Raw genomic sequence first — 252,143 nt, forward strand, 5'->3', positions numbered from 1 at the left:
CGACGGGCGTATCATGCGCTCATGGCGCAGCAGTTTTTTTTTTTAAATAGTTATCCCCTTGAGTGTTTAGTTTGTTATAGTAAATGTCACCCCATATTGCACTGCCATACATTAAGACTGATTTAACTGTATGGTCAAAAACGTGAAGTAGAGTTTTTATTTTTGATTAATGACCTGAGAAACATTTTTTTAGTTTAAATAATGCTTTATTATATATCCATGTTGGGCATCTGTAAATTTGTCATTTATTCTAAATTTAACATTCAAGTATAGGTATTTTTTTATCATAAACCTCAGTATCTCCCTGTCTCACTCCTATAAAAGATGAAAAAGTGTCAGTTACATGATTCGGGTCAATTTTCACTGACAATAATGTTTCACTGTGTATATCTTTAACAAAATTGTAAAATAGATCACTTACACCGAGTTTTCTTAACTTTATAAAACAAGCCTTCATGTCAAACTTTATCAAAGGCTTTTTGTCATCTTGCATGGTTCAAACAGAAACACATTTTCACATATATGTATAATGTTTCTCATGAAATTTATTTGCGTAGATATTCGTTCAAAAATTTGGAACGAATGTCAAAAACCAATGGAAGTAATAATGTACCATGTATACATAAATATGACAATAGTTCCGGAACGGAACCATCACTGTACGGGGTTTGTTTTATTGACAAGACTTTTATTTTCCCGGGGTAAAAGCAAAACAATAATATGTAATATGTATACCAATGTTGTCATTCTTGTCAATGAGTCCGTACATATACAAATAGTATATTTGTAGGCTTCATACTAGATACGTTCAAACAGAATATAACTATTGTTGGAGTTCAATAACAGGACACTATTCTGGAATATAACGGACTAAACTCACAGTCCCCTGTACAATTATCTTGACAACTTGACAGCCTTCTAAGTTCAGTCTAAGAATAACCATAGTAATATGTCTAACTATCCTCCACCAAGTGAGTATTCACAATGATTTTTTTATATACAAAAATGAAGGACAGTGCTTTTTATGACCTTCATCAGTTCATTGTTTATTAAAGAAAATTGCCTTGATGCATGTATACCCAAATAGGGCTCTTCACGGTTAGTTCGGCCATATTGGATAGGGGGCAGATTTTTTGGAAGGAGGTGGAAATGGTATGAAAGTGTGGGAAATCCTATGTGTGTTTCCAAGCAACAGCTCTGTTTTAATGATGTTTTCCCGTATTTTTCACACCATTTTTACCTCTATTATGAAAATCTGCCCCCTATCCAATATGGCCGAACTAACCGTGAAGAGCCCTATTTAAGTTGATAACAATGTATTAATCTTTAACCCTCTTGCTGCCAGTTGTTTCTCAACACATTTCGTGTGCCAGAAAATACAACCGCTCAACTTTTGTGACAACACATGCCCAACAATGACGTTATGATATAATTACAGTTGCATTTGCAAGGCCGTAACTACCCTTGAGGCAAGTGAGGCAATTGCCTCACTAAAATTTCGACACTGATTATTTTTTTTATACATATATACAAATAAAATAGTCTTTTGTTGTTCTGTCTCAACCTTAATTTCTATAACTTGTCATCATTCCTTTAAACTATTCTTCCTGGATATAACTCAGCATCTCAACGGGTGATGTTTCTCAATTACATTAACCTAGTAACGATAATCATCATGGATCTCTGGTTAAAACAGGCTCTTGCAGAAAAAGGAAAAGCGACACTGAAGGTAAAGAAGGAATAATTCTAGTAAACTAATTTGTTTGTGAACGTAGTCTGCGTATTGCATATAACTTCATTAGAACAATCCAAAAACGATAAGTAGACTGACAAATCAAGTAGTGGGCATCGCAAGGGGCAGTCCCCTCTGTGTATTCATTTCTCCGTTTCATCAACTTTAATCTTTCTCTTTACAGATAAATGAAATATAAATAATATGAAACATGCATGGATTAGTTTTTCATGATCCATGTTTCTTTAACCTTAAAAATAGAAAGAACATCCCATATTCCAATTTGACATTATTGAGGAATGATATAGAACCTTTATCACAGGATTTTGTCTTTACTTATTCAGGACTACGGAATTTCATTTCTTTATATTCGGGGTTTCGGAATCAGACACCCCCAACCACTAACCCCTAAATTTATAGATTCTGGAACTAAAATACCACCGACTATTTCCAGAAATAATTTGAAATTACTGGGACCTACATGTAAACGTCAAAACTCCATTTTAATTCCCCTGTACCCATATCATATATACTTACTCTATAGATAGATCATATACATGTATCTTATCTCATTCTATCCCTAGTTTGTTTACTCTTTGTCAGCATACAAGCGAGTTTAATATTTTGTAACTGAGACTGTATGATGATGCTAGCCTTTATAGGAAAGCTTAATTCCCTTTTGCAAACAAAACTGTTACTACCGATGCTGCTACCGAATTGCTGATGGAGAAGGAATTGGAAGAAGACATTGATCATTGTGTTGATGATAATGTGCTACCTTTAGAAACACAGACTGCCCTGAAACGACTGAAATCTAGGAAAAGAGCATACATGAGTGGCGAGAGGTTGTGCGGTCTTGCCATGCTCCATGTTCATCGCGATAAGGATATCAGCAGACCAAAGTTATGATTCTAAAACAATTTGACTGAACCCACCATAGAAATAATTGGCAAACTCTACTGAATCGATGTTTGTTCTATGTTCTGGCAGCAGATTTAAATTGATATATGGATGATTATCTTACATACAAATTCAAATAAAGTTGTTAAAAATTTGGTATTAGTAAAAGTCTTTAAATATGAACAATTTATATAAAAACTGTCCAAATTCAAAACATTATCAAACTCTCTAAAAATGCCTAGAACGCAGGATTTTGCACCATTCATTTCATACCCTCCAAAAAAATTTAACGCCTCGCTTCGCTCGGCTCAATTATTTTGCCTCACTAAAATAAGATGCATAGTTACGGCCTTGATTTGGGAGCCATTGAACGATGTTGAAGAAAAATAATATTACACTGTTTAATTAAATCTTGAATTGGGCTATTTTTTGAAAGGGGTACAGTAATGATAAGAAGCTTGCATAAATTAAAACATGGACATCTGTGTCCCTCTGTGACAGTCTACATGGTCTATGTGGACACATGTGTCCTTCCGGCAGCAAGAGCCTCGGTTAAGACAATGTGTAAGAGTGTTATAAAAATATACACTTAATTGCTATCAATGGAAATCTGCGCAGTATACTGTAAACTATTGACATGATACAACAATCACTTCTCCATTAATGTTGCGTCAGATATTTTCTATTTTGAAGTCAAATTTTTACAGGATCCTTTGTAATGTTCAGTAATGACTGACAACACGTGATAAGAATGTAAGACAACATGGACAATGTAAGATGTATTCATAAAATGTTAATTATAACAAAATATGATTGTTAACATGGTATATGAAAAGTGGTATACACATGTACAATATACATGAAAATGTAAAGTATTATTTCTAAATGAAGAAAAATATTTGTCAATCAATCACCATGAGCATAGTAATAACATTATAATGGCATTTGATACATTTATAAATATTAAAAAATATCCCTGTCATGCTTGTGGTCTTACATTTTTTGTATATGTACATGTATTTTGTAGGACTAGATAAAAGAAATAATCCTTAAGTTCTGATCATTTCTTAATTGTTTTAAAATTATCATATCTTTGATACATGATGTACATCTAAAGTATTCCTTTAATTATGCTTTAGTCATGTTAGTCAAGTCTTTGTTGAGAAATTATCAAACAAGATCAGGCTTCTCACTTGGGCGAGTCCATGAGTTCTGTACTCAACAAAATCTGTCTGGACTTAACATTTTCAAAACTTGTGAGTCCATCTACATGTACTCACTGCTGGACTCGCCATGGCTAAAAATGACGATTCCCAGGACTCACCTTCAAAAGTCCTTTGTGAATGATAACCCTTCATTTAGATAACTATAAAACATAACATATATGCTGAGTTCAATGTGATACAAACTTATAGTTGGTGAATATATTCTTATGACAATTCAAGCTTCTTGATTAGCCCTGTAATTGTTTAAAGAACCGACAATCGCAGTATTAAATGGAACCTAGGATGACTGATTCAAAACACCAAAATCGACATTGTTCCAGCTTTGACTGTTGAACAGCAAAACATCAAGGCCAACATAGACAACAACAGTTAGACAGAAGCTAGGGATACAATATATAGTGGGTAAAGTACATTAACTAAGGTGAACCAGTGGGAGTATTCATTAACACAGACACCTGTACAACATGTACAACCCAAAAAAGGCATACCATATCGTCTTTACAAAAATGTATTAATACATCTCGTCTACAGAAAGAGGCAAACAAGTTATGATTGATTTAGTTGAGGGGTTTGACAATAAGGACTCTGAACTACTAAGCAAACCACAACATATGTTGCCCTTCAATAACATCAAAAGATTAGCTACCATACCAGCTGAATAACCAGACACCATCCCTGCAACAATATATGAAAGAAAGTCTGCAATATCTTAAGTGGAAATTGGACACTCAAATCTATACATCATCAGGATTCAATGATTTTAATAATAGGAGTTAACAATGTTCTACCCTTGAATCTTGTGTAACAAGCAAGTTAGACCTCACCAGCATGCTTTGCAGTTTGAAAATTGTGACTCATGACATCACTGCCCTTGCAATGCTTTGTTACATACACAATGATACAGGTATGTACAACAGTCTTTTAATTTTACCTTACATTAAAGTATTTAATTGGCCTTGAAGCCTATATTAATTATAACGATTAAAAAAAATTGAAAATGTGTCACTGAATTTCTTGCAAACTTTAGTTTTCATTTTGCAGTATGTTATACAATCTTATTTAGCAAGCTATTAAATTGAAGATTTATTGTAAACTAATGTAGAGAAAATATATTTTATTTACATTATACTAGATGTGAGAGTAAAAACTATTGAACACTTCAAGTCTGTATATAGATAGCTCATTGTAATATTCTTCCTATCTTCAGGTGTTAACAGAAGCAACAAGACATACATGTACCTACAAATCAGCTGGTGACATTGTTGACGAACAGATGCAAGAGCATGTAACCACTTCCAAAGCCAGACAATAGAGAGGGCTGCAAATAGACTCTGTCAGAAATGAAACCTGCTGGACCTAAATACCTTAATTGTGAGGTATTATATATATAAGACATTATAATGACAATGATGTGTAAAATTTTACTACATTTAAGTGAAGATTTATATATATTTCAATATTTTTTACTAAAAGATTATACCAGTATCAAGTACAGCTAATTAGACAACACATAATTAAATGTTTTTTATGCCCCACCTACGATAGTAGAGGGGCATTATGTTTTCTGGTCTTTGCGTCCGTCCGTCCGTTCGTTCGTCCGTCCGTCCGTCTGTCCCGCTTCAGGTTAAAGTTTTTGGTCAAGGTAGTTTTTGATGAAGTTGAAGTCCAATCGACTTCAAACTTAGTACACATGTCCCCTATGATATGATCTTTCTAATTTTAATGCCAAATTAGAGTTTTTACCCCAATTTCACGGTCCACTGAACATGGAAAATGATAGTGCGAGTGGGGCATTCGTGTACTGAGGACACATTCTTGTTTTTTAATATGATAATACATTGACTTTAATTTTTGAAATAACTTACAGTATATCATATAATGTATATATGTACCTGAAAAGTTGTATATTTGAGGAATTGATGAACATACAAATGTACTGTCATTAACTTTAGATTGACACAGATCTAGTGTGACAGCTTCCAAATTGGTGATCTTGGGCTATGCAAAGATGTCATGTTTTGATTACCAGACCAGCTACAGATACTACAGAAAGCAAGGAAGTGGTATTTGGGCAGTACCTTGAAGATTGTACGCAACCATTTACCCAGCTGTTCATATTGCATACATTCCTACAGATAAAAGACTCCATAAAGAAAGTCACAGTGCTGGTGGTGTTTGTCCTTATGTCCCATAACAGGGAAAGAGTCTACAAGACAGTAAGTTAATTCAGATTTATTTCTATAACTCGCTGTTGAAAAATAAAATATTGATAGTTGCTTGCTTAATTTTCAGTGGCAATAACTTCAGCTGTGGAAGAAATAAAAAATATATATATAGGAAAAAATAAGACTGAAAATGCACCAAATATTTATATTTCATAGGAATATAGGAATATTCACATGTTCTCTATCAAAAGATCAAATGGTTCAAAAATGTTCTCAACAGTTTCTTACTGATTTCACTGCTTCACAGATATTCATTGCAACTGTTTGACAACCCCATGTTCTATGGAAAAGACTGTTTCCACTCTATATCTTGAAAACCATAATGATTTCAAATTTTATACTTGATATTTATATTAAACAAACATCAGATGGTGTGTCATAATGTATCTACAACTTCCTAGGTCAAAAACTTTTGTTCAGTTGACAACACCATGTCCTATGATGAAGATTCAAAATTTTTACCGGAAATTATTCACAGTGATGCCCAAAGAAATGGCTCCCATCTCAATGATGTCTAGTTTATTTGAATTAAGGAGGCTCGTGGGTACAAAAATTTCAGCAAAAAATTAAAACATAAGTTTTTTCATTTCAAATTTTATTTGTTACACTATTAGTTATTACTTTATGATATGGTACACAATCATTTACTTTATGATATGGTACAAAAATCAACCAAAAAAATCGTTTCAGTTTGGCCACAGATGAATTTTAAAATTTATAAGTCCAGTCAAACTATAGATTCAACATAAGATTTAACATGTTTTACCTCAAACTAATTGCAACAGAAAATGTTTTAGTTCTAATCTATAGCTTTATGCCCTTAATATGCACAGAAAAAAGTCCCATAAAATCTAACTTGAGGAAAACTCAAAATCAGCATGTTTAATTTCTATATATATGGAAATTAACATTGGAAGGGGAGATAACTCTGCAAAAATGAGTCTTTTTTGGTCAGTTTTTGGTTGATTTTCTTGAAATTTATGTAAAGTATGATACATGATTATTTTTTTTTTGTTTATTGGAACAAATTTACTCATTATCACTACTAAATTAAAAGTATGATACATGTACTTTGATGGGTTATAAGTTGGTATTTGACTAAATTATATAATCTTCTGCTCATGAAATGTACAAAACCGAAGTGTTATGGGCAGTTTTATTTTTTGTGCATTTTTCATTAAAAAAAAATGCAAATTTGAAGCTTTGTGAACATTTTGAAAAATAATGTGAAAATTTGGTATTGTTTATATCAGTATATTATATTTTTTCAGTATCTTACATGTCTAAAGAAACTTTAAACCACAAAAAGAAACTTAGTATACATGTGCCCTATGATATGATCTTTCTAATTTAAATGCCAAATTATAGTTTTGACCCCAATTTTACGGTTCACTGAACATAGAAAATGATAGTGCAAATTTCAGGTTAAAGTTTTTGGTCAAAGTAGTTTTTGATAAGTAGAAGTCCAATCAACTTGAAACTTAGTATACATGTTCCCTTTGATAAGATCATTCTAATTTTAATGCCAAATTAGAGAATTTATTCCAATTTCACGGTCCACTAAACATAGAAAATGATAGTGCGAGTGGGGCATCCGTGTACTGTGGACACATTCTTGTTATTGATATTTCTCCCTTTTCAATGCAAATCTCCATAGGAATTTTAAATGGTGATTCTTTTAGTCTTCCTCAAGTAAGATTTTGTGGGACTTTTTTCTGTGTATATTTGGGGTATAATGCTAAAGATTAAAACTTAAAAATCTTCTGTTGCAATTACTTTCAGGTTAGGGTCAAATTTATGCTAGATTGACTGGACTAAATGTGCAAAAATGTCATTTTTGGGATTAAAATTGAAATATCTTTTTTAACACATGGGTGACCTATATTTTTTTTCTCACCTGGCCCAAAGGGCTTTTCTCATCACTTGGCGTCCTCGTTAACTTTTACAAAAATCTTCTCCTCTGAAACTACTGGGCCAAATTAAACCAAACTTGGCCACAATGTTTATTGGGGTATCTAGTTTAAAAAACGTGTCAGGTGATCCGGTCAACCAACCAAGATGGCTGCTATGACAAAAATAGAACATAGCGGTAAAATGTAGATTTTGGCTTATATCTTTGAAACCACAGCATTTAGAGCAAATCTTACAGGTGCAAAATTGTTTATCAGGTCAATTTCTATCTGCCGTGAAATTTTCAGCTGGATCGGAGAAACCGTTGTTGGGTTGCTGCCCCTAAATTGGTAATTTTAAGGAAATTTTGCTGTTTTAGGTTATTATCTGGAATATTATTATAGATAGAGATAAACTGTAAACAGCAATAATGTTCAGCAAAGTAAGATCTACAAATAAGTCAACATGACCAAAATGTCAGTTGACCCCTTAAGGAGTGATAACCCTTTATAGTCAATTTTTAACAATTTTTTGTAAATTTTTGTTATCTTAAATTACAAAAATCTTCTCCTCTGAAACCACTTGAACAAATTTAACAAATCTTGTTCACAATGATCATTAGGGTATATAGTTTTAAAAATGTGTCCAATGACCCCTCCTGCGAACCAAGATAGCGGACATGGCTAAAAATAGTACATAGGGTAAAATGCAGTTTTTGGCTCATATCTCTGAAACAAAAGCATTTAGAGCAAATCTGCTGGAAATAAACATTTTCATTAGGTCAAGATCTATCTGCTCTAAAATTTTCAGACCAATCGGGCAAGTTGTTGTTCGGTTGTTGCCCCTGAATTGATAATTTTAAGAAAATGTTGCAGCTTTTAGTTATTATCTTGAATAATATTATAGATAGAGATAAACTGTAAACAGCAATAATGTAAAGGAAAGTAAGAGCTACAAATAAGTCAACATGACCAAAGTGGTCAATTGACACAGTACGGAATTATTGCCCTTTATAGTCAATTTTTAACAATTTTCATAAATTTGTTAATTTTTGTAAATTTTTACACAATATTTTCCACTGTCACTTCTGGGCCAAGTTCATTATAGCTAGAGATAATTGTAACCAGCAAGATTGTTCAGTCAACTAAGATCTACAAATGCATCACCAACACCAAAACACAATTTTGTCATGAATCCATCTGTGTCCTTTGCTTAATATGCACATAGACCAAGGTGAGCGACACAGGCTCTTTAGAGCCTCTAGTTACTATTGTTTTCAAATAAGCTGTACATAAACTAAAAAATTGTAAAATTAAAGAGATTTCTGTAATTAAATTTACATGTGTACCTCTATTTCTCCTATTACATTGTATTAGGTTATAGGATGATTGCAAATTTATAACTCATGAAATTTTATTTTTCATTTTAAGTTAACAGCCGCCAGCAGGTCAGCTATCAAAAGCATGTTTCCAGATACAGATACTAATCTTTTCACTGGTACTAGACTTTAATGCAAAAGGTAGCCAAGCTGTGGTCAAAAACAACATATGATCAGAAGAATAGCATCAATATTTCATTCAAGAACTTCAAGCCCTGCCTTATCTAAGAGCTGATCATATCAGATCAACCTTGAACTAACTTGTCCAGTTTTCAACCACAGGATCTCACCGAATTCAGCAGCTAATGACATATATCACCCGCACATGGTTTAACAACACTGCCTGGACTGTCCAACAGTGGTCTGTCTATTGTCTTTCTTTTAGTGATTTTGAAGGTAGATATAGTAATATCTTACATGATTTCTTTAATCAATAATTATTTTGAAAAGATTAAAAGCGATCATTTTGTTGTTTTTAGAATTACCTTTCATGGAGTTAGGTTCATTCTACAACTTGCTTGAACACATGATAAAAGGTATTAAGGAATGATGTATTGATTTCATCATTCATATATATCAACTTTATCTCAAATACTGACTGATTGTATCTATACTATTAAACAAGAAGACTTCATTTTGTGTGTCGCTTCTCCTCCTTCCACAATAAAATTAATCATCATGCTTATGTGTTCTATAGGTACGATGTATAGTCGTATTTGTCATCAATTCTTATGACTAATTTGTTTGGGTTATTTTGGGAGAAAAAAAACAAAAATAAAGGAGTCCGGATATTGTTCCCTTCATCAGAGCAACTTATAAGTCATACAAGACTTCCGGTTTTAAACTTGCACATAATTTTCAATTAATAGAAACCAAACATTGATACAAAATAACTGATATTTAACAAAATACAGCTGAAGAAAGGGCTGACAAGGGGAATTCTATTTTTGCCTGTTTTTTAATAAACATATAGTGTTTATGTGTGTATGATCTATCAACTGTTGGTGATAATAAAACATTATTTTTTTCTGAGAACGATTTTTTTTCACTAATAATTATTAATCATATGATAATTTTAATGCTCAGCAGATACTACTTTTTTCACTTCCCTTATAATAGTCAACTCGATGAAAGAGTTTTGACTTCGATTGGGAAAGGTTGCGCACATGCACATAAACACCAATCTTTTTACTCGAGTCAACCACAGTCGAATGAATCGAAGAAGGTAGAGTACTCGAGGACAGGACAATAAGAGAATAGAGACTCTATCAATATAATAACAATGATAACAGTGATCACCTTGGAGAAGAAACTAGAAATTTATAGTTAATAGCAAATACACATAAGTATATGTATGCTCATAGTTTACAGAAACGCAAAAATAATGGAATTGAACAGAAAACAAACAAAAAATAACGGACTTTGGAAAAAAGGGAGAGGGCTTAATAAAATTGTCCTGTCTCCAACTACCTATGAATTTGGATACCTTTTCTGAAATTCTCCAGACAAAACATCTTTTACAAAAATTCTCCAGACAACAGTTTACATACTTTCAACCAAGCTCTAAATGCTCGCGATTTTGCGGGTATGTTCTAGTATGATTTAAGGCAGATAATTATTGTGATACTTGTAGGGTATGATAATACTTTTTAAGATGAATAACTATTATTAGACTTATAGATGTATAGTGTAACATTTTAAGATGAATAACTATAATTGTTCTTTTTATTACTTAGGGTTAAGCAGACATTTAAATGTTGAAGCTGCCAAGATCCTCCCTCAATAATATATAAGATAGTGCCAGCATTAAACCTGGAATTTGAGACGGTATCCACCATCCATCAGTTGGTTAGTGCACTGCAGCTGACTATACATTAGTACCAGCATGAGACCTACAAGAATCTACAATGGACCAGTATGATGTAGACACTATCAGGACATCAGACTATTCATTCAGGGGGACAACTGGTATACCTCTCCAGGGCCACAACCAGATACTCAGACAGTGGTGACTTTATATTACGAACCTGACTGAACATTTTATTCTTATTGCTATGTAGACAGTGCTTATTCATGTAACCAGATTATAAAGAATGTTGGTGTTTATTGACTTAGGGATTATGCTCTATCTGAAATACAATTAGAATGAACGTTTGTTTTATTTTTTGATTAATAGTGCTTTTGTGATTTATTCACAATATACTCTTTTTTTTTAAGACATTATGGAAATATTTGTAAGGAAATTTAATGAGTGAGTAAAGTAACAGTTTGTATGCAAATGTGTGTGATAGATAGGTATTCGACTGGTAAAAAGAATGTGTAAGTAGCTGTATGTCTTTATAAGTATGAATTGTGTACAAATTATTGTAAATATAATTTGTATGTCATCTTTTATGTATGATTATCAACATGCCTAATTAAAGAATTCAGGGGGCTCGCATGTATATTTCAATTTTTATGCCCCACCTACCACCTATGATAGTAGAGGGGCATTATGTTTTCTGGTCTGTGCGTCCGTTCATTCGTTTGTCCTTCTGTACGTTCGTCCTGCTTCAGGTTAAAGTTTTTGGTCAAGGTAGTTTTTGATGATGTTGAAGTCCAATAAACTTGAAACTTAGTATACATGTTCCCTGTGATATAATCTTTCTAATCTAAATGCCAAATTATAATTTTTATCCCAATTTCACAGTCCACTAAACACAGGAAATGATAGTGCAAGTGGGGCATCCATGTACTATGGACACATTCTTGTTTTTTCTAATATAGGATTTCGCTATATTTTTTTATAAATGAATTTTATCATATACTTAATAGAAAAATGAAATGAAAAAATTGTGTCACCGCAGTTCATTTGAGCTCACAATCTGCTTTGAAAAAAGCACACAGTTTTGTTAATATCCTTTTTTCTGTTGAACTAATAGGAGAAATAGAGGTAATATCGAAATAGAAAAGAACTAAATTACAGAAATCGCTTAAATTTTACAATTATTTAGTGTATGTCCAGTTTATTTTAAAACAATAATAAAAAATATTAAGGTCACCGATGAGTTACAAAGATATTTCAATTTTAATCCCCAAAAATGGCATTTTTGCACCAAAGGGAGATAATTTGGAATTTTTTCAATGATATAAACATTTTAATAGTCATCTGGGGCCAAACCAAATCAATTTTTGGGGGTTATGTTTGTATCATATCATTAAGTAATAACTAATAGTGTAATAAATAAAATTTGTAATGAAAAAACAAATATTTAATTTTTTGATGAAATTTTTGTATTAATACTTGCGAGCCTCCTTTGTTATTTTTATTCTTTATCAAAGCTTATATGGTAAACATAACTCAAACAAACAAACAAAAACACATTTATGATACTATATAATAAGGTTTTATTACCTATACACAACACTATATATATATATAGAAATAAGGAGATTTGGTATGCCAATGAAACAAGTCATATTATTGATATAATTATGTTCATATACATGTGGTTGTAATGGAACAAATATCTGAGTCTGTTATAAATTAACCAAACTCATTCCAAAGGAACATAGAATTGTCACTTGTTTAGACATACTCATCAAATAATTATTTCTGTGACTGAATATAATTTAGATAATCTGCAATCAATTCAATATTCACACTTAAGAATCATGCATGTCCAAAGTGACTGACCATTTGCTTGAGTTTTAATGTTGCAAGCATAAGCCAGGCAATAATTCAGATAGCTTGGAGTCTCCAGTTCCATATTGCTCCATGAAATGAACTTATGAGATAAGCTCTCATGAAGACCTCAAAGTGCAGCAATCTTAATAAAGACAATTGTAAGTCTGAGAATATTGATTAACATATATATACTGCTGAGCCATTTAACTAAAAGTCATTGTACAATTTCTTGAATATATAACATGCATAAGACAGTCAGTGTGATAAAAGTCATTATCTTTTATTACTTGTTACAGGTTTAGGGGCTAATACTGGTATGGTCAACAGGGATTTTATGAGAAGAAGAGGGACCATAGCATTTGACAGGTTGATTTTTGAGATAGTGAATAACCTTTCAGGTATGATTATGATGAAAGTTTTAATTTTAAAAATTTAAAGAGGCATTAATTAGCTCAGTTTGGCTGTCCAATTCATGTTCACCAATTTGACTCAAATTTTCATATTTGATTATGAACCTGTTGAAACATACATCCAACTTACAAAAAGTCTAAAATAAACAATTAACATGGCATACGCATAGACTCAATATTATGCATCCACATTTCATGTGTATATAAGTTTAAACTTATTAACCATTGAGGTGACATCCTAAGACTGCTGACGGTCATATTACCCTATACACACATACATTTGGGTATAAATAGACTGCGAACATGTGCAATAAGATTCTTCTAGGTCTGTTTGATTCATAGTATAGGTCAAGCAAATATGTTAATTAAAATTGAGAATGGAAATGGGGAATGTGTCAAAGAGACAACAACCCAACCAAATAAAAAACAACAGCAGAGGGTCACCAACAGGTCTTCAATGTAGCGAGAAATTCCCGCATTATCTGTTTCACCTGTATAAGAACGAATTTTTATGGATAATATAAGACAACAAAATGGTTCCCTTTAAATCATCAAATTCAAAAATAAACTCTTATTTTTAAGGCCAAGAAAAATGTGTTTGTGAGACATGTTATACACTATTATACAATGTAAAGTTTACAAAAGATTGTTTCAATATTTGTGAAAATTTATTAAATTAACAAATACTCCATGGTTTTATCAGATACCTGACTGAATGTACAAAGGTTTTGAATCTTTAAGTTTAACTTTATTCAAGAAAGAATAAGTTTAGTTATTCTATGCAAAATTTGTATTGAAAAGTTCTTAAATAAGCGTCTTGACCTGTTAAATGGTTTTCCTAAAAATGATTAAATATTCTGACCAATCTGCATTTTTAATATCTAATGATTCATCCCCTTGCACGAACTTTTCTGTGTTGGCCTTGTTATCTTTCCAAAAAAATTGTCAGAACAGTTAATAGTTTCAAAATTTACATGACCATATGCTTAAAATTTGGAATTAAGACCACAATACTTGTAAAAAATGAAAAATATCTTGAACAGAAGTATTGGTAGTAGCTATAGGCTTTGCTACATGAGGGCTAAAAATACATCCTTCCAAAAAGGATAGTTCAGACTTTCTCCTTTCAAAAAGCAATACTCTTCCTTCACCATTCAAGGCTTTTCAATAACAATGAATGCAAATTACCAAATTAAAATTGCTTTATCCAGAAAAACTTAATTAAGTTACACATAATAATATATCAAAATAATGTATATATTAATCCTTTTTAATATTACCTCCTTCTAGAAATCTCCAATAAAAGTACTTTGGCTTAAACATTCTATCAGATTTTTAATTCTATATGAATTGAAAGAATAAAGTATTAAATTCATTTAATTTTGACTCTGGCAAGTTGGGTAGTGCTGTCAACAAGAAAAAGTATAATAAATAGATAGAAACTTAATTAGGAAAAAAAGATCAGCAAGACATGTACAAGATCTACAATTAAGTTGAATAGTTGAAATTGTATGACAACCCCTTTTTAGCTCACCTGGCCCAAAGGGCCAAGTGAGCTTTTCCCATCACTTGGCGTCCGGCGTCCGGCGTCCGTCGTCTGTCGTCCGTCGTCTGTCGTCCGTCGTCGTCCGGCGTCGTTAACTTTTACAAAAATCTTCTCCTCTGAAACTACTGGGCCAAATTACACCAAACTTGGCCAAAATCATCATTGGGGTATCTAGTTTAAAAAATGTGTCCGGTGACCCGGCCAACCATCCAAGATGGCCGCCATGGCTAAAAATAGAACATAGGGGTAAAATGCAGTTTTTGGCTTATAACTCAAAAACCAAAGCATTTAGAGCAAATCTGACATGGGGTAAACTTGTGTAACAGGTCAAGATCTATCTGCCCTGAAATTTTCAGATAAATCGGATAACCTGTTGTTGGGTTGCTGCCCCTGAATTAGTAATTTTAAGGAAATTTTGCTGTTTTTGGTTATTATCTTGAATATTATTATAGATAGAGATAAGCTGTAAATTGCAATAATGTTCAGCAAAGTAATATTTACAAATAAGTCAACATGACCGAAATGGTCAGTTGACTCCTTTAGGAGTTATTGCCCTTTATAGTCAATTTTAACCATTTTTCGTAAATCTTAGTAATCTTTTACAAAAATCTTCTCCTCTGAAACTACCTGGCCAAATCAATCCAAACTTGGCCACAACCATCTTTGGGGTATGTAGTTTGAAAAATGTGTCCAGTGACCCAGCCATCCAATCAAGATGGCCGCCATGGCTAAAAATAGAACCTTGGGTAAAATGCAGTTTTTGGCTTATAACTCAAAAACCAAAGCATTTAGAGTAAATCTGACATGGGGGTAAATTTGTTTATCAGGTCAAGATCTACCTGCCCTGAAATTTTCAGATGAATTGGACAACCCGGTTTTGGGTTGCTGCCCCAGAATAAGTAATTTTAATGAAATTTTGCTGTTTTTGGTTATTATCTTGAATATTATTGTAGATAGAGATAAACTGTAAACAGCAATAATGTTCAGCAAAAAAAGATTTACAAATAAGTCAACATGACCGAAATGGTCAGTTGACCCCTTTAGGAGTTATTGCCCTTAATAGTCAATTTTTAACCATTTTTCGTAAATCTTAGTAATCTTTTACATCTTCTCCTCTGAAACTACTTGGCCAAATTACACCAAACTTGGCCAAAATCATCATTGGGGTATCTTGTTTAAAAAATGTGTCCGGTGACCCGGCCAACCATCCAAGATGGCCGCCATGGCTAAAAATAGAACATAGGGGTCAAATGCAGTTTTGGGCTTATAACTCAAAAACCAAAGCATTTAGAGCAAATCTGACAAGGGGTAAAATTGTGTAACAGGTCAAGATCTATCTGCCCTGAAATTTTCAGATAAATCGGATAACCTGTTGTTGGGTTGCTGCCCCTGAATTAGTAATTTTAAGGAAATTTTGCTGTTTTTGGTTATTATCTTGAATATTGTTATAGATAGAGATAAACTGTAAACAGCAATAATGTTCAGCTAAGTAAGATCTAGAAATAAGTCAACATTACCAAAATCGTCAGTTGACCCCTTAAGGAGTTGTTGCCCATTTTATTCAATTTTTAACAATTTTCACTAATTTGGTAAATTTTTGTAAATTTTTACAAAATATTTTTCACTGTATCTAAAGGTCCAAGTTTATTATAGATAGAGAAAATTGTAAGTACCAAGAATGTTCAGTAAAGTAAGATCTACAAACACATCACTATCAGCAAAACACAATTTTGTCATGAATCCATCTGTGTCCTTTGTGTAATATGCACATAGACCAAGGTGAGCGACACAGGCTCTTTAGAGCCTCTAGTTTGAGTTATTGCCCATAATTACTGTTGGGTATTACCAATTTTTGGTGTTTTCATTCATCATAAGTCAAATATTCTTCCTGCCCTCTAAAAATCCGGTGACATTGTGATAAAAGGCAATCATGTCTGATAAAGTCACGTATAACGGGAACATCTTTTTGCAGATCATATGCATTGAAAAAGAAAGAAAAATAAAATTTTATCTAACAAACATTAGAGGAACAGATTCCACCATATAATCACTATGGAAATCATCATGTTATAAATTGGAAATTTATAATGTGATGATTGGAGAAATAGCATATCACAAATGATGAATTCAGGAAATTAATATTTTTTAGATGAATTACATTTTTTGTAAAGGATGTTGAATATATTTTTGTTGAGTTTATCATAATACATGTACTCCCACTTTAAAAGTTGAAAATTTTCGTCACATTTTTCGCAGGAACTATAATACATGGATTTCTGAAATTTGGTTTCAGGGTTTATATAAGTCAGCTATACAGTGTGATGAGTTTTTAACCGGATTTTTGTGACAAAAATGTCGGTTATTGATTTGGGGATGTACGTGGGCTGTCGGTCGGGCGGGCAGCTGGGCAGTTGGGCGGGTGGCAATCAAATGTTGTCCATGCATTAACTCATGAACCGTTCAACCAAAGCTTTTAAAATTTTAATATGTTGTTACTGACAACTAAATGAAGGTCAAGTTCAATATTATGGCGATTTTGACTTTTACCGTTCAGGAGTTATGGTTCTTGAAAGATTGAAAAATGGTTTTTCCAGTCGTGTCTGTGCATTGACGCATGAACTGTTCTACCAAAGCTTCCCAAATTTTAATATGTTGTTACTGATGACAAAATGGAGGTCAATTTTAATAATGACGATTTTGACTTTTACCGTTCAGGAGTTATGGTTCTTGAAAGATTGAAAAATGGAGTTTCCAGTTGTGTCCGTGTATTTACACATGAACTGTTCTACCAAAGCTTCCCAAATTTTATTATGTTGTTACTGATTACAAAATGGAGGTCAAGTTCAATAATGACGATTTTGACTTTTACCGTTCAGGAGTTATGGTTCTTAAAAGTAACCAGATTTTTGTGACAAAAATGTCGGTTATTGATTTGGGGATGTACGGCAGGTGGCCGGGCTGTCGGGTGGGCGGGCGGCTGGGCAGTTGGGCGGGTGGCAATCAAATGTTGTCCGTGCATTAACTCATGAACCGTTCAACCAAAGCTTTTAAAATTTTAATATGTTGTTACTGACAACTAAATGAAGGTCAAGTTCAATATTATGGCGATTTTGACTTTTACCGTTCAGGAGTTATGGTTCTTGAAAGATTGAAAAATGGTTTTTCCAGTCGTGTCTGTGCATTGACGCATGAACTGTTCTACCAAAGCTTCCCAAATTTCAATATGTTGTGACTGATGACAAAATGGAGGTCAAGTTAAATAATGACGATTTTGACTTTTACCGTTCAGGAGTTATGGTTCTTGAAAGATTGAAAAATGGAGTTTCCAGTTGTGTCCGTGTATTTACACATGAACTGTTCTACCAAAGCTTCCCAAATTTTATTATGTTGTTACTGATGACAAAATGGAGGTCAAGTTCAATAATGACGATTTTGACTTTTACCGTTCAGGAGTTATGGTTCTTGAAAGATTGAAAAATGGTGTTTCCAGTCGTGTCCATGCATTTTCTCATGAACCATTCAACCAAAGCTTTTGAAATTTTTATATGTTGTTACTGATGACAAAATAGAGGTCAAGTTCAATAATGACGATTTTGACTTTTACCAATCAGGAGTTATGGTTCTTGAAAGATCGTAAAATGGCGTTTCCATTCACTTTATTGCATTTACTCATGAACCATTCAATCTAAGCTTTTCAAATTTTAATATGTTGATACTGATGACAAAATGGAAGTCAAATTTGATATTGACGATTTTCACTTTCACCATTCATCAGTAATGGTTCTTGTGATATTGCCAGGACACAAATAAATGTTAATAAATCCGGTTTGCTGTCGTTGTGACAGCCTCTTGTTAGATTCATCACTCAACAACTTCCTGTTTAGCAAAATATTTCGGCGGGAGTATCATCAGTAACCAGTAGCTCTCAGTTTTACTTGTTTAGTCAGATTAACGAGATTGATTGTTACATGCGTTATAAAACTTTGAAATTTTGTAGTTGAAAATGACGAAGAACTGACCCTTGAAATCCAGGAACAAATTAAAGAATGGTTCGAAGCTAAGTTCCAAGAAAGAGATGTTGTTCTTGCCATCAATAAGTTTATTGAACAAAAAGGTATGTTTTTGTGAATATTATGTCATGGTATCATAATAAAATCTTCACAAATTTTCACTGGGATTTCTTTATATGTTTGAACACCTTCTGAATTAATTTTGTTAGGGCCTGGTGGGCGACTAGTATTAGTAGTTTTTCAACTGTATAATTAGTAGTAGTGTATGGGGGAATTCACAATTCTGATTATTGAAAAACAAATAAAAGATAAAATAAAATAAAATAAACTGTTGACACAGATATATATATATCATATCTATAAAAATGCAGAAAAAAGGCAATCTGATGGTTTTTAGTTTAAAGGTGTTAATTTTTAGTATGAAGTTGTATTAGCATTTGCAAATCTCATTTTAAGAGATACTATTTGGTCCATCACTCCTTTTATGGTTTGTCCACTTTAAAACTTGCTAATGGTTTACATGTTGATGTTTGTGATTTGGTAGGTCAGTCTTTAGTGAAACAACATATGGTAAGTAGTAATATCTGGTATGCAGTTGTATTATTTGCATTGCCACATTTTATTTATATTGAGATTATTTGACCTGTTTAAGAACTGTTGCATCTATAGTTAGTATGTTTAGTTTGTGAATAGGCCAGTTAATTGAGAACCATGTATGATGAGCTAATGATGTTAAGTTTCATGCAGTTTAAAAAAATTTTGGCATATCTCATTTCCAAGGAGTTAATTTTTTCCTGTGCTTCTGTCACGGTTCATTGACATTGATTGTTTTGCATATTTTACATACCTTTTTTATTGAACTTGTTAATAGTTGAGATCCCCTCCTCTGTACCATATAAAATCCTTTATTGGACAATAAAACAAATCAAATGAAATATAGGGGAAGTTCCAAGGGGTAACCCCACCCCTGATCTTTTTTGAAAACTTGCAAACGGTCAAGTTCTAATTCCCCCCTCCCCCTATATATTGTTGTATGGGACATTTAAACAAACCAAATGAAATAAAGCGAGAGTCCCCAGGGCATCAACCCCAACTTTTTTAGAACTTGTCAACCATTAAGAACCCGAAACCCCCCCCCCCCCCACCTTTACTATGTATATTCCTGTTCGTCATTTCAGGAAAATGTAAATTACTACAAATGCTAATTTATCAACAGATATTATCCATGTTATCAATTGATTATAAAATAGGATGACTAATATTCAAGAATAAATTTGTCTGAATGGAGTTGGCATTTCCGTTTTGATTTTTTTTGGAGTTGCGTGTTACTTTTGTTATTTTCCTTTTTATTTTATCCACATTAGAATGGTTCAATGGTTAACACGGTGATTTTTAAAATTGCTTCAATTTCAAAATACATATTTAATAGATTCTCAAGCTAGGTAAGTTGCATGTATGTAGTTTGAACTTGAACTCACAAATTTTCAATTTTAATATTCACTTCTTATCATTTGTACATGTTGTAAAGGGCTGCACTTTTGTTCACTAATATTGTTTATACACTCTTTATTCTCTTGATTTATTAATCCCCTACTGACGATGTCGAAGTAGACTATAGGTTTGCACTCTGTCTGTCTGTATGATCGTCCATCAATTGGGCAAATTAGTTTTCTACCCTTTTTCCTCTTCCATGAAGATAATGATTTGATATTTGGTATATAGTTTTATAATGACAAATTACAGATCAAGTTCGAATTTTGATGGGGTCTGATAATTTTGTGCAGAGAAATGGTCCTTGGACTTTTAAGATTTATGCAAGTCAGTTTTCCACACTTTTTGTTATCATGCTTGAATTCAAAGACATTGATTTGATATATGGTAGGTCACTGATCTAGTTTAAGTCTTGTTCTGATCTGATGATATTGTGCAAATTATGGTCCTTGAACTAAGAAAATTCAGACAATTTAATTTTTTACATTAATTAGCCGTTAGTTTTCTTGTTTGAATTGTATTACATTGTCATTTTTGGCCTTTTATAACTGACTTTGGGGTATGGGCTTTGTTCATTCCGTCATTCCGCAACAAACCATTATACAGAGTTTTTTTCTAAATGCCTTCAGATATTGGGATGATTTTTGGTGTGTGAGTTAACCAAGATGAGTTACAGATCAAGTTTAAGTTTTGTTCGACTCAGCTTATTTTTGCCGAAATTCAGGGCTATGGACTTTGATAAATTGTTGAAAATCACAGTTATACAGACTTTTTTTCTAAAAGCTGTTAGATATTGGGTTGATATTTGGTATGTGAGCTTACCATGATAAGTCACAGATAAAGTTTTAAGTTTGGTTCCGCTCCGCTAATTTTTGCCAAATTTTTTGGGGGGTTCCAACATTTTTCAAATTTCAAATTTTTGAAATGTTCCAAAAAGAAATCTTCAATTGAACATGTACAGTATTGCACATTAAATTTGTAAAACCTTTGACCACATTTATTTTGTGTCAGAAACCTATATCATGGCAAAAATTTAAACACAATCCAAATTCAGATAGTACCAAGCTTGAATATTGTGTACAAATTTGCCCCAACTTTTCAGGGTTCAACAACTGCTGTCATGTCAGGCTCACTCAGCAAAGCATTTTGTTTTCAGAGTTACAGTCTTTGGCTTTGAAAATTCGTGCACATAATCAGGTTTTCTTAGTGATGCTTGAAGATATATATTGATTTGATATTTGGTTTAATTACATCATGATAAGTTATAGATAAAGTTAGCATTTTATTCCAGTACAATGAATTTTTAGCCATGTTAGCTGGAAGGGGACTATGTATAGCCAGGTGTTACTCTCAGAATGCTTGTTTATTGATATGTTGAAATTTTCTAACAGACTTTGAAAATAACAAGTCTCGATCATGATGTATGTTAGCAATCACTGTATCATTTTTATGCAAACATAACAGAGAAGCAAGTTCAGACTCCTTTGAGCTTCTTGTTGAATTTCTGGGTATTTTTATCCTCTAAAATATAAGGAGCATTTGATTCTCAGATTGTTTTGTGTACCTGAATACCAAAATGATGAATACTCAATATTTATCAGACTTTTTTTTAAAATTAACATATGTAACAACTTTCACATGGTACAGGACTGTTTTCATATATATTTTATAAAGAGATAAAGTATGTCAAATAAACAAGGTTTTTTGTAAAAAAAAATAATAACTGTAAATAAAATAAGCTGTTCAATTGACTCGTCAGTTAACTATTTCATTGTAGGATTAAAGGGGCATTATAGTTATGAATTAGATAGAACTAAAAATTATGTTTTAGTTTCAAACATTAAAAAAAATTGTAGTCTTTGTCTTTGTTTGCCTGCATAATGCTAAACATAGAGGCTTCATTTTTATGTGATGGTTGTGGCTGCGTCATTAACTTATGTGTTATAAGCTTTATATTTCAAATTGTAGAAGACCTGGAGCTTTCATACTTTTCATACAGATGCCTAATGTTGATAAGTTTTTGGCTTTAGTTTGTCTGTTGTCATTGATCTCATTTTCCAGGTTCAGGGACTGCTTAAAAAAACAAAATGTGTCTGAACAACACAAATGACCCTGCTTGAAAAAAACATTGAAGTCTTTTTTAGGAGTGGACATTTGATGATAAAAAGTTTATAAATTTCACAAAACAGCAATATGGTCAGAAGAAAATATACACCAAAGACTGTATTTGCATGACCCCTATTTTCTATTTTTAGCCATGGTGGCCATGTTTATTGATTGATTGAAACTATGTATACAAATTATAAACTAGATACCCTAAGGGACATCCAGTTAAAGTATTTGGCCCAGTTGTTTTAGATGAGAACATTTTTTAATAAGTTTTGACAAAGGACGAAGACAGACACCAAGTGATGACATAAACTCACATGGGGCCCTTCAGGCCACAGTAAGATAAAAATAAAGATCGCACAAGGTGTTCCTTTAATTATGTCTTACCTTTGACAAATAGAAACAATATGTCTACCTCAATTGAATGTTTTATGTCCACAAAGATTTTTAACCAGGTTTTGGCTACTGATGAGTAATTATAGAGAGAAGAGACATGTATGGTTAAAGACTGACAATCAGGACAGTAAAAAAAGTCACAAAGTTGATGTTTACCCTATAAATATTGTTTAATAATATTATAATTGATTTGTCATTTTAGATAGACAACCTGCTCTGATGGAGTTCTGTGAATTTATAAACAATTGGGAAGGTATGCCTACAAGAAAAAAGTCTTTTGGTAAATAATATTGCACCACAATATTTGACCACATAAAATTATTTGTTTGGTTAGTTCCAATGAAATTGTTTGATCATTAACAGAAATGTTTGAAAATGTAAATTAAATGGTAAATTTATGGAAAAGATATAGCAAGCGAGGAATATGAATCCAAAATTCATTTATGTGGCCTAATGCAATGTTATACTTAAACATATATATTTGATATCACAAATTGCTTTGTTCACCAGAAACTTGCAGTTAATTGATTAGAAAATCGTGATTACACTCACATGGAATAAAATTATGTTGACATTAAAAGAAGTATTTATAGAGCACAATGATGAAAATGTTGACATAAAATGTATTATAAGTCATCATACACCCAAAATAATTGAGGTATGTGCCAAAATATTGGATATAGCCACTGGACTATAAGGTGTGAATAATAAGACAATAACAATCAAAACCAAGGAGTAAACAATGACTCACAAAACCAAAGGACATTTACATCAACAGTAATAAATAAGAAATAAAAAAACAACACGAACTCCACTAAAATCCGGGAGTGAAATCAGGTGCCCCGGAAGGGTAAGCATTTCCTGTATACGGCACCAGTTGTGTTATTTCTTTGTTCAGTTCGGTAATGATGAAAGGTTATTATGACTGAGGAAGAATATCAGATATGTTTCTGACACACTTTTGTCATAATGGCCAATCAGCTCATGATTGCGACAGTTAAATTTCTTGAGTGATGACCTTAATTTGATTGATTCATAGCCCTGTCTTTTGATATTTATAAATTATTAACAAGACCACAAAATTAAATACAAGAACATGATATCACTTGTACCTGCATACATTGGTAAAATTACAGACAGTTTACCCTCTCGGTCTAAATGATAATATCATGGGAATTGGTAATATATCTAGAACCAATTCCGTTAACATTTTGGATATAGTTTCTAAACGTAGAACAAATCGCAATCAAAGAAGATTCGGGGCCAATCATACCAATATTTCGGACCTAATTTCTATTTCAAAAAACAACGGCAGACATTATCTGTTAACAAAACTCTGTTCGTTACCGGTTAATAAGTTAAATAAAATTTTGGAGGATTGCAACACAATTTCATATAGCAGTCCTAAGTATGAAATTGTTCAAATTATTATGGCATATTGTTATTCTAAATTATTTCCCAAAATTGATCGCCCTGAAGATCATAAAAAACATTTTATTAAAATTAAGTATGTCAATAAAGGCTTTGATTTTGTAAATATTGCCGGTATATTTAACGACCATTCTGTTAAAGAACAAATTCCTGGATATTTTGACAATACTGAGCTACCTCTTATTTGTTATATTTACAAGAAATCTACCCGGAAATTTGTGTTTAATTATAGTCAATTGTGTAAAGATGTTAATATCAGTGAAAATACACCTACTTCATGTAATTGCAGTAATTCCGAATATATTTATGGCCCCATTTCCCATGTTATAACAGGAGATCTTAACATCGTTCAAGACCGAGAGTTAAAATCATTCCTCAGTAAAGGACCTAAATATCGTCCCCTGTCAATTATTAATTGGAATGAGTGTCGTAATATCATCCACGACTCAGTCCATAATTACTGTATGAAATGGATAAAACGGGAAAAAGCTGACAAAAAATCTTTGGACTCTTTTTTTAATTCAGTAATGAAGATAGTTGATATACGTATTCAACATTTTAAAGAACATTTTACTATAAACCCTTACAACAATAAACCTATTTCTCGTATCAAACATAAACTAAAAGAACTAGCCAAGGAATTTGTTTTTGTCCCGGCAGATAAAGCTGCTAATAATATTATTATTGTTTGACGTAAATTTTACATTGAGGTTCTGAAAAAGGAAATCACCAATTCACCAACATTCCAACTGACTCCATTTTCAGAAAACCAAATCTGTAACAAACATAAACTTTTAGCACCGCTTTACAAGCAGAGCCAAATACAATGAAAGTCCCAACTATGTATTGGCTTCCGAAGCTACACAAAACCCCTTACAAATATAGATTTATTTCGTCTTCAAGCCATTGTTCAACTACTAAATTGTCTATTCTTCTTACCAGCACACTTGGTACAATTAAAAACCTGATAATAAATTGTTCAAATAAGGCCTTCGAAAATAGTGGAATAAATTACGTTTGGAGTGTCAAGAACTCGTTGGAAGTACTTGATAAATTGCATGCTTATATTGGTGATTTTGAATCTGTTCAAAGTTTTGATTTTTCTACCCTGTATACCACATTGCCTCACATTCTCATTAAGAAAAAATTCACACACCTAATTAAATGGGCATTCAAAAAATCAGAATGTGAATATATATGTTCAAACTCTTTTAGGTCATTTTTTAGTAGCAATAAACAAAAAAACTTGGACATGCTTTGATACTATATATGCCCTTGAATTTTTACTAGATAACATTTTTGTTCGCTTTGGGGATTCCGTATATCGTCAGATTATCGGAATTCCAATGGGGACTAACTGTGCACCACTTATTGCGGACCTGTTTTTGTATTGTTATGAGTTACAATTTATGACAAAAATAAGCAAAGACCCATCAAAACAACATCTGATAAACAAATTTAATAATACTTTTAGATATTTGGATGATATTTTGACTCTCAATAATGACGACTTCAGTATGTATATTAATGAAATTTATCCTGTTGAACTTACTTTAAATAAAGCTAATACTAACAATGACCACTGCCCTTTTCTCGATCTTGATATCTATATCACTAATGGAAAGCTGAATACTAAAATTTATGATAAAAGGGATGATTTTTCATTTCCTATCGTTAATTATCCGTTTTTAGATGGTGACGTCCCCTTGTCACCATCTTACGGTGTTTATATATCTCAACTTGTACGATTCGCTCGTGTATGTAACAATGTTTTAGATTTTAACGAGAGAAATTTATGTATTACTGAAAAATTATTACACCAGGGTTTTCGATATCACAAACTAGTCAAAACATTTACTAAATTTTATCATCGGTATAAAGACATTATTCGTAAATATAGCTCAACATGCAGACTTTTAATACGTTCAGGTATTTCACATCCAATTTTTTATGGTAATATTCTTTATAAAGCACAAAGGTGTCAGTATTCACCTCAGAAACTTACAAAACCTTTGAATAGACTTATTAAGAAGGGATATAATTACGATACTGTTGTCAAGTCATTAAAGATTGCATATTTTGGCGTTAATATTGAGTCATTGATAAGGTCTTTGCATCGGAACTAAACACATTTATTCTAAAAACAGTTGTTGGCATGACACGGGTTATGTTCTTCTCATATATGTTATGATGGTATGATACTAAACCCCTAACGGGAAGGATTGTGCCTGATGTTCATATGATGAAATCATAATCTTTCAGTCAGTTTAGTTGAAGTCTGGAGCTGGCATGTCAGTTAACTGCTAGTAGTCTGTTGTTATTTATGTATTATTGTCATTTTGTTTATTTTCTTTGGTTACATCTTCTGACATCAGACTCGGATTTCTCTTGAACTGAATTTTAATGTGCGTATTGTTATGCGTTTACTTTACTACATTGGTTAGAGGTATAGGGGGAGGGTTGAGATCTCACAAACATGTTTAACCCCGCCGCATTTTTGCGCCTGTCCCAAGTCAGGAGCCTCTGGCCTTTGTTAGTCTTGTATTATTTTAATTTTAGTTTCTTGTGTACAATTTGGAAATTAGTATGGCGTTCACTATCACTGGACTAGTATATATTTGTTTAGGGGCCAGCTGAAGGACGCCTCCGGGTGCGGGAATTTCTCGCTACATTGAAGACCTGTTGGTGACCCTCTGCTGTTGTTTTTTATTTGGGCGGGTTGTTGTCTCTTTGACACATTCCCCATTTCCATTCTCAATTTTATTGGTGTTTCATGGTGGAAATGCTAAACAAAAATGAAAATAAATATATGAATATAGCTAGAAAAATTTAACTTAAACTCGTTGATTCAGTCATGCTGGGTCTTTGTGATAACTCTGGTTTTGGAGATGGTGCAAAATACTACACTGAATTAAGACGTATCATGAAACTAATAAGGTGTTTTTAAAACTTTATACATCATTTTAATCATCCACTTCCAACTGTTCATATGTTATTTGTCCTTAAATTAAGATAAGGTTAGGTGAACAATTTCTTCCTTTTAGATAAACACTTGCATATATTTCCTTTGTAAATCTAAATTTTTGATAATTAACTATTTCTGAATTATTGTGAAAAGTAGAAAATGTCAATTTAATCAATTGGTGAGAAGTAAGTATTTTTCTAGTATCTTATGCTTATTTAATTTATTGAACATAATTTGGGTTAAGATGTGTATTGATATATCTAAGATCATCCAAGTTGATTCTCAAACTTTTTTGAAATGCAATTAATCTAATTTTTCCCTTTTGATGCAATAACTGTAAATTATCAACTGTCATGATTTCAAAACAATTACACTCACTTTTTAATTAGAATCAACTCCAGTCTTAAAATTCACTGCAGTTTATATATCATGACCTGTTACATAGGCACAATTTTTTACACTCTTAACTAAATACACAAATTCCTGACCTAAATTATTAAGTAAATCTACAAATGTATTATCTTTTCATTTTGTGCCAAACAACAATAGAGAGAAACTATAAATCAATTTAAGAAAAATGAGAGATTTTAGTAGTGAATTATATTCTAGTCTTACATATTGGAGAGTGGCTGTTGTTTAAAGTGCATATAGATCCATGTAAGCTGCACATACTCTTTAGAGCCTCTAGTTTTGTTAAAAATTTTGTTTGAAGGGCGAAAATATAAAGTACACTTAGGGAAAAAATTAAAATGTAAGAAGCACACAATTATTATGTTGTTATATATTACTTGCAGAAAAACTGATAGATGAGAATATAGAGTTTAGACAGGAAAATCGAGGTGTTAGAGATGAAATCAGAGCTGCTAATGAAGAAATTAGGGTTGTGAACAATGATAAAAGATCTGTTGAAGAGGAGAACAAGGCTCTGAAAGAAGAAATTAATAGGATTTGGCTCCAACTTGAAATTACCGTTTTGTGCATTCTATTACTGTTCTTAAGTTATGTCTTTTTAAAACTGTAAAAAAATCATTTGTCCACACTCTTTCTGTTGTATATACTAACCAAACCTTTTGTTTTAATGCTCAAAAGTTTACTGACTCTTGAATACATACACGCAGGGGCATCTGTGTCTCGTAAAATCTGGGCCATTTTGCCCTAGTGAATTTTTAACCTGAGTCTGTTTGCCCTAATACTTGTTAGCTCTGGGTCCATTCACCTTGATTTTTTAATTGTCCATTCTGAGACTTCTGTCACAGAAAGTTAAGACATAAGGATAAGGTTCCGGAAGCACTGAAGAAATCAATGTTAACAAACTTCTTAAAAGCTTAATATTTCAGAAGGTAGAAGGCCTGGATCCTTAATACTCATTATATAGATGCCTTATGCTATGTTGTTTCTGTCTGCCGTTGTCCTTGACCTCATTTTCATGGTTTAATGACTGCTTGAAAAAAAAGATTAGATTCTCTTCATATTTGTAATTCCTTACTTATTATAGGACAACTATATTTGGTATTTGCTTACCTTGTAAGATCCTGGTTTCTGTCAGACAGTTTTTTACTTGACCTCAACTTCTTTTAATAGATCAGTGGTCGTCCATGTCTCAGATACTATAAGCAAAATGTGTACCGTTCGTTGAGATTTCCATAAACTATTTATGTTGCATTGCTGCTACATATACCAGATAATTGTTTTCTTTTGATTTGCACTGTAGAGTACATGAAGACAAGATATTTAATATAAATAACTGAGGACAAAGTTAACTGAGGCCCCTCATGGGGGGGGGGTCCTAGTAATCACATAATCACCATTTTTTTGCCAATATAATCACATAATCATTAAATATTTGCTTATCTTTAGTAATCAAATAATCATAAACTAAAAATACAGTCCTAGGTAATCAAATAATCATGAAATATTTGGCTTAATAATCAAATAATCATTAAAAAAAACGGCCAAGTAATCACATAATCAAAAACCCCATTAACTGCATGAATATAAATGTATTTGAAACCATTAATCTTAAATATAATTTTTGGGTTATTAAAGTAGGGCAAACAAACGCAGGGCGAAGGACTACAGGGCAAACAAATTTTTAGGGCCAAAGGAGCTGATACGTGTCCCATGGATACATTCTTTTATTCAAATTTTTCATTTCATGTATATTTAAATATTTATTATAGATAATTTTCTATTGCTTAAGGATTTTTTTTTCAAAATGATCTATTTTTAAACTGTGCAATACTTAAAAGGAATGCACAAATAAAATGATGTTTGGAGAATAGTTCCTTTGTGTTGTGGGACCAAAAATATTAAACTTCAGATTTGTATGAATGACATTACAAAAACAGTTGGACAATAATAATGCTCAGATAAAATGTATTGAAATGCAAAATTTTAATATTTACCCATTAAATAACTTGTTAGCTATGTTAAAAGTTTGCTTTTATTATAATATCTTAGATGAATTACAAAAAGAATTCTTACATGTCGTATAGGTTAGATATCTGAGACATAACTCATATAAAAATGGCAGGTGTTTACCAGTACCACTGTATGGCCATTCTATTTAACTAGGCAGCAAATATGCTTTTTTCGTTTAACTGTAGATGTTTCATTTCACCTATCAGAATTACATTATATTATATATTCATGTGTATTATGATGCTAAGATGTATGTAAAACAATGTTGTTGTTGAAAAGTGGTGGATTTTGAAAGACAGCAAGAATGGTTTTCATTATATTTGCATTGACTTTAATTAAGCTTTAAAAATCTACAGTTAAACATGAAAGACTCATTCATTAAATTCCATTCCAATATGTTTTTCTCATTTAGGTAGGTTAAGATTAGACATACTGAGGTTATTTGTATTTGTATTGTATATTTCAACCTTGCATGTAACACATTGCCAGTGTTGACTATTGGTATTGTCTGACATTTGTCTAATGTTCTTGTCCCTCTTTTCTATACAAATTATATTTGGAGAAAAATGCATTATTTAAAACAAATCAATTAAGGGTTATAAAAATGCCTCCAGCTTCTATGGAGAAGATTCCTGTGTTATTATAGTATATGGTTCATGCATTCTTATATTTAAATGGGACCGCAAAGTAATCAAACATTTGTGTCTCAATGGTTCTGACTTAGCTTTGATCTCATTTTAGTAATTGAGTAAAAATGTTCACTTATTTAGTTTTTGGCTGAGGCCAGTTTCTTATTTATTTATTACATATAAATATACAATGTATGCACATGGTCGTAAAATATGAAACTTATTTGTATGAGCGTTAAATGCAGGATGAAAAAGAAGGCTTGCCAAGTACATTGTAGTTCTCCTGTTTTGGAGCAATTTTATATTACAATTACATTTTAATTATATATAGTATCTTGACATAATCAGTTTCAACCTTTTTGGGAAGTTGGGGTTATTATTCTACATTATTTTCCTCATTTCGCTGGACACCCTTAATTCACATATTTTGTATTAAAGTCACAATGTATTGTGTAAGGGACATAAGCTACCAACTAAACAAAAATTTGAAATAGGATTTTGTTTTCTATCAAATATTTAGTATTTATCTAATATTAGTAAGTTGTGTTACATTTCGTCAAAATAAGTCACCAAACATGGCTGAATATTATTGACTAGCAAGTCAATAACTCAATCTCATTTGAATGCGTTTCATACAACCTTTATTTTAAACTTCAGGCAAGACAGGCTGTGCATGCAATCAGCATGCAGTTATAAGTTTATTCATGCATTAAAAAGACAAAGGAGTCAACATTTGAATAGAAAAACAAAGGAAACACCTGAAATAACAGATTGGTTAACTGATCTGTCCTGCAAAGTAATAATTCTTATAGCAATAGTTAACATATATTGCAATCTTTAACATTAAATCAAACAGACCTAGACAAATTGTCATTATACGATTGCACATGTTTGTTTTTTGTATTTGATGATGGCGTTCAGCTAGTCTAAAATATGCATGAATTTCTTATACATTATAACAAGTCCATACACTATTAATTTGTTTCTTTTATATGAGTTTTAGTTAAATAAAGGCAACAGTAGTATACTGCTGTTCAAAACTCATAAATCCAAGTTAAGTGAGTGAAAAAGATGTTGACAGCTAATGACCCTTTATGGATCATGTGGTGATTTTAACAACACTTTAATCATGTTTCGGCTTTTAAGGTTTAAAATGCATGTATACATACCTCTTAGTGTTCTATGTTTGTTTTGTTTTTTTACTATAAAGATCAATTGATATTTTTTATCGAACAATTGTTTTAATTTCTTTAATTTTCACAATGTTTATACATGTTACTAACGCACAATCTTGCAAAGCATAAATGCATAAAAAAATATGCAATAATGTATATATACTTGTACCTTCAAAAATAAATACTGTCATACTTTGAATTTGAAAACTAAAATTTGGATGCTCTAAATCTAATACATGATGACAGTTTTGTCTAATTCAACACTATTTTCAAATTTCATTTATTCTTCAAAACTCCTAAATTGAAAGTCTAAAATTGTTTGCACAAAAGAGAAAAAAATTTGATGTTGTGTAATTTTTAACCGGATTTTTGTGACAAAAATGTCGGTTATTGATTTGGGGATGTACGGCGGGCGGGCGGTCGGGCGGGCGGGCAGGCGGGCGGGAATCAAATGTTGTCCGTGCATTAACTCATGAACCGTTCAACCAAAGCTTTTAAAATTTTAATATGTTGTTACTGACAACTAAATGAAGGTCAAGTTCAATAATGGCGATTTTGACTTTTACCGTTCAGGAGTTACGGTTCTTGAAAGATTGAAAAATGGAGTTTACAGTCGTGTCCATGCATTTACGCATGAACTGTTCTACCTAAGCTTCCCAAATTTTAATATGTTGTTACTGAAAATGGTGTTTCCAGTCGTGTCCGTGCATTTTCTCATGAACCATTCAACCATAGCTTTTGAAATTTTTATATGTTGTTACTGATGGCAAATTAAAAGTCAAGTTCAATTATGACGATTTTGACTTTTACTGTTCAGGAATTATGGTTCTTGAAAGATTGTGAAATGGTGTTTCCATTCATGTTGTTGCATTTACTCATGAACCATTCAATCTAAGCTTTTCAAATTTTAAGATGTTGATACTGATGACAAAATGGAGGTCAAATTTGATATTGACGATTTTCACTTTCACCATTCATCAGTAATGGTTCTTGTGATATTGCCAGGACACAAATAAATATTAATAAATCCGGTTTGCTGTCGTTGTGACAGCCTCTTGTTTGGTGATAAGTTTCATTTGCAGTAAAATTTAAATAGCAATATTTTTTTTGCATAGTTTGATTTTAAAAATTAGTTTTATAATTTCATTTCAGTTGTTTTTCATGTTTTAATATATTACTATTTGTATGATACATTATATATATTAGATTATTTATTAAAAAAAATCAAAAAATATTGCACATAATTTTTAACATGTTCTGTTTTTTAAAACAAGATGAAATTATTTTTTTTTTAACTTTTATTTTTGGTATAAAATATCTAAATAGAGGGAATGCATTAGTCAAGTTGTCCTTTTACATTATTACCTTTAAAAATCAGTAATCACCACTAGGGTGGATATATTAATATCACACATAAAAGCAAAAGTCAGTACTCATTGCATGTACATTAGAAATCTATGAAATAACTTTGATAATGACTATGCAAAAAGTAGAAATATTCATGTTACAGAAGTAGAGCATAGCTTAACAAACTTGTATCAGTATCAATTGTTATTTAATTTATTTTTTCATTAAGAAATGTCTCAATAAAAATCAATTTAGGCAGCTCATATCAGCAGCAAAATATTAAAAAAATAATGCACTTGGTTTTCTTTTTATGAACACCAAATGTCGATTCCTTCTGTTATGCAGATTTTAACAGTTGTTCACATTTTGTTGCTTGCAGATATTGAACTATTTGCTGGTAAATTTTTCTTAAATGATTAACTTAAAAAAAAATCTTTGAATATAATGTACTACTCAGCATATGAAATGTCAAGCAAATTGCAAGTTTATTTTGGGGGGTCCATATTGATTATAAGTCAGCTAATGTTTGCAGTTGTAAAGAAATGTGTGTTTTGTTAAAGCAGTATGTTTGGTAACGTCCCTATTTTGCCTTAGTACATACTGTTTAGTGAGAAAAAAACAAATGTGTCCCGTCTTTAAAACTGATTGAAAATTAAAAGTTGTACGTGTGGTTGTTGTAACATCATATAAAGAATATTGAACTGTAAATTCTCAAAAAGAGAGTTATTGCCTGTCATGGTATTGTTATGATTAATTGATGATAAATGAACCCTTACTAAAAACTTTAGTTAGTAATAGCTAGGGGCTCATATCCAACCTTCTCCTTTATCTCTTCTTCTAGTTAACTTTCTATTCATGAAATTACATATCAGGTGAAAATTATAAACTAAACAGAATATTTTTATTATGCCTTTTTGTAAATATGCATGTAAATCTGATTTTTTTATTAAATTAATCAAATAATGTAAATAAAATGTGTATATAAAAAAGATACCACAGGTTGTTAATATTGTTATACTTCAACTTTTAAAGTTTGATAGTAGATAACTTATTGACATTCTTAAAAGCCTCCAGTGTTCAGAATCATTTTGGTATACAATGTAATAGATTTTAACTTGTTCCTAGTGCTAAAAAGTATTAAATTAAGTAAGATTTGATTTCGTATTTATTTATATTAAGTTTTTATATTATGGGGAAGCAATATACAGTTTTCTTTGCAATTTGTATATAAATTATTGTTGATATATGATGATAAAAAATACTAACATATGTTTTTATACTGACTTCATCAGTGCCCAAAAAGATGTTTTTGATATTTGTGCTATTAGGTCAGTATGAAAAACATAGATTCATGTATTCTAATTTTGTAATAATTAAGGTTGAAATGTTATTGTGACATTTATTTGGAAAGTGTACTAATTAACAGTGCTACAATGTTGAAAAAAAAAATATAAGTTGATAATATAACTACTCATAGAAAAACGTAGTATATATATCACATATATAAGCTATGCATTTGGTTATTTGGTGCTTAAATTCTTCATTGGACATTTTCAGAAGAATGTGATATTTCAAAATCATACCTGTTAAGAAGTGTTGTTGATATTTTATAAAATGTACAATTGTTGCTGGATAATCATTACCAATTATAGAACTTCAATACATTTGTACTGTTTATTTAATGTTTTATTTCCAGCAGGCAATAATAAATATTTACAGAAAGTAAAGTTAGCTTATTTCTCTTTGGACATTTATGACAAATGATGGCCTCACTGTATATCTTTGCATCAGTGTTATGTAGAAAGTAAAAGATGTTGATTTTATTAGTATTATACGATCGCAAAAAGATTTTTGAGATTGTATAATGGTATGATGTCCGTCGTCTGCATCGTCTGAAGACACATTTGGTTTCCAGACAATTGCTTTAGTAATCTCTTTGAAATTTAATAAGAAGGTTGAATACCACAAAAGGAAGGTTGGGATTGATTTTGGAGATAATGGTCTTACCGGTTTAGGAATTAGGGGCCCAAAAGGGCCCCAACACAAGCATTTTTCTACTTTCAGGATAATAACTTGTATATAAGTATTTCAATTGCTCCGAAATTGTACCACACTGTTGTTTAATACCACTTGTTAAAGGTTTGGATTCATTTTGGGGTCTATGGTGTCAACAGTTTGGGAATTAAGGGGTCAAAAACAAGCATTTTTGTAGTTTCTGGACAATAACTTGTGTGTAAGTGTATGGATCTCTCTGACATTGTACCACAAAGTTTCATATCACAAAAGGAAGACTAGGATTGAGTGTAGGGGTTATTGCCCCTTTCATTCAGGAATAAGGGGCCATAAAAGGGCCAAAAACAAGCATTTTTCTAGTTTCCAGACAATAACTTGTGTTTAAGTGTATGGATCTCTGAAATTGTACTACATTGTACAAGGTTCCATACTACAAAGGAAAGGATGGGATCAAATGTTGGTGTCAAATGTCCGGGTCAGGGGAGGGGGGGGGTCAAAAAGTGTGGGGGTTCCAATTTTTTTAAGGGGTTTAATTTTTTTTTCAAAATTTTTCAAATTTCAAATATACAGTTTCATTGATTATTACGATTTCTGAATAAGGTATGTTTCTTTCTGTAAGTAATATCTTTTTCTATAGAACCATAGTAACGTTAATATGTCCACCCTAGAGGTTACCTGATCTTGGCCTAATTTTTAGGTAAGGTTTTGTTGTGTATGACATTTATCAGTTGCTAAAACTTATTGATATATTACGTCAAGAGATTTATTGGAGGGGTGTAAATCAAGGTCTCAGGATTTTTTTATGACAATGACATCATTTTCGTTGATCAACAACAATTTTTTTTTCTCAATGTACATTTGAATTATGTTAAGAAATTTCTGGCTGCCATATGTCCATTTTCCTAAACCTCATTTATGCCCCACCTACGATAGTAGAGGGGCATTATGTTTTCTGGTCTGTGTGTTCGTCCGTCCGTCCGTCCGTTCGTTCGTCCCGCTTCAGGTTAAAGTTTTTGGTCGAGGTAGTTTTTGATGAAGTTGAAGTCCAATCAATTTGAAACTTAGTACACATGTTCCCTATGATATGATCTTTCTAATTTTAATGTCAAATTAAAGTATTGACCCCAATTTCATGGTCCACTGAACAAAGAAAAAGATAGTGTGAAGCTCAGGTTAAAGTTTTTGGTCAAGGTAGTTTTTAAAGCAATTGCTTTTATGCCGTCGCGTATGGCCATCTTTGTGACCCAGATCAGAGACTCCGCCCAGATCAAGCCATAGTATTTTGTTAAACAGGCTCCTGGTCAGTCATTCTTTAACACCTATGTATGTTTTCTAATGCAATACATAGCTTGAAACTTTAAAAAAACGTTAGTGGATTTAAGAAGTTTCAGAATATGTTCTTGTAGATGTATTTTTGTATTTAAAGGGTCAACCGTTTGACTATCAAATAACATAGAAGTCCGAGTGAAAAAAAGTACATTTTTATAAATGCGATTCCGTTTTCCGCCGTTCGTACGATGTTTCAACAAAATATGGATTCATTTCAGTTTTTGATTTAGTATTGAAAATTTAACTGAATTATCTCCTAATAAATACGGTTTTTTATGTTTAATTTGTGTTTCTTTAAGAGGTCAGGTGCTCTTGTTCATTCATAAAATTATCGTTCATTCATACATTTATCGTAAAATCAAAATCACTACACAGGTTAATGCGTAGTGTCAAATTATTACCTGTAATCTAAAAATAGACAAACTTTATTTGCGCAAATAATTTAGCGGAACGAAACCCTTGTTGAAAACACATAACAATAAGTTCGTTTTCCTTTTCTGTCAAAACTCCGTAATATTTATCGATCACCTTACTGATGAAATGGACTCGTCCAAACGTAGTAGATGCCAAGTCGGTCCAGATGAAGAGATATTTACAATTTGGAATTTTCTAGTTTATTAATACATAGATTGAAAAAAAGTACGTCTTTTTAAATATCATGATCAAAACTGGGTTTGCATAACAAATGTGACTTGTCAGATGAAACCATTATCCTCGTGTTTTCAGTGAACAAGTCTACTACGTTTGTTGACACTCGACGGTCCACCGTGTTAGCAATTTTATTTCACATGTTTTCGAAATATTGAAGATCAGTTTCGCAATGTTTCCTAAAAATTGATAAATATCAAAGCAACGTAGAGCTGTTTGTTCTTGTTCGTATAATAAAATTGAGAATGGAAATGGGGAATTTGTCAAAGAGACAACAACCCGACCATAGAAAAACATACAACAGCAGAATTAAGGTCACCAACAGGTCTTCAATGCAGCGAAAAATTCCCGCATCCGGAGGCGTCCTTCAGCTGGCCCCTATACAATATATATACTAGTTCAGTGATAACGATTTAATGTCATGTTTGTCTGTGATGACCCCCCTTTTCGGGATTGCATGAGAATTGTAGTTATCTCGTACCCACATGCACTTGTTTCTATCCATAGGAAGGTCGACTATCCATATAAAACTATTTATATGGATAATCGACCTTCCTATGGATAGAAACAAGTGCCTGTGCTCGTACCGCATCAGGACACATATCAACTGAGCAATAATGTTTGGAACTTAGTTTTAAAAATGATGACAAAGTAACATTATGAAAATATTTTTATTAAGCTGAAATATACATTTATTCTTTACATGTTTATGTCTTGTAAGATATTTTATTTCTTTCCCGTTTTTTAACATTTGCGTCTGGAAAGTTGAAATGTTTTAACTTAATCATTTGTGTTAATGGTTAAATATAAATTAATAAAGAAAATTGTTAAAATTAAATCAATAAAGGAAATTACTGCCAAGGAAGTTACAAACACTACCAGGGGATAATCCATGATGATTTCTTTTTGAGTTATATGTTTCAGCACATGTATATTTGACCCCAACTTTAGCCTGGTAAACGTGTTGTCTCCTTGTGAAATATAAAACATATTAAAAATGACTTTCTGCTAAAGTCTTTTATTTATATAAAGTTAAAACCTTCTTACTTTTAACTAGACAACACTCATGTCAGGTTTAATTCTTGTATATATGTGGATGAAAAATAAAAGTCCCCAAACATTAACATGGCAGCAATTGCTTTTACAGCCTTTAAGGCTTTGATTGATGAAGTTGAAGTCCAATCAACTTGAAAATTAGTACACATGTTAACTATATGATCTTTCTAATTTTAATGCCAAATTAAAGTATTGACCCCAATTTCACGGTCCAGTGAACATGGAAAATAATAGTGCGAGTGGGGCATCCGTGTACTATGGACACATTCTTGTTGTTATCTATCATATGATTGGTTGTACTTGTGTCAACATGTTTTACTTAATTTAATATATATGCAACTGGTATGACCCCTTAAATAGTAAACATTTCAAAGAAAACAGTAGACAGAATACAGAGAGTCTCTATATTTTAAAGTAGTATAATCGTAATTTACATGTAGATAAACGCGAAAAATAATTGCCCTCTCTAAAGAGGTATAATAGTTGTGGTTCTTGCAATCTAAACACCAGTTTATGGAGAACGCTCTGATTGGCTTATTTATTTTTCATTTTTGTTATCTATTATACGATTGGTTGTGATGTTTCAAACCGGAAGTCTTATCTATGACTAAAAGTCAGTCTGATGACGGAATCGTTATCCGGACTCCTTTTTTGTGGTTTTTCTCCAAAAATAACTCAATCTGAATTATCACAAGAATGGATGACAAATGCGACTATGCATGTTACCTATAGAACACAGAGGCATGATGATTAATTTATCGTGGAAGGAAGAGAAGCGACACACAAAATGAGGTCTTCTCGTTTAATAGTATAGATTAATGATTACAACATTTCTGAAAGTGTCTGATTAAATTAATGTCTACATTGGCAAAGTAATCATGATTACATCTGATTACAATGAATAAAAAAAAAACATTTTGAATAATGTGAATGAATAGTTATCAAAAGTACCAGGATTATAATTTAGTACGCCAGACGCTCGTTTCGTCTATATAAGACTCATCAGTGACGCTCAAATCGAAATATTGATAAAGCCAAACATGTACAAAGTTGAAGAGCATTGAGGATCCAAAATTCCAAAAAGTTGTGCCAAATACGTCTAAGGTAATCTATGCCTGGAATAAGAAAACCCTTAGTTTTTCGAAAAATTCAAAGTTTTGTAAACAGGAAATTTATAAAAATGACCACATTATTGATATTCAATAAACGTTTAGTATAAATATAGCATTTTTGTTGATATATATTATAAAATGATAACTTCAAATTTCATCTATATAAAAACCACAAAAGTTTACTACATATTTACATGAACATTGTGTCACTGGTTATGTATGACCCATTACACTTTATCATCATTGATTTCTAAATTATTTCGACTTCAATTGAATATAGCTTTATAAAAAGTTTGCTGTCTTCTAACCTCTTTCAGACTTTATATGTATTTAAAGGTACAGTTTATGGAAGTTATCATATGGATGAAATAAAGTTCCCAGTTAAAAACTATGTAAACTTTCAATAGAATTGTTTAATCAAATTGTTAACAAAATACAAGTACTGAAAATCATTGCATTTTACATGTCCAGTCCAAACACATACAAACATTTGCTTTTTTTAACAAGTTATTTGTCCATCTTTCATTTAGTTTTTGGTATTAGATAATTATCACATGTCTGATTAATCTTTTATCAAATATATTGTCCTACAACTATACTCAATTGGTAATTGTAATTAAAACAAACCTTGATTGGTTTCCTACCTGTTAATTCAAAGTTGACTAAAATCACACTATTAACAAACATTATAATTCAGGTTTAAAGAAAAGTATTACTTGAATTTAACAGTTATTATCAAATATATATATCTGTACATCTTTAAATTGTGAATATATGTATTACATCTTTTACTAAGGCCAGAGACATATACTTGTACTATATGTGAGACAATATCTGAAAAAGTCTAATTTCCATGTTCCACCTTTCACCACCAATTAATTTTTTATTCAGGCCTCTTTTTGAAAATTTTTAGATTTTAATATTAACTAGAGTATATAGTGCACCAACTGCACCCAATTAAACATTCTTTTTAATATTTCTTCTAATAACATATTAAGATTAAAATGGTCAACCCCCCCCCCCCCCCCAAAAAATCAAGTTGCCCCCTGTTATTTTCTGAAAATTAAATCATTCAAAGAATATCTAAATTAGGTAAACAGCCTTCCGATTTTCACAAATCTGATAGATTATTTATAAAACCTCTCCGTTACTGGTCTGATTTCGTTATAAGTAAAGTATGTAAGAAAATTTTGCATTTTTAAAGGTCTTTTTTTTTTAAATGTTGTCCCCAGGGGTAATTTCCCTCCTGCTACTGCTTGTTTTTTACCACCTGTGGACACGTTTAAAATACCACAATTTAATTATGTGTAATGCAACGTGAGGAGCATCATTTCCTGAATTTATGACTCCATATATTTAGGTGAATAGCAGCCAATTTGAAAAATCGGAACTCCCCAAAGATCAGAATTTGGAGGAAAATATTTTGTTGTTCCCTCCTGATACAGCCTTTTTGTGTACCTTCTGATAATATTTCATTGTCAGCACTGCATAGGCGGATCTAGGGGGGCCTGGGGGACCCGGGCCCCCCTTTCGTGGGAAAAATTTGGTTGATTATATAGGAAATCATTGAACCATGACTGGAGCGGGCGCCCCCCCCCCCCCCTTTTAGGAAAAGTTCTGGATCCGCCACTGCTACTATAACAGTACATGTGTTTTTATAGAATATTTGATATGTAGATGGAAGTCAACTTCTACACAATTCGAGTAAATGAACAAAAATTACTGCGTAATTCCTTTCTGTTACGTTCTGTCATGTTACCTGATAAAAAGTAACAGCATAACCATAATCAGGTACAGGAAGGATGTTCAAGACAATTCCACCGATGAAACAAAAAGTTAATCTAATATGTGCCAACCATTTCATTTAATATAAGTTATCATCACCATATTAAATAGATTTCAAAATAATATACAGTATATTGAATGAAAAATTTCATCTTGCAGATACAGTTTCAAAGGATAAATGACATTGCTTGCTGTTTTTTTCCAACTGTGACCAATCTGAAATGATGTATTTTTCTTAAACTATAAAATAAAGGATATTTTTGTGAAAAAAAATCTTTTCTGTTACCAACTCTGTCCTGTTACCGTTGTCCTGTTACTCAAGATTTTTTCACGTTACCGACATATCTGACTTTATTTTACTATATTTCTAAACCTTTTGTATTGCAAATGCTAAAATCAATAATTGGCATTTGATAAACTATTGCAGGATATACAAGTAAACCACAAATAGTGTCTAAAACGTATTCCTTATTCTCATTAGAAACTTTTTAAGAAAGAACTGGAATTTTTTTGTACCATTTTTTAAATTGTCATTGTTACCACAATTAAGAATTGTTTAAATTACAGACAACTGTTCCTAGATCCTCATTGTGTATTTTTTTTTTATTTGTGCTATTATAATACCGGGTCTAAAGACATTTTTTTTTCTTATTGCCAAAAATTAGACTTTTTCAGATATTGTCTCGTGTCTATTCTTAGGCTAACAATGACTTTTAAATACTGTAAGAGTTTTTTTTTACTAAATAAAATTGAGAATGGAAATGGGGAATGTGCCAAAGAGACAACAACCCGACCATAGAGCAGACAACAGCAGAAGGTCACCAACAGGTCTTCAATGCAACGAGAAATTTCCGCACCCGGAGGCGTCCTTCATCTAAACAAATATATACTAGTTCAGTGATAATGAACGCCATACTAAACTCCAAATTGTACACAAGAAACTAAAAGTAAAATAATACAAGACTAACAAAGGCCAGAGGCTCCAGACTTGGGATAGGCGCAAACATGCGGCGGGGTTAAACATGTTTGTGAGATCTCCACCCTCCCTCTATACCTCTAGCCAATGCAGAAAAGTAAACGCATAACAATACGCACATTAAAATTAAGTTCAAGAGAAGTCCGAGTCTGATGTCAGAAAGTAAACAAAATGACAATAATACATAAATAACATCAGACTACTAGCAATTAACTGACATGCCTGCTCCAGACTTCAATTAAACTGATTGAAAAAATTATGTCTTCATCATATGAATATCAGGCACAATCCTCCCCGGGAGGGGTTTAGTATCATACCATCATAACATATATGAGAAGAACATAACCCGTGTCATGCCAACAACTGGTTTATTAATAATAAATGTGTTTAGTTCCGATGCAAAGACCCTATAAGTGAATCAATATTAACGCCAAAATATGCAATCTTTAATGACCTGACAACAGTATTGTAACTATATCCCTTCTTAATAAGTCTATTTAAAGGTTTTGTTAGCTTCTAAGGTGAATACTGACATTTTTGTGCTTTATAAAGAATATTTCCATAAAATATTGGATGTGAAATATCTGAACGTATAAGAAGTCTGCATGTTGAGCTATATTTCCGAATTATGTCCTTATGCCGATGATAAAATTTAGTAAATGTGTTGACTAGTTTGTGATGTCGAAAACCCTGGTGTAATAATTTTTCAGTAATATATAAATTTCTCTCGTTAAAATCTAAAACATTGTTACATACACGAGCGAATCGTACAAGTTGATATATATAAACACCGTAAGATGGTGACAAGGGAACGTCACCATCTAAAAATGGATAATTAACGATAGGAAATGAGAAATCACCTCTTTTATCATAAGTTTTAGTATTAAGCTTTGAAGTATACAAATCAATTAACATGTTAATATAAAGTAAACCAAAGCATCTTAACATGTTGAATATTCATTAAATAACAACAGAATAACAAAAAGGTTCATTTATTGACCATATCACAGTTTAAGATTTTTTCATTGTTATCAGAAGGTAATCAAAAAGTAATCATGATTACAGGGTATTTCCAAAAGTAATTGATTAAATTAAATTACATGTAATCAGATTTTTGACTGATTAAAGATTACAATGATTACTTGAAAAATTGTAATCAATTACAGCTGATTAACGATTACAATTACAAGTACCCCAAGTCTGTCTTAAACTATCCTTGATTTCTACCAAACTAGGACAAAAGTTTTAATTGTAAATGAACTTAGTTTTTCTGCCAGGTAAACATAACATTCACTCTGAGGCTAGTTTTAAGAATTTTAATAATTTCTTAATCTATATTGGATTTCTACCAAACATGGACAGAAGCTTGTTTATGATCGAAAGCTAGTATCTAGAAGGTAATTTTGTAAAAATATATTTCCTGTTTTTCCGTATGTTACTTAAAATTATGTACATAGTTTTCTTCCAGTTAACATTACATGCAATCTGCAGTTAAAGTTCTAAAATAAAGGCAACAGTAGTATACCGCTGTTCAAAACTCGTAAATCTTTGGACAAAAAACAAAATCGGGGTAACAAACTAAAACTGAGGGAAACGCATTAAATATAAGAGGAGAACAACGAAACAACATTAAAATGTAACACACACAGAAACGGACTAAGCATTAGACAAAATCCGATGAGAATAACAAATTATAACATCAAAACCAAATACATGAATTTGGGATAGAAAGTACCGTAAGACGTTTTATAGTAATGTGAATTCACACTCAAATATAAGAGAAAATAAACGACACAACGGAAAGACAACGTTCAAATGTACCACACACACACAGAAACGAACTATAACATAACAATGGTCATATTCCTGACTTGGTACAGGACATTTAAAAACAAATGGTGGGTTGAACCTGGTTTTGTGGCATGCCAAACCTCGCACTTTAATGGCAATGTTAAATATAACATTAAAATGACATCATTAATAAGCTTCATAAAGTAGGCGAGACACTGGGTTCCTTGGAACTCCTACAACTTTTATGTTCAATGGTATGTTTTCATGATTGTGTTTTTGTTTATCAGACACAATAAGCAAGATGTTACTATTGTGATGTAAATCAAGATTGCATGTTATACATGACAGTCTGGCAGTTTTTATTGCCGAGCCTGCGACTTTTGTTGCAGAAAGCTCGACATAGGGAGAGTGATCCGGCGGCGGCGGCGGCGGTGGCGTTAGCTAACTTCATGAAATCTTTATATTTTAGAAGTTGGAAGACCTGGATGCTTAATACTTTGTATATGAATGCCTCATGTTACGAAGTTTACTTTTTTTTTTATTCAACAATATATTGCTTGCTGTTAACAAATTACTAGTCCAGCATTCTAGTGAAGGGTATCTTTATTTTAACAAGAAATCCAGGATTTCTCTCTGTTTAACAATAAAACATTACAATTTATCTAATCTATATTATAAATATTTCATTTTCAACCGTAAATAAATAAGTATATATGAAATTTTAATTTATCAATATGTGTATCTAGCTTGTTTGGAAAGAAAAAATTTCCGGAAATAGTTCATACTTGCAGTTATCGATTTTATATTATTGTATTGATATCTCTTCCTGGTTTGGAAATTACCAGTTTTAAAATAGTGATTTACGAAGTTTCCGTCAGTCACATGTCCAATGTCCTTGACCTCATTTTCATGGTTCAGTGACTACTTGAGGAAAAGTTAAGATTTTTTGTAATGTTAAATTCTCTCTTATTATAAGGCATAGGATAACTGTATTTGGTATGTGCGTACCTTGCAAGGTCCTCATGCCCGTTAGACTTTCACTTTTCACTTGACCTCGACCTCATTTCATGGATCAGTGAACAAGGTTCAGTTTTGGTGGTCGAGTCCATATCTCAGATACTATATTCGGTGTATGGAAGGACTGTAAGGTGAACATGTCCAACTTGCAGGTGTCATTTGACCTTGACATCATTTTCATGGTTCAGTGGTTATAGTTAAGTTTTTGTGTGTTGGTCTGGGTTTTTTTTTAAACTGTATGCAATAGGTTTACTATACTTGGTGTATGGAATGATTGTAAGGTGTACTTGTCTAGCGGCCAGGTGCCATCTGCATGACCTTGACATCATTTTCATGGTTCAGTGGTCATAGTGAAGTTTCTGAGTTTTTGTCTTTTTTTCTAATACTATATGCAATAGGTCGACTATATTTGGTGTATGGAAATATTTTATGGTCTATATGTCAGTAGCGCAAGTTTTATTTGACCTTGACCTCATTTTTACGGTTCATTGGTCAGTGTTAAGTTTTTGTATTTGGTCTGCCTTTCTTAAACTATAAGCAATAGTTCAACTATGTTTGTTGTATGAAAGAATTGTTAGCTGTAAATGCCTTCCTAGCATGGTTCATCTGACCTTGACCTCATTTTCATGGTTCATTGGTCAATATTTAGTTTTCTTGGTTAATGTTAAGTTTATGTGACATTTGTGATAAATAAATAAAATAAACCTTTATATTCAGGACTATCAACATAATAACAATGATTAGTAAAGAAGGCGAGACATTTCAGCGTGTTCCCTCTTGTTTATCTGAACATTTTATATATTCATGGTTAGATCTTTCTAACTTGCACTGCACTATCAGCAATGATTAACTATATTTAGTGTTAGGAAGGATTGTAAAGTGTGCATGTCTGACAGGCAGGTTGGTCAGACCGTGACCAACAATTTCTTTGTTCAAACGTCAGCATTATCTTTTCATTGTTATTATGTTTCTCATAAACTATAAACAATATGTATAGGTTGATTGCAAGGTGTAGATGTCTGTTTTTGGTAAACCTTTTTGGAATTTTTGGTCCTCAATGCTCTCCAACTGCGTCCACTATTTGGTCTTTTAAACATTATATGATTCGAGCGTCACTGATGAGTCTTTTGTAGACGAAACGCGCGTCTGGCGTATTTGTTTTTACCCTAGTATCTATGATGAGTTTATTTGCAACCACTGGGTCGATGACACTGATGGTGGAGATTTATTTCCCCGAGAGTATCACCAGCTCAGTAGTCAGCACTTCTGTGTTGACTTGAGTTATCATTGGTATGTTCATAATTATAAATTTACTGTTAACAAAACTTTGAATTTTTGAAAAAACTAAGGCTTTTCTACCTCAGAAATAGATTAGCTTAACTGTTTTTGGTAAACCTTTTAGGAATTTTTGGTCCTCAATGCACTTCGTCCTTTATTTTGGCCTTTTAAAAAAAAAATTTATTCGAGCGTCACTGATGAGTCTTTTGTAGACGAAATGCGCGTCTGGCGTTTTTTGTTTTTGTTACCCTGGAATCTATGATAAGTTTATCTGGCAGAGCTCGTTCATCTAACCTTCATTTGATTTTCAAAGTTCATTGGTCAAAGTTTAGATCTCTTGGTTCTATATTTTCTACATCATAAGCATAAATGTTAATTATATTTTTAATGCAATGATTGTGAGGACTGTGTGATTGTGTATGTTCACCTAACCGTGACCTTATTTAATTACAAGGAACATTTTTATACATGTATGTCTTAACTGGGAGGGTTAAGCGAAACTGGCAAACACAAAATTTAACTTTGAGCAATTAAATCATGATAATGCGGTCACAGTCAGATAAAACATGAACTGCCGACATGTATATCGTAAAATATTTCCGTACACAAATAAAGTTGACCTATTGCAATCATTATTAGAAAAACAGATCAAACACAAAAAAAATACTTCTACCACCGAACCATGTGTATGAGATCAACGCAGTTGATACTTGCCAACTAGACACGTCGGCGGAGCACATTTGAGCGCATTGATTTTAGCAAAAATAGGACGTTTGAGCGCCAAACTAGAACCCATTTGAGCTCCAGAATTTTTACCCATTTTAGCAAAAATTAAAATTGTCGAAGCCCATTTTAGCGAAATAATTTTTAACCCTTTTTAGTAAATAAATAATATATAATAAATTAAAAAATGTTTAATAGACTCATGACAGCACAATATAAAACTTAAAATTGAGAAAGGAAATGGGGAATGTGTCAAAGCGACGACAACCCGACCATAGAGCAGACAACAGCCGAAGGCCACCAATGGGTCTTCAATAGTGAAAAACTCCCGCACCCGTAGGCGTTTTTTATTAGAAAGGAGCAAAGACTGGCGTCCAGAATATGAACCAGCACACAGTTAATTGAATAATGTAAAAATAAGAAAACTGTTCGGCTTAAGACGTCAAACGCTTTTTGTCATAAATTACCCGACAAATTTAACAAAAGATAGGGTATATCAAGGTAGCGACTAAATAGATGAATGGGGCTGAATATCCATTAAAATACAGCACTAATAGATTCAAGACAGCACAACATAAAACAATATAAAACGTTTCAATTAAAATACAGCACTCCAAGTCTAAAAGTTTAAATCAAATGTTAAAAGTCTGTTCTAGCCTGGAATTTATAACCTAGAGAACGTACGTAATGGGCTCTATATATACCCCCTGTACAATACTGTTCATAGAATTGCATTAGTAACTGCTCTTTCTCTTGATGTTTTCCCGATTATGGTGCACATTCCTCTATACTTCGTATCTTTATCTATGTTGTTTTTTGTAATTTTATAATAGTATCGAGGAAAACATAAATTGCTGGGTGACAATTATTTCGCTGAAATGGGCTATCGAAAATACAGGTGAGCGGATTAATCCGGCGCTTAAATGGGTTCTAATGTCGGCGCTCAAATATCCCCTAGTAGTTTTCATGTTTTCGCTTAAATGTCCTGCGCCAAGACACGTACACCTTAAATTCTTCCATTTACTAAATATAGTAAGCCTATTGCCTACTGTATCTGATATATGGACTAAAGGGAGTTCGCTACTTAGTTTCAAAATAATTAACTTTTCGAAACACTAGTTTATATTGATAGGGGGTTAATAAAGAAAGCAAAAAAGCAAAAAAAAAAGTCAACGTACTTGTTTTCGAGATATTAACCATTGATATTTTGGCGGGAAAATATTCTCTCTAGACTTTTTATAGCTTTATCATTGACTAATTTAAGTCCTCAAAAACTATTAAAAAGTAATTCAAATTTTATAAGACTTGTCAAATGGATAAAACCAGATGATTCCGAAAATCTGACAAAAATCCCAAAACATGACAAGCGAACTTCCTTAATCTTGTCCATTGATCGATAAAATGAAGTCTAAGTTAAGTGAAAATTGTCATGAGGACTTTTAAGACATGCAGATACAAAATATAGTTATCCTATAGTCAAAATAAGAGAGAAATAAACATAAAAAAATCTTATATTTTTTTAAAGTAATTACTGAACCATGCAAATGAGGTCAAGGACAATTAACAGACATATGATCGATGGAATCGTCATGTCATAGATATTATATATTGTCTGGAATATTAATGTTTTAGTAGTTAGTTAACACCGCGTCTGCCATATCACGATCAAGAAGTATCGCCTTCAGTGACAGAAGTCGATGACTTGATTTAAATGTAACTACACAATGAAAAAGAAGGAGAGTCAATAAGCATAACTTATTTTGGTTTTTAAATCTACACATTTTCGGTGAAACATGCAATATATATTAATTAAAATTACTTTGTCAAAAGGGACAAAACAAATAGTGAACAATTCCTTATCTCGTATTTCCTCATCGTCGCTAGCCAAGGATGACGATCCACTTCCCTCCTCTCCACCCTTGGCAGGTTAAACCAACATTTGTGATAACAATGTTGCGCCATCTATCGTAGATTAAAGTCACGCCCATTCCAAATACATTATTCTTGACCAATGGTAGAACTTGAACTCTTCAATTTGGAGGTAAAAACACGGTTGCGTCTAGATTCTACACACTTGGTAGAGCAGGAAACGAAAATTTACGTTGACATTCACACATTTAAATTGTCAGCAAATATAGTCGTATGTTTAGGAATGTAAAGACTTGTTGCACAATAAGCACGTGGTAAGTGTTTACATACACGTTCTACATTTACACATGATCATGTAATAGGCGCTTGTCGATTGGATGCATCGAATTTTTGGACTGCAACCAATGAAAATCATTACCTTTTGTCTGCGAAATTCTATCTCAATCCGCCAAGGGTGAAGAGGAGGTAAGTGGATCGTAACCCTTGGCTAGCGGATTTTGGTCATTTGGTCTTTTATTTTTATAAGTGTGCTTTGTGAATATGCCTCTCTGTTTTTCTTTGTAGATATATTTGTCTGTTTTCGTAGAGATTAAGATTAAAACACAATGTTGGCTATTACTCCTAATTTTGATATTTTTACTTTTTATGTCTGTTTGTTTTGTTCATACATCGTTGTCAATATAATGGAATTGTATGCGACTGTCATACAGGTGAGGGGTTTAGCTAGCTATAAAACCAGGTTTTCATCCATCATTTTCTATAAATTAAAACGCCCGTACCAAATCAGGAATATGGCAGTTGTTATCCATTCGTTTCATGTGTTTGAGCTTTTGATTTTGCCAATTTTTTTAAGGACTTTTCGCTCTGAATTTTCCTCGGATTTCGGTATTTTCATCATTTTACATTTAATCATTGACAATACAAGATTAAGATAAGGAGATGTGGTATGATTGCCAATGACACTACTATCCAGTTAATTTCAAATAAAGTGGATGTATGAAATCACAAACAATCCTTCCGAAAACTTTATTCCATGTATAATTGTAATGTCTACCTAGTTAGGAAAAAAAATATATGAATTTGTAATTAAAAATCATATTATGATTTCAGAATTTTTGAACTTCTAAATATTAATCTAAAATTTACTTAATTTTATTGAAAAAACAATAGATACTGTACATTGGATTTAAATTTTGTATTTCACGATTATATTACAAACAAACACTAGCAGATTATTTCTGCAAATATATTACTATTGTCTTTAATCCTCTTATCACATCTATATGTACAGGTGTATACTACTGTTGCCTTTATTTAATAATTTCATGTGCCTGAATCGCTTTCTGGATGTTCATTCACTGCCAAATATTTGGAAGTGAAGAATATATAAAATAAAATAATTTTTAGAAATACATATATGATGAAGAAACACCAAAGTCAACTTTGCCTGACGAAATAATAAAGTTAATGTTAAGTGCGTATATTTTATCACATCTAGATCGTTAAAGACATTTTTGTAAACAGAAAAAAGAAATGAAAAACGGATAATTTCGGATTGACAGATTTAAGAAAGATAAATGTCATACATGTCTATCTAACATCTAAATTCATTTGTTAAATGCCACAGTACTGTATCTTACGATTTGAACACCATATAAATCAAGTATTTCCTTTTGAAATATTTAATTATAAAGCAAACAATGCACATACCCTTTCAAATTGGACTAAGATATTAAAAAGTCACTAATCATGGTTCAGATTTACACAATTAAATACTAATTCTACCAAACTTCTTGCATTTATATCGACTACTTATATATTACCAAAAGTCATTTTTGTTGTCATGAGATTAAGAAATTTGATATTTCTATTTTTTTCAACAGTTTATCTCCTATTTGTTTTCCACCTTACCTTTATAGGTTGTGAATACTTATGTAAACATAACATTTAATGAATTCAAAGAAAAGAGTTATGTATTTGCTTCTAGGATATATCAACTCAACTTATAAAATCGCAGATTAATGAACTTTAATATCCCGCTTCAAAACAGATCAATGCATGTATGATTCAACGAACTTTTGATGGAGGGTAATTATATATACATTTACATTTTTGTTGTAATTTACGCTTCAGGATTAATTTAAGATTTTTGTCATATAGAACTCAAATTAATTACAGATGCATTGGGCCCATCAGATACAATGCCAAAACAAATGTTTGTAGTTGTTAGAAAACTGAAAAAATCAGAACATGGGTTAATATGAACATTTTAAAAATCTAGAATTGTCCGTTTTCATATATATATACAACTCGTCTAAACATAAACCCAACAATGTTAGATCTGTAAATTTGCTTTCGCAATTTTTTTGTTTTTCCCTCGCCGGGATTCGAACCCATGCTACTGAGATATCGTGGCACCAAATCGCCTGCACTGTAGCTGTCCCGCTAGACCACACGACCACCTGGGCTTCATAAAAATGAAGCTTCGGTGGCTGAGTGTTACCTTTCCACGTCAGATTTAATCTAGCGTCGTACTACAGTACATGATACATAATGCATGGAGATGTTTTTTTACAGATCAGCTAAATTATCTAAAGTAAAGGATCCTACAAATTAATGTAAGATACAGTCACAGAAAATAATTATATATATATATATATATATATATACTAACTAATTGCTACCAAAGTCCCGATGCGTTAAAACAGCTACTAAAGTAAGCATGATTCAGCATTTTCAAAGAATTTAAGAAATCGGTTATTATCGAAAATCTTGATGTTATATTAATATTGTTTGGACGTACAATATGTTTTTTATAACAATTTAAGATAAATATGTTACTTTAAACTCAATAAAAAATCGGGAAATGTGTAAACTCGGCCTCCAAAATGTATACGTGCCTACTTTAAATTTTGTGCCTTCTTATACAATTTTTAAAAAAAAATATTGTTAAATTACTACTTAAGTCGCAATCACCGGAACATCTCTTGATTTTGTATTTAAACATGTATAAGGTCGTTAAAGTCAGCGTATATATTAAGGATAAGAATAACATTTCTTTTCGGAAGTCTTTGTTAATAAACAAACAAAACAGCAGTTCTGTTGGCAAGGAAGTTATATTTGTAGAAAAAAATTAAATGTAATCAAAAACTTTCAAGAAATTACGAGTAGTTTGTCTGAAATTAAAAATACATAAGGAATATCAAAATTATATGTCAAGTTGGAGTTGACACGTGCTGCAAAAAAAATTGCACTGGTATATAAAAGAAAAACTTGATCAAACTTTTTGTGTTGTTTTATTAGCATAGAAATATAATTATAAGAAATGAATGCCTCTTTTTGTATTTTTTTTTTTTTTTGGTGGTAAAAGGGAAGGGGGATTTTATATTGTTGATCGTGTGCATATTTTTCGAACGAACCGCTTCGTACAAGTTGTGCTTCAGTCGACACTTTTACAACTCAATTAAATTATTAAAAGAAGCATAATTTCTTAATTGAACAATCTGATTCTAAACATGTGATACGCGTTTTAAAACCCTAGACGGCTATATTATAATAATATTTGCATGTACATTTATATTTTATAACTGACTAAGCGGTATGGGCTTTGCTCATTGTTAAAGGCTTACGGGGTGACCTATAGTTATTATTTCTGGGTCATCTGGTCTCCTGTATAGAATTGTCTCATTTCTACATAATGTACATGTTATTTAAACCCGTCCCCTTACATCTATAGTCTTCTTTTTTCTAAAGCCTGCATATATTCTGGGTTTCTTTTTTACGATTGAATGTTGTTAATTGACAGGTAATTTTAAAGAGTTTTAAATATTCTTCCCCACATATGATCAGATCAATGTTTTCGTACTTTATATATGCATGAATATGTACTATGCTTGCTTTCTCAATTAAAATTGTGATGTCACAAAAAATTAATAGCACGAAAAGCCCATGAGATGAGGATATTCTTCAGTTTTAATAAAATTTATTAACTAGTAAATTTAAAATGTTCACTGCTGTGTAGATATTTATAAAACTTCGAAGTAGTGATCAATTTCTTCACTAATTGCGATAATTTCACGTTTCTTTCCCGATCCAATTTCCTATTATTTAGGTACCAAGAAACAACATTTATAAATAGTGCTTTTCTGTGTATTGGTTTTTCTAAAAATAGAATAATCCAAAAATACGCAATTCTACTTTCTATTGATTTACCTTCTTTTCTTCGTATGAGCTTCCTCTGTTAGGAACACCCCTCTTTTGAGGGTAATATGGATAAAAGTCTTTAAGTATGTACACACTCCGTGAATATATATACACTTGCTAAAATCTAAAATAAACTTTAAATAAGTGAGTGATAATTGTCAACAGCCATTATTGTTGTTATTGTTGTGCTGGTAAATTCCTCCGTTGACTTCGGAGCACCCTGTCGTAAACAGGTATAAGGTTACCAAATGAAAAGATTGGTGGTGGTGTTCGGAAAAAGAATCAAATATATCACTAAACGTTCCTTTGTCTAAACTATTGTCTCACACGATATAAAGTTCACAGATTGTTATTATAAGTCGATCCGGCCCAAGTCGATCCGGCCCACGTCGATCCGGCCCCAAGTCGATGCGGCCCCATAATAAAATATGAATAAACTATATTCACTATATGGAGTAATTTGTGACAAAGAACAAATGCACTATATTACCGCAAGGCCGTAGCTACCCTTGAGGCAAGTGAGGAAATTGCCTCACTAAAATTTCGACACTGATTATTTTTTTTATTCAAATATATAAATATAATGGTCATTTTTGTTGTTCTGTCTCAACCTTAATTTCTATAACTTGTCATCCTTCCTTTTAAACTATTCTTCCTGGATATAACTCAACATTTCATTTCTTTATATTCGGGTTTTCGGAATCGGACACAAATTATTCAATTTCAAAGGCGGATTTAGGGGGGGGCAGGGGGCCCCGCCCCCCCTTTTTGGGAAAAAAATTGGTTGCTTATATAGGGAATCACTGAAGCGTGACTGGAGCGGGCCCCCTCTTAGGTCAGTCAGTGGGCCCCCACTTATGAAAATTTCTGGATACGCCATATACGGATTAGCGCTGATAAATGAAACAACACCACTGATAGCACAACCTTTGTCATACATGTAACTTTTAACTGGCTTCTCCATTGTGTCAATCTTTTGAGATTCCCTCCTATGTTACATCCATCAGAGTACCTATGGTATAATGTGTATTACACCCTCCTATGTTATATCCATCAAAGTTCTTATGGTATTATGCGTATTACACCCTCTTATGTTACATCCATCAGAGAACCTTTGGTATTATGTGTATTACACCCTCCTATGTTACATCCATCAGAGTACCTATGATATTATGTGTATTACACTCTCCTATGTTACATCAATCAGAGTACCTATGGTATTATGTGTATTACACCCTCCTATGTTACATCCATCAGAGTACATATGGTATTATGTGTATTATACCCTCCTATGTTACATCCATCAAAGTACCTTTGGTATTATGTGTAGTATACCCTCCTATGTTACATCCATCAGAGTACCTATGGTATTATGTATATTACACTCTCCTATGTTACATCCATCAAAGTACCTATGGTATTATGTGTACTACACTCTCCTATGTTACACCCATCACAGTACCTATGGTATTATGCGTATTACACTCTCCTATGTTACATCCATCAGAGTACCTATGGTATTATGCGTATTACACTCTCATATGTTACATCCATCAGAGTACCTATGGTATTATGCGTATTACACTCTCCTATGTTACATCCATCAGAGTACCTATGGTATTATATGTATTACACCCTCCTACGTTACATCCATCAGAGTACCTATGGTATTATGCGTATTACACCCTCCTATGTTACATCCATCAGAGTACATCAGAATTGGGCGTATGTAAGTTACATTGGTCCCTCAAGTGTTGACCAATATGATCTACAAACATCCAACCCTCGTGAGTACTAATGTATGCAACCATTAAAACTTTGAAAATGCTTTGTCTTCTTGACGTACACATTAACTGTACCACAAGTACTGACCATTATTATCTACAAACATTAACCGAAGTTAATATATGAATAGTGGTTTAGGGCGACCAGAGGTAACCATCGTCAATATATGTGTTTGGTGACCAGAAGTAACCAAAGTGAATGATTGTGTTATGTGAGCATTAATATAAGGTGACCAGAGGTCAACATAGTGAATATATGTACAAGGTGACCAGAGGTAACCAAATTAAATGTGTGTGTTATGTGATCAGAGCATCATTGTAACTGGACCAGAGGTAAACATGGTCAATATGTGTCCAAGGTGAGCAGAGGTAACCTAAGTCAACATATGAAGAGCGGTGTAAGGTGACCAGAGGTAACCTCAGTCAATATTGGTCAGGGGACACATTTATCGTCCATTGATTTTCATTGTCTACGAATATAGTACCTATAGTGCATGTAGTGTGAACAGTGTGTTATTTGCTATATTTTTATACCCTTTCCAAATTTGTTTCTTCATGTTATATACCTCAAATAGCAAGTAGGGGGTGTGAATCTGAACTGTAAAAATATTTGGGTCATGGATTTTGAATTAAAGTAATCACTCCTTTTGTAATAGTATACATGCATATTTGAGTACAGTATTGCATATTGCAATTCAAATGCAACAAGTAATCAACAACAAATAGAAAACTAACGATTAAGTAGAATAAAGATGGAAGGGAAATTATAAGTCAATCTTGACGCATTTCTTGTTGCCTAAAATTTCCTTTTTTCACATAATTATGTTGTTTTTATTTGATTTAAATTTCTGTTATATAATAGTTGTAGAGAATATATTTTGGTTGTGGTTAAGTTAAATATGATCATTTTTCACTTTATCATGTTTTTTCATTACCATATCCTGATTTAATCTGAAATTTGTCGGATTAGTTATGAATGTTCATCCTATCTTTCCACAGTTATTTGATTCAAGTTATTGCCAAACAAATATATCATAAAAATTTCCAAAATAATCTTGACCTCTGAAAAGCAAATGGTTATTCCTTCATCATACTCAAAAATGCACAACCTTTATTTTCTTGGCAGCTTTTGACTATTTTCATTGCTTACTTTATGCAGTTTACAACTTTTTTTATCTAGAATTATTACCAAAGAGGAGGGGCTTGAAAATTTAATAGCTTACCGAACTTCATTAGCTTCTCTTTTTGATGAGGAATTTTTACTAAGCCTAGTAAAGACATCGCTTTTTTCAACAATGTTGCTGAAATCTTCAGCCAAGTCTTTTGCCTCTCCTTCTGAAAAGCCTGAAAATAGGCTGATAGAAGTCTTGATGTTCCTTCTTATTACAATTCCTGGTGAAATGTTTGCCACTGATCTGCTCCTCTGGAAATAAAACAAATAGTACGTTTTCAAACACGTTTTTATCCTTTTTAACTTTTTCTTACCAAAATAATTTGTATGGGAAGATAAAGAATTGAAACAGTGCTGATATACTCACAACAAAGCCAGGAATGACGTCACAAGTAACGTAAAGCTAAAAGGGTACTAATGAATTGATTAATAAATATAATCAATGAAGAAGAAAAAAATATATCGAAACACTGTACCTTGGTGAAATTCCAATATTTAGTTTCCACCTTTTATTTAAATTACAATTTGTTTTAACATGTTTCAATACCTTTATGTGATCTGATATTGTGATTTACCAGTTATATACCCTATACATCAATGTCTGATCTCTGCCTACCTTTGTTGTGATCTGATGTTGTGATTACCAGTTATATACATCAATGATTTTTGCTGCCTTTTTATCTACCGTGTCCTTTGAAAAGACATGATCGCATATGGCTACATGCTATAGATTCGCTTTTTGTATATGTTGTTCGTAAACAAATTTAAACTGCAATGGTGACTGAGGTATAGAAATGTGACAATTTCCGTTTTTTACCGGCAGTCAAACCATTGCTAGAGCGGGTGGTCAATTTGACTGTGTGTGATGATTGAATTCAGAAAGCTAGGAGACGTGAAATCTTATGCCTAATGTTTTGAGATTACCATACAAATCTGTGTATTTTGAATAACCTCTGAAACAACTTTTTGGGTGTCCGTAGATACCCGGGGTAGGTACCCAGTTATAATGCTAAAAGGAGTAGGTCCGGTAAGGACTCATTTTGGCCTCAAATTTCAGTTTCATCTGACGAAAGATTTTGACCATGTTTTAAACACTTAAGTGTCTATTTCACTCAATTCAATTAGTTTATGTGAAAGATTTTAACTGATTAAGTCATTAAAAACGATCCGATTGAAGCTCAAATATGAAAAATCTCTCAAATATGCCAAAAAACGTCACTTTTCAGATGATTTTTGTCAAAAATGAAAGTGGCCGCATCCGTGTTCATCCACAACCTTTATATATGTTATGTATTATCATAAAATACAACTTTCATTGCAATATTAAGGATGAACACGAATGCGGCCACTTTCGTTTTACACGGAAACCGTCTAAAATTTAACTAAAATGATAGAATTTTGAAGATTTCAGTAATTTACCATGACTTAATGGTGATACAACCCTATATATGTGCATTGTATTGTCAAAAACAGCCCATATTTATGTAGCAGAAGCATTCAACTGTCCAATAAATAACTAAAAGTTTACATTTTAACAATTTTGTAAAACTGTTATATTTTTGGGCCAAAAAGGGGCCTTACCGGACCTACTCCTTTTCCCGACCTTCAATGCAGATATATACCTATTGTACTCTTTCGTCCTGATCATACGTGACATACTTGGCACTGGACCTTTCCTACTTAATTGATTAGGATTGTCAGTTTTCCTATCAAAGGTCGGTGGTTTTCTCTGGGCACTCCAGCATCCTCCACTGACAATAATAAAAACTGGCTGCCACGAAATAACCAATGGTATGCCTGGGCGGTGCTGGGGGAAGATGTTCACTCTTATGGGTAGTTGCCTTTATGTTGGTGTTCTAGGCTTTTATGATGATTTATCGTGTTTTCCGCTTAATGAAGCACCTATTTATGTTGGAAAACACATGTTAATGTTAGCCAAGGCCTTTATGATGAAAATGACACCTTGTATAGACCAATAATATGGTCAGTTTGGTCACTAGGGAGAAAAGATCCGGGTTTGGTATGGTCAATATTGGCGTCTGGCTATCCAAATTGAGGGTAGGGTCGATTAAAAAATTGTTGGCCTACGTCCACATATTTTTGTATTATAAATAAAGATTCAGGCATGTAAAAGACACTATAAGCATTTGTTTGGGCTATACCTGTAATATACACAAATGCCTGGGTGGTGCTGGGGGAAGGTTTTTACTCTTATGGGTAGTTGCCTTTATGTTGGTTTTTCTAGGCTTTTATGGTGGTTTATCGTGTTTTACGCTTAATAAAGCACCTATTTATATACAAATACAAATATACAAATATTTTATTGGCACAAACACAATAACAATAATTGGGAAAGGCCCATATTTCAGTGCATTACAACAATGAATACAGCATACTAGTAGTTAAATATATATATAAGAACTCTATTGAAAAGCACATGTTAAAGTTATCCAAGGCCTCTACGATGAAAATGACACCTTGAGATTCATTGCTAGAAAAAGAGACATTTAACGAGTCGTATATATCGGTTTATTAAATATATCTTTTTAACTAAGAAAGTTGGTTTTATATTATTTAACCAAAAATAAAGGTATTTTACACTTAATCTATTTCATAAATAAAAAGCAATATATATATCAGTTTAATTGAGATAGAATGAAATTCAAAACAGTGTGGCTGTGGCCATTGATTGACACATTAAATTCATCCATTGACTGGGACAATTTACGTGAACGTTTGTCTGTAACGACCACTGTTCACGACGTACCTACGATAGACATTTAAACTGTGGGATCACCAAAGGTTTCTTAACGCCTTTAATTATAAAATGATTCGAAAAATTAATCAGGAATAACCTTTATGTTTTGATTTATATAATTGATATAAATCAAGACATCGTGTTATTTCTGATTAATTTTTCGAATTACTTTATTAAGGTGTTGAGAACCTTTGGTGACCCCATAGTTTAAGTGTCTTTAAAAAGTACATAGTGAGCAGTGGTCGTTACATACAAACGTTCACCTAAATTGTCCCAGTCAATGGATGAATTTAATGAGTCAATCAATGGCCACAGCCACACTGTTTTGAACTTCATTCTATATTATATATGATTAAAGACTGTGCACTCTTAAGTTATATGTTTGAAGCAAGCGCATAGGTCATCATATATACATCTTCAAATTTCAAAGTGTCAGCATTTTACAAAAATTAACGCATTTGAGCTCATTTTTGGTGCATCTGAAAGATAATGTAAAAGCCTTTAAGGATAATACCATAATTTAATGAACAAATAAGTTTTTTTCATAGAAAAATATATCGTTAAAGTTTATGTATGCAGCGAAATGCATACTTAAACCCCGTGCCTACTTTGGTGAAATGATGACTTATACGGAATTTATAAATGTATTGGTTGTTCTAAAAATAGAATAATCTAAAAATACGCCCTTGTAACACCTTAGTCTGGCATTTGTGACATCCTAGTCATACACAATCAACTTTATAATACGTACAGACATCATATCTTTATAATAAATGCTCTATTGTATCTATCACACCTTTATATATAATGTCCTATCTAACACCCATGTCATGCCCTTGTAACACCCTAGTCAGGCATTTATGACATTCTAGTCATACACAATCAACTATATAATACATACAGACAACATATCTTTGTAATAATTGTTCTACTGTATCTATCACACCTACATGTATAAGGTCTGCATCTAACACCCCAGTCATGCCCTCATAGCACCCTAGTCAGGCAGTTGGGACATCCTAGTCATACACAATCAACTATATAATACATACAGACAACATATCTTTGCAATAATTGTTCTACTGTATCTATCACACCTACATGTATAAGGTCAACATCTAACACCCCAGTCATGCCCTCATAGCACCCTAGTCAGGCAGTTGGGACATCCTAGTCATACACAATCAACTATACCATACGTACAGACATCATATCTTTGTAATAATTGTTCTATTGTATCTATCACACCTTCATTTTTAATGTCTTCATCTAACACCCCAGTCAAGCCCTTGTAACACCCTAGTCTGGCATTTGTGACATCCTAGTCATACACAATCAACATTATAATACGTACAGACATGATATCTTTGTAATAAATGTTCTATTGTATCTATCACCCGTTTATATATAATGTCCTATCTAACACCCATGTCATGCCCTTGTAACACCCTAGTCTGGCATTTGTGACATCCTAGTCATACACAATCAACTTTATAATACGTACAGACATCATATCTTTATAATAAATGCTCAATTGTATCTATCACACCTTTAAATATAATGTCCTATCTAACACCCATGTCATGCCCTTGTAACACCCTAGTCAGGCATTTATGACATTCTAGTCATACACAATCAACTATATAATACATACAGACAACATATCTTTGTAATAATTGTAATACTGTATCTATCACACCTACATGTATAAGGTCTACATCTAACACCCCAGTCATGCCCTCATAGCACCCTAGTCAGGCAGTTGGTACATCCTAGTCATACACAATCAACTATACCATACGTCCAGACAACATATCTTTGTAATAATTGTTCTTTTGTATCTATCACACCTTCATTTATAATGTCTTCATCTAACACCCCAGTCATGCCCTTGTAACACCCTTGTCTGGCATTTGTGACATCCTAGCCATACACAATCAACTTTATGATACATGCAGACATCATATCTTTGGAAGAATTGTTCTACTGTATCTATCACACCTACATGTATAAGGTCTACATCTAACACCCCAGTCATGCCCTCATAGCACCCTAGTTAGGCATTTGGGACATCCTAGTCATACACAATGAACTATACAATACATACAGACATCATATCTTTGTAATAATTGTTCTATTGTATCTATCACACCTTCATTTTTAATGTCTTCATCTAACACCCTAGTCAAGCCCTTGTAACACCCTAGTCTGGCATTTGTGACATCCTAGTCATACACAATCAACTTTATAATACGTACAGACATGATATCTTTGTAATAAATGTTCTATTGTATCTATCACCCGTTTATATATAATGTCCTATCTAACACCAATGTCATGCCCTTGTAACACCCTAGTCTGGCATTTGTGACATCCTAGTCATACACAATCAACTTTATAATACGTACAGACATCATATCTTTATAATAAATGCTCAATTGTATCTATCACACCTTTATATATAATGTCCTATCTAACACACACGTCATGCCCTTGTAACACCCTAGTCAGGCATTTATGACATTCTAGTCATACACAATCAACTATATAATACATACAGACAACATATCTTTGTAATAATTGTTCTTTTGTATCTATCACACCTTCATTTATAATGTCTTCATCTAACACCCCAGTCATGCCCTTGTAACACCCTTGTCTGGCATTTGTGACATCCTAGCCATACACAATCAACTTTATGATACATGCAGACATCATATCTTTGGAAGAATTGTTCTACTGTATCTATCACACCTACATGTATAAGGTCTACATCTAACACCCCAGTCATGCCCTCATAGCACCCTAGTTAGGCATTTGGGACATCCTAGTCATACACAATGAACTATACAATACATACAGACATCATATCTTTGTAATAATTGTTCTATTGTATCTATCACACCTTCATTTTTAATGTCTTCATCTAACACCCTAGTCAAGCCCTTGTAACACCCTAGTCTGGCATTTGTGACATCCTAGTCATACACAATCAACTTTATAATACGTACAGACATGATATCTTTGTAATAAATGTTCTATTGTATCTATCACCCGTTTATACATAATGTCCTATCTAACACCCATGTCATGCCCTTGTAACACCCTAGTCTGGCATTTGTGACATCCTAGTCATACACAATCAACTTTATAATACGTAAAGACATCATATCTTTATAATAAATGCTCAATTGTATCTATCACACCTTTATATATAATGTCCTATCTAACACACACGTCATGCCCTTGTAACACCCTAGTCAGGCATTTATGACATTCTAGTCATACACAATCAACTATATAATACATACAGACAACATATCTTTGTAATAATTGTTCTACTGTATCTATCACACCTACATGTATAAGGTCTACATCTAACACCCGAGTCATGCCCTCATAGCACCCTAGTCAGGCAGTTGGGACATCCTAGTCATACACAATCAACTATACCATACGTACAGACAACATATCTTTGTAATAATTATTCTATTGTATCTATCACACCTTCATTTATAATGTCTTCATCTAACACCCCAGTCATGCCCTTGTAACACCCTTGTCTGACATTTGTGACATCTTAGCCATACACAATCAACTTTATAATACATACAGACATCATATCTTTGTAATAATTGTTCTACTGTATTTATCACACCTACATGTATAAGGTCTACATCTAACACCCCAGTCATGCCCTCATAGCACCCTAGTTAGGCATTTGGGACATCCTAGTCATACACAATGAACTATACAATACATACAGACATCATATCTTTGTAATAATTGTTCTATTGTATCTATCACACCTTCATTTTTAATGTCTTCATCTAACACCCCAGTGATGCCCTTGTAACACCCTAGTCTGGCATTTGTGACCTCCTAGTCTAGACAATCAACTTTATAATACGTAAAGACATCATATCTTTATAATAAATGCTCTATTGTATCTATCACACCTTTATATATAATGTCCTATCTAACACTCATGTCATGCCCTACTAACACCCTAGTCGGGCATTTGTGACATCCTAGTCATACACAATCAACTTTATAATTCCTGCAGACATCATATCTTTGTAATAATTGTTCTACTGTATCTATCACACCTACATGTATAAGGTCTACATCTAACACCCCAGTCATGCCCTCATTGCACCCTAGTCAAGCAGTTGGGACATCCTAGTCATACACAATCAACTATACCATACGTACAGACATCATATCTTTGTAATAATTGTTCTATTGTATCTATCACACCTTCATGTATAATGTCTTCATCTAACACCCCAGTCATGCCCTTGTAACATCCTAGTCTTGCATTTGTGACATCCTAGTCGTACACAATCAACTTTATAATACATACAAACATCATATCTTTGTAATAATTGCTCTATTGTATCTATCACACCTTTATATATAATGTCATATCTAACACCCATGTCATGTCCTTGTAACACCCTAGTCAGGCATTTGTGACATTCTAGTCATACACATTCAACTATATAATACAAACAGACAACATATCTTTGTAATAATTGTTCTTCTGTATCTATCACACCTTCATTTATAATGTCTTCATCTAACACCCCATTCATGCCCTTGTAACCCCCTTGTCTGGCATTTGTGACATCCTAGCCATACACAATCAACTATATAATACATACAGATATCATATCTTTGTAATAATTGTTCTATTGTATCTATCACACCTTCATTTATAGTGTCCTATCTAACACCCATGTCATGCCCTTGTAACACCCCAGTCTGGCATTTATGACATTCTAGTCATACACCATCAACTATATAATACAAACAGACAACATATCTTTGTAATAATTGTTCTACTGTATCTTTCACACCTACATTTATAAGGTCTACATCTAACACCCCAGTCATGCCCTCATAGCACCCTAGTCAGGCAGTTATGACATCTTAGTCATACACAATCAACTATACAATACATAGCATGCATAGAGACAACATATCTTTGTAATAATTGTTCTATTGTATCTATCACACCTTCATCTAACACCCCAGTCATGCCCTTGTAACATCCTAGTCTGGCATCTGTGACATCCTAGTCATACACAATCAACTTTATAATTCATACAGACATCATATCTTTGTAATAAGAGTTCTATTGTATCTATCACACCTACATATATAAGGTCTACATCTAACACCCCAGTCATGCCCTCATAGCACGCTAGTTAGTCATACACAATCAACTATATAATACATACATACATCATATCTTTGTTATAATTGTTCTTCTGTATCTATCACACCTTCATTTATAATATCTTCATCTAACACCCCATTGATGCCCTTGTAACCCCTTGTCTGGCATTTCTGACATCCCAGCCATACACAATGAACTTGATAATACATACAGACATCATATCTTTGTAATAATTGTTCTATTGTATCTATCACACCTACATATATAAGGTCTACATCTAACACATCATATCTTTGTAATAATTGTTCTATTGTATCTATCACACCTCCATTTATAATGTCTTTATCTAACACCCTAGTCATGCCCTTGTAACACCCTAGTCTGGCATTTGTGACATCCTAGTCATACACAATCAACATTATAATACATACAGACAACATATCTTTGTTATAATTGTTCTTCTGTATCTATCACACCTTCATTTATAATATCTTCATCTAACACCCCATTCATGCCCTTGTAACCCCTTGTCTGGCATTTCTGACATCCCAGCCATACACAATGAACTTTATAATAAATACAGACATCATATCTTTGTAATAATTGTTCTATTGTATCTATCACACCTACATATATAAGGTCTACATCTAACACATCATATCTTTGTAATAATTGTTCTATTGTATCTATCACACCTTCATTTATAATGTCTTCATCTAACACCCTAGTCATGCCCTTGTAACACCCTAGTCTGGCATTTGTGACATCCTAGTCATACACAATCAACATTATAATACATACAGACAACATATCTTTGTAATAATTGTTCTACTGTATCTATCACACCTACATGTATAAGGTCTACATCTAACATCCATGGCATGCCCTTGTAACACCCTAGTCAGGCATTTATGACATTCTAGTAATACACAATCAACTATATAATACATACAGACAGCATATCTTTTTAATAATTGTTCTATTGTATCTATCACACATTCATTTATAATGTCTTCATCTAACACCCCAGTCATGCCCTTGTAACATCCTAGTCTGGCATTTGTGACATCCTAGTCATACACAATCAACTATATAATAAATACAGACATCATGTCTTTGTAATAATTGTTCTATTGTATCTATCACACCTTTATTAATAATGTCTTCTTCTAACACCTCAGTCATGCCCTTGTAACACCCTAGTCAGGCATTTGTGACATCCAAGTCATACACAATCATCTATATAATACATACCTTTATAATAAATGCTCTATTGTATCTACCACACCTTTATATATAATGTCCTATCTAACACCAATGTCATGCCCTTGTAACACCCTAGTCAGGCATTTATGACATTCTAGTCATACACAATCAACTATATAATACATACAGACAACATATCTTTGAAATAATTGTTCTACTGTATCTATCACACCTATATGTATAAGGTCTGCATCTAACACCCCAGTCATGCCCTCATAGCACCCTAGTCAGGCAGTTGGGACATCCTAATCATACACAATCAACTATATAATACATACAGACAACATATCTTTGTAATAATTGTTCTACTGTATCTATAACACCTACATGTATAAGGTCAACATCTAACACCCCAGTCATGCCCTCATAGCACCCTAGTCAGGCAGTTGGGACATCCTAGTCATACACAATCAACTATATAATACATACAGACAACATATCTTTGTAATAATTGTTCTACTGTATCTATCACACCTACATGTATAAGGTCTGCATCTAACACCCCAGTCATGCCCTCATAGCACCCTAGTCAGGCAGTTGGGACATCCTAGTCATACACAATCAACTATATAATACATACAGACAACATATCTTTGTAATAATTGTTCTGCTGTATCTATCACACCTACATGTATAAGGTCAACATCTAACACCCCAGTCATGCCCTCATAGCACCCTAGTCAGGCAGTTGGGACATCCTAGTCATACACAATCAACTACACCATACGTACAGACATCATATCTTTGTAATAATTGTTCTATTGTATCTATCACACCTTCATTTTTAATGTCTTCATCTAACACCCCAGTCAAGCCCTTGTAACACCCTAGTCTGGCATTTGTGCATCCTAGTCATACACAAACAACTTTATAATACGTACAGACATGATATCTTTGTAATAAATGTTCTATTGTATCTATCACCCGTTTATATATAATGTCCTATCTAACACCCATGTCATGCCCTTGTAACATCCTAGTCTGGCATTTGTGACATCCTAGTCATACACAATCAACTTTATAATACGTACAGACATCATATCTTTATAATAAATGCTCTATTGTATCTATCACACCTTTATATATAATGTCCTATCTAACACCCATGTTTTGCCCTTGTAACACCCTAGTCAGGCATTTATGACATTCTAGTCATACACAATCAACTATATAATACATACAGGCAACATATCTTTGTAATAATTGTTCTACTGTATCTATCACACCTACATGTATAAGGTCTACATCTAACACCCCAGTCATGCCCTCATAGCACCCTAGTCAGGCAGTTGGGACATCCTAGTCATACACAATCAACTATACCATACGTCCAGACAACATATCTTTGTAATAATTGTTCTTTTGTATCTATCACACCTTCATTTATAATGTCTTCATCTAACACCCCAGTCATGCCCTTGTAACACCCTTGTCTGGCATTTGTGACATCCTAGCCATACACAATCAACTTTATAATACATGCAGACATCATATCTTTGTAATAATTGTTCTATTGTATCTATCACACCTACATGTATAAGGTCTACATCTAACACCCCAGTCATGCCCTCATATCACCCTAGTTAGGCATTTGTGACATCCTAGTCATACACAATGAACTATACAATACATACAGGCATCATATCTTTGTAATAATTGTTCTATTGTATCTATCACACCTTCATTTTTAATGTCTTCATCTAACACCCTAGTCAAGCCCTTGTAACACCCTAGTCTGGCATTTGTGACATCCTAGTCATACACAATCAACTTTATAATACGTACAGACTTGATATCTTTGTAATAAATGTTCTATTGTATCTATCACCCCTTTATATATAATGTCCTATCTAACACCCATGTCATGCCCTTGTAACACCCTAGTCTGGCATTTGTAACATCCTAGCCATACACAATCAACTTTATAATACATGCAGACATCATATCTTTGTAATAATTGTTCTACTGTATCTATCACACCTATGTGTATAAGGTCTACATCTAATACCCCAGTCATGCCCTCATAGCACCCTAGTTATTCATTTGGGACATCCTAGTCATACACAATGAACTATACAATACATACAGACATCATATCTTTGTAATAATTGTTCTATTGTATCTATCACACCCTAGTCAAGCCCTTGTAACACCCTAGTCAGGCATTTATAACATTCTAGTCATACACAATCAACTGTTTAATACATACAAACAACATATCAATGTAATAATTGTTCAACTGTATCTATCACACCTACATGTATAAGGTCTACATCTAACACCCCAGTCAAGCCCTCATAGCACCCTAGTCAGGCATTTGGGACATACTAGTCGTACACAATCAACTATACAATACATACAGACATCATATCTTTGTAATAATTGTTCTATTGTATCTATCACAACTTCATTTATAATGTCTTCATCTAACACCCCAGTCATGGCCTTGTAACATCCTAGTCTGGCATTTGTGACATCCTAGTCGTACACAATCAACTTTATAATACATACAGACATCATATCTTTGTAATAATTGTTCTATTGTATATATCACACCTACATATATAAGGTCTACATCTAACACATCATATCTTTGTAATAATTGTTCTATTGTATCTATCACACCTTCATTTATAATGTCTTTATCTAACACCCTAGTCATGCCCTTGTAACACCCTAGTCTGGCATTTGTGACATCCTAGTCATACACAATCAACATTATAATACATACAGACAACATATCTTTGTAATAATTGTTCTACTGTATCTATCACACCTACATGTATAATGTCCTTTCTAACATCCATGGCATGCCCTTGTAACACCCTAGTCAGGCATTTATAACATTCTAGTAATACACAATCAACTATATAATACATACAGACAACATATCTTTGTAATAATTGTCCTACTGTATCTATCACACCTACATGTATAAGGTCTACATCTAACACCTCAGTCATGCCCTCATAGCACCCTAGTCAGGCATTTGGGACATCCTAGTCATACACAATCAACTATGCAATACATACAGACATCATATCTTTTTAATAATTGTTCTATTGTATCTCTCACACATTCATTTATAATGTCTTCATCTAACACCCCAGTCATGCCCTTGTAACATCCTAGTCTGGCATTTGTGACATCCTAGTCATACACAATCAACTATATAATAAATACAGACATCATGTCTTTGTAATAATTGTTCTATTGTATCTATCACACCTACATATATAAGGTCTACATCTAACACCCCAGTCATGCCCTCATAACACCCTAGTCAGGCATTTGTGACATTCTAGTCATACACCATCAACTATATAATACATACAGAGACATCATATCTTTGTAATAATTGTTCTATTGTATCTATCACACCTTCATTAATAATGTCTTCTTCTAACACCTCAGTCATGCCCTTGTAACACCCTAGTCAGGCATTTGTGACATTCAAGTCATACACAAACATCTATATAATACATACAGACATCATATCTTTATAATAAATGCTCTATTGTATCTATCACACCTTTATATATAATGTCCTATCTAACACCAATGTCATGCCCTTGTAACAACCTAGTCAGGCATTTATGACATTCTAGTCATACACAATCAACTATATAATACATACAGACAACATATCTTTGAAATAATTGTTCTACTGTATCTATCACACCTACATGTATAAGGTCTGCATCTAACACCCCAGTCATGCCCTCATAGCACCCTAGTCAGGCAGTTGGGACATCCTAGTCATACACAATCAACTATATAATACATACAGACAACATATCTTTGTAATAATTGTTCTACTGTATCTATAACACCTACATGTATAAGGTCAACATCTAACACCCCAGTCATGCCCTCATAGCACCCTAGTCAGGCATTTGGGACATACTAGTCGTACACAATCAACTATACAATACATACAGACATCATATCTTTGTAATAATTGTTCTATTGTATCTATCACACCCTAGTCAAGCCCTTGTAACACCCTAGTCAGGCATTTATAACATTCTAGTCATACACAATCAACTGTTTAATACATACAAACAACATATCAATGTAATAATTGTTCAACTGTATCTATCACACCTACATGTATAAGGTCTACATCTAACACCCCAGTCAAGCCCTCATAGCACCCTAGTCAGGCATTTGGGACATACTAGTCGTACACAATCAACTATACAATACATACAGACATCATATCTTTGTAATAATTGTTCTATTGTATCTATCACAACTTCATTTATAATGTCTTCATCTAACACCCCAGTCATGGCCTTGTAACATCCTAGTTTGGCATTTGTGACATCCTAGTCGTACACAATCAACTTTATAATACATACAGACATCATATCTTTGTAATAATTGTTCTATTGTATATATCACACCTACATATATAAGGTCTACATCTAACACATCATATCTTTGTAATAATTGTTCTATTGTATCTATCACACCTTCATTTATAATGTCTTTATCTAACACCCTAGTCATGCCCTTGTAACACCCTAGTCTGGCATTTGTGACATCCTAGTCATACACAATCAACATTATAATACATACAGACAACATATCTTTGTAATAATTGTTCTACTGTATCTATCACACCTACATGTATAATGTCCTTTCTAACATCCATGGCATGCCCTTGTAACACCCTAGTCAGGCATTTATAACACTCTAGTAATACACAATCAACTATATAATACATACAGACAACATATCTTTGTAATAATTGTCCTACTGTATCTATCACACCTACATGTATAAGGTCTACATCTAACACCTCAGTCATGCCCTCATAGCACCCTAGTCAGGCATTTGGGACATCCTAGTCATACACAATCAACTATGCAATACATACAGACATCATATCTTTTTAATAATTGTTCTATTGTATCTCTCACACATTCATTTATAATGTCTTCATCTAACACCCCAGTCATGCCCTTGTAACATCCTAGTCTGGCATTTGTGACATCCTAGTCATACACAATCAACTATATAATAAATACAGACATCATGTCTTTGTAATAATTGTTCTATTGTATCTATCACACCTACATATATAAGTTCTACATCTAACACCCCAGTCATGCCCTCATAACACCCTAGTCAGGCATTTGTGACATTCTAGTCATACACCATCAACTATATAATACATACAGAGACATCATATCTTTGTAATAATTGTTCTATTGTATCTATCACACCTTCATTAATAATGTCTTCTTCTAACACCTCAGTCATGCCCTTGTAACACCCTAGTCAGGCATTTGTGACATTCAAGTCATACACAAACATCTATATAATACATACAGACATCATATCTTTATAATAAATGCTCTATTGTATCTATCACACCTTTATATATAATGTCCTATCTAACACCAATGTCATGCCCTTGTAACAACCTAGTCAGGCATTTATGACATTCTAGTCATACACAATCAACTATATAATACATACAGACAACATATCTTTGAAATAATTGTTCTACTGTATCTATCACACCTACATGTATAAGGTCTGCATCTAACACCCCAGTCATGCCCTCATAGCACCCTAGTCAGGCAGTTGGGACATCCTAGTCATACACAATCAACTATATAATACATACAGACAACATATCTTTGTAATAATTGTTCTACTGTATCTATAACACCTACATGTATAAGGTCAACATCTAACACCCCAGTCATGCCCTCATAGCACCCTAGTCAGGCATTTGGGACATACTAGTCGTACACAATCAACTATACAATACATACAGACATCATATCTTTGTAATAATTGTTCTATTGTATCTATCACAACTTCATTTATAATGTCTTCATCTAACACCCCAGTCATGGCCTTGTAACATCCTAGTCTGGCATTTGTGACATCCTAGTCGTACACAATCAACTTTATAATACATACAGACATCATATCTTTGTAATAATTGTTCTATTGTATATATCACACCTACATATATAAGGTCTACATCTAACACATCATATCTTTGTAATAATTGTTCTATTGTATCTATCACACCTTCATTTATAATGTCTTTATCTAACACCCTAGTCATGCCCTTGTAACACCCTAGTCTGGCATTTGTGACATCCTAGTCATACACAATCAACATTATAATACATACAGACAACATATCTTTGTAATAATTGTTCTACTGTATTTATCACACCTACATGTATAATGTCCTTTCTAACATCCATGGCATGCCCTTGTAACACCCTAGTCAGGCATTTATAACATTCTAGTAATACACAATCAACTATATAATACATACAGACAACATGTCTTTGTAATAATTGTCCTACTGTATCTATCACACCTACATGTATAAGGTCTACATCTAACACCTCAGTCATGCCCTCATAGCACCCTAGTCAGGCATTTGGGACATCCTAGTCATACACAATCAACTATGCAATACATACAGACATCATATCTTTTTAATAATTGTTTTATTGTATCTCTCACACATTCATTTATAATGTCTTCATCTAACACCCCAGTCATGCCCTTGTAACATCCTAGTTTGGCATTTGTGACATCCTAGTCATACACAATCAACTATATAATAAATACAGACATCATGTCTTTGTAATAATTGTTCTATTGTATCTATCACACCTACATATATAAGGTCTACATCTAACACCCCAGTCATGCCCTCATAACACCCTAGTCAGGCATTTGTGACATTCTAGTCATACACCATCAACTATATAATACATACAGAGACATCATATCTTTGTAATAATTGTTCTATTGTATCTATCACACCTTCATTAATAATGTCTTCTTCTAACACCTCAGTCATGCCCTTGTAACACCCTAGTCAGGCATTTGTGACATTCAAGTCATACACAAACATCTATATAATACATACAGACATCATATCTTTATAATAAATGCTCTATTGTATCTATCACACCTTTATATATAATGTCCTATCTAACACCAATGTCATGCCCTTGTAACAACCTAGTCAGGCATTTATGACATTCTAGTCATACACAATCAACTATATAATACATACAGACAACATATCTTTGAAATAATTGTTCTACTGTATCTATCACACCTACATGTATAAGGTCTGCATCTAACACCCCAGTCATGCCCTCATAGCACCCTAGTCAGGCAGTTGGGACATCCTAGTCATACACAATCAACTTTATAATACATACAGACAACATATCTTTGTAATAATTGTTCTACTGTATCTATAACGCCTACATGTATAAGGTCAACATCTAACACCCCAGTCATGCCCTCATAGCACCCTAGTCAGGCAGTTAGAACATCCTAGTCATACACAATCAACTATACCATACGTACAGACATCATATCTTTGTAATAATTGTTCTATTGTATCTATCACACCTTCATTTTTAATTTCTTCATCTAACACCCCAGTCAAGCCCTTGTAACACCCTAGTCTGGCATTTGTGACATCCTAGTCATACACAATCAACTTTATAATACGTACAGACATCATATCTTTATAATAAATGCTCTATTGTATCTATCACACCTTTATATATAATGTCCTATCTAACACCCATGTCATGCCCTTGTAACACCCTAGTTAGGCATTTATGACATTCTAGTCATACACAATCAACTATATAATACATACAGACAACATATCTTTGTAATAATTGTTCTATTGTATCTATCACACCTACATGTAGAAGGTCTGCATCTAACACCCCAGTCATGCCCTCATAGCACCCTAGTCAGGCAGTTGGGACATCCTAGTCATACACAATCAACTATATAATACATACAGACAACATATCTTTGTAATAATTGTTCTACTGTATCTATCACACCTACATGTATAAGGTCAACATCTAACACCCCAGTCATGCCCTCATAGCACCCTAGTCAGGCAGTTGGGACATCCTAGTCATACACAATCAACTACACCATACGTACAGACATCATATCTTTGTAATAATTGTTCTATTGTATCTATCACACCTTCATTTTTAATGTCTTCATCTAACACCCCAGTCAAGCCCTTGTAACACCCTAGTCTGGCATTTGTGACATCCTAGTCATACACAAACAACTTTATAATACGTACAGACATGATATCTTTGTAATAAATGTTCTATTGTATCTATCACCCGTTTATATATAATGTCCTATCTAACACCCATGTCATGCCCTTGTAACATCCTAGTCTGGCATTTGTGACATCCTAGTCATACACAATCAACTTTATAATACGTACAGACATCATATCTTTGTAATAATTGTTCTACTGTATCTATCACACCTACATGTATAAGGTCTACATCTAACACCCCAGTCATGCCCTCATAGCACCCTAGTCAGTCAGTTGGGACATCCTAAACATACACAATCAACTATACCATACGTCCAGACAACATATCTTTGTAATAATTGTTCTTTTGTATCTATCACACCTTCATTTATAATGTCTTCATCTAACACCCCAGTCATGCCCTTGTAACACCCTTGTCTGGCATTTGTGACATCCTAGCCATACACAATCAACTTTATAATACATGCAGACATCATATCTTTGTAATAATTGTTCTATTGTATCTATCACACCTACATGTATAAGGTCTACATCTAACACCCCAGTCATGCCCTCATATCACCCTAGTTAGGCATTTGGGACATCCTAGTCATACACAATGAACTATACAATACATACAGGCATCATATCTTTGTAATAATTGTTCTATTGTATCTATCACACCTTCATTTTTAATGTCTTCATCTAACACCCTAGTCAAGCCCTTGTAACACCCTAGTCTGGCATTTGTGACATCCTAGTCATACACAATCAACTTTATAATACGTACAGACATGATATCTTTGTAATAAATGTTCTATTGTATCTATCACCCGTTTATATATAATGTCCTATCTAACACCCATGTCATGCCCTTTTAACATCATAGTCTGGCATTTGTAACATCCTAGCCATACACAATCAACTTTATAATACATGCAGACATCATATCTTTGTAATAATTGTTCTACTGTATCTATCACACCTACATGTATAAGGTCTACATCTAACACCCCAGTCATGCCCTCATAGCACCCTAGTTAGGCATTTGGGACATCCTAGTCATACACAATGAACTATACAATACATACAGACATCATATCTTTGTAATAATTGTTCTAATGTATCTATCACACCTTCATTTTTAATGTCTTCATCTAACACCCTAGTCAAGCCCTTGTAACACCCTAGTCTGGCATTTGTAACATCCTAGTCATACACAATCAACTTTATAATACGCACAGACATGATGTCTTTGTAATAAATGTTCTATTGTATCTATCACCCGTTTATATATAATGTCCTATCTAACACCCATGTCATGCCCTTGTAACACCCTAGTCTGGCATTTGTGACATCCTAGTCATACACAATCAACTTTATAATAAGTACAGACATCATATCTTTATAATAAATGCTCAATTGTATCTATCACACCTTTATATATAATGTCCTATCTAACACACACGTCATGCCCTTGTAACACCCTAGTCAGGCATTTATGACATTCTAGTCATACACAATCAACAATATAATACATACATACAACATATCTTTGTAATAATTGTTCTACTGTATCTATCACACCTACATGTATAAGGTCTACATCTAACACCCCAGTCATGCCCTCATAGCACCCTAGTCAGGCAGTTGGGACATCCTAGTCATACACAATCAACTATACCATACGTACAGACAACATATCTTTGTAATAATTGTTCTATTGTATCTATCACACCTTCATTTATAATGTCTTCATCTAACACCCAAGTCATGCCCTTGTGACACCCTTGTCTGGCATTTGTGACATCCTAGCCATACACAATCAACTTTATAATACATACAGACATCATATCGTTGTAATAATTGTTCTACTGTATCTATCACACCTACATGTATAAGGTCTACATCTAACACCCCAGTCATGCCCTCATAGCACCCTAGTTAGGCATTTGGGACATCCTAGTCATACACAATGAACTATACAATACATACAGACATCATATCTTTGTAATAATTGTTCTATTGTATCTATCACACCTTCATTTTTAATTTCTTCATCTAACACACCAGTGATGCCCTTGTAACACCCTAGTCTGGCATTTGTGACATCCTAGTCTAGACAATCAACTTTATAATACGTACAGACATCATATCTTTATAATAAATGCTCTATTGTATGTATCACACCTTTATATATAATGTCCTATCTAATACTCATGTCATGGCCTATTAACACCCTAGTCTGGCATTTGTGACATCCTAGTCATACACAATCAACTTTATAATTCGTACAGACAACATATCTTTGTAATAATTGTTCTACTGTATCTATCACACCTACATGTATAAGGTCTACATCTAACACCCCAGTCATGCCCTCATAGCACCATAGTCAAGCAGTTGGGACATCCTAGTCATACACAATCAACTATACCATACGTACAGACATCATATCTTTGTAATAATTGTTCTATTGTATCTGTCACACCTTCATGTATAATGTCTTCATCTAACACCCCAGGCATGCCCTTGTAACATCCTAGTCTGGCATTTGTGACATCCTAGTCGTACACAATCAACTTTATAATACATACAAACATCATATCTTTGTAATAATTGCTCTATTGTATCTATCACGCCTTCATTTATAATGTCTTCATCTAACACCCCAGTCAAGCCCTTGTAACACCCTAGTCTGGCATTTGTGACATCCTAGTCATACACAATTAACTTTATAATACGTACAGACATCATATCTTTATAATAAATGCTCTATTGTATCTATCACACCTTTATATATAATGTCATATCTAACACCCATGGCATGTCCTTGTAACACCCTAGTCAGGCATTTGTGACATTCTGGTCATACACAATCAACTTTATAATACAAACAGACAACATATCTTTGTAATAATTGTTCTTCTGTATCTATCACACCTTCATTTATAATGTCTTCATCTTACACCCCATTCATGCCCTTGTAACACCCTAGTCAGGCATTTGTGACATTCTGGTCATACACAATCAACTATGCAATACATAGCATGCATAGAGACAACATATCTTTGTAATAATTGTTTTATTGTATCTATCACACCTTCATCTAACACCAATGTCATGCCCTTGTAACATCCTAGTCTGGCATCTTTGACATCCTAGTCATACACAATCAACTTTATAATTCATACAGACATCATATCTTTGTAATAAGTGTTCTATTGTATCTATCACACCTACATATATAAGGTCTACATCTAACACCCCAGTCATGCCCTCATAGCACCCTAGTTAGTCATACACAATCAACTATATAATAGATACATACATCATATCTTTGTAATAATTGTTCTTCTGTATCTATCACACCTTCATTTATAAGGTCTTCATCTAACACCCTATTCATGCCCTTGTAACCCCTTGTCTGGCATTTCTGACATCCCAGCTATACACAATCAACTTTATAATACATACAGACATCATATCTTTGTAATGATTGTTCTATTGTATCTATCACACCTTAATTTATAATGTCTTCATCTAACACCCCAGTCATGCCCTTGTAACACCCTAGTCTGGCATTTGTGACATCCTAGTCATACACAATCAACTTTATAATACGTACAGACATCATATCTTTATAATAAATGCTCTATTGTATCTATCACACCTTTATATATAATGTCTTATCTAACACCCATGTCATGCCCTTGTAACACCCTAGTCAGGCATTTATGACATTCTAGTCATACACAATCAACTGTATAATACATACAAACAACATATCAATGTAATAATTGTTCAACTGTATCTATCACACCTACATGTATAAGGTCTACATCTAACAGCCCAGTTAAGCCCTCATAGCACCCTAGTCAGGCATTTGGGACATACTAGTCGTACACAATCAACTATACAATACATACAGACATCATATCTTTGTAATAATTGTTCTATTGTATCTATCACACCTTCATCTAACACCCATGTCATGCCCTTGTAACATCCTAGTCTGGCATCTTTGACATCCTAGTCATACACAATCAACTTTATAATTCATACAGACATCATATCTTTGTAATAAGTGTTCTATTGTATCTATCACACCTACATATATAAGGTCTACATCTAACACCCCAGTCATGCCCTCATAGCACCCTAGTTAGTCATACACAATCAACTATATAATACATACATACATCATATCTTTGTAATAATTGTTCTGCTGTATCTATCACACCTTCATTTATAATGTCTTCATCTAACACCCCATTCATGCCCTTGTAACCCCTTGTCTGGCATTTCTGACATCCCAGCCATACACAATCAACTTTATAATACATACAGACATCATATATTTGTAATAATTGTTCTATTGTATCTATCACACCTTAATTTATAATGTCTTCATCTAACACCCCAGTCATGCCCTTGTAACACCCTGGTCTGGCATTTATGACATCCTAGTCATACACAATCAACTTTATAATACGTACAGACATCATATCTTTATAATAAATGCTCTATTGTACCTATCATACCTTTATATATAATGTCTTATCTAACACCCATGTCATGCCCTTGTAACAGCCTAGTCAGGCATTTATGACATTCTAGTCATACACAATCAACTGTATAATACATACAAACAACATATCAATGTAATAATTGTTCAACTGTATCTATCACACCTACATGTATAAGGTCTACATCTAACACCCCAGTCAAGCCCTCATAGCACCCTAGTCAGGCATTTGGGACATACTAGTCGTACACAATCAACTATACAATACATACAGACATCATATCTTTGTAATAATTGTTCTATTGTATCTATCACAACTTCATTTATAATGTCTTCATCTAACACCCCAGTCATGGCCTTGTAACATCCTAGTCTGGCATTTGTGACATCATAGTCGTACACAATCAACTTTATAATACATACAGACATCATATCTTTGTAATAATTGTTCTATTGTATCTATCACACCTACATATATAAGGTCTACATCTAACACATCATATCTTTGTAATAATTGTTCTATTGTATCTATCACACCTTCATTTATAATGTCTTTATCTAACATCCATGGCATGCCCTTGTAACACCCTAGTCAGGCATTTATGACATTCTAGTAATACAAAATCAACTATATAATACATACAGACAACATATCTTTGTAATAATTGTTCTACTGTATCTATCACACCTACATGAATAAGGTCTACATCTTACACCCCAGTCATGCCCTCATAGCACCCTAGTCAGGCATTTGGGATATCCTAGTCATACACAATCAACTATGCAATACATACATACATCATATCTTTTTAATAATTGTTCTATTGTATCTATCACACATTTATTTATAATGTCTTCATCTAACACCCCAGTCATGCCCTTGTAACATCCTAGTCTGGCATTTGTGACATCCTAGTCATACACAATCAACTATATAATAAATACAGACATCATGTCTTTGTAATAATTGTTCTATTGTATCTATCACACCTACATGTATAAGGTCTACATCTAACACCCCAGTCATGCCCTCATAGCACCCTAGTTAGTCATACACAATCAACTATATAATACATACATACATCATATCTTTGTAATAATTGTTGTTCTGTATCTATCACACCTTCATTTATAATGTCTTCATCTAACACCCCATTCATGCCCTTGTAACCCCTTGTCTGGCATTTCTGACATCCCAGCCATACACAATCAAATTTATAATACATACAGACATCATATCTTTGTAATAATTGTTCTATTGTATCTATCACACCTACATATATAAGGTCTACATCTAACACATCATATCTTTGTAATAATTGTTCTATTGTATCTATCACACTTCATTTATAATGTCTTGATCTAGCACCCTAGTCATGCCCTTGTAACACCCTAGTCTGACATTTGTGACATCCTAGTCATAAACAATCAACTTTATAATACATACAGACAACATATCTTTGTAATAATTGTTCTACTGTATCTATCACACCTACATGTATAATGTCCTTTCTAACATCCATGGCATGCCCTTGTAACACCCTAGTCAGGCATTTATGACATTCTAGTAATACACAATCAACTATATAATACATACAGACAACATATCTTTGTAATAATTGTTCTATTGTATCTATCACACATTCATTTATAATGTCAACATCTAACACCCCAGTCATGCCCTCATAGCACCCTAGTCAGGCAGTTGGGACATCCTAGTCATACACAATCAACTATACCATACGTACAGACATCATATCTTTGTAATAATTGTTCTATTGTATCTATCACACCTACATGTATAAGGTCTACATATAACACCCCAGTCATGCCCTCATAGCACCCTAGTCAGGCATTTGGGACATCCTAGTCATACACAATCAACTATGCAATACATACAGACATCATATCTTTTTAATAATTGTTCTATTGTATCTATCACACATTCATTTATAATGTCTTCATCTAACACCCCAGTCATGCCCTTGTAACATCCTAGTCTGGCATTTGTGACATCCTAGTCATACACAATCAACTATATAATAAATAGACATCATGTCTTTGTAATAATTGTTCTATTGTATCTATCACACCTACATATATAAGGTCTACATCTAACACCCCAGTCATGCCCTCATAACAACCTAGTCAGGCATTGTGTGACATTCTAGTCATACACCATCAACTATATAATACATACAGAGACATCATATCTTTGTAATAATTGTTCTATTGTATCTATCACACCTTCATTAATAATGTCTTCTTCTAACACCTCAGTCATGCCCTTGTAACACCCTAGTCAGGCAGTTGTGACATCCAAGTCATACACAATCATCTTTATAATACATACAGACATCATATCTTTATAATAAATGCTCTATTGTATCTATCACACCTTTATATATAATGTCCTATCTAACACCCATGTCATGCCCTTGTAACACCCTAGTCAGGCATTTGTGACATCCTTGTACACACTCAACTATATAATACATACAGACATCATATCTTGTAATAATTGTTCTATTGTATCTATCACACCTTTATATATAATGTCCTATCTAACACCCATGTCATGCCCTTGTAACACCCTAGTTAGGCATTTATGACATTCTAGTCATACACAATCAACTATATAATACATACAGACAACATATCTTTGTAATAATTGTTCTATTGTATCTATCACACCTTCATTTATAATGTCTTCATCTAACACCCCAGTCATGCCCTTGTAACACCCTAGTCAGGCATTTGTGACATCCCAGTCATTCACAATCAACTTTATAATACATACAGACATCATATCTTTGTAATAATTGTTCTATTGTATCTATCACACCTTCATTTATAATGTCTTCATCTAAAACCCCAGTCATGCCCTTGTAACATCCTAGTCTAGCATTTGTGACATCCTATTCATACACAATCAACTTTATAATACATACAGACATGATATCTTTGTAATAAATGTTCTATTGTATCTATCACACCTACATATCTAAGGTCTACATCTAAAACCCCAGTCATGCCCTCATAACACCCTAGTCAGGCATTTGTGACATTCTAGTCATACACCATCAACTTTATAATACATACAGACATCATATCCTTGTAATAATTGTTCTATTGTATCTATCACACCTTCATTGATAATGTCTTCCTCTAACACCCGAGTCATGCCCTTGTAACACCCTAGTCAGGCATTTGTGACATCCTAGTCATACATAATCAACTAAACAAGACATACAGACATCATATCTTTGTAATAATTGTTCTATTGTATCTATCACACCTTCATTTATAATGTCTTCATCAAATACCCCAGTCTTGCCCTTGTAACACCCTAGTCTGGCAGTTGTGACATCCTAGTCATACACAATCAACTATATAATACATACAGACATCATATCTTTGTAATAATTGTTCTATTGTATCTATCACACCTTCATTTATAATGTCTTCATCTAAAACTCCTGTCATGCCCTTGTAACACCCTAGTCTGGCATTTGTGACATCCTAGTCATACACAATCAACTTTATAATACATACAGACATCATATCTTTGTAATAATTGTCATATTGTATCTATCACACCTTCATTTATAATGTCTTCATCTAACACCCCAGTCATACCCTTGTAACATCCTAGTCTGGCATTTGTGACATCCTAGTCGTACACAATCAACTTTATAAGACATTTGTACATACAGACATCATATCTTTGTAATAATTGTTCTATTCTATCTATTACGCCTACATATATAAGGTCTACATCTAATACCCCAGTCATGCCCTCATAGCACCCTAGTCAGGCATTTGTGACATCCTAGTCATACACAATCAATTTTATAATACATACAGACATCATATCTTTGTAATAATTGTTCTATTGTATCTATCACACCTTCATTTATAATGTCTTCATCTAACACCCCAGTCTTGCCCTTGTAACACCCTAGTCAGGCATTTGTGACATCCTAGTCATACACAATCAACTATATAATACAAACAGACATCATATCTTTGTAATAATTTTTCTATTGTATCTATCACACCTTCATTTATAATGTCTTCATCTAAAACCCCAGTCATGCCCTTCTAACACCCCAGTCCGGCATTTGTGACATCCTAGTCATACACATTCAACTTTATAATACATACAGACATCATATCTTTGCAATAATTGTTCTATTGTATCTATCACACCTACATATATAATGTCTTCCTCTAACACCCGAGTCATGCCCTTGTAACACCCTAGTCAGGCATTTGTGACATCCTAGTCATACACAATCAACTAAACAAGACATACAGACATCATATCTTTGTAATAATTGTTCTATTGTATCTATCACACCTTCATTTATAATGTCTTCATCTATCACCCCAGTCTTGTCCTTGTAACACCCTAGTCTGGCAGATATGACATCCTAGTCATACACAATCAACTATATAATACATACAGACATCATATCTTTGTAATAATTGTTCTATTGTATCTATCACACCTTCATTTATTAGGTCTGCATCTCACTGTTCTAACACCCCAGTCATGCCCTTGTAACACCCTAATCAGGCATTTGTGACATCCTAGTCCTACACACTCAACTATATAATACATACAGACATCATATCTTGTAATAATTTTTCTATTGTATCTATCACACCTACATATACAAGGTTGACATCTAACACCCCAGTCATGCTCCATAACACCCTAGTCAGGCATTTGGGACATCCTAGTCATACACAATCAACTATACAATACATACAACATAATATCATTGCAATAATTGTTTATTGTATCTATCACACCTTCATTTATAATGTCTTCATCTAACACCCCAGTCATGCCCTTCTAACACCCCAGTCTGGCATTTGTGACATCCTAGTCATACACATTCAACTTAAAATACATACAGACATCATATCTTTGTAATAATTGTTCTATTGTATCTATCACACCTTCATTGATAATGTCTTCATCTAACTCCCGAGGTATGCCCTTGTAACACCCTAGTCAGGCATTTGTGACATCCTAGTCATACACAATCAACTACACAATACATACAGACATCATATCTTTGTAATAATTGTTCTATTGTATCTATCACACCTTCATTTATAATGTCTTCATCTAACACCACAGTCTTTCCCTTGTAACACCCTAGTCTGGCAGTTGTGACATGCTAGTCATACACAATCAACTATATAATACATACAGACATCATATCTTTGTAATAATTGTTCTATTGTATCTATCACACCTTCATTTATTATGTCTTCATCTCACTGTTCTAACACCCAGTCATTACCTTGTGACACCCTAATCAGGCATTTGTGACATCCTAGTCCTACACACTCAACTATATAATACATACAGACATCACATCTTGTAATAATTGTTCTATTGTATCTATCACACCTACATATAAAAGGTCTACATAAAACACCCCAGTCATGCCCTCATAGCCCCCTAGTCAGGCATTTGGGACATTCGTGTCATACACAATCAACTATACAATACAAACAAACATCATATCATTGCAATAATTGTTCTATTGTATCTATCACACCTTCATTTATAATGTCTTCATCTAACACCCCAGTCATGCCCTTCTAACACCCCAGTCTGGCAGTTGTGACATCCTAGTCATACACATTCAACTTAAAATACATACAGACATCATATCTTTGTAATAATTGTTCTATTGTATCTATCACACCTTCATTGATAATGTCTTCATCTAACACCCGAGTCATGCCCTTGTAACACCCTAGTCAGGCATTTGTGACATCCTAGTCATACACAATCAACTAAACAATACATACAGACATCATATCTTTGTAATAATTGTTCTATTGTATCTATCACACCTTCATTTCTAATGTCTTCATCTAACACCCCAGTCTTGCCCTTGTAACACCCTAGTCTGGCATTTGTGACATCTTAGTCATACACAATCAACTTTATAATACATACAGACATCATATCTTTGTAATAATTGTCATATTGTATCTATCACACCTTCATTTATAATGTGTTCATCTAACACCCCAGTCATGCCCTTGTAACATCCTAGTCTGGCATTTGTGACATCCTAGTCGTACACAATCAACTTTATAAGACATTTGTACATACAGACATCATATCTTTGCAATAATTGTTCTATTCTATCTATTACGCCTACATATATAAGGTCTACATCTAATACCCCAGTCATGCCCTCATAGCACCCTAGTCAGGCATTTGTGACATCCTAGTCATACACAATCAATTTTATAATACATACAGACATCATATCTTTGTAATAATTGTTCTATTGTATCTATCACACCTTCATTGATAATGTCTTCATCTAACACCCCAGTCTTGCCCTTGTAACACCCTAGTCAGGCATTTGTGACATCCTAGTCATACACAATCAACTATATAATACAAACAGACATCATATCTTTGTAATAATTTTTCTATTGTATCTATCACACCTTCATTTATAATGTCTTCATCTAAAACCCCGGTCATGCCCTTCTAACACCCCAGTCCGGCATTTGTGACATCCTAGTCATACACATTCAACTTTATAATACATACAGACATCATATCTTTGCAATAATTGTTCTATTGTATCTATCACACCTACATATATAAGGTCTTCCTCTTACACCCGAGTCATGCCCTTGTAACAACCTAGTCAGGCATTTGTGACATCCTAGTCATACACAATCAGCTAAACAAGACATACAGACATCATATCTTTGTAATAATTGTTCTATTGTATCTATCACACCTTCATTTATAATGTCTTCATCTAACACCCCAGTCTTGTCCTTGTAACACCCTAGTCTGGCAGTTATGACATCCTAGTCATACACAATCAACTATATAATACATACAGACATCATATCTTTGTAATAATTGTTCTATTGTATCTATCACACCTTCATTTATTATGTCTGCATCTCACTGTTCTAACACCCCAGTCATGCCCTTGTAACACCCTAATCAGGCATTTGTGACATCCTAGTCCTACACACTCAACTATATAATACATACAGACATCATATCTTGTAATAATTTTTCTATTGTATCTATCACACCTACATATACAAGGTTTACATATAACACCCCAGTCATGCCCTCATAGCCCCCTAGTCAGGCATTTGGGACATTCGTGTCATACGCAATCAACTATACAATACAAACAAACATCATATCATTGCAATAATTGTTCTATTGTATCTATCACACCTTCATTTATAATGTCTTTATCTAACACCCCAGTCTGGCAGTTGTGACATCCTAGTCATACACATTCAACTTAAAATACATACAGACATCATATCTTTGTCATAATTGTTCTATTGTATCTATCACACCTTCATTGATAATGTCTTCATCTAACACCTGAGTCATGCCCTTGTAACACCCTAGTCAGGCATTTGTGACATCCTAGTCATACACAATCAACTAAACAATACATACAGACATCATATCTTTGTAATAATTGTTCTATTGTATCTATCACACCTTCATTTCTAATGTCTTCATCTAACACCCCAGTCTTGCCCTTGTAACACCCTAGTCTGGCATTTGTGACATCCAAGCCATACACCATCAACTATATAATACATACAAAAACATCATATCTTTGTAATAATTGTTCTATTGTATCTATCACAACTTCATTTATAATGTCTTCATCTAAAACCCCAGTCATGCCCTTCTTACATCCTAGTCTAGCATTTGTGACATCCTAGTCATACACAATCAACTTTATAATACATACAGACATCATATCTTTGTAATAATTGTTCTATTGTATCTATCACACCTTCATCTATAAGGTCTACATCTAACACCCATGTCATGCCCTTGTAACACCCTAGTCAGGCATTTATGACATTCTAGTCATACACAATCAACTATATAATACACACAGACATCATATCTTTGTAATAATTGTTCTATTGTATCTATCACACCTACATTTATAATGTCTTCATCTAACACCCCAGGCATGCCCTTCTAACACCCCAGTCTGGCATTTGTGACATCCTAGTCATACACATTCAACTTTATAATACATACAGACATCATATCTTTGTAATAATTGTTCTATTGTATCTATCACACCTTCATTGATAATGTCTTCCTCTAACACCCGAGTCATGCCCTTGTAACACCCTAGTCAGGCATTTGTGACATCCTAGTCATACACAATCAACTAAAAAATACATACAGACATCATATCTTTGTAATAATTGTTCTATTGTATCTATCACACCTTCATTTATAATGTCTTCATCTAACACCCCAGTCTTGCCCTTGTAACACCCTAGTCAGGCATTTGGGACATCCTAGTCATACACAATCAACTATACAATACATACAGACATTATATCATTGTAATAATTGTTCTATTGTATCTATCACACCTTCATTTATAATGTCTTCATCTAACACCCTAGTCATGCCCTTGTAACACCCTAATCAGGCATTTGTGACATCCATGTCCTACACCATCAACTATATAATACATACAAAAACATCATATCTTTGTAATAATTGTTCTATTGTATCTATTACACCTTCATTGATAATGTCTTCATCTAAAACCCCAGTCATGCCCTTGTAACATTCTAGTCTGGCATTTGTGACATTCCTAGTCGTACACAATCAACTTTATAATACATACAGACATCATATCTTTGTAATAATTCTTCTATTGTATCTATCACACCTACATATATAAGGTCTACATCTAACACCCCAGTCATGCCCTCATAACACCCTAGTCAGGCATTTGTGACATCATAGTCATACACAATCAACTATACAATACATACAGAAACATCATATCTTTGTAATAATTGTTCTATTGTATCTATCACACCTACATATATAAGGTCTACATCTAACACCCCAGTCATGCCCTCATAGCACCCTAGTCAGGCATTTATGACATTCTAGTCATACACCATCAACTATATAATACATACAGAAACATCATATCTTTGTAATAATTTTTCTATTGTAATAATTGTATCTATCACACCTTCATTTATAAAGTATTCATCTAACACCCAGTCATGCCTTTGAAACACCCTAGTCAGGCATTTGTGACATCCTAGTCATACACAATCAACTAAACAATACATACAGACATCATATCTTTGTAATAATTGTTCTATTGTATCTATCACACCTTCATTGATAATGTCTTCATCTAACACCCCAGTCTTGCCCTTGTAACATCCTAGTCTGGCATTTGTGACATCCTAGTCGTACACAATCAACTTTATAATACATACAGACATCATATCTTTGTAATAATTGTTCTATTGTATCTATCACACCTTCATCTATAATGTCTTCATCTAACACCCCAGGCATGCCGTTGTAACACCCTAGTCAGGAATTTGTGACATCCCAGTCATACACAATCATCTATATAATACACACAGACATCATATCTTTGTAATAATTGTTCTATTGTATCTATCACACCTACATATATAATGACTACATCTAACACCCCAATCATGCCTTCATAACACCCTAATCAGGCATTTGGGACATCCTAGTCATACACCATCAACTATATAATACATACAGACAACACATCTTTGTAATTATTGTTCTATTGTATCTATCACACCTTCATTTATAATGTCTTCATCTAACACCCCAGTCATGCCCTTGTAACACCCTAGTCAGGCATTTGTGACATCCTAGTCCTACACACTCAACTTTATAATACATACAGACATCACATTTTGTAATAATTGTTCTATTGCATCTATCACACCTACATTGACAAGGTTTACATCTAACACGCCAGTGATGCCCTCATAACACCCTAGTCAGGCATTTGGGACATCCTAGTCATACACAATCAACTATACAATACATACAGACATCATATCTTTGTAATACTAGTAATTGTTCTATTGTATCTATCACACCTTCATTGATAATGTCTTCACCCCAGTTTTGCCCTTATAACACCCTAGTCAGGCATTTTTGACATCCTAGTCATACACAATCAACTATACAATACATATAGACATCATATCTTTGTAATAATTGTTTTATTGTATCTACCACACCTACATGTATAAGGTCTACATCTAACACCCCAGTCATGCCCTCATAGCACCTTAGTGAGGCATTTGGGACATCCTAGTCATAGACAATCAACTATATAATACATAAAGAGACATCATATCTTTGTAATAATTGTTCTATTGTATCTATCACACCTACATTTATAATGTCTTCATCTAACACCCAGTCATGCCCTCATAGCACCCTAATCAGTCATTTGGGACATCCTAGTCATACGCAATTAACTATACAATACATACAGACATCATATCTTTGTAATAATTGTTCTATTGTATCTATCACACCTTCATTTATAATGTCTTCATCTAACACCCCAGTGATGCCCTTGTAACCCCCTTGTCTGGCATTTGTGACATCCTAGTCATACACAATCAACTATATAATACATACAGACATCATATCTTTGTTATAATTGTTCTATTGTATCTATCACACCTTCATTTATAATGTCTTCATCTAACACCCCAGTCATGCCCTTCTAACACCCTAGTCTGGCATTTGTGACATCCTAGTCATTAACTTTATAATACATACAGACATCATATCTTTGTAAAAATTGTTCTATTGTATCTATCACACCTTCATTTATAATTTCTTCATCTAACACCCCAGTCATGCCCTTGTAACACCCTAGTCAGGCATTTGTGACATCATAGTCGTACACAATCAACTATATAATACATACAGACATTATATCTTTGTAATAATTGTTCTATTGTATCTATCACACCTACATATATAAGGTCTACATCTAACACCACAGTTATGTCCTCATAGCACCCTACTCAGGCATTTGGGACATCCTAGTCATACGCAATCAACTATACAATACATAGAGACATCATATCTTTCTTATAATTGTTCTATTGTATCTATCACACCTTCATTTATAATGTCTTCATCTAACACCCCAGTCATGCCCTTGTAACATCCTAGTCTGTTATTTGTGACATCCTAGTCGTACACAATCAACTTTATAATACATACAGACATCATATCTTTGTAATAATTCTTCTATTGTATCTATCACACCTTCATCTATAATGTCTTCATCTAACACCCCAGTCATGCCCTTGTAACACCCTAGTCAGGCATTTGTGACATCCCAGTCATACACAATCATATATATAATACACACAGACATCATATCTTTGTAATAATTGTTCTATTGTATCTATCACACCTAAATATATAATGACTACATCTAACACCCCAATCATGCCTTCATAACACCCTAATCAGGCATTTGGGACATCCTAGTCATACTATGACCAATAGAAATGGTGTCAGAGTAAATCTATCACAGTCAGATGATTAATCTTGTACCAATAATGGTACTTTGGCCAATATACATAGTGTCAGAGTCAATCTATCACTGTCAGATGATTTATCCTGTAATAATAATGATACTGTGACCTATAGACATACCGTCAGAGTCAATCTATCACCGTCATATGATTTATCCTATAACAATAATGATACTTTGACCTAAAGACATAGTGTCAGAATCAATCTATCACAGTCAGATGATTTTTCCTGTAATAATAAGGATACTGTGGCCTAAAGACATAGTGTCAGAGTCAATCTATAACAGTCAGATGATTTATCCTGTAACAATAAGGATACTGTGACCTATAGACATAGTGTCAGAGTCAATCTATCACAGTCAGATGATTTATCCTGTAACAAAAATGGTACTGTGTGGCCTATAGACGTGGTGTCAGTGTCAATCTATCACAGTCAGATGATTTATCCCGTAATAATAATGATACTTTGACCAATAGACATAGTTTCAGAATCAATCTATCACAGTCAGATGATTTATATTGTAACAATAATGATACTGTGACCTATAGAAATAGTGTCAGAGTCAATCTATCACAGTCAGATGATTTATCCTATAACAATAATGATACTGTGACCTATAGACATAGTGTCAGAATCAATCTATCACAGTCAGATGATTTATCTTGTAACAATAATGATACTGTGACCTATAGACATAGTGTCAGAGTCAATCTATCACAGTCCGATGATTTATCCTGTAACAATACGGATACTGTGACCTATAGACATAGTGTCAGAGTCAATCTATCACAGTCAGATGATTTATCCAGTAACAAAAATGGTACTGTGGCCTATAGACGTAGTGTCAGAGTCAATCTATCACAGTCAGATGATTTATCCTGTAACAAAAATGGTACTGTGGCCTATAGACGTGGTGTCAGTGTCAATCTATCACAGTCAAATGATTTATCCCGTAATAATAATGATACTTTGACCTATTGACATAGTGTCAGAATCAATCTATCACAGTCAGATGATTTTTCCTGTTACAATAATGATACTGTTACATATAGGCATGGTGTCAGAGTCAATCTATCACAAACAGATGATTTATCCTGTAACAATAATGATACCTTGACCAATAGAAATGGCGTCAGAGTAAATTAATCACAGTCAGATGATTTATCCTGTACCACTAGTGGTACTGTGGCCAATAGACATTGTGTCAGAGTCAATCTATCACAGTCAGATGATTTATCCTGTAACAATAATGATACTGTCACCTATAGACATGATGTCAGAGTCAATCTATTACAGTCAGATGATTTATCCTGTAACAATAATGATACTGTGACCTATAGACATAGTGTCAGAATCAATCTATCACAGTCAGATGATTTATCTTGTAACAATAATGATACTGTGACCTATAGACATAGGGTCAGAGTCAATCTATCACAGTCCGATGATTTATCCTATAACAATAATGATACTGTGACCTATAGACATGGTGTCAGAGTCAACCTATTACAGTCAGATGATTTATCCTGTAACAATAATGATACCTTGACCAAAACAAATGGCGTCAGAGTAAATATATCAGTCAGATGATTTATCATGTAACAATAATGATACTGTGGCCAATAGACATAGTGTCAGAGTCAATCTATCACAGTCAGATGATATATCCTGTAACAATAATGATACTGTGACCTATAAACATGACGTCAGAGTTAATATATCACAGTCAGATGATTTATCATGTAACAATAATGATACTGTCACCTACACACATGATGTCAGAGACAATCTTACACAGTCAGATGATTTATCATATAACATTAATGATACTATGATCTATAGACATAGTGTCAGAATCAATCTATCACAGTCCGATGATTTATCCTGTAACAATAATGATACCTTGACCAATAGAAATGATGTCAGAGTCAATCTATCACAGTCAGATGATTTATCCCGTAATAATAATTATACTGTGACCTATAGACATGGTGTCAGAGTCAATCTATCACAGTCAGATTATTTACCCCGTAACAATAATGATACTGTGACCTATATACATGGTGTCAGAGTCAATCTATCACAGTCAGATGATTTATCCTATAACAATAATGATACCTTGACCAAAAGAAATGGCGTCAAAGTAAATCTGTCACAGTCAGATGATTTATCCTGTACCACTAGTGGTACTGTGGCCAATAGACATAGTGTCAGAGTCAATCTATCACAGTCAGAAGATTTATCCTGTAACGGTAATAATACTGTCACCTATAGACATGATGTCAGAGTCAATCTATCACAGTCAGACGATTTATCCTGTAACAATGATGATGATGTGACCCATAGACATAGTGTCAGAATCAATCTATCACAGTCAGATGATTTATCCTGTAACAATAATGATACTTTGACCTATAGACATAGTGTCAGAGTCAATCTATCACAGTCAGATGATTTATCTTGTAACAAAAATGGTACTGTGGCCTATAGATATGGTGTCATAGTCAATCCATCACAATCAGATGATTTATCCTGTACCAAAAATGGCACTGTGGCCTATAGACGTGGTGTCAGAGTCAATTTATCACAGTCAGGTGATTTATCCTGTAGCAATAATGGTACTGTGGCCTATAGACATAGTGTCAGAGTTAATTTATCACAGTCAGTTGATTTATCCCGTAATAATAATGAAACTGTGACCTATAGACATGGTGTAAGAGTCAATCTATCACAGTCCAATGATTTATCCCGTAACAATAAGGATACTGTGACCTATAGACATGGTGTCAGAGTCAATCTATCACAGTCTGATGATTTATCCTGTAACAATAATGATACCTTGAACAAAAGAAAAGGCGTCAGAGTAAATATATCACAGTCAGATGATTTATCCTGTATTACTAGTGGTACTGTGGCCAATAGACATAGTGTCAGAGTCAATATATCACAGTCAGATGATATATCATGTAACAATAAGGATACTGTGCCCTATAGACATAGTGTCAGAAACAATCTATCACAGTCAGATGATTTATCCTGTAACAAAAATGGTACTGTGTGGCCTAAAGACATAGTGTCAGAGTCAATCTATAACAGTCAGATGATTTATCCTGTAACAATAAGGATACTGTGACCTATAGACATAGTGTCAGAAACAATCTATCACAGTCAGATGATTTATCCTGTAACAAAAATGGTACTGTGTGGCCTATAGACGTGGTGTCAGTGTCAATCTATCACAGTCAGATGATTTATCCCGTAATAATAATGATACTTTGACTTATAGACATAGTTTCAGAATCAATCTATCACAGTCAGATGATTTATCTTGTAACAATAATGATACTGTGACCTATAGACATAGTGTCAGAGTCAATCTATCACAGTCCGATGATTTATCCTATAGCAATAATGATACTGTGACCTATAGACATAGTGTCAGAATCAATCTATCACAGTCAGATGATTTCTCTTGTAACAATAATGATACTGTGACCTATAGACATAGTGTCAGAGTCAATCTATCACAGTCCGATGATTTATCCTGTAACAATAAGGATACTGTGACCTATAGACATAGTGTCAGAGTCAATCTATCACAGTCAGATGATTTATCCAGTAACAAAAATTGTACTGTGGCCTATAGACGTAATGTCAGAGTCAATCTATCACAGTCAGATGATTTATCCTGTAACAAAAATGGTACTGTGGCCTATAGACGTGGTGTGAGTGTCAATCTATCACAGTCAGATCATTTATCCCGTAATAATAATGATACTTTGACCTATTGACATAGTGTCAGAATCAATCTATCACAGTCAGATGATTTTTCCTGTAACAATCATGATACTGTTACCTATAGGCATGGTGTCAGAGTCAATCTATCACAAACAGATGATTTATCCTGGAACAATAATGATACCTTGACCAGTAGAAATGGCGTCAGAGTAAATCTATCACAATCAGATGATTTATCCTGTACCACTAGTGGTACTGTGGCCAATAGACATTGTGTCAGAGTCAATCTATCACAGTCCGATGATTTATTCTGTAACAATAATGATACTGTCACCTATAGACATGATGTCAGAGTCAATCTATTACAGTCAGATGATTTATCCTGTAACAATAATGATACTGTGACCTATAGACATAGTGTCAGAATCAATCTATCACAGTCAGATGATTTATCTTGTAACAATAATGATACTGTGACCTATAGACATAGTGTCAGAGTCAATCTATCACAGTCCGATGATTTATCCTATAACAATAATTATACTGTGACCTATAGACATGGTGTCAGAGGTCAGATGATTTATCCTGTAACAATAATGATACCTTGACCAAAAGAAATGGCGTCAGAGTAAATATATCACAGTCAGATGATTTATCCTGTACCACTAGTGGTACTGTGGCCAATAGACATAGTGTCAGAGTCAATCTATCACAGTCAGATGATATATCCTGTAACAATAATGATACTGTGACCTATAAACATGATGTCAGAGTTAATCTATCACAGTCAGATGATTTATCATGTAACAATAATGATACTGTCACCTACACACATGATGTCAGAGACAATCTATCACAGTCAGATGATTTATCATATAACATTAATGATACTGTGATCTATAGACATAGTGTCAGAATCAATCTATCACAGTCAGATGATTTATCCTGTAACAATAATGATACCTTGACCAATAGATATGATGTCAGAGTCAATCTATCACAGTCAGATGATTTATCCCGTAATAATAATGATACTGTGACCTATAGACATGGTGTCAGAGTCAATCTATCACAGTCAGATGATTTATCCTATAACAATAATGATACCTTGACCAAAAGAAATGGCGTCAGAGTAAATCTGTCACAGTCAGATGATTTATCCTGTACCACTAGTGGTACTGTGGCGAATAGACATAGTGTCAGAGTCAATTTATCACAGTCAGATGATTTATCCTGTAACGGTAATAATATTGTCACCTATAGACATGATGTCAGAGTCAATCTATCACAGTCAGACGATTTATCCTGTAACAATGATGATGATGTGACCTATAGACATAGTGTCAGAATCAATCCATCACAGTCAGATGATTTATCTTGTAACAATAATGATACTGTGACCTATAGACATAGTGTCAGAGTCAATCTATCACAGTCCGATGATTTATCCTGTAACAATAAGGAAACTGTGACCTATAGACATAGTGTCAGAGTCAATCTATCACAGTCAGATGATTTATCCAGTAACAAAAATGGTACTGTGGCCTATAGACGTAGTGTCAGAGTCAATCTATCACAGTCAGATGATGTATCCTGTAACAAAAATGGTACTGTGGCCTATAGACGTGGTGTCAGTGTCAATCTATCACAGTCAGATGATTTATCCCGTAATAATAATGATACTTTGACCTATTGACATAGTGTCAGAATCAATCTATCACAGTCAGATGATTTTTCCTGTAACAATCATGATACTGTTACCTATAGGCATGGTGTCAGAGTCAATCTATCACAAACAGATGATTTATCCTGGAACAATAATGATACCTTGACCAGTAGAAATGGCGTCAGAGTAAATCTATCACAGTCAGATGATTTATCCTGTACCACTAGTGGTACTGTGGCCAATAGACATTGTGTCAGAGTCAATCTATCACAGTCAGATGATTTATCCTGTAACAATAATGATACTGTCTCCTGTAACAATAATGATACTGTCACCTATAGACATGATGTCAGAGTCAATCTATTGCAGTCAGATGATTTATCCTGTAACAATAATGATACTGTGACCTATAGACATAGTGTCAGAATCAATCTATCACAGTCAGATGATTTATCCTATAACAATAATGATACCTTGACCAAAAGAAATGGCGTCAAAGTAAATCTGTCACAGTCAGATGATTTATCCTGTACCACTAGTGGTACTGTGGCCAATAGACATAGTGTCAGAGTCAATCTATCACAGTCAGAAGATTTATCCTGTAACGGTAATAATACTGTCACCTATAGACATGATGTCAGAGTCAATCTATCACAGTCAGACGATTTATCCTGTAACAATGATGATGATGTGACCCATGGACATAGTGTCAGAATCAATCTATCACAGTCAGATGATTTATCCTGTAACAATAATGATACTTTGACCTATAGACATAGTGTCAGAGTCAATCTATCACAGTCAGATGATTTATCTTGTAACAAAAATGGTACTGTGGCCTATAGATATGGTGTCATAGTCAATCCATCACAATCAGATGATTTATCCTGTACCTAAAATGGCACTGTGGCCTATAGACGTGGTGTCAGAGTCAATTTATCACAGTCAGGTGATTTATCCTGTAGCAATAATGGTACTGTGGCCTATAGACATAGTGTCAGAGTTAATTTATCACAGTCAGTTGATTTATCCCGTAATAATAATGAAACTGTGACCTATAGACATGGTGTAAGAGTCAATCTATCACAGTCCAATGATTTATCCCGTAACAATAAGGATACTGTGACCTATAGACATGGTGTCAGAGTCAATCTATCACAGTCTGATGATTTATCCTGTAACAATAATGATACCTTGAACAAAAGAAAAGGCGTCAGAGTAAATATATCACAGTGAGATGATTTATCCTGTATTACTAGTGGTACTGTGGCCAATAGACATAGTGTCAGAGTCAATCTATCACAGTCAGATGATATATCATGTAACAATAAGGATACTGTGACCTATAGACATAGTGTCAGAAACAATCTATCACAGTCAGATGATTTATCCTGTAACAAAAATGGTACTGTGTGGCCTAAAGACATAGTGTCAGAGTCAATCTATAACAGTCAGATGATTTATCCTGTAACAATAAGGATACTGTGACCTATAGACATAGTGTCAGAAACAATCTATCACAGTCAGATGATTTATCCTGTAACAAAAATGGTACTGTGTGGCCTATAGACGTGGTGTCAGTGTCAATCTATCACAGTCAGATGATTTATCCCGTAATAATAATGATACTTTGACTTATAGACATAGTTTCAGAATCAATCTATCACAGTCAGATGATTTATCTTGTAACAATAATGATACTGTGACCTATAGACATAGTGTCAGAGTCAATCTATCACAGTCCGATGATTTATCCTATAGCAATAATGATACTGTGACCTATAGACATAGTGTCAGAATCAATCTATCACAGTCAGATGATTTCTCTTGTAACAATAATGATACTGTGACCTATAGACATAGTGTCAGAGTCAATCTATCACAGTCCGATGATTTATCCTGTAACAATAAGGATACTGTGACCTATAGACATAGTGTCAGAGTCAATCTATCACAGTCAGATGATTTATCCAGTAACAAAAATTGTACTGTGGCCTATAGACGTGGTGTGAGTGTCAATCTATCACAGTCAGATCATTTATCCCGTAATAATAATGATACTTTGACCTATTGACATAGTGTCAGAATCAATCTATCACAGTCAGATGATTTTTCCTGTAACAATCATGATACTGTTACCTATAGGCATGGTGTCAGAGTCAATCTATCACAAACAGATGATTTATCCTGGAACAATAATGATACCTTGACCAGTAGAAATGGCGTCAGAGTAAATCTATCACAGTCAGATGATTTATCCTGTACCACTAGTGGTACTGTGGCCAATAGACATTGTGTCAGAGTCAATCTATCACAGTCAGATGATTTATCCTGTAACAATAATGATACTGTCACCTATAGACATGATGTCAGAGTCAATCTATTACAGTCAGATGATTTATCCTGTAACAATAATGATACTGTGACCTATAGACATAGTGTCAGAATCAATCTATCACAGTCAGATGATTTATCTTGTAACAATAATGATACTGTGACCTATAGACATAGTGTCAGAGTCAATCTATCACAGTCCGATGATTTATCCTATAACAATAATTATACTGTGACCTATAGACATGGTGTCAGAGGTCAGATGATTTATCCTGTAACAATAATGATACCTTGACCAAAAGAAATGGCGTCAGAGTAAATATATCACAGTCAGATGATTTATCCTGTACCACTAGTGGTACTGTGGCCAATAGACATAGTGTCAGAGTCAATCTATCACAGTCAGATGATATATCCTGTAACAATAATGATACTGTGACCTATAAACATGATGTCAGAGTTAATCTATCACAGTCAGATGATTTATCATGTAACAATAATGATACTGTCACCTACACACATGATGTCAGAGACAATCTATCACAGTCAGATGATTTATCCTGTAACAATAATGATACTGTCTCCTGTAACAATAATGATACTGTCACCTATAGACATGATGTCAGAGTCAATCTATTGCAGTCAGATGATTTATCCTGTAACAATAATGATACTGTGACCTATAGACATAGTGTCAGAATCAATCTATCACAGTCAGATGATTTATCCTATAACAATAATGATACCTTGACCAAAAGAAATGGCGTCAAAGTAAATCTGTCACAGTCAGATGATTTATCCTGTACCACTAGTGGTACTGTGGCCAATAGACATAGTGTCAGAGTCAATCTATCACAGTCAGAAGATTTATCCTGTAACGGTAATAATACTGTCACCTATAGACATGATGTCAGAGTCAATCTATCACAGTCAGACGATTTATCCTGTAACAATGATGATGATGTGACCCATAGACATAGTGTCAGAATCAATCTATCACAGTCAGATGATTTATCCTGTAACAATAATGATACTTTGACCTATAGACATAGTGTCAGAGTCAATCTATCACAGTCAGATGATTTATCTTGTAACAAAAATGGTACTGTGGCCTATAGATATGGTGTCATAGTCAATCCATCACAATCAGATGATTTATCCTGTACCAAAAATGGCACTGTGGCCTATAGACGTGGTGTCAGAGTCAATTTATCACAGTCAGGTGATTTATCCTGTAGCAATAATGGTACTGTGGCCTATAGACATAGTGTCAGAGTTAATTTATCACAGTCAGTTGATTTATCCCGTAATAATAATGAAACTGTGACCTATAGACATGGTGTAAGAGTCAATCTATCACAGTCCAATGATTTATCCCGTAACAATAAGGATACTGTGACCTATAGACATGGTGTCAGAGTCAATCTATCACAGTCTGATGATTTATCCTGTAACAATAATGATACCTTGAACAAAAGAAAAGGCGTCAGAGTAAATATATCACAGTCAGATGATTTATCCTGTATTACTAGTGGTACTGTGGCCAATAGACATAGTGTCAGAGTCAATATATCACAGTCAGATGATATATCATGTAACAATAAGGATACTGTGCCCTATAGACATAGTGTCAGAAACAATCTATCACAGTCAGATGATTTATCCTGTAACAAAAATGGTACTGTGTGGCCTAAAGACATAGTGTCAGAGTCAATCTATAACAGTCAGATGATTTATCCTGTAACAATAAGGATACTGTGACCTATAGACATAGTGTCAGAAACAATCTATCACAGTCAGATGATTTATCCTGTAACAAAAATGGTACTGTGTGGCCTATAGACGTGGTGTCAGTGTCAATCTATCACAGTCAGATGATTTATCCCGTAATAATAATGATACTTTGACTTATAGACATAGTTTCAGAATCAATCTATCACAGTCAGATGATTTATCTTGTAACAATAATGATACTGTGACCTATAGACATAGTGTCAGAGTCAATCTATCACAGTCCGATGATTTATCCTATAGCAATAATGATACTGTGACCTATAGACATAGTGTCAGAATCAATCTATCACAGTCAGATGATTTCTCTTGTAACAATAATGATACTGTGACCTATAGACATAGTGTCAGAGTCAATCTATCACAGTCCGATGATTTATCCTGTAACAATAAGGATACTGTGACCTATAGACATAGTGTCAGAGTCAATCTATCACAGTCAGATGATTTATCCAGTAACAAAAATTGTACTGTGGCCTATAGACGTAATGTCAGAGTCAATCTATCACAGTCAGATGATTTATCCTGTAACAAAAATGGTACTGTGGCCTATAGACGTGGTGTGAGTGTCAATCTATCACAGTCAGATCATTTATCCCGTAATAATAATGATACTTTGACCTATTGACATAGTGTCAGAATCAATCTATCACAGTCAGATGATTTTTCCTGTAACAATCATGATACTGTTACCTATAGGCATGGTGTCAGAGTCAATCTATCACAAACAGATGATTTATCCTGGAACAATAATGATACCTTGACCAGTAGAAATGGCGTCAGAGTAAATCTATCACAGTCAGATGATTTATCCTGTACCACTAGTGGTACTGTGGCCAATAGACATTGTGTCAGAGTCAATCTATCACAGTCCGATGATTTATTCTGTAACAATAATGATACTGTCACCTATAGACATGATGTCAGAGTCAATCTATTACAGTCAGATGATTTATCCTGTAACAATAATGATACTGTGACCTATAGACATAGTGTCAGAATCAATCTATCACAGTCAGATGATTTATCTTGTAACAATAATGATACTGTGACCTATAGACATAGTGTCAGAGTCAATCTATCACAGTCCGATGATTTATCCTATAACAATAATTATACTGTGACCTATAGACATGGTGTCAGAGGTCAGATGATTTATCCTGTAACAATAATGATACCTTGACCAAAAGAAATGGCGTCAGAGTAAATATATCACAGTCAGATGATTTATCCTGTACCACTAGTGGTACTGTGGCCAATAGACATAGTGTCAGAGTCAATCTATCACAGTCAGATGATATATCCTGTAACAATAATGATACTGTGACCTATAAACATGATGTCAGAGTTAATCTATCACAGTCAGATGATTTATCATGTAACAATAATGATACTGTCACCTACACACATGATGTCAGAGACAATCTATCACAGTCAGATGATTTATCATATAACATTAATGATACTGTGATCTATAGACATAGTGTCAGAATCAATCTATCACAGTCAGATGATTTATCCTGTAACAATAATGATACCTTGACCAATAGAAATGATGTCAGAGTCAATCTATCACAGTCAGATGATTTATCCCGTAATAATAATGATACTGTGACCTATAGACATGGTGTCAGAGTCAATCTATCACAGTCAGATGATTTATCCTATAACAATAATGATACCTTGACCAAAAGAAATGGCGTCAGAGTAAATCTGTCACAGTCAGATGATTTATCCTGTACCACTAGTGGTACTGTGGCGAATAGACATAGTGTCAGAGTCAATTTATCACAGTCAGATGATTTATCCTGTAACGGTAATAATATTGTCACCTATAGACATGATGTCAGAGTCAATCTATCACAGTCAGACGATTTATCCTGTAACAATGATGATGATGTGACCTATAGACATAGTGTCAGAATCAATCTATCACAGTCAGATGATTTATCTTGTAACAATAATGATACTGTGACCTATAGACATAGTGTCAGAGTCAATCTATCACAGTCCGATGATTTATCCTGTAACAATAAGGAAACTGTGACCTATAGACATAGTGTCAGAGTCAATCTATCACAGTCAGATGATTTATCCAGTAACAAAAATGGTACTGTGGCCTATAGACGTAGTGTCAGAGTCAATCTATCACAGTCAGATGATGTATCCTGTAACAAAAATGGTAATGTGGCCTATAGACGTGGTGTCAGTGTCAATCTATCACAGTCAGATGATTTATCCCGTAATAATAATGATACTTTGACCTATTGACATAGTGTCAGAATCAATCTATCACAGTCAGATGATTTTTCCTGTAACAATCATGATACTGTTACCTATAGGCATGGTGTCAGAGTCAATCTATCACAAACAGATGATTTATCCTGGAACAATAATGATACCTTGACCAGTAGAAATGGCGTCAGAGTAAATCTATCACAGTCAGATGATTTATCCTGTACCACTAGTGGTACTGTGGCCAATAGACATTGTGTCAGAGTCAATCTATCACAGTCAGATGATTTATCCTGTAACAATAATGATACTGTCTCCTGTAACAATAATGATACTGTCACCTATAGACATGATGTCAGAGTCAATCTATTGCAGTCAGATGATTTATCCTGTAACAATAATGATACTGTGACCTATAGACATAGTGTCAGAATCAATCTATCACAGTCAGATGATTTATCCTATAACATTTACTGTGGCCAATAGACATAGTGTCAGAGTCAATCTATCACAGTCAGAAGATTTATCCTGTAACGGTAATAATACTGTCACCTATAGACATGATGTCAGAGTCAATCTATCACAGTCAGACGATTTATCCTGTAACAATGATGATGATGTGACCCATGGACATAGTGTCAGAATCAATCTATCACAGTCAGATGATTTATCCTGTAACAATAATGATACTTTGACCTATAGACATAGTGTCAGAGTCAATCTATCACAGTCAGATGATTTATCTTGTAACAAAAATGGTACTGTGGCCTATAGATATGGTGTCATAGTCAATCCATCACAATCAGATGATTTATCCTGTACCTAAAATGGCACTGTGGCCTATAGACGTGGTGTCAGAGTCAATTTATCACAGTCAGGTGATTTATCCTGTAGCAATAATGGTACTGTGGCCTATAGACATAGTGTCAGAGTTAATTTATCACAGTCAGTTGATTTATCCCGTAATAATAATGAAACTGTGACCTATAGACATGGTGTAAGAGTCAATCTATCACAGTCCAATGATTTATCCCGTAACAATAAGGATACTGTGACCTATAGACATGGTGTCAGAGTCAATCTATCACAGTCTGATGATTTATCCTGTAACAATAATGATACCTTGAACAAAAGAAAAGGCGTCAGAGTAAATATATCACAGTCAGATGATTTATCCTGTATTACTAGTGGTACTGTGGCCAATAGACATAGTGTCAGAGTCAATCTATCACAGTCAGATGATATATCATGTAACAATAAGGATACTGTGACCTATAGACATAGTGTCAGAAACAATCTATCACAGTCAGATGATTTATCCTGTAACAAAAATGGTACTGTGTGGCCTAAAGACATAGTGTCAGAGTCAATCTATAACAGTCAGATGATTTATCCTGTAACAATAAGGATACTGTGACCTATAGACATAGTGTCAGAAACAATCTATCACAGTCAGATGATTTATCCTGTAACAAAAATGGTACTGTGTGGCCTATAGACGTGGTGTCAGTGTCAATCTATCACAGTCAGATGATTTATCCCGTAATAATAATGATACTTTGACTTATAGACATAGTTTCAGAATCAATCTATCACAGTCAGATGATTTATCTTGTAACAATAATGATACTGTGACCTATAGACATAGTGTCAGAGTCAATCTATCACAGTCCGATGATTTATCCTATAGCAATAATGATACTGTGACCTATAGACATAGTGTCAGAATCAATCTATCACAGTCAGATGATTTCTCTTGTAACAATAATGATACTGTGACCTATAGACATAGTGTCAGAGTCAATCTATCACAGTCCGATGATTTATCCTGTAACAATAAGGATACTGTGACCTATAGACATAGTGTCAGAGTCAATCTATCACAGTCAGATGATTTATCCAGTAACAAAAATTGTACTGTGGCCTATAGACGTAATGTCAGAGTCAATCTATCACAGTCAGATGATTTATCCTGTAACAAAAATGGTACTGTGGCCTATAGACGTGGTGTGAGTGTCAATCTATCACAGTCAGATCATTTATCCCGTAATAATAATGATACTTTGACCTATTGACATAGTGTCAGAATCAATCTATCACAGTCAGATGATTTTTCCTGTAACAATCATGATACTGTTACCTATAGGCATGGTGTCAGAGTCAATCTATCACAAACAGATGATTTATCCTGGAACAATAATGATACCTTGACCAGTAGAAATGGCGTCAGAGTAAATCTATCACAGTCAGATGATTTATCCTGTACCACTAGTGGTACTGTGGCCAATAGACATTGTGTCAGAGTCAATCTATCACAGTCAGATGATTTATCCTGTAACAATAATGATACTGTCACCTATAGACATGATGTCAGAGTCAATCTATTACAGTCAGATGATTTATCCTGTAACAATAATGATACTGTGACCTATAGACATAGTGTCAGAATCAATCTATCACAGTCAGATGATTTATCTTGTAACAATAATGATACTGTGACCTATAGACATAGTGTCAGAGTCAATCTATCACAGTCCGATGATTTATCCTATAACAATAATTATACTGTGACCTATAGACATGGTGTCAGAGGTCAGATGATTTATCCTGTAACAATAATGATACCTTGACCAAAAGAAATGGCGTCAGAGTAAATATATCACAGTCAGATGATTTATCCTGTACCACTAGTGGTACTGTGGCCAATAGACATAGTGTCAGAGTCAATCTATCACAGTCAGATGATATATCCTGTAACAATAATGATACTGTGACCTATAAACATGATGTCAGAGTTAATCTATCACAGTCAGATGATTTATCATGTAACAATAATGATACTGTCACCTACACACATGATGTCAGAGACAATCTATCACAGTCAGATGATTTATCCTGTAACAATAATGATACTGTCTCCTGTAACAATAATGATACTGTCACCTATAGACATGATGTCAGAGTCAATCTATTGCAGTCAGATGATTTATCCTGTAACAATAATGATACTGTGACCTATAGACATAGTGTCAGAATCAATCTATCACAGTCAGATGATTTATCCTATAACAATAATGATACCTTGACCAAAAGAAATGGCGTCAAAGTAAATCTGTCACAGTCAGATGATTTATCCTGTACCACTAGTGGTACTGTGGCCAATAGACATAGTGTCAGAGTCAATCTATCACAGTCAGAAGATTTATCCTGTAACGGTAATAATACTGTCACCTATAGACATGATGTCAGAGTCAATCTATCACAGTCAGACGATTTATCCTGTAACAATGATGATGATGTGACCCATGGACATAGTGTCAGAATCAATCTATCACAGTCAGATGATTTATCCTGTAACAATAATGATACTTTGACCTATAGACATAGTGTCAGAGTCAATCTATCACAGTCAGATGATTTATCTTGTAACAAAAATGGTACTGTGGCCTATAGATATGGTGTCATAGTCAATCCATCACAATCAGATGATTTATCCTGTACCTAAAATGGCACTGTGGCCTATAGACGTGGTGTCAGAGTCAATTTATCACAGTCAGGTGATTTATCCTGTAGCAATAATGGTACTGTGGCCTATAGACATAGTGTCAGAGTTAATTTATCACAGTCAGTTGATTTATCCCGTAATAATAATGAAACTGTGACCTATAGACATGGTGTAAGAGTCAATCTATCACAGTCCAATGATTTATCCCGTAACAATAAGGATACTGTGACCTAAAGACATGGTGTCAGAGTCAATCTATCACAGTCTGATGATTTATCCTGTAACAATAATGATACCTTGAACAAAAGAAAAGGCGTCAGAGTAAATATATCACAGTCAGATGATTTATCCTGTATTACTAGTGGTACTGTGGCCAATAGACATAGTGTCAGAGTCAATCTATCACAGTCAGATGATATATCATGTAACAATAAGGATACTGTGACCTATAGACATAGTGTCAGAAACAATCTATCACAGTCAGATGATTTATCCTGTAACAAAAATGGTACTGTGTGGCCTAAAGACATAGTGTCAGAGTCAATCTATAACAGTCAGATGATTTATCCTGTAACAATAAGGATACTGTGACCTATAGACATAGTGTCAGAAACAATCTATCACAGTCAGATGATTTATCCTGTAACAAAAATGGTACTGTGTGGCCTATAGACGTGGTGTCAGTGTCAATCTATCACAGTCAGATGATTTATCCCGTAATAATAATGATACTTTGACTTATAGACATAGTTTCAGAATCAATCTATCACAGTCAGATGATTTATCTTGTAACAATAATGATACTGTGACCTATAGACATAGTGTCAGAGTCAATCTATCACAGTCCGATGATTTATCCTATAGCAATAATGATACTATGACCTATAGACATAGTGTCAGAATCAATCTATCACAGTCAGATGATTTCTCTTGTAACAATAATGATACTGTGACCTATAGACATAGTGTCAGAGTCAATCTATCACAGTCCGATGATTTATCCTGTAACAATAAGGATACTGTGACCTATAGACATAGTGTCAGAGTCAATCTATCACAGTCAGATGATTTATCCAGTAACAAAAATTGTACTGTGGCCTATAGACGTAATGTCAGAGTCAATCTATCACAGTCAGATGATTTATCCTGTAACAAAAATGGTACTGTGGCCTATAGACGTGGTGTGAGTGTCAATCTATCACAGTCAGATCATTTATCCCGTAATAATAATGATACTTTGACCTATTGACATAGTGTCAGAATCAATCTATCACAGTCAGATGATTTTTCCTGTAACAATCATGATACTGTTACCTATAGGCATGGTGTCAGAGTCAATCTATCACAAACAGATGATTTATCCTGGAACAATAATGATACCTTGACCAGTAGAAATGGCGTCAGAGTAAATCTATCACAGTCAGATGATTTATCCTGTACCACTAGTGGTACTGTGGCCAATAGACATTGTGTCAGAGTCAATCTATCACAGTCAGATGATTTATCCTGTAACAATAATGATACTGTCACCTATAGACATGATGTCAGAGTCAATCTATTACAGTCAGATGATTTATCCTGTAACAATAATGATACTGTGACCTATAGACATAGTGTCAGAATCAATCTATCACAGTCAGATGATTTATCTTGTAACAATAATGATACTGTGACCTATAGACATAGTGTCAGAGTCAATCTATCACAGTCCGATGATTTATCCTATAACAATAATTATACTGTGACCTATAGACATGGTGTCAGAGGTCAGATGATTTATCCTGTAACAATAATGATACCTTGACCAAAAGAAATGGCGTCAGAGTAAATATATCACAGTCAGATGATTTATCCTGTACCACTAGTGGTACTGTGGCCAATAGACATAGTGTCAGAGTCAATCTATCACAGTCAGATGATATATCCTGTAACAATAATGATACTGTGACCTATAAACATGATGTCAGAGTTAATCTATCACAGTCAGATGATTTATCATGTAACAATAATGATACTGTCACCTACACACATGATGTCAGAGACAATCTATCACAGTCAGATGATTTATCATATAACATTAATGATACTGTGATCTATAGACATAGTGTCAGAATCAATCTATCACAGTCAGATGATTTATCCTGTAACAATAATGATACCTTGACCAATAGAAATGATGTCAGAGTCAATCTATCACAGTCAGATGATTTATCCCGTAATAATAATGATACTGTGACCTATAGACATGGTGTCAGAGTCAATCTATCACAGTCAGATGATTTATCCTATAACAATAATGATACCTTGACCAAAAGAAATGGCGTCAGAGTAAATCTGTCACAGTCAGATGATTTATCCTGTACCACTAGTGGTACTGTGGCGAATAGACATAGTGTCAGAGTCAATTTATCACAGTCAGATGATTTATCCTGTAACGGTAATAATATTGTCACCTATAGACATGATGTCAGAGTCAATCTATCACAGTCAGACGATTTATCCTGTAACAATGATGATGATGTGACCTATAGACATAGTGTCAGAATCAATCTATCACAGTCAGATGATTTATCTTGTAACAATAATGATACTGTGACCTATAGACATAGTGTCAGAGTCAATCTATCACAGTCCGATGATTTATCCTGTAACAATAAGGATACTGTGACCTATAGACATAGTGTCAGAGTCAATCTATCACAGTCAGATGATTTATCCAGTAACAAAAATGGTACTGTGGCCTATAGACGTAGTGTCAGAGTCAATCTATCACAGTCAGATGATTTATCCTGTAACAAAAATGGTACTGTGGCCTATAGACGTGGTGTCAGTGTCAATCTATCACAGTCAGATGATTTATCCCGTAATAATAATGATACTTTGACCTATTGACATAGTGTCAGAATCAATCTATCACAGTCAGATGATTTTTCCTGTAACAATCATGATACTGTTACCTATAGGCATGGTGTCAGAGTCAATCTATCACAAACAGATGATTTATCCTGGAACAATAATGATACCTTGACCAGTAGAAATGGCGTCAGAGTAAATCTATCACAGTCAGATGATTTATCCTGTACCACTAGTGGTACTGTGGCCAATAGACATTGTGTCAGAGTCAATCTATCACAGTCAGATGATTTATCCTGTAACAATAATGATACTGTCACCTATAGACATGATGTCAGAGTCAATCTATTGCAGTCAGATGATTTATCCTGTAACAATAATGATACTGTGACCTATAGACATAGTGTCAGAATCAATCTATCACAGTCAGATGATTTATCTTGTAACAATAATGATACTGTGACCTATAGACATAGTGTCAGAGTCAATCTATCACAGTCCGATGATTTATCCTACAGCAATAATGATACTGTGACCTATAGACATGGTGTCAGAGGTCAGATGATTTATCCTGTAACAATAATGATACCTTGACCAAAAGAAATGGCGTCAGAGTAAATATATCACAGTCAGATGATTTATCCTGTACCACTAGTGGTACTGTGGCCAATAGACATAGTGTCAGAGTCAATCTATCACAGTCAGATGATATATCCGGTAACAATAATGATACTGTGACCTATAAACATGATGTCAGAGTTAATCTATCACAGTCAGATGATTTATCATGTAACAATAATGATACTGTCACCTACACACATGATGTCAGAGACAATCTATCACAGTCAGATGATTTATCATATAACATTAATGATACTGTGATCTATAGACATAGTGTCAGAATCAATCTATCACAGTCAGATGATTTATCCTGTAACAATAATGATACCTTGACCAATAGAAATGATGTCAGAGTCAATCTATCACAGTCAGATGATTTATCCCGTAATAATAATGATACTGTGGCCTGTAGACATGGTGTCAGAGTCAATCTATCACAGTCAGATGATTTATCCTATAACAATAATGATACCTTGACCAAAAGAAATGGAGTCAGAGTAAATTTGTCACAGTCAGATGATTTATCCTGTACCACTAGTGGTACTGTGGCCAATAGACATAGTGTCAGAATCAATCTATCACAGTCAGATGATTTATCCTGTAACGGTAATAATATTGTCACCTATAGACATGATGTCAGAGTCAATCTATCACAGTCAGACGATTTATCCTGTAACAATGATGATGATGTGACCCATAGACATAGTGTCAGAATCAATCTATCACAGTCAGATGATTTATCCTGTAACAATAATGATACTTTGACCTATAGACATAGTGTCAGAGTCAATCTATCACAGTCAGATGATTTATCAAGTAACAAAAATGGTACTGTGGCCTATAGATATGGTGTCATAGTCAATCCATCACAATCAGATGATTTATCCTGTACCAAAAATGACACTGTGGCCTATAGACGTGGTGTCAGAGTCAATCTATCACAGTCAGGTGATTTATCCTGTAGCAATAATGGTACTGTGGCCTATAGACATAGTGTCAGAGTTAATTTATCACAGTCAGTTGATTTATCCCGTAATAATAATGAAACTGTGACCTACAGACATGGTGTAAGAGTCAATCTATCACAGTCCGATGATTTATCCCGTAACAATAAGGATACTGTGACCTATAGACATGGTGTCAGAGTCAATCTATCACAGTCTGATGATTTATCCTGTAACAATAATGATACCTTGAACAAAAGAAAAGGCGTCAGAGTAAATATATCACAGTCAGATGATTTATCCTGTATTACTAGGGGTACTGTGGCCAATAGACATAGTGTCAGAGTCAATCTATCACAGTCAGATGATATATCATGTAACAATAATGATACTGTGACCTATAGACATAGGGTCAGAATCAATTTATCACATTCAGATGATTTATCTTGTACCAATAATGGTACTGTGACCTATAGACATACTGTCATAGTCAATCTATCACAGTCCGATGATTTATCCTATAACAATAATGATACTGTGACCTATGGACATATGGTGTCAGAGTCAATCTATCACAGTCAGATGATTTATCCTGTACCAAAAATGACACTGTGGCCTATAGACTTGGTGTCAGAGTCAATCTATCACAGTCAGGTGATTTATCCTGTAGCAATAATAGTACTGTGGCCTATAGACATAGTGTCAGAGTTAATTTATCACAGTCAGTTGATTTATCCGTAATAATAATGAAACTGTGACCTACAGACATGGTGTAAGAGTCAATCTATCACAGTCCGATGATTTATCCCGTAACAATAAGGATACTGTGACCTATAGACATGGTGTCAGAGTCAATCTATCACAGTCTGATGATTTATCCTGTAACAATAATGATACCTTGAACAAAATAAAAGGCGTCAGAGTAAATATATCACAGTCAGATGATTTATCCTGTATTACTAGGGGTACTGTGGCCAATAGACATAGTGTCAGAGTCAATCTATCACAGTCAGATGATATATCATGTAACAATAATGATACTGTGACCTATAGACATAGGGTCAGAATCAATTTATCACATTCAGATGATTTATCTTGTACCAATAATGGTACTGTGACCTATAGACATACTGTCATAGTCAATCTATCACAGTCAGATAATTTATCCTGTAACAATAATGATACTGTGACCTATAGACATAGGGTCAGAATCAATTTATCACAGTCAGATGATTTATCTTGTAACAATAATGATACTGTGACCTATAGACATAGGGTCAGAATCAATTTATCACAGTCAGATGATTTATCTTGTAACAATAATGATACTGTCACCTTCACACATGATGTCAGAGACAATCTATCACAGTCAGATGATTTATCCTATAACACTAATGATACTGTGACCTATAGACATAGTGTCAGAAGCCATTTATCACAGTCCGATGATTTGTCCTGTATTAATAATGATACTTTGACCAATAGAAATGGTGTCAGAGTCAATCTATCACAGTCAGATGATTTATCCCGTAATAATAATGATACTGTGACCTATAGACATGGTGTCAGAGTCAATCTATCACAGTCAGATTATTAATCCCGTAACAATAATGATACTGTGACCTATATACATGGTGTCAGAGTCAATCTATCACAGTCAGATGATTTATCCTGTACCACTAGTGCTTCTGTGGCCAATAAACATAGTGTCAGAGTCAATCTGTCACAGTCAGATGATTTATCTTGTAACGGTAATGATACTGTGACCTATAGACATGGTGTCAGGGTCAATCTATCACAGTCAGATGATTTATCTTGTAACGGTAATGATACTGTCACCTATAGACATGATGTCAGAGTCAATCTATCGCAGTCAGACGATTTATCCTGTAACAATGATGATAATGTGACCCATAGACATAGTGTCAGAATCAATCTATCACAGTCAGATGATTTATCCTGCAACAATAATGATACTTTGACCTATAGACATAGTATCAGAGTCAATCTATCACAGTCAGATGATTTATCCTGTAACAAAAATGGTACTGTGGCCTGTAGATATGGTGTCATAGTCAATCCATCACAGTCAGATGATTTATCCCGTAATAATAATGAAACTGTGACCTATAGACATGGTGTAAGAGTCAATCTATCACAGTCAGATGATTTATCCCGTAACAATAATGATACTGTGACCTATAGACATGGTGTCAGAGTCAATCTATCACAGTCAGATGATTTATCCTGTAACAATAATGATACCTTGACCAAAAGAAAAGGTGTCAGAGTAAATATATCACAGTCAGATGATTTATCCTGTACCACTAGTGGTACTGTGGCCAATAGACATAGTGGCAGAGTCAATCTATCACAGTCCGATGATTTATCCTATAACAATAATGATACTGTGACCTATATACATGGTGTCAGAGTCAATCTATCACAGTCAGATGATTTATCCTGTAACAATAATGATACCTTAACCAAAAGAAATGGCGTCAGAGTAAATCTATCACAGTCAGATGATTTATCCTGTACCACTAGTGGTACTGTGGCCAATAGACATAGTTTCAGAGTCAATATATCACAGTCAGATGATATATCCTGTAACAATAATGATACTGTGACCTATAAACATGGTGTCAGAGTCAATCTATCACAGTCAGATGATTTATCTTGTAACAATAATGATATTGTCACCTATAGACATGATGTCAGAGACAATCTATCACAGTCAGATGATTTATCCTATAACAATAATGATACTGTGACCAATAGAAATGGTGTCAGAGTCAATCTATCACAGTCAGATGATTTATCCTGTAACAAAAATGGTACTGTGGCCTGTAGATATGGTGTCATAGTCAATCCATCACAGTCAGATGATTTATCCCGTAATAATAATGAAACTGTGACCTATAGACATGGTGTAAGAGTCAATCTATCACAGTCAGATGATTTATCCCGTAACAATAATGATACTGTGACCTATAGACATGGTGTCAGAGTCAATCTATCACAGTCAGATGATTTATCCTGTAACAATAATGATACCTTGACCAAAAGAAAAGGTGTCAGAGTAAATATATCACAGTCAGATGATTTATCCTGTACCACTAGTGGTACTGTGGCCAATAGACATAGTGGCAGAGTCAATCTATCACAGTCCGATGATTTATCCTATAACAATAATGATACTGTGACCTATATACATGGTGTCAGAGTCAATCTATCACAGTCAGATGATTTATCCTGTAACAATAATGATACCTTAACCAAAAGAAATGGCGTCAGAGTAAATCTATCACAGTCAGATGATTTATCCTGTACCACTAGTGGTACTGTGGCCAATAGACATAGTTTCAGAGTCAATATATCACAGTCAGATGATATATCCTGTAACAATAATGATACTGTGACCTATAAACATGGTGTCAGAGTCAATCTATCACAGTCAGATGATTTATCTTGTAACAATAATGATATTGTCACCTATAGACATGATGTCAGAGACAATCTATCACAGTCAGATGATTTATCCTATAACAATAATGATACTGTGACCAATAGAAATGGTGTCAGAGTCAATCTATCACAGTCAGATGATTTATCCCGTAATAATAACGATACTGTGACCTATAGACATGGTGTCAGAGTCAATATATCACAGTCAGATTATTTATCCCGTAACAATAATGATACTGTGATCTATAGACATGGTGTCAGAGTCAATCTATCACAGTCAGATGATTTATCCTTTTACAATAATGATACCTTGACCAATAGAAATGGCGTCACAGTAAATCTATCACAGTCAGGTGATTTATCCTGTACTACTAGTGGTTCTGTGGCCAACAGACATAGTGTCAGAGTCAATCTATCGCAGTCAGATGATTTATCCTGTAACAATAATGATACTTTGACCTATAGACATAGTGTCAGAGTCAATCTATCACAGTCAGATGATTTATCCTGTAACAAAAATGGTACTGTGTCCTATAGACATGGTGACATAGTCAATCTATCACAGTCAGATGATTTATCCCGTAACAATAATGATCCTGTGACCTCTAGACATGGTGTCAGAATCAATCTATCACAGTCCGAAGATTTATTTTGTAGCAATAATGGTACTCTGGCCTTTAAACATGGTGTCAGAGTCAATTTATCACAGTCAGATGATTTATCCCGTAATAATAATGATACTGTGACCTATAGACATGGTGTAAGAGTCAATCTATCACAGTCAGATGATTTATCCCGTAACAATAATGATACTGTGACCTATATACATGGTGTCAGGGTCAATCTATCACAGTCCGATGATTTATCCTGTATTATTAATGATATCTTGACCAAAAGAAATGGCGTCAGAGTAAACATATCATAGTCAGATGATTTATCCTGTACCACCAGTGCTACTGTGGCCAATATACATAGTGTCAGAGTCAATTTATTACAGTCAGATGATATATCCTGTTACAATAATGATACTCTGACCTATAGACATGATGTCAGAGTTAATCTATCACAGTCATATGATTTATCCCGTAACAATTATTATAATGATACCTTGACCAATAGAAATGGCGTCAGACTAAATCTATCACAGTCAGATGATTTATCCTGTACCACTAGTGGTACTGTGGCCAATAGACATTGTGTCAGAGTCAATCTATCACAGTCAGATGATTTATCCTGTAACAATAATGATACTGTCACCTATAGACATGATGTCAGAGTCAATCTATCAAAGTCAGATGATTTATCTTGTAACAATAATGATACTGTGTCCTATAGACATGGTATCAGAGTCAATCTATCACAGTCAGATTATTTATCCCGTAACAATAATGATACTGTGACCTATATACATGATGTCAGAGTCAATCTATCACAGTCAGATGATTTATCCTATAACAATAATGATACCTTGACCAAAAGAAATGGCGTCAGAGTAAATCTGTCACAGTCAGATGATTTATCCTGTACCACTAGTGGTACTGTAACCAATAGACATAGTGTCAGAGTCAATCTATCACAGTCAGATGATTTATCCTGTAACGGTAATAATACTGTCACCTATAGACATGATGTCAGAGTCAATCTATCACAGTCAGACGATTTATCCTGTAACAATGATGATAATGTGACCCATAGACATAGTGTCAGAATCAATCTATCACAGTCAGATGATTTATCCTGTAACAATAATGATACTTTGACCTATAGACATAGTGTCAGAGTCAATCTATCACAGTCAGATGATTTATCCTGTAACAAAAATGGTACTGTGGCCTATAGATATGGTGTCATAGTCAATCCATCACAATCAGATGATTTGTTCTGTACCAAAAATGGCACTGTGGCCTATAGACGTGGTGTCAGAGTCAATATATCACAGTCAGGTGATTTATCCTGTAGCAATAATGGTACTGTGGCCTATAGACATAGTGTCAGAGTCAATTTATCACAGTCAGTTGATTTATCCCGTAATAATAATGAAACTGTGACCTATAGACATGGTGTAAGAGTCAATCTATCACAGTCCGATGATTTATCCCGTAACAATAAGGATACTGTGACCTATAGACATGGTGTCAGAGTCAATCTATCACAGTCTGATGATTTATCCTGTAACAATAATGACACCTTGAACAAAAGAAAAGGCGTCAGAGTAAATATATCACAGTCAGATGATTTATCCTGTACCACTAGTGGTACTGTGGCCAATAGACATAGTGTCAGAGTCAATCTATCACAGTCAGATGATATATCATGTAACAATAATGATACTGTGACCTATAGACATGGCGTCAGAGTCAATCTATCACACTCATATGATTTATCCTGTAACAAAAATGATACTGTGACCTATAGACATAGTGTCAGAATCAATCTATCACAGTCCGATAATTTATCCTGTAACAATAATGATACCTTGACCAATAGAAATGGTGTCAGAGTAAATCTATTTCAGTCAGATGATTTATCTTGTACCAATAATGGTACTTTGGCCAATATACATAGTTTCAGAGTCAATCTATCACAGTCAGATGATTTATCCTGTAACAATAATGATACTGTGACCTATAGACATACTGTCAGAGTCAATCTATCACAGTCAGATGATTTATCCCGTAATAATAATGATACTGTGACCTATAGACATGGTGTCAGAATCAATCTATCACAGTCCGATGATTTATCCTGTAACAATAATGATACCTTGACCAATAGAAATGCTGTCAGAGTATATCTATTACAGTCAGATGATTTATCCTGTAACAATAATGATACTGTGACCTGTAGACATACTGTCATAGTCAATCTATCACAGTCAGATAATTTATCCTGTAACAATAATGATACTGTGACCTATAGACATAGGGTCAGAATCAATTTATCACAGTCAGTTGATTTATCCCGTTATAATAATGAAACTGTGACCTACAGACATGGCGTCAGAGTAAATCTATCACAGTCAGATGATTTATCCTGTACCACTAGTAATACTGTGGCCAATAGACATAGTGTCAGAGTCAATCTATCACAGTCAGATGATATATCCTGTAACAATAATGATACTGTGACCTATAAACATGATGTCAGAGTTAATATATCACAGTCAGATGATTTATCATGTAACAATAATGATACTGTCACCTACACACATGATGTCAGAGACAATCTTACACAGTCAGATGATTTATCATATAACATTAATGATACTGTGATTTATAGACATAGTGTCAGAATCAATCTATCACAGTCCGATGATTTATCCTGTAACAATAATGATACCTTGACCAATAGAAATGATGTCAGAGTCAATCTATCACAGTCAGATGATTTATCCCGTAATAATAATTATACTGTGACCTATAGACATGGTGTCAGAGTCAATCTATCACCGTCAGATTATTTACCCCGTAACAATAATGATACTGTGACCTATATACATGGTGTCAGAGTCAATCTATCACGGTCAGATGATTTATCCTATAACAATAATGATACCTTGACCAAAAGAAATGGCGTCAAAGTAAATCTGTCACAGTCAGATGATTTATCCTGTACCACTAGTGGTACTGTGGCCAATAGACATAGTGTCAGAGTCAATCTATCACAGTCAGAAGATTTATCCTGTAACGGTAATAATACTGTCACCTTTAGACATGATGTCAGAGTCAATCTATCACAGTCAGACGATTTATCCTGTAACAATGATGATGATGTGACCCATAGACATAGTGTCAGAATCAATCTATCACAGTCAGATGATTTATCCTGTAACAATAATGATACTTTGACCTATAGACATAGTGTCAGAGTCAATCTATCACAGTCAGATGATTTATCCTGTAACAAAAATGGTACTGTGGCCTATAGATATGGTGTCATAGTCAATCCATCACAATCAGATGATTTATCCTGTACCAAAAAGGCACTGTGGCCTATAGACGTGGTGTCAGAGTCAATATATCACAGTCAGGTGATTTATCCTGTAGCAATAATGGTACTGTGGCCTATAGACATAGTGTCAGAGTTAATTTATCACAGTCAGTTGATTTATCCCGTAATAATAATGAAACTGTGACCTATAGACATGGTGTAAGAGTCAATCTATCACAGTCCGATGATTTATCCCGTAACAATAAGGATACTGTGACCTATAGACATGGTGTCAGAGTCAATCTATCACAGTCTGATGATTTATCCTGTAACAATAATGATACCTTGAACAAAAGAAAAGGCGTCAGAGTAAATATATCACAGTCAGATGATTTATCCTGTATTACTAGTGGTACTGTGGCCAATAGACATAGTGTCAGAGTCAATCTATCACAGTCAGATGATATATCATGTAACAATAAGGATACTGTGACCTATAGACATAGTGTCAGAGTCAATCTATCACAGTCAGATGATTTATCCTGTAACAAAAATGGTACTGTGTGGCCTAAAGACATAGTGTCAGAGTCAATCTATAACAGTCAGATGATTTATCCTGTAACAATAAGGATACTGTGACCTATAGACATAGTGTCAGAGTCAATCTATCACAGTCAGATGATTTATCCTGTAACAAAAATGGTACTGTGTGGCCTATAGACGTGGTGTCAGTGTCAATCTATCACAGTCAGATGATTTATCCCGTAATAATAATGATACTTTGACCTATAGACATAGTTTCAGAATCAATCTATCACAGTCAGATGATTTATCTTGTAACAATAATGATACTGTGACCTATAGACATAGTGTCAGAGTCAATCTATCACAGTCCGATGATTTATCCTATAACAATAATGATACTGTGACCTATAGACATAGTGTCAGAATCAATCTATCACAGTCAGATGATTTCTCTTGTAACAATAATGATACTGTGACCTATAGACATAGTGTCAGAGTCAATCTATCACAGTCCGATGATTTATCCTGTAACAATAAGGATACTGTGACCAAAAGAAAAGGTGTCAGAGTAAATATATCACTGTCAGATGATTTATCCTGTACCACTTGTAGTACTGTGGCCAATAGACATAGTGTCAGAGTCAATCTATCACAGTCAGATGATATATCCTGTAACAATAATGATACTGTGACCTATAGACATGGCGTCAGAGTCAATCTATCACAGTCCGATGATTTATCCTATAACAATAATGATACTGTGACCTATATACATGGTGTCAGAGTCAATCTATCACAGTCAGATGATTTATCCTGTAACAATAATGATACCTTAACCAAAAGAAATGGCGTCAGAGTAAATTTATCACAATCAGATGATTTATCCTGTACCACTAGTGGTACTGTGGCCAATAGACATAGTTTCAGAGTCAATATATCACAGTCAGATGATATATCCTGTAACAATAATGATACTGTGACCTATAAACATGGTGTCAGAGTCAATCTATCACAGTCAGATGATTTATCTTGTAACAATAATGATATTGTCACCTATAGACATGATGTCAGAGACAATCTATCACAGTCAGATGATTTATCCTATAACAATAATGATACTGTGACCAATAGAAATGGTGTCAGAGTCAATCTATCACAGTCAGATGATTTATCCCGTAATAATAACGATACTGTGACCTATAGACATGGTGTCAGAGTCAATATATCACAGTCAGATTATTTATCGCGTAACAATAATGATACTGTGATCTATAGACATGGTGTCAGAGTCAATCTATCACAGTCAGATGATTTATCCTTTAACAATAATGATACCTTGACCAATAGAAATGGCGTCACAGTAAATCTATCACAGTCAGATGATTTATCCTGTACCACTAGTGGTACTGTGGCCAACAGACATAGTGTCAGAGTCAATCTATCGCAGTCAGATGATTTATCCTGTAACAATAATGATACTTTGACCTATAGACATAGTGTCAGAGTCAATCTATCACAGTCAGATGATTTATCCTGTAACAAAAATGGTACTGTGTCCTATAGACATGGTGACATAGTCAATCTATCACAGTCAGATGATTTATCCCGTAACAATAATGATCCTGTGACCTCTAGACATGGTGTCAGAATCAATCCATCACAGTCCGAAGATTTATTTTGTAGCAATAATGGTACTCTGGCCTTTAAACATGGTGTCAGAGTCAATTTATCACAGTCAGATGATTTATCCCGTAATAATAATGATACTGTGACCTATAGACATGGTGTAAGAGTCAATCTATCACAGTCAGATGATTTATCCCGTAACAATAATGATACTGTGACCTATAGACATGGTGTCAGACTAAATCTATCACAGTCAGATGATTTATCCTGTATTAATAATGATATCTTGACCAAAAGAAATGACGTCAGAGTAAACATATCATAGTCAGATGATTTATCCTGTACCACCAGTGCTACTGTGGCCAATATACATAGTGTCAGAGTCAATCTATTACAGTCAGATGATATATCCTGTTACAATAATGATACTCTGACCTATAGACATGATGTCAGAGTTAATCTATCACAGTCATATGATTTATCCCGTAACAATAATGATACCTTGACCAATAGAAATGGCGTCAGACTAAATCTATCACAGTCAGATGATTTATCCTGTACCACTAGTGGTACTGTGGCCAATAGACATTGTGTCAGAGTCAATCTATCACAGTCAGATGATTTATCCTGTAACAATTATGATACTGTCACCTATAGACATGATGTCAGAGTCAATCTATCAAAGTCAGATGATTTATCTTGTAACAATAATGATACTGTGTCCTATAGACATGGTATCAGAGTCAATCTATCACAGTCAGATTATTTATCCCGTAACAATAATGATACTGTGACCTATATACATGATGTCAGAGTCAATCTATCACAGTCAGATGATTTATCCTATAACAATAATGATACCTTGACCAAAAGAAATGGCGTCAGAGTAAATCTGTCACAGTCAGATGATTTATCCTGTACCACTAGTGGTACTGTAACCAATAGACATAGTGTCAGAGTCAATCTATCACAGTCAGATGATTTATCCTGTAACGGTAATAATACTGTCACCTATAGACATGATGTCAGAGTCAATCTATCACAGTCAGACGATTTATCCTGTAACAATGATGATAATGTGACCCATAGACATAGTGTCAGAATCAATCTATCACAGTCAGATGATTTATCCTGTAACAATAATGATACTTTGACCTATAGACATAGTGTCAGAGTCAATCTATCACAGTCAGATGATTTATCCTGTAACAAAAACGGTACTTTGGCCTATAGATATGGTGTCATAGTCAATCCATCACAATCAGATGATTTGTTCTGTACCAAAAATGGCACTGTGGCCTATAGACGTGGTGTCAGAGTCAATATATCACAGTCAGGTGATTTATCCTGTAGCAATAATGATACTGTCACCTATAGACATGATGTCAGAGTCAATCTATCAAAGTCAGATGATTTATCTTGTAACAATAATGATACTGTGTCCTATAGACATGGTATCAGAGTCAATCTATCACAGTCAGATTATTTATCCCGTAACAATAATGATACTGTGACCTATATACATGATGTCAGAGTCAATCTATCACAGTCAGATGATTTATCCTATAACAATAATGATACCTTGACCAAAAGAAATGGCGTCAGAGTAAATCTGTCACAGTCAGATGATTTATCCTGTACCACTAGTGGTACTGTAACCAATAGACATAGTGTCAGAGTCAATCTATCACAGTCAGATGATTTATCCTGTAACGGTAATAATACTGTCACCTATAGACATGATGTCAGAGTCAATCTATCACAGTCAGATGATTTATCCTGTAACAATGATGATAATGTGACCCATAGACATAGTGTCAGAATCAATCTATCACAGTCAGATGATTTATCCTGTAACAATAATGATACTTTGACCTATAGACATAGTGTCAGAGTCAATCTATCACAGTCAGATGATTTATCCTGTAACAAAAATGGTACTGTGGCCTATAGATATGGTGTCATAGTCAATCCATCACAATCAAATGATTTGTTCTGTACCAAAAATGGCACTGTGGCCAATAGACGTGGTGTCATAGTCAATATATCACAGTCAGGTGATTTATCCTGTAGCAATAATGGTACTGTGGCCTATAGACATAGTGTCAGAGTCAATTTATCACAGTCAGTTGATTTATCCCGTAATAATAATGAAACTGTGACCTATAGACATGGTGTAAGAGTCAATCTATCACAGTCCGATGATTTATCCCGTAACAATAAGGATACTGTGACCTATAGACATGGTGTCAGAGTCAATCTATCACAGTCTGATGATTTATCCTGTAACAATAATGACACCTTGAACAAAAGAAAAGGCGTCAGAGTAAATATATCACAGTCAGATGATTTATCCTGTACCACTAGTGGTACTGTGGCCAATAGACATAGTGTCAGAGTCAATCTATCACAGTCAGATGATATATCATGTAACAATAATGATACTGTGACCTATAGACATGGCGTCAGAGTCAATCTATCACACTCATATGATTTATCCTGTAACAAAAATGATACTGTGACCTATAGACATAGTGTCAGAATCAATCTATCACAGTCCGATAATTTATCCTGTAACAATAATGATACCTTGACCAATAGAAATGGTGTCAGAGTAACTCTATTACAGTCAGATGATTTATCTTGTACCAATAATGGTACTTTGGCCAATATACATAGTTTCAGAGTCAATCTATCACAGTCAGATGATTTATCCTGTAACAATAATGATACTGTGACCTATAGACATACTGTCAGAGTCAATCTATCACAGTCAGATGATTTATCCTGTAACAATAAGGATACTGTGACCTATAGACATAGTGTCAGAGTCAATCTATCAAAGTCAGATAACAAAAATGGTACTGTGGCCTATAGACGTGGTGTCAGAGTCAATCTATCACAGTCAGATGATTTATCCCGTAATAATAATGATACTGTGACCTATAGACATGGTGTCAGAATCAATCTATCACAGTCCGATGATTTATCCTGTAACAATAATGATACCTTGACCAATAGAAATGCTGTCAGAGTATATCTATTACAGTCAGATGATTTATCCTGTAACAATAATGATACTGTGACCTATAGACATACTGTCATAGTCAATCTATCACAGTCAGATAATTTATCCTGTAACAATAATGATACTGTGACCTATAGACATAGGGTCAGAATCAATTTATCACAGTCAGATGATTTATCTTGTAACAATAATGATACTGTGACCTATAGACATAGTGTCAGAGTCAATCTATCACAGTCCGATGATTTATCCTATAACAATAATGATACTGTGACCTATAGACATGGTGTCAGAGTCAATCTATCACAGTCAGATGATTTATCCTGTAACAATAATGATACCTTGACCAAAAGAAATGGCGTCAGAGTAAATATATCACAGTCAGATGATTTATCCTGTACCACTAGTGGTACAGCGGCCAATAGACATAGTGTCAGAGTCAATCTATCACAGTCAGATGATATATCCTGTAACAATAATGATACTGTGACCTATAGACATGGTGTCAGAGTTAATCTATCACAGTCAGATGATTTATCCTGTAACAATAATGATACTGTCACCTACACACATGATGTCAGAGACAATCTATCACAGTCAGATGAATTATCCTATAACACTAATGATACTGTGACCTATAGACATAGTGTCAGAAGCAATTTATCACAGTCCGATGATTTGTCCTGTATTAATAATGATACTTTGACCAATAGAAATGGTGTCAGAGTCAATCTATCACAGTCAGATGATTTATCCTGTAATAATAATGATACTGTGAACTATAGACATGGTGTCAGAGTCAATCTATCACAGTCAGATTATTAATCCCGTAACAATAATGATACTGTGACCTATATACATGGTGTCAGAGTCAATCTATCACAGTCAGATGATTTATCCTATAACAATAATGATATCTTGACCAATACAAATGGCGTCAGAGTAAATCTGTCACAGTCAGATGATTTATCCTGTACCACTAGTGCTTCTGTGGCCAATAAACATAGTGTCAGAGTCAATCTATCACAGTCAGATGATTTATCTTGTAACGGTAATGATACTGTGACCTATAGACATGGTGTCAGGGTCAATCTATCACAGTCAGATGATTTATCCTGTAACGGTAATGATACTGTCACCTACACACATGATGTCAGAGACAATCTATCACAGTCAGATGAATTATCCTATAACACTAATGATACTGTGACCTATAGACATAGTGTCAGAAGCAATTTATCACAGTCCGATGATTTGTCCTGTATTAATAATGATACTTTGACCAATAGAAATGGTGTCAGAGTCAATCTATCACAGTCAGATGATTTATCCTGTAATAATAATGATACTGTGAACTATAGACATGGTGTCAGAGTCAATCTATCACAGTCAGATTATTAATCCCGTAACAATAATGATACTGTGACCTATATACATGGTGTCAGAGTCAATCTATCACAGTCAGATGATTTATCCTATAACAATAATGATATCTTGACCAATACAAATGGCGTCAGAGTAAATCTGTCACAGTCAGATGATTTATCCTGTACCACTAGTGCTTCTGTGGCCAATAAACATAGTGTCAGAGTCAATCTATCACAGTCAGATGATTTATCTTGTAACGGTAATGATACTGTGACCTATAGACATGGTGTCAGGGTCAATCTATCACAGTCAGATGATTTATCCTGTAACGGTAATGATACTGTCACCTATAGACATGATGTCAGAGTCAATCTATCACAGTCAGACGATTTATCCTGTAACAATGATGATAATGTGACCCATAGACATAGTGTCAGAATCAACCTATCACAGTCAGATGATTTATCCTGTAACAATAATGATACTTTGACCTATAGACATAGTATCAGAGTCAATCTATCACAGTCAGATGATTTATCCTGTAACAAAAATGGTACTGTGGCCTAAAGATATGGTGTCATAGTCAATCCATCACAATCAAATGATTTATTCTGTAACAAAAATGGCACTGTGGCCTATAGACGTGGTGTCATAGTCAATCTATCACAGTCAGGTGATTTATCCTGTTGCAATAATGGTACTGTGGCCTATAGACATAGTGTCAAAGTCAATTTATCACAGTCAGATGATTTATCCCGTAATAATAATGAAACTGTGACCTATAGACATGGTGTAAGAGTCAATCTATCACAGTCAGATGATTTATCCCGTAACAATAATGATACTGTGACCTATAGACATGGTGTCAGAGTCAATCTATCACAGTCAGATGATTTATCCTGTAACAATAATGATACCTTGACCAAAAGAAAAGGCGTCAGAGTAAATATATCACAGTCAGATGATTTATCCTGTACCACTAGTGGTACTGTGGCCAATAGACATAGTGTCAGAGTCAATCTATCACAATCAGATGATTTGTTCTGTACCAAAAATGGCACTGTGGCCTATAGACGTGGTGTCAGAGTCAATATATCACAGTCAGGTGATTTATCCTGTAGCAATAATGGTACTGTGGCCTATAGACATAGTGTCAGAGTCAATTTATCACAGTCAGTTGATTTATCCCGTAATAATAATGAAACTGTGACCTATAGACATGGTGTAAGAGTCAATCTATCACAGTCCGATGATTTATCCCGTAACAATAAGGATACTGTGACCTATAGACATGGTGTCAGAGTCAATCTATCACAGTCTGATGATTTATCCTGTAACAATAATGACACCTTGAACAAAAGAAAAGGCGTCAGAGTAAATATATCACAGTCAGATGATTTATCCTGTACCACTAGTGGTACTGTGGCCAATAGACATAGTGTCAGAGTCAATCTATCACAGTCAGATGATATATCATGTAACAATAATGATACTGTGACCTATAGACATGGCGTCAGAGTCAATCTATCACACTCATATGATTTATCCTGTAACAAAAATGATACTGTGACCTATAGACATAGTGTCAGAATCAATCTATCACAGTCCGATAATTTATCCTGTAACAATAATGATACCTTGACCAATAGAAATGGTGTCAGAGTAAATCTATTACAGTCAGATGATTTATCTTGTACCAATAATGGTACTTTGGCCAATATACATAGTTTCAGAGTCAATCTATCACAGTCAGATGATTTATCCTGTAACAATAATGATACTGTGACCTATAGACATGCTGTCAGAGTCAATCTATCACAGTCAGATGATTTATCCTGTAACAATAAGGATACTGTGACCTATAGACATAGTGTCAGAGTCAATCTATCAAAGTCAGATAACAAAAATGGTACTGTGGCCTATAGACGTGGTGTCAGAGTCAATCTATCACAGTCAGATGATTTATCCCGTAATAATAATGATACTGTGACCTATAGACATGGTGTCAGAATCAATCTATCACAGTCCGATGATTTATCCTGTAACAATAATGATACCTTGACCAATAGAAATGCTGTCAGAGTATATCTATCACAGTCAGATGATTTATCCTGTAACAATAATGATACTGTGACCTATAGACATACTGTCATAGTCAATCTATCACAGTCAGATAATTTATCCTGTAACAATAATTATACTGTGACCTATAGACATAGGGTCAGAATCAATTTATCACAGTCAGATGATTTATCTTGTAACAATAATGATACTGTGACCTAGAAACATAGTGTCAGAGTCAATCTATCACAGTCCGATGATTTAGCCTATAACAATAATGATACTGTGACCTATAGACATGGTGTCAGAGTCAATCTATTACAGTCAGATGATTTATCCTGTAACAATAATGATACCTTGACCAAAAGAAATGGCGTCAGAGTAAATATATCACAGTCAGATGATTTATCCTGTACCACTAGTGGTACTGTGGCCAATAGACATAGTGTCAGAGTCAATCTATCACAGTCAGATGATATATCCTGTAACAATAATTATAGTGTGACCTATAGACATGGTGTCAGAGTTAATCTATCACAGTCAGATGATTTATCCTGTAACAATAATGATACTGTCACCTACACACATGATGTCAGAGACAATCTATCACAGTCAGATGATTTATCCTATAACACTAATGATACTGTGACCTATAGACATAGTGTCAGAAGCAATTGATCACAGTCCGATGATTTGTCCTGTATTAATAATGATACTTTGACCAATAGAAATGGTGTCAGAGTCAATCTATCACAGTCAGATGATTTATCCCGTAATAATAATGATACTGTGAACTATAGACATGGTGTCAGAGTCAATCTATCACAGTCAGATTATTAATCCCGTAATAATAATGATACTGTGACCTATATTCATGGTGTCAGAGTCAATCTATCACAGTCAGATGATTTATCCTATAACAATAATGATATCTTGACCAATACAAATGGCGTCAGAGTAAATCTGTCACAGTCAGATGATTTATCCTGTACCACTAGTGCTTCTGTGGTCAAAAAACATAGTGTCAGAGTCAATCTATCACAGTCAGATGATTTATCTTGTAACGGTAATGATACTGTGACCTATAGACATGGTGTCAGGGTCAATCTATCACAGTCAGATGATTTATCCTGTAACGGTAATGATACTGTCACCTATAGACATGATGTCAGAGTCAATCTATCACAGTCAGACGATTTATCCTGTAACAATGATGATAATGTGACCCATAGACATAGTGTCAGAATCAATCTATCACAGTCAGATGATTTATCCTGTAACAATAATGATACTTTGACCTATAGGCATAGTATCAGAGTCAATCTATCATTGTCAGATGATTTATCCTGTAACAAAAATGGTACTGTGGCCTATAGATATGGTGTCATAGTCAATCCATCACAATCAAATGATTTATTCTGTAACAAAAATGGCACTGTGGCCTATAGACGTGGTGTCATAGTCAATCTATCACAGTCAGGTGATTTATCCTGTTGCAATAATGGTACTGTGGCCTATAGACATAGTGTCAAAGTCAATTTATCACAGTCAGATGATTTATCCCGTAATAATAATGAAACTGTGACCTAAAGACATGGTGTAAGAGTCAATCTATCACAGTCAGATGATTTATCCCGTAACAATAATGATACTGTGACCTATAGACATGGTGTCAGAGTCAATCTATCACAGTCAGATGATTTATCCTGTAACAATAATGATACCTTGACCAAAAGAAAAGGCGTCAGAGTAAATATATCACAGTCAGATGATTTATCCTGTACCACTAGTGGTACTGTGGCCAATAGACATAGTGTCAGAGTCAATCTATCACAGTCAGATGATATATCCTGTAACAATAATGATACTGTGACCTATTGACATGGCGTCAGAGTCAATCTATCACAATCATATGATTTATCCTGTAACAATAATGATACTGTCACCTATAGACATGATGTCAGAGACAATCCATCACAGTCAGATGATTTATCCTGTAACAATAATGATACTGTGACCTATAGACATAGTGTCAGAATCAATCTATCACAGTTTGATGATTTATCCTGAAACAATAATGATACCTTGACCAATAGAAATGGTGGCAGAGTAAATCTATCACAGTCAGATGATTTATCTTGTACCAATAATGGTACTTTGGCCAATATACATAGTGTCAGAGTCAATGTATCACAGTCAGATGATTTATCATGTAGCAATAATGATACTGTGACTTATAGACATACTGTCAGAGTCAATCTATCACAGTCAGATGATTTATCCTGTATTAATAATGATACTGTGACCTAAAGACATAGTATCAGAATCAATTTATCACAGTCAGATGATTTACCCTGTAACAATAAGGATACTGTGACCTATCGACATAGTGTCAGAGTCAATCTATAACAGTCAGATGATTTATCTTGTAACAATAAGATACTTTGACCTGTAGACATAGTGTCAGAAACCATCTATCACAGTCTGGTGATTTATCCTGTAGCAATAATGCTACTGTCGCCTATAGACATAGTGTCACAGTCAATTTATCACAGTCAGATGATTTATCCCGTATTAATAATGATACTGTGACCTATAAACATGGAGTAAGAGTCAATCTATCACAGTCAGATGATTTATCCCGTAACAATAATGATACTGTGACATATAGACATGGTGTCAGAATCAATCTATCACCGTCAGATTATTTATCCTGTAACAATAATGATACTTTGACCAATAGAAATGGTGTCAAAGTAAATCTATCACAGTCAGATGATTTATCTTGTACCAATAATGGTAGTTTGGCCAATATACATAGTGTCAGAGTCAATCTATCACAGTCATATGATTTATCCTGTAACAATAATGATACTGTGACCTATAGACATAGTGTCAGAATCAATCTATCACAGTCAGATGATTTATCCTGTAACAATAAGGATACTGTGACCTATAGAGATAGTGTCAGAATCAATCTATCACAGTCAGATGATTTATCCTGTAACAATAAGGATACTGTGACCTATAGACATAGTCTCAGAGTCAATCTATAACAGTCAGATGATTTATCCTGTAACAAAAATGGTACTGTGGCCTATAGACATCGTGCCATAGTCAATCTATCACAGTCAGATGATTTATCCTGTAACAAAATGGTACTGTGACCTATAGACATGGCGTCAGAGTCAATCTGTCACAGTCAGATGATTTATCCTGTAACAATAATGATTCTGTTACCTATAGACATGATGTCAGAGTCAATATATTACAGTCAGATGATTTATCCTGTAACAATAATGATACTGTGACCTATAGACATAGTGTCAGAATCAATCTATCACAGTCAGATGATTTATCTTGTAACAATAATGATACTGTGACCTATAGACATAGTGTCAGAGTCAATCTATCACAGTCCGATGATTTATCCTATAACAATAATGATACTGTGACCTATATACATGGTGTCAGAGTCAATCTATCACAGTCAGATGATTTATCCTGTAACAATAATGATTCTGTGACCTATAGACATAGTGTCAGAATCAATCTATCACAGTCAGATGATTTATCTTGTAACAATAATGATACTGTGACCTATAGACATAGTGTCAGAGTCAATCTATCACAGTCCGATGATTTATCCTATAACAATAATGATACTGTGACCTATAGACATAGTGTCAGAGTCAATCTATCACAGTCAGATGATTCATCCTTTGACAATAATGATACCTTGACCAATAGAAAAGGCGTCACAGTAAATCTATCACAGTCAGATGATTTATCCTGTACCACTAGTGGTACTGTGGCCAACAGACATAGTGTCAGAGTCAATCTATCGCAGTCAGATGATTTATCCTGTAACAATAATGATACTTTGACCTATAGACATAGTGTCAGAGTCAATCTATCACAGTCAGATGATTTATCCTGTAACAAAAATGGTACTGTGTCCTATAGACATGGTGACATAGTCAATCTATCACAGTCAGATGATTTATCCCGTAACAATAATGATACTGTGACCTATAGACATGGTGTCAGAATCAATCTATCACAGTCCGATGATTTATTTTGTAGCAATAATGGTACTCTGGCCTATAGACATGGTGTCAGAGTCAACTGATCACAGTCAGATGATTTATCCCGTAATAATAATGATACTGTGACCTATAGACATGGTGTAAGAGTCAATCTATCACAGTCAGATGATTTATCCCGTAACAATAATGATACTGTGACCTATAGACATGGTGTCAGGGTCAATCTATCACAGTCCGATGATTTATCCTGTAACAATAATGATATCTTGACCAAAAGAAATGGCGTCAGAGTAAACATATCATAGTCAGATTATTTATCCTGTACCACCAGTGCTACTGTGGCCAATAGACATAGTGTCAGAGTCAATCTATTACAGTCAGATGATATATCCTGTTACAATAATGATACTCTGACCTATAGACATGATGTCAGAGTTAATCTATCACAGTCATATGATTTATCCCGTAACAATAATGATACCTTGACCAATAGAAATGGCGTCAGACTAAATCTATCACAGTCAGATGATTTATCTTGTAACAATAATGATACTGTGTCCTATAGACATGGTGTCAGAGTCAATCTATCACAGTCCGATGATTTATCCTATAACAATAATGATACTGTGACCTATAGACATGGTGTTAGAGTCAATCTATCACAGTCAGATGATTTATCCTGTAACAATAATGATACCTTGACCAAAAGAAATGGCGTCAGAGTAAAGATATCACAGTTAGATGATTTATCCTGTACCACTAGTGGTACTGTGGCCAATAGACATAGTGTCAGAATCAATCTATCACAGTCCGATGATTTATCCTGTACAAGTAATGATACCTTTACCAATAGAAATGGTGTCAGAGTCAATCTATCACAGTCAGATGATTTATCCCGTAATAATAATGATACTGTGACCTATAGACATGGTGTCAGAGTCAATCTATCACAGTCAGATTATTTATCCCGTAACAATAATGATACTGTGACCTATAGACATGGTGTCAGAGTCAATCTATCACAGTCAGATGATTTATCCTATAACAATAATGATACCTTGACCAATAGAAATGGCGTCAGAGTAAATCTGTCACAGTCAGATGATTTATCCTGTACTAGTGGTACTTTGGCCAATAGACATAGTGTCAGAGTCAATCTATCACAGTCAGATGATTTATCCTGTAACAATAATTACATAATAATTAATTATGTAATAATTATGTCATAATGAAATTATCACAATTTGAAAGACTAATCTTTCTTCTTTCTTTTGGTACCTCATTTATAAAATATAAAGAAGGATGGAATGAACTACATCAGTTTAAAGTTGTCTGTTTGGGAATGACAAAACTTTGTATTGTGCTACCTTAAGTTATACAACATTAATGATTATGTTAAAAGGTACATTTGTGTATCAATTTTAAACCTGGATCATGCAGTATGAGCAATGAAAACCTGTCCGCATCTCTGGACTATATCATGACTTTATTAAAACAGTAATATTATATATTATTTCTTATTTTATTCAAAAATCTTGAATTTGTCGTCTGTTTATTTATCATTCTACATTAAAAATTCATAACGGATACAGTAAAAACGGTATTTCAGGATTCGCACATTATATACACTGAATCTCTAGTTATACTACATGTACTAAGTAGTTGTGATAATGTGTTTTGAGACAGTGAGGCAATTTTGTAAAATGTATTTAAAATTTTAATTTTCAATTTTATTATTAGATTGTTGGTTCCGAGTATGACCTGCCAATTTTGAAGGAAGGTGACAGGTATGGTCACAGAGAGAAGAAACAGAGAAATAAGCTGTACACATGGGTGAAAAACCTTTGTCTGCAGCATAAGCATGGGAATGCTTAAAAAGCAGGTACATGTATGTATAACTACATGAAATTAATAACACAGATTGATATACTGGGTTGTTGGTGGTCAAGTGGTTTAAGTAGTTTATCTACAGGGATAAATAGCTTGTCAACACTAACAATGACTGAGATTGTGAGATTATGAGGTGCATTTGACGGATATCTTTAAAATTGACAAGGATTACCATTTTTGCTGTTGAAGGTCAATACTCATTGATGGTTCTCTCCAGATAGTATGGCTTCTTCCACCAATAAAAAATGGCTACCGCAATATAGCTGAGAGTGCTTAAAGTTGAGTTTATCATCAACAAAGAAACAGATTGATTTGTGTATGATATTTAAAAACCAGTTTCTTTGCTGTATTCTTTGCTATTTGATGCAAAGTAAATACATGTATAATCTGCTTATCATGATCTATTATGTTAATATGAGGCAGGAGTTACCTGTAAAAGGGGATGAAGTGTGTATAAATTATTTTAACTTGATTAAGCATATTTTAACTTTTGTCTTTAGTGATTTTGTTAGTTATTTTTACCTGCATCACCAATGTTAAAAGAGGTCTAGTAACCCCTTGACTTTGCACATCATTCAGTTTGTCTGTACGTATGTACATCTGAATAACCTTCTGTAGAAAACTTTCTAACTTGTTTTGGCTTCTATAAAAGGAGGCAATTTTATATTTGGTCTGGAAATTGATAATGTTGATTTGTAGCATGTAAACAATTTTTAGAAGCTTTATGTGAACATGCTCAAGTGTGTGATACAATATTTCAGATTCTTCACTCATCTGAACTGCCTTTTTCAGAATGTATAATAATAATAAGAGAGGAGACCTGTTTTCATGGTTTTTGTGTGTCTCTTTGGTTCCTTTTCTACTAGATAAAATCAAGCAACTTGGCTCACTACTGTTAAAGGGGCATTTTGTGTGTATTTCAGTATAGACACCATCTGATTAACCATTGAGGTAACCTCCAAAGTCTGCCGACGGTCATATAACTTGATATAAATATAGATATAAATAGATAGCGAACCTGTGCAATTTGATTTTTTCTAGGTTTGTTTGATTTCATATTATAGATTAAAAATATATGTTAATCATCATTTTTGTCGAGCCTGCAACTTTTGTTGCAGAAAGCTCATATGGATAGTGATCCGGCGGCGGCAGCGTTAGCTAACTTTTTAAAAGCTTTATATTTTAGAAGGTGGAAGACCTGGATGCTTCATACTTTGAATATAGATGCCTCATGTTACGAAGTTTCCGTCAGTTACATGTCAAATGTCCTTGACCTCATTTTCATGGTTCAGTGACCACTTGAAAAAAAAAGTTCAGATTTTTTGTAATGTTGAATTCTCTCTTATTATAAGTAATAGGATAATTATATTTGGTATGTGCGTACCTTGCAATGTCCTAATGCCTGTCAGACAGTTTTCACCTGACCTCCACCTCATTTCATGGATCAGTGAACAAGGTTAAATTTTGGTGGTCAAGTCCATATCTCAGATACTATAAGCAATAGGGCTAGTATATTTTTCGGTGTATGGAAGGACTGTAAGGTGTACTTGTCCAACTGGCAGATGTCATCTGACCTTGACCTCATTTTCATGGATCAGTGGTTATAGTTAAGTTTTTGTGTTTTGGTCTGTTTTTCTCATACTTTATGCAATAGATCTACTATATTTGTTGTATGGAATGATTGTAAGGTGTACATGTCCAACTGGCAGATGTCATCTGACCTTGACCTCATTTTCATGGTTGAATGGTCAAAGTTAAGTTTTCGAGTTTTGGTCTTTTTATCTTTAGAATACTATATGCTATAGGTCAACTATATTTGGTGTATGTAAATATTTTATGATCTATATGTCAGTTGCGCAGGTTTTATTTGACCTCGACCTCATTTTCACGGTTCATTGCTTAGTGTTAAGATTTTGTGTTTTGGTCTATTTTTCTTAAACTATAAGTAATAGGTCAACTACATTTGTTTTACTAAAGCATTGTTAGCTGTACATGTCTGCTTGGCATGGTTCATCTGACCTTGACCGCATTTTCATGGTTCATTGGTCTTTGATTAGTTATCTTGGTTAATGTTAAGTTTATGTGACAGTTTTTAATAAAGCTTTATACTTAGGACTATCAACATAATATCAATGATAAGTAAAGAAGGCGAGACATTTCAGTGTATGCACTCTTGTTACCTGTATAAGAATGAGATTTTGTGGATCGAATCAGTCAATCAAATGATTTAGCCTTGTTTCACATTTAATGTTGACATTCTTTTCCTTTTAATAACAAAACACACCTTATTCTTGCTTAACCAATCTCTAGATAAGGGGTTAAATTGAAGGTCACATGAATATGGATTAAATAAAGTAAAATTATTCACTTGCAAGTTAATAATTCATCAGCAATCTTTCTTAGCATATTCTGACAAAATTGAACCAAACTGGCTGCTAAAAGCGAATTATTATTTCACTATTTCACTTTCATTAATGATTGAACCAAAAAAAAATCATATTTCAATTTTTATACGCCCGTTTACGGGACATATTATGGTATACCGTTTGTCTGTCCGTCCCTCTGTCCCTCTGTCCATTCGTAGTCAACATGTCATACAATAACTCAAATACGCTTTAACCAATTTGCATGAAACTATGGTGAATTGTTTATATCTATTGACGTGAGCTCCATTTTGATTTTCATAAATTTTAGATTTTACGTTTCCAAGTTATGGGGTGTTATTCATTAAAAAAGGGTGATTTTTCCAGTTTTCGGACAATAACTCAAAATTGCTTCAAGCAGTTTTCATGAAACTTTGTTTATATTACTTGTTAATATCTATTGACCTAAGCTTTTGTTTTTTTTGAATTTTAGGTTTTATTTTTTTCGAATTGTGGGAATTTGTTCATTTAAAAAGGGGATTTTCCAATTTTCAGACAATATTTCAAAAATGCTTTGAGCTGTAAGTGAGTTTTTATGAATCTTTGAAAATTTATTTATATCTATTGACTTGAGCTCCCTTATTTATATAAAATTTAGATTTTGCCATTCCGAGTTATGGGGTTTTATTTATTAGAAAAAGGGGGATTTTCCAGTTTTCAGAAAATAACTCAAAAGTGCTTTGAGCAGTTTTCTTGAAACTTTGGTGACTGGTTTATATCTGTTTGAATAACCTCCCTTTAATATTTTAGTCATAATATGCACTCATGGCGCAGCTGTTTATTTCTATATCTAGTAGCTAATGCCCCTTTTATGTAGTATGCAAACTGAGGTTTGTTATTCACCCTTGTGATTATTTATTTTAGGATGAATAGGAAAAAATTCTGAAAACAAAATAATTTCTTGGTATTCTTTCTGTCATTTGCATGAACCCGTACACCAGATTGTGGATTCATTTATTTTCTTGGGTACCAATTTTCATGATGATTGAGAAACAATTGTATTTATTTTGATATTTGATTTTGTGATTTTGCAAAATTTTGTATACAAGTCTAAGATTTAAACTTTGTTGAACATTTAAAATAGTGATTTCCTTACATTACCCTGGAAATCAACTAAAGTTGGTACCCCACAAATGATAATGAATCCTGAGTATGCTTCTAACATGTTTAACCCCGCCACATTATTTATGTATGTGCCTGTCCCAAGTCAGGAGCCTGTAAATTCAGTGGTTGTTGTTTGTTAATGTGTTACATATTTGTTTTTCGTTCATTTTTTTTACATAAATAAGGCCATTAGTTTTCTCGTTTGAATTGTTTAACATTGTCTTATCGGGGCCTTTTATAGCTGACTATGCGGTATGGGCTTTGCTCATTGTTGAAGGCCGTAAGGTGACCTATAGTTGTTGATGTCTGTGTCATTTTGGTCTTTTGTGGATAGTTGTCTCATTGGGAATCATACCACATCTTCTTTTTTATATTGAATTTAAATCACACATCTCTTTATGCAGGTGTGAAAGTCATTAAAACGACTTGAAAACACTAAACACTGAAACTGAAATAAATTTCATTCCTTTTAAATGATAATTATTAGTAAATCTGTGTAACTGTGTTTATGAGGATCATTGACTAAAAAACTATAATTTAAACATGTTAAAGCTGTGAACAAAATTTCTTTGCCTCATTATTTGGGACTCATCAAGTACTATATAGTATATAAATTAAAGTAATAAGTGAATAATTTTGTTATGATATTACATTCATGTTTCATATTAAATATTTTTAGGGTTTGAAAAGCAATGGCAACATTTTGCAGACCTGAACCCAACTTTGGTTGTGGAATACGTGCAGAAAAGGCCAGCTTTAATGGCATGTATAAAAAAAGGTATTTGAAAAAATTCTGTACTGTCTACCTTTAACCATACTTTAGATACGATTTGAAACATACAAATGCAAAATACAGTTTTTTCTAGAAAAGATTTTATGTTGATGGCACGGTACTGTGTGAGTTTTCCTATGAGTTATTGTATTTTGTATCCACTTATTCGATTGCCTAGCTCAAATGGCCATGAATGAGCTATTGCCATCATTTTGCATCAGTAGTCTGTCCATAATAAAAGGACACGTGAGGTTTTGCCATCACCAAGATCACTAAGCGTCCATTATAAATTTTTCTCAAGATCTTTTCCTCAGAAACTATTTAACCAATTTAACCAATTTTTGAGTAAATGATTCAACAGTATTGGATATAAAGTTAATAATTTTGTCCTTGATTTTCAAAAAACATGGCTTCTATTATGGCAAAAAAGAAAACAGGGTTAATAACAGTTTTTATCTTGCATCTATAATAATATAAAGCAAGTAAAAATTATAAGCATATGCATCATGTGATCTATTTGCCAGAAATTTTCAGACCAATCAGACATCCCAATTTGGAGTTATTTCCTCTAAAATAATAAATCTTTACAAAATTTATTTGTTCTTGTCTCTCCATGACAGACTAAAAAGCAAGACATAGGTATGTGGTTTCTGGTGTCGGTGGCAGCAGCAACTAAGGTGGCATCAACAATATATTAGTTTGTGATTAGGTCAGTTTATAGGGAACCACTAGTGCTAAGTCAATGATATTTGGTATGCAATTGAATTAGCATTGACACATTAAGATTACTTTGTCTTGCCCTCCCAGTCATGGTCTTTTGACTTTAAACATTTGCTTAGTTTACATGTATAAGTTTGTGATTATGTCAGTTTATGGGGAACCGCTAGTGGTAGATCAATGATATTTGGTATGCAGCTGTATTAGAAATGGCACATCTCATTTCCTTGGAGATTTTTTGGCCTCACCTCTAAGGTTATGGTCTATTGACTTTGAAAAGTTTACTTAGTTTACATGTATTAGTTTGTGATTAAGTCAGTTTATGGTGATTCATTAGTGGTAGGTAAATGAAATTTAATATGCAGTTGTATTAGCTTCAGCAAATCTCATTTCCATGAAATGAATGAATGATTCGAATTCTAAAAAAACTGAACTTCGTTAGAATACTCCCGTAACAAAAGTTCAAATGTTCAACTGAACATTCTTTTTTTTATTTGGTGTTTCTATAGAATATTTTGGAACCTGAGGTTACATGGTTAGTACTACAGACAAAATTTCACATAACATTTCATTGCATATAAGAAAATAACCATCACTGGAAGTTAACCAATCAAATTTTCACCTTTTTTTCCTGTGTACATGCTTTAGTAACCTGACCTTGATCTCATTTTCATGGTTCAGTGGTTAAAATTAAGTTTTTGTGTTTTGGCCTGTCTTTCTGATACTGTCGTAAACTATATTTGATGTAAGGAAATATTTTATGATGTACATGTTAGTTTGGCATGCTTTATTTGACCTTGACCTCATTTTGTACAGTTCATTACTCAATGTTAAGTTTTTGTGTTTTGGACTGTTATTCTTAAACTATAAGCAATATGTCAACTTTGATGTATGGAATGATTGTAAGGTGTACATGTCTGATTGGAATGTGTCATCTGATATTGACCTCATTTTCACAGATCATTGGTCAATGTTAAGTTTTCCTGGTTATGTTTGTTTCTTAGATAGTATATGCCATAGGGCAACTATATTTGATCCATTGAATGATTGTAAGGTGACATGTCTGTATGGCAGGGTTTATCTGACCTTGACCTTGTTTCATTGGTCAATATGAAGTTTTCAAGGTTTGGTCTGTTTCTTGTATATTTACTGTAAGTAATAGGTCAAACATGATTGATATGTATGGAATGATTGTAAGGTGTAATGTATTTCAGGCTTGATTTATCTGAGTATGCCCTCATTTTCTTGGATCAAATTAAGTTTATATATGTGATACACGAAGTAAAACTTCATATTTAGGACTATCAACATAAAATCAATGCTCAGCAAAAACAGGTGAGACATTTTAGCATGTGCACTCTTGGTAGTCTTAGGGGGAGGATTGGCACCTTTAAACTAATTTAACATCCAACATTCTGTTTGTACCTGTCCCTAGTCAGGAGCCTGTAATTCAGTGGTTGTCATTTGTTCCTGTGTAACATATTGTTGAAGGCCATACAGTGACCTATAGTTGTTAATTTCTGTGTTATTTGGTCTCTTGAGGAGAGTTGTCTCATTGTCAATCATACCACATCTTCTCATTTTTATATTGACTACTGTGATCTATCTTGCTTTTTCATTTGTACTTAAAAAAACCTTTAGGACTTCTAACAGGGGGTAAAAATCACTATCATTTTATATTTTTGTTGTAGTGACCACGACAGAGACATTTCTACACCATTAAAAACCAATTATACCAAGCATGTTTCATAAGATAGACCCTCTAACAACATAGTACTATCTTACTACACAATAAAAACCAATTATACCAAGCATGTTTCAATAGATAGACCATCTAAAATCATAGTACTATCTTACTACACCACAAAAACCAATTATACCAAGCATGTTTCAATAGATAGACAATCTAACAGCACAGTACTATCTTACTACACAATAAAAACCAATTATACCAAGCATGTTTCATTAGATAGACAATCTAACATCATAGTACTATCTTACTACACAATAAAAACCAATTATACCAAGCATGTTTCATTAGATAGACCATCTAACATCATAGTACTATCTTTCTACACAATAAAAACCAATTATACCAAGCATGTTTCATTAGATACACCATCTAACATCATAGTAATATCTTTGTACGCAATAAAAACCAATTATACCAAGCATTTTTCATTAGATACACCATCTAACATCATAGTACTATCTTTCTACGCAATAAAAACCAATTATACCAAGCATGTTTCATTAGATAGACCATCTAACATCATAGTACTATCTTTCTACACAATAAAAACCAATTATACCAAGCATGTTTCATTAGATACACCATCTAACATCATAGTACTATCTTTCTACACAATAAAAACCAATTATACCAAGCATGTTTCATAAAATAGACCATCTAACATCATAGTACTATCTTACTACACAATAAAAACCAATTATACCAAGCATGTTTCATTAGATAGACTATCTAACATCATAGTACTATCTTTCTACACAATAAAAACCAATTATACCAAGCATGTTTCAGTAAATAGACCATCTAACATCATAGTACTATCTTTCTACACAATAAAAACCAATTATACCAAGCATGTTTCATTAGATAGACCATCTAACATCATAGTACTATCTTACTACACAATAAAAAGCATTTATACCAAGCATGTTTCATTAGATAGACCAATTAACATCATAGTACTATCTTTCTACACAATAAAAACCAATTATACCATGCATGTTTCATTAGATACACAATCTAACATCATAGTACTATCTTTCTACACAATAAAAACCAATTATACCAAGCATGTTTCATTAGATAGACAATCTAACATCATAGTACTATCTTACTACACAATAAAAACCAATTATACCAAGCATGTTTCATTAGATACACCATCTAACATCATAGTACTATCTTTCTACACAATAAAAACCAATTATACCAAGCATCTTTCATTAGATAGACCATCTAACATCATAGTACTATCTTACTACACAATAAAAACCAATTATACCAAGCATGTTTCATAAGATAGACCATCTAACATCATCGTACTATCTTACTACACAATAAAAACCAATTATACAAAGTATGTTTCAATAGATAGACCATCTAACATCATAGTACTATCTTACTACACAATAAAAACCAATTATACCAAGCATGTTTCATAAGATAGACCATCTAACATCATAGCACTATCTTTCTACACAATAAAAACCAATTATACCAAGCATGTTTCATTAGATACACCATCTAACATCATAGTAATATCTTTGTACGCAATAAAAACCAATTATACCAAGCATTTTTCATTAGATACACCATCTAACATCATAGTACTATCTTTCTACGCAATAAAAACCAATTATACCAAGCATGTTTCATTAGATAGACCATCTAACATCATAGTACTATCTTTCTACACAATAAAAACCAATTATACCAAGCATGTTTCATTAGATAGACCATCTAACATCATAGTACTATCTTTCTACACAATAAAAACCAATTATACCAAGCATGTTTCATAAAATAGACCATCTAACATCATAGTACTATCTTACTACACAATAAAAACCAATTATACCAAGCATGTTTCATTAGATAGACTATCTAACATCATAGTACTATCTTTCTACACAATAAAAACCAATTATACCAAGCATGTTTCAGTAAATAGACCATCTAACATCATAGTACTATCTTTCTACACAATAAAAACCAATTATACCAAGCATGTTTCATTAGATAGACCATCTAACATCATAGTACTATCTTACTACACAATAAAAACCATTTATACCAAGCATGTTTCATTAGATGGACCAATTAACATCATAGTACTATCTTTCTACACAATAAAAACCAATTATACCATGCATGTTTCATTAGATACACAATCTAACATCATAGTACTATCTTTCTACACAATAAAAACCAATTATACCAAGCATGTTTCATTAGATAGACAATCTAACATCATAGTACTATCTTACTACACAATAAAAACCAATTATACCAAGCATGTTTCATTAGATACACCATCTAACATCATAGTACTATCTTTCTACACAATAAAAACCAATTATACCAAGCATCTTTCATTAGATAGACCATCTAACATCATAGTACTATCTTACTACACAATAAAAACCAATCTTACTACACAATAAAAACCAATTATACCAAGCATGTTTCATTAGATAGACCATCTAACATCATAGCACTATATTACTACACAATAAAAATCAATTATACCAAGCATGTTTCAATAGATAGACCATCTAACATCATAGTACTATCTTACTACACCATAAAAACCAGTTATACCAAGCAATTTGATTAGATAGACCATCTAATATCATAGAACTATCTTACTACACAATAAAAACCAATTATACCAAGCATGTTTCATTAGATACACCATCTAACATCATAGTACTATCTTTCTACACAATAAAAACCATTTATACCAAGCATGTTTCATTAGATAGACCATCTAACATCATAGTACTATCTTATGTCGCAATAAAAACCAATTATACCAAGCATGTTTCATTAGATAGACCATCTAACATCATAGTACTATCTTTCTACGCAATCAAAACCAATTATACCAAGCATGTTTCATTAGATAAACCATCTAACATCATAGTACTATCTTTCTACGCAATAAAAACCAATTATACCAAGCATGTTTCATTAGATAGACCATCTAACATCATAGTACTATCTTTCTACGCAATAAAAACCAATTATACCAAGCATGTTTCATTAGATACACCATCTAACATCATAGTACTATCTTTCTACGCAATAAAACCAATTATACCAAGCATGTTTCATTAGATAGACCATCTAACATCATCGTACTATCTTACTACACAATAAAAACCAATTATACCAAGCATGTTTCATAAAATAGACCATCTAACATCATATTACTATCTTACTACACATTAAAAACCAATTATACCAAGCATGTTTCATTAGATAGACCATCTAACATCATAGTACTATCTTTCTACGCAAGAAAAACCAATTATACAAAGCATGTTTCATTAGATAGACCATCTAATATCATACTACTATCTTTCTACACAATAATAACCAATTATACCAAGAATGTTACATTAGATAGACCATCTAACATCATAGTACTATCTTTCTACACAATAAAAACCAATTATACAAAGCATATTTCAATAGATAGACCATCTAACATCATAGTACTATCTTACTACACAATAAAAACCAATTATACCAAGCATGTTTCATAAGATAGACCATCTAACATCATAGCACTATATTACTACACAATAAAAATCAATTATACCAAGCATGTTTCAATAGATAGACCATCTAACATCATAGTACTATCTTACTACACCATGAAAACCAGTTATACCAAGCATGTTTCATTAGATAGACCATCTAACATCATAGAACTATCTTACTACACAATAAAAACCAATTATACCAAACATGTTTCATTAGATACACCATCTAACATCATAGTACTATCTTTCTACACAATAAAAACCATTTATACCAAGCATGTTTCATTAGATAGACCATCTAACATCATAGTACTATCTTATGTCGCAATAAAAACCAATTATACCAAGCATGTTTCATTAGATAGACCATCTAACATCATAGTACTATCTTTCTACACAATAAAAACCAATTATACCAAGCATGTTTCATTAGATAGACCATCTAACATCATAGTACTATCTTTCTACAAAATAAAAACCAATTATACCAAGCATGTTTCATTAGATAGACCATCTAACATCATAGTACTATCTTTCTACGCAATAAAAACCAATTATACCAAGCATGTTTCATTAGATACACCATCTAACATCATAGTACTATCTTTCTACACAATAAAAACCAATTATACCAAGCATGTTTCATTAGATAGACCATCTAACATCATCGTACTATCTTACTACACAATAAAAACCAATTATACCAAGCATGTTTCATAAGATAGACCATCTAACATCATCGTACTATCTTACTACACAATAAAAACCAATTATACAAAGCATGTTTCAATAGATAGACCATCTAACATCATAGTACTATCTTACAACACAATAAAAACCAATTATACCAAGCATGTTTCATTAGATAGACCATCTAACATCATAGTACTATCTTTCTACGCAATAAAAACCAATTATACCAAGCATGTTTCATTAGATAGACCATCTAACATCATAGTACTATCTTTCTACGCAATAAAAACCAATTATACCAAGCATGTTTCATTAGATAGACCATCTAACATCATAGTACTATCTTTTTACGCAATAAAAACCAATTATACCAAGCATGTTTCATTAGATACACCATCTAACATTATAGTACTATCTTTCTACGCAATAAAAACCAATTATACCAAGCATGTTTCATTAGATAGACCATCTAACATCATCGTACTATCTTACTACACAATAAAAACCAATTATACCAAGCATGTTTCATAAGATAGACCATCTAACATCATCGTACTATCTTACTACACAATAAAAACCAATTATACAAAGCATGTTTCAATAGATAGACCAATTAACATCATAGTACTATCTTACTACACAATAAAAACCAATTATACCAAGCAGGTTTCATAAGATAGACCATCTAACATCATATTACTATCTTACTACACATTAAAAACCAATTATACCAAGCATGTTTCATTAGATAGACCATCTAACATCATAGTACTATCTTTCTACGCAAGAAAAACCAATTATACAAAGCATGTTTCATTAGATAGACCATCTAATATCATAGTACTATCTTTCTACACAATAATAACCAATTATACCAAGAATGTTACATTAGATAGACCATCTAACATCATAGTACTATCTTTCTACACATTAAAAACCAATTATACCAAGCATGTTTCATTAGATAGACCATCTAACATCATAGTACTATCTTTCTACACAATAAAAACCAATTATACCAAGCATGTTTCATAAAATAGACCATCTAACATCATAGTACTATCTTACTACACAATAAAAACCAATTATATCAAGCATGTTTCATTAGATAGACTATCTAACATCATAGTACTATCTTTCTACACAATAAAAACCAATTATACCAAGCATGTTTCAGTAAATAGACCATCTAACAATATAGTACTATCTTTCTACACAATAAAAACCAATTATACCAAGCATGTTTCATTAGATAGACCATCAAACATCATAGTACTATCTTACTACACAATAAAAACCATTTATACCAAGGATGTTTCATTAGATAGACCATCTAACATCATAGTACTATCTTTCTACACAATAAAAAACAATTATACCATGCATGTTTCATTAGATACACAATCTAACATCATAGTACTATCTTTCTACACAATTAAAACCAATTATACCAAGCATGTTTCATTAGATAGGCCATCTAACATCATAGTACTATCTTTCTACGCAATAAAAACCAATAATACCAAGCATGTTTCATTAGATACACCATCTAACATCATAGTACTATCTTACTACACAATAAAAACCAATTATACCAAGCATGTTTCATTAGATAAACCATCTAACATCATAGTACTATCTTTCTACACAATAAAAACCAATTATACCAAGCATCTTTCATTAGATAGACCATCTAACATCATAGTACTATCTTCCTACACAATAAAAACCAATTATACCAAGCATGTTTCATAAGATAGACCATCTAACATCATCGTACTATCTTACTACACAATAAAAACCAATTATACAAAGCATGTTTCAATAGATAGACCATCTAACATCATAGTACTATCTTACTACACAATAAAAACCAATTATACCAAGCATGTTTCATAAGATAGACCATCTAACATCATAGCACTATATTACTACACAATAAAAACCAATTATACCAAGCATATTTCATTAGATAGACCATCTAACATCATAGTACTATCTTTCTACGCAATAAAAACCAATTATACCAAGCATGTTTCATTAGATAGACCATCTAACATCATAGTACTATCTTTCTACGCAATAAAAATCAATTATACCAAGCATGTTTCATTAGATAGGTCATCTAACATCATAGTACTATCTTACTACACAATAAAAACCAATTATACCAAGCATGTTTCATTAGATAGACCATCTAACATCATAGTACTATCTTTCTACGCAATAAAAACCAATTATACTAAGCATGTTTCATTAGATAGACCATCTAACATCTTAGTACTATCTTTTTACACAATAAAAACCAATTATACCAAGCATGTTTCATTAGATAGACCATCTAACATCATAGTACTATCTTTCTACGCAATAAAAACCAATTAAACCAAGCATGTTTGATTAGATAGACCATCTAACATCATAGTACTATCTTATGTCGCAATAAAAACCAATTATACCAAGTATGTTTCATTAGATAGACCATCTAACATCATAGTACTATCTTACTACACAATAAAAATCAATTATACCAAGCATGTTTCATAAGATAGACCATCTAACATCATCGTACTATCTTACTACACAATAAAAACCAATTATACAAAGCATGTTTCAATAGATAGACCATCTAACATCATAGTACTATCTTACTACACAATAAAAACCAATTATACCAAGCATGTTTCATAAGATAGACCATCTAACATCATAGCACTATATTACTACACAATAAAAACCAATTATACCAAGCATATTTCATTAGATAGACCATCTAACATCATAGTACTATCTTTCTACGCAATAAAAACCAATTATACCAAGCATGTTTCATTAGATAGACCATCTAACATCATAGTACTATCTTTCTACGCAATAAAAATCAATTATACCAAGCATGTTTCATTAGATAGGTCATCTAACATCATAGTACTATCTTTCTACGCAATAAAAACCAATTATATCAAGCATGTTTCATTAGATAGACCATCTAACATCATAGTACTATCTTTCTTCACAATAAAAACCATTTATACCAAGCATGTTTCATTAGATAGACCATCTAACATCATAGTACTATCTTTCTACGCAATAAAAACCAATTATACTAAGCATGTTTCATTAGATAGACCATCTAACATCTTAGTACTATCTTTCTACACAATAAAAACCAATTATACCAAGCATGTTTCATTAGATAGACCATCTAATATCATAGTACTATATTACTACACAATAAAAACCAATTATACCAAGCATTTTTCATTAGATACGCCATCTAACATCATAGTACTATCTTTCTACACAATAAAAACCAATTATACCAAGCATGTTTCATTAGATAGACCATCTAAAATCATAGTACTATCTTACTACACAATAAAAACCAATTATACCAAGCATGTTTCATCAGATAGACCATCTTACATCATAGTACTATCTTTCTACGCAATAAAAACCAATTATACCAAGCATGTTTCATTAGATAGACCAACTAACATCATAGTACTACATTTCTACGCAATAAAAACCAATTATACCAAGCATGTTTCATTAGATAGACCATCTAACATCATAGTACTATCTTATGTCGCAATAAAAACCAATTATACCAAGCATGTTTCATTAGATAGACCATCTAACATCATAGTACTATCTTTCTACACAATAAAAACCAATTATACCAAGCATGTTTCAAAAGATAGACCATCTCACATCATAGTACTATCTTTCTACACAATAAAAACAAATTATACCAAGCATGTTTCATTAGATAGACCATCTAACATCATAGTACTATCTTTCTACACAATAAAAACCAATTATACCAAGCATGTTTCATTAGATAGACCATCTAACATCATAGTACTATCTTATATCGCAATAAAAACCAATTATACCAAGCATGTTTCATTAGATAGACCATCTAACATCATAGTATTATCTTACTACACAATAAAAACCAATTATACCAAGCATGTTTCATTAGATAGACCATCTAACATCATAGTACTATCTTTCTACACAATAAAAACCAATTATACCAAGCATGTTTCATTAGATAGACCATCTAACATCATAGTACTATCTTTTTACGCAATAAAAACCAATTATATCAAGCATGTTTCATTAGATAGACCATCTAACATCATAGTACTATCTTTCTACACAATAAAAACCATTTATACCAAGCATGTTTCATTAGATAGACCATCTAACATTATAGTACTATCTTATGTCGCAATAAAAACCAATTATACCAAGCATGTTTCATTAGATAGACCATCTAACATCATAGTACTATCTTTCTACGCAATAAAAACCAATTATACCAAGCATGTTTCATTAGATGGACCGTCTAACATCATAGTACTATCTTTCTACGCAATAAAAACCAATTATACCAAGCATGTTTCATTAGATAGACCATCTAACATCATAGTACAATCTTTCTGCGCAATAAAAACCAATTATACCAAGCATGTTTCATTAGATAGACCATCTAACATCATAGTACTATCTTTCTACGCAATAAAAACCAATTATACCAAGCATGTTTCATTAGATAGACCATCTAACATCATAGTACTATCTTTCTACACAATAAAAACCAATTATACCAAGCATGTTACATTAGATAGACCATCTAATACCATAGTACTATCTTTCTACACAATAAAAACAAACTATACCAAGCATGTTTCATTAAATAGACCATCTAACATCATAGTACTATCTTTCTACGCAATAAAAACCAATTATACCAAGCATGTTTCATTAGATACACCATCTAACATCATAGTACTATCTTTCTATGCAATAAAAACCAATTATACCAAGCATGTTTCATTAGACAGACCATCTAACATCATAGTACTATCTTACTACACAATAAAAACCAATTATACCAAGCATGTTTCAATAGATAGACCATCTAAAATCATAGTACTATCTTACTACACCATAAAAACCAATTATACCAAGCATGTTTCAATAGATAGACAATCTAACAGCACAGTACTATCTTACTACACAATAAAAACCAATTATACCAAGCATGTTTCATTAGATAGACAATCTAACATCATAGTACTATCTTACTACACAATAAAAACCAATTATACCAAGCATGTTTCATTAGATAGACCATCTAACATCATAGTACTATCTTTCTACACAATAAAAACCAATTATACCAAGCATGTTTCATTAGATACACCATCTAACATCATAGTAATATCTTTGTACGCAATAAAAACCAATTATACCAAGCATTTTTCATTAGATACACCATCTAACATCATAGTACTATCTTTCTACGCAATAAAAACCAATTATACCAAGCATGTTTCATTAGATAGACCATCTAACATCATAGTACTATCTTTCTACACAATAAAAACCAATTATACCAAGCATGTTTCATTAGATAGACCATCTAACATCATAGTACTATCTTTCTACACAATAAAAACCAATTATACCAAGCATGTTTCATAAAATAGACCATCTAACATCATAGTACTATCTTACTACACAATAAAAACCAATTATACCAAGCATGTTTCATTAGATAGACTATCTAACATCATAGTACTATCTTTCTACACAATAAAAACCAATTATACCAAGCATGTTTCAGTAAATAGACCATCTAACATCATAGTACTATCTTTCTACACAATAAAAACCAATTATACCAAGCATGTTTCATTAGATAGACCATCTAACATCATAGTACTATCTTACTACACAATAAAAAGCATTTATACCAAGCATGTTTCATTAGATAGACCAATTAACATCATAGTACTATCTTTCTACACAATAAAAACCAATTATACCATGCATGTTTCATTAGATACACAATCTAACATCATAGTACTATCTTTCTACACAATAAAAACCAATTATACCAAGCATGTTTCATTAGATAGACAATCTAACATCATAGTACTATCTTACTACACAATAAAAACCAATTATACCAAGCATGTTTCATTAGATACACCATCTAACATCATAGTACTATCTTTCTACACAATAAAAACCAATTATACCAAGCATCTTTCATTAGATAGACCATCTAACATCATAGTACTATCTTACTACACAATAAAAACCAATTATACCAAGCATGTTTCATAAGATAGACCATCTAACATCATCGTACTATCTTACTACACAATAAAAACCAATTATACAAAGTATGTTTCAATAGATAGACCATCTAACATCATAGTACTATCTTACTACACAATAAAAACCAATTATACCAAGCATGTTTCATAAGATAGACCATCTAACATCATAGCACTATCTTTCTACACAATAAAAACCAATTATACCAAGCATGTTTCATTAGATACACCATCTAACATCATAGTAATATCTTTGTACGCAATAAAAACCAATTATACCAAGCATTTTTCATTAGATACACCATCTAACATCATAGTACTATCTTTCTACGCAATAAAAACCAATTATACCAAGCATGTTTCATTAGATAGACCATTTAACATCATAGTACTATCTTTCTACACAATAAAAACCAATTATACCAAGCATGTTTCATTAGATAGACCATCTAACATCATAGTACTATCTTTCTACACAATAAAAACCAATTATACCAAGCATGTTTCATAAAATAGACCATCTAACATCATAGTACTATCTTACTACACAATAAAAACCAATTATACCAAGCATGTTTCATTAGATAGACTATCTAACATCATAGTACTATCTTTCTACACAATAAAAACCAATTATACCAAGCATGTTTCAGTAAATAGACCATCTAACATCATAGTACTATCTTTCTACACAATAAAAACCAATTATACCAAGCATGTTTCATTAGATAGACCATCTAACATCATAGTACTATCTTACTACACAATAAAAACCATTTATACCAAGCATGTTTCATTAGATGGACCAATTAACATCATAGTACTATCTTTCTACACAATAAAAACCAATTATACCATGCATGTTTCATTAGATACACAATCTAACATCATAGTACTATCTTTCTACACAATAAAAACCAATTATACCAAGCATGTTTCATTAGATAGACAATCTAACATCATAGTACTATCTTACTACACAATAAAAACCAATTATACCAAGCATGTTTCATTAGATACACCATCTAACATCATAGTACTATCTTTCTACACAATAAAAACCAATTATACCAAGCATCTTTCATTAGATAGACCATCTAACATCATAGTACTATCTTACTACACAATAAAAACCAATCTTACTACACAATAAAAACCAATTATACCAAGCATGTTTCATTAGATAGACCATCTAACATCATAGCACTATATTACTACACAATAAAAATCAATTATACCAAGCATGTTTCAATAGATAGACCATCTAACATCATAGTACTATCTTACTACACCATAAAAACCAGTTATACCAAGCAATTTGATTAGATAGACCATCTAATATCATAGAACTATCTTACTACACAATAAAAACCAATTATACCAAGCATGTTTCATTAGATACACCATCTAACATCATAGTACTATCTTTCTACACAATAAAAACCATTTATACCAAGCATGTTTCATTAGATAGACCATCTAACATCATAGTACTATCTTATGTCGCAATAAAAACCAATTATACCAAGCATGTTTCATTAGATAGACCATCTAACATCATAGTACTATCTTTCTACGCAATCAAAACCAATTATACCAAGCATGTTTCATTAGATAAACCATCTAACATCATAGTACTATCTTTCTACGCAATAAAAACCAATTATACCAAGCATGTTTCATTAGATAGACCATCTAACATCATAGTACTATCTTTCTACGCAATAAAAACCAATTATACCAAGCATGTTTCATTAGATACACCATCTAACATCATAGTACTATCTTTCTACGCAATAAAACCAATTATACCAAGCATGTTTCATTAGATAGACCATCTAACATCATCGTACTATCTTACTACACAATAAAAACCAATTATACCAAGCATGTTTCATAAAATAGACCATCTAACATCATATTACTATCTTACTACACATTAAAAACCAATTATACCAAGCATGTTTCATTAGATAGACCATCTAACATCATAGTACTATCTTTCTACGCAAGAAAAACCAATTATACAAAGCATGTTTCATTAGATAGACCATCTAATATCATACTACTATCTTTCTACACAATAATAACCAATTATACCAAGAATGTTACATTAGATAGACCATCTAACATCATAGTACTATCTTTCTACACAATAAAAACCAATTATACAAAGCATATTTCAAAAGATAGACCATCTAACATCATAGTACTATCTTACTACACAATAAAAACCAATTATACCAAGCATGTTTCATAAGATAGACCATCTAACATCATAGCACTATATTACTACACAATAAAAATCAATTATACCAAGCATGTTTCAATAGATAGACCATCTAACATCATAGTACTATCTTACTACACCATGAAAACCAGTTATACCAAGCATGTTTCATTAGATAGACCATCTAACATCATAGAACTATCTTACTACACAATAAAAACCAATTATACCAAACATGTTTCATTAGATACACCATCTAACATCATAGTACTATCTTTCTACACAATAAAAACCATTTATACCAAGCATGTTTCATTAGATAGACCATCTAACATCATAGTACTATCTTATGTCGCAATAAAAACCAATTATACCAAGCATGTTTCATTAGATAGACCATCTAACATCATAGTACTATCTTTCTACACAATAAAAACCAATTATACCAAGCATGTTTCATTAGATAGACCATCTAACATCATAGTACTATCTTTCTACAAAATAAAAACCAATTATACCAAGCATGTTTCATTAGATAGACCATCTAACATCATAGTACTATCTTTCTACGCAATAAAAACCAATTATACCAAGCATGTTTCATTAGATACACCATCTAACATCATAGTACTATCTTTCTACACAATAAAAACCAATTATACCAAGCATGTTTCATTAGATAGACCATCTAACATCATCGTACTATCTTACTACACAATAAAAACCAATTATACCAAGCATGTTTCATAAGATAGACCATCTAACATCATCGTACTATCTTACTACACAATAAAAACCAATTATACAAAGCATGTTTCAATAGATAGACCATCTAACATCATAGTACTATCTTACAACACAATAAAAACCAATTATACCAAGCATGTTTCATTAGATAGACCATCTAACATCATAGTACTATCTTTCTACGCAATAAAAACCAATTATACCAAGCATGTTTCATTAGATAGACCATCTAACATCATAGTACTATCTTTCTACGCAATAAAAACCAATTATACCAAGCATGTTTCATTAGATAGACCATCTAACATCATAGTACTATCTTTCTACGCAATAAAAACCAATTATACCAAGCATGTTTCATTAGATAGACCATCTAACATTATAGTACTATCTTTCTACGCAATAAAAACCAATTATACCAAGCATGTTTCATTAGATAGACCATCTAACATCATCGTACTATCTTACTACACAATAAAAACCAATTATACCAAGCATGTTTCATAAGATAGACCATCTAACATCATCGTACTATCTTACTACACAATAAAAACCAATTATACAAAGCATGTTTCAATAGATAGACCAATTAACATCATAGTACTATCTTACTACACAATAAAAACCAATTATACCAAGCAGGTTTCATAAGATAGACCATCTAACATCATATTACTATCTTACTACACATTAAAAACCAATTATACCAAGCATGTTTCATTAGATAGACCATCTAACATCATAGTACTATCTTTCTACGCAAGAAAAACCAATTATACAAAGCATGTTTCATTAGATAGACCATCTAATATCATAGTACTATCTTTCTACACAATAATAACCAATTATACCAAGAATGTTACATTAGATAGACCATCTAACATCATAGTACTATCTTTCTACACATTAAAAACCAATTATACCAAGCATGTTTCATTAGATAGACCATCTAACATCATAGTACTATCTTTCTACACAATAAAAACCAATTATACCAAGCATGTTTCATAAAATAGACCATCTAACATCATAGTACTATCTTACTACACAATAAAAACCAATTATATCAAGCATGTTTCATTAGATAGACTATCTAACATCATAGTACTATCTTTCTACACAATAAAAACCAATTATACCAAGCATGTTTCAGTAAATAGACCATCTAACAATATAGTACTATCTTTCTACACAATAAAAACCAATTATACCAAGCATGTTTCATTAGATAGACCATCAAACATCATAGTACTATCTTACTACACAATAAAAACCATTTATACCAAGGATGTTTCATTAGATAGACCATCTAACATCATAGTACTATCTTTCTACACAATAAAAAACAATTATACCATGCATGTTTCATTAGATACACAATCTAACATCATAGTACTATCTTTCTACACAATTAAAACCAATTATACCAAGCATGTTTCATTAGATAGACCATCTAACATCATAGTACTATCTTTCTACGCAATAAAAACCAATAATACCAAGCATGTTTCATTAGATACACCATCTAACATCATAGTACTATCTTACTACACAATAAAAACCAATTATACCAAGCATGTTTCATTAGATAAACCATCTAACATCATAGTACTATCTTTCTACACAATAAAAACCAATTATACCAAGCATCTTTCATTAGATAGACCATCTAACATCATAGTACTATCTTCCTACACAATAAAAACCAATTATACCAAGCATGTTTCATAAGATAGACCATCTAACATCATCGTACTATCTTACTACACAATAAAAACCAATTATACAAAGCATGTTTCAATAGATAGACCATCTAACATCATAGTACTATCTTACTACACAATAAAAACCAATTATACCAAGCATGTTTCATAAGATAGACCATCTAACATCATAGCACTATATTACTACACAATAAAAACCAATTATACCAAGCATATTTCATTAGATAGACCATCTAACATCATAGTACTATCTTTCTACGCAATAAAAACCAATTATACCAAGCATGTTTCATTAGATAGACCATCTAACATCATAGTACTATCTTTCTACGCAATAAAAATCAATTATACCAAGCATGTTTCATTAGATAGGTCATCTAACATCATAGTACTATCTTACTACACAATAAAAACCAATTATACCAAGCATGTTTCATTAGATAGACCATCTAACATCATAGTACTATCTTTCTACGCAATAAAAACCAATTATACTAAGCATGTTTCATTAGATAGACCATCTAACATCTTAGTACTATCTTTTTACACAATAAAAACCAATTATACCAAGCATGTTTCATTAGATAGACCATCTAACATCATAGTACTATCTTTCTACGCAATAAAAACCAATTAAACCAAGCATGTTTGATTAGATAGACCATCTAACATCATAGTACTATCTTATGTCGCAATAAAAACCAATTATACCAAGTATGTTTCATTAGATAGACCATCTAACATCATAGTACTATCTTACTACACAATAAAAACCAATTATACCAAGCATGTTTCATAAGATAGACCATCTAACATCATCGTACTATCTTACTACACAATAAAAACCAATTATACAAAGCATGTTTCAATAGATAGACCATCTAACATCATAGTACTATCTTACTACACAATAAAAACCAATTATACCAAGCATGTTTCATAAGATAGACCATCTAACATCATAGCACTATATTACTACACAATAAAAACCAATTATACCAAGCATATTTCATTAGATAGACCATCTAACATCATAGTACTATCTTTCTACGCAATAAAAACCAATTATACCAAGCATGTTTCATTAGATAGACCATCTAACATCATAGTACTATCTTTCTACGCAATAAAAATCAATCATACCAAGCATGTTTCATTAGATAGGTCATCTAACATCATAGTACTATCTTTCTACGCAATAAAAACCAATTATATCAAGCATGTTTCATTAGATAGACCATCTAACATCATAGTACTATCTTTCTTCACAATAAAAACCATTTATACCAAGCATGTTTCATTAGATAGACCATCTAACATCATAGTACTATCTTTCTACGCAATAAAAACCAATTATACTAAGCATGTTTCATTAGATAGACCATCTAACATCTTAGTACTATCTTTCTACACAATAAAAACCAATTATACCAAGCATGTTTCATTAGATAGACCATCTAATATCATAGTACTATATTACTACACAATAAAAACCAATTATACCAAGCATTTTTCATTAGATACGCCATCTAACATCATAGTACTATCTTTCTACACAATAAAAACCAATTATACCAAGCATGTTTCATTAGATAGACCATCTAAAATCATAGTACTATCTTACAACACAATAAAAACCAATTATACCAAGCATGTTTCATCAGATAGACCATCTAACATCATAGTACTATCTTTCTACGCAATAAAAACCAATTATACCAAGCATGTTTCATTAGATAGACCAACTAACATCATAGTACTACATTTCTACGCAATAAAAACCAATTATACCAAGCATGTTTCATTAGATAGACCATCTAACATCATAGTACTATCTTATGTCGCAATAAAAACCAATTATACCAAGCATGTTTCATTAGATAGACCATCTAACATCATAGTACTATCTTTCTACACAATAAAAACCAATTATACCAAGCATGTTTCAAAAGATAGACCATCTCACATCATAGTACTATCTTTCTACACAATAAAAACAAATTATACCAAGCATGTTTCATTAGATAGACCATCTAACATCATAGTACTATCTTTCTACACAATAAAAACCAATTATACCAAGCATGTTTCATTAGATAGACCATCTAACATCATAGTACTATCTTATATCGCAATAAAAACCAATTATACCAAGCATGTTTCATTAGATAGACCATCTAACATCATAGTATTATCTTACTACACAATAAAAACCAATTATACCAAGCATGTTTCATTAGATAGACCATCTAACATCATAGTACTATCTTTCTACACAATAAAAACCAATTATACCAAGCATGTTTCATTAGATAGACCATCTAACATCATAGTACTATCTTTTTACGCAATAAAAACCAATTATATCAAGCATGTTTCATTAGATAGACCATCTAACATCATAGTACTATCTTTCTACACAATAAAAACCATTTATACCAAGCATGTTTCATTAGATAGACCATCTAACATTATAGTACTATCTTATGTCGCAATAAAAACCAATTATACCAAGCATGTTTCATTAGATAGACCATCTAACATCATAGTACTATCTTTCTACGCAATAAAAACCAATTATACCAAGCATGTTTCATTAGATGGACCGTCTAACATCATAGTACTATCTTTCTACGCAATAAAAACCAATTATACCAAGCATGTTTCATTAGATAGACCATCTAACATCATAGTACAATCTTTCTGCGCAATAAAAACCAATTATACCAAGCATGTTTCATTAGATAGACCATCTAACATCATAGTACTATCTTTCTACGCAATAAAAACCAATTATACCAAGCATGTTTCATTAGATAGACCATCTAACATCATAGTACTATCTTTCTACACAATAAAAACCAATTATACCAAGCATGTTACATTAGATAGACCATCTAATATCATAGTACTATCTTTCTACACAATAAAAACAAACTATACCAAGCATGTTTCATTAAATAGACCATCTAACATCATAGTACTATCTTTCTACGCAATAAAAACCAATTATACCAAGCATGTTTCATTAGATACACCATCTAACATCATAGTACTATCTTTCTATGCAATAAAAACCAATTATACCAAGCATGTTTCATTAGACAGACCATCTAACATCATAGTACTATCTTACTACACAATAAAAACCAATTATAACAAGCATGTTTCATTAGATAGACCATCTAACATCATAGTACTATCTTTCTACACAATAAAAACCAATTATACCAAGCATGTTTCATTAGATAGACCATCTAACATCATAGTACTATCTTTCTACACAATAAAAACCAATTATACCAAGCATGTTACATTAGATAGACCATCTAATACCATAGTACTATCTTTCTACACAATAAAAACAAACTATACCAAGCATGTTTCATTAAATAGACCATCTAACATCATAGTACTATCTTTCTACGCAATAAAAACCAATTATACCAAGCATGTTTCATTAGATACACCATCTAACATCATAGTACTATCTTTCTATGCAATAAAAACCAATTATACCAAGCATGTTTCATTAGACAGACCATCTAACATCATAGTACTATCTTACTACACAATAAAAACCAATTATAACAAGCATGTTTCATTAGATAGACCATCTAACATCATAGTACTATCTTTCTTCACAATAAAAACCAATTATACCAAGCATGTTTCATTAAATAGACCATCTACCATCATAGTACTATCTTTCTACACAATAAAAACCAAATATACCAAGCATGTTTCATTAGATAGACCATCTAACATCATAGTACTATCTTTCTACACAATAAAAACAAATTATACCAAGCATGTTTGATTAGATAAACCATCTAACATCATAGTACTATCTTTCTACACAATAAAAACCAATTATACCAAGCATGTTTCATAAGATAGACCATCTAACATCATATTACTATCTTTCTACACAATAAAAACCAATTATACCAAGCATATTTCATTAGATAGACCATCTAACATCATAGTACTATCTTTCTACACAATAAAAACCAATTATACCAATCATGTTTCATTAGATAGACCATCTAACATCATAGTACTATCTTTCTACACAATAAAAACCAATTATACCAAGCATGTTTCATTAGATAGACCATCTAACATTATAGTACTATCTTGCTACACAATAAAAACCAATTATACCAAGCATGTTTCATTAGATAGACCATCTTACATCATAGTACTATCTTATGTCGCAATAAAAACCAATTATACCAAGCATGTTTCATTAGATAGACCATAAAACATCATAGTACTATCTTTTTACACAATAAAAACCAATTATACCAAGCATGTTTCATTAGATAGACCATCTAACATCATAGTACTATCTTTCTACACAATAAAAACCAATTATACCAAGCATGTTTCATTAGATAGACCATCTAACATCATAGTACTATCTTTCTACACAATAAAAACCAATTATACCAATCATGTTTCATTAGATAGACCATCTAACATCATAGTACTATCTTTCTACACAATAAAAACCAATTATACCAAGCATGTTTCATTAGATAGACCATCTAACATCATAGTACTATCTTTTTACACAATAAAAACCAATTATACCAAGCATGTTTCATTAAATAGACCATCTAACATCATAGTACTATCTTTCTACACAATAAAAACCAATTATACCAATCATGTTTCATTAGATAGACCATCTAACATCATAGTACTATCTTTCTACACAATAAAAACCAACTATACCAAGCATGTTTCATTAGATAGACCATCTTACATCATAGTACTATCTTTCTACACAATAAAAACCAATTATACCAAGCATGTTTCATTAAATAGACCATCTAACATCATATTACTATCTTTCTACACAATAAAAACCAATTATACCAATGATGTTTCACTAGATAGACCATCTAACATCATAGTACTATCTTTCTACACAATAAAAACCACTTATACCAAGCATGTTTCATTAGATAGACCATCTAACATCATAGTACTATCTTTCTTCACAATAAAAACCAATTATACCAAGCATGTTTCATTAAATAGACCATCTAACATCATAGTACTATCTTTCTACACAATAAAAACCAATTATACCAAGCATGTTTCATTAGATAGACCATCTAATATCATAGTACTATCTTTCTACACAATAAAAACCAATTATACCAAGCATGTTTCATTAGATAGACCATCTAATATCATAGTACTATCTTTCTACACAATAAAAACCAATTATACCAAGCATGTTTCATTAGATAAACCATCTAACATTATAGTACTATCTTTTTACACAATAAAAACCAATTATACCAAGCATGTTTCATTAGATAGACCATCTTATATCATAGTACTATCTTATGTCGCAATAAAAACCAATTATACCAAGCATGTTTCATTAGATAGACCATATAACATTATAGTACAATCTTTTTACACAATAAAAACCAATTATACCAATCATGTTTCATTAGATAGACCATCTAAAATCATAGTACTATCTTTCTACACAATAAAAACCAATTATACCAAGCATGTTTCATTAGATAGACCATCTAACATCATAGTACTATCTTTCTACACAATAAAAACCAATTATACCAAGCATGTTTCATTAGTGAGACAATCTAACATCATAGTACTATCTTTCTACACAATAAAAACCAATTATACCAAGCATGTTTCATTAGATAGACCATCTAACATCATAGTACTATCTTTCTACACAATAAAAACCAATTATACCAAGCATGTTTCATTAAATAGACCATCTAACATCATAGTACTATCTTTCTACACAATAAAAACCAATTATATCAAGCATGTTTCATTAGATAGACAATCTAACATCATAGTACTATCTTATTTCGCAATAAAAACCAATTATACCAATCATGTTTCATTAGATAGACCATCTAACAGCATAGTACTATCTTTCTACAAAATAAAAACCAATTATACCAAGCATGTTTCATTAGATAGACCATCTAACATCATAGTACTATCTTTCTACACAATAAAAACCAATTATACCAAGCATGTTTCATTAGATAGACCATCTAACATCATAGTACAATCTTACTACACAATAAAAACCAATTATACCAAGCATGTTTCATTAGATAGACCATCTAACATCATAGTACTATCTTTCTACACAATAAAAACCAATTATTCCAAGCATGTTTCATTAGATAGACCATCTAACATTATAGTACTATCTTGCTACACAATAAAAACCAATTATACCAAGCATGTTTCATTAGATAGACCATCTTACATCATAGTACTGACTTATGTCGCAATAAAAACCAATTATACCAAGCATGTTTCATTAGATAGACCATAAAACATCATAGTACTATCTTTTTACACAATAAAAACCAATTATACCAAGCATGTTTCATTAGATAGACCATCTAACATCATAGTACTATCTTTCTACACAATAAAAACCAATTCTACCAAGCATGTTTCATTAGATAGACCATCTAACATCATAGTACTATCTTTCTACACAATAAAAACCAATTATACCAATCATGTTTCATTAGATAGACCATCTAACATCATAGTACTATCTTTCTACACAATAAAAACCAATTATACCAAGCATGTTTCATTAAATAGACCATCTAACATCATAGTACTATCTTTTTACAAAATAAAAACCAATTATACCAAGCAGGTTTCATTAAATAGACCATGTACTATCTTTCTACACAATAAAAACCAATTATACCAAGCATGTTTCATTAGATAGACCATCTAACATCATAGTACTATCTTTCTTCACAATAAAAACCAATTATACCAAGCATGTTTCATTAAATAGACCATCTAACATCATAGTACTATCTTTCTACACAATAAAAACCAATTATATCAAGCATGTTTCATTAGATAGACAATCTAACATCATAGTACTATCTTATGTCGCAATAAAAACCAATTATACCAATCATGTTTCATTAGATAGACCATCTAACATCATAGTACTATCTTTCTACAAAATAAAAACCAATTATACCAAGCATGTTTCATTAGATAGACCATCTAACATCATAGTACTATCTTTCTACACAATAAAAACCAATTATACCAAGCATGTTTCATTAGATAGACCATCTAACATCATAGTACAATCTTACTACACAATAAAAACCAATTATACCAAGCATGTTTCATTAGATAGACCATCTAACATCATAGTACTATCTTTCTACACAATAAAAACCAATTATACCAAGCATGTTTCATTAGATAGACCATCTAACATTATAGTACTATCTTGCTACACAATAAAACCAATTATACCAAGCATGTTTCATTAGATAGACCATCTTACATCATAGTTCTATCCTATGTCGCAATAAAAACCAATTATACCAAGCATGTTTCATTAGATAGACCATAAAACATCATAGTACTATCTTTTTACACAATAAAAACCAATTATACCAAGCATGTTTCATTAGATAGACCATCTAACATCATAGTACTATCTTTCTACACAATAAAAACCAATTATACCAAGCATGTTTCATTAGATAGACCATCTAACATCATAGTACTATCTTTCTACACAATAAAAACCAATTATACCAATCATGTTTCATTAGATAGACCATCTAACATCATAGTACTATCTTTCTACACAATAAAAACCAATTATACCAAGCATGTTTCATTAGATAGACCATCTAACATCATAGTACTATCTTTTTACACAATAAAAACCAATTATACCAAGCATGTTTCATTAAATAGACCATCTAACATCATAGTACTATCTTTCTACACAATAAAAACCAATTATACCAATCATGTTTCATTAGATAGACCATCTAACATCATAGTACTATCTTTCTACACAATAAAAACCAACTATACCAAGCATGTTTCATTAGATAGACCATCTTACATCATAGTACTATCTTTCTACACAATAAAAACCAATTATACCAAGCATGTTTCATTAGATAGACCATCTAACATCATAGTACTATCTTTCTACACAATAAAAACCAATTATACCAAACATGTTTCATTAGATAGACCATCTAACATCATAGTACTATCTTTCTACACAATAAAAACCAATTATACCAAGCATGTTTCATTAGATCGACCATCTTACATCACATGTTTCATTAGATAGACCATCTAACATCATATTACTATCTTTCTACACAATAAAAACCAATTATACCAAGCATGTTTCACTAGATAGACCATCTAACATCATAGTACTATCTTTCTACACAATAAAAACCAATTATACCAAGCATGTTTCATAAGATAGACCATCTAACATCATAGTACTATCCTTCTTCACAATAAAAACCAATTATACCAAGCATGTTTCATTAAATAGACCATCTAACATCATAGTACTATCTTTCTACAAAATAAAAACCAATTATACCAAGCATGTTTCATTAGATAGACCATCTAACATCATAGTACTATCTTTCTACACAATAAAAACCAATTATACCAAGCATGTTTCATTAGATAGACCATCTAACATCATAGTACTATCTTTCTACACAATAAAAACCAATTATACCAAGCATGTTTCATTAGATACACCATCTAACATCATAGTACTATCTTTCTACACAATAAAAACCAATTATACCAAGCATGTTTTATTAGATAGACCATCTAACATCATAGTACTATCTTTCTACACAATAAAAACCAATTATACCAAGCATGTTTCATTAGATACACCATCTAACATCATAGTACTATCTTTCTACACAATAAAAACCAATTATACCAAGCATGTTTCATTAGATAGACCATCTAACATCATAGTACTATCTTTCTACACAATAAAAACCAATTATACCAATCATGTTTCATTAGATAGACCATCTAACATCAAAGTACTATCTTTCTACACGATAAAAATCAATTATACCAAGCATGTTTCATTAGATAGACCATCTAACATCATAGTACTATCTTTCTACAAAATAAAAACCAATTATACCAAGCATGTTTCATTAGATAGACCATCTAACATCATATTACTATCTTTCTACACAATAAAAACCAATTATACCAATGATGTTTCACTAGATAGACCATCTAACATCATAGTACTATCTTTCTACACAATAAAAACCAATTATACCAAGCATGTTTCATTAGATAGACCATCTAACATCATAGTACTATCTTTCTTCACAATAAAAACCAATTATACCAAGCATGTTTCATTAAATAGACCATCTAACATCATAGTACTATCTTTCTACACACTAAAAACCAATTATACCAAGCATGTTTCATTAGATAGACCATCTAACATCATAGTACTATCTTTCTACACAATAAAAACCAATTATACCAAGCATGTTTCATTAGATACACCATCTAACATCATAGTACTATCTTTCTACACAATAAAAACCAATTATACCAAGCATGTTTCATTAGATAGACCATCTAACATCATAGTACTATCTTTCTACACAATAAAAACCAATTATACCAAGCATGTTTCATTAGATACACCATCTAACATCATAGTACTATCTTTCTACACAATAAAAACCAATTATACCAAGCATGTTTCATTAGATAGACCATCTAACATCATAGTACTATCTTTCTACACAATAAAAACCAATTATACCAATCATGTTTCATTAGATAGACCATCTAACATCAAAGTACTATCTTTCTACACAATAAAAACCAATTATACCAATGATGTTTCACTAGATAGACCATCTAACATCATAGTACTATCTTTCTACACAATAAAAACCAATTATACCAAGCATGTTTCATTAGATAGACCATCTAACATCATAGTACTATCTTTCTTCACAATAAAAACCAATTATACCAAGCATGTTTCATTAAATAGACCATCTAACATCATAGTACTATCTTTCTACACAATAAAAACCAATTATACCAAGCATGTTTCATTAGATAGACCATCTAACATCATAGTACTATCTTTCTACACAATAAAAACCAATTATACCAAGCATGTTTCATTAGATAGACCATCTAACATCATAGTACTATCCTTCTACACAATAAAAACCAATTATACCAAGCATGTTTCATTAGATAAACCATCTAACATTATAGTACTATCTTTTTACACAATAAAAACCAATTATACCAAGCATGTTTCATTAGATAGACCATCTTACATCATAGTACTATCTTATGTCGCAATAAAAACCAATTATACCAAGCATGTTTCATTAGATAGACCATATAACATCATAGTACAATCTTTTTACACAATAAAAACCAATTATACCAATCATGTTTCATTAGATAGACCATCTAACATCATAGTACTATCTTTCTACACAATAAAAACCAATTATACCAAGCATGTTTCATTAGATAGACCATCTAACATCATAGTACTATCTTTCTACACAATAAAAAACAATTATACCAATCATGTTTCATTAGATAGACCATCTAACATCATAGTACTATCTTTCTACACAATAAAAACCAATTATACCAAGCATGTTTCATTAGATAGACCATCTAACATCATAGTACTATCTTTTTACACAATAAAAACCAATTATACCAAGCATGTTTCATTAAATAGACCATCTAACATCATAGTACTATCTTTCTACACAATAAAAACCAATTATACCAAGCATGTTTCATTAGATAGACCATCTAACATCATAGTACTATCTTTCTACACAATAAAAACCAATTATACCAAGCATGTTTCATTAGATAAACCATCTAACATCATAGTACTATCTTTCTACACAATAAAAACCAATTATACCAAGCATGTTTCATTAGATAGACCATCTAACATCATAGTACTATCTTTCTACAAACTAAAAACCAATTATACCAAGCATGTTTCATTAGATAGACCATCTTACATCATAGTACTATCTTTCTACACAATAAAAACCAATTATACCAAGCATGTTTCATTAGATAGTCCATCTAACATCATAGTACTATCTTTCTACACAATAATAACCAATTATACCAAGCATGTTACATGAGATAGGCCATCTAACATCATAGTACTATCTTTCTACACAATAAAAACCAATTATACCAAGCATGTTTCATTAGATAGACCATCTAACATAATAGTACTATATTTCTACACAATAAAAACCAATTATACCAAGCATGTTTCAAAAGATAGACCAACTAATATCATAGTACTATCTTTCTACACAATAAAAACCAATTATACCAAGCATGTTTCATTAGATAGACCATCTAACATCATAGCACTATCTTTCTACACAATAAAAACCAATTATACCAAGCATGTTTCATTAGATAGACCATCTAACATCATAGTACTATCTTTTTACACAATAAAAACCAATTATACCAAGCATGTTTCAAAAGATAGACCATCTAACATAATAGTACTATCTTTCTACACAATAAAAACCAATTATACCAAGCATGTTTCAAAAGATAGACCAACTAACAAATTCAGTAATTTTTTCATTTGTAAAGGGGCATAACTCTAGAAAAGTAATAGTAACACCATCAAAATTTGAATTTCATCTGTATTTTGTTGCAATAAGAATTGTGTATAAGTTTTATAACGTTAGGTTGAGGGAAACTTAAGTTTGAGAAAGAAAACGACGAAAAATTCAGCAATTTTTCAATATGTTAACAAGCATACATTTATTTTTGGCATTGCACAAGTCATGTCTTCTTTGACTGTTCATAACGTTGAAATACTAAATCTCTGGGATCTGTTTTAGTTGATTCTAGTCTCTGATGCATGATTTTTTTTTTAATTAATTGTTTTTGGCTTTTCAGTAACTAAGAGTACTCTCAAATCTTACTTTCTTGTTTATTTGACCTGTTGATACTATTTGTAATGCTCTTTAGTTATTTAATGTTTACTTATTCAGGGATGTAACTGGTCTATATACCAGCTTTGATAAGTGTTTGATAGTACTATACATTTTCTCTAGAAAGGTTAAAGTTATGCCACTAAAATTCAAACTTGATCCGTGTTTTGCGTAATAAGCATTGTGTATAAGTTTCAAACATTTGGTCGAGTCAAACTATAACATCCATAGCTAAGGCTGCGGCATAAAAATGTTGGTTATCCCCATTATTATTCAATCTATTGATAACTTACGTTACTATCCTTATAAATCTATCTATAATCAGCTTGCATGTTAAATAGTCTAGAGCTGTTCCATTGAATTCGTCTTCTTTTTCTGTTTCTTGAGGAAGTTAAATCAACCTGTTCAGTCACTATAAAGTGTTACAATTCATATTTAGAGGCAACACATAAATAGTGACCAAAAAGGTACCGCAATCTCAGGATGAACGCTTAAATAAAAAAAAAATATGAACACACCTCTTATGTCTCACCCCGCAACATTCTGTATGTATGTTCCTGTCCCTAGTCAGGAGTCGGTCATTCAGTGGTTGTCCTTTGTTTATGTGTTACATATTTGTTTTTGATAGATTGGACTGTTAGATCTCTCGTTTGAATTGTTTTACAATGTCGTTTCGGGGCCTTTTATAGCTGACTATACGGTATGGGCTTTGCTAATTGTTGATGGCCATACTGTGCCCTATAGTTGTTAACTTCTGTGTCATTTGATCTCTTGTGGAGAGTAGTCTCATTGGCAATCATACCACATCTTCTCTTTGACATAAAATATTTTAACCTTCGTTTTAAAAAACACATGTCCAAAACTGGAATATGATTTGATTGCGTTAAAGATCTGAACACAGACAGAACAACTAACATGACTAAATCCATATATTTTTGTTCAAGCATAATTGATTTGAAGTCATACTCTCCTCGTACATACTTGAATTTAACACGAGATGGATTGTATGAATAAATGATATCATTATTTTGAAACTTTCGGATGCACAATTAAATTTCCTAATGGTGCACATGCGCAGAAGCGTAACCAATTTGATTAAGATTAACCCGAATAATCCAGTTGTTTCATTCGGATTATTCCAATTATTAATGTTTCAAAGGCAATTATAACAACAATCAGTGAGAATTATTATTATGACCTATTAATGCTCCAAAACAAGCCATTAACTTTTAATTATTTTCATGTGTTTTCGTGAATTTCGAGAATTTTTACCATTTAAATGTCTGAAAAGGTTTATTTAACTTAAATACCCATAATATTAATATTTTAGTATTATGCGTCCTTGATAAAAGTAAGGAGAACATCCCAGGGCCTTACTGCTGATTAATGTTGATGTTTGAGTTCTTTTATATACGTTATAATATGAATATACCCAATAATCTAGAAAACTTGCAATAAAAACATAATCAACCTAGTTGTTTTATACTCATCTAAAATAGATATTTTTCAAAGGTCTTTTTTATTTTTTTACCGTACACCTTTTACATTTATTGACATTATAATAAAAATCATAAAAATTTATGAATTACAATTAATATATATCTTTATTTTTATTTCTTATATACATGATAAATATATTTTTTATTGGGGCCGGATCGATTTTAAATATGGGATGGATCGACGTTGGGCCGGATCAACTTGGGCCGGATCTACGTGGGGCCAGATCGAACCAAAAGCTTATTCTTGCTGTGACACTTTCCTGTCGCAGAAAGGGATCCAGGCAAGAAATAAAATAGCCTTTCATGACTTCACAAAAATAACATATTTTATATTTTTCCAGCACCAGCAATAATTTTATCCCTCTATACAGGTATAAACACCATATAGAGGGTTTGTTCCCAACCGGATAAATAAAACTTAGATATGATGTCTTCTCCTTGTACATTTTTTGTACTTAGCTACAAAAGGACAGCAGGAGTCTACATGCCAGTTTGTAGAATTTGAAGCGTTTTACGTTTTTGTGGTTTTATCATAGAGTATTGACCCTTTGACTGCCATGGCATTGAAAAACGTTTTACCTTTGACTGCTAAGAATCGGCCTGGCTTCGAACTTTATCAAACAGCGCCATGGCAACCCTGACAACAATTGATAACGTCACGCTATTCTGCATGGTACCTGTATATGATTGCTCGTGTGATGACACCACAGTATGTCTGCTTCGTTCATTTATCACTCTCAAGTGTCGAATGTTTTTTCTGTATTTGTGTTTTTTTTTATATTTGATCAGTCTTTTAATTGGTGTTAATTGCAATTTATTAGTATTTGTAAAAACTGATAGCCTCATTGACTTTAATGGTATTCAGAAAATCTGTGCCACATGGCCAATATTTTGGCCTTAAAGTTATTTCTCAAAAATGCCACGGCCCATTTTAAATCGTTTGTGTTGTATGAAATAAACCATAATTAGTTATGGTGACAACACCAGTGTTTAGTTTAAAATATTTAACGGTTTTACTTCGATTGACGTCAGAAGAAGTGTGACGTCTTTTGCATCACTTTTAAATTCACGACAGGCTCCCGTTCTAGAACAAACTCTATGTGTAATATGCTTTATTAAACTCAAATGTTCGGATTTGTGTATCAAATTCCATTGTCAAACTTTTGAAGAAGAAAAATAAAAACAATAAAAAAACTTCGGGCTTTGGAAAAGTTTTCTGATTTTGTTCTACATGCCTTTAGTTTGTATAATATCAAACATCGTCACAGCAAATAGGTATTTCGTCAATTTCGGTAAATGATAGAGCGAGAATATAAATTTATTTGTGAAAATTGCCACTGTGTGAAATTAAGTTCCTACAATTACAGACAGGCAAATTTTCTTTGTCTTGTTTTACTTTTTAGTTGATGATAAAATTGAAAATGGAAATGGGGAATATGTCAAAGAGACAAGAACCCGACCAAATATGTTAAAGGATGGCTTCTTAAAGTCAAGTGGCAAATAAATATGCATATATTAAGGACGTGAACATGCCACTTCTTCATTTACTGTGGATTCATTTATTTTCGTGGGTATCAATTTTCGTGGATAGAGAAAAAAAGACGTTTCGTGGTATACGTAAATTCGTGGATCGCTGATTACAACCAAAACAATTAGATACGTAATTCGTGGATTTCTTTTTGATTTAGGAGATTATATAACATCCTTGGTTCGATCAATAATAAAACAAAACAAAAAAGAAGGAATTCATTGAAAAAGTTTTGAGTTGTCAAAATCCTCGCTTAATTGGTCATTCTAGGTTAAAGTGTTCATTGATAACTTCGATTACAATAATGGGCAGAGACAACTAATAGTGTTTCCTGCAGCTTTTAAAAAGGGCAGGGTAATTGTTAGCTCAGAGGGCACATTAAGCGCGATGGACAACAATTTTAGGGCACTTACTTAACATAAACAGGCAATTTCTATAAAATGGATTCATTTAAAACATACTAGTTTAATACTATAAAAAGGACATATACATCTGTAATCAATCATTAAAACAAATTGTTAAACAAGAAAAAGTGTGTAAAACATATATATATGAAATATTTAAAACAATAAACACAATTAAAAACAAAATCAGTTCTTTAAAAACAAGAAAGCACTATGTCATATACATGTATATAAAAATATTGCTTTGGTCATATCAATTGTCATTGACAAATCCTCCTTTTTTTCCTTAAAAACAGGTTGACACATTCCCTGATATCCAGGGTCATTTTTAGTAACCAAAATTTATTAAATTACAAAAAAAAATAACTTTACAAATTAACCCCTTCCCCTCTACACCCTTTTCCAAATTAAATTAATATAGATACAACAAGTTTTACTACTTTCATGGCACTACCATATCAGCTGTTTATTTTAAATGTCTATAAATAGCCAGACATAGTTGTCTGTTACTTAGGTGTTTTCCCCAAGTATTTTTCCCGCCTAAAATGATCATGTGACATGTTTGTAAACAAAAGAAAACATTTGATCAAGGAATCCATTTATTTTCTGGATTATTCTGCTTTTAATAATTTAGTTTGGATTTTTATTCATTTCATTTAAGGTACAGTCAAGCATTTGTATTTAAAAAATAGTTTGCAAAGAATTTTTACTTTTCAATTTGACAAATGTCTCATGTCAGATCGCCGTTCATTGGCTTGTTCAACCATGCAAACAATGTAAATTATGTAAATTAGAAATCTATCAGCTGTAAAAAAAAATTATCTAAGCATCACATCGATGTTTTTTCATTAATCTTCTAGGCAAAACGATGTTTCTGGGACTTGGGGGATACAATCAGGACCCGTGATTAGTATCTGTATTCACTATTCAATCTATTGCAGTTTGCTAATCAGCTGATTACGAAATCGATTACAAAATGGCGACCTAGTGAACTTTTGTTTTGAAGGGAAATAACTCGAGCGGTATTCATAAAATATGTCTTTCAGTACCAGTTGTTAATTACGACGATAAAGGCATGGCGTCAGGAATTTCGACAAAATTAGGGCAGGGCGCAAATTTTTTTTCCCAAAAAGGGCAGGGCTTCGAGAAATCGCGGCAGGGCGCCATTACACGCCAAAACCACCTGTAGGAAACACTAACTAATTATTTGTTTGTTTTACAATTTATAAATTCTTGTCTGAATTCTATAAGGCATTCAAAACTTTATGATTGAAAGCTAATTTCCCTAATCACGATAGAATAAACAGTGATATAAGTATAAGGTGTGAAAATAAATGTTCCTGTCATAAACAATATTACCTACGGGCAATATCCCCGTACTTAATCCTATTGATTTTAATCACTGGTAAACCAAACTATGACACGGTAATTAACAACTTGCAGTTATTTTCCATGAACAGTTTTAATCAATTTTAAAAGTAAATTATCACTGATATTCGATATATTTATTATAGATTTATTCAAAATACTTGTATCTTCTTTCAGTAAAAATCACGTGTTATGTTACAGTGTTTATCGCTAGTCAACACTATACTAAAACTGCATAACATAACCGGAAATAAACATCCAACTCCATACACAGTTCTCGGGATTATTAAGTCTTTCCACTTTTCTGTGGAAAGACTTATTGTTTTTGTTCTGATTATTATTATTTTTTTTATTTTTTTCTTCCGCCAAATTTTGTTCTTGCGCAAAATGTTTGTTTCGCAATATGTCGCTTAGATATTTCTCATAAAGTATCGTATAGTAAATGCGCTTTTAAATTTCACACTGCTGAGCGGAACCATTATCTATGTAAGAGTTATCTCCCTTTTTCACTGTTTACCCTCTGTGTGCATCTCCTTCGTAACAAAACAAGATAGCGACAAAATTCTTTTTACAAATTGTTCGTTTCATCCTCAGTAATTTTTGGCGTATTTGGATCGAAGCGATTCGATGAAATTTTATAGGAGTTATCTACCTTTACAAAATAAATTTGTCGGTATGTTTGTTTAACTCATAAACAGTTAACCGTATAACCCTGGAATGTTTTTATTTGAGTCCTCTAGGTCCCAACTTAGAAAATGAGGTCAAGGTCAAAGGTCAAGGTCAAGTTCTGAATTGTGATTTTTGCTTGTTTTTGCATTTTCTCCGACATTTTGAGAGTACAGAGAAAAAACAAGTGGAAAATGTCAGTTTTTTTGTAATGAAGATATGCTACATTTAGTCTTATACAATTAAATGGCATCTTATAGGAGTTATTGCCCCTGAAATGTCTTGATATAAAGTTATTTGATTACAACTTCAATTAAGTTCATTATAAAGACATTTGACCTTATACAAAAGGTTAAGTGACAAATGACCTTGAAAAATGGCTACCGGAAGTGACCTTTAGAAAATCGGAAGTAGCTTTTTTTGCAATTTTTTTCACATAAAAGTACTCAAAATCCATATAATTTGTCATATAGATACATAAACAGATTACTAAAGACTAAAAATGACTTCCAACAAACCGGAAGTGGCCAATTATCTCCCATTCTACATACAAAAGTATATAGAAACTATATATTTTTAGAATCAGTGTGAAAGAAGCTATCATATGAGACCGAAAGTGACATTCATTTCACCGGAAGTAGCATATTATCTCCCTTATATCACTCAAAAAGATAATTAAACCATCATTTATCGCATCAGTATAAACAAATTACCTTCTTATCCAAATTTCTCTGGTGTGGAAAGACTTTCAATTGTTCTCTGAACAATTGGTTTTTAATTCTTCGTTGAATTCTTTAATTCGTGGTTCGCTGTGACCCACGAAACCCACGAAAATTGGTATACCACGAATAAAAATGAATCCACAGTACCAAGACCTAATTCTGATTTTTTGAAAAGAACATTTAAATATTCTGGTCTTATTACCTGGAATAATTTACCAAATAATATTAAAGAAATAGATAATTTAGATACATTTATGACCAACTGTTCAAACTATTTTCTAACTGAACAGAATAAAGATGCATGAAACTAATGTATTTCTTTTTCTTCTTCTACTGAATGCATATGTGCTTATTTAACTGTATTATGTATTTTATATTGTATGTATTTTTGTACGTTTTTTATTTGTATTGATAGTTTTTGAAGATTAACATGTAATTGTTAAATGTGTTACCTTCGTTAAATAAAGAATTTTATTATTATTATGTAAACAATCGCCATATTGCTTTGTGACGTATTGGAATTTCCACAACAATATATATATTTTCGAATAACAGCCACTTTAACTCGCTTTGTAACTACGATGTACACCTTATCTACTAATATATATAAATAACGTCACATAATCTGTATATCTGTGTGGACCTAATCTACCATGTACCTATCTGATCACGTGACATGAATATTAATACACAAATTCTTGTTCAAATGTATAATTCCATAATATTTAAATAAACACAATTGCTTTTATGGTTGTGAAAATATTGAAGTTTCAAATATTAAACTCATGCAACACACATTATTTACATTTACCACAATTGATATTCTTTACAAAACAAAATCGAATAATACTGCATTCTTTTATACTAAATAAAATATCTGATATATAGATTCACTTACGTTTGCATGCAGTTTATTCACATTCGAGAGATATTTTCCTTTTCGTGTTTCAACACATCATCTCATTGTCAACTCATTGTCAACATTGATGTAAACAATCGCCATATTGCTTTGTGACGTATTGGAATTTCCACAATAATATATATATATATTTCGATTCACAGCCACTTTAACTCGCTTTGTAACTACGATGTACACCTTATCTGCCAATATATTTAAATGACGTCACATAATCTGTATATCTGTGTGCACCTTATCTACTATCGTGCCTATCTTATCACGTGACATGAATATTAATACACAAATTCTTGTTCAGATGTTAGATTCCATAATATTTAAATAAACACAATTTCTTTTATGGTTGTGAAAATATTGAAATTTCAAATATTAAATTCATGCAACACACATTATTTATATTTACCACAATTGATATTCTTATCTACCAATATATTTAAATGACGTCACATAATCTGTATATCTGTGTGCATCTTAATAACTATATGTATGATAACTTTTTAATTTACAGTAATTTTTGGGCCGAATAAGGGCCTTATTGCTCCTACTCCTTTGATTGGTTAAGTTCCAGTGATGGTTATTTTCTTGTATGCAATCAAATGTTATGTTAAATTTTTTCTATAGTACTGGACAGGATAAAACTTTACTCATGCCAAGTATATCTTTATTTGTAACAAAGATAAATTCTGCACATTTTTTCTAAAAGTGCAAATTTAACAAAGACTATGGTCGAGTTGTTGTCGCTTTGACACATTCCCCATTTCCTTTTTCAATTTTAATAGGGAAAAATCAATGGTGGTATTACACCTAGAGCAAATCTGACATGTGTGGGTAATCTTCTTTCTATGAAACTACTGAGACACATTTAACCATACTTGACCATAATAATTAATATGTTTTTTCTTTAAAAAATGTATCAGATGACCCCACCTTCCAACCCTCATGGCCCACATGAATAAAAATGGAACATAGGGGTAAAATGCAGATTTTTGTATATATCTCTGAAACTAAACCATTTGGAGCAAATCAGACAGGGGGCAGTTGATGGTTTTCTCAGAGCATGGGTCCTGTGTAATTTCGAGGAGAAGATTTTTTAAAAGTTAACGGACATTTAATATGGACGACAGACAACAAGTGCTGCCCATTGGACCAAGATCGTTTTTAACCCTTAAAGTACACCACTTACCATTTTGTGTACAACATCCCAGGAAATTAATAATATTTTCATGGCATCCTATTAATTTCATCACTTCCATTTCTTGCATTAAATCTGTCAATTCTCTATCGGTTGCATCCTCTAAAATATTTAAATAATATTGACAATTATTAATGGATAAAACCATTGGTCACATTCAAAGAATACTGTGGATTCATTCATTTTCATGGATTGCTTAAAACTTGCATAATCGTGGATATTTGATTTTGTAATTTTTCCAATCTCTGTATTCAAAGCCTATTCAAAATATGTTATTCAATGAACATTTGAATTCAATGTTCACCTGTACCCACGAAAATTGGTATCAAACTAATGTTAATGAATCAAAAGTAATTTGTCCCAACCCAGGACTATATGTCCCCATTCAAAAACATTGATCAGGAACCCTCCCCTTGCAGTGGCATAGCTTGCATGTATGCTCAGATGCTCAAGCATCCACATCATTTTGACAAAACAAAAATAAAAAAAACAGCAGTTTAACTCGGAAGTATCAAAATGTAACAAGGCTGAGGATATGAGGATAACATCCAGTCATTTTCGAAGCAGTATGCCTGGTCTTTCATTTAGGATAATTTAGTTTGATACATGAATCGCAGAATAGTGTTTCAAGTTAACTTTTCTTCGTATAAATAGTCTATGTCATCAGCTAAGGCAAGCGGAGAGGACTGATACGCAGACCCGTGGATATGTTTCATCTGAAATTGAACCTAGTGGAGGGATGGCTTCTCATTTGACTATAGTAACTAACAACTAAAACACCATATCCTGATATCGTTTCTTGCGACATTGTAAACGACGTGATAAAACAAATCAATTTGTAATAGATCGTGATAAGTCCTAGGCTTATGAATTCCCGTTTCTATTTAGGTTCAAATACTAATTTTATTTTTATTCAGTAAAGAACAAAGATCCAATATTCCCCGCCATGCACATTACATGTCATATTTTATCTATCAAAGGCCAAGGAACAAGGGAATAACTAAAAAAAACTTTTATTTCTTTTTCTTTTTTATTTTTAATATCTAAAAAGAAATAAAAGCTTCACAGCAAATGAAATGGGATTTCCATTACAATTTATATTTCAAAGGGACATTACTAGTTAAAAATATTTGATTACGAATTATTTTCAAAATTGTCAAAGACATTGCTTATGATATGAGTTTCACTTAATCTGACATGAATTGTACACATGAGAGTGCTAAAAATACCGGACGATCGGACGCCCGGTATTTTTATGTCTCCTGCATGCGTTTAGCTCAGTAATAAAAAATCCAAGGTTGTAGACTCAAATTCCTGGAAAGAGAAGTCACTTCAGTTCCTATACTCAGAAGTTCCTAAATTATACAGAAGTGCTGCTGTAATAAAGTCCGTTTAAACGGTTTTTGATATGTCAAATAGAAGATTGGGGGGGAAACTTTACATCAAATATTTATGAATTGAATGATGGTAGTTTCAAGAAAACAATAAAATTTGATTAAAAATATAAATATATGAATTGGTGGGTATTTTGAATTTAAACAAAAATCTAACTAGTGTCGGATTCTGGGGGAGTACATGTGCTTAAATAAAAAATATTTTCTGCACAAAAAGGTCCAAAACATTTTTCGGCTCGCTCGACTCGGCAAAACATCCACATCATTTCAACCCTGGCTACGCCACTGCCTTGGATCCCCAATAGAACAAGCAGAGCTTGCATTGCTCACAAGTTTGTTTTTTTGCTTAAATCTTTCATCAATGACTGTTTTTGCTTTTCAATTTATATTTAATAATAAGAGGCTTACAAATGCCAATACAATGTTCATTGTATCTGTCATATTTTCATTAAAAGCAAATAAATGCATTTTACCCATTTGTTCCATTTTAACCATAGTGTCTTTGTTTCTTGAAGTACAAGGAAATAAAATACAAATTTATACTAAATTCATTTGCGAAGATTTATAAAGTTAAAAAAAAAATAAAACAACTTGTGTAATTTTCCTTAAAGGTCAATAACTCCGTAACGGGTCAATTGACAATTTTTGTCATAAAAAACATTTTTGAAGATGTTACTTTGCTGAACATTTTTTGCTGTTTACAGTTTATCTTTATCTTTAATTAATTTCATACAAAAACTAAAAAAAATCCTTAAAATAACCAATTTAGTGGCAGGAACCCAACAATGGCAGCCATGTTTGTCGATGGATCAAAACTTCGGATACAATTTATAAGCAAGATACCAGATAATTAAGGAAATTTTTTTTTGTTAAAGTTTGAAATCTTTGGCCCAGTAGTTTCAGAGAAGGTTTTTTGAAATAGTTAACAACAGATGATGATGGACGCCAAGTCATTAGTGATAACATAAGCTCAAATGGTTATAGCTAACAAGAATGTGTCCCCAGTACATGAATAGCCCATCCACACTATCATTTTCTATGTTCAGTGGACCTTGAAAATGGGGGAAAATTTCTAGTTTGGCATAAAAATTACAAAGATTATAAAATAGAAAACATCAGCCCTAAGTTTCAAGTTGATTGGACTTCAACTTCATCAAAGACAAACGGACAGAAGAACGAACCAATGGATGGACAGATGAACAAATGGACAGACAAAAGAACGAATGAATGGACGCACAGAACAGAAAACATAATGCACCAAAATGGGGCATAATAAATGGGACATTAAAATGGGCTTTAATCGATCCTACAAACTATCCATGTTTATGTACTGTCTTTTGGTATGTATAACGAACACATTTACATTTATACCCTCATTACCCTGTGTGTTATACATGACTACAAATATTTTCTTAGTTTTTTTTCAGGTCCAAAATTGGACCAAGAAATTTCCAATTGAAGTGAAAAGTAAGGATTTTTTTTGCTCAAACCTTGATTGTTTTTTATGTGTTATAATATTAATATTCTTGATTTGTCATGTTTTATTCAAATAAAATACATTTTATATCTTTGTTGTTACGTTTTTCGTGTAAATTTGTCAATATGTTTTGCAATCCGGAAATTTGCCAATTGTCTTAATATTGAAGACACAATAAAGCTTTTGTTATTGGTTAAATCAGCCTAGAGTTGTGTTCCTTGTTGTCATACCTTATTGTTTTGTATGTGTTCATCATAAAGAGTTGAAGAAAAGTGTATGAAAATTGAATAAACAACACTCATTTTGAAAAGATAAACCATATAATATATCAGGTGATCACAAGTCATGTTGGTCAGTCATGTGACATAATATTGTAAAGTGATGATTTATTCTATGAGAAGTTTATTTTTATAAATACGTTTTTACTTTGTAACTTTTCAACTTTTAAACAACTGTTTAAAACCTTTCAAGAAATTATGATTGAAAACATGATTATCACATAATTGTAACCTGAACAAATTTAATTAGGAACAAGGTCAACCTGTCACTGATTTGTTTTGACATTCATTAGACCTGGGGTTGAAGTCATAAAACTTTGTTCAGTGCTCGGAGCACAAAAATCTTGCTCAAAACATAAAATCCAGCATTTTGATTGGTTTTTATTTGTTTAAGTACAAAAAACTGACTCAAATATTTATTACTTCAAGGCCTGTTGATTGAGGTGGGATAATCCAGATTAACAGCTAGAATCATCAAACAAAAAATAAAAGTATTGAGATTTTAACAATTCATTACAGCACTAATGCCATTAATTGATTTGTAATTATTTTATTGTTTGAATCAGAACATTAATTGGATATTTATAATCTTGTCCTTTATACTCAAACAATTCATCCTTTTAACTGTGATTTTCAAAAAATTATCAAAGTTCAAAGCCCATAATTATAGCAAAAATGAGCCAAGCAGAACAAAACTGAAACTTAACAATTCCTAGTTGTGGAATTAGGGAATGACAGAATTACGGAATGACAGAATTACGGACATGGGTAAAACTATATGGCACCGACATCTTTGTTGCGGGCCATATTCGTTGCAGGGCCATAACAATGCAAATTTTTCAATAAAGATAAAAAAGATGGAAAAAATTCAATTCTTATTTCCCAAAATTTTATGCTTGTCTAATAAAACTAGAGGCTCTAAAGAGTCTGTGCCGCTCACCTTGGTCTATGTGCATATTAAACAAAGTACACAAATGGATTCATGACAAAATTGTATTTTGGTGATGGTGATGTGTTTGAAGTTCTTACTTTACTGAACATTCTTGCTTCTTACAATTATATCTATAATGAACTTTGCCCATTAGTAACAGAGAAAAATATTTGGTAAAAATTTACATAAATTTACCAAATTAATGAAAATTGTTAAAAATTGACTATAAAGGGCAATAACTCCTTAAGGGGTCAATTGACCATTTAGGTCATGTGGACTTATTTGTAGATCTTACTTTGATGAACATTATCGCTGTTTACAGTTTATCGCTATCTATAATAGTATTCAAGATAATAACCAAAAACAGCAAAATTTCTTTAAAAATTACCAATTGGAGGGCAGCAACCCAACAACCGGCTGTCCAATTCATTTGAATATTTCAGGGCAGATATATATTGACTTGATTAACAATTTAACTCCTTGTCAGATTTCCTCTAAATGATTTGGGTTTCAGAGTTATAAGCAAAAAACTACATTTTACCCCTGTTCTATTTTTAGCCGTGGTGGCCATCTTGGTTGGATGGCCAGGTCATCGGACACATTTTTCAAACAAGGTACCTCAAAGATGATTGTGGCCAAGTTTGAATTAATTTGGCCCAGTAGTTTCAGAGGAGAAGATTTTTGTAAAAGATAACTAAGATTTACGAAAAATGGTTAAAAATTGACTATAAAGGGCAATAACTCCTTAAGGGGTCAACTGACCATTTCGGTCATGTTGACTTATTTGTAAATCTTACTTTGATGAACATTATTGCTGTTTACATTTTATCTCTATCTATAAAAATATTCAAGATAATAACCAAAAACGGCAAAAATTTCATCAAAATTACCAATTCAGGGGCAGCAACCCAACAACAGGTTGACCGATTCATCTGAAAATTTCAGGGCAGATAGATCTTGACCTGATAAACATTTTTACTCCATGTCAGATTTCCTCTAAAAGTTTTGTTTTTTGAGTTATAAGCCAAAAACTGCATTTTACCCCTATGTTCTATTTTTAGCCGTGGCGGCCATCTTGGTTGGTTGACCGGTTCACGCCACACATTTTTTAAACTAGATACCCCAAAGATGATTGTGGCCAACTTTGGATTAATTTGGCCCATTAGTTTCAGAGGAGAAGATTTTTGTAAAAGATTACTTAGATTTATGAAAAATGGTTAAAAATTGACTATAAAGGGCAATAACTCCTTAAGGGGTCAACTGACCATTTCGGTCATGTTGACTTATTTGTAAATCTAACTTTGCTGAACATTATTGCTGTTTACAGTTTATCTCTATCTATAATAATATTCAAGATAATAACCAAAAACAGTAAAATTTCCTCAAAATGACCAATTCAGGGGCAGCAACCCAACAACGGGTTGACCGATTCATCTGAAAATTTCAGGGCAGATAGATCTTGACCTGATAAACATATTTACCCCATGTCAGATTTCCTCTAAATGCTTTGGTTTTTGAGTTATAAGCCAAAAACTGCATTTTACCCCTATGTTCTATTTTTAGCCGTGGCGGCCATCTTGGTTGGTTGGCCGGGTCACGCCACACATTTTTTAAACTACATACCCCAATGATGATTTTGGTCAAGTTTGGTTAAATTTGGCCCAGTAGTTTCAGAGGAGAAGATTTTTGTAAAAGTTAACGACGACGGACGACGACGGACGACGACGGACGACGGACGACGACGACGACGACGGACGCCGGACGCAAAGTGATGGGAATAGCTCACTTGGCCCTTTGGGCCAGGTGAGCTAAAAAGAAAACCTTAGCATAAATCCAGTTTTCATTAATACTATTTGATTTTTGATCTAAAATATATAAGTAAATTTTACCCTTCAACATCTTGACTGCTATGGCAGTTGTTGGAGCTTTATTTAAACCAACAGTTTCTGCTTTAAAAACTTTACCAAATGCTCCTTCCCCAAGAGGTTCACCAAGTGATAACCTATAACAATAAATAAATTATTTCATCTCATATTCATTTAGATATTGAGATACTGATTGATGTAACCATATATATATAACTAAATAAAATTCTAATAGTTGTACACATTTTCTTAGATATAAGAAGATATGGTATGAGTGCCAATGAGACAACTCTCCATCCAAATGACAATTTATAAAAGTAAACCATTATATGTCAATGTACGGCCTTAACACAGAGCCTTGGCTCACACTGAACAACAAGCTATAAAGGGCCCCAAAATTACTAGAGTAAAACCATTCAAACGGGAAAACCAACGTTCTAATCTATATAAAACCAGAGGCTCTAAAGAGCCTGTGTCGCTCACTTTTGTCTATGTGAATATTCAAGGACATGACAAAATTGTGTTTTGGTGATAACTAAGATTTATGAAAAATGGTTAAATATTGACTATAAAGGGCAATAACTCCTAAAGGGGTCAACTGACCATTTCGGTTATGTTGACTTATTTGTAAAACTTACTTTGCTGAACATTATTGCTGTTTAGTTTATCTCTATCTATTATAATCATGATAATATTCAAGATAATAACCAAAAACAGCAAAATTCAGGGGTAGCAACCCAACAAAAGGTTGTCCGATTCATCTAAAATTTTTAGGGCAGATAGATCTTGACCTGATAAACAATTTCACTCTATGTCAGATTTGTTCTAAATGCTTTGGTTTTTGAGTTATAAGCCAAAAGCTGCATTTTACCCCTATGTTCTATATTTAGCCCTGGCGGCCATCTTGGTTGTTTGGCCGGGTCACTGGACACAATTTTTAAACTAGATACCCTAATAATGTTTTGGCCATGTTTGGTTAAATTTGGCCCAGTAGTTTCAGAGGAGAAGATTTTTATAAAAGTTAACGACGATGGATGACGGACGCCAAGTGATGAGAAAAGCTCACTTGGACCTTCGGGCCAGGTGAGCTAAAAACAAGAAACGAGAAACACATGTAAATTATATAAACAAACTACAACTACTGTACATCAGATTCCTGACTTAGGACAGGTGCAAACATTTGCAGTGATGGATTAAATGTTTTAATGGGTTAAACCATTTATTACTAATGATTTACAATTTTCAGTGTTTTTGAACAATTTTGTACCGAGACACATGTTTTTTTTTATCTAGGTAATGTGAGAATGTTATATTTGCTCTTTTAAAAAATTACCAGAAAATCAAGTTTCTCACATTGTATTGCATGATCAGACCTCTACAATAATATTTTTTTCAACTTGTCCAGGAGGACTTTGCATTATAAGTTGATTCAAGGAACAAAAGAAATTTAAAACAATAGAACAGAAGTTGGTTTTATATCTTTTGAAATATTTTTCAAAAATTATGAGTCAAGAAAAACTGAAACTAGTCATGTCACAGAACTTAGGATCTACTTTTTAACAATGCCAAGTCAAATCAGACTTGCATATGAGGCACCATCTGATAGGCATGTCAATGTAAATTCATTGGATTTGTATCTTGTTTTTATTTTAAAGTCAAATTTTTTGTCAGCTTTTTCCAGTTTTATCCATTTCATACAGTAAGTAGAGTGAGTCATGGATGATATTACGACACTCATTCCAATTTATAATTGACTGGGGAAGATAATTAGGTCCTTTACTGAGGAATGAATTTAACTCTCCGTCTTGAAATATGTTAAGATCTCCTGTTATAACATGGAAAATTGGTCCATAAATGTATTTGGAATTACTGCAATTACATGAAGTAGGTGTATTTTCACTGATATTAAAATCTTTACACAATTGGCTATAATTTAACACAAATTTCCAGGTAGATTTCTTGTAAATATAACAAATAAGAGGGAGCTCAGTATTATCAAAATATCAAGGAATTTGTTCTTTAACAGAATGGTTGTTAAAAATACCAGCAATATTTACAAAATCAAAGCCTTTATTGACATACTTTATTTTAATAAAAATGTTTTTTATGATCTTCAGGACGATCAATTTTAGGAAACAGTTTAGAATAACAATATGCCATTATAATTTGAACAATTTCGTACTTAGGACTGCTATATGAAATTGTGTTGCAATCCTCTAAAATTTTATTTAACTTATTAATCGGTAATGAACAGAGCTTTGTTAACAGATAATGTCTTCCGTTGTTTTTTGAAATAGAAATTAGGTCCGAAATATTGGTGTGATTGGTCCGAAATTTTCTTTGATTGTGATTTTTTCTACGACCATGAGAATGTTTTTTTTCGAACAGTTTTAGAAACAATATCCAAAATGTTAACAGTATCGGTTCTTGATATTTTTTAATCTAATTTAATTCAATTATTTTCCGTGATTGTACAAACTTTGAATGAGATTCACCAGGCTGCTTATTTACTTCTTCCAAAGGTTGAACTGCTAAATATTTGATAGGATGACTGTGCTTCTTAAGGTGTTGATAAATGATACTTTTGAATTTATTGGGTTATTTTCTTGAGTGCGTTTAGATAAATATCGACCAGTTTAACCTATGTACTGAATACCGCATCCTGGTTTGTTTCATGTGAGTAAATAAATAAGACTGTTTGTTTTTCAAGTTATATCAGTTTCAAATTTTAAAGAAAATGAGCGACCATTAAGTGTGGACCTTACCGTATTGTTGGTGGAAAGACAGGGACATGTTACTCATTTTTTGGCATGACACTTATCGATAGAAGGGTAACCACGATTTTTATTTTTAAAAATGTTAGCGATGGTAGTATTTTTAGATAGGCGATTTTGAAGATTGAGACGTGTAATTACCCTTTGAACGAGTTAAGTATTTAATATTTTTCCATTTCTAAGCTTCCTATTTGTTTTTTGTTTGTGAATTATATTAGAAAGGAGCAAAGACTGGTGTCCAGAATATGAACCAGCATACAATGAATTAAGTTATGAAAAAATGATAAATCTGTTCAGCTAAAGATGTCAAACGCTATCTGTATTAATTACCCAAAAAAGATAGGGTATATCAGGGTAGCGACTGACGTCTGACTAAATATTCTCGCTCGGACACACACTCCATAATCTAGTATATTATAAGAGCATATAAACCTGTTAAATTAAATTAATATTGATATAGCTTTTACTTGTCTGACCTTTTTATCCTCTAGTACAAGACAATCAGACAAGTGTTATTGTTGAGCCCTAATGATTCCAGTATATATATGAGAAAATGTTAAACCTTGGAAAAAAAGAGTTTTTGGAAAAACTTCTTGTTATATTTCATACTACAGTGGTTACAATATCTATTGAATTCATCTGAAAATTGATACAACCAATCAAATATCAGGTCATTATACAGCTTTTAACCAAAGAAACAATCTGGATGTCAGAAACAGTGAGCAATGCTATTTGTGGGTCGACAGATATAAGTTAAAATGTTGTCATGAGTCAATATATATGTCTTTACAGTATGATAACTTTCATGGAATGGTCAATGTTATGCTTTAACTTACTGTTCCCGTCTAAATTCCCAGTGTTTGTCCAGAGGGAGATCATACTCTGACATCATGGTCAAATCAGATGACAAGCGTCTTCTTGGACCAGGTTCAATTCTGATTGTGGGTAAAACAAATGGTTGTGTACCATCATAAGATTTGTATGGATGGTAATTCTCATTCTGGAATTGATGCAAAACATTCTGATATGAAATTAAAATGTATACCTGTTTTAAATTTGTGTGCAGATCCATGTCATTTTTTTAATTATCATGATTTTGTAATAGAAATAAACATCATAAAAGTTTGAAGAGCACACAGACTATCGCTAATAATAAATGAAGCAAGTCCAGATGCAAAGCTGTTATAAATATTCAAATCTAAAATTGACAAAAACTTCCTTAAAACTAAATTAGATTCTGTCTAGATTGAATATCTCTATTTTCATAATCTAAACATTACTGATGAACATTTAATGAATCTCAATAATCTTCCTTTCTTAAGACTTACTATGTAACTTTTACACCATATAAAGACAACTTCCTCATAAAACTTCATTTCCTAATTATAACCGAATAAGTCAAACATATTCTTTTTTGTGCACTTGTATTTGAACTTATCAGTAATAAAATATGTTTGAATATTGAAACTAGCCTGTGTCATGACAATTACTCTCTTGACATTTCTATATTTGCTGGACTGAACCCTCTTGTAACGTCTATAACATATAAATATCAGGAGTAACAGGAAGAGAACAACTACTGATGCGACACCACCGATAATGTAGATTACTATTTGCTCTTTATCGTTTGTTCCTCCTGACCTAATGTCTACTGCTTCTGCTTGTTCATCTGCAATTAAAGTATTTGTAATTAAAAAGTTTTCAAAAGATGAAATAATATGTTTGAAAGGAAATGGTAAATATGTGTCAGCTCAATAGCTGGCTTATCTACAATATTTATAACCAATTCAATCCTTTTTTCCTCCTCATCAAACTTTTAATTGTTAAAAGTCTTTATTTTAGGAATGATTGTAATATTTTTTTCTGTCTATGAAGGAATAATATCATTAAAAAAAATGTGGTGCACACTGAATAACCCACTACATAAGTTACTCTAAAGTGTGTATCAAATTCAACATTTTTAACGATGGCCATGATTATTTTTGGTGTTAAAACTGCTTATTCTCCTTTTTTGTAAGTGTTCTATACTTTAAGCACCTGCATAGCCATTTTTACTTGATAGAAATATAAGATAAGGGGGTTTCAAATATTTATTCATTACATATATAAAGTTAAGATAAAGTGATCAGCCATCATATATAGTTGGTAAAAAGTATCTCTGCTTAAGCTACATAATGTCAACTTTGGTAACACTATTGAGCAGTGGCTTTCTGGTAGGTAGCTGTCTCAATATGTTTAATAAAGTCATTAGGGTCACCATAGTCAGCTTGGCAAGAAGTGTAGTAAGCATGATCTTGACCCAATGGCACTGGACTTGTACAATTTACAGATCTCCAGGCAGAGAAAATATGGCTAGATAATTGGTTGAATTTAATTTGCTGCTAGGGTATTTGGTAATAACAGAGACATACATGTATAATACATTATATGTCTATGGGATAACATAGTTTGCATTTCATCAAATTATAAAAATTTAGAATTTTCAAAGACAAACATACTTATACTTAGGTATTCCATTGGTTTAGATAGAAAACAAGCCATAAATATCGTATTTGATTTCATTAAGACATTTGTCTTTGAGGCTCAGTACTAATAACTGTTCAATGTTTTCAACAGCATCAAATTAAAGTCTTTTTTTTAACATCTTAATCCATTGTCAGTATTTCACTTTTAATCATCCAGACGTGTGTCTTAAACTAGCTAGTTGATGACCAGGTAATTGCCAATAATTTGTTATTGCTGTATATATAGTCTAATAATAAACACCTTCATTGATTACTCGAAGCTATTTACCTTACGACACAAAAACAAGAAAAAGAAATGGTGACCTTCTGTTTTTACAGACTTTTCCGATATCAATTTCGAGTTTCTCAAGAGTTTTACCCTGTCAGTTTTAATTCTGTAAACAAAAATGTTTACTGAAACTTTTTCGATGTTGACATTTTCAAAAGTTGTAGATTTCAAATTTTAATGGGAGGGATGGAAGAGGGTCTGAAAAACAAGAGATTTCGACTCCCATCGGAAGAATCACATGTATGACATACAAAATTTAATTATTACACAATACAAACTAGACTAAGTGAAATCCCTGGCCACACTTCACTCTGAAACTGTTTTATAGCAAAGTCAATGTTGGATTTCTTTGACAGACACAAATGATGCCCCTGCAGATGCAAAGTCTTATTTAAAAATAACTGTCTAACACTTTACCTTAAATATGACAAAGGTAAATTATATTATCACCCAAAAGAGCAAATATAAATAAGAATCAAAATCCTGACCCCATGCACAAAAAATGGAAAAACCACCAACTAAGTGAACACTTCCTAACAGTTGTTATCCATTCTTTTGATGTGCTTGGACTTTTGATTTTGCCTTTTGATTTTTGATTTTCCTTTTTGAATTTTCCTCGGAGTTCAGTATTTTTGTGTTTTTACTTTTTCCTAGCATAAAACTGTAGGACAATTATCTGTATGCGAGCTCCCCTTATGCAAGTAACTACTACAAAAAATGATTAAGAGCAAATATTAAACAAAATCAAAACCCTGACCACATGCACACCTTCAATACATGTACAAAGACTACAAACAGACATCAGAGTGAAAACTTCCTAGAATTCAAACTGTAGGAGGAGTTAAGTGGAATAACTGTACACCCATAATGGGAAGGACATACAGAGAGACACTGACAGGGGTAAAATAATATGACGTTTCAGTTGTGGCGGCATTAAAAGAATTAATTTTTTTAGAAAAAACTGTACATTTCCAATTTTCATGATGCCAAACCTCCTATTTTTATGACAGTCTATAAAAAATTTATTGATAATGATGTAATCGAAAATTGATAATTAAATTCTCCAAACGATTAAATCATTTTTATGTGAATATTTTGCTCTAAGACGTATTATTTCTTGGTGAAAAACAAACATTTCTCATTCTTATCTAAGCCTTTACCTAAAACTGTTAGCCAGGCAGTCTGGTAATATCTACCAAGTGGATTAGAAATCAAGCAACCATACCATCCAGCATTATCTTTTGCTACATTCTTTATTGTCAGTATTTCTGGGTGACTTAAATTCACCATGGATTGCTAAAATATCAAATAAAACAGCATTAGAGGATGAGTATATAAAACATTGAAAAGCAAAATTTTCAAAAAAGTGGAATAAGACAATAAATTATAAAAAAAGTGAAAAAAGAAGAAAATATTTCAATAAACTAGACAATTAGAATCACATTATTTTCTTAAGTCACTTGAGATTTGTCATGCAGTCAGTTTTTTAAATATACACATGTATATATACTATTGTATAACACTTTTTAACAGCAAGATAAACTTATCAACAGACAATAAGAAATTAAATTTAAAGAAACATTCACATCAAGATCATTCAGACACACCATATCTGTAAACATTTCATGACTCAGTGAGACATTTTTCAAGCGACATACATTTTGGTGTGAAAATCCCAATGCAACCTTCTACTTGAGGTATTAATAAGTTGAAGTTATGAAATAACTGTTTCACAAATGATATCGGATATGTTCCTTATGTTGTTACTACAATCCCCTTCCCTTTCATGAATGTGACCTACCAAATTAGACTATTTACCGGACTTGTTATTACATAAGCAACATGACGGGTGCCACATGTGGAGCAGAATCTGCTTACCATTCTGGAGCACCTGAGATGACCCCCAATTTTTGATGGGATTCGTGTTGCTTATTCTTTATTTTCCTATGTTGTGTCATGTGTTCTATTGTTTGTCTTTTTTATTTTTAGCCAGGTGCATGTTGTCAATTTATTTTAGTTGATTTATAAGTTTGACTGTTCCTCTGGTATCTTTCGTCACTCTTTTTTTGAAGTCTAGATTGACTATATAGATATAGATAGAAAAATACTGGTCTTGGCCCGTAATTCCTAAACAGTTTGGACCATCACCACCAAAAAAAAAATCTGAATCTTCCTTTTGTGGTTTTAATATAACTAAAAAGTGTGTGAAGATTTATGGAATAATCATAAATAGTTTCTGAGATACGGCACAACATGTATTTTTAATAAACATGATCACTCTAAAATAAGATAAAGAATCATCACAAAAAAGTAAACAGATCTTCAGATTAATATAACTTACCACTGAACCATGAAAATGAGGTCAAGTTCAGATGACACCTGCCAGTTGGACATGTACACCTTACAGTCCTTCCATACACCGAATATACTAGCCATATTGCTTGTAGTATCTGAGATATGGACTTGACCACCAAAACTTAACCTTGTTCACTGATCCATGAAATGAGGTCGAGGTCAAGTGAAAACTGTCTGACAGACATGAGGACCTTTCAAGGTACGCACATATCAAATATAGTTATCCTATTACTTATAATAAGAGAGAATTCAACATTACAAAAAATCTGAACTTTTTTTTCAAGTGGTCACTGAACCATGAAAATGAGGTCAAGGACATTGGACATGTGACTGACAGAAACTTCGTAACATGAGGCATCTATATACAAAGTATGAAGCATCCAGATCTTCCACCTTCTAAAATATAAAGCTTTTAAGAAGTTAGCTAACACCGCCGCCGCCGCCGCCGCCGGATCACTATCCCTATGTCGAGCTTTCTGCAACAAAAGTTGCAGGCTCGACAATTAGCATCCACAGATTTTATCAAAACATTATATGATTAGGCGTTGTTAATTAAAGTCTATTTTTGCTAATGAGAGTAATATTAACATGTCGGGATAAATTGAGTTATTTTGTGTTTTAGTATAAATATCGTTGCAAAATTTTGGAAGAGCAGTCACCCTTCGGAAACACAAACTTGCACTGCTAAAGTCTATTATACTGGACCTGTAGGACTGACGATCAGTCTTCCAGTTGACTTTGTAGTGTTTGGACAAAAATGTATTTTTTGACTCCCCTTTTATTTTTGAGAATATTTTAAGATAGCAGTCAGTGTTCTGGAAGCGTAACCTCACACTACTCGTCATGCTCATGTCATTATACTAGACCTAAAAGATTGTTTTACCAGTCTACTAGTTGACTGTGCAGTGTTGAGACAAAATTTATCTCTGAATCATAATTTAATTTTAGAAAATACTTTTAAGACTTTTATATTTTGATTTTGAGATTAAGTTCATTTTATGATTTAGTAAATTTGGCATTTATTTTATATTTTACATTGTAAGGAGAAAATAGTTTTACTTTGGATTTTTTATTTTGAATTGATACTATGTACTTTAATTGGATTATTATTATTATTTGGAATTGTTTAATAATTGATTTATTATCATCATATGTCTAAATTATTATAGTAATTAAAGTATGAAAACCTAGTGATTTTTAGCCTTATGTTACAGTTCTATGTAATATAGGCATTTTCTAGTAATATTACTGTTTTATGTAATATGGAGACTATATTACACATTTCAGTAATATAACAATATTACAGGTTTTAGTAATATAAGAATTATATTACTATTTTTTGTAATATTACTTTTACTTGTAATATTATATAAAAAAGTAATATTACAGTTTTCAGTAATTGCCTGGACTGTGATAACAGCAAAATAAAATTTCATGTAGACAAGAAAAGATACCAAAGAAGACATCATAAGTCTTAGCTTGTGTCTCATTCCCTTTGATGATTACAAATAAAATATGTTTATATTAAGGGGGCTCTCCAGTATAAATCTTTTTTTTCTTTCTAATATATGATTTCTTTATATTTTTCTATAAACATGATAAATGAACTTTATCATATACTTAATAGAACAAGAGGCTCTCAAGAGCCTGAATCGCTCACCTGGTAAACAATGCCTTATTGAACATATTGAACCATGCCAGGCAAACATGTACAGCTAACAATTCTTCAATATTAGAAATACAAGTTCTACCATGTTTACATGTTTCCTTCTAATATAATATGCATACAAGAAGAGCGGCAGGACGTTATTTTTATTACATTATAGTTACAATAAAAGAATTTTAACAATAAAATTGTTATTGTTACATTATTAAATTGTTATTCTTTCGAATTTCTTCATTCATGATTTGGATTTATTCCACTGCTGAGAAGGGGCAAGGGGCTCCAATAACAGCAAAACAGTTAAATGATTTCATTAATAACAGTTAGGCATGGACCATTTAACTTGTAGGGGGACATGGTTTTTTTTCTAGTCAGAATATTTTCTATTTTTTGGAAGTAGCACAAGAAATTATTTATTTTGCAAATTGCAAATTGAAAATTTCAGGACAGGTAGACCTTGACCTAATAAATATTTTAACTTCTAGTCTTATTTGCTCTAAATGCTGGAGTTTTTTAGATATAAGCCAAAAACTGCATTTTACCCTGTGTTCTATTTTTAGCCATGACGGCCATGTTTTTAGACAAAATAGAAAATAAAACACAAACTTTATTTTATACACCCTACTGATCATTCAGTTGAAGTTTGGTTGAATTTGGTTGAGTAGTTTTAGAGGAGAAGATTTTTTAAAGTTAGCAAATATGATGAACAAATTGTGAAAAAATTGTCATTAAAGGACAATAACCCCTTAAGGGGTCAATTGACAATTTTGGTCATTTTTAACTTATTTGTAGATCTTACTTTGCTGATCATTTTTGCTGTTTACAGTTTATCTTTATCTATAATGATATTCAAGATAATGACCAAAAACTGCAAAATTTCCTTAAAATTACCAATTAAGTGGCAGCAACCCAACAATGGTTTGTTTGATTCGTCTGAAAATTTCAGGGCTGATAGATCTTGACCTAATGAACATTTTTACCCCATGTCAGATTTGCTCTAAATGCTTTTGTTTTTGAGATATAAGCCAAAAACTGCATTTGACCCCTATGTTCTATTTAAAGTAAGGGCGGCCATGTTTTTTGACGGATCAAAAATCGAAGCACACACTTTGTGCAGGATAATCTAAGGAACTATCATGCTAAGTTTCATCCAAATCCATTCAGTAGTTTCAGAGGAGAAGATGTTTGAAAAATTGGTAACGACGAGAGACGACGACGACGGACGCCAAGTGATGAGAAAAGCTCACATGGCCTTTTAGGCCAGGTGAGCTAAAAATGAAATTAAAAAATTGGGTCACCGTTCATTTACGCTAACAATCTGCCTCTGAAAGAAGCATAATTTTTTGTTAATGTCCTTATTTACTGTTGAACTAATAGGAGAAAAAGAGGTAATATCGAAATAAAAAAAGAACTAAATTACAGAAATCGCTTAAATTTTACAAGTATTTAGTTTATGTACAGCTTTTTGAAAACAATAATAAAAAATATAGGTCATCGATGATTTAAAAAAGATATTTCAACTTTAATGCCAAAAAAATGTATTTTTGCATCAAAGGGAGATAATTTGGAGCTTTTTCAATGCTATAAACATATTAAAAGTCACCTGGGGGCAAACAAAATTGATTTTTTTTAGTTGATTTTTGTACCATATCATAAAGCAATAACTAATAGTGTGATGAATAAAATTTGTAATGAAAAAATTCGTAAGGGTTCCGCGGAACCCAGTGTCTCACCTACTTTTGCTGTAAATCGCAGGCTGAACAAAAAAAGGAAAACAAGAGGCTGTCACAACGACAGCAAACCGGATTTATTAACATTTATTTGTGTCCTAGCAATATCACAAGAACCATTACTGATGAATGGTGAAAGGGAAAATCGTCAATATCAAATTTGACCTCCATTTTGTCATCAGTATCAACATATTAAAATTAGAAAAGCTTAGATTGAATGGTTCATGAGTAAATGCAATAAAGTGAATGGAAACGCCATTTTACGATCTTTCAAGAACCATAACTCCTGAACGGTAAAAGTCAAAATCGTCATTATTGAACATGTTGAATTTGACCTCTATTTTGTCATCAGTAACAACATATAAAAATTTCAAAAGCTTTGGTTGAATGGTTCATGAGAAAATGCACGGACATGACTGGAAACACCATTTTTCAATCTTTCAAGAACCATAACTCCTGAACGGTAAAAGTCAAAATCGTCATTTTGAACTTGACCTCCATTTTGTCATCAGTAACAACATATTAAAATTTGGGAAGCTTTGGTAGAACAGTTCATGTGTAAATACACGGACACGACTGGAAACTCCATTTTTCAGTCTTTATAACTCCTGAACGGTAAAAGTCAAAATCGTCATTATTGAACTTGACCTCCATTTTGTCATCAGTAACAACATATTAAAATTTGGGAAGCTTTGGTAGAACAGTTCATGCGTAAATGCACGGACACGACTGGAAAAACCATTTTTCAATCTTTCAAGAACCATAACTCCTGAACGGTAAAAGTCAAAATCGCCATTATTGAACTTGACCTTCATTTAGTTGTCAGTAACAACATATTAAAATTTTAAAAGCTTTGGTTGAACGGTTCATGAGTTAATGCACGGACAACATTTGATTGACGCCCGAAAAATACCAAAAAAATGAATTTAATTTTTTACAAAATTAAGTTCTGGATACTATCTTATGATCATAAACAAGCTTCTGTCCAAGTTTGGTACAAACCCAGGATAGTTTAAGAAAGTTAAAGTTAAAAAACTACCTTGATCAAAAACTTTAACCTGAACTTTGCTCTATCATTTTCTATGTTCAGTGGACCATGAAACTTGGGTCAAAACTATAATTTGGCATTAAAATTAGAAAGATCATATCATGGGGAACATGTGTACTAAGCTGAATGGACTTCAAATTCTTCAAAAACTACCTTGACCAAAAACTTAAACCTGAAGCGAACGGACACACAGATGGACGAACTAACGAATGAACGAACGGAGGCACAGACCAGAAAACATAATGCCTCTCTACTATCGTAGGTGGGGCAATCGTAGGTGGGGCATAAAAATGAAATCACATTTAAACTTTTTTTTTACACCAGAAATCAGGGACGTTCTCTGAAAGCAGGAAATATATTTCCTGACTTGTGCTCAACCTGTTCAGACGTCTCAGACTATTTTTACTCAAAAGATTTTATCCTTTAAACAGGAACAGAGGTTAAAGACAAATCCAATCAAGGTGCACTCAGTGGGTTGAAAGATGCTTCAGATTTAAGATCACCCTTGCACACAACACAAATCATGTGGCAAGGCATTATGTTTGTTTTCCTTGATTCCAAATCATATAGAAGCTTCAAAGCAAAAAAGCTTTGATTTAAAACGTTTGATGACTGCAGCATCAGAAAGGTATAAAAAAAAACCAACGCATCGGAAAGATATCACTAAAAACCAACATAGAAAAAAAAAATTTGGACAAGAATGGCCAATAAAAATTTTCGTGTTGCAGTGATTTTACAGGGTTAGTCGTGGAAAAGGAAACAAACAATAATTAATTTTTGGCCTACATAGCTAGTTGACACACAATGAATGTTGTGTTAGAACTTAAAAAAATTAAATTGGACATTTACCTGCTATGGTCCAATATACAAAATCTAAATACATGATTTGATTCAGCATATTTTAAAAAGAACCCCAACAATTCAATTTTTGATGAAATCAAAGAAAGTTCAATTTTGGAACCTCTAGAACTCAATGTGGACCAATTTGATAAAGGGGCCCAGACATCACAAATCTAAATAAACGATTAGAATCGGCATATCAAAGAACCCCAATAATTCAATTTTTGATGAAATCAAACAAAGTTTAATTTTGGACCCTTTTGGCCCCTCATTCCTAAACTGTTGGAACCAAAACTCTAAAAATCAATCCCAATCTTCCTTTTGTGGTCATAGATTTCTATTTACTTATAAATACTAAAGTTATTATCCCGAAATCATTGGTCTTGGATGACGCTCAACAAGGCAGATGACAACAACGTATAACAAATATCAACTAAATTTTTTTTAATTATTTTTGCGGTTGTATCAAACGGACATATAAACCCATAACGTTAAAAGTGAATGTACCCAAATTCATGCTTCATTAAAAATTTGTGTGAATAAGCATTGTGTATACATTTTTTATATTATTTGGTTGATGCAAACTTCAGTTAGAGAATGGAAACAGAAAATTCAGCATTGTTTCCATAATTGTAAAGAAATATTTAACTTAAATGGAAATTAAGACCTCATTTAACACAAAATTAAAAATAAAAGGTTGAAAAATAAAAGGCAAAGCTACAATATTTACAAACCTTTCGGCTCACTAATGCCATGAATTGATAGTCATACCACAGTGGTAACATCCTGTGTTATCTGATCTAGAAAAGAAAAAAAATACAAAAATAAATATGTAGTAAATATATATACTGTCTTAAGTGTTGAGGTACAATATCCAATAAAGAAAAATAAATCTAACATTAAGACAACGTTGCAAGTGTTGAATTAATATTTCTGAATGCAGTTGTTTGCCAGCCCAGAATTGCATCAATTGAGGGCAGTATGTTTATTATACTAAGTGCTTGCAGAAATTAATCCTAACTACATAAGCCAAGGTTGTTTATAATTATTAGGATTTTAAATAGCATGAAACATAACCAGTGCTTAACAATTGTAAAGTATTGTGTAACTTATATTCAGAACTGTTAACGTTGGATTATGTTGCTTGATGAATTTGGTGATTAGATTTTGTCAGTTGTCATGGTTGTTGTAGGATTTTTCTTGGATTTCAGTATTTCTGTTATTTTACTTTTTTTGTTATGTATAACAGCACTTACAAAAAGATTTTAATCATTTTAATTAGCCAAACATCATGTAGTCGCCAGAAATATGGTCATTGTATCAAAGCACATGTGAATGGTTCCAGTATGAAAAGAAGATAATTACACTTTTGCGAGATATGAACAAAGAAATGTTTAGCAACATTTTGAAAGCATATATTTCATGCTATTTTCATTGCATGAAGTTTTAGAAGAACAATAATGTATACAAAATCATACATGTACATGTATTATTGGGGAAAAAAATTAAAAGCAAAGGAAGGGTGCTTTGGCTGTTGTCTTTCATCCTAAGGTCATGGTCAAATGGTGAGTACCCTGATTTAACATAAGTGAATTTCTTTGTTAGTGTGAGTAACCCTGCAAAGACGCCATTGGCATTGCAACAATTAATAAAAGTATATTTCAGGTGTAAGTAGGATGACAAAAGTATCTCTTATATTTGGAACTTGTAGCTTAACAGTGGAAAAGGTGTTTTCTAGAATTGATGCCACAGTAAACCAATCTTATTTCTCGGATTTAAACAAATGAGTAAAGGTTCTGTGCTACAAGAAAAAAAAGTATCATAAGTATAATGTGTACATACATTTTGAAGTTATTTTGCATTTTTTACAAAAAATATTTACATGGTAATAACATGAATAATGAGAAGTTCTGTTAATATTCACATGCAAATTTCAAAAACGCACACATGACATAGAGGGAATAAAAAGCCATATCTAGTTGTTACAATGGTCAACAAATATGGTCATAATTTAACTTAGGACTCAATAAAAACCAACGCATCCCAGCTGGAGAAAACTCTGCAAATTTTGTTTGTTTTTGGATTTGCAAATTTTAAATTCTTCTTCTTGTCTTTATCATGTTTATGTGTTTACAGATTTTTTTACATCATTTATTAATCTCCCACATTCATGACATTTGAATCAAATGATTGATGATTTGAAACAATCACATGGTCACAGTGTGCCCACATATAACGCATCCAAAGACGATTGTGTACGATTTATTTTAATTCATTCAGAAGTTATATTATAACTTGCTTATTTATAAAAATCTGACATTTTTTTTTTTGATATTGCAATGTATTGTAATGAAAGAAAAAACAGTGTATCGTAATTTTCTGTCGATAAACACATCTACATATTTTGTTCTTGTTATCTACAGAGTTTTATAAAATTCTGTTGAGTGGTTTCAGAGGAGTTGGGATGACTAGAACAGGACTGATGGACAAAGTCAAAAACATTATACCCTACAGAACTTTGATCCATGGGTTATAATTAATGTACATGAAATAAAAATCTCAGACATAAGAGATTTTATTTTACTTACACACAATTTTCCATTAGGATCCCCCATGATGCAAACTGTCACATGTCAGTTCTTACCATGCTGACCAAACCAATCACTCTGTTTTTCTCGATACTGTAACAAAAAAGAAAGATACATGTATAACAAAGGTATATGTTCCATACTCCAAGGTATATCTAAAAGTAAATGTCCATAAAAACTGTCAATACAAAATCCCACTATCATATCACTATTAGGTAAAAATACCATTTTTTTTTTAATCATTGTTAATGTTCCATTTTCTGTTCATCGTTCCAGAGTTTTATTTTTTTTACACTATCTACATGTATAGTATATAAATACAAATGGTGTTGTGATGTAAACAAATGACACCATAATGACATTTATGTGGTGAAAACAGATACTTTTGCAGTATAAGCTATTTATTTGTCTAGCAAATATGAATAATTGCATACAATTCACATTTTGTATCATAATCCTTCATGCTTAACAAATAAATTATATACATGTACATGTAATCTGGCATATTTGACTGTAAACACTGAATTTGACTGAGAATGTGTATGTATGCATTGAAAGAAGTGAGCTCCTTCTTCATGTGTTCATCAGAAAAACCAGATGCTCCGCAGGGCGTAGCTTTATACGACCGCAGAGGTTGAACCCTGAACGGTTGGGGCAAGTATGGACACAACATTCAAGCTGGATTCAGCTCTAAATTTGGATTGTGATTAAATAGTTGACACATCATAGGTTTCTGACACAGAATGAATGTGTTCTAATGAACTTAAAATTTTTGTTTTCTCTTAGAGCAATTCACTATGCTGTTGAATATTAAACCTCTCAAAAAAATGTTTGAAGAAATTTTCTTTTTTATTTATGAAATTTCAAATGAGAAAAATTGAACCCAATTTTTTTAATCACATCCCCCTTTCCCTTATTCCAAAACTAATCTCAATTAAAATTTCTAATGGAGTTTGCAACAATAACTACTCATTTAAATACATCATAAAATATTAAGATGTAAAAAAAACTGCTTGTTATCACTGAATGGTAAAGATTATTTTAATTTATCAGTTGGTAGTAAAAAGTGAATATACATTGTATATTGTATATAACAAAGATTTAAGTTGATTCTGGACAAAGAAAGATAACTCCAATTAAAAAAAAATCTTGCTATTGCACAATATTTTGCAATTAGATATTTCTTGCTTACTATTCTGGACAAAGAAAGATAACTCTAATTAAAAAAAAATTTGCTATTTCACAATATTGTGCAATTAGATATTTCTTGCCATTGCGCAATACTGTGCAATTGAAAAGACTTGCTATTGCACAATACTTAATATAATAATTTTAGATCCTGATTTGGACCAACTTGAAAACTGGGCCCATAATAAAAAATCTAAGTACATTTTTGGATTCAGCATATCAAAGAACCCCAAGATTTCAATTTTTGTTAAAATCAGACTAAGTTTAATTTTGGACCCTTTGGACTTTAGTGTAGACCAATTTGAAAACAGGACCAAAAATGAAGAATCTACATACACAGTTAGATTTGGTATATCAAAGAACCCCATTTATTCAATTTTTGATGAAATCAAACAAAGTTTAATTTTGGACCCCGATTTGGACCAACTTGAAAACTGGGCCAATAATCAAGAATCTAAGTACATTTTTAGATTCAGCATATCAAAGAACCTAACTGATTCATTTTTTGTCAAAATCAAACTAAGTTTAATTTTGGACCCTTTGGACCTTAATGTAGACCAATTTGAAAACGGGACCAAAAGTTAAGAATCTACATACACAGTCATGACAGTTAGATTCGGCATATCAAAGAACCCCAATTATTCAATTTGGATGAAATCAAACAAAGTTTAATTTTGGACCCTTTGGGCCCCTTATTCTGTTGGGACCAAAACTCCCAAAATCAATACCAACCTTCCTTTTATGGTCATAAACCTTGTGTTTAAATTTCATAGATTTCTATTTACTTATACTAACGTTATGGTGCGAAAACCAAGAAAAATGCTTATTTGGGTCCCTTTTTGGCCCCTAATTCCTAAACTGTTGGGACCTTAACTCCCAAAATCAATACCAACCTTCCTTTTGTAGTCATTAACATTGTGTTTAAATTTCATTGATTTCTATTTACTTAAACTAAAGTTATTGTGAGAAAACCAAGAATAATGCTTATTTGGGCCCTTTTTTGGCCCCTAATTCCTAAACTGTTGAAACCAAAACTCCTAAAATCAATCCCAACCGTTCTTTTGTGGTCATAAACCTTGTGTCAAAATTTCATAGATTTCTATTAACTTAAACTAAAGTTATAGTGCGAAAACCAAGAAAATGCTTATTTGGGCCCTTTTTGGCCCCTAATTCCTAAAATGTTGGGACCAAAACTCCCAAAATCAATACCAACCTTCCTTTTGTGGTCATAAACCTTGTGTTAAAATTTCATAGATTTCCATTCACTTTTACTAAAGTTAGAGTGCAAAAACTAAAAGTATTCGGACGACGACGACGATCCCCTAAGGAGTTATTGCCCTTCATAGTCAATTTTTAACAATTTTCTTAAAATTTGAAGATTTTCAATAACATTTTCCACAGAAAGTACTGTTATAGATAGAGATAATTGTAAGCAGCAAGAATGTTTAGTAAAGTAAGATCTACAAACACATCACCATCACCAAAACACAATTTTGTCATGAATCCATCTGTGTCCATTGTTTAATATTCACATAGACCAAGGTGAGCGACACAGGCTCTTTAGAGCCTCTAGTTCTATAGTACACTGCAAATGTGTATGAATTACAATAAATGAGTATTCATTATGATATAGCTACCCAACAACATAACATAGAACTTACCTGTATATGAATTTTAATAACAGCTTTTCCTATTAATGTTGCACCAAAAAATGTCCAAAATGGAATGAGAAAATGACCACATGTTATTCCTGCCAAATCAAACAGAGGGTTTGGTATCTGTAAAAAAAAGTAAAATTTATAATCAAAACAATCAAAATTGAATTTATACAAATTCAGAGGCAATCCAGTTTCACAATGAAGTAAGCTTAAATAAAATCTATGCTTTTTCAATGTTTAAAAGATTACAATACCAATTTCTAAAATTAGCCTATATCTAATATTTTATCAATAGATATGTACCAACATCTGAGCATCTGCAACTCATATATTTAACTGACAGACTTCTTATACAGATTTAAAAATAGAATTAAAGAACAAAGAGGCACAGATTAAAATAAAGCATGTTTTTTTGTCTGATAATGGACAAATTGACCATGTTTATAGAAAAAATGTTTTGTCGTTTGGAAAAGTTTTTCCAGAAGTGATGTTTTTAAGATTAATACCTGCATACTGTAAACCAACTTATTTTCGCGGATACTTTATTTCGCGTTTATCTCCAGCTAGTCTACTTCACGGCGATTTAATTTCGCGATTTTTTAGTTAACTTGATATAGTTTAATAAGGAAAGATCCAAGTTATACATATTCGCGACGATTTAATTTCGCGTTATTTTTCTTCCCCCAAGAGTCGCGAAAATTAATCAGTATTCAGAATTTCAGACACAAATCAAAAGTACCATTTATTAAGATTAAACCTTACATAGAAACCCCAGTAATGTTTATCTAGCTTAGTACTTACCGATTGATTGATTGATTGTTGGTTGCTTAACGTCCAGTGGCAATTATTTCATGCATATTCAGGACGAGAACAAGTTCACAATAAATACAATAGGTAGGTCTTGTCACAATAGAGGCCATCTGGGATGATGGTCGGGGAAATTTGGACTGCCACTGGAAAATGAGGGTTTATTGGATAGGGAAAGAAATTTTGCCTTGCAACAGGCCACCTACGGACCCCTCAAAGAGTTGTTGCAAGGGTTCTTTACGTGCAAAGAGCGTGGCACTCTCTTTACACGAGACATCGGATTTAACGTCCCCATTCTGACCGGACGTGACTGCGAACTTGATACATCCCGCACAGCCAAACGGACACCCCACTTCAGCAAGCGTTTTACTGCCAGTCGAGAGAAGACCAAGTGACCATATTTCTATTCCCCAGTCACCCTTGGGGTCAGTACTTACCGATGCACAGGCTAAGATACCAAAGAATCCAAATTTCTGTACAAGGTTATGTACAGCTAATTTAGATTTTTCCATAAATCCCTGAAAATAAAAAATAAAACAATAGACAAGAATATATTAATCAAAGCACCAAAGGCGCTGTAGGCAGTTAAGTAAAAAAAAAAAGCAGAGGCAAACTTGGCAGAAGTTTATATAATAAGACAAATATTGTCGCTTCAAATTGTTTTTTGAAGATTTTTTTAAAAAGAACAAACATTAAACAATCATATATTGTACATTTATGTTCATTTAATGAATTAATCATTGAGGCAAATAATTCATATTTTGTCAAAGTTTTTAAAAGCAACACATATATATATATATATCAAGTATATTTTTTTCATGGTCATGAGTCTGCAGTGGTACAAGTTTGCAATGATTGCAGTTCGTTAACGTTAGTATTGGTTGACTGTTAGAAGTTCAAATTGACTTTAGTACGAGCTTGTAAAAGTATGAATAGACTTGCTTCCCTAGAAAGAAATCTGAGTTTGTATGTGTTCAACAGTACACTTAGTTATCAAACAGGAATGGGTAGGGTGACCCTAAGGACTCTCCCTTTATTTCATTTGATCAGTTCTCATACATGAATATATATGGTTTAATTTAAAGGTGGGGGTCTCAACTGTTTAAAATTTCTCAATCAGGAGGGGTGGGGTGACTGCAGGGACTCTCCCTATATTTCATTTTATTTAGAGGTTGGGATCCCAACTGTTTCCAAGTTCTTAAACAGGAGGGGTATGGTGACCACAGGGACTTCCCCTATATTTCATTTGATTTGTTATATAGTCCCATACATGAGTATATATGGTTAAGGGGTGAGGATCTCGAATTTTTCCAAGTTCTCAAACAGGAGGGTGTACAGTGACCATAGGGACCCCCTTATAATTTATTTGATTTGTAATATTATCCCATACATAAATATATATGGTTTAAGATAGTGGATCTCGACCATTATAAATTCTCAAACAGGAAGGGGTAGAGTGGCCCCACGAACTCCATCTATATTTCATTTGATTTGTTATTTTGTCCCATACATGAATATATATGGTTTAGGGGTGGGGATCATGACCGTTACCAAGTTCTCAAACAGGAGGGGTGGGATGACCTCCAGGGAACCCCCTATATTTCATTTGAATAGTTATATTGTCCCATACATGAATAAATATGGTTTAGGGTTGAGGATCTCGAATGTTTCCAAGTTCTCAAACAGGAGGATGAACAGTGACCCTAGGAACCCCCACATTATTCCTTTGATTTGTTATATTGTCCCATACATGAATATATATGGTTTAAAATTGGTGATCTCAACTGTTTCCAAATTCTCTAACCGGAAGGGGGAGAGTGGCCTTACGAACTCCACCTATATTTCATATGATTTGTTATATTGTCCCATACATAAATATATATGTTTAGGGGTGGGGATCTCGACCGTTTCCAAGTTCTCAAATAGGACGGGTGGGGTGATCCCCAGGGACTCCCTCTACATATTTGATTTGATTTATTATTTTGTCCCATACATAAATATATATGGTTTAGGGGTGGGGATCTCGACCGTTTCCAAGTTCTCAAATAGGAGGGGTGGGGTGATCCCCAGGGACTCCCTCTACATATTTCATTTGATTTGTTATATTGTCCACTACATGAAGATATACGGCTTAGGGATAGGGATCTCGACCGTTACCAAGTTATCAAACAGGAGGGATGGGGTGATCCCCAGGGACACCCCCTATATTTCATTTGATTAATTATATATTGTCCCATACATGAATAAATATGGTTTAGGGGTGGGAATCTCGACTGTTTCCAAGTTCTAAAACATGAGGGGGTGGGGTGACCCTGGGGACTTCCCCTATATTTCATTTGATTATTTATTTAGTCTCATACATGAATGTATATGGTCGAGGGTTGGGGATCTCATCCGTTTCAAAGTTATCAAACAGGAGGAGGCAGAGTGGCCCAATGGACTCCACCTATATATACAGTCCGCCAAAAGTTAAGCACCACCGAAATATAATTGGCAATATTTTTTTAACAATTTCGAAAAAAAAATGTATGTTTGGTGTTATGAATTACCCTTAACACACACTAAGAAAATTCATTACGACAAAAAAGATTGAACTCCGATAAAGCAGTCAAGCAACCTTTTATTAAAGGTCATCTCTGAGTTAACAAATACACTGTTTCCCCAGGTGGTCGTATTAGTGTTCGTACATTGGTCCGTCGACTGCATAGAGGCAACCTAAGAGCGAGTCGTGGTGTATAGAGACCTGTAATTACAAGCAGGCACTCTATCGTCAGGTTTCAATGGGAAAATGACGTTCTATGCTTGAAAATAGGAAGCTGACAAAACACTCATTGGTCAGATGGGAATCAGTATCTTTTACTGTCAGTAGACCCCATAATACGAATTTCGCGGGAAAACAAAACGGCCGATGGCCAAGACAATGTTTGCACAAGGACTGCATTCAGTGCTGGTGTTGTTCCAGTACGGGATTGCTTCTTATACCGTTATAAGCTGGGTATGCATATTCTGATGGGTAACATAAACGGACAGACATACAGAGATTTGATGCCTTAACACATTTTAGTCCCTTGTTTTAATAATCCCCCACTTGCGTCAACATTGTCAAGACCCTTGTACATGGACGACAACGCTAGACCACACAGGGCACGGATTTTAACCGAGTCCAAAGAGCAACAAGCCATTTACACTATGTTTTGACCTTGCATGTCTCAATACAAAAACCCTACCAAACATGTATGAGGTGCCATTGGCGGAAATCTCAATCGCAGAGATCCACCTTCACAATATTTTGTCGATTTTAAAGTGGCATTTGTTGTTTAATGCAACAGATTCGTTAACTAAAGTTTTGAAGGCTTGTACCGAGAATGATACGTCGTGTTATGAAATTGTACCGGAAGAGAGGTTGTTACACATGCTATTGACTCAAATATTGACATTAAATTTACCAAACATACCAAAGATTATATGTAGAAAATTTTATTGGTATTAGGTAATCAATTGTTGTAAAAAAAAAAAATCACAGTGAAACTTAAATTCTGTTTCTGAATTGTGTAATTAACACTACTTATATGAACGAAAAACCTACATGCATAGAACCTTCATAAGTGACCAAAATTATATTTGTGGTTTGTTTATGGTATACATTAGCAAAATTGCTATATGATTGTTTTCTTTTTTTCGAGGAATCATTGATTTTTTATATTTGAAAAAAATTCGATGCAATAAAAATAGGTGGTGCTTAACTTTTGGCGGACTGTATATAATAAGATTTGCTTACATTCAGGTATCATATATATAGTTGCACTATTTGTGCCTGTCCCAAGTCAGGAGCCTGTAATTCAGTGGTTGTCGTTTGTTTATGTGTTACATATTTGTTTCATAGTTATTTTTTTTATATAAATAAGGCTATTAGTTTTCTCGTTTGAATTGTTTCACATTTTCTTATCGGGGCCTTTTATAGCTGACTATGTGGTAATGGTATGGGCTTTGCTCATTGTTGAAGGCAGTACGATGACCTATAGTTGTTAATGTCTGTGTCATTTTGGTATCTTGTGAACAGTTGTCTCATTGGCAATCATACATGTACATCTTTATTTTATATAAGAAACTTCCATCTATTTTAACTGACCCATCAAAATTGAGAAGAAAAAAATACCCCTTGAAATTGCAGTAATATGTTTAACTTTAAAAGCATCTAACATGCATTACCAACATTTATCACTGATAAAGAAAATTTATACTGTTACCAGGAACATATATATTGTTAGATAAACTGTTCCCAGCTGTCACATTGTATTGGATTTTGACATTAAAATTTGTGTACAAAATGTTTTCTCCTTTTTCTTTCTTTTACATATATCTTTTGGTTTTCAATTTTAGTGTTTATATTTATTTACCATGCATAGATGTATTTTGCCACCTGTCTGGATTTTTTTTAAATGATAGCCAAACCCGGGATTACCATTATCCGCTTCCGGAATCGGATCCGATATTGTAATTGTCTTCCCCGGCCGCCATTTTATTTTCAATGTTGTTTTTGACAGATGGAGTGAGATACGATTTTACTCGGATTTACACATTATTTGTCGGCGATTTTCTGTATAAATCTAGCGGTTGAACTAATTGAACATCGCTGTCATGGATAGTAATGATGAAAATAAGTTTGAGATCGTTTATTAGAAAACTTTGGTAAAAATGTTTGGAAAGTTAATTTTTTATTTTCTTTCAAGGTCCGTCGGGCATGTCGGGCGTAGCAAGTAACCAAGTAGAAAGTCCGACTGCAAAAATGGAAGGTCGCAGACCTCGGACCACCGCTTATTTGAACCCCTGCGTCCAAATTGAAAAGATACGAAATTTCGTATTCTAATTCAAAATTGCCGCCAACAGCGTGATCAGTCGAACTTATTTTAATAGACTGCTGACGTAAATGACTACGTATTGATGACAAACAATATTCCTACGACTTTTGCAATTTCGGAAATCTAAACTACTTATCTTTAGAGATTTTCGGCGATTAAATATTTCATACATTTGTTCTTTGACATCTTAGCCAAGAGATCAGGGGAAAATAAAATACATAAGGATTCCTAATGTGCTCTACTTCCTATGTGCAACTTCAAAACTTTTGGGAAAATCGACGATCATTTAAGGTTTTTTTGATCATATTTTTTGTAATCCAGAATGAAAAGTATGAAAAAAATGTCCAATAAGTTATAAATAACATAATATCCAGCTAGATAATAACAATGGCACGTATTTCAGCATTTATTGGGTAGAACACAAATCCAGGGTGCTCGCATATGGCAGCTTAACTGCCTAAAAATTCTTTTCCAATTATCATGCTTGAGATAACAGAAATTTCAAATCCTTCTTGTTTGTTTACTATTTAAATGCATTTGGACACATTTAATTCTACTTTTTAACCATTGTTAACTCTAGATCTACTTGAAATATGAACTGATTTAAAATAATGGATAAATTTTTTGTTGCTAATTTGCTTCTAGCTATATTTTCCTCGTTTTAGGTCATATGCTCTTATTTTCTTTTTTATAAGTTTTGGATTTTCAAATATTTCCACCTAAAGCATTGCTGAAGAGTCATTTCTTGTCAAAATGCACATCTGGTGCAGAAAAATTGGTGCCTTTAATGTTATTAATTACAGTAATAACTAACAAACACAGTGAACAAAGCTAACAAAGTCATACCCTCTAAGCACTGTAAAAAGTGTGACAAATCAAGCCAACATAACAAAGAAGCAAAGTTGTGAGTTTTGTTAAGACGTAGCATATGGTTATTTATGTGCTCAATATCATTATGCAAGAAAAATTCTTAATTTTTTTAAATGAAATCCATTTCAATGCTGGTTCAGAAACAAGATGCCTAAAAACTTCTGAAGATATAGTAGTCCAAATATGAGACATGAGAATGAACAGACAAACAGACCAACAAGTTAAACATACAATTATTATATACAGCTCCCTTAAAAAGGGAGGTATAATACCTACACTGTTTGTGAATTTTAAAATGGATATCCCCAAAACCATAAATAATATTATCTTCACTCGGACAGTAAGAACAAGATAACGTTTCTTTGTTTACACCGTCAAGTAGTGTTCAACAACTGTATCTATATAGATTCCTACACTGCATCAAGTGTATTACGATATTTCTCCACTCGAGACAGTTAAATTTTATTATTTAAAGCACGAGGCTTAAAATTTAACTGTCTCAAGAGGAGAAATATTGTAATACACGAGTTATAGTGTCGGAATCTGTTTCTCTAATGATTTTTATCCTTCTTTTTCAAAGATTTTCAGAAACTTGTGTTCTTTATATGCGACGTCATCAGGCATTGCCGCCTTTTTTCATGGCGTCACAATTGGACAATTCAGAAGAAAAAAAAACCATTTAGATGTCATAATCAAATTTCGACTAATCATTTGCCGAGAACAGATTTTTCACTAGTGAGGAGAAATATTTTTCTCACACCGGTCAGGAAATGTGAAAATAGCACAAAAATTAGAGAAAGTATCATCAATGTCTGTGCATAGATGTTAAAGAGGAGTTACACTTACAAGAGACAATTACCATAAAAAGCTCAGTATGATAAGTCCCCATTCCCTTTTTGCAACAGGAATTCAGAAAAACCTTTTTGTCACTCAGTGAAATTCTTCAACTTTCAAGATCATGGTCGTTTAAAATGTTTATAGTTCAAAATGTTGAAAAGGATTCTAGAACACTGTTATGACTGTACAGATGCTAAATAAACACAAAATAAAAAAATAAAAAATATTGGAAAGTTTTTGTGTAAATTGTAAACAATTTCATTGTAAGTATGTAAAACATGTAGAAATCCGATCCATAATAAATATTGGGGAAAAAATACAACTTGATATTAGGTGTTAGCTTTTAGTAAATTACTGTTAAATTTATTCATGGCTTGAACGTGTGATGACCGTAGCCAAATTATCCGCCAGCAGCTGTCTGAAACACCAAATCCAATAAATAACTTCTTACGTAAAAATGTAGTTTATACATCATTATGCAATGCTATGAATAGAAATAAGAAATGTCTAATGAATTATATTACATTTTGATATTTATTAGTAAATATTTTTAATTGAATATTAGTATGGAACAGATAATCATTAAAGAATTTGAAAAGAAATAAAGGTGCCCTCTACTCTTTCAGAACATTTCGCAAAGTAAGCAAACATCACAAAATTCTTGCCTTAAGTACTTCAAAATTTGCACTGCTGCCCAGCAATTTGAGATTTGCAGTAAGACTATTGATTTTGCAAGCCCGAGTACGGTGCCACATATTGTAATATTGAAGTAGGTTCAATTATCTCCCCTATCATAATACGACCAAGATTATATTCCTTCATGTACATTGTCAGGTAGAGTTCTACAACTGTGTAAAGTGACCAACAGACAGATAGGTAGTCTGATTCCTAGATTTAAACCTCAAAAGCTTAGGTTGTTGGAAGGGGAGTTTAAAAAAGATAGAATGCCACTTACATTTTAAATCGTGTCAATGGTTTCACAAAAATTAAACAAAATGCACAAAGGACAAAAGTAAAAATTATAAAATAGACAGAACAAGAATGTGTCCAAAGTACACAGATGCCCCACTCGCACTATCCTTTTCCATGTTCGATGGACTGTGAAATTGGGTAATAATCTAATTTGGCATTAAAATTAGAAAGATTATATCATAAGCAACAAGTGTACTAAGTTTCAAGTTGATTGGACTTCAGCTTCATCAAAAACTACCTTGACCAAAAACTTTAACCTGAATGGATGCACAGACGAACGGACAGACGAACGGAGCCACAGACCAGAAAACATAATGCCCCTCTACTATCGTAGGTGGGGCATAAAAAACAGAGTGATTACTAGAAGGCACCCACAAAAACATGAAAGGCCAAAAATAACAGTACACACTCTCACTCGGACCATAACCTGTGAGACTTACTAATTCTTCAGGATGCTCTTTTTTCTCATGAATGAGTTCTTCTATTTCTTCAAACTCATCGTCATCAAGATCTGCCCCTGACAGCCTGGCTGCCCTTGCCATAAAATAGGGCGGCAATTCTCCAAGTGCTGTCCCAGCACCCTGAAAACATAAAGATATATTTTTTTAATCTCTCACTCTATAATATGAATTATCCAATAATTAGTACTTCTTGTATGGTGTGGTATAAAAAATATTCTTGCATTTTTGTGCCTGTCCCAAGTCAGGAGCCTCTGGCCTGTGTTAGTCTTGTATGATTTTTAATTTTAGTTCATTTATATATTTCGGGTTTAACATCCATTATCACTGAGCTAGTACACATTTTTGTTTAGAGGCCAGCTAAAGCATGCCATGGGCAGTCAGGGGACTTACTTAAATAAGTGATTTTCTAAATCACTGATTCAAGTAACATTATTGCCATAAAGGTTGGAAGTTAGAGTTGTCTTTCTTTAATAATCACCTATTTAAGTAGTACAAGTTAATCACTAGGAGAAGTGATTTAATTTTATTGTAGCTTTAAATATAGAATACTAATGATCCAGGGACTAATTATGTTTCTAAAGTATCAGAACCAACATCTGTGTTGTCTAGGATGACCAGGTCATTTCAGGTGATGACCTTGTACTGAATCTAGGATAATGACATAAAAATCACTTGTTTAAGTATCAGACCTCAATTTCCTTCCCAAAACTCACTTCTTTAAGTATCATTATTTTAATAACCCCCACTAATTTCAACACCCCCCGAACAGTGAAATTTTTATCGCGAACAGTAGAATTTTATTACATAATCTGAAAGATGAAACCTTGAACTTCGTAGGAAAAATACTCCCACTGCTGGGGAAAATCTTTTAAGAAAGTATCAGTTCATTATGTACATGATGTAAAGCCATTATTATAGCATTTTTTCAAGTAAAATAGAATTTTCAGCTAAATGATAGCATCAAAGGCATAAACCTTGCTACTTAAAAGAAGCAAAAAGTTCATTTTTTTTAATTTTACTAATTAAAAGATGTTATTTAAACCTATGTGTTTAAAATTTTGAAAAAAACTACATAATCCCAATTTGTGACAAAACCTCAAATTTGCTACTTAAATAAGTGATTTAAAAATCACTTATTTCAGTAAGTCCCCTGACTGATGGGTGCGGGATTTTTCTCTTTGTGTTGATGACCCATTGGTGGTCTTTGGTGAATATTGCTCTCAGGTTGGGTTGTTGTCTCTTTAACACATTCCCTATATCCATTCTCAATTTTATCTAAATATATATGATGAGTTTCTTTATTTGCTATGATAGTTTAGGAGACAACATCATTTTCATAAAGGTTGAATATATGACATACCCACATAATAGCTTCAAGTCTGACTTTATTCATTATAGTCCATAATGATACTGTGCTGCCATCTGTAACACCTTCCGGACAAACAATTCTAAAAATACAAGATTACTTAAATTTAATCTAGTGTATGAAATAAGGGATCTATATACATTTATTCATATATGACATTATTTGTTAACACAGTTTAAAAATTAAATCTGTTCATCAATATATTTTATAAATTACATAAAATAGGCCGTTAGTTTTCCTCGTTTGAATTGTTTTACATTGTCATTTCGGGCCTTTGCGGTATGGGCTTAGCTCATTGTTGAAGGCCGTACGGTGACCTATAGTTGTTAATTTCTGTATCATTTTGGTTTCTTGAGGAGAGTAGTCTTATTGTCAATCATACCACATCTTCTTTTTTATAATAAATATTTAAGAAACTATATGTCATACAACTAATAGGGAAAGAAACACAAGCAAATTAAAGAAAAATGCTATTTCAACATAAGAAATTTATTAAAAAAAATCCAGAAAATTATAAAATTCAGAATTGATTCCTATCATTCACAAAATAAAACAATTCAAACAGGAAAATTAATTATATATAATCTTCAAAATATTACTGAACACAAAACTTTGTTTTTGATGAAGTAGAAAAGTATCAAATGAAAAATAACTTTCCAACTACTTAAAGATACTGTTTATATTGGAAGGTTAAAAATTTAGGAAGATTAACACAATCATACTATTCTGTGAAATTTGAGAGTAAGCAAGTCTTTCAGAAACTTTAAATCAAAATTTTATAAAGCATTCACTGAATCCATTGATACATGTATCTTACTAAATTAAGAAATATGGGAAGTATTAGCAAACAAGAATGTGTCAATAGTACACGGATACCCTATTAACACTATCATTTTCTATGTTCAGTGGACTGTGAAATTGGGGACAGAACTCTAATTTGGCATTAACATAAAAAAGATCATATCATAGGGAACATGCTATAAGTTTCAAGTTGATTGGACTTCAACTTCATCAAAAACTACCTTGACCATAAACTTTAACCTGAAGCAGGATAGACAGACAAATAAACGACGCACAGACCTAAAAAGGTACTGCCCCTATAGCTAGGTGGGGTATAAAAATTTTAAACACAACATTTTTAAATTAAAGAACCTTAGTGAGCGCGCTCACATACCCCACGTCCCCACATTGTCATTGGAGAAATAAAATAAGTATGAGAAAAAAAAATTGTATAAAAAAAAAAAATTGAATCATAATTTCCTGTCGATATACACATCTACATAGTATGTCCTTATTATCTGAAAAGGTTTCATGAAATTCTGTTGTGTGGTTTGAGAGGAGTTGCGATGACAAAAGGTTGCAGTAGTATATTGGGCAAATAAGTTCAAAGGGGCGTAACTCCTGGGAAAAAAATTGAACCGTAATTTCCTGTTGATATGCACATCTAAGTAGTATGTCCTTATTATCTGAAAAGGTTTCATGAAATTCTGTTGTGCGGTTTCAGAGGAGTTGAGATGACAAACTGTTGCAGTAGTACATTAAAGTAAATAAGTTCAAAGGGGCGTAACTCCTGGGAAAAAAAATCAATCGTAATTTCCTGCCGATATGCACATCTACGTAGTATGTCCTTATTATCTGAAAGGTTTCATGAAATTCTGTTGTGTGGTTTGAGAGGAGTTGCGATGACAAAAGCTTGCAGTAGTATATTGATCAAATAATTTCAAAGGGGCTTAACTCCTGGAAAAAAAATTGAATCGTAATTTCCTGTCGATATGCACATCTACGTAGTATGTCCTCATTATCTACAAAGTTTCATGAAATTTTGTTGTGTGGTTTCAGAGGAGTTGAGATGACAAACTGTTGCAGTAGTACATTAAAGTAAATAAGTTCAAAGGGGCGTAACTCCTGGAAAAAAAAATGAATCGTAATTTCCTGTCGATATGCACAACTACATAGTATGTCCTTATTATCTAAAAAGGTTTCGTGAAATTCTGTTGTGTGGTTTGAGAGGAGTTGCGATGACAAACTGTTGCAGTGGTACATTAAAGTAAATAAGTTCAAAGGGGCATAACTCCTAGAAAAAAAATTGAATCGCAATTTCCCGTCGATATGCACAACTACATAGTATGTCCTTATTATCTGAAAAGGTTTCATGAAATTCTGTTGTGTGGTTTGAGAGGAGTTGCGATGACAAAAGCTTGCAGTAGTATATTGATCAAATAATTTCAAAGGGGCGTAACTCCTAGAAAAAAAATTGTATCGTAATTTACTGTCGATATGCACATCTACGTAGTATGTCCTTATTATCTACAAGGTTCATGAAATTTTGTTGTGCGGTTTCAGAGGAGTTGAGATGACAAACTGTTGCAGTAGTACATTAAAGTAAATAAGTTCAAAGGGGCGTAACTCCTGGGAAAAAAAATGAATCCTAATTTCCTGTCGATATGCACAACTACATAGTATGTCCTTATTATCTAAAAAGGTAACGTGAAATTCTGTTGTGTGGTTTGAGAGGAGTTGCGATGACAAGAAACAGGACTGACTGATGGACGGACGGACGGGTCAAAAACATTATACCCTCCGCAACTTCGTTGCGTGGGGTATAATAAACTTTATACATACTCTGTTGGATACGGTGGTTCTGGAAAGTTTGTAGATTTACATTCATAAGCTGCTAATGTTACTGCTGAAATATGTGGTCCCTGAAATAATACAAATTAAAGAACCTTAGTGAGCACGCTCACATACCCCAAGTCCCCACATTGTCATTGGAGAAATTAAATAAGTACAAGAAAAACCAGGTGCTCCGCAGGGCGCAGCTTTATACGACCGCAGAGGTCGAACCCTGAAAAGTTGGGGCAAGTATTTACAAAACATTCAAGCGTGATACAGCTCTGAATTTGGATTGTGATCAAATTTTTGACATTACATGGGTTTTTTTTTACACAAAACAAATGTCAAGATTTTACAAATCAATTAAAGATTTCTTCTATAAACTTTTTAAATCTAAAATTAAATAGTTGACACAGCATAGGTTTCTGACACATAATGAACTTAAAAGTTTTTTTTTGCCTTTGAGCAATTCACTATGCTGTTGAATATTAATCCTCTCAAAAAAATGTTTGAAGAAATTTTCTTTTTATTTATGAAATCTGAAATGAAAAAAATTTAAACCCCCCCCCCCTTTTTTTCACATCCCCGTTTCCCTTTTTCCAAAACTGATATCAATTCAAATTTCTAATAGAGTTTGCAACAATAACTACTCTTTTAAATACATCATAAAATATTAAAATGTAAAATAAAGTGCTTGTTATCACTGAATGGTAAAGATTGGTTGGTAGTAAAAGTGAATATACATTGTTTATTGTATAAAACAATAAAAAAAATACATCATAAAATATCAAAATGTAAAAAAAGTGCTTGTTATCACTGAATGGTAAAGATTGTTTTAATTTATCAGGTGGTAGTAAAAGTGAATATACATTGTATATTGTATAAAACAATGATTTAAGTTGATTCAACTACTATTCTGGACAAAGAAAGATAACTCCAATTAAAAAATTTCTTGCTATTGCACAATATTGTGCAATTAGATATTTCTTGCTATTGCGCAATACTGTGCAATTGAAAATACTTGCTTGCACAATACTGTGCAATTGAAGATTTCTTGCTATTGCGCAATACTGTGCAATGGAAAATTTCTTGCTATTGCCGAATACTGTGCAATTGAAGATTTCTTGCAATTGCTCAATACTGTGCAATTGAAAATTTCTTGCTATTGCACAATACTTAATATAATAATTTTGGATCCTGATTTGGACCAACTTGAAAACTGGGACCATAATAAAAAATCAAAGTACATGTTTAGATTCAGCATATCAAAGAAGCCCAAGAATTAAATTTTTGATAAAATCAAACTTAGTTTAATTTTGGACCCTTTGGACTTTAATGTAGACCAATTTGAAAACGGGACCAAAAATTAAGAATCTACATACACAGTTAGATTTGGCATATCAAAGAACCCCAATTATTCAATTTTTGATGAAATCAAACAAAGTTTAATTCTGGACCCCGATTTGGACCAACTTGAAAACTGGGCCAATAATTAAAAATCTAAGTACATTTTTAGATTCAGTATATCAAAGAACCCCAAGGATTCAATTTTTGTTAAAATCAAACTAAGTTTCATTTTGGACCCTTTGGACCTTAATGTAGACCACTTTGAAAACGGGACCAAAAATTAAGAATCTACATTCACAGTTAGATTCAGCATATCAAAGAACCCCAATTATTCAATTTTTGATTAAATCAAACAAAGTTTAATGTTGAACCCTTTGGGCCCCTTATTCCTAAACTGTTGGGACCAAAACTCCCAAAATCAATCCCAACCTTCCTTTTATGGTTATAAACCTTGTGTTTAAATTTCATAGATTTCTATTTACTTATACTAAAGTTATGGTGCGAAAACCAAAAATAATGCTTATTTGGGCCCCTTTTTGGCCCCTTATTCCTAAACTGTTTGGACCTCAACTCCCAAAATCAATCCCAATCTTCCTTTTGTGGTCATAGACCTTGTGTTTAAATTTCATTGATTTCTATTTACTTATACTAAAGTTATTGTGCGAAAACCAAGAATAATGCTTATTTTGGCCCTTTTTTGGCCCCTAATTCTTAAACTGTTGGAACCAAAACTCCCAAAATCAATCCCAACCTTTCTTTTGTGGTCATAAACCTTGTGTCAAAATTTCATAGATTTCTATTTACCTAAACTAAAGTTATAGTGCGAAAACCAAGAAAATGCTTATTTGGGCCCTTTTTGGCCCCTAATTCCTAAACTGTTGGGACCAAAACTCCCAAAATCAATCCCAACCTTCCTTTTGTGGTCATAAACCTTGTGTTAAAATTTCATAGATTTCTATTCACTTTTACTAAAGTAAGAGTGCGAAAACTAAAAGTATTCGGACGACGACGCCAACGTGATAGCAATATACGACGAAAAAAATTTCGTCTTGGTACCTGTTTTGACGCGGACCAGAAATGACGCACCAATTTAGTTTTGGGTTTTATATTTCTAAACAAAAGCTGTGACGTCATCGATAATTACTATTCATAACATGATGGTGAAGGTCATATGACTACAACATAGATGCCTCAAACTCTGTCCAGAAATGTTATTATTGCTTGAATTAGTAAAGATAATGCAATTTCCGCCATTTTATTAAGGTCAAAAACAGTCTACCCTTCCCAGAATGATTATCAGTCCTAAATCCACTTTGGCCGGCAAAAGTATGTAAGCACATGCTGCCCCAGTTTGTGTTTTTCAAATCATATGACTGTCATGTGACATGGTTTTACATTTAAGCGGGAATCACTGTAGAACAAATGATCGTCGCTTATATTATTTTCTATTGTTTATCGATTTTTTTCATTCATTGTACGAAGTATACATTGATAAATGTTTTAATGTCAATGTTGTTTTATGAATGCAATTACTTCTTATTTTCAAGTATATGGAATATATATGTCATTTTGATAAATTTTGAACAATTTTATATAAAATTTGAAATAAAATATAGGTTACAATTAAATTAATGAAAAAAATTGTGTTGCTATCAACGTGATCATAAAAGTGACTGTAAATGTCAAAATTTGTTATTAAAATTAAATATGTTGAATAGTGTTAACTTTAAATTATCCGGATTGAAGCAATTTTTCGAACATCAGGTACACTGCAAGTGGTTTTTACTGGTTTGTTTATAGTGCGTCATTACTGGTACCCATCATAAGTTGACAGTCCGTTTGTAATGTTAGCAAACATGATTTTTATTGCTTTTACTGTTTCAAAAATCAACTGTTTAATGATTGAAATACATTAACAAGTGATCAATCTTTCATTCTATTCCGGGTTTCTTTTTCTTTTAAATGGTAGATTAAATGCAGAGACAAACACAACGTTAGGTGCTTCATTACTGGTTCCTCGGGGATATAAAAATGTAATATTTAAAAACTAAATAAAAAAATTGTATAAATTAAAAACAAAGAAAAATTGTAAAAATTGAAAATATGAAAATATATGACCAAAAACAACTTTGAATAAGAAATATTTTGTTAATTTATATTTTGACAAAAATTATCAACATAAATTTATTAAAAAACATTTACCAGGCATGCGCCGGAAAGTAAACATCAGTACGTTGAGAAGAGAAGAAATCCAACCCCCATAATAGATCATGAATTTATACATTTTTAGAATTATTTATATTTATTTTATCAAATATTATAGGATGCCGAATTGACTTTAAATAGGTGCTGATTTGACTAGTTCCGATTTAACAAGGTGCCGATTTGAACAGGTGCCGATTTGAACAGGTGCCGATTTGACTTGAAGTTGTACCCATTATAAATTGCCTTCCGACAGAATTTCGGCTGTAAAATCTCGTCTCTGTCCACATTTCAGTCCTAACCTTTTGAAATGTGATGTAACATCCCCCTGGCAATCAAATAACTCTACTAAATGTGTGCCATGAAGATGTAAACATAAAACATAAATTGATAATGTTACAGACAGCATCCATGTTGTATACAGCGCCATCTATAAATAGTTCTAAAGGGAGATAAGGTAAACTTCTTCTTCTTCTTCCAAATTTTCACATCCTTTGTAGGACAACCACACCGTTACGGCGTGTAGAACAAAACCCACCACCATGAATGTAGGAATATAATATGTACACTATATATTGAATAATGATATCCTCCACTAATATATACAGGATCACTTCATGTTGCACAGAACGGGCAGATTTAATACTGCTGTTCCTCAATCCCAATCTTAACCAGCGCATACCAAATTTAAAGCACAGAGAACTTGAGAAAATACGTCGAGGAAAACGCACCAGAGAGGAAAACTGCACATTGGGACAATTCGTGCCAACAGGCCATAAGATTGAGGATTGAGGACGTATAGAAGAGGGACGAAAGATACCAAAGGGACAGTCTAACTCATAAATCTAAAACAAACTGACAACGCCATGGCTAAAAATGAAAAATACTAACAGACAAACAAAAGTATACATGACACAACATAGAAAACTAAAGAAAAAACAACACGAACCCCACCAAAAACTAGGGGTGATCTCAGGTGCTCCGGAAGGGTAAGCAGATCCTGCTCCACATTTGGCACCCGTCGTGTTGCGTATGAGATAACAAATCCAGTAAATAGTCTAATTCGGTAGGTCACATAGCTTGTAGTATGCATTCTTAGTTGCGTTAAAAATTGTTAGGCTAGTTACCGGACATATATACAGGGGGGGATTACAGTGGCGGATCCAGAACTTTTCATAAGGGGGCCCGTTGACTGACCTAAGGGGGGCTCCAGTCATGCGTCAGTGATTCCTTATATAAGCAACCAATTTTTCCCACACAAAAGGCGGGCGGGCCCCCAGGCCCCCCTGGATCCGCCTATGGGTTATATATGTTTACGTAGTAAAATAGTAAAAGATAAATGTTGTAAAATACATTACTTCACTCACATTCACACGGGTAAAAAGAATAACAAGCTTGCAGCATTTAAATCTAAAAATAGTTCGCTTTTCACAATATAGACTAAGGATCTAAAAGCTAAAACACTTTGTCTTCTTTTCATCAGAGACTCTGTTTTCATTAACTAAAATCGAATAAAACGTTCATAGTGTCTACATACTTAATCCACGCATAGAATTTGTCGTTTTACATCATAACATCTAATAAAAAGGTTTTTAAGATTTCATCGTATCTATATATTAGCACTTTGTGTGACGTTTACGATCTAGGCACGCACTGTATATGTAAAGCCAATTGTCATGTTTTTATTTACTTAGATCTAAAACTTAAAAACTTGTCTTCGTCTCAACTCGGCCGATTCCGTACCCTCATCTAGGAAGGAGCTAGAGTATCGGATTCTACCGAGGATTGTCGAATGCAAACCACCCTTCAGCTAATCAGAAAATGTTTCACGACTATTTTTCTGACTTACAGTGTTTTTTTTTTTTTTTTTTTTTTTTATAACCTTCTTCAGTTCAAATAATGATAACCTAGAATTTATTGTCGTTCTTTGCAAATCAAAGAACTGTGTTTTGTTTTTTTACAATTTTGGTATGGATACATACAGGATCATAAAGGAGGGGGAATAGGACCTTTATCGGGACTCCGGGATCGGGTGTTTTTAAACTCGAGATTTCGGGATTGACCCTTTCGGGATCCGGGAATCCTTTTTTTCGGATTTCGGGATGTCGGGATTTGCTTTATTTAAATTCGGGACCTCGGGATTTTTTTCAAGTCCGGGATTTCGGGATCAAGACCCCTCCTATCCCCCCTCATAAAGGGAAACTGATAATTTTTTGTATGATATGTGCTCATGTTTTTCAGCGATGATCCTTTTGTGCTGGGTTTTATACTGAATAAAATTAGTTAGTTAGTTTCTATACTTTTTTTTATTAAATGGCTATCCGCAATATGTTGAATAAGATCATTTAGTCTGAGTTGTTTGATTGAGTATCGAGAAAGAAAAAAAAATCTGATGTATGCAGCATAAACACGAAAATTTTGATAACTACATAGCAGAGGCAGGACTTTTTCGGGACGTCGGGATCGGGTGTTTTTAAGCTCGGGCCTGATTTCGGGATTGACCCTTTCGGGATCCAAGATTTATTTTTTCTAATTTCGGGATGTCGGGAATTAAATTTCTTTAAATTCGGGACCTCGATTATTTAGATATAGAGGTTGTTTTTTTTTTTTTTTTTTTTTTTTTTTTTTTATTATTATTAAAGACAGTTTTTGTACTAGTGTAAATTGATATCATTTACCTGAATGGTCTCAAATATTAGATAGTATCAGACAGTAGAGAAACAACAGTCATATCACATCCCATATATATGATAATAAGAGATGTTTCTGGAATTACGTATATCAAAATATTTAAGTTTAGTGCTTTTCGGTAAAATCCTATTTAATTATTACAGAAATGCAATCTAAAACAAAAACCAAAGGCATCTTTTTAAATAACAAGATACCCAAGTCGGAAGAATTAATATTTTAATTAATGATTAAAAAAAGGAAGCTGAAAGTATCTATTTAAGGTCTTTCATAACAGCGGTATTTGTTAAAGGGACTGAAACGATTAGACGCGTGCTCAAAATCAGCATGCATGATGAGTTGGTTACCGTTATGTGGTTAAAAGCTTGATAAGTGAAATGACAACTTTATTGCACCTACGCCTACGCAGGTCAATTCAGTTCAATGATGCACCGTCTAATAGTTCTCGCACTTATATCATTAGCAACGCCAAAGTAAATACATCAATTGAGTGAAACATTTATATGCAACAGTTTTATCAAACGGTGCGAAAAGATGCAATTTAGTATTATGATTTGTATTTTTATATGTTGAATTTATATGTTGTAGTTTTAGACAAAACCGATTAATAATCTGATTGAAAAATATACCATTTACCTGAATGGTCTCAAATATTAGATAGTATCAGATAGTAGAGAAACAACAGTCATATCACATCCCATATATATGATAATAAGAGATGTTTCTGGAATTACGTATATCAAAATATTTAAGTTTAGTGCTTTTCGGTAAAATCCTATTTATTACAGAAATGCAATCTAAAACAAAGACCAAAGGGATCTTTTTAAATAACAAGATACCCAAGTCGGAAGAATTAATATTTTAATTAATGATTAAAAAAAGGAAGCTGAAAGTATCTATTAAAGGTCTTTCATAACAGCGGTATTTGTTAAAGGGACTGAAACGATTAGACGCGTGCTCAAAATCAGCATGCATGATGAGTTGGTTACCGTTATGTGGTTAAAAGCTTGATAAGTGAAATGACAACTTTATTGCACCTACGCCTACGCAGGTCAATTCAGTTCACATGGTTCAATGATGCACCGTCTAAAAGTTCTCGCCCTTATATCATTAGCAACGCCAAAGTAAATACATCAATTGAGTGAAACATTTATATGCAACAGTTTTATCAAAAGGCGCGAAAAGATGTAATTTAGTATTATGATTTGTATTTTTTTTAAACTTTACATCAGTAGGATACAGTCCTGCATGATCTAAGCCGTGGATATTTTTTTCTCAGTTATAAAAAGGCAAAATAAAGCTAGTAATCTGTTATGGCATGCAGATAATAACATGCTAAAACAACAAGTTCTAAGGTTTTGGGATTTTCTAATAACCACTCAAAGATAGAAAAATATAGTACATGTTCTAGAAATGGGACAACTTTGACAGATTATCTATACACATACATTTAATGCATTAAAAAGAATGAAGGAAATTGAAATGAAACTTCAGTTTTACATATAATATTAGGTTTACATCCTTTAAATAATCTAACCATACTCAGTGGCGGATCCAGGGGGGGGGGGGTTCCGGGGGTGCGCACCCCCCCCCCTTTATTTTTGCCGATCAATGCATTTGTATCGGGACATATGTTTTGCACCCCTTTGCACCCCCCTTTGCCCTGGGTTAGCCCCCCACCCTTTCGAAAATTCCTGCATCCGCCCCTGCATACTCATTTTTTCTAATAACCTATAATGAGACTTAATTAATTAATTAACTTAATTAATTTTTGTTGTTTTGTTTTTTTCAATGTAATAATGTCAAACTGTAACCAACACAAGAATGACGTTAAGATTTATACCGAAGACATGAATTTGGATGGTTTCGTTTTCCTGCGTTATGATATAATAGACCAAACATCAAAAACAATGTATGGATATAAGTTGTTTGCTTCACGTCCAATGGACAATATTTCATGATATTCAGGACGATACTAATTAACAAAAACACTCAGTTGTATTAGCATTAGCAAAACTCATATCCGTGATTCAAGATTCAAGATTCAAAGTTTTATTTAGAGTCGATATTCAATAAACTACATAACACAAGCTCTAGACTTAATAACAAAATACAATACACACATACACAATACAATACACACATACAAAAGTCATGAAAAACAACACAATTTTAAACATATAATGCATAGTAAGATACCATAAATGACATATATAAGTTAAAAGCATATAGTACACTTAAAACATAGCACAAGTTAATAATAAGATTGCACAAATCATATAGTCACACAAAAAATAAAAGCAAAATAAAACAGGCATAAACACTATATGCATGCACTCCACTGGCATGAGCTATATTATGAATATTATATGAATGCATGGTCGACTTTGAAACTTTTGCTTATATATTATATATACTTTCTATGTTGAAGTTTGTGATGGAATGTCTGTCAATCAAAGATGGACCCATATAAAGCTGCTCAGTCTTAATATTTGGTATGCAGGTGTAATAATATTAGAACATCTCATTTCTTTGCCGCATAGTACATGGCCCAGCAGGGGCGGATCCAACCATTTTAAAAAGGGGGGGGTTCCTAACCCAGGACAAAGGGGGGGTTCCTAACCCAGGACAAAGGGGGGGGGATCCTAACCCAGGACAAAAGGGGGGGTTCCAATTACATGTCCCCATTCAAATGCATTGATCGTCCAAAAAAAGGGGGGTTCCAACCCCCGGAACCCCCCTCTGGATCCGCGCCTGCCCAGTCGCCACAGTCCGCATAATGGACTGTTCACCGACTGGAACTTTTCTTCTATGGTACTGGCACGATTTAATTTATGATTATCATGATTATAGGTCCCTTATATTAATGATATATGGTAAGCAATTGGATTAACATCGACATATCTCAATTCACTGAGATAATTTTACTCTACAATCAATGAAGTTTTTCACCAGTTATTTAATCGTGTAATCTTTCGGGGTTTCCCTTACAAAAAATGCTTAACTAGTATTTATATATATAAATATAGGAAGATTTGGTATGATTGCCAATGAGACAAATCTCCACATGGTCAGAGAACAAATGCACAAGAATTATACAACTATTAGTTAACGTACGGTCTTCAAAAATGAGCAAAACCCAAACCACATATAGCAAGCTATGAAAGGCCTCAAATGACAAATATAAAACAACTAACGGCCTGACTTATGTACAACAACAGCGGAAAAATATTATGATATATAGCAATAAATGCAAACATACAGATTTATACAGGCTACTAACTTGCTACATGCACATTTAGAATGACGCGGATTTAAACTAGTTTGCGGCCTCAAGAACTCCCTGATAACCTGGGACAGTGCATGGTGAACTAGTACATAGAACATAAGAACAAACTATAAAAAAAAATCATTGAAAAGGGCTTAACTCATCAGATTGATCGAAAGCACAAAACAACTAACAGAACACATCCTGGACGTGCCAGGGATTTATTCAACCCCACAACAACAACAGACACATAACGTTACTCGCAGTTACTAACAGTTAGTTCAAAGTCAATAACAAATAATTAAAAAAATATCTAATACAGATCTTATCAAAACGGGAAGCTCCCTTTCTGAATTGTATAGAAAATAGGTTAAAGGTTCCCCATATTAAGTTTTTTTCTGGTGCAATTGAATACCTATAAACTGGTATCAATATAAAAATGAATACATGGTATGATTGCCAATGAGACAACTCTCTACAAGAGACCAAATGACACAGAAATTTACAGATATACATTAGGTCGCCACGTGCGCACGGGCTTCAAGAATGAGTAAAACCCATACCGTATAGTCAACCACAAAAGGCTTCAAAATGACAAATGAAAAAAATGAAATATGTACTAAAACAATGAACGGAAAACAAATATGATATACAGCAACAAATGACAACCTCTGGTTTACAGGCTCCTAAGTAGGAACAGGCATATATATTTATATATATATACATAATGTGACAGGGTTAAATCATGTTAAAGGCGCCAAGCATTCATGACCTTGGAAAATGGTGTAACGATTGGAATATTCGATTAAAAAAAATAAAATATTAAAAATGAGCTTTCCAAAATTTTCTGTACTTGTAAAACGAAGATGTGGTACGATTACCGATGAGACAACTCTCCACAAGAGACAAAATGACACAGAAATTAACAGAACAGTATAATCAATGATCGAGATCTTCATTTGTACTTGTGAGAGAACGAAACGGATGCAATCAACTGAAAACCAAGATATCTTACCCTAATCAATTAATAAATCAATATGTCTACGACATCTTTAGAATTTCACTCATTTCAAGTGTTTATTTCATCGCATGTTATTTAAAGCAAATGTCTAAACTTCTTGAGATAGCGGATAACTGCAAGCTATTTTCTTCTAACTAGAGTATTAATATAGAAAATCATGTATGAGAAATCTGACAAGGACAGAACAGCCCATCTCCGAACCGTAACCACCAACAGAAGTTTTATCTTTAAAGACATTTATGAAGCAACATAATAATGAGAAAATGTAGTAAAATTGCCAATGAAACAATTAGTACAGACGAGAGTCAGATTTTGAACTTTTGTTTAATTTTGTAGACTGGGTATCTCAAATCTTTTTATCTAAAAAAAAAACGAAATGCCTTTAGTGGGAACTCTCGAGCTGAAACCTACACTATTCAGGCTAGCTGGGACAATATACTTTGTCATTTAGTTTTGTCATTTTTGTGCATGGGATCGTTAAAGAGACTGTCAGTGGTTTAAAGCATTGCTTGTCAAAGACATAAAATTGAGAATGGAAATGGAGAATGTGTCAAAGCGACAACAACCCGACCATAGAGCGGACAACAGTCGAAGGCCACCAATGGGTCTTCAATGTAGCGAGAAACTTCCACACACGGAGGTGTCATTTAGCCGGTCCCTTAACAAGATGTATACTAGTTCAGTGATAATGGACGTCATACTAAAATCCGAATTATACACAAGAAACTAATACTAAAAATCATAAAAGACTAACAGAGGCCAGAGGTCCCTGACTTGGGACATGGGCAAATTGCGGCGGGGTTAAACATGTTTTTAGAGATCTCAACCCTCCAAACATGCTCCTTTTGAATAGCGACTGCTCTCTTTATTCTCAGAATTACTCTTTTCTATTGGAAATAGATATTCTACATTATTAGGTGTCGACTTTAAGTAAGGAATGTAACCTTATCCTTGGAAATGTTATATATCTTCTCATTACTTATTGTTTTCCCTTAAGGTAGCTGACACAATATTAAGATAGTTTTGCTTTAAAATTATCTATTCCACTAGTTGTTCAAAATTATTAGAGTTTGAGCTTTTTCATATCCAGCGGCACATATTACAGTGTAATCCGGATTCACTATTAAACGATTCGGGGAAATTTCTATTGTCAAATTTAATTTCAAATAATAATATTTATGTTTAACAAAACTATGATCTGTTTGTGAAACGTGAAGGATATATAATGATTGGTGTGTTCATTGTTGGTCTTTAACGCCACTTTTATCATTATTCGCTATTTCATGGCATGCAGAGAAAAACTGGGAAGCCTGGAGAGAGACACTGACCTTCGACATGGAATCTGTCCATCCTTGTCAACTACGAATGAAGTGAAACTAAGCACCAAGTGTTCAAACTCTGAAATAAGTAATGAAGCAGTATTTTTCGAATTCACTAATGAAAGAAAATTCAGTTATCGTTTTATTTGAATTTTTCAAATTGGAGAAACAAAGAGGTTTTAAAAACGAACTGAAGAATAAAAAGGTAGCAAAATGCTAAGTTCTTCAAAAATATTCTTTTATCGCTAAGAGGCTGGCTTGTCATGCAAGAAATTGCCTCCGTTGAAATTTCAAACATCCAATAGAGCAAATTACATCGATGATTAATATTGACCTTATGGTATGGGCACGGGACGTTTGCGCTTTTTTACCTGTAAAACGATAGGACATTTGCGCTTCAAATACTATGGACATTTGCGCTTTATGTTTTGATTCACCTGTATTAAATTGATTGGACATTTGCGCTTTTTACCTTTGTATAAGTGAACTTGGATGTTCCAAATTTGCAGACTATCTGCAAAAATTATGTGACAATTGAATCACGATTTACTTGACTCATCCTGCTATGTTTATCTTGTTGAAGAGTATCATTGAACAACACTCAGTGAATTACATTTAGATTCATTATATTGATGATCAGGCATTCCAGTCAAGAACTGAGAAAGAAAAACTTGATTTTTGTATTTGAAATGTGGACAAAATACCAGTCAGAATAGATAACAAGAGCTACTTATTTTGACTCTTTAGGCTTCAGATATTAAGCGAAACATGAACTGTGGTGATGACTGTTCGTGTTTTATGTGTTTTAAAATGTTAACTTTTAGCTGTATATAAACTTTTAAACATTTAAAAAAATATGACTTGTCGGTCCCAAGCCAGTATAAAAGAGGAAGGAAGTCATAAAAACAAATATTGCAAAAGCGCAAATGTCCTATGTAAAAAGCACAAATGTACATTTTTAAAAAGCGCAAATGTCCTATGATTTGAAGCGCAAATGTCCTATGATTTGAAGCGCAAGTGTCCAAAATTAAAAGCGCAAATGTCCTATGAAAAAGCGCAAACGTCCCGCGCCGTATGGTATATGGCCGTTTTCTAAGCGGTACGTACATGCAGGTCATACATTAAATTAATTTGTTTAGTAAAAACAAATCTTTAACTACTAATAGGTGCCGTAGGAGGTCCACAGAATTTTTAGCAAGGATTTCTTGGCTAGATCAGACAATTTAAGAACAGAAAGCATTGCACTGATGTATGTCCATTATTAATTTTTCAGTAGTCAAAATTCAATATTAAGTGATGTATATTGAATAATGATATATAGTTTGTATTTCTGTTTTCAAGATAAAAAGTGAAGGTTCAATGTATGGACAACCTGAAAACCAAGACATATATATGATTCGGCGCGGGACGTTTGCGCTTTTTCATAGGACATTTGCGCTTATTTTTTTGGACACTTGCGCTTCAAATCATAGGACATTTGCGCTTTTTAAAAAAGGACATTTGCGCTGTTAACATAGGACATTTGCCCTTTTGCAATATTTGATTTTTATGACTTTCATATCTTCCTCTTTAATACTGGCAGAATAATATTTTTTCTTTATGGTTAAAGGTTTAAAAAAATCATTTAATAGCACATTTCATAGCACATTCATTTCATAGCACATTGATATGTGTTTTTAAAAAAGTCTATATACACTGAGCTAAAGGTAAACATTCTAAAGACCTAAAAACACGTACAGTCATCACAGGTCAGTTTTCGCTTGATATATGAAGACCAAGGATTGGACAAATTTAGCTCTGTTTATCTGTCCAGACTGGCATTTCGCACACATTTCAAATATATATTCAATATTCTCTTTCCCAATTCTTGACAGGGGTGCCTGTTCATCAATATAACGAATCTAATGTGATTCACATACTGTTGTTCAATGATGCTCTTTAAAAAGATAAAAATATCAGGATGAGTCGAGTAGAACTGTTCATTATAATGTACAGGGAATTATTCTGGACCATTTGTCGTACTAATGCCAAATATAAGTTAAATTTATTTACGCAATAATTACTTCTCTTTAAAATTACAGATAGACGACAATAGGTGCAAAAGCGCAAATGTCCGGTCAATTTAATACTGGTGAATCAAAATTTAAAGCGCAAATGTCGTATCGTTTTACAGATGAAAAAGCGCAAACGTCCTGTGCCCATATGATTAAGGTTATTTTTATTTATGCATTTGCTGTTATTTATCCCCTGATTATAAAACATGTCGATTGAGCCACAATGATTACTACATTGGTTACGGAGGACCTAAATACCAAAAACACGCAAGACAAGGAAGAAATGCCCAATTTTGATTATAATGGAATGGATATTTTAAGTAATGGAATGGATATTTCAAGTAATGGAATGGATATTTTAAGTAATGGAATGGACTACAACGACCCTTCAGTCACTAATTACAGATATACTTTATACCTTATTCGAAAGTTTATTTATTGAGGAACAAAAGGTACATAGTTAATGTGTTCCACAACGCATATTAGAGGAGTAACAATACCTACATATCGAAATACGCGTGAACATTAAGAAATAGCTTATTTTAAATGATGAAATGAACTGCTGCGACATTTCATCCCTTAATTCAGGAAAACTTATGTACCATTTGAGAGTTCATTGCTGTCGCAATGACCATTAGAAGGATTACGGAGGATCTAAATGACAAAAATACGCGTGAACAGAAAGAATTTTGAAAGCTTATTTATAGAGGAACTAAAAGTATATAGCTAAAATGTAATGCGGGGAGTAACGAAAGACAAAAAAATCGAAATACATGTGAGCATTAAGAAATACAATTGTAGCTTATTTTAAATAATGAAATGGATGAATGCGCCCCATCAGCCAATAATTAAGGAAAACGTTGTAACCATTTGAAAGTTCATTGATAGAGAAACAAAAATGGTTTAGATTATAAATAATAGGTGCAGCAACGACCATTAAAGAGGTTGAGGACATAAATGCCAAGATAAAAGTGAAGATTTAAAAATAGCCAATTTTGAATGATGGAATGGATTGCTGTGACCCTTCAACCCCTAATTACAGATATACATAATACCTCATTAGAAAGCCTATTAATAACAGAACAAAATGTATGTAGTTAATATGTTCCGCAACGCATATTATAGGAGTAACGAAGGATCTTAATGTCAAAATATGCATAAACATTATGAAATATAGCTTTTTTAAAATGGACTGCTGCGACTCGTCAGTAACAATATCGTTATTTAGAGGCAGTAACTCAGGCCCTAATTAGCGAAAACTTTATAGACAAAGTGAAAGCTTATTGATAGAGAAACCACAATGACGTTTAATAGGGTTACAGGGGACCAAAATGCCAAAATACGCGTGAAAATAAAATAAAAATAGCCAATTTTAGATAATGGAATTGATTGCTTCGATAATTCAGATCCTAATTACAAATAAACAAATTACCTCATTCGAAAGCCTATTAAAAGAGGAACAAAAGGTATATAGTTAATATGTTCCACAACGCATATTGGAGGAGAAATGAAGTACCAAAAAATCGAAATACGGGTGAACATTATAAAATAGCTTATTTTGAATCATGAAATGAACTTCTGCAACCCATAAGCCCTATAATTAAGGAAAACTTTATACACCATTTGCAAGGTTATGAATAGAGGAACAAAATTTTTATTGATAATATGTGCCCCAATGACAATTAGAAGGGTTACGGAGGACCTAAATACCAAAATACGCGTGAAAATTAAGAAATAGACAATTTTGAAAATTGGAATGGATATTTTGAATAATGCAATGGCCTGCTGTGAACCTTCAGCCCCTAATTACATATGAACCTTATATCTCATTCGAAAGCCTATTAATAGAGGAACAAAAGATATATAGTCAATATGTTCTGCAATGCAAATCTGAGGAGTAACGAAGGACTTAAAAATCGAAATGGGGGTGGACATTATGGAAAAGCTTACTTTGAATAATGGAATGGACTGATGCGACCTATCAGCCCCTTATGAAGGACAACTTTATACACCACGTGAAAGCTCATTGATAGAGAAACAAAATTTATCAATAATACGTCCCTCAATGACCATAAAAGAGGTAACGGAGGACTTAAATGCGTGAAAAGAAAGAAATTGCCAATTTTGAATAATTGAATGAATATTTTGAAATAATGACATGAACTACTGTGACCCTTCAGCCCTATAATTACAGAAATAACTTCAAGCTCATTCGAAAGCTTAATCATAGAGGAACAAAAGGTATATAATATGTATATTGCTAATATGTTCCGCAACGCGGATGAGTAACGAAGTACCTAAAAATCGAAATACATGTGAACATTAAGAAGTACAAATGTAGCTTTTTTTAAATAATGAAATGGACTGCTGAGACTGTCGGCCCCTAATTAAGGAAAACGTTATAACCATTTGAAAGTTCATTGATCGAGAAACAAAATGGTTTAGGTTATAAATAATATGTGCCGCAATGACCATTAGAGAGCTCGAGATTACGGAGGACATAAATGTCAAAATAACCGTGAAGATTAAGAAATAGCCAATTTTGAATGATGCAAGGGATTGCTGCGACCCTTCAACCCATACTTACATATTTACATGATACCTCATTCGAAAGCCTATCAATAGAAGAACAAAATATATGTAGTTAGTATGTTCCGCAACGCATATTAGAGAAGAAACGGAGGATCTAACATGTCGAAAAATACATAATGCATATTATGTGTCATTTAAAACTCTTATGGACCGTTGTCTCATTAGAAATCATACCACATCTTCTTTTTTATATAAAAATTAAGACATAGTTCTTTTTAAGAAAAGAACGAATTGCTGTGACTCGTCAGTAATAAAACTTTATTTAGAGGCAGTAACTCAGTCCCTTAATAAGAAAAACTTTAAATACACCATGTGAAAGCTATTTATAGAAAACCAACAATTACGTTCAAGACGGTTACATAGGACCAAAATACCGAAATACGCGTAAAAATTAAGAAATAGCCAATTTTGAACAATGGAATGGATATTTTGAATAATGGATTAGATTGCTGCAACACTTCAGCCCCCAAATACAAATATACCTTTTACCTCATTCGAAAGCCTATTAAAAGATGATCAATAAATATGTTCCGCAACGCATATTAGAGGAGTAATGAAGTACCTAAAAATCGAAATACGGGTAAAAATTATAAAATAGCTTATTTTGAATCATGAAATGAACTTCATAATTATTTTTTTTTCTAAATGAAAACCAAATATTTGTTTAGCCCCAACATTCATTTTTTCAAGGGGGTATAGTTATATTTGCTCGGAACAAACATTTGTTTTCCAAATCGAAGGATAAAACGCCCTGGAACAAACTAACATATTCCCTTTTTTCAATATACATGGTTCCTTTTATAAATGAAAAGATGGTCGATGTTTAAAAATAGTTAAAAAAAGACTGTTGCAATTTAAAGTATCATATTAATAATTTTTTGATTCTTTTTTTATATCTAATCCTTTATCGGTGAAGCAAAATACTTTAGAATGATGTCGAGCACTGTCAGATTAATTATAAATTGCAGCGGAAACTAGAGGATGGAATGTGTACTTGTGGTAGAGATGATAAAACAACGACCTTCCCTGTATCAAATATCCGTGAGAAATGCGTAATCAGCATGTTATGTATAATAGCTTACAGTTATATTTCCCGCTTCATTCGCCCTATCATCATTTAACAATTTTGGACACTATCTAAATAAACATGTTAGTTGGGTTAACACATGCTGATTTATAATGTATAGCTTACAGTTACATTTCCCGCTCCTTCTTAGTCTCAAAACAAACCAAAGTGTTTGTACATGTATCTGAGTATTAATTTGGAGAACAATTTCGTTTTGGTGTTAAATATATGGTTTTAATAAAAGACTTTGAACTGGGAAATATCATTATATAGAAAGATCTTCTGATCTGCACAATTATAATATAATTAAAACAAATAGATGCATGCATTTCTTCTTTCTTTTAATATTTAGACATTTGTTTTAGGGTGACTTCTAACACACATGACCTTTTAGCATATTTATATCTCTTAGAGATCTGAATAATAGGTGGTGTGAGTATACATCGACGAGACAGCAATCTAACAACACAAAACTTTTGGGTTTTAACTATTTGTTTATTAACAAATGGTGTGATGAGTGAAAATGGTTTAAACTTGGACTATGGATTTTATATAACTACTTACTGTAGATTCAGAAATCATTGCGTGCATTTATTATTGCGATTTTGTCATTTTAGACTTAAATGCGATTTTTAACTTTTACGAATCTTATTATTGCGTTTACAACTCTGTCGCAATTTTCGCAATAATTAAAAACCTCGCAATAATTTAAGAATTTACAGTAATATACCTGGCAGTCTTTAAAGAAATAAAGTAAAATACCACATATATAAGATCTTTAAACTTCATTATTTGCATTTGAAAAACTCAACTCTGTGTGTGTTTACGGCGCTTCACTATATATATATATATCTCTCGATAAGAGTGGGGGCCCGGGCCTGAAAAACCCTTCAAATCCGTGAAAATTAAGAAATAGCCAATTTTGAATAATGAAATGGATATTTTGAATAATAAAATGGACTGCTGTGACCCTTTAGTCTCTAATTATTAATATACCTTATACCTCATTCGAAAGCTTATTAAGAGAGGAACTAAAGTTATCAAGTCAATTTGATCCGCAACGCATATTAAGGGATGACATAGGAACTAAACATCGAAATACGCTTGAACATTAAGAAATAGTTATTTTGAATAAAGGAATGGACTGCTGCAAGCCTTTAGTCCCTAATCAAGGCAAAATTAATACACGACGTTAAAGCTTATTGATAGAGGAATAAATTCATAAAATTTAGAAAGGAAATGGGGAATGTGTCAAAGCGACAACAACCCGACCATAGAGCAGACAACAGCCGAAGTCCACCAATGAATCTTCAATGTAGCGAGAAACTCCCGTACCCGTAGGCGTCCTTCAGCTGGCCCCTTAAAAATATGTATACTAGTACAGTGATAATGGACGTCAAACTAAACTCCGAATTATACACAAGAAACTAAAATTAAAAAGCATATACAAGACTAATAAAGGCCAGATACTCCTGACTTGAGACAGGCGCAAAATTGATGCGGGATTAAACATGTTTGTGAGATCTCAACCCTCCCCCTATACCTCTAGCCAATGTAAAAAAGTTAACGCATAACAATACGCACATTAAAATTCAGTTCAAGAGAAGTCCGAGTCCAATGTCAGAACATGAAACAAAAGAAAATAGATAAAATGACAATTATGATACATAAATAACAGCAGACTACTAGCAGTTAACTGTCATGCCAGCTCCGGACCTCAATCAAACTGATTAAAAGATTATGTTTTCATCATATGAATATCAGGCATTAATGATATGTGCCGTAATGACCATTAGAGGGGTTACGGAGGACCTAATGTCCAAAATACGCGTGAAAATTAAGAAATAGCCAATCTTGAATAATGAAATGGATATTTTGAAAAATGGAATGGACTGGTGCGACCCTTTAATCCCTAATTATAGATATACATTATACTTCATTCAAAAGCTTATGAAGAGATGAACAAAAGGTATATAGTCGATATTTTCAGCAACGCATATTAGAGGAGTAACGAAGGGACTAAACATCGGAATACGCTTGAACATTAAGAAATAGCTTATTTTGAATAACGGAATGGACTGCTGCAAGCCGTTAGCCCCTTTTCAAGGAAAAATTAATACAACAAATTAAAGCTTATTGATAGAGGAATAAAATGAGTATTAATGATATATGCCGTAATGACCATTAGAGGAGTTACGGAGGACCTAATGTCCAAAATACGCGTGCAAATTAGGAAATAGCCAATCTTGAATTATGAAATGGATATTTTGAATAATGGAATGGACTTTACGAGACTTTAGTCCCTAATCATAAATATACATTATACTACATTCGAAAGCTTATTTAGAGATGAACAAAAGGTATCTAGTCGATATGTTCAGCAACGCATATAAGAGGAGTAACGAAGGAATTAAAAATCAAAATACGCTTGAACATTAAGAAATAGCTTATTTTGAATAACGGAATAGACTGCTGTAAGCCGTTAGCACCTTATTTTGGCAAAATTAATACACGGAATTGAAGCCTATAGATAGAGGAATAAATTAAGTTTAAACGATATGTGCCGTACTGACCATTAGAGTGGTACGGAGTACCTAAATGCCAAAATACGCGTGAAAATGTAGAAATCGCCAATTTTGAATAATGAAATGGATATTTTGAATAATGGAATGGACTGTTGCGAGACTTTAGCCCCTAATTATAGAAATACCTTCAACCACAATTGAAAGCTTATTAAGAGAAAAACAAAATATATATAGTTGATAAGTTCCGCAACGCATATTAGAAGAGTAACGAAGGACCTAAACATCGAAATACGCTTGAACATAAAAAAATAGTTTATTTTGAATAATGGAAAGGACTGCTGCAAGTCATTAGCCCTTAATCAAGACAAAATTAATACACGAAATTAAAGCTTATTGATAGAGGAATCAATTGATAAAATTTAGAAGGGAAATGGGAAATGTGTCAAAGCGACGACAACCCGACCATAGAGCAGACAACAGCCGAAGGCCATCAATGGGTCTTCATTGGAGTGAGAAACTCCCTTACCCGTAGGCGTCCTCCAGCTGGCCCCTTTAAACATATGTATACTAGTACAGTGATAATGGACGTCATACAAAACTCCGAATTATACACAAGAAACTAAAATAAAAAATCATACAAGACTAACAAAGGCCAGAGGCTCCTGACTTGAGACGGGCGCAAAATTGCGGCGGGGTTAAACATGTTTATGAGATCTCAACCCTCCCCCTATACCTCTAGCCAATGTAGAAAAGTTAACGCATAAAAATACGCACATTAAAATTCAGTTCAAGAGAAGTCCGAGTCCGATGTCAGAAGATGAAACAAAAGAAAATAAATAAAATGACAATAATACATAAATAACAGCAGACTACTAGCAGTTAACTGACATGCCAGCTCCGCACCTCAATTCAACTGATAAAAAGATTATGTTTTCATCATATAAATATCAGGCATTAATGATATGTGTCGTAATGACCATTAGAGGGGTTACGGAGGACCTAATGTCCAAAATACTCGTGAAAATTAAGAAATAGCCAATCTTGAATAATGAAATGGATATTTTGAATAATGGAATGGACTGGTGCGACCATTTAGTCCCTTCTTATAGATATACATTATACTTCATTCGAAAGCTTATTAAGAGATGAACAAAAGGTATATAGTCGATATTTCCAGCAACGCATATTAGAGGAGTAACGAAGGAACTAAACATCGGAATACGCTTGAGCATTAAGAAATAGCTTATTTTGAATAACGGTATGGACTGCTGAAAGCCGTTAGCCCCTAATCTTGGCAAAATCAATACACGGAATTAAAGCTTATTGATAGAGGAATTAATTTAGTATAAAAATAGATAGATAGATAGTTTATTCTCATAAAACCATGCAAGTACAAAGGTTACAGAGAAGTTAAAAAAATAGTATACATAAAAATAAAAAATGCATTAAAAATGCATAAAATTCAAAATTTCGGATGAGATAACATATAAAAGAATATATATATAGACTTGTATATATATAACGATATGTGCCGTACTGACCATTAGAGTGGTTACGGAGTACCTAAATGCCAAAATACGCGTGAAAATGTAGAAATCGCCAATTTTGAATAATGAAATGGATATTTTGAATAATGGAATGGACTGTTGCGAGACTTTAGCCCTTTATTATAGAAATACCTTCAACCACAATCGAAAGCTTATTAAGAGAGAAACAAAATATATATAGTTGATAAGTTCCGCAACGCATATTAGAAGAGTTACGAAGGACCTAAACATCGAAATACGCTTGAACATAAAAAAATAGTTTATTTTGAATAATGAAAAGGACTGCTGCAAGTCATTAGCCCTTAATTAAGGCAAAATTAATACACAAAATTAAAGCTTATTGATAGAGGAATCAATTGATAAAATTTAGAAGGGAAATGGGAAATGTGTCAAAGCGACAACAACCCGACCATAGAGCAGACAACAGCCGAAATCCACCAATGGGTCTTCATTGGAGCGAGAAACTCCCTTACCCGTAGGCGTCCTCCAGCTAGCCCCTTTAAACATATGTATACTAGTACAGTGATAATGGACGTCATACAAAACTCCGAATTATACACAAGAAACTAAAACAAAAATCATACAAGACTAACAAAGGCCAGAGGCTCCTGACTTGAGACAGGAGCAAAATTGCGGCGGGGTTAAACATGTTTATGAGATCTCAACCCTCCCCCTATACCTCTAGCCAATGTAGAAAAGTTAACGCATAAAAATACGCACATTAAAATTCAGTTCAAGAGAAGTCCGAGTCCGATGTCAGAAGATGAAACAAAAGAAAATAAATAAAATGACAATAATACATAAATAACAGCAGACTACTAGCAGTTAACTGACATGCCAGCTCCGCACTTCAATTAAACTGATAAAAAGATTATGTTTTCATCATATAAATATCAGGCATTAATGATATGTGTCGTAATGACCATTAGAGGGGTTACGGAGGACCTAATGTCCAAAATACGCGTGAAAATTAAGAAATAGCCAATCTTGAATAATGAAATGGATATTTTGAATAATGGAATGGACTGGTGCGACCATTTAGTCCCTTCTTATAGATAAACATTATACTTCATTCGAAAGCTTATTAAGAGATGAACAAAAGGTATATAGTCGATATTTTCAGCAACGCATATTAGAGGAGTAACGAAGGAACTAAACATCGAAATACGCTTGAACATGAAGAAATAGTTTATTTGAATAACGGTATGGACCGCTGAAAACAGTTAGCCCCTAATCTTGGCAAAATTAATACACGGAATTAAAACTTATTGATAGAGGAATTAATTTAGTTTAAACGATATGTGCCGTACTGACCATTAGAGTGGTTACGGAGTACCTAAATGCCAAAATACGCGTGAAAATGTAGAAATCGCCAATTTTGAATAATGAAATGGATATTTTGAATAATGGAATGAATGGACTGTTGCAAGACTTTAGCCCCTAATTATAGAAATACCTTCAACCACAATCGAAAGCTTATTAAGAGAGAAACAAAATATATATAGTTGATAAGTTCCGCAACGCATATTAGAAGAGTAACGAAGGACCTAAACATCGAAATACGCTTGAACATAAAAAAATAGTTTATTTTGAATAATGGAAAGGACTGCTGCAAGTCATTAGCCCTTAATCAAGGCAAAATTAATACACGAAATTAAAGCTTATTGATAGAGGAATCAATTGATAAAATTTAGAAGGGAAATGGGAAATGTGTCAAAGCGACAACAACCCGACCATAGAGCAGACAACAGCCGAAATCCACCAATGGGTCTTCATTGGAGCGAGAAACTCCCGTACCCGTAGGCGTCCTCCAGCTGGCCCTTTTAAACATATGTATACTAGTACAGTGATAATGGACGTCATACAAAACTCCGAATTATACACAAGAAACTAAAATAAAAAATCATACAAGACTAACAAAGGCCAGAGGCTCCTGACTTGAGACAGGCGCAAAATTGCGGCGGGGTTAAACATGTTTATGAGATCTCAACCCTCCCCCTATACCTCTAGCCAATGTAGAAAAGTTAACTCATAAAAATACGCACATTAAAATTCAGTTCAAGAGAAGTCCGAGTCCGATGTCAGAAGATGAAACAAAAGAAAATAAATAAAATGACAATAATACATAAATAACAGCAGACTACTAGCAGTTAACTGACATGCCAGCTCCGCACCTCAATTAAACTGATAGAAAGATTATGTTTTCATCATATAAATATCAGGCATTAATGATATGTGTCGTAATGACCATTAGAGGGGTTACGGAGGACCTAATGTCCAAAATACTCGTGAAAATTAAGAAATAGCCAATCTTGAATAATGAAATGGATATTTTGAATAATGGAATGGACTGGTGCGACCATTTAGTCTCTACTTATAGATATACATTATACTTCATTCGAAAGCTTATTAAGAGTTGAACGAAAGGTATATAGTCGATATTTTCAGCAACGCATATTAGAGGAGTAACGAAGGAACTAAACATCGAAATACGCTTGAACATGAAGAAATAGCTTATTTTGAATAACGGTATGGACTGCTGAAAACCGTTAGCCCCTAATCTTGGCAAAATTAATACACGGAATTAAAGCTTATTGATAGAGGAATTAATTTAGTTTAAAATATACGTTCCGTACTGACAATTAGAGTGGTTTCGGAGTACCTAAAAGCCAAAATACGCGTGAAAATGTAGAAATGGCCAATTTTGAAAAATGAAATGGATTTTTTGAATAATGAAATGGACTGTTGCAAGACTTTAGCCCCTAATTATAGAAATACCTTCAACCACAATCGAAAGCGTATTAAGAGAGAAACAAAATATATATAGTTGATAAGTTCCGCAACGCATATTAGAAGAGTAACGAAGGACCTAAACATCGAAATACGCTTGAACATGAAAAAATAGTTTATTTTGAAAAATGGAAAGGACTGGTGCAAGCCATTAGCCCTTAATCAAGTCAAAATTTATACACCAAATTAAAGCTTATTGGTAGAGGAATAAGCGGAGTATAAACGATATGTGCGACAATGGCCATAAAAAAATCAAGAAATAGCCAATTTTGAATACGAAATGGATATTGATTTATGCAATGGACTGCTGCCACCCTTTAGCCCTTAATTATAGATATACCTTATACCTCATTCGAAAGCTTATTAAGAGAGGAAAGAAAAATATATAGTCGATATGTTTTGCAACACATATTAGAGGAGTAACGAAGGATCTCAACATCGAAATACGCTTGAACATTAAGAAATAGCTTATTTTGAATAATGAAATGGATTGCTGCAAGCCCTCAGTCTGTAATCAATGCAACAAGTATACACCAAATTAAAGCTTATTGATAGAATAATTAACTGAGTATAAACGATATGTTCTGCAACGCATATTAGAGGAGTAACGAAGGAACTAAACATCGAAATACGTTTGAACATTAATAATAGCATATTTTAGATAAAGGAATTGACTGCTGCAAGCCTTTAGCCCCTTATCAAGGCAAAATTAATACACGAAATTAAAGCTTATTGATAGAGGAATCAATTGATAAAATTAAGAAAGGAAATGGGGAATGTGTCAAAGCGACAACAACCCGACCATAGAGCAGACAACAGCCGAAATCCACCAATGGGTCTTCATTGGAGCGAGAAACTCCCGTACCCGTAGGCGTCCTTCAGCTGGCCCCTTAAAACATATGTATACTGGTACAGTGATAATGGGCGTCATACTAAACTCCGAATTATACACAAGAAACTAAAATAAAAAATCATACAAGACTAACAAAGGCAAGAGGCTCCTGACTTGAGACAGGCGCAAAATTGCGGCGGGGTTAAACATGTTTATGAGATCTTAACCCTCCCCCTATACCTCTAGCCAATGTAGAAAAGTAAACGCATAAAAATGCGCACATTAAAATTCAGTTCAAGAGAAGTCCGAGTCCGATGTCAGAAGATGAAACAAAAGAAAATAAATAAAATGACAATAATACATAAATAACAGCAGACTACTAGCAGTTAACTGACATGCCAGCTCCGGATCTCAATTAAACTGATAAAAAGATTATGTTTTCATCATATGAATATCAGGCATTAATGATATGTGTCGTAATGACCATTAGAGGGGTTACGGAGGACCTAATGTCCAAAATACGCGTGAAAATTAAGAAATAGCCAATCTTGAATAAGGAAATGGATATTTTGAATAATGGAATGGACTGGTGCGACCGTTTAGTCCCTACTTATAGATATACATTATACTTCATTCGAAAGCTTATTAAGAGATGAACAAAAGGTATATAGTCGATGTTTTCAGCAACGCATATTAGAGGAGTAACGAAGGAACTAAACATCGGAATACGCTTGAACATTAAGAAATAGCTTATTTTGAATAACGGAATGGAATGTTGCAAGCCGTTAGCCCCTTATCAAGGAATAATTAATACAACAAATTAAAGCTTATTGATGGAGGAATAAAATGAGTATTAATGATATGTGCCGTAATGACCATTAGAGGAGTTACGGAGGACCTAATGTCAAAAATACGCGTGCAAATTAGGAAATTGCCAATCTTGAATTATGAAATGGATATTTTGAATAATGGAATGGACTTTGCGAGACTTTAGTCCCTAATCATAAATATACATTATAATATATTCGAAAGCTTATTTAGAGATGAACAAAAGGTATATAGTCGATATGTTCAGCAACGCATATTAGAGGAGTAACGAAGGAATTAAACATCAAAATACGTTTGAACATTAAGAAATAGCTTATTTTGAATAACGGAATGGACTGCTGTAAGCCGTTAGCCCCTTATTTTGGCAAAATTAATACACGGAATTGAAGCCTATTGATAGAGGAATAAATTTAGTTTAAATAATATGTGCCGTACTGACCATTAGAGTGGTTACGGAGTACCTAAATGCCAAAATAGTCGTGAAAATGTAGAAATCGCCAATTTTGAATTATGAAATGGATATTTTGAATAATGGAATGGACTGTTGCGAGACTTTAGTCCCTAATTATAGAAATACCTTCAACCACAATCGAAAGCTTATTAAGAGAGAAACAAAATATATATAGTTGATAAGTTCCGCAACGCATATTAGAAGAGTAACGAAGGACCTAAACATCGAAATACGCTTGAACATAAAAAAATAGTTTATTTTGATATAATAGAAAGGACTGCTGCAAGTCATTAGCCCTTAATCAAGGCAAAATTTATACACCAAATTAAAGCTTATTGGTAGAGGAATAAGCGGAGTATAAACGATATGTGCGACAATGGCTATAAGAAAATCAAGAAATAGCCAATCTTGAATATGAAATGGATATTGATTTATGGGATGGACTGCTGCCACCAATTAGCCTGAAGTATAGATATACCTTATACCTCATTCGAAAGCTTATTAAGAGAGGAAAGAAAGATATATAGTCGATATGTTCTGCAACACATATTAGAGGTGTAACGAAGGATCTCAACATCGAAATACGCTTAAACATTAAGAAATAGATTATTTTGAATAATGAAATGGATTGCTGCAAGCCCTCAGACTGTAATCAATGCAGCAAATATACACCAAATTAAAGCTTATTGATAAAACAATTAACTGATTATAAACGATATGTTCTGCAACGCATATTAGAGGAGTAACGAAGGAACTAAACATCGGAATACGCTTGAACATGAAGAAATAGCTTATTTTGAATAACGGAATGGACTGCTGCAAGCCGTTAGCCCCTTATCAAGGAAAAATTAATGCAACAAATTAAAGCTTTTTGATAGAGGAATAACATGAGTATCAATGATATGTGCCGTAATGACCATTAGAGGGGTTACGGAGGACCTAATGTCCAAAATACGCGTGAAAATTAAGAAATAGCCAATCTTGAATTATGAAATGGATATTTTGAATAATGGAATGGACTGTTGCGAGACTTTGGTCCCTAATCCTAGATATACATTATACTCCATTCGAAAACCTATTAAGAGATGAACAAAAGGTATATAGTCGATATTTTCAGCAACGCATATTAGAGGAGTAACGAAGGAATTAAACAGCGAAATACGCTTGAACATTAAAAAATAGCTTATTTTGAATAACGGAATGGACTGCTGAAAGCCGTTTGCCCCTAATTTCGGCAAAATTGATACACGGAATTAAAGCTTATTGATAGAGGAATTAATTTAGTTTAAACTGTATGTGCCGTACTGACAATTAGAGTGGTTACGGAGTACCTAAATGACAAAATACGCGTGAAAATGTAGAAATCGCCAATTTGAATAATGAAATGGATATCTTGAATTATGGAATGGACTGTTGCAAGATTTTAGTCCCTAATTATAGAAATACCTTCAACCACATTCGAAAGCTTATAAAGAGAGAAACAAAATATATACAGTTGATGAGTTCCGCAACGTATATTAGAAGAGTAACGAAGGACCTAAACATCGAAATACGCTTGAACATAAAAAAAAATAGCTTTTTTTGAATAACGGAATGGACTGTTGCAAGCCGTTAGCCTATAATCAAGGCAAAATAAATACACCAAATTAGAACTTATTGGTAATGGAATAAACTGAGTATAAACTATATGTGCAGCATTGACTATTAAAGGGGTTGTGGGGGACCTAAATGCTAAAATACGCCTGAAAATTAAGACAAATAAGAAATTTTAAATAACAAAATGAATGATTGCAATAATGGAACGGACTGGTGCGATCTTTTAGCTCTAATTATAGATATACATTATATCTCATTCGAAAGCTTTTTAGCAGAGGAACAAAAGGTATACAGTCGATATATTCCGTATCGCATATTCGAGGAATAAAGAAGGAACTTTACCTCGAAATACGCTTGAACATTGAGAAATAGCTTATTTAGAATAACGGAATAGATTGCTATAAGCAGTCAGAGGCAAAAAAAAAATACCCCAAATTAAAGATAATTGATAATTGAATAAACTGAGGATAAACGATATGTGCAGCAATGACCATTACAGGGGTTATGGAGGACCTAAATGCCAAAATATGCTTGAAAACTAAGAATTAGCGAATTTTGTATAATGAATGGATATTTTAAATAATGAAATACACTGCTGCGACCATTTAGTACCTTATGATAGATATACCTTATTTCTCATTCGAAAGCTTATTAAGAAAGGAAAAAAAATTTTATAGTGGATATGTTCTGCAACGTATATAAGAGGAATAACGAAGAACCTTAAAACGGCAAAATACGTTTGAACATTAAGAAATAGCTTATTTTGAATAATGGAATGGACTGCTGCAAGCCGTTAGCCCCTTATCAAGGCAAAGTTAATACACCAAATTAAAGCTTATTGATAGAGGAATAAATTTAGTTTAAACAATATGTGCTGTAATGACCATTAGAGAGGTTACGGAGGACCTAATTTCAAAAATACGCGTGAAAATTAAGAAATAGCCAATCTTGATTAACGAAATGGATATTTTGAATAATGGAATGGACTGGTGCAACCCTTTAGTCCCTTATTATAGATATACATTATACTTCATTCAAAAGCTTATGAAGAGATGAAAAAAAAATATATAGTAGATATGTTCAGTAACGCATATTAGAGGAGTAACGAAGGAATTAAACATCGAAATACGCTTGAACATTAAGAAATAGCTTATTTTGAATAACGGAATGAACTGCTGCAAGCCGTTAGTCCCTAATGTAGGCAAAACTAATACACTAAATTAAAGCTTATTGATAGATGAATAATTTTAGTTGAAACGATATGTGCCGTATTGACCATAAGGGGTTACGGAGTACCTAAATGCCAAAATACGCGTGAAAATTTAGAAATAGCCAATTTTGAATAATAAAATGAATATTTTGAATAATGGAATAGACTGTTGCGAGACTTTAGCCCCTAATTATAGATATACCTTCAACCTCATTCGAAAGCTTATTAAGAGAGAAACAAAATATATATAGTTGATAAGTTCCGCAACGCATTTTAGAAGGGTAACGAAGGACCTAAACATCGAAATACACTTGATTTATGGAATGGACTGCTGTCACCATTTAGCCCCTAATTATTGATATACCTTATACCTCATTTGAAAGCTTATTAAGAGAGGAAAACAAGATAAATAGTCGATATGTTCAGCAACACATATTAGAGGAGTAATGAAGGATCTAAACATCGAAATACGCTCGAACATTAAGAAATAGCTTATTTTAAATAATGAAATGGACTGATGCAAGGCCTAGGCCTTTAATCAAGGCAAACTGTATACAAATTAAAGCTTATTGATAGAGGAATAAACTGAGGATAAACGATATGTTCTGCAACGCATATTAGAGGAGTACAGAAGGAACAAAACATCGAAATACGTTTGAACATTAAGAGATAGCTTATTTTGAATAACGGAATGGATTGTTGCAAGCCGTTTGCCCCTAATCAAGACAAAATTAATACACCAAATGAGAGCTTATTGGTAATGGAATAAACTGAGTATAAACGATATGTGCAGCATTGACTATTAGAGGGGTTACGGAGGACCTAAATGCCAAAATACGCGTGAAAATTAAGAAAAATAAGAAATTTTGAATAATGAAATGAATAATTTGAAAAATGGAATGAACTGCTGCGACCTTTTAGCTCTGATTATAGATATACCCTATATCTCATTCGAAAGCTTTTTAACAGAGGAACAAAAGGTATACAGTCGATATAGTCCGCAACGCATATAAGAGGAATCCTGAAATTACTCCCAACACTTGAAACTTTAGTTATAAAATCAAAATCATTGTCTCTAATTTCACAAAATCGACATCGTTGAAACACGGACCGCGAAGAGGACCCCAAAATGAACTGGTTTGGAAACAGAAATGTTCATATTACTGCTTGCTCAACGTGGAATTGGGGTAACAGGACAAGTACAAAAAAGCAAACATTTATTTGTATGTACCTGTTATTTATACAATAGTTGGCTAATTGCAGGATTCATTTTTATACCCCACGCAACGAAGTTGCGGATGGTATAATGTTTTTGACCCGTCCGTCCGTCCGTCAGTCCATCAGTCCGTCCGTCGGTTCTGTTTCTTGTCATCGCAACTCCTCTCAAACCAAACAACAGAATGTCATGAAACCTTTTTAGATGAAAAGGGCATATTATGTAGTTGTGCATATCGTCAGGAAATTACGATTCAACTTTTTTCTAGGAGTTACGCCCCTTTGAACTTATTTGCTTCAATGTACTACTGCAACAGTTTGTCATCGCAACTCCTCTAAAACTACACTACAGAATTTCATGAAACCTTTTTAGATAATAAGGACATACTATTCGATGTGCAGATCGTCAGGAAATTACGATTCAATTTTTTTTCTAGGAGTTACGCCCCTTTGAACTTATTTACTTAAATGTACTACTGCAACAGTTTGTCATCGCAATTCCTCTGAAACTACACAACAGAATTTCATGAAACCTTTTTAGATAATAAGTACATACTATGTAGATGTGCATATCGACAGGAAATTGTGATTCAATTTTTTTTTATAGGAGTTAGGCCTCTTTGAATTTTTTTGCTTTAAGGTACTACTTCAACAATTTGTCATCTCAACTCCTCTGAAACCACACAACAAAATTTCATGAAACTTTGTAGATAATAAGGACATACTACGTAGATGTGCATAATGACAGGAAATTACGATTCATTTTTTTTCTAGGAGTTAGGCCCCTTTGAACTTATTTGTTTCAATGTACTTCTGCAACAGTTTGTCATCTCAACTCCTCTGAAACCACACAACAGTATTTCATGAAATTTTGTAGATAATAAGGACATACTACATTGTGACACAACAGCCGACAGTTTATTTTTGTGTTGATTTAGATGTAAATGTGAAAATAAAAGAAGATAAAAGATAGACGTTTTGCAATATAATATTTTGATATGAGCGTCACTGATGAGTCTTATGTAGACGAAACGCGCGTCTGGCGTACAAAATTATAATCCTGGTACCTTTGATAACTATTGCTACATTTTTGTTGATAAACAAACGCCACTCCGTCAATCACGCTCGTCGTTGGGAGATGTCCGACGTGGAGCGATTTTGCTTTTTATAATTATTTTCTCATCCGTTAATTCACTGACCAATTCAGATTCACAGTCACTGTCATATGACGATTCCGTAGTTGAATCGGGAATGTCATTGTACACACGAGTTATCGGACTAAACTGGTCACCCGCTGATTGATACTTCGGCACACGATAACAGTGAAACAACAGCAGGGGTCCAGTTTATTCTCGGACTTTATCGTTGCTAAATAACTAACGGAAGTCTTCGGGAGCATTCGAATCAAATATATAGGGCCTCTAATGGGAATCCAGCAATCGAAATCCATTGACCTTGTTGTGTTGCACGACTTCTTAATCCGGTGAAAGGCTTTCAAACTATTATTTAATTAAACAGTTTAGCTACAGAATGGCAGTTTCGATTTTGTGGCCGTTATTATTTGAGTAAGGTTCATTTAATTGATCTGAGGGAAAGTTCCTTTCTTGTCATTATCGGCGATGGGGGTAACTGACCAGTTTAACGTTTCTTTACGAAAAAATCACTTTATACATGCACACAGACATGCTAATTAGTTTGTAATAACAACTCACAAGTTCATTAAACCTCAAATACCTTCGGGGATACTCTGCCACCCTGTGTTTGTTTAATTAAATCATGCAAATAATTAATTATATTTTATTGTTTTGATTGGTATTGATCGATTTTGACAGGTAATTTTTAGATACAAATTTACTAACGAGCCTTCAAAAAGCGTTCGGAATTCGGTGTTGACAGGGTTCGGTTTTTTCAGGTTAGATTAACGTTAATTAATAGGGAAATTGTGTGGGACTTTGAAAATTGTTCGGTTTAAACTGAAATTCGGTTTTATCAGGGTTCGGTTTACCCAGGTTTCACTGTATGTAGATGTGCATATTGACAGGAAATTATTAGTCATTATTTTTTCTTATACAATTTTTTTTTCTTACACTTATTCAATTTCTCCAGTGACAATGTGGGGACGTGGGGTATGTGAGCGTGCTCACTAAGGTTCTTTAATTTTATATGCTAAGACTTCATAAAGTTATCCTTAAAGTGAAAATGTCCTTAAGACCTTAGTAGTACTCCTAAAGTTGGGACCACCATTAGGACATCTCTTAAAATAAGATCGTTTCAATAACATGGCTAAGAGCAAAAAAATCTCCTACGATGGTCTTGGGACATGTCTTAGTCCTAAGACACCTTCGATGACACGACCCCAGGTCACTACAATTTAATTTATTTATCTACAATGTACGCTTGCGTTAAACAATGGAAATTAACACTGTATATTATAATTCTGTTGACTGGTAAAGAAGAATTTTACAAGCCTGTCGAAAGAAATTGTACAAGCCAATTCCGTAGAAATTATTGTATAGCGTGAAGATTGTATGTTTTTCTTGTATATGTTTCGACATTTTACAGATCGTTTTCAAAACTCCATTTCATTACTCTGTAATATTTTCCACTGAACATACACAAAACACATTTAAGGATAATTATATAAAAACCGCGCCCAATAGTCAATAGTGTCCTGGTTTTGATTCCAAAATATGTAGTCATACTTGAATGCAAATGTTTTAGCTCACCTGACACCAGGGTTAGGTGAATAATTCTCATCATTTGTCGTGCGTTAACTTTTACAAACATAAAAAAGAAAATGTGGTATGATTGCCATGCAATGAGACAACTCTCCACAAGAAACCAAAATGACACTGAAATTAACAACTTTAGGTCACCGTTCGGCCTTCAACAATTAGCAAAGCCCATAACGCATAGTCAGCTAAGAAAGGCACCAAAATGACAATGTAAAAAAAATGAAACACTTAAACAAAAGACACCGGTACGTCTAAACACCGCTCAGGACGTCCTGAGTGCACGCAGGACATACAAACTGCACTCAGGACATGAAATATATGTTTTAGTGTGTTGTGAAGGTATGCATTCGATAGATAATATAACTCTTCATCTAATAATTTTTGTTTTGATAAAATCATTTTAACATTTTAACATTTAAGGAGTTATCGAAGTTTTCATCGGCCGTTTTTGTGAAATATGTCAGGCATGACCTAGGATTATATATATTGAATACCAATTATCAGGTTTATTTTGCCTAGCCAGTCAAGGTCGTTAAAAACTTCCATTTGTTGTTGTTAATTAGGTCATTTGGTCTTTAATAGTTATTAGTGATGGTACTAACCGCATACAAGTAAGCTTGGCAAACAAACAAAATAAGATGTCTTTTGAAATATCAAAAAACAATGAAGATATATTGTTTTAGAAAAAACCCGCTAAATAAACATTTTTCTTTTTGTTTGTAATAATTGAAGACAGTCGAGAAATATGAGAAATCTACATATATAGTTTGGAAATTTTAATTCAATAGACCACTTTCGAGTTCATCCGTCACCGGAAAAAAACTCGTCAATTATACGCGCCTTTATGACGTCATTTACCAGATAGAGGGGATCGCCTGTATCCCTGCACTATTAACGTTCATCAAGCGTCTTAGTGATCGTCATTATGCAGGATAAACTAGAAATAATGCTTGTTATATAGGTACTTAATGACAATTCCGAATGGCAGTAGTGCTGATTGTCAATTTTGAGAATTCAATTTGCCGAATAATTCGTACAATATAGAAGTATAGTTTTCCAACCACTCGTTCAATATTGGAATGGAAGTGACGACGCCCCTAAACGCACAAATGACGTTCACTAAAACTAGAGTTTTTGACGGAAATGCATCGAACTCGAAAGTTGTCTATTCATTTAATTTCATTAACTTAATAGAAACAAAACATATCATTATTTAATATTTTATTTGTATGGATTTTCGTACACTATATTTTATTTCAATTTCGTGCGATGAAAATTTTAGTTTTATTCTTGCTTCAAAATTAGGAATTTTTATTATTAGATGTATTAACGACTAACTTCTTTCGATGACAGAAACCAACCCGCGTCAGTATACACTCCAAAATTCATTTTTGATGGGGGAGTGTTATGACGACAAACGCTCGAGAGCTGTAACCGAGGTGTTGAATAATGGACATTCATTTAACTGTCTCACGACTTTGGTACTGATTATGCTACCTGCATCGTTATTACTACGTCAGAAACTCGTAGACTAGTACGCCATCATCGTTGTTAGCGGGCTATCAAGCTAACCAACCTGGGCCTGAAAGTAGCCGTTGTGAAGTACAAAAGAAACATCAAAAGAGTAAACAAACCAAAAATAGCTCAGCATAACCAAGATGGCCGTGCACCAAAATAGCGGCCTTCAACCTGTTGCTGATTACTAAGGATTTGTATAGTAAGTCTTACTATACAAATCCTTGTGATACCAACTGCAGAAAATATCTAAAGCTCACCAATTGCCCGCGGGATGTATATCCAGTCAATGTCGTTAAACACTTCCATCATCATCATGTTAAAGCACGTACAACAAGATCAAAGCCACAAACATGATAAGCAGAAAAAAAGCATTATTATAGTCCATTTGCCAATTCCCGACCCTGTAATTAGATACCTTTTTTTTAGTTGTCTCCATTATGAGGGACATTCATTTTTTTTTATTACAATGAAGAGCTAGCAGGAACAGCAAATTTACCTGTGCGTAATCTTAGATTTTGAAATCTTTTAATTACATTAATTTGTTGTTTAGATACATACTTACGACATCAGAAATTATTGTTAAAAACTTCCAAGTGCTCCACGAAACCTCTTTCTAAATTATTAACATCTACTTTATCAGCAATCAAAAATGGGCTTCAAAGTTATTGTGAAACTGCCTATTCTAGAGGTGGCGTGAATCAGATGTGGATACTTAAAAATTCCAAAGATCTTTTAGAGTACATACAATCTAACTCTCTTTCATCTTGTAACAGTGTTAAAACATTTGACTTTTCTACTCTTTACACAAGTATTCCATATTCCAAATTAAAAGACGAAAGAGTTGGTATTACTTTGCTTCATAAAAAAGAATGGCCAACGTAGATACAAGTATCTTGTCTTAGGGAGGGATAAATCATACTTTGTAAAGAATCACTCTGATTCAGACAAAAAATTCTCTGAAACCGATATTATCAAGATGCTTGATTTCTTGATTGACAACATATTTGTAACGTTTGGAGGACGTGTTTTTCAACAGACTGTCGGCATCCCAATGGGAACAAACTGTGTCCCTCTACTTGCCGACTTGTTTCTTTATTATTATGAAGCTGACTTCATGCAGGAACTTCTTAGGAAGAAAGATAAGAAGTTAGCAATATCCTTTAACTCTACTTTCCGCTATATAGATGACGTTCTTTCACTAAACAATTCAAAATTTGGTGACTATGTGGAACGCATCTATCCCATCAAATTGGAGATAAAGGATACTACAGATACAGTTAAGTCGGCTTCATATCTTGACTTACATCTAGAAATTGACAATGAGGGTCGGTTGAAAACAAAACTTTACGACAAAAGAGATGATTTCAGCTTTCCAATTGTGAACTTTCCATTTCTAAGTAGCAACATTCCAGCAGCACCTGCATACGGGGTATATATCTCCCAATTGAAACGACATTCCCGTGCTTGCATTTCCTATCATGATTTTCTTGATAGAGGGTTACTGCTCACAAGGAAGCTATTAAACCAAGAGTTCCAAATGGTGAAGTTGAAATCATCCCTTCGTAAATTTTACGGACGCCATCACGAGTTGGTTGACCGTTATGGAATAACCCTTTCATGAATGTGACCTACCGAATTAGACTATTTACCGGATTTGTAATCACATAAGCAACACAACGGGTGCCACATGTGGAGCAGGATCTGCTTACCCTTCCGGAGCACCTGAGATCACCCCTAGTTTTTGGTGGGGTTCGTGTTGTTTATTCTTTAGTTTTCTATGTTGTGTCATGTGTACTATTGGTTTTCTGTTTGTCTTTTTCATTTTTAGCCATGGCGTTGTCAGTTTGTTTTAGATTGATGAGTTTGACTGTCCCTTTGGTATCTTTCGTCCCTCTTGTTGTTTAGATAAATACTTACGACATCAGAAATTATTTTTCATACAAAATTAGTTTAACCGCCGATACATCATTTTCAATCCATCATACTTTGCATTGGCAAAAGCCAAATTGTCCGGTATGGAACCAGTCTCAGATTAACAAAGGGAAGTAATTTGTTTAAAAAGTTTGTAATAACAGAATCAAATCGGACCAAACATTTTGCCTTATTTTGCATTAGAAATGCACAGAAGACTAAGTTGATGATATACATGCATTGGTTTAAGAATGGGATAAACATTACTTTTAACGAGTGACTCACTTTAAATATTGGTTTTATCGTGCAAAAAACCAAAAAAGAAGACAATTTTCATTCCAAATGTAATTAAGATTAATTGTATCGATGTATACCACCAGGACCAGTGCATCTATCCATTTTCAATGATTTTAATCTGAGGAATCTGCTCTAATTTCTGCATGATGACATTTTCAACCTTTCAAGCAACTGTGAAGTGCTGCAATATATTTTTAAGCAGCACATAAACAGTTATTAGAGAGGTACTTTCAGCTGAAACGAGAAAATATAGTAGTTTTGAAAAAACACTTTATACACTAAATAAAACATTTCAGTATCTCTTTTTATAAATTTTTTTTAGTGTTATAATATTTTTTTTGAATTTTACATTTGTTAGAGATACATGAAGTACCGGTACCTTATCCCGGCCTCGTGTTTCTTGTTTGTACACCTGATTTCTCTCACAGTCTATTAAAAAATAAACAGGGACTTAATTTAAAGTCAGTCCGGAGATTTTAAAAAAAAGATAATTTCTACAGAGGCGGATTCAGCCATATACATTATTAGATAAAGAACTTGTGTTATGATGAATCTTGAAAAATAAGTGATGAAAACTGCATTAATATGACCTCAATTGGAGATATAACCCAGAGCCCAGAGGTGGATTTAAGGGGGAGCAGGGTGTTATTTCTGAACAATTGGTGGAATATAAAGGGAACACAGACGGATCAACCCATTTTAAAAAGGGGTTCCTAACCCTGGACAAAAAGGGGGGATTATATAGGGAACACAAAATCTTACCGCTTTTGAATCCGCCACTGTGGAATCACTGAAGAATGACTAGAGAGGGCCCCTACTTTATGAAAATTTCTAGATCCAACCGGGTCTGTGATAAATTTAAATCTAAATAAGCTATTGTTATTTATTACATTAAGTAGGTCAACAGCTCATCTAGCTAATAAATATATTGTTGTGCCTTTTTATGTATATGGCTCGTTGTAGATTAACATCTAAGAAATAGTTAAATTCATGTTTATGATTTGTGTCATTATTGTTTCATTATTGTAACAATTATAAAAATCATTGTAATAACGTATTTAAGCACGTGAGATTCATTGCTATAAAAAAAAACAGCTTACGCCCGACGTCTTCTGTGGAAGTTTTATGCAATAATCATAAATAGTTTCTGAGGAAGTTTTAAGCAATAACCATTTATTGTTTTTGAGACACGGCGGGACATGTGAACCCCCTTCCCACCCTGTTTTATTTTACAAATATCACTAAAATAAAATTTTGAATCAAACCAAAAAGTATACAGATCTTTAGATTAATATAACAAAGAAGTGTGTAAAGTTTTAAGCAATAATCATAAATCGTTTTTGAGATACGTCGCGACATGTAAAAAAACCCTCCCCCTTTTAACAAAATACTCAAAAACTTAAAAAGGAAATTTTGAATCATCACCAAAAAATATACAGATATTAAGATTAATATAACTAAGAAGTGTGTAAAGTTTTAAGCAATAATCAAGAAACGTTTTTGAGATACGGTGCGACATGTGAAAAAAAGCACACCCCTGTTTTAGTTACAAAGTGCCGTAACTCAAAAAGTTTAAATCTTATTTTCACCAAAAAGTATACAGATCATTTGACCATCATAAGAAACAACTATATTAAGTTTCATGAAATTTGGATAAGTCGTTCTTAAGTTACGGTGCGACATGTTTACGCCGGACAGACGGACAGACGGACGAACAGACGGACGGACACCAGACATTTGTATACCATAATACGTCCCGTCAAAATTTTGACGGGCGTATAAAAAAACCTTTTAATGAGGCGTATATCGGTTTATTAAATATATCTTTTTAAACTAAGAAAGTTGGTTTTACTTAATTTAAACAAAACGTTAAGGTATCTTACACTTTATCTATTTCATAAATAAAAAGCAATATATATATATAATTATATATCGTTACAGTTTATGTATAGAGGGGAAATGCATACTTAAACCCCGTGCCTACTTTGGTGTTTGTACACCTGATTTCTCTAATATGACCTCAATTGGAGATATAACCCAGAGCCCAGAGGTAGATTTAAGGGGGTGCAGGGAACTATTTCTGAAAAATTGGTTGAATATAAAGGGAACACAGGCGGATCAAGCCATTTTAAAAAGGGGTTCCTAACCCAGGACAAAAAAGGGGGGATTATATAGGGAACACACAATCTTACCGCTTTTGAATCCGCCACTGTGGAATCACTGAATAATGACTAGAGAGGGCCCCTACTTTATGAAAATTTCTAGATACGCCAGTGTCTGTGATAAATTTAAATCTAAATAAGCTATTGTTATTTATTACGTTAAGTAGGTCAACAGCTCATCTAGCTAATAAATATATTGTTTTGCCTTTTTATGTATATGGCTCTGATCTGGTTGTAGATTAACATCTAAGAAATAGTTAAATTCATGTTTATGATTTGTGTCATTATTGTTTCATTATTGTAACAACTATAAAAATCATTGTAATAACGTAATTAATCACGTGAGATTCATTGCTATAAAAAAAACCTTTTAACGAGGCGTATATCGGTTTATTAAATATATCTTTTTAAACTAAGAAAGTTGGTTTTACTTAATTTAAACAAAAAATTAAGGTATCTTACACTTTATCTATTTCATAAATAAAAAGCAATACATATATAAAAATATATCGTTACAGTTTATGTATAGAGGGAAATGCATACTTAAACCCCGTGCCTACTTTGGTGTTTGTACACCTGATTTCTCTAATATGACCTCAATTGGAGATATAACCCAGAGCCCAGAGGTAGCTTTAAGGGGGCGCAGGGTTCTATTTCTGAAAAGTGGTTAAATATTAAGGGAACACAGGCGGATCAAACCATTTTTAAAAGGGGTTCCCAACCCAGGACAAAAAAGGGGGGATTATATAGGGAACACAAAATCTTACCGATTTTGAATCCGCCACTGTGGAATCATTGAAAGTTGACTAGAGAGGGCCCCTACCTTATGAAAATTTCTAGATCCGCCAGGGTCTGTGATAAATTTAAATGTAAATAAGCTATTGTTATTTATTACGTTAAGTAGGTCAAGAGCTCATCTAGCCAAAAATAACAACTAAATGCATTTAATACCTATCTATTATATCTATTATACTGACAATAAACAAATAATACAAATAAAATCCTATTTGGAATTTTCATACCTTGATAAACTCGTAATATAGTGTAAATCTCAAAATATATAACTTCCATTTTCTACAGACTGTACATGATATCAAATGTCCTTCACATAACATGTGACGTATTTAATCACGTGAGATTCATTGCTAGAAAAGAAAACCCTTTTAACGAGGCGTATATATCGGTTTATTAAATATATCTTTTTAACTAAGAAAGTTGGCTTTATATAATTTAACCAAAAATTAAGGTATTTTACACTTTATCTATTTCATAAATAAAAAGCAATATATATATCAGTTTAAATGAGAAATATATGATTAAAGACCGTGCACTCTTAAGTTATATGTTTGAAGCAAGCGCATAGGTCATCATATATACGTCTTGAAATTTCGAAGTGTCGGCATTTCACGAAAATAAACGCAATTGAGCTAATTTTTGGTGCATGTGGAAGATAATGTAAAAGACTTTAAAAATGATACCGTAATTCAATGAACAAATAAGTTTTTCATAGAGAAATATATCGCTACAGTTTAAGTATGCAGGGAAATGCATAGTTAAACCCCGTGCCTACTTTGGTGGTCATTTTTACGCACGAAATGCTGACTTTTACGCCAATAATTGATATATATATATATATATATATATATATATATATATATATATATATATATATATATATATATATATATATATATATATATATATATATATATCTTATGTCGTTGCAAGAAGGTTATAAGTTTTGTAATTATGGTGACTTGAGTAAGACCGGTATCACTCAGATTACAATTCTATCTTGACAAGTAAGTTTGTATTTAGCCTATAAAATACTTGTTTAGCCTTGAGAATTGAAAGGTCGGTTTATCCCATTCATACAATAGAAGTTGCTAAATGTGGCTTCATGTTATTACCTTGTCCAAAATTAAGGTCACTTTATTGTTATTGTGATATTGTTAAAGTACAAACGAATCCTATATTCTGACTAATACTTAAACTTTGTGCATCTTAATTTAATTGTTCAAAATCTGTTAATGTTGAATTTTTTGGGGTTATTTTCGACCTTTAATTGCATATTTCTTAACATGGAATTTTTTTTTTAAGTAAAAAATATATCTGGTTGACTTTATAGAAATAGACTATGCTTGCAGGTTATCTATCACACTGTCTTGTTTTTTATTTGTACCAAATCTGACAGATTATTATTTAGTTGCAAAATATTTTTAATGAGAGCTGAATTTTTTTCTATCTTTAAATGTGCATTGAAGGTTAAAATAATCATTATGTGACAAAGAATGAAGAAAAACATCTTGGTTCCCCCCAAAAAAGCATCATCAACCAGGATATGAAATTCCAAATATTAATTTACTATACTAATATCAGTTCATATAGAATAAACTTTTAAAGATTATATTGATTACTATAAACTTGAAATATCAAGCCAATGTTTTGCATGTTTACAATGTAGGTCATGACCCAACAGAAAATCAATAAATATGACAGTACAATGTACTCTTAGCACAAACACATAAGGTCACTGAGAAATAGACATCTAGGGCAAGAAACAGTCAGTTATACCAAACCAGTTTGACTAAATGTCTAATATAGTCTTGGAAAAACAATGGTGTGTCCTATATTTTTACAATGTAAATGACATGAGGACCTGCATGGGGTTTTTTTAATATCCATATTCCTTAAATTTTTAAGGCATTTTTCTTTTAATAGCCTTAAAAATAACTCTCATCTCTAAAATTCTCATGAAAATGATTTTACTATTTAGTCATTCTGTTACAAGATTATTTATCAATTCTGTACATTGACCGTTATATTATCAGTATTGCATTACAGTTACCTTTCAGTTATTTTGCACAGTTATTCTTTATACTTTTGCACCGCATTTTTTTTTCTATTCTTTATTTTCATTTTTCTCTATCCTCTATTTGTTTTTGCTATTACATGTATTCTCTATTCTGTAAACCCCATTCTGAC

At 33.0% G+C, this 252,143-nt stretch overlaps 2 protein-coding genes and 1 long non-coding RNA gene across 6 annotated transcripts; 1 reads left to right on the plus strand and 2 right to left on the minus strand.

Moving 5' to 3' along the window:
- The first annotated feature begins 713 nt into the window (after positions 1–713).
- Positions 714–28,964, plus strand: LOC143075321 (uncharacterized). 2 transcript variants are annotated; one of them, XM_076250704.1, is made up of 5 exons: positions 714–971; positions 13,315–13,416; positions 18,972–19,088; positions 23,183–23,260; positions 28,171–28,964. In XM_076250704.1, exons 1-5 carry the CDS (start codon positions 950–952, stop codon positions 28,395–28,397), a joined length of 546 nt encoding a protein of 181 aa, XP_076106819.1. In that variant the 5' UTR covers positions 714–949; the 3' UTR covers positions 28,398–28,964. The 2 variants fall into 2 exon arrangements, with proteins under 2 accessions (XP_076106819.1, XP_076106820.1); XM_076250705.1 differs by having other exon boundaries at positions 23,183–23,233.
- Positions 28,965–51,878: 22,914 nt separating this feature from the next.
- On the minus strand, positions 51,879–213,952 carry LOC143075322 (vacuole membrane protein 1-like). 3 transcript variants are annotated; one of them, XM_076250709.1, is made up of 8 exons: positions 213,836–213,952; positions 209,994–210,073; positions 207,366–207,453; positions 205,985–206,125; positions 198,444–198,524; positions 197,203–197,319; positions 194,354–194,446; positions 185,723–192,565 (listed from the first exon to the last, which is right to left on the minus strand). In XM_076250709.1, the coding sequence occupies exons 3-7, from the start codon at positions 207,396–207,398 to the stop codon at positions 194,399–194,401; spliced, it is 420 nt and encodes a 139-aa protein (XP_076106824.1). In that variant the 5' UTR covers positions 207,399–207,453; positions 209,994–210,073; positions 213,836–213,952; the 3' UTR covers positions 185,723–192,565; positions 194,354–194,398. The 3 variants fall into 3 exon arrangements, with proteins under 3 accessions (XP_076106823.1, XP_076106821.1, XP_076106824.1); XM_076250708.1 differs by lacking the exons at positions 197,203–197,319; positions 198,444–198,524; positions 205,985–206,125; ... (1 more) ...; positions 209,994–210,073; positions 213,836–213,952 and adding exons at positions 51,879–52,872; positions 178,587–178,699; positions 182,173–182,336; positions 182,809–183,005; positions 185,290–185,425 and having other exon boundaries at positions 192,500–192,565; positions 194,354–197,191; XM_076250706.1 differs by lacking the exons at positions 197,203–197,319; positions 198,444–198,524; positions 205,985–206,125; ... (1 more) ...; positions 209,994–210,073; positions 213,836–213,952 and adding exons at positions 171,934–172,719; positions 178,587–178,699; positions 182,173–182,336; positions 182,809–183,005; positions 185,290–185,425 and having other exon boundaries at positions 192,500–192,565; positions 194,354–197,191.
- A 33,077-nt stretch (positions 213,953–247,029) lies between these two features.
- Positions 247,030–250,749, minus strand: LOC143074373 (uncharacterized). Its single transcript, XR_012977822.1, has 2 exons — positions 250,181–250,749; positions 247,030–247,230 (listed from the first exon to the last, which is right to left on the minus strand). It is a non-coding gene; the product is annotated as an uncharacterized LOC143074373 (long non-coding RNA).
- Between the last annotated feature and the right edge of the window lie 1,394 nt (positions 250,750–252,143).

The sequence above is a fragment of the Mytilus galloprovincialis genome, chromosome 5, assembly GCF_965363235.1.
Source record: "Mytilus galloprovincialis chromosome 5, xbMytGall1.hap1.1, whole genome shotgun sequence".
Classification (NCBI taxonomy): domain Eukaryota; kingdom Metazoa; phylum Mollusca; class Bivalvia; order Mytilida; family Mytilidae; genus Mytilus; species Mytilus galloprovincialis.

What these genes read in the sequence shown, in the direction of transcription:
- LOC143075321 (XM_076250704.1), top strand. Translation starts at nt 950, where the DNA reads ATGTCTAACTATCCTCCACCAA. An exon ending in GTCTAACTATCCTCCACCAA is followed by an intron (nt 972 to 13,314) that starts GTGAGTATTCAC and finishes TACTTGTTACAG; the next exon opens with GTTTAGGGGCTAATACTGGT. An exon ending in TACAAGAAAAAAGTCTTTTG is followed by an intron (nt 23,261 to 28,170) that starts GTAAATAATATT and finishes TATTACTTGCAG; the next exon opens with AAAAACTGATAGATGAGAAT.
- LOC143075322 (XM_076250706.1), bottom strand. Translation starts at nt 192,550, where the DNA reads ATGTTACCACTGTGGTATGACTATCAATTCATGGCATTAGTGAGCCGA. An exon ending in GAGTAATTGTCATGACACAG is followed by an intron (nt 182,337 to 182,808) that starts GCTAGTTTCAAT and finishes CATCAATTCCAG; the next exon opens with AATGAGAATTACCATCCATA. An exon ending in TGGGAATTTAGACGGGAACA is followed by an intron (nt 178,700 to 182,172) that starts GTAAGTTAAAGC and finishes TTATTGTTATAG; the next exon opens with GTTATCACTTGGTGAACCTC.